Source organism: Coturnix japonica, chromosome 1 (assembly GCF_001577835.2).
Source record: "Coturnix japonica isolate 7356 chromosome 1, Coturnix japonica 2.1, whole genome shotgun sequence".
In the NCBI taxonomy this organism is placed as follows: Eukaryota; Metazoa; Chordata; class Aves; order Galliformes; family Phasianidae; genus Coturnix; species Coturnix japonica.
This window is the reverse complement of record NC_029516.1, coordinates 69,634,615-69,846,682: the sequence shown is the minus strand read 5'-3', so window position 1 is coordinate 69,846,682 and position 212,068 is coordinate 69,634,615. Positions and strand designations below refer to the sequence as shown.

The 212,068-nt window shown below is 43.9% G+C and overlaps 11 protein-coding genes and 2 long non-coding RNA genes across 29 annotated transcripts; 6 read left to right on the top strand and 7 right to left on the bottom strand.

Annotated features, from left to right (window-relative positions):
- The first annotated feature begins 14,889 nt into the window (after positions 1-14,889).
- Positions 14,890-46,453, top strand: CLCN1 (chloride voltage-gated channel 1). The gene is made up of 23 exons (XM_015872352.2): positions 14,890-15,273; positions 21,092-21,248; positions 21,703-21,834; positions 23,120-23,248; positions 23,350-23,483; positions 24,510-24,587; positions 28,086-28,164; positions 29,421-29,546; positions 31,687-31,771; positions 32,302-32,403; positions 33,440-33,524; positions 33,930-34,079; positions 34,821-34,890; positions 36,386-36,496; positions 36,631-36,844; positions 37,313-37,446; positions 37,653-37,879; positions 37,987-38,092; positions 39,314-39,396; positions 40,079-40,117; positions 40,759-40,863; positions 42,652-42,738; positions 43,208-46,453. The coding sequence occupies exons 1-23, from the start codon at positions 15,067-15,069 to the stop codon at positions 43,598-43,600; spliced, it is 3,033 nt and encodes a 1,010-aa protein (XP_015727838.1). The 5' UTR covers positions 14,890-15,066; the 3' UTR covers positions 43,601-46,453.
- A 4,560-nt stretch (positions 46,454-51,013) lies between these two features.
- Positions 51,014-79,804, bottom strand: FAM131B (family with sequence similarity 131 member B). 5 transcript variants are annotated; one of them, XM_015872505.2, is made up of 9 exons: positions 79,700-79,804; positions 63,256-63,365; positions 62,187-62,228; positions 61,160-61,178; positions 60,751-60,863; positions 60,473-60,566; positions 59,667-59,864; positions 59,210-59,353; positions 51,014-58,789 (listed from the first exon to the last, which is right to left on the bottom strand). In XM_015872505.2, the coding sequence occupies exons 1-9, from the start codon at positions 79,725-79,727 to the stop codon at positions 58,245-58,247; spliced, it is 1,293 nt and encodes a 430-aa protein (XP_015727991.1). In that variant the 5' UTR covers positions 79,728-79,804; the 3' UTR covers positions 51,014-58,244. The 5 variants fall into 5 exon arrangements, with proteins under 5 accessions (XP_015727991.1, XP_015727952.1, XP_015727961.1 ...); XM_015872466.2 differs by lacking the exons at positions 60,751-60,863; positions 61,160-61,178 and having other exon boundaries at positions 59,667-59,873; positions 62,193-62,228; XM_015872475.2 differs by lacking the exons at positions 60,751-60,863; positions 61,160-61,178 and having other exon boundaries at positions 62,193-62,228.
- ZYX (zyxin) lies at positions 79,564-102,522 on the top strand. Of its 7 annotated transcripts, none has more exons than XM_015872457.2 (10): positions 79,564-79,876; positions 94,720-94,971; positions 97,199-97,374; positions 98,466-98,558; positions 98,844-99,341; positions 99,677-99,809; positions 99,894-100,063; positions 100,206-100,384; positions 100,630-100,750; positions 101,368-102,522. In XM_015872457.2, exons 1-10 carry the CDS (start codon positions 79,579-79,581, stop codon positions 101,476-101,478), a joined length of 2,031 nt encoding a protein of 676 aa, XP_015727943.2. In that variant the 5' UTR covers positions 79,564-79,578; the 3' UTR covers positions 101,479-102,522. The 7 variants fall into 7 exon arrangements, with proteins under 7 accessions (XP_015727943.2, XP_015727933.1, XP_032302994.1 ...); XM_032447103.1 differs by lacking the exon at positions 79,564-79,876 and adding an exon at positions 91,460-91,570; XM_015872422.2 differs by lacking the exon at positions 79,564-79,876 and adding an exon at positions 91,463-91,570 and having other exon boundaries at positions 94,723-94,971.
- Positions 87,717-94,040, bottom strand: LOC116653974. Its single transcript, XR_004308681.1, has 3 exons — positions 93,966-94,040; positions 91,330-93,370; positions 87,717-88,118 (listed from the first exon to the last, which is right to left on the bottom strand). It is a non-coding gene; the product is annotated as an uncharacterized LOC116653974 (long non-coding RNA).
- Positions 102,523-104,107: 1,585 nt separating the features above from the next.
- Positions 104,108-132,403, bottom strand: EPHA1 (EPH receptor A1). Of its 2 annotated transcripts, XM_015872409.2 has the most exons (18): positions 131,998-132,403; positions 128,790-128,857; positions 118,919-119,194; positions 116,914-117,304; positions 112,682-112,837; positions 112,254-112,586; positions 111,597-111,721; positions 111,336-111,495; positions 110,275-110,371; positions 109,548-109,603; positions 109,164-109,286; positions 108,876-109,061; positions 108,368-108,429; positions 107,615-107,824; positions 107,022-107,171; positions 106,376-106,569; positions 105,912-106,067; positions 104,108-105,120 (listed from the first exon to the last, which is right to left on the bottom strand). In XM_015872409.2, the coding sequence occupies exons 1-18, from the start codon at positions 132,083-132,085 to the stop codon at positions 105,042-105,044; spliced, it is 2,910 nt and encodes a 969-aa protein (XP_015727895.1). In that variant the 5' UTR covers positions 132,086-132,403; the 3' UTR covers positions 104,108-105,041. The 2 variants fall into 2 exon arrangements, with proteins under 2 accessions (XP_015727895.1, XP_015727886.1); XM_015872400.2 differs by lacking the exons at positions 128,790-128,857; positions 131,998-132,403 and having other exon boundaries at positions 118,919-126,136.
- LOC107318550 lies at positions 117,300-118,922 on the top strand. The gene is made up of 3 exons (XR_001557406.2): positions 117,300-117,629; positions 118,278-118,384; positions 118,829-118,922. It is a non-coding gene; the product is annotated as an uncharacterized LOC107318550 (long non-coding RNA).
- A 5,547-nt stretch (positions 132,404-137,950) lies between the features above and the next one.
- Positions 137,951-140,179, bottom strand: LOC107318468 (olfactory receptor 10AC1-like). Its single transcript, XM_032447097.1, has one exon. It carries the CDS (start codon positions 139,777-139,779, stop codon positions 138,778-138,780), a length of 1,002 nt encoding a protein of 333 aa, XP_032302988.1. The 5' UTR covers positions 139,780-140,179; the 3' UTR covers positions 137,951-138,777.
- A 24,010-nt stretch (positions 140,180-164,189) lies between these two features.
- Positions 164,190-172,579, bottom strand: PEX5 (peroxisomal biogenesis factor 5). Of its 5 annotated transcripts, none has more exons than XM_015872524.2 (16): positions 172,497-172,579; positions 171,983-172,173; positions 171,585-171,620; positions 171,273-171,405; positions 170,735-170,869; positions 170,006-170,111; positions 169,312-169,402; positions 168,868-168,984; positions 168,378-168,470; positions 168,088-168,207; positions 167,395-167,538; positions 166,459-166,529; positions 166,079-166,294; positions 165,772-165,937; positions 165,430-165,587; positions 164,190-165,061 (listed from the first exon to the last, which is right to left on the bottom strand). In XM_015872524.2, the coding sequence occupies exons 2-16, from the start codon at positions 172,130-172,132 to the stop codon at positions 164,860-164,862; spliced, it is 1,938 nt and encodes a 645-aa protein (XP_015728010.1). In that variant the 5' UTR covers positions 172,133-172,173; positions 172,497-172,579; the 3' UTR covers positions 164,190-164,859. The 5 variants fall into 5 exon arrangements, with proteins under 5 accessions (XP_015728010.1, XP_015728016.1, XP_015728036.1 ...); XM_015872530.2 differs by lacking the exon at positions 172,497-172,579 and adding an exon at positions 172,328-172,446; XM_015872550.2 differs by lacking the exons at positions 168,378-168,470; positions 172,497-172,579 and having other exon boundaries at positions 171,983-172,307.
- Positions 172,580-173,355: 776 nt separating this feature from the next.
- LOC107318580 (solute carrier family 25 member 36-like) lies at positions 173,356-178,214 on the top strand. The gene is made up of 7 exons (XM_015872584.2): positions 173,356-173,677; positions 175,747-175,923; positions 176,354-176,431; positions 176,738-176,838; positions 177,221-177,287; positions 177,467-177,750; positions 177,850-178,214. Exons 1-7 carry the CDS (start codon positions 173,595-173,597, stop codon positions 178,047-178,049), a joined length of 990 nt encoding a protein of 329 aa, XP_015728070.1. The 5' UTR covers positions 173,356-173,594; the 3' UTR covers positions 178,050-178,214.
- A 1,081-nt stretch (positions 178,215-179,295) lies between these two features.
- CLSTN3 (calsyntenin 3) lies at positions 179,296-192,455 on the bottom strand. The gene is given in 19 exon segments (XM_015872572.1): positions 179,296-180,031; positions 180,116-180,333; positions 180,756-180,891; positions 181,013-181,158; positions 181,711-181,881; positions 183,120-183,346; positions 183,427-183,575; positions 183,758-183,915; positions 184,673-184,729; positions 185,569-185,731; positions 185,808-185,920; positions 186,140-186,409; positions 186,570-186,755; positions 187,534-187,683; positions 187,994-188,202; positions 188,671-188,866; positions 189,773-189,895; positions 192,235-192,383; positions 192,385-192,455. Coding segments are annotated over 19 exon segments (3,063 nt in total). The 3' UTR covers positions 179,296-179,860.
- Positions 192,456-192,496: 41 nt separating this feature from the next.
- On the top strand, positions 192,497-194,060 carry RBP5 (retinol binding protein 5). The gene is made up of 4 exons (XM_015872611.1): positions 192,497-192,766; positions 192,978-193,156; positions 193,517-193,618; positions 193,902-194,060. The coding sequence occupies exons 1-4, from the start codon at positions 192,694-192,696 to the stop codon at positions 193,953-193,955; spliced, it is 408 nt and encodes a 135-aa protein (XP_015728097.1). The 5' UTR covers positions 192,497-192,693; the 3' UTR covers positions 193,956-194,060.
- A 1,733-nt stretch (positions 194,061-195,793) lies between these two features.
- Positions 195,794-201,646, top strand: C1R (complement C1r). Of its 2 annotated transcripts, XM_015872598.2 has the most exons (11): positions 195,918-196,027; positions 196,775-197,003; positions 197,221-197,413; positions 197,593-197,736; positions 197,895-198,091; positions 198,560-198,707; positions 198,792-198,913; positions 199,530-199,608; positions 200,040-200,180; positions 200,258-200,332; positions 200,553-201,646. In XM_015872598.2, the coding sequence occupies exons 1-11, from the start codon at positions 196,020-196,022 to the stop codon at positions 201,353-201,355; spliced, it is 2,139 nt and encodes a 712-aa protein (XP_015728084.1). In that variant the 5' UTR covers positions 195,918-196,019; the 3' UTR covers positions 201,356-201,646. The 2 variants fall into 2 exon arrangements, with proteins under 2 accessions (XP_032302971.1, XP_015728084.1); XM_032447080.1 differs by lacking the exon at positions 196,775-197,003 and having other exon boundaries at positions 195,794-196,027.
- Positions 201,647-203,542: 1,896 nt separating this feature from the next.
- C1S (complement C1s) lies at positions 203,543-211,385 on the bottom strand. The gene is made up of 12 exons (XM_015872625.2): positions 210,909-211,385; positions 210,483-210,538; positions 209,869-210,073; positions 208,479-208,656; positions 208,080-208,205; positions 207,236-207,435; positions 206,884-207,037; positions 206,527-206,642; positions 206,226-206,304; positions 205,838-205,975; positions 205,273-205,347; positions 203,543-204,792 (listed from the first exon to the last, which is right to left on the bottom strand). Exons 2-12 carry the CDS (start codon positions 210,518-210,520, stop codon positions 204,017-204,019), a joined length of 2,085 nt encoding a protein of 694 aa, XP_015728111.1. The 5' UTR covers positions 210,521-210,538; positions 210,909-211,385; the 3' UTR covers positions 203,543-204,016.
- Between the last annotated feature and the right edge of the window lie 683 nt (positions 211,386-212,068).

Below are 212,068 nucleotides of genomic sequence, written 5' to 3'. Positions count from 1 at the left end.
CTTTGGCTGACGTGTGAAATCCTTTCTCAGATCTCGAATTGTCACTCAGTTTTAAAGATCGATCAATAATGGTCGTAATACTTTGCTCACCTTGTGCTCTATCAGGAGTCCCAGGTGTTAATGTTGGCAGCTGTGTTGATTGAGGCTGCCCCATCTATAAGTTTGGACTCAGAAAATTCTCGTAAAGAAAATTTAGCTTTTGGCTCCTCGTCTGACTCTGACCCTGACTCTGACGCTTGTGTTATTTCCTCCAGGCGACCTTCCTCCTTCTTCCTCTCTCCTAACTTTCTCTCTCCTAAACTTTCTCTGCTCCTCTGACTTTCTTCTCCTCCTCTACATCTTTTTAACTGCTCTAACAACCTCTGCTCCCGACTTCCTCTGGTCTCTGACTCCTCCCTGCTCTTCCTGAGTCCCCCTCTCGACCTCCTGAGTCCCCCTGCTCTCCTGAGTCCCCCTGCTCTCCTGGAGTCCTGCTCTCCTAACTCCCTCCGCCTTCTAACTCCTTCTGCATTTTCTCTATCTGAGTTGAAACTCGTTTTGTTTTTCGCCCTCTTACAGGGCAAACCAACATTGTATCTGGTGCCCCCGTGGTTGGTTAAGTTGGAGTACATACGGTTTCAGACTTGAGGGTGTCGCATTCTGCCCTGAGGACGTTATAACTAGACTGGAGGGCGTCGTGCTCAGACTGGAGAGCGTTGTGCTTACACAGGAGGGCGCTGCGCGCTGCCCGGAGATTGTCGTACCCGGACTGGAGGTCTTTGTGTTTGGACTGGAGAGTGTCATACTTGGACCGGAGGGCGCTGTGCTCGGACTGGAGAGTGTCGTGCTCGGACCGGAGGGCATCGCGCTCAGTCTGGAGAGTGTCATGCTCGGACCGGAGGGCGCTGTACTCGGACTGGAGAGTGTCGTGCTCGGACCGGAGGCATCGCGCTCCAGTCTGGAGAGTGTCATGCTCGGACCGGAGGCGCTGTGCTCGGACTGGAGAGTGTCGTGCTCGGACCGGAGGGCATCGCGCTCAGTCTGGAGAGTGTCATGCTCGGACCGGAGGGCGCCGTGCTCGGACTGGAGGGCGTCGTGCTCGGACCGGAGGGCGCCGTGCTCGGACTGGAGAGCGTCCGTGCTCGGGACCGGAGGGCATCAGCGCTCAGTCTGGAGAGTTGTCATGCTCGGACCGGAGGGCGCTGTACTCGGACTGGAGAGTGTCGTGCTCGGACCGGAGGGCATCGCGCTCAGTCTGGAGAGCGTCGTGCTCGGACCGGAGGGCGCCGTGCTCGGACTGGAGAATGTCGTGCTCGGACCGGAGGGCACTGTGCTCAGACTGGAGAGTGTTGAGTTGGGATTGCAGGGAGCTTTTCTCATCCCAAAGTTTTTCTGCGTCAGCTCTAAGACTCTCTTTCTCGTACCAGATTGAGTCTCGTTGGTACAGGAGATCTTTTCTCTTCAGCTTCAAAAGCTTTTTCTCTCTCTACCTTCTCATCCAAAGTTTTGCTGCGAGCTCTAAGACTCTCTTTCTCGTACCAGATTGGAGGTCTCGTTGGTACAGAGATCTTTTCTCTCACTTCAAAAGCTTTTTTCTTCTCTACCTTCTCATCCCAAAGTTTTGCTGCGTCAGCTCTAAGACTCTCTTTCTCGTACCAGATGAGTCTCGTTGGTACAGGAGATCTTTTCTCTCAGCTTCAAAAGCTTTTTCTCTCTCTACCTTCTCAGTCCAAAGTTTTTCTTGCCTCAGCTCTAAAGACTCTCTCTCTCAGGAATGGTATTGACTAAGGCCCAATAAGCATTAGCTAGGCCCAAAATCATTTGTGCCTCCTTGAGATCTGCCTGAGCCACAACATTCCTGCCCTCAAATATGCAATCAAACTCTCAGGATTCTTCAAAGTGTTCAGGAGTGAAGCTCCATAACACTGAAGATGTTCTGTCCTTTGAGAATCTCTTCAAATTCCCTGCCACTCAGTATTCTCTGGTTCTAGGGGAAGCTTCCTCCGGATGTTATAAAATCCAGATTACTGAGTGAGATTATTACAATAATCAACAGTAATCAGGGAGATTAACGAGTGTGACCCACTGATCATTCAAAAACTGCATAAAGGATTCATAGAAAGAAAGAGGAGCACGCTTTAAAAATCACCATTTCTGTATAATTAGTTGCATTAGTTGCTCCCTCTGGAGCTTGTATACAGATACGAAGTGAGCATGCTAACCAGCTTTCAATCCATTATACAATTGTATAGCTCCATAAGAAAAAGTGGCTAGCTTAAACATGGCCCAATATGTGTCGGAGCGTCTCAAAAAAGGAACCAATGGCACACAGTCCCTGGTAAAACAAATTTAGTAGAGAAAAACATCTTTTTTCCTCCAATAAGGAGAAAAAAGTAAAAGAAAACAAAGCTCAGCAGTGTGTTTATAAAAATATACCGGAGTATTGGCAGTCCGCCTGGACTTTCAAGGTCAAGCTCGCAGGTGCAGGAATCCCAAACACGAGATAGCTCCTTAACAGGGAAAAAAACTCGTAGCTCTGTTAAAAGCTAAAAGAGCAACAGAAGAAAACACAGGAAAAAAAAACAGCAACTCAAAATCCCCGGCATCTCCACAAATCTGTCACGGTTTGGAAACTAAAAAATCCACCTGCGTCCGTGACAGGGGGCCGTGGGCCCCGGAGGGGCCCTAGGCCGAAAGGAAAAAGTTAATTAGGAAAGAAAACAAGCGGCAACGATTTAAGGAGGCACACTTATTTACTAAATACTACATTGAAATACAGGATAACACAATATAATACAATATAATTGAAAAAAAATGAGCTAACGAATCAAGCAAAATAGGAGAGAGAATGAGTCCCGTAACCGAGAGGCCTACTGTGAATCTAGGCGAACGGCTGAAGGCTCCCCACACTCCCCTGAACGCCAGAACCCGAAAGACGTCCAGTCTGTTCTGCGACAGAGTTAATAAGAGTCCAGGTCCCGTGACCTATCGGTGTTGTTCCCTGGGAGATGTAGTTCTTCTTCGTGATAAGTTGCAGATTCAGTAAAAAAATTATTCATGCTTTATATGATGTTATGATGTGGAATACTGATAGCAAAAATTACAAAATTATTAAACCATGACACAAAGCACCCTAAGACACTATACCACATCATTTTCCAAATCCTTTCCCAATGATTTTTTACTTTCTCCGTTTTTATTTCCAACACAACCCCTTTCTGTGAGAATAGCATTCTCTCTTTCTCCCCAATTCTCCAGATCTGTGTGCTTGGATCTGTAGTAAATGAATTTTGTCTAAAGAGAATTAACAGTCATTAGCTTATGATATTTTGCTACTGAATCTTGAAAACTGTGGTACTGACACAGCTAATTCCACAACAATTTGTCAGCTGATGATTTGCTTTCCAGACTGAAGTTTCTCATAGTCTTCCCACAGGCACCACAGTGTCCATTTTAGAATGGGCAGTAGGCCAGTGAGATGTCAACAGCCCTCACAGAGAATAGATTGTTGTCTGGGAAGGACAACAACTCTACATCTGTGAGATGTGCCAGTGTACAATGCAGATGCTGTCTGACCAGCAGTGGCTCAGCCTGATCTCCTCCTACCTTTGGATGTAAGGGGAAGGAAATATTACTGAGTGGTTGTACCAGGTATCAGCTCCACCAGGAAGTGATGACTTCTTCCTTTTCTGATGATATCTGCCTCTTATATCTAGTGTGGATCTTCGGTACAGGGTGGAAATAAAATTCATAGTTAAGGCCAGACACTCCATAGGTCTGATACAGCTGAGGAAGGCCTTCTCATAAAATTGACATTGCAGACCTAGTATCAGAACACAGATGCTAAAGGTGTTAATGCACTTCTAAGCAGATCTGAATGTGCAGCAGCTGATTTAGTACACTGATCATGTTCCCCTGCACTCAAGACTATAGGTCAAGAGAGGACAGGATTGTAGTGATCAGTGTGGCAAAATTAGGTATGAAATGTGTGTCCAGGTGGTCTTGCCCCAAAAGTCTTGCTCATGTCTTCATCATGTCTTCTGGGTTCCTTGTAAGTAGCAGCAATACTTCATGATCTTTGCACCCTTTATATTGTCTGTGAATAACAAAAGCGTAGGGACAAGTTGAGGTTAATCATGATTTCATTTGACACATGTTATAAACTTATCTCCAGCATGGGACTGTTGCAGTAAGAAACCCACACAATGCCTGCAAAGTTCTTCCTGTTCTATATAGCATCTCTTGAGATTCAGCTCTGTTCTTGCTTTTGATTCTGTGAATACACAACTTTCTTCTAACTCCTGTTTTTCCATTTCTTCTGGTGACTTCACACTCTCATTCTCTCTCTGTGCAAATGTCATTTTATTTGCCACTTATAATGGCAAGTACTAGTATAATACTATATAGGATCACTGCTTTATCTGAGAAACCCATAAGGCAGCTAAAGTAGACCATTTTTCTCTGCCTCTACAGCAAATAAGCTTGGCAGTTCAATTACTGAAGATCTCCTGCACTTACACAGTGCCCAAAGCAAGGAGTGTGCCAGTCCTACTGGAGATCTTCCCTTGATCCCATTGGATTTCATGATGGAATTTTGAGTTATTTCTCTGCAAGGGAGAGGAAATAAGGTTGATCAACCTGCTAGCCATCAGCAGTGGTGCCAGTTGTATCAGCAGGGTTGTATACCAGCAAGATGTATAGATCTGTGGTCCCACAGATGTAGGGAATTGTTCTGCCTCCTAAGTCCCTTTTCCTCTTTGAATAGGGCTCTAACTGATGAGGATGAGGTCATAATCTGCCATGGTAAGGGTCAGGTGTATCTTCTTGCCAGATTAATGATCCTCTGAATTGGAATACTCCAGCCTCATTCTTGATTAAAAAAATAAAAAAAGATCCCCAGTCCAGTGTGTACAGCAAAGAGCAGAAACTCTGCCCCACGTAAGAACAAGAAGTAGGGCAAGTGGGATAACTTTTAGGAGATTGGAGGGACCTCATGAATACCAGCCACCTCCTGAAAGTCACTCCATATAAGAGGTTGGGGCATGGTTGGAGACTGGAATGTTGGTCGTTGTGATAGGTGTTTGTCCACCCCTACAAGCATAGGGGTGGGCAATCAGGGGCAGGACTGAGAGATTACACTGGCAGATCAGTGCCTGCAGTCTCAGTGCCAGCAAGGCAGTCAAGAGGGTAGGTATGGGAATCCAGTGCAAAGGCAGAGGCTATGAAAGGCAGCGTTCTTCCCATGTGTACAAAAGTCTCCTTTTTTTGTACAAAAGTGGTGTCATTTCTCCACAGATCCCTCCTTGCTGCTGTTGGTGGCAATTGTAGGGCCCATAGAGTGTGATAATAGCAATCATAGCCCCCAGGCAGGGCAACTGTCTGGTTAAATTCTGGCCATCTTGTTCCTTCAATGTCTGGAGAGCCAATGTCCTGTTCCCATAACCCTATTTTGCAGTTAAAGACTCAGAAAAAGCTGTAAGTTGGATGTTACCTCTGGTGGTTTCTGTCCCAATGCTTTTGCTCACAGCAGAGCTCATTCCAACTCTAGATCAGATTGTCCGTGGCCTCGTCCAATCTTACATCTCTAGGATGATCTTCTCCTCAGAGAAGTTTGGCTTTGGTGTTTTTCCAGCCCATCTTCTTCAGGTAGAGAGAGACTGCTGTTACATTCCTCCCTCTTCCCCAGAGCCATTTCTTTTAAAGGCTGTACAAATCCAGCTCCCTCAACTTGCATGTGTCAGAATTTCATATGCTAATAGAAGCTTGATTTTCACAGAGTTAAATTTAAAATTAGGTAAGTTTTCCATCATTTCTGGATACCAAGTATATATATATATGTGTGTGTGTATATATATGTATGTGTATATATCCATATATATCATATATATATTTAATACGTCTAGTAGATGTAAAAAGTGAATTCATAAGTACCTTTAACTTTTATATATATGTATTTTATATAAAAGTTAAAGGTACTTATGAATTCACTTTTTACATCTACTAGAATAGAAACAGAATAAGAATTGCAGTATTCTTTTCAAGTAGGAGAGAAGTAACCCCTAAACTCAGTAGCCTCAAGCCAAATAATTTTGTGTCAGGCCTTCAAGAGAATTGACAAAGTTAAGATGGGCCTACAAGCTCACTGGTCAATTGATGAGTTTTATTGACGGAAGAGATTTATCCCTAGCCTGACAATTCTGCTAACTATTTTCCTCTTCAATTCTTGAAAAAATAATGGACTTCAGGAAGGACTGAAAAATTTCTTGAGGCTCACAAATACTCTCACTGATTTTTCCTGACCCTGCGCAATGAGCAATGCATAAGGTCAAGGCTGTGAGCAGGGTTATTCAACATACACATAAGACATCCAAAATTCAATAATTTCACATAAGCAATCTGAATTTAGCAGCTTCTAGAGCTTATCTCAGTTCTCAAGTTAAAAGAATCATAGAAAAATTCCCAGTTTTCTTCCTCTGCATTTTTGTTTTTATTGGCCTGCTTTCCTTGTGACACTGCTGACTTCGGACACTGTCAATTTCTGCTCTAAGCTTATTATTTTCAAATAACCTGGATAACAAACGTCAGCCCATTGTGTAAGAGACACAATACCAATTGCAGAAAACTTCCTGCCACTTCTGCTGACTTACGTTGTTCCAGGCTTGAAATGCCTGATTACTTGAAATCCTGTCTATACCTGCCTCTTTAAGGCCTGCAGACTATTGCTCGTTCGTGGCTTTGAAGTCTTTTGCACCTTCCTTCTTGTGACAGTCCAAATTGGTTCTTACCAATACACACACAGCAGCTTTGGTTTAATGAGTTCCACAGGGAAAGGACTTTCTGCAACCTTCATGACAAACTGTGGCATCTGCTATGTGCAGTTCTTCTCTTTCTCCAGCACCTAAAAGTCATAGCAGGGAGCTGATAAAAGAGGGAGAGAGCCCAGTGTCTTTTATGCTGGCTCTCATTGTCATCCCTGTAACAGCATTCAGTGATAACAGGAAAGGTTATTTCCACAGGTGAATTTCTTTGCCTTTGTTGGTGAGGGATTTATTTTTTTGTCTGCCGTGAGAATATCCTTCCTACTGCTTGCCTTCATCTTCATCTCACATTCCTACCAGGGATTCTTTTACTGGAAATAATGAAGACAGCAGAAGGCTACAAGACTTTTGTGAACAGGAAGGCTGGGTGTGCTTGTATGGTTAGGTGCATTTGGATAGGAGAAGGGAGCAGGAAACTTTGTCAAAGTTGTACAAGATGTATTAGCATAAATTTGACTCGGTAGGGTACTTAAAAATGTTAAGTGGTAGTGATAAAATGTCTGTGTTATAACTTCCATATTGGCATCATTATGTCTACTGAGACAGGATAGGGCACACGAGTAAGGTCGAAACAAATAGTACTTGGCATCCATTAAATTCATGAGCAGTGTATAGCGTGTGCTCTAGTAGTACAATTACAGGGGTAAAACTAAAATATAAGCAAGACCAAAGTGTTACTGAGAAGTGATTGTCTATGATCATCTGTGACAGCCCCTTTCCTCATTTCTAGGTGTGCTCCTGCCTCCTTCTTTTTGAACATTCCTGTTCATTAATCAAGTGGATCAAAGTGCTGAGCTGCCTAAAAATGGCTTTTTGTTGCATCACATTTTTAGATCATTAGTTGCAGTACCTCACAAAGCACAGACATCAGTTTCAACTTGCCTGTTCCTTAGGCTTCCTAAACCAGTCCTGTAATCACTTTCTCAGTGAATTAATAGATTCTAGGATCTCAAGTAAATGTCTTTTCAAGCATTTAAAATTGGAACGAGCATCAGGAAAATGAAATTAATCTTATTTTTTTCCTTATATACCCCTAATCCTAGCCATGGCCTCCTACAGATGTCTGTCCATTCTCAAGACACCATCTAGCTGCTCAAACATATTCCTAACATGCCATTGAAACCTTACATTTTTCATCCAGTCCAAATAATTTTGCTTTATAAGTCAATCTGCCTTGGGTTTTTTTGTTGTTTTTTTTTTTTGTTTGTTTGTTTTTTGTTTTGTTTTGGTTTTGCTATAATCTCATTTTTTCCTAGTTGCCCATGGTTGATGTAGGAGGCAGCAGTCTTCTCTTGAAGTCAGCCAAGTCCTATACATAATTAATAGCACAAACATAGCTTGTGCCAGCCCAGTTCTGTACAGCTTTCATTTTCTTCCCATCCTTATGGTATTAGTCTGGCTGCTTTCAACTAGTGTATTCGTGTGACTAACAAACTGAATGTGTATCTATTAATTTTACTTGTGCAACAGTCAAGGAAGGAGGAAAAGAAAGGCGTAAATCGTCTTCAGAGCATAGGCTGCCTCTCACCTCTGAAGGATGCTTTTTTCTTACAATAAAATACAGGGCATGATGCAGGTGGCTTATTAGGAAATATTCACTATTTGCAATCAGGGAATGTCATCTAGGTGGAAAGGTAAAGTGCGGTTGCCTAGAGTCTGTAGATTCTCCATCCTGGAACAATAAAAAATGCACAAGCTTGGAAGCATCCCTAATGAGTTTTGATCATTAGAGATGACTGCATTTCCTAGATGTTCCTTAGTCTCTTCTGCTAAAAATGCTTCCAAGCTGATTACTTCATCTTGAAACATTACTTCAGTGTTTGTTAATGCAGCATTTTCTTCATAGAAAATAAGCAGAGATCCATTAAACCCACTTCAAGCAGAAAGTCTTCTGCTTCTCATCAACATGCATTCTGATTTTAATTTTTATTTCTAGTCCAACCTGACCTCAAATGTCCCCAGGGACAGAGCTTCCACCACATCTCTGGGCAACTGGATCTAATGCCCCACCATCCTTGCTGTAAAAGACTTTTTCCTTATACCCAACCTAAATCTCCCCAGTTTAAGTTTGAAACCATTTCCACCTGTCCTATCACCACAGACCCTGCTGAAGAGTCTGTCCCCTTATATTCATTGCTGTTCTGTCTGACATATGTCTGGAGTTTTCTCTATGTTAAAAAATATAAAGTAATTTTGTTTTAATCACTGGTGTGATTCTTCAAGTTTTGAACCCTGCTGATTTTGACTGGCAAGCTCACCAAGACATCCAGATATGTTCACTTTAAAGTTCTGGATGAGGTGAGATGTTGGGTTCAATGTATAAAATCTAGTTTTGCTATCTTCTCTTTCACCTGATTTTCTGTCTCTTTTTCTCTTGAGTTTGTGAAAGTTCTCTCTACTTGTTCTTTTCACTCCCAGTTCCAAACTGTGACCACACTGCTACGTTAGATAAGGCAACTCAAATTAATGAGTCATCCACCTTAGGTAGCAACATCAATATATATATGGCTTTGTTTCAGTTTATCTGGCGCATCATTCACACAATGCTCTGTGCAGATTATCACAGTTGAGTTGTTTCTGGAACAGGGACCTAGGTCTGCCCCTCTAAAAGCTCACACCATATTTGTTAGTTGATAGCATATCATAATGTCATGCCATGTCATATCACAATGTCATCATGTGATATCACAATCTATTCAAATTTCCTTCCAGGTTCATCTATTACAACTCCTATTTTATTGGCTCCTTCATTCCTGTAAGTGGCTTTATTTTCCTGTAAGAGTTAATCCACTTAAAATTGTGAGGTATATTTTTTTGTCATTCTGCCTCTCTTCTGGTTACCCCATCTTTTCCCTGCTTGTCAATTGATGATTCTCAAGATCTGCCCTGTTTCTGTCAGTTGTGTTCTGTTCATCCTAGTTTCATTTAGTACATGTCCTCTTGAATATTACCTTATTACTTTTCAGTGTTGAAAGTCCTTTCTGGGTTTTTTTTTTCTTTTTTCACTATGAATTCAACCCTTCTTTCAAGTTGTCTTTGCAAGTTCCTGTCATCATCTATCCATATTCAGCCTTGCTTACAATGTGATGCACAGCTTAATTTCAGACTTTTCCTCCTGTTCAAGACCTACTTTATTGTCTTTTCCTTTTTTTCTCTATAAAAATCTCTTTTCTCCATCTCCCTTTCTTTTCCTAACATTTCTCAAAGGATTCTTTCTCTCACAAAGTTCTAACTCTATCTTATAGCTCTTTGAAGCCTACAGAAGTATCTTTTCTAATGAAATGTCCCATTCAAACACCTTGTTCTCAACCATTAGGCACTGCCTTATCTTACATCCACCAAAATCTTTTTCCTCCCTTCTTAAAACAGTACCCATGTGTTGCTGCTGCTTTAGGCAAGGTACACTTGCTCTGGCTAACTTCGTATCCTCTTACATCCTTCCATACTTTCTTTGCTATTGTGGCCTCTGAGTAGTCTTCCTTTCTTCACATTTCTCCTCTTCCTCCTTCAGAACTTCATTTTTTTTTTCCTTTTATCTTTACAATTTATTTTGTTTCATAACCTATCACTTATATTGTGCCCTTGTATGCTGTCTTCCTTGTGGGCCTCTTGGAGTAAATTTGTTGAAGCACAGAGCATTCTTCTGTAAGGTGGAATGATACAAAGATGGTAACAGATATTCAGAAGGTTATTTATAGGGAAAAACTCACTGATATAGATGCCTTCACTGGGAAACACTAAGGCAATCTCCAAGAGATGCTGCCTTAGTGGTGGTCAGCCCTTAAATAACGTCTAGAGGAGGTGGAGTCAAGCTCCACCCCTTCCGGGAGCGCAGCTAAATTACTCTCAACTGTGCTCTCACAGCTGACCCAACACTTGCCTCAGCTGATTAATCAGGTTTAGGCTGTGATTACCAATTTCCCATATGTTTTCCTTTATTCACAAATGACTGCTTTTCTATTCTGCATACGCAGTTTAGAGTAACAGATCTACAAAATCTTCTCTTAATATGGGATGTTTGAGGGCTCTAGATCACCATCTCCTATATTTTCTGTGCACGTAGTATTGGTGGTAGCTGAAAAACAGATGTTATGTTTCATTCCAGAGGAGGCTACGGTCTGTTGGTGAGCCAAGAGGTTTGTATACAGTGAGGATGTGAACAATTCTAGATCTGGATAAATCTGCTAGAGAAACAAAAAGAGCTCTAGTGTATGGAGAAGGCTTAGAAACTATTTTAATGTCTCTATGGGCCGGGCACAGATGACAGTGTCTACTTTGTCATTGCTGATTAATAGCACGGGGATTTTGGGTGATAAATCTCCCTGGAACGGGACCTTTAGTGAAATGCTGGTCTTAATCATCCCTTCCTCCATACCATCAAAGTTTTTGCTATAAATGCTGAGAACTGTATTTCCGCATCCTAAAAAGCATTTGGGAGAAAGGAATAAAGGCAGAGAAACAGAAGGATTTGAGAGAAAACTTGGAAGAAGAGGGAGATGTCCAATAGGAGAAGAGACCCACCTTGGGTGAGAGTTCTAAATTATATTCCTTTTATTTCTTTACTTAGACCTTCTTTTGGGCTGTGACTGTAGATTTGTCCGTGATGAAGGTTTTCTGCTTGAAGGAAGTACCACAGAAATGCGCTTTCGAGTACCTCTAGGGATTGTAATACCTGAGGAAGAAACTACTATTTGAGCAGGTTGGATATGTTTCCTCTTGTGAGGTGTAGGGTTGTCTTTATACCGTCCTACTGAGGCTTTTATGAGCCTTTTGAACAGGTTTAGAGACTGTATCCTACAGCTGCTCTGGCACTGCTCCTGTCTCGCCACTGGGATCTCTGCCGAGCCTGAGGGACCTGTCCTTTTCCCTTTTCCAGGTTCAGCCAGCAGCAAAGCTGAGCATGTAACTCAGAGACACACAGACACACAGGCAGAGACAGATCACTGCTGGGAACAGATACAAGTTTGCCTGCGCAGGTGTTCACGCAGCATTCTCCAGATTCACAAGCACATGTGCATTTGTGGATTCTTTGAGTAACTGGCACAGTTCTTGTGTTTGCCCAGCACCCCTGCCCAGCTTTCAGGTCTGTCTTGTAGCACACACACAAGAGAGAGTGCATGTATATCTAGAGAGTGAGTTAAGAGAAGATTTAATGTGAAAATGTCAGCCTATGGTGCTCATCTACAGAGCTCAGCCAAACACGATAGTAACTGACCCCATTTTACACATTACCAGCCCTTTAATACTTTACATATGCACATTCTTTGTTCCTTCTTTTTCCCTGGTCACCGCTGTGATTTTGCAGAGCTCTACAGTTTCTGTGTCTTACTGGTTGCAAAGTTCATCTTTCTGGATGTGGAACCTACTGGTGGGTGGCAGCCCTGCCCATGGCAGTGCAGTTGGAACTGGATGGTCTTTAAGATCCCTTTCAACTTAAGTCATTCTATGCTTCTGCAATTCTTACTATCCCTTCTTGCCTTGTAAAAAGGTTCTTTCTAGGTACCCTTACAGGAGCAGACAGTCCCCTTCAGTGTACCCTTACACTTTGAATTTAACAAGATTAGTGAGGCTGTTAGGAAAGATTGTTGGTACCCTGTGAAATAAAGAGGATGTTAATAGTGCCGAGACAACTGATAAAATCCTTACCTCTTAGGTAAAAGAGGGGAAGGGGTGATCTATAATCTGTGGAATATAGTGTTCAGGAGATAAGAAATAAAGTGACACAAAACCAGTATCTTTCTCTACAGATGGTTTATATTTTCCCAGTAGTTAAAAGGATAGATTTAGTTTCTCAGGCTTTTCCTTGATCAGCAATATCTAGGTAAGGAGATCAGGAGTGGAAAGATTGGCAAGTGGGAATTAGGTAAATGTTATGTTCTTAACTGCACATATTAGAGTGTACACATGTGCATAGTGATCACTTAGTTTCATCTGAATAGATGTAAGCATTAGGTGCACTGGATGAGGTGTATTAAATTGCAATATGTGCAGTGCAAATAAGGATGCAGAGCTTTTGTGGACTGTCTTCCCCATGAAGACAGTTAAGTTTTCTTGTCTCATTAACATCTAGAGTCATTTGGTGAATGTTGGCCTTGGGATCCTTCTTGGTTCTACTGACAAAGTGACTCAGGTTTGAGGTCTATTTGGAGGTTGAGATGAACTGTTCTTAGAACATATATTTCAAGGTAGGATTGTCTTATTTTAGACTATAATTATGTGGTGATTTTCCATGAAAATTCCACATTTGATTAGTTGACAGTGGGGCATTCTTCATTTATCTCATTTCTACTCCCCATCATTTCTGATGAGCTATACTTGTGCCTTTTGAAGAACAAAAGCTAGAAGAGTGATTATTTCAGTAGGGGTTCCCTCTAGTTTACTCCAGTGGACATGCTGAATATTATCCTTCAGCAGATGTGACAGTAACTGAAGATCTAGTGCTCTACTACAGTTTTGATGATTACTGGAGCTTTGGGGGCCTGGTACTTAGAATTCCTATATAAGGCATCCATCTATTTTCTATGCATATTTTTGTATTACATACACCAAACTAAGCAGTATTTTTAATATAAACCTTAGTGTCTATATAAGCTCTATTTTTCTTCCAAAAACATCTCAGTAGGCTAGTAATACTTTATGTCATTATGATGGAAATCTATGAGAGTATCCAAATGCTACTTTCTGTATCCTAGACACTGTTACCTAGAAACTCTTATTTAAGATGGTTCATTACAAGTCTTTCCTACAGTCTTCCTCAGGGAAACGCTACTGAATGGCGATAAATTTAAAGCTAGCAAGAATATAACAGGTGAATATAACATTAAGAGCTAGAATTGATCTTGCTTTTGTGAGTATTCAGAGCTTTCCTAAAATGGCATCAGATACAGGCTGTACTGGCTAAAGGTATCTATAGGGATATATATATTATATCCCTATATATATATTGATTTATATATATATACATATATATACACATTGTTAGCTGAAACGACAGAAGAGGTAGAAGAGTGGTTTATGGAGGAAATGGCATATCATCCTCTTGAAGACTTTCCTTGCACTGTACTCTGGAGGACCATACAGAATGAGAAAAAGCAAAATAGGTCTCCAGGAAAAATGTTTTATGCAGGTCTATTCTTTTGGGCCAATTTGATGAGTGTTCTGTCTTGCCTTCCCTCACATCCTGCTCACAGATCTTACTCTAAGATGCGAAAAGCTGGGAAGCTCTTATCCTGAAGAGGTGATGGTGTAAAAGATGAGGAAGAAGCAGTTAATAGCAGCTCTTTAGTTATCGTATTTCATGCATATGATTTATTCTTTCCTGGCAAGCAGTTTCTAGGATTTTAAACTCATTTCTCTTTGTTGTACAATAGCCATCAGAAGACATGGCTACAAGAAGGACAGTTACCAATAATTACTGGCAGTACTGGGAGCTGTCTATGAGATCACATTGTTAGAACATACCTTCCATTTCTGGTGTTGACTGGCACCCACTAGTGTTGGCTGAGGTTGGTTTTGTTTGGTTTGGGTTTTTTTGCCTGGCTGAGAAACAAGTGTTGGTGTGGTGAGGAGAAGGTTTTGAATGTGAACCTGTTCGAAGTGAACATCAAGAAAAATTAATTTATGCATATAGTTGAATACTCAGAGCAATTTATTAACATCTTCCAAAAGTGAAAGTCTTCAATGTAACGGCATATGGAAAGACTGAGACTAAGCTGTAATGCTCAGGAGTTTATATGGATGCTGGAGTTCCTCCTCAGCACTTGCATTTTCTCTTGTGGACTATGGACTTAGCAAAAGGATGAAGGATGAGATCTCTTGGATAATCACTCCTGCTTCCTCCTGTCTATATATTATGTCTGTATTTCTAGCTCCCTCCTTCTTATAGCCTTCTTTTCTCCTCCTCCCTGTCCCCCCTTCCTTCTCCTTCAGGAGTTCCCCTTTTGCCCACACCTGATATTCAATCCTTGGCGGAGTTAATGCCTTTTGCTGAGATCAGACCTGGCACTGGGGAATCATGTGACAGATGAAGGTTGCTATAAATATAGTTGAACCCTGCCTTTGGGCAGGAAGAGAAGAAAGTGAGAGAGACACAAGGAGTAGGAGGGGCAGAGAGAAAGGGAGTGCAGGAACTGAAGAACTTAGAGTGGTCTAATGGGAGAGAGAAGAGAAGGAAGGAAAGAACATAAGAAAGCGCAGAAGCCATTTTCTAGGCAAGACCATGAGGTGTTTCTAGGAAAGGACCAGAGTGGCAGCTCCATTACCACTAAGCATGAGCAAGAATAGAGACATGGAAAACTCAGAGAGTCTGATGCAGGAATCCAGATCGAAGTCAGCTTTGTGGGGGGGCACACCGCAATACAACTATGTCTGCTTTGAGAAATGCACTCGTTATGGGATACCCTTGGAGGCAGGACGCGAGGCCGGGGGGACAGGGGACGACCTGCACTACCTGGAGAACTCCCTCAGCCACCCACAGGTAGGGTTGGACAACTTGGATGTTTATGGCAGCATAGGTCTCAGTGGGATCACATACGCTCTTGGGGCTCCTAGAATGGTGCTGTGGAGCTCACGTCCCTGTCTATACTCAGTCCTACCAACTCTCCCTTTTCTTTGTTGACTTCCAAGTAAGGCACTGAGTTTCACAGTCTTGCTTAGAATGCTATCAGGATTTCAAGTCATTGGGTATTTCCGTCTACTATGACCACAGCGTTAACATGGTTAAGCTGGGATGTGCAAATCAATGAAACCATTAATGTATTCATAAATGCAAAGAGAAATTGCATCTGCCTTCGGCTGCATAGTGATTTTAGGTAGAGCAGGAGAGGAAATAAAAACAGATAGAACAGTAATGAGAGTAGATGGATATGTCTGCACAGCTGAATGGACAGTCATGCAGAGCTCTGTTCTGGCTTTTCCCCAAACAAGGAAAGTAAGTCCATGCTTGTATATGCGAGGAATTTTCTAACCCTTAAACTTGACCTGACTCTCACTCTGGTTCATACAAATATCGCCTCTGAAAAAATCTAGTACAAAGATGTACTCTAGTTATGACCTCTTGTTCTGTTGTTCTCTGTATCTCCTCTGCCTCTCCTTTGGGGACACCTTTCTGCAAAGAGGAGGTTTTACAGCCGTCTTGGTGTCTTATTTCCTGCCAGTCTGCTCAGACTGAGCTGACGTAGAAGGGTTTAGAGCGATGTAGAATTTGGCCTAGTGACGGGAGGGTGAGAGAATGTGTGAATGTGAAATCCATACAGGGAAGATATGAGTGGAGATTTCTAAAGTCCCCTCACACAAATTCCTGTGCCAGTGACTGAGGAATAAGGGAAGAGATGCATTAATCTCCCTAAGAACTGCATGATTCTGGGGTAGGAAAAGCCACGTTTGCCACCAAGATGATCTCTTCTAGTAGATAAACATCCCAGTGAGGATTGTATCTGCCATGTTGCAAAAGACTAGGAAGCCAGTCCCATGGCCAAACTCAGATATTTCTCTTCTGAAGTTGTATAAAACATCTGAGAATTTACAAATTATTTCTCTACTAAACTGTCCCAGAACCGCTCCTTGACTGATTCAGAAGCAACAGCCAGAACTGGGAAGCATCTGGACAGTGTTAATGCTTTATTTATACTTTTAAGTGAGTTATGCTGAGATTTCACATTTGAGATATGACCTGGCCCTCTCATAGGATGCAAGTGGAGCAGTGCCTAGGACTGGAGGGCTGAGGTGGGTTATGGAAATACACATTGTGTTACATAAACCATTAGTCAGCTGGGATACACTAAAATATACCTCTTTACATGTATCCACTGCACAGACTAAAATCCCTCTTAGAAGGTGGCATAGTTGACACAGTTAGGCAGAAAAACCTATCTCTTGCTGCCTGGCCCTGGGATGTCTTTGTTTTCATCCCCACAGACATGCCAGTCAATGAATGTAGCCAAAATCCAGCACAAACAAGCAGGACATCAGATGCACTCCCATACAAGTCTTCAGGCAGTAACATCCCCAAGCAAGTATGCATTTGTGAACACAGTTTTCAGTCTTGAAAAGTCATATTTATAGATCTACTGAAAATATGCCCCAGAAATACCGTTATGTAAACATTCACACAGTTACATATATAGTATGAAGGCATATTGTTGTTAAAACCAGTCTTGCTGTGCATGAGTATTTTGATAGCAATTAATTAACATGTAGATAAATTATAAACATTCATACTATCACACACATCTTGTAAAGGCATGCAGTTGTATGCTGTTAGCATGATAAACAACCTGCTGCACACATGCTTTCATCCATTTCCATGCAGAATACTAACCATTGTGACATGAAAAAAATAGATGATAGAGAGACATTTTAATTCTGTTGTGCCAATTGCTTGTGCTGGCTGTTCCTTTCTATTTTGTGTGTAAGCTGGAAGCTATTTCAGACAGAATGTGTGATTTGACTGGGTTTACAGGGCAAAAAACAGTGAAAACGATTTTCAGCCTGAGATTTTCTAATAATACATAGTTCATATATTAGATAACAGATAATGTAATGAAAAAGGTACCAATAGCATGTGCTTAATTTGTGGGAACTGAGATAACAGTATCATAGAATCATAGAGTGGCTTAGGTTGGAGAGAACTTTAAAGATCATCCAGTTCCATCCCCGTGTCGTGAGCAGGGTTGCCACCCACCTGATCAGGCTGCCCAGGGCCTGATCTGGCCTTGAATGGGAGGATGGAGTGTTCTACAGTTTCTCTGTGAATTCTGTTCTAGGGCCTTACCACCCTCTAAGTAAAAACTTTCTGTCTAGCATCTAACCCAAATGTCCCATCTTTTAGTTCAAAACCATTCCCACTGTTCCTATTGCTGTCAGACAGTGTAAAAAGTCAGTCTTGTAAGCCTGAGACTTTGAGACTAGAGATTTTATCTACCATTTAGAATGATGTCATGAAGAGATTTTTGCTCCCCACTTAAGTTCAGTAATGTCAGCAGTTCATGGAAACACTAGGAAAGAAAAGCTCAGGTGATCATATTTCTCACACAGCCGAAATATTTATGAGTAGATATGCATTAGAAGATAGATATCTAAAATTTATGTTCTTCTCCATTGTAGTTCTCTGTGATTTTATCTTCCTGCACACAAAAAAAGAAGAGCCTCTTCTCAAGCAGCCTGGACTGATGAAATATTTATATGATATGGTATTTGTAAGGTAGAAAGGGTATTCATGGCAGAGAGCTCCAACAGCAGTATACAGATGGGTGCCACAGTAAGGAAGTGTAATGGTTAATTGGGCAATGCAGTATTACAGAGTAACAGACTCATAAGAAGACTTGAGGGGGCCTCTGGAGTTCTCTAGCCCAGTGCCTTGTTCACAGGGTTTATCTAAGGTAGTACTGAATATTCCCAAGTATGAAGATGCCCACCCTGTCAGCTGTATGCTGAATCACCCTCAGGTTTTCTTTCTACACATTCAAACATACCTTTGTTGCAAGTTTTGCCTTTTTCCTGCTGTCCTTCTCTGTGCCTTTCTGAGAAGTCTGGCTCTGTTTTCTCTCCAGCCCTCACTCCCTTCAGGTAGAGAGAACTGCAGAGCCCATAGCAGACTCAATGGCCAGGAACAGTGACGTGCACTAGCAGTGCTGGAAGGGAGTTTGTTGTGGAGAATACATTGCTGAGTCTGAATGGAATGGGAAATAATGTAGGGTATGGACTGAGCGGGGAGTGAAGATTTCAGTAGGTGCTCAGCATCAAAATTGCTGTCAGAAAAGTCTCGAGGTTGTGAGAACTTTCTTGAGGACTTTTCCTCCATTAAACAATGATGTTCCTCCCACTCCCACACACAGCATCCTTAGCAGTATTTATATCTTTGGTGGTTTTGGCACTGTTACCATATTCTCATTCAGAATTTAGCCAACCTGGACACAATAGTACCTTCTCTGTCTCAGCTCTCCAAGTGGTAATTGATATGTTTTTAAATTCTCTCCATCTTTTCTGGTGCTCAGAAAGAGGAAGGATCAGAGGAATACAGCAGTGTAAGCACTACATTTATTGACTACAGTCTGAAGCAGTGCCAGAGTCCCAGAGAAACAAAGCATGTATATGAAGCATTCTTTAAGTGAGCTAAAACTGATTTGTCCTCCAGGAAAAAACCTTCATCTTTATGTCCTGAGACCAGCTCTTTTTCTTTCACATCCTGAGTTCATAATTTTCCAGCCAGATACAAACCGTAAACTGTTCCATCTGAATAGATGGAGGACTCTAATTTAAACAAGATACTTGGCAAGGTAGTTCATAATTTGGATTAAGCTCCATTTGGTATAAGACAGTCCCTCATGAGCATTTCATGGCAATGAAAAATTAGCTGAAGCAGTGTGAAGATGCATAAAATCTGTTGGTGCTTGGCATTGCTGCCTGAAATAGATACAGTGAGAGAAACAGGGATTAATCTGCTATTTGATATTGGATTTTATGTGATAGCTTATATGAAGTCTGGCAGGTCCTTCATCTTGGTGTTTCACTGTCCTGCCTATATTATTGAGATCAGAGCATGGCCACTCTTAAGTGCTAAGAGTATGTATCAATTTGGCTAGACTGTGGTGATAATAATTGGGTTAGTAATTAAATAAAATATAATTTTCCAGCACAGTGATTGGATGGAAGGCAAAATGTCATAAGAACAGGATGATTTAAAAGCCTACATGCATATTCTGTGAAAATATAATATTGATTTTAAAGGGAGCTGTTGCACATAGTTCAAGTGTCTTAGGAATATGGGCAAATAAGCTACTTAGGACTTTCAGTCCTGTTTGGCAACTGGAAATATAACTTGGTTTGACACTGAAATGGTTGTTCAGGGAAGCTGGGAAATTTCTGCCCTTGGAGGTGACTAGGACTTGCCCATACAATGCTCTGAGTGTTCTGACTGGCCTTGGAGTTCGCATACTGTGAGATAAGGACTGGAAGAGAAACCCCCCAGAGGTGCCTTCTAGTCATCAAACTTTTGTGAGTCTCCAAATCTATCTGATTTGAAATTCTCTTCCAAATAAGTTATCTGCTTCCCATTCTACTGATGATATTTCAATTAATGGAAATTCCAAGGGTATAGGAGCAACATCTCCTGTGTCAATTAGAAAAGAGAAAAGGTAGAATCATCTCCTAAGCTAGAGCTCCATATCTCAAATGTCTTTTCATTCTTCAGCTGAAGTGTCTGACTTTTTGCTGACTCCTTCTTGCCACTTAAAGTGTCTTAGAGAAGTAGGTGTTGTACTGGGAGGAAGCAGGTTCTAGCAGGTGGGAATTGCCAAGATCACAGGCTCTGCATCAGGGAGGAAACTGATATTAGACATAGTTTGTATGTAGAATGACAAGTGAAGGGAAGAGACCTGTTCACAGCTTCTCAAATTCACAACTTCCCCATATATACTATGAAAAAATAAGGGGGAATAGCTACTTCTGGGGGAACCTGACGGACATAGTCAGGATCCTTCCAGCTTCCTTGACATCTCTTCTTTTTGACAAGCTGGCACAACTGACAGTTTTATCACTGATCCATGTGAGAAACATTGTTGGCAAGCTCATGTAACTGCTTGTGAATTGCATAATATGAAATGTTTTCAAGATTAGTATCTGCTGACAAGGGCTAGGTTAGGCAATTTTAAAAAATAAATAAATAAAAATTTGATGAGTTAGGGATATATTGGGATTTAATAGAATGACTTGGGTAGATAACGGGAGGTGCTATGTGGTACCCTCTGCTATTTGTGAGCTGATGCTTCTTCTTTTCCACAGAAGACACCAGCAGTGGCTGCATACCCTGTTAAGCATTCCTTGGCAGCAGAGTGAACATATGCAGAGCATTCCTGCAACCTTTTTAGTAGTGTGATACCTCTCTAAATTTTAAGAGTTGTTTTGCAGTGCTGCTGAAGACAGCCCGAAGACTGGCAGTCTCATGTGAACAGTTTTGACCTTCTTTTGCACTTCTAAAAAGTCTGCCCAATCTTTCTCCTTCAGGCCTGAGCCTCCTTATTCTGAGGATCTTAGAAAGCAGTTAGCGTTCTGTTATCATAGCTTGTACCACCAAAAGAGGATGCAAAGATCTAGAGAGACTGAGAAGAGGGAACCAGGGAGGAAAATAATGAATTGCCTCTGTCCATGTCTTTCTGTGTCTTTGTCTCCTTGTTTGAATACGTTTGAGTCTACACCTCTGACTGTTAGTAAATATGCCTTTTCATTTTAACGCTACTTGTGAAGGAACATTTGCCTTACATCTTTGTTTTGCTCTCTCTTGCTTTCTGTTCCTTTAGCTGTATGGACAATACACAGACCAGATAACAGATGACTTTGCTGAAAAGGATGCAGCAAAACTATTGAATACAAAGCAGGCCCAAAAGAACAGCGAAAGACCCTTGAAACGTGAGAGTCAAGTAGAGATAAAAGAAGAACATTATTCCAAATGCCAAGGTAGGAAAGATTTATCCTTGTGACCAGATATTGAGTAGAACAGCCAGAGAGATGGAATTTAAGCAAGACAAAAATGCAAGGAGACTTTGATAGGGAAGAAGTAGAGAAGGAAGGAGAAGCCATCTTGGTTTTAAAAGGTGTTTGCATGCTAGCTGTAGGAATAACTGCCCCCAAATTATTACTTTTTATTTTCCCACAACAGATCTTTGTGACAGGAGTGAAAATGTATTTACTGCTAGTGCACAAGAGGTTAAATTATCTTGTCCCCTTATTTATTCTACTTTGAAACTTCAAAGAATTTTGGAAGACTGCAAGGAAAGGATGGGTATCAGGCCTTAATACACCAAGCCCGTAATTCTTTCAAATACATTCTTTTGGTGGTCAGTTCTCAATACAGAATCACAGATTTCATCTATGTTGCCTCCATTTTTCTGGTTCTCTCTTTTCTCCACAGACTGTGCTAGACGCATCCAGAAATATGTCACCAGGAAGCTTGGAGAGGACTGGATTTTCTTGGTTCTTTTGGGTCTGGTCATGGCGTTGGTGAGCTGGGGAATGGATTATGCCAGCGCAAAGAGCCTACAGGGTGGGTCTCATTCAGGTGTTGCAAAAGCATACTGTAGATGATATAAAAATTTTATAAAGCCCAGTGACCAACATTCCTCCTCCTTTAAAATCATCAATACCTCAGGAAGACTGAAATATTTGCAATACAGTAGAGAGAAGATTAACTATGAAAAGGTTCTTTAAAGAAGTGATAGGGAAATATTTCTAAGTGGGCAGGGAGCATTCAAATATAAGCCATTATTTTTACTCGGTTTCTATCCTTCTTGTGTGACTTTGGCCCTTCCTATTATACAGTTTGCCATCTTCCCTAGGTCTGTTGAGCATATGGTGGGTGGGGAGAGGAAAGGGCTCTTTGATGTCCTCTTGATACAGTTTTCTCTGCCTTTATCCTCATTATTGCTCTTCTCAAATGTTATTTATACACTGCTCTGATGTTTTCTGCTACATGGAACAATAGTGCTTTACTTAAGCTTTTTTTTTTTTTTTTTTAACAGTGATCTCACAGTCACTGGCTTATGTAAATTCTCAGCATCATTCCTCTGGTTCCCATACCCTTTTCAAGTTCAAACATTACAGAATCTTCCAGCGGCCTTGCCTCCCATCCCCATGCACATACATACGTGCAGCATTGCCAACATGCTGTTAATTGCACTTCAGAAGAAATGCTTTATGCAAAATCCTTAGGAGCATGGAGCACGCATGTGTATATTTTACTCCATCTCTTTTATTTTGGCAAGGAATCTCAGCTTGCACATGTGCCAGAGTCTCAAAAAAGAAACACCCTCTGTGTTTGCATGCACAGGGCACATGTTGTAACAGCTGGCACTGCTCCCTTCATGCAGCTGCTCTAGAAGGTGAATTGTAAGCAGGGCTTCTGAGGTAGATTTTCTGAAGGAACAGCTTTTCATGTGATTGAAATGGAGGAAAGGACACTAACTTTGCTGTCCTTCAGGGCCCATATAACGCCCTCCAGCTGCTAAATGAAAACATCCTGCACAAAAATTCACTCTTGCAAGTAACACAGCTCTTCCAATGCCACACTATGGCATAGGTTTGAATAATGTCTAATAGCAAAGACTTGCTTCTATCCATTCCTGCAGAATGCATGTCTTATTCGAGATCTTGTAGTTCAAATGTAACAAGGCTTTACCCTATTAGAAAATTAAGACTTTTAGATAGTATTTCTGAGGGAGATTTAGTATGGGCAAGTTTAGCAAGTGAGGGCTTTTGTTTGTGATTCTTTAAAGTTTACCAAACTGATTGGAGCATCTGTAGTTACTGACAACTTCTTTGTTTGTTTACAGCCTACAAGTGGATGTACAGAGAGATGCACCCGAATATTCCTTTGCAGTATCTGGTGTGGGTAACATACCCACTTGTTCTCATACTGTTTGCAGCCATCTTCTGCCACCTCGTCTCTCCACAGGCTGTTGGTGAGGGTAGAAGGCATGGCAAGATCTGTTTCTGTCTGTCTCTTTTTTTCTTATTCCTCTTGCCTTTGGCTTTTCTATATCCTCTGCTCTGTTGTTTTCAGGGTCTGGGATCCCAGAACTCAAGACAATTATGAGGGGAGTGGTCCTCAAGGAATATCTCACTCTCCAAGCATTTGTGGCCAAAGTTGTGGGCCTCACAGCTGGGCTTGGGAGTGGCATGCCTGTAGGAAAAGAGGTAAATATTGCTATGTTCATGTGCAGTAGGAGTCAGGGTCTAGGAAGGAATTGTCAATGCAAGAGTCTTTAAATGTTTCCTTTTCCTTAACACCATTCCTCTTGTTAAAGCTGTTTTTTCCCAGCAGCACTTATCTTTCACTAACCATTTCCTTCTACTTTGAAAAGCTTCATATACATAGGTAGCTCTGAAAGTAATGCCTCCTCTTTATTTCCATGAAAACAAAACTGGCTACAAAGAGCACAATAACACTATTTGACAGAGCAAATTCTCAGCTACAAAATGCTATTTTTTCAACATAGTCATCACCATTAGTTGTGCATTTTCACCAGCAATGAACAAGAACCTGCATGCCACACTTGTAAAAATCGACATGGATGTCCAGAACATGGCTTGTCTTGCATGTCACTGTCACCCCTGCTGAAATGCACCACCCACAGCTTCACTGTGCTCACATCCCGTGCATGGTCTCTATCAACATTCAGCAAACATCAATGAATGGAGGAATTCAGTGCCACTCTTTGGCTTCGTATGCACTTCTGTGTCAGATGCCATTTTGCCATATTGCCCCTCTGTCTAACAAAATTTTTTATTTTTTAGTTTTTTAAATGTTGTCAACAAAATTTAATAGAATGTTAATGGGACTCAAAGAAGCGCAGAATCATAGGAGTTGTAATGGACTTTTGGATATCGTCTTGTCCAACCCCTTGCTGAAGCAGGTTACCTACAGTAGGTTACGCAGAGAACTATCCAGATGAGTTTTGAAAATCTTCAGAGAGGAAGGCACCACAGCATCCCTGGGCAGCTTGTTCCAGTGCTAGTTTCTCCACAGGTGTAGAACTCTGCACTTGCCCTTGCTGAACCTAATTAGGTTCCTCCCCACTCAACCAGAAGGTTCAACCTCCACTGCCACACCAAGGAATTAGTTTTGGAGTTCCTTTGTAGGAGGAAAAAAAAAAAAAAAAAAAAAAAAAAAAGCAAAAAAACCCAGCTTTTTCTAATTTGACTCTTCCTCTTCTCTTGCAGGGCCCTTTTGTGCATATTGCCAGTATCTGTGCAGCAGTACTCAGCAAGTTTATGTCAATTTTCTGTGGTGTATATGAGGTAAGGCACATTTCTCTGGCATTCAGTTCTTACATGGGCTGAACTCTTAAGACACACTGATAGGCCTCTATGCACAGAGGGAACAAAGAGATTGAAGTTCACTCTGCTGCTTTAAAGCAGAAAGATAGCACCCAAAGAAGACTGTAGTACAATGCCAGATATACAACTAAATAACTGCAGGATCGATTGTGTGTTACCTACCCCATGACGCAGATGCTGGTTGAGGACATGCATTTCACAAGTTTTCTGTCTCACAGTGCCAGTTCCTTTGCACTGTGATCAGTATTTGTGGGAAAGAAAAACAACAAACAAACAAACAAACAAGAACCTTAAATAGATGTGGATAAAGATCAATTTGTCTTTAAGGTAGGATGTGTAGAGCATTACTAATTATAGCCACTGACACTGCCTCTAGGCTTTTGCTGTTGCAAAACGGCCTCTGCCGGCTGATTGATGTATTGACAAATAGTGTTTGGGAAAAACAAACAAAAACCCACATCCACTATTAACCACATTTATAGCTATATGTAGGAACTGCTTTACAAACTTCTAACAGTAATTGGCTTTGTAATACAACAATAGAAGGTGCTGTTTCACTTGATCCTGTATGTGCATAAGGATCAAATCTCGGCTACTGTAGGCCAACTGAGTGTACTAAAAGCTGCACTAAAGCGTGTAGAGCCTGTTATTTGTAATAGCAGTGGCTGAATCTGCTGTTGGCTGTTGCTTTGTTTTGTTGTTCTGGATCCTAACCCTTTGGCTTTGCTCCCTCTAACCACAGCATGCCTTTCTCTGGCTGCCCTCTCTGTTCCAGAATGTGCACAGGCAGCTCGACCTCCTGATGGTGGCTTGCTCAGTTGGAGTTGGATGTTGCTTCGGGGCTCTTCTTGGAGGCAAGTGACTTCCTGTCTGTGACTTTTAATGTAAAACTCCGCCTCTTGCTGTGAGATCTCCTGTTCTCAAGCAGGTTCTCCAGAGATGTCTCTTCGCTTGTTTAGGACCATGAGTTCTTTCTTTAATCATGTAGCTAGTGGCATTGAAAGTAAGGGAGAGGATGATCCTGGAAAGTCCAAAGGGAAAGTGACAGCTTTTGAGTGCAAACTTCTAAAGTGACAACTTTAACTTTTCTAATTACATATTTTGCTCAGTCTCTTCCTACCATGAAAATCATTCATTGTTCTCTCACTCTGGGAGTCCTAAGGTCTGTCCAGCAAATCAATAAACATGCAGTAGGGAACAGAAGTAAGGAAATAATAATAAAGAAAAGTTAACATAAATGTCATCATCTAATGGCAGGAGATGATGACAAGAATGACCAGGAGTGATAAGCAGGAATCTAATGTATTTATGCCTTAAGTATTGGACTGGAGAACAAAAATACCAGTATGTAAAATTTTGCATTTCCAATGTAAAAGAGGTGTCACAGGGCCAAGAAGATGGTTGGGAAGCTGGAATAATGATGTATGAGTAGAGGTTGAGGGATCTGAGCTTGCGCAGCATAAAGGAGAAGAAGCTAACAGGAGATGTGTAGCTGGTGCCATCAGCCACCTAGAAGATTGTGGAGGAGATAAAGTCAGGCTCTTTTGAGAGGGGCACAGTGGAAGAGGCAAGGACACAACTTGTGACAAGGGAAATTGTAATTTTGTGTAAGGAAGTTGTTCCCCTCTCCTAAGGGTGGTTCAGTAATTGTATGGATGCTCAGAGGACCTGGAGAATCCCCACCTTTAGAAATGTTCAGGACTCACTTGGACAAGATCCTGAGCACCCTGCTTGAGCCTTGGAGGTAGTGCAACTCTGAGGAGGCAACTGGCAAAGGTTGGTTGGTTTAACCTTCCAGGCTAAAACTTGCTGTGAGTCTGTGACAGCACTGTAGTATAAGAATGAATTGAAAGTTATCATAATTTTTACAGCCCTAGTTGATTTCCTCTTACAAAATCACAACATATTGCAGAATTCCATTCCCTGGATCTAAGTCCAGGGTATAATTTCAACTATAGTTTTTTTGAGGTTGTTGCTGGCAAACACCACCCTGTGTATTTAGTAAGGAACCCTCAAAATGGGGTTGGAAAACCAGCTTGGCCTTTTATAAGAAAAAGATGCCCAGCTCTGCTTTTTGAGTGTGCTCTGGTACTCTTTGTTTGTCTGCTTGTTTTATTCTCTCTGGCTACTCCTAAGTTACACAGCATTGGCACACTCACACACTCTGGGGGATGCCATATGCCATGGACTGTTCTCTGTGGGCGGTATGAGTAATACCATGTCGTGCCTGAATCTTGACATCTTTCACTGTTCTTTCATGTTTCATCAGGCTTTTTGCACTTTCAAACAGCTCTACTTACCTCTTGCTATACTGCAGGCCATGTAATATGTACCCGTCATTACAAGCTGTTAGTCACTGTCCTGATGGGCTATAACACAACTCTCACACTGTCCTAGACACTGAACTGAAACCCATTCCCATTCTGGACATGATTATGTGTAAGGCCATAGAGGTATTAATAGGGTTCAAAGGTGACCTAAGGCAAATCTGTAAATGTAGAAAGACTCTTATCGGTCAGAGTATAATCTATGGTGCTTTTTTGTTGGGCTATGCAGCCATAGCCTTGATAAACCTCTTTGTTGAGGCTCAAATACTTTCTCAGGTAAGTAGGGATTCATTGCCTTCACCCTTAAAATTCTTCTTGACTACTCAGAATGCCAATGTACGCCCTTTCTCAAAACTCTGCTCCTGTGGGAGTCATAACTGACTGCTTCAGGAACGCATAATAGCAGAAAGTACCAAATACACAGGTGTTTAACTGTGTCATTCTTTATATTAGACACTACCTAGAATTTAGTTAACTTGAAACAAAACCTATCTGCTCCCTAAGGTTTGTCATCACTCTCGGGTATGGCAGGGCCTTCAGTTGCATTTCCAAGTTTTAGAGGGAGTGGAAGAAGACCCTCTTTCTCCCTATGTTCTCCAAAGCTGTCTCAATGATTGCTTATAAGCTTACAATTTTAGTGATTTAACCAGGAGAGCGCTATCCTTTAGTAGATGATCTGTTACCCACTCACTCTCCAGCCACTGTCAATACCCTGGTCTGGATATACTTGTGCCCTGTGCATGCAAACTCAGAGAGTATTTCTCTTCTGAAACACTAGCACATGTGCAACCTGAAATTCCCTACCAAAGTAAAAGAGAGAGTGAAACACACACACGTGTGCTCCAATCTCTCATGAAACATTCCTTTTGAAGTGACAGAAATGTGTGTGTTTCAGTGAAAGATGAGACACTGCCTTCTCTTCATGTCTTGAATATGTGACTCCAAGTATATTCCTGTCTCGTACCACATAGAATCTGTCATTGAATATTTTGCAGCCATCTAGAATGTAGATGATGTGAGATTAGTGACAGAGCTGGGTGACAGTATGCAGCCATACCTGCTAATTCTGTCATTCACTCATTGCTTTTTTTCTTTCTTCCTGTTTGTTTCTCTCTGTCTCTTCTACCAGTAGCAGCCATACTATTACACGGATGTCCTGACTGTGGGTTGTGCTGTGGGGGTTGGCTGCTGCTTTGGGACACCACTTGGAGGCAAGTGGCTGTTCTGTTTCCTTTTTCTCAGGTACCTAAATCATCTCCTGCCTAGTCCACTTCTCATTTCCCCATTTCCTGCACCCTATATTTGATCTGTCATATACTTTAAATGAAGAATCTTGCCTTTAATAAATATGCCAATTGCTGTTGAACTTGATGATCTTCAAGGTCTTTTCCAACCTGGGTAATTCTATGATTCTTTAGTGCCACCAGTCTCCCAAACTCCTCCTACACAGCCATAATTTTACATGTGTCATCTTTCTAAGGGCAAGAGGTGATAGCTCCTCTGAATAGTTGTGTCCAAACAGAGGGTCAGGAGGTCTGCAAAACAATCTACTACATTGTGGGAAGAAAATGATGGAATATCTACTTATATTTATTTTCTATATTTAAAAAATAAAAATAAAAATAAAATAAAAAAGAAGAAAGAAATTAAGGTTTACGAGTATTCAGTGTACATGCTGACACCGGTGGCTTCACTTGGTCCGTATGTCAGATGGTCACATGTCACATGCAGTTTGTGAGTTGTCCTGGATGAAGGTTGGTTGTCATATCACATCACACAGTTGACAGCAATGCCCTCACTCGTTCACCTGCTGTCAGAGTATTGGAAAGTATTTCATCCTACCCAGCTGAATGGATAAAAGTGCAGATGTTTCTACCATGTCTTCTGGTATTTGCTAGATTCTGTTTCAGTATTGAAATACGTGAAGGAAAGGCCTAACACAGAAGATATTATATTTTTTATTATTTTTTTTAATTTAGTAAGTGCAGCCAAAGTTACGCTTCTCCCATTTCAGTCTTTGTGAGGGCTCTGTTTTGACTCTGATGATAGCCATTAAAACTAAGTATGGATATAAACTGAACTTACAACTGTAAGTTGTGTAACTAAGTGTTAAATCACGGTTTTAAAAAATAAGAACAAATATTAGTAATAATGTTTTTAGTGAGAGCAGTAATTCTTTCTACAGTTAAATAATAAAATAAATGACTCTTAAAATGTTCCTTGTCTTATCATCTTTTTGTTTTTAGTTTTTATCTTAGTGTATGCTTGATAAAGTACCCAGCATACTAGTACAGTATTGCACATATACAATTTAAAAACAAATATGTGCAGACAAAAATGTTTATAGGGGTGCACAATCAAAGAAGTATTGAGACCACTGCTTTAGAGGAACTGTCTAGAAGTATTTCTTGTCCTTCCATCACTGCACTTTTGATTTTAACTTCGCTTCTTTTCTAACTCTTTCTAGGGGTCCTTTTCAGCATTGAAGTCACTTCCACTTACTTTGCTGTGCGTAATTATTGGAGAGGTTTCTTTGCAGCTACCTTTAGTGCCTTCATTTTCCGAGTCCTTGCTGTTTGGAACAAGGATGCAAGTAAGATAAACTCTTTCCTATTCTCTTTGTACAAATATTTTTGTTTATAATTTTTTTATCTTTCTCAAAGCCCCCAGCTTTTAGGGTGTTTAAGGCTTCCGCCATGACAGTGGACATCTAACAGTAGAGAAGGAAATAGAAGGGAAAGCATCTCATATTACTAAATGTATAATGCTACTTATCCCAGTATGCTCAGAATATGACTGAAAAAAGACTGTGTATGAGTACCAATCGAGTAAGAAGGGTCCTGAGGTAGGATTTTTGCCTTTAGTCAGCATAATGTCAAGACTGCAATTATAAACACATCCCACCACAAATTGGGTAATACATATTGCAGTGCATGCAATTCACTGGAAACACCACAGTCTGATTTGGTCATCTCTTGACTAGATGCACAGAGAATAAGCAGTAGTCTAGAAAACTGAGTTGATAAAATGATTAGAAGGCTGCAGAACTGGTGGGGTCTGACTGAAGGTCCCAAGGACTAGAAGTTCCAACTGTGCTATCTTCAACTGTAGCTCTGATAGGAAAAACAAACAAACGAACAAATAACTGTTTCAACTGAGTCAGGGCAACACATGTGCAGACAGAAATAGCACGGACCAAGTGTGTGTTCAAGAAATCAATTCAGATACTGCTGGAATGAGGTTCCAGTTGATATAGAAGGTTACCATTCATATGCAAACTGCTTGCTTATAATGCCTTTATCCTTCATTTTTACACTTGTATTTCTTTTACTGATCTGAGCTCCATGTGGGCGCTTCCCATTTTAAGATTGCGGTAATTTACTCTCTCTTGACATCGTGGAGTTGGATTTTACTGTGCTACAACATTGTTTGCCTAGAATATTCTTTTTGAATATAGAAAGTGATGATACTTTATACTCTGAATGTAAAAAGGAACTACGTCTTTGCCTGCAAAACACTGCTTCATATTATGGGTTATTCAACCAGTCACAAAAACATTTACCTCTCTTTCCAGAAGAAAATAGAAGGAGGCAAATGACAGTAGATAATCTCCAGTCCTTCACTTCATCTACTGTAGGCCCCTGCTGATCTCTCAAATCATTTGAAATTAGCTTAATCCTGAAACATCTTATCTAACCTGCCCTTCTTCAGAATCATCCAGGCAGCCTTAATACCAATATGAATGGCTCTCTACCTTCTGCTTCAGTGACTGTCTGGACTAAAGTGTTCTGTGATCAAATTGTCTATGAAAAATGTGGGGTTTTTTGTTTGTGATTCTGAATTTGCTGTGTTTTTGTTGCCAGAATCCCTTATCAGAAAATTAGAAACTTCTGCTTAGACCATTAATTCATTATTTTATGGTCCTTCATCATGCCTGCTGTAACTTTTATGCCTTTTCTTTCCTGTTTCCTCCTGTTACAACAGTTAGGAGTCTTTTCATTTATTGTTCATGCAGCAGTTTCTCAGACCTCTCTCTGATATCTTCACAGTCTCTAGTCTTGTCTGCTCTCAGCAGTTGTGCACTTAGGAGGTAAAATAATGTCTTGGCACTAGTTTCCTGTGTGGGTACTATTATCACTCAGTAACAGTGCCTTCTTGTGAGGTAGTTAATGTACTTGAAAGTGGATGGAGCTGCTTTCCTTAATGCACACTATTCGTATCTACCTGTAATGTTTATGTGGAACATCTGAACTATTACACATTCATACAGAGCCCGTGAGGTAACTCTTCTGCTTAGGCAAGCATTTGCCATCTTACTGCAGAAAAGAATTGAGATAAAACTACCAGAGTTCCAAGCAGATGTGGCGATGGCATGGATTGCATGGAAAGCATTGCAATAATGCAGTATAATACTGGTCAATATTTCTAAATAAACAATAGATGGTAGAAGGAAAAAAAAAAAAAAAGCATGTACAAATCTGGGATTGTAAGCGAAAATATATGTATATATTCTGAAAACAATCCTGTATCAAGAGTGCTAGGTTTGCAAGTGTTTAAAAATTGAGATTACTAAAATTAAAGCAATCTGCATATCTGTAATGTTGTACGTCATATGAAACCATACAATGGCATACATATAACTAGTTCCCCTGTCTCTGCTTACAGCTTCTCTGGCATTTTAACTTCTTACCTCATTATTCCCTTTCCTTTTCTACCTCTTTCTTCTCTCACAGTTACCATCACAGCGCTATTCAGAACTAACTTTCGCATGGATTTCCCCTTTGATCTGCAAGAGCTGCCAGCATTTGCTGTAATAGGGTAAGTTACCGGGAACTTGGCTTCTTGCTCTACAAAAGATATCAAGTAAGTTCTGTTGGTAATTCTTTTGCAAAACAGAATAACAGCTAATATCACACTGCATCTGTATTACCCACAGTCGTGGTTCATTTCTTCACTGATACATTGCATGTGTGCCTGTGCATGTGTGTATCTGTGCAAGGCATCGTTGGAAGCCTTCGTAGGTCAGGGCACAGAAAAGAGAAGGAGGGGGATCAGCTAGAAATAAGGTGCGACCATACTACATTGTGGAGTTAGACATCACATCCTGACATGAAATTTTCATCTATAAGCAAGGGAAAATTTAAGAGTAAAATGGCAGTTTGTGACAAAGAGGTCCAAAACCATCTCTCCCTTTCATCAAGTATTCAGTGTTTTTGGTCGAGTTGCCGCATGTTGCTAAGTTAAAAGACATCATAATAACTGTAGATGAAAAAATGCTTGGGTTTCAGTTGGTGGATTGTATGCTTTCAATGGTTTGGTGTGATTTTATTTCATTTCCACTATTTTAGGATATGTTCAGGATTCCTTGGAGCATTTTTTGTTTATATCAATCGCCAAGTGGTCCTGTGCATCCGGCGTCTTACAGCTCTAAGCCAGTTTCTCACCAAATAGTGAGTGTCTTTGAATATTTTCTCCTTAGCAACTCAGTTTTGGTACCCTACTGATAATCCATAGTAACAAATACTTTCTAGAAGCTAGTAGAACTATTTCAGTTATAAAGTTGTAAAAATGGGGGAAACTGAATTTGTATCAGAGAGAGATATTTGCAAAAATCAATATAGTATATTCTGAGATGGATTTTCTTCTGAACTGGCCCCAGTAGTTTCAAGTGGCATCTTGATTTAGAAAGAATTCTATAATATTAATTAAGAGGAGAAAGGAAAATATTGATTGGGAAGGAAATGTTCTTAACTAGAAAATAATCAATCATACTTCTGGAAAGGCATTTCTTTTTTAGAATCTATAAAAGAAACAAATGAAATTGCTTATATTTTAAGAAACAGAAAGCAACTGAAATATAACTGCATTTTTAACATCTTAAATATATATTTTAAAAATCAAAATAGAGACAAATATATAAAGAATGTACTACAATTGCTGTATATTCAAGAACCAAAAGCTGAAACTGATAGTAATCCAAAGGTTTGAATTGCAGCATGGAAAGGAAATACAAAATAAAGTAAGACTTAGCAATAAAGATTGTACTGACAACTTCCCCAAAAAATATGGTGGACAGGAACTCAATGGAAAATAAGGCAATATTTTCCCCTAAGTATTAATGCAACTAGGGATGCATGCAGAAATGTGTGGTAGGGAGAAGAACCACCCTAGGACAGGATAAAATTGAATGGAGGGTGAAGAGAAAGATGAAAATAATCGTGACAGCTGGAGGTGAGTCTGGCTTTTGACAGTGGGTCACCATACGGTTGTAAATACACATCGCCTCTGTGTAGTCAAGACTGTATTTTGTACATCCCTCCCCCCCATTATGTTAATTCTGATAGAAAAGATGGCTTTACTGCCTGCTGAACTCCCTATGATGCAGATGCAGAAGAGAGATTTCACAGAAATAGCATTTATAGTCCTGAAGCGATATTGGTACAAGAATATAAGGTTACATTTTAACAGACTTTTCTTTCTTTTCAGCTTCCTCATATACCCCGGGTTCATAACCTTCTTTATAGCATCTGTGACCTTCCCTCCAGGGTTTGGGCAGTTCATGGCAGGAGAGGTGAGAGTGGGATGTGTGTTTTGAATTATTTCTAATTCTGTAGAGCAATCTCCCCTTCTCCTGTTCCCCAGTAACTTTACATCTTGGAAAGAAGAAAGATTTGGGAAGAGTTTGATCTGAAGGACTGTACTGTGAGACGTGATCTCTGATACCCCCTTCATATAAAACTTGAAAAAGCTTCTAAGCAAGTAATTTAGGAAGATGTGNAAAGTAATTGTCCTTTCACCAGATCAGGTAATATCACACGTCTCTTCCTGAAGATCAGAATGTGAATCAAGTCTTGTAATCATGAATTGTTTAAGTAAAATTCTCCCCAACTTCCTTAGAACAGAGGTAGAATATTTAATCTAATTTAATGCTTAATCCCTGTTTGTTGTTTGTTTTGTTTTGTTTTTTGCTCTATAGTTGATGCCACGGGAAGCCATCAGCTCTCTCTTTGATAACTACACCTGGGCAAAATACACAGGAGACCCTCAAATCCTTGGGAAATCTGCTGCCTGGATCCACCCCAAAGTCAGTGTCTTCATCATCATCCTACTTTTCTTCCTCATGAAGGTACGAAGCTCAGCTCACTGTAACCCTTTTCCACTCAGAGTTCTCCTGATCCTTTATTAAAAATTTTTCTTTCCATGAGAAGTTGCTAGGTATGGAATACAACACTACTACTGGAATGGGTCTTATATCTTTTGATGTAATTTTTGCTTATATTGAATACAAGATTAGCAATTTTATTAGGGAATAATTTCCTGGCTTTAATACATTTACTCCTTCAGTGTTCTGTAGTTAATCTTCCTTATGCATTCTGCTGAATGACTTTCAGGAGCTTCTGTTTAGTGGCTGGTAATAAAGACTACATTATATTTGGCCTGAACAAAGTCTGATGCTGTCTACTTGATATCTGGAAGAGGTAGACATGGTGATGTTCAAAATGCAGGTTTCTGGGAGGCAAAGAGTGTAAAAATAACAGAAACGCTGATTTATTTTTTCTTAAGAACAAGAAGAGCTGAAGCCACCTTGAAACATAAGTTGAACATTTCAACATACCAAAAATAGGCATTAATGATTGACACAGCTTGTTCCATCTAACATTCTCACGGGCATCTGAAGTTTATCATTCTATAGTAATTCTGATTACAGTGTAGCAAGCAGATAGGGTCTCACTGAATAAAAGAAGGCATGGACTACACAATGCATCTTTTTTGAGACCCATCTGTTCTCCTTTAAGACTTGTGTTCTCAAATACTGAATCCATTGGCCTTGTCCCGCTAACAACTGCATCCTCTGCCTTCATTCTAGTTTTGGATGTCTGTCATTGCTACCACGATGCCAATCCCCTGTGGAGGCTTCATGCCTGTTTTTGTTCTGGGTGAGTTTGAATTTTATGTTGCGATGTATGAGTCTGACAGGTAGAAAGGACTAGAGACAGCGTGTATGCACCTGGTAAGCTTCTTCAAGTGGACAGGGAGTCTAGTTATCACTTGATGCCTATGACAGTCTTGGTCTACAGTTCTTATGCCAATCTCTTAGCCTCTGCTTTTGTCCACATTCTCATATCCAAATGCTGAAGACATCTTCAGCATCTTACAGAAGAAAAGCCAAGCTGTGGAAAGGCACACTGAGTCATGGTCGTCTCATTTCCCTGACTCCTCACCTACAAAGAAACTCATACTACAGCCAGCAATAGTTGCTCCTTTCACTCCTGAAGGCCAGTGAGAAGTCACAACCTCAAAAAAGTACCTGCAATGCCACTTCCGTGATGGGAGTGAGGTGACATACAGGGATTTATTATTTTTCAAGTTGTTTACAAGCTCATGAAGTTCAGCATTAGATATCCACAGCCCTTAAATTAAATGAAGTGTGTTGAAGTGTGCTTACTACCACTAGGTTCTGGAAGACAACAGCTGAACCTAAATCAGTAGTATGCCCATGCTATGAAGGCTAACATCAAACAAAGCTGTATTAGTAAAAGCCCAACCAGCAAGGCAAAGGAACAGGTTATTTTGGAGCAGTCAGCATTCTGCTTTGTGTCCATCCACACAGGAAATGTGACAGAGTGCAGTGTGTCTACTGAAGGGCCACTGAGATTGTTGGGGGGCACAGAACAAACAAGGACAACCCAAGGAAATCAGGCTCATTCAATCTGCAGAAGAGAAGGTCAAGAAGAGAACTATAGGCTTCACCATCTAATGCAGCAAGGCATAAAGGGGATAGATGGACTCTTCTTGGAGGCATCTAGTAAAGAGGAAGCAAAAAGCACAAGTTGCAACATGAGAAATTCTGATTGACATGGGGGAAAAAATTGTTTCCCTGGTAAAGGTTCCCTGAAAGAGGATGGAGAATCTCCATCACTGGAGACTTTTAAAGCAGGTTTGGTCAAGTCCCTAGGTGACTTGATCTTACTTTGAAATTAGCCATGTTGTGAACAGGGCTCAGACCAAAGACCTCCAAATGTCCATCTCACCCACACTTTTCTGTAAGCCTAAGACTCTAGTATTTTGGACGTTCATAGAGCATGTAAGTCCTGAGCTGTGATCTGGACTGACATGATACAAAATATTCTGTCCTTTAAAAGATATTTCTTCTTGTCTGGGAATCATAAATACCTCTGTGCCTGGTGTGTCTAAGTGGAAGAAGGAGCATTCAACTGTATTTACATATCTTAGTACATTTTTTTTTCCTCTTTGAGTTTAACTTTTGTATTTTGTAACAGAAGGTTATTCTTCAGTCCTGGTGTCATTTTTATGTAAGTTTTGATTTAGTTTCTGTTAGAAATTGCCCCAGTGTTTACCCAGCGCAGCTGGACAGCATAGACTTTATGCTCCTTAGGTGTTAATTCCATAATTGCTGGTGATATTTCCCAGGTGCTGCTTTTGGACGTCTTATTGGAGAAATCATGGCATCTCTCTTTCCAGATGGGATTGTCTTTGATGGTATTGTTTACAGAATCTTACCTGGAGGGTATGCTGTCATTGGTGAGTCTTCATGTCTTCCTCTTTCTCCACCTATTCCCATCCCCATAACCTTCCTGGCTGACATGATATTCTGTTTCTGTATGACAGTCTTTTCCTCTTCTCTCCCAATAACTTTTCCACCCTATCTCGGAAAGGTGCAGCAGCTCTGACAGGAGCAGTGAGCCACACTGTATCCACTGCAGTGATCTGCTTTGAGCTGACAGGTCAAATTTCCCACATCCTGCCCATGATGGTAGCTGTCATTCTTGCCAACATGGTGGCCCAGAGTCTGCAACCCAGCCTCTATGATAGCATCATCCAGGTGAAGAAGTTGCCCTACCTGCCAGATCTGGGCTGGAATCATATAAGGTACAGCAGTAAAGCAGAGATGGAGGTGGGGAGAAGGAGACCATTGGAGGAGAAAGGGTCATGAAAAGCAGACAGAACTACAAAGATGATAAAAATGCAGAATAGATTGGGGCTGAGAAGGGGAAAAGTATTTAGAAAAAAGAGGTGGAATAGAAATGAGGTTCTAAAATAAAATCAGCTATTCACATAACATGTCTCTCTATATAGGATGTAAATATAATACAAGTACATATGTATGTATATTAAAAACATGTATGCGTATGTGCATGTAAATAAAAATACTCTTATCATGGAAGATAACGGAGTGAAATAGAACTGCAATGAAAATTCACATTGATACTGCTGTAAAGTCCTCCTTGGTTACACTTAGAGAATATCAGTTAGCAGCTCCATCGAGAACTCACTGAGGAACTTACCTGCTGTACATTTTTAACATTCTAACTCTTCAACTTGTCCATAAATTCACAGCAAATACAATATCTTTGTTGAAGATATTATGGTCCAAGATGTGAAATTTGTCTCCTCCAACTGTAAATATCGAGACTTGCAAACTGTACTCCAAAGCACCACTGTCAAGACTTTGCCTTTGGTGGACTCACCAGGTAAGCAACTGGTCTTTCAAATCAGGTATGATTAGCTTTCCCCAGCCCCAAAGAATATTAGCAGCAATTAGCAGGGCTGGTTAATATCTCTTTTATAGCTCGTGCTGCTGTGTTTCGAAGAATTTAGAAGGAGGAAAGGGCAATGTGTGGCAAGTGACATTCAAAACCATGAGACGACTTAATAGTTTCTCTACTCTGTTATGCAGAGACCATGATCCTTCTGGGGTCTGTAGAGCGATCTGAACTGCAGGCACTCCTCCAGAGACACATCAGCCCAGAACGGCGACGGTGCCTCCACAGACAAATGCAGCAGAAGCTGGCTGAGGCACCTTACGATGGACACAGCAAGGGATCAGGAGCAACCCTGCCAAAGCTGAAGCATGAATCTTTCGTTTATGTTGATGAAGATGATGATACAGATGAGAAGGCAGAGGTGAGAGAGAAGAGGCTGCATACTAGACTGCTTAAGAAGCAGTAAGGCATTTGGAAAGGCTGAGAAAGAAATGACATGGGGTGGACCTTATTTTCTCTCCATAACAGCAGTCTCAGCCACCAAGCCCCTCCCCTAGTCACCCAGAGGAGCCCAATGGCCCAACAAGTCCTCTTAAACAAACGCCTGAAATTTTGGAGCCACAGCAGTTCTCAGGTATGATAATTTCTGGCATGCCCCTATCACACCTTAGTTAGACATTGTGGAAGATTTAAAGCTTGCTGTAGGTATGTGTCTGTGCAAGGTGCTGGCTTCTCAGTTATGGGAAAGGAATTATTCTCTGTCAGCTTTCTCTACTTTTCTTATATTGGCACTTTATATCTAATTTCTCATTGGTTGGTTGGTTGGGTATTTTTTGTCTTGTGTGCCTTGAGATATGCAGACAGTGAGTTAGCACTGCACTACAGACAAATCTTGAGAATTAATACAGAGGACGTGGTTCTGGCTCATGTTTTTAGATACCCAAATGTTAATATGTAATATAGCCTATAGCACATCCTGGATCTTTAACACCTCTTGTTTATGACTAAACCTTTGCGGCATAGAAAAATCCACTTTATGCTATGCTACCAGGGCAGTAGAATAGTGGCATAACAACTCACTTTCCTTACCAAATCAGAAAAGTAATTACATCAAAACAAGTGTGAGACACTTTAAGTGTGAAGCTGGTGTTCAGTGATCAAAGAGTCACAAGAGAAAATGGAGGAGGGATGATTTCATGAGACTTTCCCTTGCATGATCTTTAGTTTGGCTCATAGCTGTCATAGTTTCTGACCAATCTGTACAGCCTTGTTCACAACAGCACCAAACCCTATACCTTCCCATTTGCTAATTTCTGACTGCCCTGCCTAGAATAATTCTGAACGTCACTTTCACTCCCACCATTACACTGTTGGCTCAGCCCATGGACTTCTCACTCCCTCATAAGTGTCAATTCTGGCTTATTGGTATGCTTTGATTTGAAGTCATTTTCAATTTTCCTTCCCATATTCATCCCTTAAATCAGTTTCTCCTCACGTATTGCAGAAAGTCTTACTTACAGCAGTTTCTTTCTTGTATCATGTTTGCTGTCCTAATAGTCTTGTTTCTGTTTTTCTTCTCAGGGACACTGATCTGTTAACATCATCAGTGTGGGCTATTTTGTTATGTTTTCCTTAAGGAAAAGATATTGCATGGAAATATTTATCCTGGCATGTCCTAGCCATTGTCTTAGAAACTGACTGCTGAACTGTAGCTGGCCAAACCCTGTCATGTGCAGTATAACATGTCCCTCATACTATTTGTAGCCTGCCTTGGGCAAGAAGATGAGCATGGAGCTTTCTATTTTTGTCACTCATTGACTCTTGTCTCTTATCCACATCTCTTTTTATTCTTCAGACAGTTTCCGGAATTTGAGGCAACTGTTCCAGCAGCTCTTGTGCCCTTACAACCGTCGACCTGAAACACAGAGTGCTGTCCAGGTTAGGGATACAGAAAGCCTAGCAGTAGCCTGGAGAGAGAAGGGATGTGATGGAAATAGAGCCTACTACCCAGAGCCTTTCAGCATCTGGCCAAATGATGGACATACTTATGGTCATGAACTCCGACAGTTTCAGTGGGGAACTCCCTCCAAGGAGAAAGGATGTGATTACTGTGAAGGAGTGTACATCTTGCTCATGAGCCATTTGTGCTCAGGTATCAAGGCTACCATCATGATTGAGTCTGGGCATCTTTTTTCCCAGCAAATAACATCATTTCCACTAGCTTGAAACAAAGTGCAAGTCTAGTTCATTTGGCACTATTTTTGGCTAGCTAAAAATGAAAAAAAGCTTTTGTCTTGTGCTACATTGGGCACTGGTGTGGTGGATATCATATTGAGTCTATGAGAGATCCATCCACTCTAGGACAGTAATTGGGCCCCATGTGAAAACGTCTAAAAGCAGTACTAGATGACCCTGCTTAGGTACCTGACGTAGTCCATCTTTTTTTGGTAAGGGAAGGAAATTAAGTATAGAGTGCGCCTTTTGATGTATGAGTATGAAGAAAATCTAATAACTTAGTAATATATTAACAGAAATAAAAAGGGGACCACAAGGTGTAAGGAGGTTATGCACATCTTTCTATTCAGTACTCTGTGAAACCAAACAGTGTTTTCTTCTTTAGGAGCCAGTGGAAGTCATTGAGACAATGACACCAGAAGAGGTAAGACTGAAAGGGAAGGAAGTCAAGTGAGTGTTTCTTTTGCCCATTCTTTATCATTTGCAGTTCTTCCTGAACTCTTAGAACAACAGTAATTGCCACATAAAGCCATGCATAGATAAACCCATTCTCTTCTTAGATCTGTACAGCAGGCAAGTCTTACCCATTAAGAGATTTTTTTTCTGCTAGATGTAGTGGGTAAGGTATTGAGTAATCTCATCTAGCTTTGAAATCAGCCCTGCTGTGAGCAGGATCTTAAATCAGAGGCCTTTGCAGGTCTCTTCTCACCTATAGCTATGGGTCTATGCTGTTCCCTCATTCTTTGCACAAAGGAACTATTTTCTTCTAAAGGCAAGGGGAAGGTCCACTCAGGAAGGAAAGCTAAGATGTGCATTCCCTCTTTAAGCAGGAAGGAGCGAAACTTCCCCTCCCCAGAAAGCCTTAGATGTACTGGAATTTGATCTCTTCACACGGGGTGTTGGTATCTTCTAAGAATAGGAAACCTGAAGGAGGTGATATAGTATGCAGAGCAGGGGGATAATGTACACTGGATGGGCAAATGATTAATGGGAGAATGGGCATAGTTTGGGTACATAACCAGCAGCACTACTGAATACTGTAAGAATGGTTCTTTCCTCTGTCAGATAGATGCTTGGGAACAGGAGGAGCTGGAAAAGGATGTGTGCTTTGAATGTTGCCGCATAGACCCTTCCCCTTTCCAACTGGTGGAGAGAACCTCCCTGCACAAGGTGGGTGCAGACATGTCTCTGAAGCATAGTTTCTGTCCACCATATCTATAATTAAGTATCATCTATGACATGTCTTCTCCTTTTCTTTACCTACAACTGACTCAGATTGTCCTCATCCAATTACAATTATCACCAGCAAATGTTCACTTCCAAATACAGGAGTAATTTCATTTCTGTATCTTTGTGCATGAATTTCCTGGGAAAATAAAGGCTAGTGTTTAAGATGTTTAAGTGCATTTGTTAAAAGAGCTTTTGGACACACACAGGACTTTCCAGCCACTGCATCAACAGAAGCAGTATATGCAGTGCTGCCTGGGGGCATTACCTGGAGATACACACTGCTTTGTTGGTGCACAGCACTGGAATGAATACTCCTGGATTCTTCAAGGTGTTTCTGTCAGCATGCAGAGTATTTATCAGTATGTGAGAAAAGTTGCTTCAAACCAGTCTATCTCATAACGGTTTTCTTCACTGACCTGACTAGATCATACTGGTGACCGCTGACTGATAGGACTCAAGGAAATAGCATGAAGTTGCATCAGAGGAGATTCAGTTTAGATATTAGGAAAAGTACCTTCAACAAGAGAGTGACTGGACACTGGAACAGTCTACCCACAGTAGTGACCATGGCCCAGAGCTGCCTGAGCTCTGGGAGCATTTGGACAGTGCTCTCAAACACAGGGTTTGAATGCTGGCTGATACCACGTAGAGACAGGAGTTGGATTCAGTTATCCTTGTTGGTACCTTCTAACTTGGGATATTCTACAACATGACTTCCAGAGTTAATGTAGAATGATTGAGGAAAAAGCAATCCCTTTATAAGTATATCAGGAGTAACAGACGATTGGAGTTTCATTAAATGGAAAGGGAAATTGGCCTACTGAAGCAAAAGTGCACAGTGCAAGCTTTTAATCATTATTTATTTAATGTGAACTGTCAGCATATGCCTTGCACAAAACTAATTACTATTATCAAAGCGGTAGGATCCAAGCCTTTAGCAAAATAAGAAGAGGCTAGCATATATGAAGGAATCTGAAAAGCCACTAGTATCTGAGATTATAGAGGTTACATGACATGATACCTGGAGACTTCCAATGAAGAACATTTCATATATCCTTTTAAAAAGAGCAGTATTCTCTTTGTCAGAGAAACTCTGAAATAACAGACAAAAGTCAACCTAAATGCACAAGAAAACAGCAGGGATAGGTAATAAAACTATCTGAGGTATGCACAGTGAGAGCTAAGCGTGAGAATACTGACAAAATATCACAGATCGTGATCTTATTGCACTTAAGCAGTTTGGTTTTCATTCATGTAAGGGTAAAGTGTCTTCTGCCTGAAGACTAACATTTTCCTTAGTTTACAGTCGATTCCATGTCTTGTGATGGTAAAGAAATGAAAAGGGATCTGCACAAGCCCCTAAATGCACAGTAAGTTATATGTGAATCTCTTTCCAGATGGAGAATAGTAGTGATTTTGAGAATGTGCTCTGCATTATCAACACACTCCTAACTATGGCTGGGCAAAAGAAGGACCAGAGATTAACATTTGCTAGTTACAAAAGGGGAATGGAAGCAGTAGTTTATCATTTGGGTAACCAGGCTTGTATGCCTTTGGCATTCCTGTTTCTAAATCCTAAGTCCCAAGTCTAGCACCAGGTATCACACTACCGGTTTTCAAGGCACCTGAATTTTTTTGTGTGTTTTTCTCTGCTTGTTGGAAATAAGATTTCTAAACAGAAGATCCACCATTGTTTCTCAATATTCTGAACACTTCATCCACCTNTAGACACATACATTGTTTTCATTACTGGGCCTCAGCCATGCCTATGTAACCAGTATGGGGAAGCTGAAGGGAGTGCTGGCTTTGGAAGAGGTAAGTACCGATACCATCATCTCCTAATCAACTGCAAATGTCTTGTGGACCATTGCAAAACACTTACAGGTTTGAGATGCAGCTTGGAGTATGTGCTTGCTCCATTTTCAATCCAGTGTTGAATTCTGACTCATCACTCTGAGAGCTATGTAGAGGAAAGGATTGGATGACTGTATTTCAGAGAAAGCAGCAGATGTTATTTACAGGCACGTTAGACTGTTTGTCCTTTTCCTGAAAGCAAACCTCTTAACTGAATGGCTATTATTGTCACAGTAGTCCAGGATTTATTATTTACCGTGGACTAATTACTGTAGCTGTGTGAAAGATGATCTCCTTGGACCCCATCACTTATACAGTGATGTGACTCTATCTTTGAATCCTTTGTCCTGGAGAGCCCATGAACTTCTAGGTAGGGCTGAGTCAGCCTTCCTTTCATCAATTTTTCCCTGAACTTTTTCTCTTCTAATAGCTTCAAAAGGCAATAGAGGGCTCCACACGCTCCGGAGTTCGCCTCCGTCCTCCCCTTGCCAGTTTCCGTGACACAAACCGGACTTCAATCAGCGGTGAAAAGGTCACCCAGGGTACTCAGGTCTGGAGCCAGCAGGACAACAGCATGGTGCCAGCACAGCAAGCAGCAGACTTGGGGACAAAGAACACACTGCCTCTCTACTCACACTCTCCACAACCCTCTCACTTACATGATGAAGGGGAAGGCCCGTGCTCCAATTATGCTACTGATACTGAGTTAGAAGAGATGGAGCTGACAGGACCAGTTAATGAAAACATCTCAGACATCCTGAAGGACATCAGCCTACACACCACTGATCTGGATGAAGATGAGGATGAAGACGTCCCCTTATAGGTGGTATGAGGGCATAGCCCATCGTGTTGAGCCAGTCTTTAGTATGCTCCTCAAAGAGAAGCTTTTGGATGCTCTCTGTAAACCCCAAAGAGAATTGATTCAGTTGGAGGAAGCAACATAGGACTGAACCTTTTTTTTCTGCTGCAAATACCAATTGGGTTATTGAGCTGTGTACAGGTGTCAGATGTAGTCTGCAAGGTGACTAAGGGTAGGCTCATGTTAAAGGCCTCTGCTTTCACTTATATGTCTACACAACATATCAGAAAGGACCATAAGAGGACATTAATATTACTGGACATAAGATGCCCTTGTTCAGTCTACCATATAGAAAGTGGAGGGGTTGCAAATCTTATTCTCCACTGGTTTCATCCTTATGGTCACACCTGATTTGCATGCACCAGAAAAAAACAGACCTCCAAGCAAGAAGCGTACTGCTGCTTCTGTCTGCAGCCCTGTCCACGTTCCTCATTTTGGCTAAGCTCTTAACTTCACCACCCCAAAACATTCCCATCTAGAATATTTTTCCTCTTTCTTATTTTTACTCTGGGATCTTCCTGGGTGGAATTGCAGTTAGATGTTTCTCCGATGACCTTTAGCAGAGCCATATCCTAAAGTCAGGTAGAAGGAAAATACTTGTTCTACATCTCACGTCTTGAATTCAACCAGGGCTCAAAGAAAAGCACTGAAAGTGAGGAAAGCCTCTGTTTTCCCATCTCTTGAATTTTTAAATAGAACGTGAAAATCATAGGTGGGGGCATCCTCAGTGTTGGAGAGAGAAAAGTAAAACAGCATGTATGCACCTGTATTTCAATATGTGTCTCTCTAAACCACTGTTGGAATTTTTACAAAGTTACAGTCTTAAAATACAAGAACTTACTTAAAATAAATCTATCTATATATATATATTGAGTGCCAAGAAATACAGGAGAGGGAAGTCACATTTTCTATGCTTTGGAAACAGGTTCATCAATAAAACTCCTGCTCTTTTTCCTGGTAATTCTTCTCTATTTACTTTCCACATATTTATACATATCAATAGAGAATTCTAGCTCCTACAATTCTAGCTCCTACTCTACCCCATGTCTCCACTGTGACTAGAAGGGACCTTGTCTATGGCACCCCTCTATTCCAGATGCAGATCTGGAGATCTTGATCCGTATCTTGCGAAGAGATATCTCTTAACATCATGGGTGAAAAAACCTTAGCATCCCAGGGTAAGATGTTGCTTTAACTCACTGTCCTTGTGGGGTTTTCTCAGTAAACATACATAATTCGATTTGGCCTATTCTGCAGCTTTCCTCTAACATTCTGTTTTTCTTTCTATCATAATTCCAGTGTGTCAGAACACTTAGATGTGATCCCAAGTAGGCTATTGTATGTGTTTCCACTTACTAGCAACACAGAAAAAAATCAGGCTCTGAGAATATATTCTTGGGAATATTCTCCTGGATTTTGAGCTTTGATACTTATAAAGCATTATCTGACTTAGAATGACCAGTTTCACCTCAACAGATGGTTTTCCATACGCTGTCTCAAAAGTAAGTCAAAAAGGCAGTTACCTTTAACCCAGTCTCCTTAGGAAAATTCTGGCCTTAATTCCAAGAACTGACCTTGTACTAATTCACTCTTCTAGTACTCATGGATGGAGAAGTCTGGTAGAGTGAAATCTCTTAGAGTCTCTTGAAGAGGGAGAGATTTGCTTTTGTTCTCTGAATTCAAGAGCTCAGTAGCCTACTCTGTATTCTTTTACTTGATTCCTCTGTTTTTGCCAATGTAGGGACAGCCTTTCTTTGTCTGAAATGATCTTCACTCCTTCGAGGGTCACCCTATCCTTGCAAGAAGCCAGTAGCAATATGAAAGCAAGTCTTTCACTCACACCAGCTGCCTGCCTCCACCTGAGGTTAGGGGCACATTTCTAACAGCCAGGCATTAGAAAACAGCCTGTAGTTGCTACTGCTACTGACTCCCTGCTACTTTTGTACCACCTTCACCTGTTTGCAAAGAAGAGACAATGCAACTGCTGTTTTTCCCAGGTAACTGTGATACACCTTGGTATAAGCAGAGGAGAAATAACATTCCTTTTAGATATCCATAAATGTAGAGTGAGTAGTAATATTCTGAGACCAATTATGACCTGAACGTCCACATATCCTTGGGAAGGACAAATTTCTCTGATTCAGCCCCTACAGACTTGGTTTTACCACATTTTGCAGCTTAACGAAACAAACAATTGCACTGATATAAGATGGAGAAATTTAGAGGCTGGAGTCAGTGCACCTCTGCCAGTTCTAGCTGGACTACAGATACATGTTCTGCTCACTTCTCCTGTGGTATATTAACAGAAGAACACGGATTTGGCTGGATGAGAGAGCAGATGGAATCTAAGTCAAAGTCAGAGTGCATGAGTCATGACAGACAGGTTGTGAGCTGGGGGAGAAGAAGCTGGAACAAAATACGATGCACATGGAAAGGCTTGGGAAGCTCACAGTAAGAAAAAAGCTAACCTGAAAAGTTTCATGAGATTTGTCACATGAGGGTACAAGGGCCATATACATACATGCCTGCACATACACACACATGTATATCTTCTCTCTTCCTGTTACCCTTAGCTGTCTCAGAGAAACTTCAATGACCTGGACTGCTCCCTGTGGGGAAGCAGTAAGGTATATGTTGTTACTGCTGCTCTGTGGAGACATCACTCAAGATCCACTCCAGGTGTGCACCCACCTGAGGAAAACTTGAATGTGGACTGGGAGCCAGGATGGAGACAAAAAAACATACCACAAAAATGAACTGTAATGTCTGAAGATGTTTCCTCTACCATTTTTACTAATAAAATCTTCACTGAGATGATGCCAAGTATTTTAGTAGGTGTGAAATATCCAGTTAGCAGACACTTTTGTCAAGAAAATTCTACATCTACACCCTCTTGGGCAATCCCAGTATACTTCTCTAAGTTTAAACTTGAAACTTCTGTCCTACATACAAAGTGTCATTGATCAGCCACTATAAAACCCGTATCTCTCATCCTATCAAAGTTTTAAAGAACACACAGAAATAATTTTTCTCCCAAGTGAAACTCTCCCAAAAATTTGTTTCATCAATGAGACCCTCCTCTTCATTGAAAAAATCAAACCTCAAAAATCCAAGCTCAAGCAAGACTTGAGAAACAAGAAGTTCTCAAGCTGTTTTGAATAACAGAAGCTTGCTTTTCTCCTAGACAACCTGTGCAGTTGCTTAGAATTACTTATTTTAAAAACAAAGTTTTGTCACACCAAACTTGTCATTATCACTCAAAATGCTGAAACGGAGCTGAACTTGTTCAGCATTTTCAACTCCAGGCACATACTGAACTACATTTGGTACCCAACATATAAGGAAATATTCCAAGAAGAACGTGACAGTTAAAAATCTCCATCCTTTTGCCTCTTATTTTCAAGAAAAACAGGATATTACTGTTTTTCAGTTAATGAGTGCATGAACTTATTTATGAAATTCTAATCTACCAAAACTTAGAAGTCTTCCTTTTATGTGGCAGTTAAATTTGAAAGCAGAAGTCTTGTTTTTAAACTCACAAGTAAGTTAAAAATAAAGAAGGCAAGACTAATACAATGGATAAGACTGGGTAGTTATGACAAGGAAATGTGCTATGATTTAGATGAAGGAGAAAGCACATATTGACAGACCAATGGACAACCAAAAAGATATACTTAAAACACATAACTTTTTTTTTTTGGTTGACACATTATTTCAGAATAAAAAAATTCTAGTTTGCTAACGCAGTGGACAAAACCACTTAGTGCAGACAGGAAAAGAGAGACAGACAGAATTAAAAGTTCATAAAAAATAACTCTGCATAAATACACACACACAAGTTATGCAAACACTGTACAGAAGTGCATGTTTTGTAGCCAGACAGTACAAGCCAGGGCAATAATTAGCTGAGGAGAGAAAGATCATTCTTTGCCAAATTAGTACAGTCTTAGTAAAGGTATAATTAAAATCACACTATTAAATATACTGTAACAACTAACACTAAGTTGTTTGTGGCTACATAAACAAGGATCTGGGCACAACTCTCATAACAACTTAGTACTGGATTAATTACTTCATATTAATAATTAATATATCTGCATAAAATCCATGTCTGAATATTAGTGTTCTCAGAGAAAAACACTTCTTATTCTAAGCCACATGATGCAAAATTTTACTTAAGTTTTTATTTATGGAAGGCTTAAACTTGGCCTGGCTATAACTGCAAGCTTTCTTTGTGTCCCCTTCTCATAGTGGACAGTCAAACAGTCAGCACACACATACACATACGTACACATAAATATCAAAGAATCACAAAATCATATGAGTTGGATGGGACTTCTGGGGATCATCAAATCCAACCACTCTTCTAAAGTAAGTTCCTAGAGTTTGTTGCATAGGAAAGTGTCCAGGCAGGTGCTGAATACCTCCAGAGAAGGAGATTCCACAACCACTATGGGCAGCCTGATTCAGTGTTCTATTACCCTCACAGTAAAGAAGGTCTTACTCATACTTGTATGGAACTTCCTGTGTTGTAGGTTTTGCCCATTGCCCTTATCCTGACACTTAACACCACTGAAAATAGCCCAGCCCCATCAGATCCTGATCTTTAGGTTTATAAGCAGTGATAAAATCCTTTCGGTCTTCTCCAGGCTGAAGAATCCCAAGTCTCCTAACCTTTCCTCATATGGGAGAGATGTTCCAGCCATCTTTGTGACCATCTGCTGGACTCTGCCCAGGAGTTTCCTGTTTTTATTGAACTGAGCAGCCCAGAACTGGACACAGTGCTCCAGATGTGGCCTCACTGGGGCAGCTTCTTGACCAACAGTCTGTAAAAATAGCCAGGGTTGCCCCATCCTAGGTGCAGAATCTAGCACTTGCTCTTGTTAAACTTCATGTGGTTGGTGATTGCCCAGCCCTCCAATTTGTCAAGGCCTTCCTATCCTCAAAGGCCTCAAGGCCTTCCTATCCTCAACAGCTCCTCCCTGTTTAGTATTATGTACAGCTTTGAGTCCTACATCCAAGTCATTGATGAAAATATTAAAGAGCCCTGCAGAACTCCATTAGTGACCTTAGACACCTGTCTGACATAACTTAATTTACTACAATCCTTTGAGACTGACCTGTCAGCCAGCTGTTCCATTTATCTTATTATGTATTTGTCTACCTGTACACTGGACATTTTGATCAGAAAGATACTGTGAAAGATAGTATCAAAAGCTCTACTGAAATCCTCAAGGATTACATCAACTGCCTTCCCTTGTTCAGCTCAATGGATAAAGGTGTCATAAAAGGAAATTCAGTTCTTTAAACAGCACTTTCCCCTTGTGAACCCACACTGGCTGTGACCAGTGACGACAGTGTCTTTCAGGTGTTTTCAGTAACGTTCAGAATAACCTTCTCCATAATTTTGCCAGGCACTGGAAGTGAGACTGACAGGCTTGTAATTACCCAGATATTATTTATCGCCCTTCTTCAATACTGAGACAACATATGCCAGCTTGACTGGGTATCCTCCAGATCCTCAAGACTGTTAAAAAATAATGGAGAGAGTGGCCACACGATGACATTGGTGAGCTCTTGGAGTACCCTGGGATGAATCCCAGTGATCACAGTCCTCCAACTCAGGGTTCCAACAGTTCCAGAGCCAAAGACTGAGGCAAAGAAAGCATTAAACTCCTCTGCATCCCTATTTCTGAGATGATCATCCCAACCAAGTAGCAGACCAGTGTTATCTCTGGTCCTCCTTTTTCTGTTAACTTATGGCGCAGAAGCCATGAATTTTCTGAAGCACTGTTCATGGAAAGTACCGTCATAGCTGGCAAAATGCAGAGCCAGTGAGGGGTACAGCATGAATTTCCTTATGCCCTTTTTATTTACTTTTTTCATTACTGACTTGAAAAACATACGAGATAACATCAGACAGTAAGATGTGAGGAACATAGAGCAAATTTACCATCTAGTCTAAATGGATGAATAAGAAGGCAGTGTGGATGAAACACTGGACAGATACCACAGAGCAAAGTTCATACTGAGGCTCAGAAGTTAAATCCAGAGGATAAGTACTTAACTGAGGGATGTATCTAGACTTGAATGATGATAAGAGTTCTGATAGGTGAAGCACCCAGTAGTTGCACATCATCTTTGTAGCATCATCTTAGATTAGGAAAAACAATTTTCCTATATTTAAGGTACCATTTCTAAGCTCAGGAGACATGTTCTTTTTCCAGGGGCACAAGTGCAATAACTGATCTCATTCAAGACAATGCATTTAGATGACAATTTAGATGCCATTTGGAGAAAAGGGGAAAAAAAGAAAAGAAAAAAGCAAAAAAACCCCACAGCAATAACCAAACAACACACAAAAAGTAAATACTAGGGGTCTTATGGGACTGGAAGAAAAAATGTAAGGGGTTAAACTAAGTCACAGTTAACTAAATGAATATATTTATGTGAACATAAAAAAGATGGGTGGGAATTTATCCAGTAGGAGAAAGTTGGTAAAATGGGAGAAAGTTAATTTTGAACAAAAGACAGAAGGCAAAGATCAGCTAAAAATTCCTTATTACAAAAAGAGTATACCTTAAACAGGGCAAGTGACACTGCTTAAACTCTGAAAGAACCAAAGGAAAAACACAAGAAAATATCTTCATGAGGAATTAAGTACCTTTCATATTTAGAACTTAGAATACTCATATAATTTACAGAGTGCTACTGGATTTAGCCTAACATCCCCAAACCCTTTAAGAAGAGGCAGACAATACAAGAATACCGGAATTGCAGAGATGCTCCTTTCCCTCTGGATTAACCAGTTCCCCCAACCTGTTCTCAGGACGGCAGTCTGAGAAGTGCCAGTTTAAAAACACAATATGAAACCAGAGTGTTGCTATTCGCTGTCAGTGCCTGTGCCACCCCATAATCAGACACCTCTTTATGCCCTGTCCTAACCTGCTGTAGTGAAACTTCTGTCCAACTGCAGTAGGCGTGTCAGCATATTACTAATGCCAGGATAAGACTTTTACACATCTCATCTGGAAAACGCCATTCCAGTGTAACAGGAAAACTCACTCTGCTAAACCAGAAGATCCTGTCAATGTGATCCTGTCATCATATCTATCATAATGGCCCAGAGTTTGTTTCAAGGTAACAACAGACACACGAGATTTAAACCCTGTGTAGCAGAACATGTGATTTTCTTATCTTCTCAATGAGGAATCGTATGTGATGGTCTACTCTGGGAAGTTCCTCCAAGTCACAAGGATTCTTTCCAAGGTTCTCCATCAGAGAGTCTAATTGAGACCCACCCCCTTTCCTGAGATCATCCTTCCTCAGACGCAACACCCCTGTCCCACAGAAATAAAACACTTCCACCAGCCAGGATGGCAAGACCACATTCTGTTTAATAACAACTCCATAAAGGACTGTACATGCTATTTTGAACTACCTCCCCTATGTGGTTACTGCCACATACAGGCATGGAGGTGTATAATGCCATACATTTTCCTAAGTCTATATGTAGTGTGTGTAGGTGTATGTATGTGTACGCATGTGTTTGTATATGTATGTATTTATATATATATATATCTTTGTAGAAGTGTTATCTCATAAGTCACATTATCAAAAACATGCGAAGTATATTCAACAAAACTTTTCAGGCAAACATGTTTTGGAGCTGGAAGACCAAAGGCAAATCATCATTAAGGGCTAGGTAGGGATGAAAGCTTACAATAGTGGACCTCTTTCTCTTTTCGTTTTACTTCCATTCATTCCATACTTTCCCACCAAACATTAGTGCATCTCTGTAAACACTAGTTTGAAAGAATACAAATAATCACCATGCAGCCGCCCCCTACAGAAAACGTGTACAGATTGGTCTTAAAATCGCTTTGCTGCAACTTCCATTGTCCCATACACTCATGATAAAGCAGTTTAAGAAACTAAGAACACAATATCTGGAGCCCCAAACTTTTACTTACTTTTAAACATACTCCAGGAATGCATTCCCCGTACCACTTCAAGAGTCCCATCAACCACCCTTGCACCTCCCAGATCCTCAGTCTGGACCCTCCAATATATGAAAAGAGCTGAAATGAGATAAATTCTGTTCGCTGTGAAATTACTTCTGAGTTCCTACTTTATAGTCTTGGGATTCCCAGAGTCCTCCAATCATGCACAATATCCACAAACCAGAGAAGAGAAATTGAAGCCAAACAAGAATATATGCTCGCAGAAGAGCTTTTGACTTGCTACGTTGCTCACATGCAATATCCAAAAAGAAGTGAAGCCCACCTGCATTTGCCCCATGGAAGCTCAGCAGAGCTTTAGAAAAGGGTTCCTAACGATTTAACCTCCAACGTATGACTGGAGTTCCATGCCTAATGAAAATGAATCCAAAAGACAAGTAAATCTGTACTAGATGATTTTATCTCATTACGAATAAAACTTCATTCACATATTCTTGTTTCCATCACGGAGAAAATCCATTTTAGATGTTTTGGTCTGACTAGCACGGACAGTTGCTCTCAGGGAAAAGCAGAAACAAGACTAGCACATGCAAAACATCCCAGTAACAGCAGATCACATTCTTTTTACATAACGCTGCAACTCCCCTGTTCCTAGAAGACAGCAGCTACCACTCATCGGTACATAAGTCCCTTGATATCTGCACTGAGAGCCTTCTTACTCGAACAAGTTTTCATAACTTTAAGAAACAAGTCTGCACAGTTTTAGTAAACATACTCTTTCTCAGAGTCCTGGACTGACTAATTTTTCCCAGTTCCAGCATTGTGTATCTGCAGTGACCCAAACCCCCACAACCCCCCCAAAAAAAAACAAAAAAAAGCAAACAACCAATCTACCATCTTTTTCTCTCAGTCCATATTATGGACCAACAACGGACATTTATAGAGCTTCTCTTGATTATCCAAGAGAAGATACCGCTTTTTTCCCCGATGTTGAGGAAAGTGTAAACAGACCCTAATGTTGTAATGTGGGTCTCCTGAGTTCGTTTCTTAACATAATGACTATATTTCCTCTTTCCCACCCCAGTTAATTCTTGCTCAGGCTTCTAGATGCATTCTGAGATGAAGAAAGACATTGCTCCAACACAGAGGTCAAGTTCTACTCTTCTGTTCCTGTGCAGATTTACTTCTATTTTATCTGCTAAACATAAGTAACACAGAAGAGGCACCTGATGTTGACTCTGCAGCCTGCATTCATATTTGAGACTGTGCTTAATGACTGTAGGCTGTGCTACACATACGTTTAGTTCTGATAGGCACTACTTTACTAACGTGTTCCCTGTTTATTTTTTCCTTTCCCTGAGCCATGGCATAGGAATCTTTCCCTGTCAGATTACTACAGGGGAGCGGTATCAAACTTGAAATGAATCTGTTACTTATATTTTTCTAGTTTTAAGCTGGTGCTGCTGATAATTTCAGTATTGGAATGGATTTCATTTCTATTTCCTTTCTTGCATTTCTTTGGAAAAAGAAAAAAGAAATCAAACAATTAGTTTAAAGGAATTGGTGATTTGTTTAGAGTTGCCTGAACAAAGGATATTTCATACAGAAAAGAATAAAGGCAAGAGTTTTAGACTGCAAGACAGTAGAGACTGAGGTAAACTGAACAGGTCAGTGTGGCACAGATTAAAGTTACAAACAACTAGAAATCTAGCCCTGCTCTCCACAATACTTAGGGGTGTATTTATTTTAGTATGCTTCTCTTTCTAGACAATTACCAATGCAACAGTAAAGGCAATACAAGTTGCTGGAACTCTTGTTTTAATAGGGAGCTGAGTTCATTTTCAGTGGTGCCAGTTCCTGAGCAGCCAAGTGAATGTTAATACTCATGCTTCTTAGGCAGCAGAAGCATACAGCTGTAGGAGAGGAAAGGCAGGACACATGACAGCTTCTTTTGGCAGCTTAGACTTGTCATGGAGATACAATTTCAAACTGGACTTTCACAGTTTACCTAACCTGATATAAATGCCAGATGCTGAGAATAATGCTCATTCTCCATCTGCTCACAGCTGTTCCATCTTCCCTTTTGCAGCAGGGTATAAAGGTTTGCTGTGGGGTCAGCCATTTATCAGTATCTGTGCATGGGCTGTGGGAAGTGAGTACAATCAGGGCAGAGGGCGGCTTCCTTCACAGCATCTCACCATTTTATCATCTTAGAGGTACAGTTAAACTCTGTTCTCTGCTGCAAGCTTAACATGAAAGATGTTGTTAAAGCCTTAAAGGGGTAGGAGAGAAAAGGGAAGTAGATGACTTGTCATCAGTTTCCCAGAAGAAGTTGCTGATTTAGAAGCATAGAAACTGAAGAAGCAGATTGACTTCTCCATCCCAGAGTGTGAGGTAATGGGGTCAAAGAAAATTCACAAAGCTTGTGAAGAATGCTTAAAATGTGTATATAAAGAAAAAAATTATGTAAGCTTCTCTTGTATGGTTCTTGACTTTAAGGTTTGGACCAAACAAGCAAAATTGTTGAGTCACTGTAATCCCAGGGCCCTGAATGGAAGGAACTCACCCTGAGAAACACAGCAGGATCTTTAGATCTCAAATGACTGAATTGAATGGGTGTAGCCCAGTGCTGCCCAAACAGGGGAACTCCACTGTATCTTAGGTAAAGCAAATAAGATCTGCCCTCCCTCTTATACAACAACAGGAACAGAAGCACTAGCATTACGTCATTTCTGATGCCATCACTGAAAAACAGCAATTAAAAACAATTAATAATCGGACATTCATCAAATTATATCAGTGGTTATAAAGGGAAGAATAACAGCTGCTAGGAAGGTAGAGGCCCAAACCAATGACTTAGTGGTTCTAAGGTGCCTCACTTTCCTAATCACTTTCTTTGATCAAGGCCTTCAGGATATACAATATTCATGTGCCCCTTAGCAATTCCCTACATCCCCCTCAACATGTAAGTGAGCTAGAAACTATGCCTTAGAGATGAAACATATTCATCTCCTATGTTTAGTTTGTTCTGAGGTAGTCACTTCATGCGTTATTAGGGCAGCCTAAAGGTGCTGGTTCCAGCACTTGTTCCAAATCTTAATATAACAAATCTGCCAAGATTTTGCCAATCTGATGTTCTTATTTCTCCCCCATTCCATTTTCTGGGTTTCAGTCATGCAGTATAACTGATCAATAATAAGCAACCCTGACTATAAATCAGGAATTCTCAGCTTACATTTCCATATTCTTTTCAGCCTCGCTGTTCAATTTGCACTCTGAGTATTTGGCTGGACACTCTACAACTCATCCACCCTCACCAGGATAAGGAACTGGACGCCAACTTTTGCTCACAGAGCACCTGTGCCTTCCATATGCTTCAATAGGTGTAACTATAGAATGATGGCTTTTTTGGAAAATGTGCTTTAGGCCCCAGGTGCCTCTCTCTGATTGAGGATAAACACAAGCCTATTACATAAGAAAAGGCGAGGTTATACAAACCACTTCACTTATATTCCAATCACCTTTCCAGTTCAGCTCTGGATGCTTACTCAGCAAGTGATTAGGAGTGGCCTGCTCATAAGTCAAGTTCCTTTCAACTGGAGAGGAAGATACATTTATCTTCTGGATTGTGGAGAGGTTGTGAAAAATAGCCTTTTCCTTCTTTCAGAAATAAGCTGGAACTTTATTCACAGAAAGCGATGACCTTTATGAAAAACAAGTCTATAGGATTTAATAAGCTTTGAAGTTTTCACAGAGTACTCTTCAGACTCAGACTCCACAAAGAATGAGTCTGTCTACAGGTTTCTGGAGATCAGGTGGTGAAATTATACAGCAGGGTATGAATCTCTATCCCATCCAACAGAGGCTAGAAAACTATAGATAGATTTTCCCTTGCTATTGAAAATCATAGCATTTTCTGTAAATTCAGTTTGGGGTGCTTCTTTTTTTTTTCTCCACACTTTTTCCTATGTAGAAAGTGAAGTGGCATGTGAGGAAAAAAAGCAACAAACCACTCAAATCTTTTCCCACAAAGAAACATACCAGGCCCATTCTGTTTCCCTGAAGGTGAAGTATCTTCTTTCCCTGAAGAAGTAACAAAAGATTAACACTTGCTCATTTGTCCTCTGCTGAGGTGCCCTTGGCACTTGTCCTGTCCCCTGCTCAGTTAGGGTGATTTCCTAGGCCCCGATCCACGTCTAGATCAAAGCCAGTTCAGGAAAATGAGCTAACACTGACCCTGAAAGAACTGTAAATCATATTTCAACAAGTGCTGCTGCCCAGGGGAAGTCAGCACTTGAACGTGTAAACATCTGCACGGAGAAACTGAAAGTCCATCAGTCATGAGAAGAGCTACCTCCTAAGATAGATTTAAGAAAGCCCAAGGAAATTGACTAAGCAAAATGGTGACAAAAGTTTTTATCTCTTACCTACAGCAAATTATCAATCTTACTTAAAAATCCCAGAGGTCTTTTCCTTTAGAGGAACAACAGAGAGGGAAGACAGATCCTCTTGAAATGGTCAGGGCTGGAAAGACCTGGGAGTTCATAGAATTCCCTCTTCATACAGCTGCCAATGTGAGAGAAAGCTGAGTGGGATAAAGTTTTTACCTGAGAGTCCCATTTGTACTTCTCATAATTCTTGGACATGGTTTACTTTGTTTGCCAGCAGCTGTCTGAACTCTGACGTCTGATGATGCTACTCTGGTCACATTTCACTCTCCTTAGACATTCTTGATGAGTCTAAAGCTGAATCAGGAAGTGAGCACATATCATTCTCCTGTAATCCAAAAATACAAGCCTGAAGAGGAGGCAAAGAAGAGACAAACACTTGACGAACTGAACAGAGTAGGTATGAATCAGAGAAAGTGGGAAAGAGATGCCCCTGGCACAGTATGGCAGTGTCGAGACAAATTCCTTCCTCCAGCTCATCAGCTCTAGTATCCCATTATTTGCTGATGCTTTGCTCCTAGAGATATCGCAATTAAAACTCAACGTGTGTAATTCCCACTGTTCTGTTCAGCCTTTTAGCAAAATCAACAGCCTCATACAATTTTTTTTTCTTTTATTTCTGCTCCCCATTTGTTTCCTGGTGGAAGCTGAAGAGGAGACAGTTATTCAGTTACCTTACAAAGCCCTTCCCCTTCAAAAGGAGGCCCATAGAAACGCAGTGAGGAACTGTGGGAGACCAAATTCCCACTAGTCGACAAACTGTGATTTCTTTTATAACAAAAACGAACAAACAAAAAAAAAAGACAGAACCCCCCAAAATAGAAAAAGCTTCTAAAATAAGCTTCCTCCACTCCTAAAAAAAACAAAACAGAGCAGAGATGGAAAAAGAAACAGAGCAAGCAGTGACTGTTATTTACACTGTCTGAAGGTAGGAAAACAAAAGGAAAAATAAATATATAAGCAAGGAGAAGAAAGAAATAGGAAGAAACTTTGTCTCTTGCCCCTTTCCTCTGTCTATGTTTGGCACTGCAGGAGCGGCAGAAATGGGAAAGGTGCAGCATTTATAAGTAACAATGGGAGTACAGACCTTCACCACTACTATCTGCTCTTTTAGGAACACGTAAACAGCAATATAAAATGTGAAAATTCCAGTGTAAACTGGGAACCTGTGATCTCATAGCTGTACATGCTATTCCTGGATCTGCAGACTATCTTGGTCTGCCAACGCTGCTGGTAAAGGAAAAGACATAAGGATGCTGCAGCAGCACCAAGATGGACATGTTCTCAAGCCCCCTACAACAGTCAGCTTTTGGTGACTGACTATGGTAGCTGACCAAGTCCTTTCTACTGGCATTCGGTGCCCAGTACCAAAAAGGACACAGCACTCCTGCCAGCTCCTTAGGAAGATAGAAACGTCAAAGAGAGAAACGAAGAAATGAAAGGCTAGAAAGAAACCAAAGCATGAGTATCTCAGAGCAGGGTTAGATACATATCTGCACTCATTCTTCCATGCCACAGTACAGCCATGCACACAGAGACAGACCATCTGTACTGCAGCACAACCAGTGCCCAAGGAGCGCAGTCTGTATCCATTGAGCCTACAATTTCATATCAAGGTGCTATTGAGGATCTGGTTACACAGTGAATCCTTCATCTCAGTACAGCCTGTATTGAATACAGCCTTATTCTCTGTAGCAGCCACAATCACTATACTAGTGCAATCTATATTTGTAAAGCCATATCTTCATTTTAAAACAGTCTATGTTCATATATTCTATCAAAGAGCATCATGTCCACAACACAATATCCATTCTGCCAGGCTGGATTCTAGCCACAAAGCAACTCCCTATATCAAACCTAACTCATCAGCGATATCCCTATACCAGAAGAGTTTGTATCCAGAGCCAAGACTTTGTATTTAAAAGAGTTAGAAATGATTTACCAATCCAGATCTCTCCAAGCACCTCAGGTGCATTGCTCAGAGCAGTGAAAATTGAAAATATGTGTCTATGGGAAAGTAGAGGTCTTTGTGTGTCGATCACTTTGAGATTTTCCTCTTGCTTAAAAAAATAATTAAATGTCAGAAACTGAAAGTGTGTCTGCTTGGAAGTATGGGGAGCTGAAGAGAATAATCCCTGTCATTTCATTCCTTGCCACCCCACTCTTCGTTCAGCAGTGATGAGAATTTCACAAAAAGCATCAGTTGTTTGTTTCTCCCTCTTCCTCATCAAAAGACTGCACCCCAGAAGAGGTAACATCAGAGACTTTGCGGCTCAGCGCAGCATGTTCCATCTCCTCTCGAGGAGACAGTGATTCCAGGTCCCGGCATACTACATCATCCTCCTCTGGAGAGGGCTTCTTGTTTAGGAGAGGAGCCTTCTCCAGCCGTGGGTTCCCGTTATCCTCAAGGTGGTCCTCCATGTAAGTGCTGGATTCAGCCCCACTCCCACCCTGCGCAGTCTGCAGGGGCCACACATGGACCAGCCCCGTGCTCTGGATGAAGTTTTGCTCCTGCTGCTGTTGCTGCAACTGTTGCTGCTGGAGAAGGCTGCTCTGAATCAAAATACTTTCCTGAAGGTTTGTCTGCGACTCATCAAAATTCTGGCCCAAGTAAGAGCCAGTTGCTGGGGAAGCGATGAGGGACTGATCACTGGTCTCCCAGGCATCAGATGAACCTAAGCAATACATGCCCTGTGAGACGTAGGAATGAGGCCAGCTATCATACTGCGTCTGGGCCATGTGCTCTGCAGGAAAAGGAGAGAAACAATACATAGTTAGACAATGTAGGCCAAACTGGTTCATTTAGATAGCTTGGGTGTCTGTACATAGTACTGTATTGGGCAGGACAGATAAATGCTTTAGAGGGGAAGAGAGTGAAGATGAATGGCGGCTCTAAACAGCAGTCATATGAACCTCATTATATCCACAAGTGATTGCAAGAGCTGATGGCTTTCCACAGTTATGCCCAATAAGCCAACGGAACTGGGCTTTGGAGCCTCTCTGTTAACATTAGATTCCCTGGACAGCAAACAGGTGATAGCTTTTCTTTATTTCCACCCTGGAATTTGAAGCTACAGAATGAAAAAGGGCAAGTGGAAAGACAACAACAACACCAAGACTGAAAGAAAGGTTCTTCAAGATTAGCAACAGGTGATGGAGCTCACCTTGGCTCTCCATTAGTTCCTGATAATTCTCGGAGTAGTTGCCCACTGGATTCTCCTGATTTGAGTTTACACTCACATCCTCACCATCCATGGAGGACCAGGCCATGAGAGTCGCCTCTGATATAGCAAATTGCTCCATCACTCCTGTGCCAAAGGAGACATGGACAGAGAGCAGCAATGTGTGAACATCTTCATCTTTTATCCCCCTTTTTAACACATCCTCTGGTCCCACTGTAGCTCTACTTCAGCAGTGCCCATCACCCACAGTTGGCTCTTGCCCTCTCCACTTTGCATTCTACTGGCAATACTCCAACCAGTCTCTCATCTCCATCTGCCATATGAACCACCCAGAGCTCTCCTGAGTGCATTTATCAGTTTTCTGCACATTATATCAGGGATTCTGCTGTGGAACATCCCAACTAATCCAATTCACATGCAAAAAAGAAAACAGAGCTACCTGCAAGGAACCGGGCCTCCTTTTCACCGTCACTCAGGTCTGAGTAGGCATCAGCATCTTTGCGTGCCGTCTCGTGCGTATGTTGCTGCTGCTGGCTGTTACCTTTACCCCAACCTTGCCATTCAATCATGTGAGCCACACGGCCTTGGCCCATAGCCGTTGGCTTTGTGACATGGTCCTTCATGCTGCGGGATATCCCTAAGGGACCAGACATTAGAAAACAAGGAGGGGCTATTACACAGTTCCAGAGCTGTCTGCCATACTGTTTTTCTCTCTTGGAAGTGGGATTTCTCTCCTCCTTTCCTGACTAGGTTCAGGCCTTGGGTTGGGTGGGCTGGATGTCTCCCACCTTTCACTGTATCCCTCTCCAGGAGAGTTTCTCCACCTTTTCTTGGACTAGTTCTTGGAGGGGGGTAGGGAGGGAAGGGGAGGGGGAAGAGAAACCCCAGATACGAAAAGCAATTTACTTCCTTGCCTAGAATCCATTAAGAACAGAGTTGGGCATGAATGGTGAAACCTGGAAATGAACAAACTAAGAAACAGAAAATGAGGTTAAACCCAAGACAGTTTGAGGGGATACAAATGAAGATGCCTGGGCATGGTGAGAAGCAAAATTTGCTCTTTGAAAGTGCAACAGATAAGAGATTCATATATCTAGAACTGTGGTGGTGGAGACTGCTCTAAGGCCTAGAATAGACATGAGTCAGAAGGGAGCAGTTGGGAAAGCAACAGGGAACTATGGGAAGAGGCAGAAAGGCAGGTGGAGAGAAGATGTCAAGAATAAACCCAAGTTTTAAGGACCTCACCAGAGAAAGATGATTTAGCCAAAGCCCCAATCCCATAAGCATTGGAGTTACGTTTCAGCTTGGGAAGGATGGAGGTTGTATCTTCCATGGAGAGCTGAAAAGAAAGAATATGAAGAAATGATATACAGGAAGGTGAAAAGAAACTGAATGGAAATCAGTTCAACAATTTCAGAAGGTATGGGGGAGATGAAGAGCAGAAGCAAGCAATAATGAGACAACAAAAGAAAGGATGGAAAAATTAGAGGCCATTTAACTAATATTAGATATTACTGCATTACTGTGGTAGTGGGTGAGGTAAAGTCAGTGGCAGAGATAGAACCAGGCTGTGAGAAGCCTCCCTTTGGCTGCTTCCAATCCTCCATGGGAATGCTGCCCTGTTCCAGCTCTTTGTCTGAAAGGCAATGCATGGTTGATGGACAATTCAGGAAGCTTACAATGGAGAGCTGACAATGCGATAAACAAAACACACAAATATGCACCACATTACAGATATTATTTTATATATTGGTTTTAGTATTTACTTCCTCTTGTATCTTACATAGTCTTAAAATGAACGTGACGTTATCAGTGTATTATTCTTCATTCGTGGCAGTATGGAAATAAGTTCTACAATTCTACTAAATTTCCTTTACTCTCTTGTCTGCATTCATGCTCAGTCTCTGAATAATAAGTACAGGCAGCAGTTACAAATATTACAGAACACAATCTCTCAAGATGAAATCAATGGACTCCTCCAAAGACGCTGGGCATTGCATTTCAGACTACATTTGGATAAGGGATAAACAAGCATTGCTTCTGCTCTTCATTTCAAGTCCATTGTGTTCATACTGGGCATCCAAACACAAATACATTCAAAAGTAGTACCATGACAGGGAAAATTTTAAATCCTGATATAAAGCAACTATTTGGTCATAGGCACAGGCCTCCGGAAAAGTGAGAGATGCAGTAAGTAGGCAGTGAAGTAATTAGAGGCAAAGAAAAGTAATGTAAAGATGCTGAACTGCATATAATCTCTGCCAATTGCTATGCTAAGAGAGGTGGGTTTCTCTGAAAAGTGAGCGTAAATGCGGTAGTTGAGGCACCGTGTAACTTTGTAGCCAAGAATGTGTGTGTAACACATGAGCTGAAGCTATCAGATAGTGAGAGAAGAACAGTAAAAATAGAAAGGTGTAGTGGAGAACATAGTCCTTGTCCCATGATGTATCATCTTCTTTGATGGTAAAGCTGGTTAAAGAACATCAGGCTATGCCACCTCTGATCATTCCTGGCTAGGCACTGCTGTTCATTATCTTACATTATCATTATCTTACACCACCAAAAATGCACCCCTAATTCTTCCTTTCAAAGTATCAAACTATCAAAGCTAAACTATTTGAACAGCTTTTTGAAAACCTTCAAGAGAAGAATAGCTTGGTAGCAACAATAAACATTATTCCCTTTTCAGGATGCTGGTTTTGCTTTAGTGGGGGGGAAAGAAAAACAACACCATCAGAACTGACACACGTTTGTCCCAAAGGGATAAAGGCAATTTAATAGCCAGATGTAAATACCTGCCAGACAGCAAAAGCCACAGTGGCAAACAAAATCTTAGCAGCATCCTCTGAATCTTAGACAATGCTCAGAATTTCAGTGACAGTTAACACTTTCAGTTGTGTTTCCATCCTCAGTGCTACTATATCCTATGACTAGAAGTATGAACAATAGTATGGCATACACTCACATTGATACCATCCCAGGAGAAATCCGTCCGTGTTTGCTGAAGAAAGCAAAAAAGGACATCACGTTAGTGAAACAAACAAGCTGCAAATTGCCATGCACCACTCTAGTAGTTAGTGATAATCAACAGCCTCTACTTTATCTGGGAATTTAAAAATGTGTCTTTCGATCTGGCTTTACTCACAGAATAGAATCACAGAATTGCTCAGGTTGGAAAAGACCTTTAAGGTCATCAAGTCCAACCGCAACCTAACCGTACTACCCTAACAACCTTCCGCTACATCATGTCCCTGAGCACCATGTTCAAATGGTTCCTTGCTGTTGATTGTGTTATCTATAAGTGCCATGGTGCTTGACTGTATACAATATGATGATAAAGAGTGTAAGGGAGAGAGAAATACAAACGTTTGGTAAGACTCTCCTTCTAACAGCTCTTCTTTGCTTAGTGCTGCAATGCCGGCAACCTTGTGTGGGTGGTGCATCCCTCTGAGGCTAACACAAGGAGGAGCCACACCACCTATGTATTCTTAGCATAATGTAACAAGTTACAGAATGATTTTCTCTTGAAATTATTTTCTCTTGTAATCTTTCAGTTTGTCCACTCTGATCCAGTTTCTATTTGCAAACCAGAACCATTTTTCCTACCAGCCAGGAATTATTACTAGTGAATACATTCCTAAATATCAAAATGGAGACAAACACATTTCTTCAAAGCACGGTACAGCTGTTCAGCCGAGGTGTTGGGCATTTTAGTAAATCCATCATTCAAGGAATGCGGACCTACAGGTTTGTCAGAACTGCCACAGTTTTATTCATGTTGTATCTACCCCAGTTGCCAGTGGTTAAAAGCACTTTCATTTGCAACTCTTACTCGCTCTAGATACTCTATGCACAATGACTCATCTCTATTCTAAACAAGCCAAATTGTACGGATACAGAAGTCTGATCCTTAGCACTCTCGTCCTCTCCAAGATGATCCTAACGATGCACAGCACACATTTCTGAACAGAGAAGGAACTGAACTTTTTCAGTCTCCTTGGATAAGTGTATCTGGGACAAGCACTCACCTCAGTAGAAGGACGATGGAAGCTGCTGCCATGTAGTGAACTGGTACTGTCCATATTGATTTGGTCCACATCTTTCAGTCCCTTCCAGTCTACTGCAATCACCTCATTTCCTGTGGGAACACATCTAGTCAGTCACTACAACACATCTTAGCATTCTTAAGCCAAGTCAGTTTAGCATACAGGAGAATCACTGACCTTAAGACAATAGCCTTAAACCAGACCTGATTTTAATTAGATCACCTGTATATCATCAACTACTACATTCCACATGAATATCCTCACACAAAGTCAAGTCATTGGTGTTGATCTTAAGCAGAATGTACGCTTGGCTAAACCATAGCTCCCCAAAATAAAAGAATGTAGTCATGATGTATGACTGAGAAATAACCAACTCTTTTGATATCCTGTTCCATTATTAAGTCATTGTCACTTAAAATGGCATTTCTCCTTCCTAGTTTGAATCGGTTTGGCTTCAATTTAGAGGTGCTGTCCCTGCTTTGCCTTTCTCAGCAAGATTAAAGAGTTTTTTAATACCTGTCATGACATTTCAGAACAGCTATTCATTCACTTGATTTTCTTCTTGACAAATTAAACAGACTGAGATCCTTAGGTTTCTTAATGTGCAGCATCTTTCCATCTCCCTAAATAAATCCATGTCTTTTTTAAAAGGCATCTCACATTTTGAAGAACTATCTTTGAAACACAGACATGAAAGAGTGCATAGTACTGCAGGACCGCTCACACCCATTCTGCTAGTAAAGGTAAAAATGACTGTTTCTCATCACATTAACCTGTTGTGCCATAAACCTGTAGCAGATTCTCATGCTCAGCTGTTGGATCACTGTGATTCATGCACTTTCTGCACAGTTTTCTAAGGTTTTTGCCCATTCAAAGCCAGTCTATGCTGTTTGAAATCAGAGGCAATTTAATACAACTTAGGAGATCTTACTAAAATAAACATTAATAATGTAAAATTAATAAAATTGAAAGAAAGAAGATAAACAAAATTACTAAAGAAGACTTGATTTTAATATAAGTGAAACTAAATGTGAAGTAACACACTTTAAGAAGCCAAGGAAGAAAGATTTCTCCATAGGACTGCTCTGTCCATTTGGCTACTTACTGTTCTTTCTACTGCACCATCCTTAAACTCTATTTAACAATATTTTATTCCTTCTTCCATGTCATGGAGTAGGAGACTGCGTTACATTTTAAACAGAGCTTTTAGAAATGTAGAAAGAAGGACAGTTCTTACAATGATAATCAATTCCTGCATCGATTGAGCAATCTCTATTCTATTTATAATAGATTTTTGTGGATGTGAATGGTGCTATTTTCAACACCTGTTAACTTTTTAGTTGCTCTTTGCTGCAAGCTTCTTCACTATAGACATATGAAAACCCTCTTGCTTGTTCTAGCAGCTCTGGCACATTTACACTGGCTCATCACACCAGATCTTCTGATGAGCAAGAGGTGTTGTACAATCCCCTTCCCTACACAGGTCTGTAAGAGGCACGGGGAAGCCTGAGGCCTGAATTCCATTATTTCTTTCTAATTGCAATTACTATTAAGCATGATCAACCCACATGCAACACCTGTACCATTTTGTGTTAAATTCTGATCAGTTTATTCAGCTTCAGCCTGCAGGCATACTCCTTTGCAAGGCATGTTAGGTTATGTGATAAAAACCCACCTGCACACCCAAGAAGGAACACAGAGAGACAATGTCAGAAGAGGGAGCCCAAATACAGTGCCTGAACATTACTGAAAATGAAGCTTGACTTGGTGAGAGATCTGTACCAGCATCTGCAGGAGGGCTGCTGCTGCTGCTTCTATGTCTGGGTGCCAACAACTATAGAGATCAGGATTCAGACACATCCACTGCACAGACTGCGCAGCCCAGCTGAACGTGGGCAAGAGGAGCTGAGGAATCAACAGAGGTCTGTGGGAGTCTGACAGTGGAGTCAAGAGTAGGAGTGAGAGCCCACCTCTGCTTGCCTCCGCATGTAGAGGCAGACTGCTCCTTGGCTCCATCAGTACCCCTTCTGTCACACAAGAAGGGGAGGCTTGGGGCTGTCCTGCTGCAAAGATGATGTACGTAGTCAGCGATGCTGGAGAAGCAGGAGACACTACCACTCCAGAGCAAAAGGCAGCAACGCAAAAGCCTTCATGACAGGTTTTAAGCAACCATGCCAAGGCTGTTTTATCTCCATTTATCCTCAGTCTCATTCTTGTATGTTTAGCTGTTGCTGAGTACAGTGCCGCAGCGCTACTGCAAATCTCAACATCCTGGCTGCAGCACTGTTAGGAAAACATGCCACAAAGAGACCTCAAACACAGAGGGACCAACCTCAAGGAGTCAGGTGCTCAGTACATGTGATTTAACAGTCCCAAAGTTTGGCACAGACACTCAGCTTTTTTATCTCAATACCAACACTGATGGTTTCCATGAAGTGTTAGACTGTGCAAAATATTATTCTGGCAGATGGTGGCATCAACTACTTGACATGAATTGTCATCAAACTATTATTTGCCTCAAAGTCCACACTTGCTCTGTGGTAGTAGAAGTAAAAGCCTATATAATATATTTATAGATTGAATAATTATTGAAAATTCTTGGTCCAAACAGTTTCACAGATATTAGGGAAGATTTTTGGAGAGAATTGCCTCTTTAATATCTATGAAATGTTCTGCAAGGCAAAAATGGAAAAATATCTGCTCAAGTGTTACAGCATCACACATTGTGGTAGAAAAGGAAATCTCTGGGCTCTAATTGGCATTGAGCCTGGGGCAATGTTACTTCCACTTATTGAAAGTAGGAAAAGTTTAGTGGTGGGTGGTTTTTTTTCCTCAATTCTGCTAGAAACAGCCAGAGCGATATTAATACATAGATGTGAAAGATCAAGTTCTGCTCTGACAGATGGAAGGAAAGAAACAGAAAATCAGAAAGAAACATGGACAGCTAAGTAGGAAAAGGGAAACTGAAAGCAGCACATTATACTGAGAATGGTTTTTATCTGACCCCATCAATGTCTTTCTCCCTTCAATTAGTACGTTCTTCTGTTGTAATAATAGCGCTTTTCTTCTCCAAAATAATTTCTTTTCTCTTATCCACCTTCCATTTCATCTTATGTTAATCATAACGCCTAATCCATTTGTAATTCTATCATCAGTCACCTCTCCCAGACTGAATTTGCTCCTCTTCACATAGAGCTGATGAACCTTTTGAAGTACAAATGGGTCACAAAGCTAATTCTAAAGTGGGGATTTTTACAAACACATGTGTAAGGTGGAATAATACAAAGATGGTAACAGATATTCAAAAGGTTATTTACAGGGAAAAACTCACCAATATGGACACCTTCACTGGGAAATGCTGAGGCAATCTCCACTGGGGAGCAATCTCCAAGAGATGCTGCCTTAGAGGTGGTCAGCCCTTAAATGAGGTCTACAGGAGGTGAAGCCAAGCTCCACCCCTTCCGGGAGCACAGCTGAATTACCCTCACCTGTGCTCCCACAGCTGACCCAGCACTTGCCTCAGCTGATTAATCAGAGGTTCAGGCTGTGATTACCGATTGCCCATACAACATGCAACTGATTTCTTGTGGAAACATTCTGAAGGATGGTAAAGCAACACAATTCAGTTTCTGAGGTCTTCCTTATCTTTTTGTGAAACGTGCATAGAAAGCACATAGAGGGATTCTGTGTTTCATGGCACGTTTCAAAGATATTTCTTTTTTACTTGTTGTGTGATTTTTCATAACAACATAACTTCCGTCCTTGCCTTGTAAGACACAATAGATGACTGATGAACAAGCAGAAAGCTAACCATAAGAAACAGTGAGATAAAACCAACACAGCTGAACTTTATAAATACATTAAGCCACACTGTTTACAAATCATAGCTCCTATGTATTTTTAACACAAATTTAATGGATAAAACTCTGGCAGACACTTAACAGAAAGAGACGTATCCATGACAACTGAAGACATGTTTCTACTCCAGTCCTCTAAGCCCTTGGGGGGAAGATACCCCTCCAGTCTTTACAGTACTGGTTAGGTAAAAATCAAGAATCAGTTTTAAGTCAGGCCTTTTGAAATAAAAGCCTAAAAAAAAGCTACACTCAATATTCCCTGTTTTACTTCACTGATACTGTATGTGTGCCTGTATTCTGTTTATTTAACGAGGTACTTGCTTGAATAAGGCCTCTGCATCTATGCAAAAGCTTTTAGTAACCTGTTCCATTGCAAACTCTGCAATGGATGCTCAAGATCTTCTTTAATCTGTCTCCTACATTTTGTTTTGTACTAACTAGGACACAACACTTTTAGAGTCCTAAAAGCTGTTTTCTTCCAACATGGTACTTATGAAGATACTGCCCTATACCAAACATGATTTGTGTCAATTGCTTTCTGATGTGCTATATCAATTAACATAAGAAGAAACTCATCAATTAAACTGAATTTCCAACATTGTTATTATCCACTGTTAGCAAACTGTCCCCTCTTTCTTGAGTTTCACTGTCTTCAGAGAGCAGAAACATTATCATTCTATACTGGTAGGCATTGTTAATGATGGTAAATGGTAAATTATTCTTTTCCATTCCCTTGTTTTCCCTGATCAACTAAGAAAACAACAAATGTAATTGCAGTAATTACGAGCAGCCTTTAAACTGTTCTTTCCAAGATACCAATTTTCATGATACTCATGGGATTGTAGTATCTTTGTCAAACAGAACATCATCGCAACTTGTCAAATATGGTTGAAATGAGTGAAGTGGAAGCTACTGGGGAGAGCCAATAGATGGGTAGATAGCATAGCTTCAAAGAAATCTTCTTCATCCCTACTTCCTTTCCAGAAAGCCACTCAGAGACAGCCAAACATCGAGGAAAAGAATAAGCCTCTGCGTCAGGTGAAGCGTCTCAGAGATGAACCTGAGAGGAAAGCATTCAAATTCTCCTCCGTAAAGACCAAAAATCAACCTGAGTTATTTGTATAATTGTATGAATGTGGATAAGGAAATGGAAATTAGTTAGCTACTGTTTGCTTTTTCAGAGTGTAACTAAAAACTGAACAACTTGTAGTAGATGAATAGAAAAAAATGCCTGTTTTCATGGATGAAAGAGAGCTGAGGTGCCCATCAGGGCATCTTGGTCTCCACAAAACAGATGTCTTGGAAATTTCTGGTCAAAAATGAAATGCCTACAGTTCTGATATATCTGTAAGATTAGGAATCAGGCATGCAGTTTAAGATTTGAGCAACCTAAACTATTTCCAAGACCTATTTTCCAGGCCCAGAACCATTCTAACACCTTCTACAGGTAGATCTCTTTTTAGAGCTCTTTAGGATATAATGGAAGATACATTCATGAACAAAATGAACAAACCAACATTTTCCTTCTTGACTGGAAATACTTTCAAACCAATGCTAAAGGTTACTGCACACCATGTCCTTGCACACTAAAAAGAGATGAACAGAGTCCAATGTTAGACACAGATAGTTCTGTTCTGAGAAGCAGTCACGTCATCTAAGCCAAGGAGGTACCGCAAAATGAAACACATCCAATTAACACAACAGCAACAAAAAATCTCAAAGCCCTGTCTGTCTCATTTGCAGAACAAGTATCAGTCAGCATGAACAGAAGCAATGGATTTATCCTCATTCTTCAGTGCTTCTCTGAAGTGCAGAGAATGTGTCCCCAGGGGCCTCATTCAGCACAGTAAGTATGGAAACATCAATATGAACTGAGGTAGCAGCCGTTTTTTGTGGGCCTGTAGCCAACATTGCAGAAGTAATATGCAGCAGGCAACTTCATATTTTGCTCTCTCTATGTATTTAAATTTTAATCTATGTGGCAAACACATCACATGAGCACTGTCTTAGAGCACAAGAATATCACTAGTTGTAATATCTATGTCCTGTAGTTTCATCTTTACCAACGAGAAAGAAGGACCATACCAGCTACTCTGCAGGAGTCAACAAGCAGATTGTATTGCACCTTCCCCCAAACCCCTTTTCCTACATTTGGAGCAGGAAGAGAAAGGCATCACTACCGCCTCCTGCTTGCACCAGATCAGTCCACTACTGCCCACTACTGTTCTCCTGCTATCCCATTTACCCTTTTCCTCCCTCTAATGTGTCTATATATATATATAAAAACACATACAGAACAACCACCTACCCTTTCTTTTCCCATACACTCTCTTTCACACCATGCCCCTCCATGGGCTCCTCAGCACCTCCAAGCATTCTGTGTTTTGTTTTCAGGACCAGCCCTTCTCCACACCCAGCCCACCCAGCACTGCCTGTGGAGCCCAGGTCTTTCCCCCTCACACAGCCCACTCCTCCAATCCCCTCTTTCAGCCTTCCTGCAGACTTTCAGACCATCTCCCAAGCACTGTTGCAGACAAACACCAAGATTCCCATTGTCCCGTCTGTATGAAGATGCGACAGATTGTGGAAGGGTGGCTGCTGACCCCAATGGCTCTCCCAGACCCTTTCTTTCCCTCAACCTGTGAGGTGAGCAGCACCACTGCCAAGGTGATGTCAGCAGGCCAAGGGTGGAATCCAATGCTGCACCTTTAAGCCCACTAGTATTGTCCAGTCAGCAAGATGAGTTGGAAGAAGAAGCAGAACAAGAGCTTGCTCAAAACACCAGCCCACCCTGCCAGCTCCTCAAGGGACATTCAAGACTTTCCCAGCTTCTAAACTGAACACCTCTGAACTGGTTGCTTTCCGGTCCAGGAAATGGTCACTGGAGAGTGAAGACTGGAAGTAGTAGCAACATAAGCAGACACCCAGCCCAGGGAAGACAATAGTTCTCATGCCTCCTTCCTGTGTATATTAATGTCTGGAGACCCAAACCAGGGTCTGTCACTGGAGTGGATAGATAAGGAAAGCATATCTGTGTATCCCCAGAGGAAGCCAATACAACCCATGTCTGGACCCCCAAGGACAGCCAACAGGGCAGAGCTGGCCAAAGCTGGCCAAGGGAAATGACCATTGCTATCATTCCTCCATAAAGATCTCAGCTATGGGATCTCAGAACAGTTCTCCCCATCTTTGCATCTTCAACCACTCCAGTCAGCACTGAATCCAACATCCGTGGCCAGTGGGGGAACAAGCTACTGCCTTTGCTACTTGTCAAAGATTAATTGTTCTGGTAAGAAGATACAGCTGACTCTTACCATGGCAGACTACAACCTCATCTTCATCAGAGAGAGCCCTATTCAAGGAGATAAGTAGACCAAGGACTCTAAATACTTACCTGTACTCTGGGGACCACATTTCTGTCTACACAACTTGCAGGTACACAGCACTGCTGGTACCACTCGCACCACAACTGCTGGACAGCAGTTCCTCAGCTCTCTTATCTCTATCTCTCAGCGTAAAATCCCATCATGAAACTCTATGGAATGGAGGGATGATCTCCAGTAGGGTCTGGCTGCCATCCTGTATGATATATTGTATTGCAGGGATAGGAAAGCATGGTCTACTTCAGCTGACGCATAGACAAAAATTCTTGTCACTTCCTTTGGTAGAACAGTAACCCTGTTTACCTTGGAAATATAACCCAGTGTACTCAAAGTCACTGAGGGTATGCCCGTCACCTGATACACCGTGTAGAATTCTCTGTGTAGAATGGGAGTCAGTAATCTAGTTGACGTCCATACTCCAATATCAGGCTCAGAACATTATAACTCCACTCACTGATACGTGCCTTCCTCGGTCGTCTGGTTTCTCCCAAGTGCTATTGCTGAACAGAGACTTAAAAATAGGCCATTGAAAGAATACTACACCCTGGAGCAAACTCCACATTTCTCACTATGTTTCCTCTATCTCAGTCTCAGTAGTTGAGTATAAACTATTCTTGGCTGAACTGCAACTATTTCATACAACCACACATTCCAAAATTATTTTTCACACATCATCATCATGGCGATTGCCATCACCTCCTGTAGGATGACACTTCCATATCAACATTTTAACAACAACCTGATAAAAGAATCTAAGCTGTATAGCAGCCTCCCAGGAGCTCTGGATCAATACATTAGAGAAAAGGCATATATTTCCCTTGGCCCAAATGTGCTAGAAAGTAAAGAAGGAAGCTGTGGGTCAAGCTGTGCTAGAACTACATGAAAGCATCAAGGCAGTGGAGGAATTTGCCAGAACTGTTTAACTGAGGATATTCTCAGGCTGCCCCTCAGGAATTCAGTGGGTGTCACATGCAGAAGGTCATACTGGCCCTGGAAGAACTTTAGTAGCAACACACCATTGTCTGGCTGCAGACCAAACTTCTTTGGGAGACAGATAATGGCACTTGCTTCATTAAGAAGCAAAAAAGGCACTGTTTGCATCTTTGCAGGGGGTACTGCTCCTCAAGTAGGTCCAGAGCAGATGCAAGAAGGTGGAAGGATCTAATCTTCAGCCCACTACATTTGCCAAGCTGCGAGGGAAAATACTCTGTGACTGATCAAGACTTACTGGAGCTCCTTCTCACTGTGGCAGCAATCCAAACACCCTCCACCACATGTCCAGTAGAAAAACCAAAGGTTCCACAAGGGCTGAGCCTCCTGAAGTCTTTCCTTCTCTTGCCGAAGAGATACGAGAGTTCTTCTGACCAAAAAAAACCCAACAAACTCTGAAACTCTGCAAAGCATCAATCCTTTGCAAACATACAATGTAGCTAAATCTATAATGTAGCTGAAGTCTGTGCTGGGCACACCCAAATTAGAGCTACACGATACCAGTACAGAGCATTCACTGTACCCGATCTAAGACCACACAGAGTCAATCTGCCATTCACCTCATTCGCCTTCTGGTCCCCTGAACAGAAGAAAATATTTAACAGAATAGGTCATGGCTTTTTTATGGGGACTCTAATAATAATAATAAGACGTTCAGTTTCAACTCCTGCTTCACAAAGTTTCTCTAGCTGCTGCGTACATCCACACAGTGCTTCCTCAACAGGGTCCTTTTGGCTTCAGATGGGGAGTGAGTTAGGACTGCCCCATTCCAGCCATAACCACTCTACCACCATCGAGTCCTTCTGCGTATTTTCTTAGGGCATGATAGACCTAGTGTTCAGAGAACTGAACCTGTGTGTGGTCTCGTAATTATACAATAGTGACATGCTTCTTAAAAGTCTGGTGCTTTTAAGATGTGGCACAAATGGCTCTACCAAATACTGCATGTAGCACCTTCCTCTGACCTGGTAAATGCTTACACAGGCTGCTAGCAAACTCTCAGTTGCATTCCACACCAGTGGGGTATGTGTCTCTTGCTCTGAGAGCCCACCTCCCTCTACCAGCCACCTTCTAGCTACTAGTTGGAAAGAGAGGAAGGTCTTTTTGAGCCACTACTGCATAAAACGCACCTCTGTGAGCGGGCAGTAATCTCCTCACTGCATGGAAGGATGGCCCCTGAAGCATTACTAGAACTGGGGACCATTGGCTCTGTGGTCAGTCAACCCCACATCACTTGCCTGGTGTACTCAAGATTACACCACATCTCCTACCTCATCTCCTTCCACAGGAGTTCAGATCTGTCATAATTCCCCTAATCATCTCTTCCCCAGACATCAGAAACTCCTATGTACTTAAATGGCTTCACAAACACACAAACCACACCACACTTTTCATAGTCTTCTTGCCTTTTTTTCTGAATCATTTCCAGTTCGATTATGTCTACATGCTACTCAAAATATTTGCATAGCATAGATTCATCCATAGCAGTTTAATGCTGTTTCTCATTTCATTATCTATTTTTTTACTAATTATTAATACTTAATTGGCATTGTTATTGGTACTAAGAATTAAGCTATCCATTATAACTCCAAGTCCTCCATCACTGTGAATGTAACAGTATAATTGTTTTCTTTGTTTATCACTATAGATATATATCTACTTCAAATTTCACCCACAGTTTTAACATCTAGTCATTCAATACTATAATATCCTTTTGGAAATCTCCGCATTCAGCATCTTGTTTGCTCCCCTAAATAATTTATTATCATTATGATCCTTTGTTATTTCATTATTTACCTTCCCTTTTCATACCATTCATGAATACGCACAATCTGAAGAAAGATCCCAGTGAAAAGTGGCCATTTCTTGCTAATCCTTGTTTCCTGTCTTTACTCAGCTACTCAGTTAATTCTAGGCACTTACCTGTGACACAACAGCAGATTCATGTCTTTAACAGCTTTTCCAAACGTCCTTCACTTTTTCATGCATACACTGGTACTGCTCTTTAGAGCAACACTTATTCCACCACAACAAGCAGATGCAAATAAATATTATTTAATGGCATGAGGGTTTTGTTTTTGTTTTACTATCTGTTTGCCTGCTTGCTTGTTTTCTGCTCTCAGTCGCCTAGAGCCTCCTTAGTAACAACATTATGCACTAAATTCTGATCATTGCACAAAGCAATTACTTCATTTTTTCATTCTCTTTGATCAGTTCCTCAAGCAAATGTTTTAACTCTTATATCACACACAACTGACAGCCTACACATAGAGTTAACTGAAGCCCACGTTACCACTGAGTTTCCTGCCTTCACTGGCTCTTCAGTCTTTCCATGGCTGTCACTGTCACTTGCCACCAACCCAACTAGTGGCAGTAAATGGTCAATAAACCCATCATTATATAATCCCTAAATGTTATTTTCCCTATTTATGTCTGGGATATCAATCCACATGAGCATTTGGACCACCATACTATTTTCTCCACTTCAGTTAAGAATTTTTGCAATGACATTTTCTCCATGAAGTGTGTCTGATCAACCTCAACATCCAGAGCTACAAACACATCCTCACAGGACATAGAGACTGTTTCCTTTTATAAACCTAGTACACTCCTGGACTTGAGTATTTGCAACTTAAACTCACAAAGAAACACCTCAATTATCCAATCCCTTCTCTTTATAACAGGTGAGGCTAGAAATATACCATTTTTTAGTTACATTTTCCACTGCTGCACTTGAAATACTGGGTTTTGGGTTGGTTTTTTTGTTTGTTTGTTTGGTTGGTTGGTTGTTTTGTTTTAGAAAAAATATTGCCTTTTACATATTCAGATGACTGAGAACTCAGTATAATTCTTGGCAAATTATTCCAATAGTTCAGTATTTTCACCATTTGATTGTTTGCCTTAATTCCAACCCAAATATGTCAGCCATCTTTCCACCCCATCTTAACTGTTTTCTGCCAGGTTGAAGACACAGATTGTTTTGATGCTTTTTCTTCACTCAAGCACTTAAAAACTGTCACTGAGTCATCAATGTAAGATTTTACTCACGGTTCACATATTTATTTCCTAACAATTCTTCTGTCCTATAGTACTTCCCAAAGTGAGAATAATATAATTAGACAAAGATTTTTCTATTATTTTTTTCCCCACAAACACCAAATACAGAAAAAATACAACCTTCTCTTTTCACTTCAATATCCAGCTCTTCGTAGATCAAAGAACCACAGCTTCTTTGGCTGCAGGATCACAGCTGAAGCTATTGATCCACTGATTATCTGTTCAGACATCTCTAATCTTTTTCAGTGTGACTGCTTTCTATTATGGAGCTCTGGTCCCTGTACCTGCTGTTCACATTCTGTCATTAGATATGTGAGTTCACATTTAGTTAGTTTAAAATACACAGTGTTATTCAAGATTTAGTAATCCAAAGTAGTTAAATTTTTGCCCAACTGTTGAAAGGCTCTTCAGCACAGGTTACCTAGAACTGGCTGATTTAAGTACCAGTCTGACATTATTGTTGTTTGCTCTTGGAAAACGTACATATTAAATGAGCTGAAAACTATTTTTCTCTACATTCCCCCATGAAAACAGGCCAAAAATACATACCGATCAGCTAGTTCGCTTTCTCTGTCTCAATACACATCAGTCTATAGAAGTGATTGACTTCCAGCTACCAAATAAACCACATGTAACAGTTTGCAGGCTCAGTATGTTTTCCTGCAGATATATTCCTCAAAATCACATCAGTAGTGCTGTCCACTAAAACAGAAGTCTTTGGGCAATCAACTACTGACCTTCTCTGATACATTTTTCTTGCACTTGTTTTCTAGTATGGTTTCCTTAGAAAACTAGTCTTATGCAACTAGGCTATTTGTAAGCTCTCTCGCCGCAGCAACTTTGAAACTATTAACTTACTTAATAAACCTGACAAGAGAGAAAGAGGTCTCATAGATTATCAGTTTGTAGACACTTCATGACAACTGGCTGCAAGGTCAGTGACAGGGTCTCCATTCAGACTCTTGTTGGCAGAAATGAGCTCTTATCCCAGAGCTCTTTGGCTGATTTTTCAAAGTGATCAGATGTATGCCCACCCTTTTTGACATATGTAGAAACAGGGGTTTCTACAGGGTCCTGTGCTCTATTCCCTTCCACCTGTATGCATCCAAATAAATAAATCCCTAATGCCATGACTCAGTTTCCTTTCTCATCACCTTTTCCTCTCCTAGATTTCTCCCTCCTATTTTTTACCACTGCCACACTTAAACGCTGAATGGGAAAGGAGGGACCAGACAGTGTCTCCTTGATACATACTGCATATGCTATACTTGCCACAACAGATCTCATTCCACACAACCTTCAGATCTTTTGTGGGGACAAATAAGGAGAAAAAGGAAGGGGGTTTTCATTGATTCCCTCAGGTGCCTACCCTGCTCTTTTCAGTCTCATATCATGCTCCCACTCTGCTGAATCTGAAGTAGATGAAGTGGAAGTGAGTGGCCTTTGGCTCTGTTTCTCTTTTTGTTGATGCTGTGAGCCATCAATACACTTTGAGCAGCACAGCCAGTGAAAGCAACACAGAAAGTATGTGCTCCTCCAACCTTCCTAACACCTGCACTGCTTCTCTCTCTGACTGTATACTGACCACTCTGCGTATGAAGTCCAGCAAATCTGCTAGTTAGATTCAACAGATCAGATTTGACCCAGTGGATGACAAATGAAGAGCACTGCCTCTTCCAGTCTGCAACCCAGCGATTGATACTGTGCATGAACAAGTTAAGATGTGGAAAGGACTTCAGCTGATAGCTGGAGTTCTTACACTGAGGTGAGACAGTCTGTGGAATATGGTGTTCCAAGTAGTTAAAGCGATGGACAGGAGAAGTATAGCAGGAGCGTACTAAGCAGAAACTTGCAGTCCTCTGAGAGCACAGGATTGAAGTACTGGGTAAATCTGACTCAGAAAGTCAGCCACTTCAGGCTTTAGGTTCTAAACATAGGATCACAGGAGACTTCAAGCTGGAAGGCACCTCTTGAATTCTAAACTCCTGCTCAGCTCAGAGTCATTTGTAAAGTTAGACCAGGTTTCTCAGGACTTTAGCTTGCCTGGTTATAAACAGAAAAAGAATGGACACTACAGCCTCACTGGGGAAAACTGGTCCAGCACTTGACACTTCTCATGGTCATAAAGGTTTTCTGGTACCTAATGCAAACACTTCTGTTTTCTCTTCCCTCATACTCTAAAAGCACTACTAATTTCTTGGAATATTTATCCAAGATTTCATTTCCCTTCTTAAAATGTCTTTGCTGCTGGCTCTTCTGCAAAGAAATTAGAGACATCACTGGGGAAAAGAAAAACCTTGAGTTTTCCATTCACTTAAATCCATTTGAAGAATTATAGAGAGATCTTATCACACCAGTCAGAACAGTCAATTCTATATGCCTAAGCTATGGTCAAAGGTACACTCAGAATGCATTCAGAATGGAATACATTCAGATACGTAGGCAGGCCTGAAATATCTTGAATTTGGCTAATTCCATTACAGAAAATAATCAAGCTGATCTTTGCACGTGGTTGGCATTTGAATATCTACAGGTTTCCAGCTAAATTTTGCAGCCTTTACATTCACTGAAATTAAGTAGAGCTATCATGAGAGGCACTGGTCAGCAAGGAAATGTGATGGAGTGAGTGATCATCACCAATATACAGACCTGACTTGTAGCTGTTATCACAGGCAGAAGCCAGCTGTGATACTCAAAAGGGCTCTGGATTGCTGTGTAACTGATATAACACCATGTAACAGAAAACACGTATGACACTGAGATGTGAAGGGGTGCATCTGCGGAGAAGGTGACTGGATACCCACTTAGTCCTTAAGATCACCTTTCAACTTTTCTCATACTCAAAGAAATACAAGCCTAATCATTGCCACTGTGATTTCTGGTATCCCCTGTAAGACTGAAAGATGTAATATGCTTTCATTTCAGTCCTACATGTAGAGAGCTGCTCTGCTGTGATCCTCTCCATTACTTCCCCCAGGGAGAAATAACTGGACATTTTATACTTAGGAAAGAAAATGTGAAGTTGAACATCACCAAATGTGTAAACTATGACTTCTAACTAGATCATAGAAAAACATCCCTGAGGGAGATGGAGAAATCACATGGTTTGCTTAAAACTGGAATGGAAAATGGCCCAGAGGAAGCTCAGGGCACAGTCCTGCACTGGATCAGCCCCTGAATGGTGCCTAAACTAAATACGACTGATTGTGAACTTTCTAGCACTAATTAGACCCCTCAAATTCTGTGTTCAAAATCTACTACATACAAATTGCAAGGTAAAAAGAAGGGAAGGATAGCATCCTTCTCCTATCACTGGCTGCCACTTGAAAAGGCAACACAGAGCCTGTGTATTAAACTAATTCTGCAGAAATCTAACCAGCTACACCACGCAGCAAGAACACAAAGTTCTACTCCCATTCGTTTCCAGTCACATCCTAGAGCTCAAACCTAGCACTTAAATGCACCGTTCTCCCAAAACAAGGAATATAGCCAATAATCCCATGAAGGCTGAAGTCAAAAATCTAGGCTGCCCAATGAGAACTGTATTGAGCTTCCCTAGGTAGGGAAGCCAAAGCAAAATCAGAACATTCAACCTACACCCAGTTCAGCCCTTTAGTACTCTAAAGAGATGCATACGGATGTAAATCTATGGTCTACACGTATGAATGATACTTGCAACACGTTACTTATACTGGCTTTTTGTAACACAGATACCAAGTCAGAGGTCACAAAAACCCTGCCATGTATAGGAACAACTGCCTTCATGGTTAAGCATTAAAGCTTCGTGGCTTTCTGAAGCCCAGAGCGGATGCCACCAGATGCACATCTACTATTTATCTGAATAGTGTCATAGTGAGAGGGACCAAGAACGAATGCTATCCAAAGGACATTTGTCAGACAATGGGAAAACAATGCCCTTGGCAGCGTGTGTGCACCAACAGTAAGGGAAAGGCAGGAAAAGGGGCAATGCCTGTTTTCTGATGTGCTGCAGACACAGACCTGTGTGAGTTTTAAGCACCTCAAAAGCAACATCGAAGCGATCTTTGCCACACAAACATTCCAGTAAACAATAAGAGATTTCTTTAGGTCACAAGGACATTTGCCACCAGTTAAGAGAGATAGACTAGTTGCAGGGATTAAAGCCCAAGGCAGAAATTGGAGGCTGTAGTGTAAAGTTTGCTTCTGAATACTGCTCACGCTCACAAATGGGGCTCCCCACTAATTCAAGAGGTGTCACAACAGCACACTTTGACACAGCCACTCAGATTTACTTTGGGGACCTGCTTTGATCCGCTTGCCCTCATAGTTTCACTGAATGTCAGAGTATCTGTGTGCTCTGGGGAAAGGTTGAAGACAGGTGTTTCACCAGACGAGCTGTTTTTCTCTCAAGGGCTGTTTGGGTGGCTTGAATGACGTGTTTCCATCTATCTGATGTCTTCATATGTGGTGTGCATAGAAACCTTTTTGTTTTATTCTGTGGGGAGGAAAGTGTGCCCCTCAATCCCAATCCTACCTAGAGGGACCCGCACTCGTCTATCAAGGGACCTCGAGAGATCGAGGGATACGTGCATGCGTGTAGGAGGAGAGAGCTAGGTTTGCATAGCCTAAAGGCTCGGAATCCTCTCCCGAAAAATGCGTGGCCCAGTGGCAATACGCTATTTCTCCTACCGCGTCCCCTCGAAATGGCTCCGCGAGAAAGGATTTTCCTTTTGCTCGCCGCTCTCCCCCGAAGCGTATGTCAAGGGGGAAGGAGGAGAGCAGCCGTGCAGCTCGCTCAGCGTTATGTATGTATGCTCGGGCGACAATAAACCGCTGCCGAGCCAAACGGGGAGCCGCCGTCCGCCCGCTCACGCCGCGGGAGCCGGGCGCGCGGCACGGCACGGCACGCCCCGCACCCTCCCGGAGGCAGCGCTCCGACCCGCACCTCCCGGCGCGGTGATGCCCCCGGCCGCGCCCCGCACCGGCCCCGCGCTGCCTCTCGACTCCGGGAGCGGGCAGGGTGCGGTGGCGGGCGGCTAATGGCGCTGAGCGGCGGAGGGGAGGAGGGGGGCTACGAGGGGCGGCCGGGACCGTCGTGCGGCAGAGCGGGGGCTGCGGCCGCCCGAGCATCCCTGAGCGCCGTCCCCGCCGACGTCTTACCCACGGTGCGGGATCCGATGCAGCCCATCACTCCGGCAGGTCTCCGGGAAGAGGCGGCGGCGTCGGCGGCGAAGAAGCGGAGGACGAAGGCGACGGGGAGAGGTCGGAAAGGAGCCGGTGCCTTCAGCGGGCAGCGCCGGGCTGGCCCAGCCGGGACCGGCGCGGGGTCATGGCCAGGTGCGAGCGCGGGTCGCCCCCGGCGCGGAGACGCGGGGCCGGGGGATCCCGCGGGCCGGCAGCGCGGCGCCGATTGGCTGCCGGCCTCCGCGGCCCGGGGAGCCGGGCGGAGCCAGGGCCGAGCCGCGCCGTCCGCCCCCGGGGAGCGCCGGAGCGGGGCGGAGGCGGGGGCCAGGCCGGCCGGAGGCGGGCGCCGAGCGGCCTCTCCCGCCCGCCGGGACGGCGCAGGTGAGCGTGGGGCGGGCGGTGCTGCCGCACTGGCGGGCGACGAGCAGGTGGGGCCGGGGGCGGAGGGGAGCGTCCCCGGAAGGAGAAGCGAGGGGCACGGGGATGCGGGAGATGGAGGCGGCAGCACGGGCGGGCTGGAGGGCGGCGATTCGCGCTGGTTTCCCGGTAACTACACTTGCAAAGTTGATTCAATTAAAGGCAGCCCCCCTAGCGGCGGCGGCGGACGGGTCCCCCGGGAGGGGCCTGGCTCCTCGCGGCTCTCGCTGCCAGCGAGCAGCCGAGGGCGACCGCGGGGGTCCCGGCCTGATCCGATCCTGATAGAGATGCGTCCGCCCCGAGCGCTCCCGTGTGCGGGTGCAGACCGCAGCGCTGTCCTCTGCCCGTCCCTCTGGGGAGGGATGAAAGGATCCAGCTCAGCCCCATGGAGGATCGCCTGGGGCCTTTCCCGTGCTTTCCTGCTGGCACGGTGGCAAGGAAGCATCTCCAGGGGCAGGTGCTACGTCTGCCCTCCTTCGCGGATCAATTTTATCCACGCCCGATGGCAACAGGCAAAATCGTCCTGGTCCATTTCTCTGGCACCACCGACTGTCCTCAGTTTGTACCTTCCTGCCTTTGTTCCCTGTTACTTCGTGCTTCTTTCATCCACAACTCCTATCCGAACCCACCACCTTCCTTCCACCAGCCTCACTCACTAGCAAATTAAATTTTGCTGATCCCAAATGAGTTACTTCATTCTCAGCTTTGGGCCTGGATCATTCATTTTTTTGTTTATGCTCAAGGCAGCAAGCAGTCTTTATTAGCAGCAGAGATGGGGAATAGGTAAGTTTGTTCTCCCATATATGGCTTGCACTGAGACTAAGGAAAGGTTTTAAGAAAGAAACAGAACAAGGCTTCACATAGAGTACGTGTTTTGCCTGAGCCTCTGTAGGTAGACAGGGACTCTGCCTACATAGGCTGCTTCCAAAGTAAAAGTTATATAGGAAAGACATGCACAGAAAAAAAGGTGGCAGTGTCTGAATGCTAGCAGCTGTTATATCTTTTCTCCTTCTCCATGGTATTGGAGATCCAGTAAGCATGGAGAACATAACACTCCTGAAGTACAAGAGATCCCAGTCTCCTGTCTGGGTTCCTGAGGCCACCAGAGCCTCCATGGGTGCTATAATGTTCTTCAACAGCACATTCCGTCTTCACAGAGGATGAAATTTCTCCACGTTTTTTTTCCTCCTCCCTCTTCCATGTATATCCAAATCTGTCAGGTTTCATGCCTTCTTTTTTCATTTAATGACTCAATATTTTTCTGATGTGTCCGAGCTCTTGAAACCTAAGTTTTAAAAATGCTGTGAAACCATGGGGTCTTGGTGGAACTTTGTGACCCAGAGGTGTTTTGGCCTCTCTGAAAAGCACATCCATATTGACTTCCAGGTCTAAATGCAAGGACAAGTGAAACAAAAGCAAACCGAAAGAGAAAGAATGGTATTTTAAAACACAAGGCCTGTCATAGATAAATGTTTTGTAAGCTAGTGACTGCCCAGACAGCTGTTGTACGTGGATTGATCAGGACAGCTGGTCCTGAGGAGGCTTACCAAAAACCCCACCAAACAGCTTTTGCGTCTTATCTTTGCATAGAGAAGATGCATTACTAATACAGCTGTGGGCGATGTCTTAAGTCTTTCTCCAGTTTCATGTTTCAATTTTAATCCCCTTCCCTTCACCCACAGTCTAAAATTGTTACTCTGTAAACCCTCTTTCTGCTATCTCAGAGATATCTTTGCTCTGGTTCCTTTTGAATGGCAGTTTCAGGTAAGTCACACTGACTCTGTTTTACTTCCTTGGTTTGACACTTTACCTTGTCTATCACCTTGTCTCAAGCTCATGATCATACCTGGTTCCTTACAACTCTGGATTTGGCTTTCTTTACGTTAAGCTACAATGAAATCTGCATCAGGCTGTTCTGACTTCTGCCTCAGGGTATGATTCCACAGGTAGACGAGCAACTCCTAGCACTTACTGTGCTTGAAAGTTAGCTTTCCAGTTCTTGATGGATTGGTTTTCTGCTGCTTTAGTAACGTGGTAGTTTGCATAGGGATCTTGCAAGTGATAACGATGCTGTAAGGTAAGTATCAGGCAAGCAAAGCAGAGAAAGAAATGGCAAAGAGGAGAACTTCTTGTTTCCAGGGATCACAAATATCCACTGTTCCCACTAAATGGTACCAAAGAGTCTGTTCATTCACTGCCTCATGGCTGTCTGATGTGTCCTGATGCCACACTCATTCATTCTCATGTGAAGCTGGGAAAACTTTCTAGGCTATCAGTAGTTCTGACACAGCTGCTTGACTCTTCCATACAGTAGGTTCCATGTGAGCTTATCATCAGAGAGCAATTTCTCATTTTTAATAAGCTAAAACCTAACTTCTCTTCCTAAATTCACTTAAAGTGCAATTCTTATCATACATTAGCATAAGAAAAGAGCAGCAATTTTACATTCAGAAAAAATACAGCAGCGTCTCAGGTATTAGATACAGCTTAATTTGTTAAATACTGACTTCTAACCTGCTCATATACTGTGTGTAAGAGACATTTCCACTTCTCTGACTTTGGATTCAAATAAAGATTGTGTCAAAATGGCCACCAGGAAGATTCTTTTCCTATCGAAGCAAGTTGAAATTCATGATTCAAGCCATATCTGTTAATGTCTCGTGATGTCTTTCCCACACAAGGCATGTTTTATGAATATTGTCATGTAGGAGGAAAGCAAAAGGACTGAATCTCTGGACTAAAACAGAGCATAAACAGAGTAAAGATGAACCTCCCCCTACAGTTTCTGTCTTAGTGGTGTAAATTCTAAGTGGAGGCCAGTAATGAGCAGAAGACTGCAGGAGTCAATACAGGCTCCCATCCTGTTGAATATTTTTCATTAATGATCTGGATGATGGAGCAGAGTGTACACTCAGCAAGTTTGCAGATGACACAAAACTGGGAGAAGTGGCTGATACAACAAATGGTCGTGCTGCCATCAAGAGGGACTTCAAGAGGCTGGAGAAATGAGCTGGGAGGAACCTCAGGTAATTCACTAAGAAGAAATGTACAGCCTTGCACCTGGGAAGAAACAGCCTCAAGCTCCAGGACGTGCCACCTAACAGGAAAGCAGCTCAGCAGAAGAAGACTTCTAGGGGAGTCCTGGTGGTGAGCTGATTAATTGTACTATTAAACCTAATTTTCCCTATGTTCCCTGTAGCTCTGTATATATATTTATATATATAATATAAAAACCTTCTAAGTTAGAAATACTGGAGCAAATTCTGCCTGAGAAATACTGCTTGTAAAATACAAAGCTATTGCCACTGTCACACTTGCTTAATAAATGTATCAATTTCACAGTAATTATCAGGGATGGTGATTATATTGCAATAAATAATGTGCCCCGTGTCTTCTGCCTTAACTCCCCTTTAAAGCTGTGCATGTGTAAAAAAGTACCAGTATAAAACTTGCCACCGAATGTTCCACTTTTAACTAAACATCGCTAAGTCCAAAATAATTTATAATATCCTTCTCTCTGTTATTCATCCTAACATTGATTTCCATCCCCAAAGATCTCATCGGCAACCATTTCTGTCCACCTACGAAAAGACTGAAAAAAATTGCTTTAATTTTTAATTATTATTAATTTTTTAATTCTTACTTACAAACCCATAGCACAACTAATTTATATCAGAGAAAGATACAAACTTCATGCATTGCTTCTTGCAAGATGTGTCTTTGGCTGCGGAATACAAGCAGAGGCCTACTGACTTTGTAAGCAGGAGATGTGTACAGAAATAATGTCTGTATCAGATCTATAGAGGCAGGAATCACCCTCCAGGGACTGTTGCTCCAATCCGCTTCTCTGCTGGCCTTCTGCCACTGGCAGTATGGATTCCCCAGTAAATGCTTCTTCTGGCAGAGACCTCTGTAATTGCTTCACAGAAGTAATGGAGTAGATACCACAAGAGTTAATTCTACATCAAGCTGTATTAGCTAATGATAGGATTTTCAAGCAGACTCAAAAGGAAAGGAGATAACAAAATGACTCATACCATTCTTGCTTGCTTGGAGATCCTTCAGTGCAGGAGACAAAAGCTTTCTATGAGGCTCAAAGAATGAAAAAACAAAGAAGTACCTTGAAAGGGTGTAGCATATCTGACATACATAAATGGAAGGCTGGGTCCTTTCAAGCTGGAAAATATTCGAGGCTGTGTGCATGAACTAAAGTTAGAAGGGACAATAGGTGGAAGTATTGACATAGGATATATTTGCATTACATATTGCAAAGTAAGCTCACGCTTATCTATGTGCACCACCAAGCAAATATAATCTGGTTCTGCCCATATCTAAAAGCCATAAAGCAATTATAAGTTCAGTAGAATTAATCCACCCTCTCAATAGAGTATTTATCAAGAATTCCTCTTAGTGCTCAATAGTATCTTCTGTGTTGCTGAAGAGAAGTAGTGGTGGCACCAAAAGATTTATTTTTTCCTTTCTCCTGCATGGTGAGTTCTCAAAGTGGTCAATGCTGCCAAAGTAGAAACACAAACTTTGGATATCATGTAATAATCCATTGGAAACTGAACACTGATTGAGCATCCCAGGAAGGATAGTGAGGAAAAAAGGAGGGGAGGGGAAGGGAAGGGAAGGGAAGGGAAGGGAAGGAAGGGAAGGGAAGGGAAGGGAAGGAAGGGAAGGAAGGGAAGGGAAGGGAAGGGAAGGGAAGGGAAGGGAAGGGAAGGGAAGGGAACTTTCATTTGGTGAATCTCTTGTAGTTAGAGCGCACAGGTTGCTCGCCATCAGGTAGTGAGATCTGGGGAAATAGTTTTGGAGGGTCAGAATAAAGTATATACAGTATAAACTAAGAAAAGGGGCAGTGCCAGTGACCTAAACTTGAGGTGTATAACAGGGTGCAAATACCTTTGATGCAGTATGAGTCTTATTTAACATTTTAAAAAACATTTCCTTCATTCTCTAGTGAATGTCTCATTCCCAAACCATGAAACATACAGCAGCTACTTCTCATAAATGTCAATTGAATCTGTACTGGTGGTGTTGCTCAAACTGCATTTTTAAAAATAATCTGCAAGCAGTAAATGTGCTTTTGAAATTCCCAGTGTTATGTAAAAAGGCACGGTATTTTTAGCTTTACAAAATATCAGTTGTCATCTTCTCACTCTGTCCCTGTGGTATATTAGAGATGGGGAACTAGGAGCTCTCAAAGTGAAGGTATTAACTCTTTACAAGGTAGGGATTTTCTGCAATACTGTTATGCAGATCATAATAAAAGCATGCAGCAAAGTCACAACAAAGAAGGTGCTTCTTCTTTTAAAAGCCAGTATTTCCATCCTCACTACCAAACTGTTACGTCTGGAATAACAATAAAATAACGTACCCAGGAGCAAAATACCAGCCAGAACTGTTCACTCATACTGACAGAATAGCCCCCACCTTCAAATAATTATCCAGAAAATAGTCTCTGACATATAACACTGAGCACACAGCTGCTGTGAGTAAGCACTGGCACATCAACATTGACTAAAACTGGTTTTGGAATCGAGTCATGCCTACTGCTGTTTTTAGGAAATCAGAATAAATCTATCTGCTTTACTATGCTGCACTCCATATAAGATCTTAAAGGATCTAGAATGCTTGCCTTTGTGCTGATTTGGAGGTGACCTTTCATTTTCTGTCTAAGTCTTCTGAGGCCCGATGTTCTCACCTGCTGCCAAGCTCCTTAATAAAGCACATATGGACCTTGCTTCTTACTGTGTTCTTTACTGAAATTTGAGGAACAGGATCTTCACAGCCATAAAAGAGCCTGGTGAAACCATTTGCTGATACTACATGATGCTTCCTGTAGGGAGGCATCCCTTACCACAGACACACCAGGAAAGGACAGCATTCTGTTTACCACCTCACCTTAGAGTATACGGACTCATATGTATCAGCACTGGGCAAAGGCCCTGTGATTTCCATAGACAGAAAAGTGTAGGAAAGACAATAGCCACCATTCTGGGCAGTATTATGTCCAGCAACAGATAACCCTCCCACTTCTCATAGATATCAAGGAGTGCTGCATTAGAACAATGTGATCTTAGGCAGTGCTAAAGAGGGCTTCCTTTAACATTGCTGTGTCTTTATAATGGTGGGCAAGAAAGAGCTATTTTTTCTTAATCCTCGTTGATTCTGTGGCTGAGCAGCAGCTGCAATTGGGTAGTGTTGCCATGAATCAATAGTGTTTCAATGCTTACAAGTACTTTCTGTGGTGGTTTGTCATTATCCAGCATTTTTAATCTTCAGCCAATTCTGTCCTGAGCATGCTCTAAGATAGCTAAGTAGTTTTAAACAGAAACAAGACACCAATTGATTCAATACATGTTTTTTATTCATATAGAGTACTGTGATCAGCCATCACAGTGTTTCCAAAAGCTCCCCCATCCTCATATTTTCAAATGTAGTAAGGCCATCCTCATATAGTAAGGTTCTGGATGGGCTGGTTAGACCCAACCTCAGGTTGACTGAGGAAGACTGAGGCAAAGCACTCATTGAATACCTCAGCTTTTTCTACATCTGAGGAAGCCAGCTCTCCATTAACTTTTATCAGGGGGGCAACAGTCACCTTGGCCTGTCTCCTCCTGCCTGTGTACCCGTACCCTTCTTGTTATCTTTCACATTCCTCGCCAAGTTCAGCTCCATCTGCACCTTGGCTTTCCTAATCCTATCTCTACACATGTGGACAACAGCCCTGTATTCCTCCCAGGCTACACAACCCTGCTTCCACTTGCAGTATGTTTCCCTCTTTTCCTTCAGTTTGAGTTGCAGGTCCTTGCTCAGCCATGTCAGTTGCCTGCCTCCCCTGCTCAGCTTCTTCTGCTGGGGGATGGAGAGCTATTGTGCTCTCAGAAGGGTGTCCTTCCATTTTAGCACAGCTCCCTCCTCATATACAGCAAGGTGCTGTGCCCTACCCTGCCTGCTCACCCTGCCTGTGTGAACTGGTAATAGGAGGTTAAACACTTTCTGAGAACATCTTCAGCATTTTGAACAACAGTTACAGCTACTAATCTCTCAACATCACTTTGCCTACCTACAAAGTGCTGGCAATGGTGGCCTATTACTGCTGTTATCCTATTCCCCTATTCAGTGGCTCTCATGCAACGCTTGACCACTTTGTTATGTAAGGAAAGAACTTAGCACAAGTCTTCAGGAACACCTGTCACACCTTTACATTTGCAACTTCCTGAAAATCACAGCTTTCAGATCAGCTATCTCCAATAAATTACCACTTGCTACAGACTCACAGCTGCTACTAGACAGACAGTGGCACTATTGCAAGGCCCTGCTAATTATCCTGGCAACCCCAGGAAAGATTTTTGTCTGGTTAGTAATCATCCTGTTATTTCTACTGGCAGTAAATTAACTACCAAAGATGCTGGTAACAAGTACTAGCTTCATACTTCTTGCTTTTGGAAAGCAAGCTGAGAATCTGTTTTTGCCTCTTATTTGTGCTTCCAAGACCACACAATGTGAAAAAGAGAAGAAAGGAGATTTCCGCGGCAATTAGGATGGAAAGAGGCTTGTACCACACACAGGAAGTGTAGGCTCTTTAATTAGCAGACAGACACATCTGTTTCTTTGACAGTCAGTTCTGACAAGCACTGCTTGCACAAAACAACCAAATACATCTCAACCTTTCTTGCTGGTGGCAAGGATTAGGGCATCAGGCTGTGGAAACTGCAAGGGTATAGCTGCTTTCCAAGCAGAACAAATTCTGGCAGACATCCATATCCAACCACATCCATGGGCACGTCGCAATTACTCATCTGTGTTTCAGCTGCATCCCGCTATGTTCTCTAGGCCTTGGCTGACTAGTTGAGGTTGAGCTCAGGCGCCAGGTCCTGCTGCAGTGAGCAGGTGTGGGAGAGCAGTGTGAGAGAGAGGACATGTGCCTGTGAACAAGCCCCAGGAGCCATGGCAGTGAAGGTCTGCTGCCCTGTCAAGAAAGAGATATGCAGCTATTCATCAGGAAAACTCGGACTGAGGAGACAAGGAAACAGAAGTGAGAGTGAATTTACTTCTGTGAATTTACTGTAGATTCACGGTGATCATCCAGATCATCAATGACAATGTTCAACAGGACTAGATCCAGTACTGACCCCTGGGGTACTCTGCTCATTACTGGTCTCCAACTAGACTTTGTGCCACTGACCACTGCCCTCTGGGCCCAGCCATTCAGCCAGTTTTCAAATCCATTTCACTGTCTGCTCATCAATCCCAAACTTCAACAGGTTTTCTATGAGGATGCTATGGGGGCAGTGTCAATCATACCTCTCAGAGATCACTGAAGTTCTCCAAAGCTGTTGAATGAGCCCCTTCTTGGGAACAAACAGTCTGCTTTGCATAGCAGACTCAGTTTTGAAGGGAAAAAGCAGAAATGCACTATCTATCTGTCCAGGGCAGTTCATTGTCTCAGGACTTCTCTAAAAGAATTCATGACCTTTGCAAATAACTTTGCGAATTCCTGACCGCATGCCAGTTTCACAGATGCAGGATGATGATTAGGCTTGCAAAGACTGCAGCCTCTGCAGTCTCCAAGTGTATGTCTCTATATTTGACTCTCTGGCATCCAGCTGCCAACATGCATCCCAGCAGGAGAATGAGGCACTCCAACTTGAAACTGCTTTTCAGTCAGGACAGTGAGGCCTTGCAAGTGTCCCTTCCCTTCCTGCAGATTGAGGCAGCCTGCTTCAGCTGCACAGTGATACCTATTTGGTGGTAGTACTTTACCTGATCCAATGCAATGGATCAGATTAATCTTAATCAGATCTAAGACTTTACATGGAGAATTGTCAGGCATTGCACAGGTGGGAGTGAGTCAGGATCATGCTAAGAGCCAATGCTGTGAGAGCACAGTGGATCTTCCAAGAGCTCTTACCAGGATGCATTACATGCACCAGTCAGTACGGAAACTGCAGGTGGCCCTGCCGTAGACTGTGTGGGCCTAACATCACCTGTACCTCTTGGCCTGGGGACAAAATTGGACCTATTATGTATTCTCATGTTTCCTGTTCCCACAGACAGCATTTAAATAAGGAAGTGTATACAGATTAAGCTGATGAGTAGCACCTTAGAATAAATTAAAAACAAAAATGTAATTAGACTAAACAGAAGCTACATGATTAAAGAAGAAACAGAGATGCAAGACAGGTATGAGTCAGGTCTTTTCATTGGTTACAAAAACATGGACTTTAAGTAGCACTAATAACAGCTGACTAATTCATACCTAGATAAAACAGCCCTACTAGATATGTTAATATAGATGAAAATTATACAGATTAAGATATTTTACATTATTAACATAATTAATGCATTCTGTCCTGTATCCAAATTGCTTTCCTCTGACCTTTAGCTAACTGTAAATACTGAAATCTGCAGCTACCTGGAACCCTCTCGAATTAAGGTAAGATTTTCTGCCCCAAATGTTTAATTCCCTATTGGTTATCTTGGAAAGAGTCCTTTTAGCATTCAAGAACTTATGTTTTCTTGTTTTAATTTTATTTTTATTCCATAGTCACATGATCACTGCCAGCATACTCCTAATTTCAGTGCAATACATGAATTTGTCACATCGCTTCTGTATTGCATTCATCTTTACTTACTCACTGTGAGACAATCAAATGTACAAGCATCTGGATTTATGTGGATGTAGCCAGAAATGATGACAGGGTAGAATTTTTTCATAGTCTCTCAGCACTTTTTAAATCTCAGTCAGAGACATTCTTTTTTTTCTTTGGAATCTGGGCCAGCAGTGGGTATGGTATATAGAGTATTCAATACAGTATAGTACTCTGAGATCATTGTGCGGTGCACTGCCATGTACCAGAACTTGGTTACTTTTTAGTTCTGCACTTACATCTTCCCCTGAACAAAAAGGAAAAGGACTGACAGCTCTAGAAAAGCAACAGTGTTAGAAGAGCCAGAACAGCACAAACCTTCCTTAAACTACACAATTACTTCATGCATTAATTACAGTAGTTAATGTGACTGATGACATACCTGGAAAAGTGGCATTATAATAGTATTTAGCACTTACATGAGAATTATATATCCTTAAGCATTTAACAGCTCTAGGTCAGCAATTCAACTGCTGCAGCTATGGAAGCAGTGAGATGCTATGACAGATATATGGACAGACTGGCATAGGTGGCGTTTTCAGTTGTGTTAAACTGGAAAACCTTAGAGTGTCATTATTTTTCCAGCTGTATCATAAAATGCATTACCTCTTTGTGCCAACCCTGCTTATAAAATTAAAGGTTTGTTTAGGCAGGATTTCTTAAGCCTTGTTGAACATCTCTGTGCAGCTCTCTGAGGGGAGCATATTGCAGTAATTTGCACTGGGAACCTGGTTGACATGGCTCATGGCTTGCTCAGCCATCTGCAAGTGAATTATCAGTGCTGGAAGGTACCTTCGTTGGTAGGTGTCTAAGAAGCAGACAAACTCTAGATCTCGTGAGCATCACCAAATACAGTAATTCTAATTGGAGGGGTATTAACCCCGGTATTAAGGCTGAATTCTGAAGACAACACATAATGATGGCACACAGCACAAGGAACACTGTCTTCATTGACGCTCCTCTTTCCTAAGAGGCTGAGGAGAATTAAAGAAGATCGTGGTTGAAAACTTCACACTGTTGTGCTGGGCCAGATATGGAGCAGGACTGAGACCTGGCCAATGCTGGGCCAAAAACAAAGCCTATGTACAACAGAGATCATACAACAGGGCAGTACAAGCAGCCGACCTGTGGTATAAAAGTTTAGTACGTGTTTCGCAGGCAATGCAAGAGGAACAAACCCCACTTATGCACTGAAGAATGATGGGATGCGTGCTTTAATTTCTCTAAGACAGGGGCAGCGCCTCAGCACAGTCGCAGGATTCCTCCCTCGGCTCCGGCCCGGTGCCGGGCAGCGGCAGCTCCGAGGCTGAAGGAGGGAGGGAGCTGCAAGGCGGAGCGGGGAGGGCGGGATGGGCCCCAGCAGGGCGGCAGGAGAGGGGTAGGGTAGCCCAGAAGAAAAGCCGACAGGAAAGCCCCCGAGAGCCCCTCTCGGTGAGACTGGGGGGCGGGGATCACGCCAGATGTCAGCCCGGAGCTCCCTCCGCAGCCCGATCCAGCCCGTCCCCCCTCGGGCGCTCCTTCCCCCCTTACCTCATTGCTACATTCCCCAGCGAGTGAGCTCAGCTGTTCGCACAGCCTCTCTCCTTTTATGGTCAAACAACTTTGCCTGGGCGAGGCTTTTCCGAGAGTTGGTCGGAAGCGTCGGGACTCAGCAGCTCCCCCCTTCATTTCTATTGCCTCTCCCGGCGGGCACGCCGAGGCAGCCCCAGGCCCCGGCCCAGCAGCCCCGCCGGCTTTCGGCGGTGGTTCCCCCTTCTCTCTCCCCCCCGAGGTGAGTCTGTCGGCGCGGTGAGGGGCTTCGGTCGGGGGAACGCGGTCCTCTTGGCGCTGTCGGGTTGCTATTGCACTGTGGAAACGCCTCCCGGACTGGGGGGCTCCTTTAGGTGGCGGTTTGTCTGTTTGCCCGTTTGGGTAGGGATGCCCTCCGTTCTGAGGGTGCGAATGGAGTTGGTTTTCCCCGCTGTTGGTGCAATGGAGTCGGCTGGAGCTCCTGAACGGGAGAGGGAGGAGGGGGTGTTGCCGGCCCTCGGTCGGGACAAGCTCTCTTTTGTGTACTCGTGGATGAGAGAGACACCTAGGGAGGCTTGTTCCAGATGTGCTCAAGAGAAGAATCTGAGACTCTTTGTGCGTGCGATTTGTTTAATAGATGAGCTTCTGTCTCTCTGGGAGCGCCTTGAGAAAGTGACGGCGCAACTGCTTGCAAATTCGTGGAGTTTCTGAACGTTTTAAATATGTTTGCATAGCTTTTTGGAGTTCTTTTCCCTCTGCACAGGGAGGAGGAGGCGAGGCCAGCGTATGTGGAACGAGCTCCGAGCTCCCCTTCCCCCATCCTGCTTTTCTGCAGGGCTTTGCAGAGCTGGTAGGACTTTGCTCTGTGAAAATGTGTAGTTTGGGGGCAGGTGGGGAGAACATTCTGGAATCAGCCTGTATGAGAGGGTGAAAAGAAGCGTGACTCCCTCATCTTGTTTTGCTTTATGGTCTGTGTTGGGTTTCTTTTTTGCTCTGGTTCTCGCTCTGCTCCCTCCCCCCTTCAACTGGAAGGAAGTTGGCAAATAGGGGAAATACAGATGCAGTGTCTTGGCTCCTGCAAGTTGTGTTGAGGCCAAAGAACTGAGAGCCATCTGCATGCCTAACAGGTGGCAGACCTGTCACAGAACCTCTGGGACGTTACCTTTGCAGATGAGGGAGGTGCTGCTTGGTCCTACAGTTCCTTACTCCCCACAAGTGTGTGAGGCAACTGAGTGCTCTCACTGCATCCTTTGGGGGATGCCTTTCTTCACAGGTCCACCTGAGTCATCTAACTGCTGTTATCAGCAGGCAGAAAACCTCTCACCTCAGGGACACATCAGGAGTTGAGATTAGATCTGCTGACCTGACACTCCCTCTTCCAATTGTGTTTACAAACAGTGCCACGGGGACTCGTGTTCCTGATAGGGTTCAGATGGTACTGACAGCAGTGAGGACACGGCAAGGCCAGCCTTCCTCAGCCCGTCTGGTCTGTATGGGGGTGGACAGATAAACAGAAGTGCGGATGAGCAGGGGCAGCTGCTGGATGTAGACAGCGCTAAGCAGAAAGGGCCTTAAATGTGACGTTACATACTGGGAAATGGGCTGCTTTGGGTTCAGGGAGATAGCAGCTGCTGGTAGTGATGCCAGCACATTTGATGAAGCGGAGGATGTCTCAGTGCTGGCTGACCTCAGTATGAACGGCGATCAGAAATTACTCTTCAACTGTCTTGCTTGTAAAAGCCTATTCTGGTAGGGCTGTAGCAGGAGATTCATTGCACTGTGACAGTGAAGCACAAGACAGTCTCAGTGCCTCCATCAGCAAAAGCCTGTAACAAAAATGCCTGGAGGTCTCTGTAGAAGCTGTAGAGTTGATCAGTCCCTTCTGATTGCTGGCTCCCAGCAATGTGAGGGACCAGTGACAGACCTTGCTGACTGCGTTTCTGCCTTGGCCTTTTCCCATGCAGGACCATATGGGGCATGCTCTGCTCAGCTCTTTGTCTGCTGCTCACTGTTTTTGGAGGAACCCAGAGCTGTTTGTCAAAGCACACGCAACGTGTCAGCCCTGCGCAAAGGGAAATAAAGACTTATGTTATCGTGTGTTTGTAAGCTGTTACCAGGTCCATCTTACCAGGTGGGTCTGAAACACGTCAGCATGTAGAAGTGAGCACAGGGCTCTCAGCAGCAGCCATGGGTGATTAGTGGTGGATGGAGGTTGGTGACACCAAGGCTGTCCTAGCAGCTATCACAGCCAGCTGTCTGCATGCAGAGTGGAGGGGCACTGCTCTGAAATGCTAGCAATAGAGCCCTGGGCTATTGGTGCTAGCTGTTGGGATGGGGTGTTAGGACTGCAGGCATGCCGGGGTTACAACAAAGCATCTGGCTTTGAGATTTCTAGCACAGATGAAATTTCTGACCTGAATTCCAGGGCTGAAGGAATGCTGGATATGTGGCCCTCGGGCTCCTGAAACAGCTGGCTTGGCGAGGCTAGTCTATGCTTATTCAGATTTGGCGACAGAAAGGAGGGAGGGCGGAGAGGCTCTCAGGGCTGCACGTAGCAGTGCTCACCCTGCTCTCAGAACAAAGCTGAGTTATTTGGCCATCCCGCAGGCAGGATGGCCAAATAAGCTGAGCTCTGGTCTCAAGCCTGAGGGATCTACCTTGAAGATGCTGAGTCGCACGGCCGCAGAAATGCTGCCCGGAGCCCTTGGAACTGCTTCCTGGTGGAGGCGGAGCAGGCGGCTGGCTCAGCCAGTGAGGGTCAGGGGATGCTCCTTCATCGGCAGCTACAGGAAGAGGGAGAAAGCAGAGGGCCCTGCCAGGGAATGTGACACCAAGAACCCCTCACCTGACCTGGTGTTTCTGCCTCTGCCTGCACACGAGGGTCTGGAGGTAAAGTGGGTGGGATGAGAGATGCAGGGGTGTGCTGGGGAATAAGGGGGTGTTACTGGGGGTGTCACAGGCTGAGGACAAGAAGAAGCAGATGACGTTAGCGGGTAAGTGGGGCAGAGTGAATGCAGATTGCAGTCGTGGAAGAGGGAGTGTGAGGGTTTGCTATGCTGGGTGAAGATGCTTGCACTGGTCATCAGCTCCTTCCTGCATAGTGTGTGGAGGGGTTTTGAGCAGCAGGGAGCTTAGTTTTCTCTGTGGCAGCGCATGGATGATAAGAAACCCCTTTGTGGTTATCACTGTGCTGAGCTAAGGAAGTGTGCTGGCTTATTCAAGCTGCCTTTAGTAGCTGTTCCTCCTTCTTCCTGTGCTGATTCTTGAAGTGTTCTGTGCTCTGCTTTGGCCCCTCGGCCTCTGCCCAGACACAAGCTCCTGTATCTCCCCATTGTATGTTCCTTTCTATTAATTCCCACTCGGACCTAAGTCTGACATCATATCACTTTCCTCTCTCTTCTCTCCTGCCAGCAGCCAAAAAGATGGCTTCTCCAGGTACCCCAGGGACCCGTATGACAACCACAGTCAATATCAACATTTCCACGCCGTCCTTTTACAACCCACAGAAGAAGTTTGCACCTGTAGTTGCCCCTAAACCCAAGGTGAATCCTTTCAAGACTGGGGGTGCATCGGAGTCATCGCTGCCACAACCTCCTGGAGCTGGAGCCCAGCGTGCCCAGATAGGGAGAGTGGGAGAGATCCCCGTAGCTTTGACAGTAGAAGGTAGGTGAAGAGGGGTGTGACAGATGTGGTTATTGCTTCTCAATTCTCAGGGTGCGAGGTCTGTAACAGGGTTAAATATGAGAATCACTGCAAATAAAGCATACTGTTGCTGTAGATGCTTGCAAGTTTCTGAGTAAGATGAAAGGATTGTGAAGTGATCTCAAAATACGTGGCAGCTCAGTTGGGAAAGGAGTTAGGAAAGCAATCCTGCGTTGCACTTCGATTTTAGTAAAGCTGGAGGAACGCAGTGTTTTTTTCATGATATTCCCAGTGTGTATAATTGTGTAACTGCAGTAGTATTCTGGCCAGCACGCCTAAGAGCAAGTATGTTGCAGAAACATTCACTCTGGTGGTGATGCATCGTGCTATTCTCTTTCTAACCAATTCATCTTAACTCCAGTTGGCTGTCTTCAATTATAGAGACCCTTCTTGTGGACTGATCTTTTGCAACAAAGACTGCAATTTCGAAGGAAGTAGAAATAATTGCATGGAAAGAACAAAATAAAAGGAAGCTAACGAAAACAGGAAACGAGACTTGTATAACTGAGTTTTCTACTTTCTGCTGTTGGTTTGGGTTGAGTGTGTTTTCCTGTGTACACTGTCTTCTTGTTTTAGTGTGTGGCTTTCTTTTTTTGTTCTTTCTTTCTCTGTTCTTGTTGGTTTGGGTGGTTGGTTGTTTTTCTTCTAAGGAGCAGAAGGTTCCTGTGTGAGGCTGGTGTGTCCTGTACTAACTCAGTGGGCAGCTGCTAATGGTAGGAAGGCTGATCTGCACTCAGAGGCAAATGACTAAACTATTCTTTCCATTTCATGAGTCACAATGGCCCCAGGGTGTCGGTGCCTCTGCCTTGTAGAATTGCACCACCTAACTGGTGACCTTTTGCTTACACGCTGTTGGCTGGAATCTTGAGTCTGTCATCCAAGGTCTTATCATATTTTATATGCTTTTCTGCTGAAGTTGTGCGGATTTGGAGCGTGTTTGTAGGTTGCATCAAACTGACAGAAAGATATTAACTTGACTACAAAAGCAAACAAATGGGTATTCAAAATTGCTTTTCAGAATGTAGTAAGTAGGGAATTGGGTGTTCGTTGTTCCACTTGTCCACTTCTTTCCCTGTAAAGCTTCTTTTGAAGGAACAAGCTTGGTGGAGATTAGCAGAACTGTTTGGCTTAAGCTGCCACGTTACCAGCGGGTAAGGGCTGCTAGCAAAGGTTTATTAACAAGGCAGATGAATGACTGAAACACAGTTTTGACTCAGTCAAGAGAGGTGTGCATCTGATTTGATTCTTCCCTGATACATCTCTTTGATCATTCTCTTCCTTTCCTTTACTCTCCCCAGAGGAATGATAGTATGACATAGACCCATAGCAATTGATCTCTGTTTTAAGTGACAGGATGGCTAAATTGCTATCGCTGTTGTAACTTTACATTTAATATTGGTCATTCAGTAAAGCTCATGCAAACTTGATCCCAAAACATCATTTCAAAGAAAAAATACTGGCTTTATATTACCTTTTTTTTCCCTTTACTCCCAAAAAGCAGAACAAGAAGACTTGGAAGAGGCACTGCATACCAGTGCAGTTTATGCATTCCACTGGCTAATAAGATTTCTGCTTTCATTTAGTTTTTTAAACATTTGCTGTCGTCTCTTTTAGGTTATAGATGAGAAATCCTAATAAAGCCTGTGGAAAACAGCTTAGACAACAGATTTTACAAGTTGATAATTGCTGTGGAAGTAATATGTGGAGCAGCAGGAGCAAGAAACTTGATCTTTAACCCTGCTGCTGGTTGGGTCTAACTGGAAAGAGAGAGGGGATGTTTAATATATCTGGAAGAGGGGATGTAGGATTTATACCTGCTTGCCTTCATTGTTGTTTTGTGCTTGGATGATGGCATAAAGGGTGAAGGGAAAGAATATCTTCTTTGACATGTGTTGTAAGAGACATCTTTTGTCTTTTCTGTATGCTAGGGTGTAGAGAAAGAGGAGGAGTAAGAAAAAGCATTAGGACATGTTTCTCAATTACCCAATGAAATTCTAGTGACTAATGCAGTAGTTTACACGATGGCAAATAGGACTGCCTTCACCTTGTCCAAACTATGGGGTTCAGTTGTCCTTGATGGATACTGGGTACCACTTGCACTAATACCTTCAGGGTGCCTTGTGGTGTTTTTAACCACCAGGAGTATAAAATGATTGAGGCCTGCTTTTGTTTTCATTGTTCTCCATAGAATTGCCACTGCCGCCTCCTCCCCCACCTGGAGAGGATCTAAGTTTTTCCTCAAACTGTGCTTTTCCTCCACCCCCGCCACCCTTTGAAGAGCCTTTTCCACCAGCCCCAGATGAAGCTTTTCCTTCTCCTCCTCCACCTCCTCCACCAATGTTTGATGAAGGACCTGCCCCACAGGTGAGTGACGTCAAGGGAAGTATAATATCTTGTGTTACTCTGAGCTGGGACAACTTATCTGTGCATTCTGGATTCAACAGCAGGAAGCTCAGATATCTGGGAAAGAAGTACCAGTTTGCACTGTCCTTTCCTATAAGATGCTGTAGAAGTTCAGTAAATATAAATGCAAAGTCCTGCATTAGAGTTGGGACCACCCCATGCACCAGCATAAGTTCTGATCAACTGGCTAGGAAGCAGCTCTGCAAATGAAGGACCTTGGGATTCTGGTGGACAGTGAGTTGAATGTGAGCCAGCAATGCACCCTTGTGGCAGTAAAGGTTAGCCACATACTGAGCTGTCTTAGTCTTTAGGACAGGGGAAACGACTATTCCTCTGACTTCAGTATTATCAAGGCTGCATCTTGGAGCAACCAACTGGCTTTTGCAGTTTGGTCATATGCTGTAGTAAACCTGGATGAATACTGAACAGTCCAGCAAAGCATTGCAGCAGCCACTGGGGGATGGAGCATGTGGTACAAGGGCTGTATTTGTGCAGCTGGCAGAAGAGGAGCAAGGTCAAGGGTGGGCATCTAAATGATGTTTGCAATACAGAAAGGAGGAGAGAAGACAGATACATCTTACAGGGTACAGCAAGAGAACAAGAGACAGTGAACACAAGTTGCAGCAAGGTAAATTCCTGTTGGACAGAAGAAAAACCTGTTCATCTCCAAGAATGTCTCAGCGTTATAACAGATGCCCACTGAAGCTGGGGAATCTGCATGTTTGAGGATGTTCGTTAATCACCTGATCAAGGCCCTGAATGACCTGGTCTAGCTTGGGAGTTAGCCCTGCAGTGAGTAGGGTATTGGACTGCAGGACTCCAGCTGTCTTTTCTTACCTGAATCTTTCTGTTAGTCTTACTGGGCTGTTTGTTTTATCACTTCTGGTAGATTTTGGAGACTGTGTCCTGTTCATCCTCACCAGTTTTCTCCCTGCTCAGAACCAAGAGCAGATCCCAGGTGTAAAAATCTGCTGTTGTAGGGGGTGCGCCCACTTGTCTGGCTGCTCCTATAATATGCTCTGATCCCTCTTTCCTCATGGATGGTGGTGTAGGTGCGTGGCAAGATGAACAGCATTGATCTTGAGATTGACTCATTGTCCTTAATGTTGGAAGACATGGAGAAGAATGACCCCTTCAAATCCCGGGTGAGCTGTCTAGAATACCACAGATGGAAGGAGAGATGACTGGTTTGCTGAACTGAGGTAGTGAGAAGGATGCTACTGAAGATTAAAATGTCTGGATAAATCATAGCAAGAAACCTACCTGAAGAACCAGAAAGCATGGATTATGTATCTTTTCAAGTTTGTTAAATATGTAGTAATGGAGGGATTCTTATCATTGTGGGAATACTGATCTATTCTTGTAAACAGTATGTTTTTCTCTTGTACTTTGTTGATAACTGCCTGGTTCTCTGTTTCTTCCCTTTACAGATAACTCCAGGATCCACAGGTTCACTGGAGAGACCACTGGCCCCCAAAACTCATGTGGAAATCTCATCTGCACCCAGAGATCCTGTTCCTCCTTTTCCTTCCAAGTTCACTCCCAAGCCAAGTGGTAGCTTATCTTCCAAGGCCCCTGGATCGGATTCAACTCCTGCCCCAGCTCCATGGGCAGCTCCACAGCAGCGCAAGGAGCCCCTAGCATCAGTCCCTCCACCCCCCTCTCTCCCTTCTCAGCCTACTGCTAAATTCATACAACCCTCTGCTGCCAGCTCTCCTGGATCCAAACCAGGTGCCACTGTTCCCGTGGCTCCTTCAAACTCTACAAGATATCCTACCTCCCTTCAGACTCAGTTCACCGCCCCTTCACCCTCGGGTCCCTTGTCTCGACCTCAGCCCCCCAATTTCACCTATGCTCAGCAAAGGGAAAGACCTCAGGTGCAGGAGAAACCTGTTCCCACTGAACAACCTGCTGCTGTAAAAGACATGGTAAGGGTCAGAGTTGTGTCTCTGGGCAGGTATGGCATCAGTGGGATGTTGAGATGGAGGATGAGGAGGGAGGGTCTGTCCCAGGCTCAGGGAAGTAGTGGAAGTAGTTGCTCATTTGGCACCTTATGTTATTGAGAGGCAGAGCTTGGGACAGTGCTGGAGAGGGGCAGGACTTCATGTAGAGGTGGAAAAAAGCAAGCTCAGTGGATGGTACGTTGTTCCCTTGGGAGGGATAGAGAAGAGATGTAAAGTTGAGAGAAGGGAATTTATCAGGAACTGAGTGGGAATGAATTTATGTATGCATTCTTTGGGACTGACTGTTTTCTCTTCTGCAGCATAGACCCAGTGCAAATCCACCTAAGGGGAACTCTCCGCTAACCATGAAGGAGGTAGAAGAGCTGGAGATGTTGACCCAGAAACTAATGAAGGATATGGACCATCCACCTTCAGTAGAAGCTGCTACTTCTGGTATGTTCTCTTAGTGAACAGCAGCAGGACTGAGACTGTGGTGGGTTTTTAAACCTCCTAATCCCTTTCTACTGCTGTTGGTAGAGCTCTGTGGCTTCTGTCGGAAGCCCCTGTCACGGACCCAGCCAGCTGTGAGAGCTCTGGACTGCCTTTTCCATGTGGAGTGCTTCACCTGCTTCAAGTGTGAGAAGCAGCTGCAGGGGCAGCAGTTCTACAACGTGGATGAAAAGCCCTTCTGTGAGGACTGCTATGCCGTGAGTAACTGAGACAAAAAGCTGCAGCGGGCTGAGCTTGCTGTGGCTGTTCTCCTCTGTTTTTCATTTCACCTATCGAGTGTAGTCTCCTGGGGATGGAGGTTTGGATTAATATTGTCTTACCTGTTCGTTTTGTGTTTAGGGAACCCTGGAAAAGTGCAGTGTCTGCAAACAGACCATCACGGACCGGATGCTGAAGGCCACCGGTAACTCATACCATCCTCAGTGCTTCACCTGTGTGATGTGCCATACTCCTCTGGAGGGGGCCTCTTTCATAGTGGACCAGGCCAACCAGCCTCACTGTGTGGATGACTACCACAGGTATGGAGGGAGCATGTGCTCGTGGTATCCTAAAGCAGGCAGATTCCCTCACATCTGTTTAGTTTCGCTGCAAAATAGACATGGCTTTGCCACAGCAAAGTATAAAAACGAGTCAGCAATGCTCTGTGTTAAAACGAAGGTCTTTTCCCCTCTATTATGTGACTTGTGCCTCTGCTTCCCGTACTTCTGTATGATGGTGAGAAACCTGCAGCGGTCACGATCTCTGCTGTATTTGTGTGTTGCAGGAAGTATGCTCCACGTTGCTCAGTGTGTAGTGAACCCATCATGCCAGAGCCTGGGAAAGATGAGACAGTGCGTGTGGTGGCACTGGAGAAAAACTTCCACATGAAATGTTACAAGTGTGAGGTAACCCTGGTGGCCCCGCTCTTCTCATTTACATCATCACTAAGCATCTTTGAACTTTCCTTTGCTGACCAAACACACTAATGTTGTTTTCAATGACTTGTAAACATGTTGAGCAAGGTTTGGAATCATAGAATATCCCAAGTTGGAAGGGACCCACAAGGATTGCCAAACCCAACTCCTGGTTCCACCCAGGACCACCCAAATTTCAAACCTTATGACTGAGGGTATTGTTCAAATGCTTCCTGAATTGCAGCAGCTTGGTGCTATGACCTCTGCCCTGGGGAGTCTGTTTCAGTCCCTGACCACCTTCTTTGTGAAGAACAAGAAAAAGGTTTGATGTTCACAGATCACAGGTTGATGAGCAAGGACTTTGCGTACATGTAGCCACTATTAAAGCCCTAGTATGGCAGCTGTTTCTGCCAGGGGAACTTGCAGGGATAACAGAGGGGACTGTGCTCACCTGCTTAAAATGGTTTCCCCAATTACCACAGTCATAGAAAGAGCAGTGGACTGTGAGCCATTGTTCTGATCTGGTAGGACATTGCCTACATTGTTGTCTGTGTCATCCTGGCCGTTGGCTGTCACTGAGCTATCCCTTTTCTTATTATTCCATTTAGGACTGTGGGAGGCCCTTATCTATTGAAGCTGATGGAAATGGCTGCTTTCCACTGGATGGGCATGTACTATGTATGAAATGTCACACTGTTCGTGCTAAAACAGCGTGCTGAGGGGCTTGGAGCCAGCATACCCTCGAGACCCCCTGCACTCAGTACTCTTTCCTTCCCCACCATTGGCCTACCCCTCTGCCTGACGAGGCAGACTGCTACCAGTGAAGATTCCAACACACAGTTGGTTACCCATGTAGGATTCACCACTTGTAGACTTCACTATGCGCACCCAATAAGAAAGGACCTCTTCTCCCACTGCCACTTCCTGGCCGTACTGTATATTCCAGGCTGAGGACTGTGACTGAGGTGAGTGCAAAATCTCAAGACAAGAAGAAGGACCAAATCTCCACCATCGCCTGGTGGAAGGAGCAAGAATGACCTGGTGGCAGCTGCTGGGAAAAGGCTGAGCGTTCTTCTGCTCCATGAAGCCAAGAAATGATTTCACATCATAAGGTGGAAGCCGCCTCCATCTCAGCACTGCTTCTGTCATAGGTTTTTCCCGTGCCACCTCATTATCAGGATGTCTTCCCCCAACGCCTTCATCACTTCTGGGTAAGAGTGTGGAAGCAGAATGTACTGGGAGCTTCTGTTCTAGTTGCTGGGAAGAGCTACCCTACTATAGCCTTTCTGCTTCTAATGGATTCTATTGGCTAACTGCCCTGTCAATATTTTTTTCTTCTTCCCTAGCCAGATTAAACTGGCAGTGTTTGGAATCCTGCTCAGCTCCTGAGTTTGGACAGTTTAACTTTTTTCTCTTCCTAAAATGAGTTGTTTCCCGGTGTGGTTTCTGGACAGTCAGGGTGGGCAAGAATAAGAAAACAGTCCAAAGAATGGCTGTTATAAGCATATCGTGAGGAGGTGCCTCAGTGAGAGGATATGAGATCTCAGCGCACTGAGGAGCTCTCAGTGTTCCAGCAAGAGTTGTTTCACAGCTGTCAGTAGGAGCTACGATGTCACTGCAGTGTACTGTCTGACTCTGTGTTACTGCACTGAGCCTCGCTCCTTAGACTAGAAACTCTTAAAACAGAGCAAACCTTTTGAATAACTACGCTGTCCGACCACTGTTTGCATCCAATAAAATGGTGAGGTTTTTTTTTCCATTAATACGTCTCTCCTGTGTTTCTTTAACAGCCCATAAGAAGTGATGTCTTAGGCTGTAGGGAATATATCGTTGCTATTCCACTCAGCCTCCCAGAGATGTTCAGAGGCTGAAAATGGCCTTTCTCTCTCCGCATACTGGTTTCCTTTTCAAGCTGTTTAGTTTCCTGCTTCCCCTCACTGAAAGCAATAGAATGCCACATTTCAGTACAGCAAGAGCTGCCTTACCTCTCAGACATACTGTATCTTAAATGCTGTAACCTAGACGTGGCCAAGGCCTGTCCTGCGACCTCCCCACCCCATCATGGTGGTAGTGTAATCCCTACAAAATCTTGCTGGCCTTCCTCTGGTATTGCTCCAGTAAATCCATGTCCTGGTACCAAAGTTGGACAAAACACTCTAGGTGTCTCATTGGAGAGGAGAAGGGAAAGGAAGATCAAGTGCACCCTCAGCAACTTTGCAGTTGACACACCCAAAGGGCAGGCTGCCATTCTGAGAGTCATAGACATGCTTGAGCATGGGGAAACTCCTTTCAATTTGTGAAGGGGGTCTATAAGAAGGAAGGGGACAGACTCTTTAGCAGGATTTCTTGTGACGGGACAAGAGGAAATTGTTCCAAACTAAGAGATCTAGATTGAACGTAAGAAAGAAGTCTTGCCATAAGGATGGTGAAGCACTGAAACAGGTTGTCCAGAGATGTGTTGGATGCCCTGCCCTTGGAGACATTCAAGGTCAGGCTGGACAGGACTCTGATCTAGCTATAAATTTCCCTGTTCATTGCGGGGGAGCTGGACTAAATGGCCTGTAGTGATCCCTTCCAACTCAAAGGATTCTGATAAGAATAGGCCCCTTCCAGTTACTCACGATACATTTTCTAATGCAGTCTAAGTAGTGTTGGCCTCCTTTGCTGCCAGGGTGCATTACTGACTAACATGCAATTTGCTGATGGTGGGACATGCAAGTACTTTCACACTTTCTAGCCAGTCAGCCTCCAGCATGTAGTGGTGCAAGAGGCTACACTTCCCTTGTTACAGAGCTCTTCACTTCCCTCATTTCCCTTGATTGAAATTCATGAGACTCCTCCCTTCCCATTTTCCCATGTGCCAAGGTCCCTCCAAATGGCAGTACAACTACCTGCTGTAGCAACCACTCCTCCCAAGTTTCTATCTTCTGTAAGGTTATACTAAAGTTTATGTTTGCATGATGCATGCTTTTATCTTGTGTCAGCCTCATCAAAGCTTACCGTCTAGCTTGGGCATTGTCCGTGCAGCAACTTTATTATCTATGCTTCATGTTAAAAACACCTATTACTAAGACTGAACTTCCTGATATACTGAGACTCATAATACAAGTTTTTCTTGTTGGCTGTGACTTACTATAGTTGCAATAACTCAAGTGGCTGAGATACACGTATGTCATGGTTCCTTGTTTATGCTCTCCTGCTTCTCATCTTGAACAGAATGCCAGTCCTTAAGCTTGGCCGAAACAACACCAATTGGATGTAATCACCCTGCTGGGAATAACAATACATATTCTAGAGCAGAGGTCCCAACATTATTTGAGATAAGCCAAAGCACTCCAACACACAACCTGCTCTGCCTCAAGTTTATTTACAAAATACTATTTACAGTCTGTAGCACCTCTGTCTTGAGTTCTGATAAATAATAATACTTCCTTCACAGAGAAGGAATGACAGCCCACCTCTACATTTTTCTGTTACAAATACCTTATTTGATCCCTCTTTCAAAAAAGGAGCAGAGAAAAATTGGTACCTAAAATGTTTTGTGTGTATGGAACAAGTGAAGGTATTAAGCAGGTTGAAGAGAGGTAAATCACTCTGCTGAAGTACACGTGCAAGTAAGCAACATGCCAAGGTTACACGATCACACAAGTTACAGCAGGGTGCGCTGCTATTCCCAGCTTCAAAGGACCAAGTACACCATGACTTCGTGTTCAAAGCAAGAATAGCTTAACTTAAAAGTATATCCCTTGGCAGCAGCCTTGTGAAAGATTGAATAGTTTGCTCCTATTGTGAAGCAAGGAAGACAGAAGGCTGCTGAAATGAGAAGGGATGTACATCAGGGAGTGAATGTGCCCAACCTCTACATTTGCATCCTCATGAATGTTTTCTGAAGGTCCCACAGCATCTGAATCCTCATTTTCAATTTTAAAACATCATTCCAATCCCCACCCTGCAGTTGTATGTATCCTTATATTTCCGTGTGATTACCTGAGGGCTTGAAAGTCCATTATGTGGACTACAGGGATTATTCCATGCTGCACAGAACTAACAGTAGAAGACAGGATTGAAAATGGATTCTAAGACCAGTGTTCTGAAAAGTACTGCTGGCTGAAGCAAGGAGAAACAGAAATGAGAGCAGGTGGTGTTGCCTCGTAAGTCTTTTCAGTCCTGGTTTTTTGCTTTGCTTGTCCCAGTCACTCATTTGGAAGCAATTGCCATAGGAATGATTCCAAGTGATATCTGGTAAGACAGCATCTTGCAAGCTTGAGAGATCAACAACTGGTCACTCCTTAAAGCCTTGGATGCTACACAGAATCCTCTTCTGGTGGCCTGGAAGTGACACTCCCATCTGTTTCAAGTCCCTGAAGGAAATAGGAAGAGAAAGGAAAAAATCAATTGCTATTCGTCTGCCTTGCAGACTAGGATGTGTTNAAACAGTTATTAAGCATTAGTTCAGAAAGCTTCCTTTCCCCCAGTACCTCCTACTACCCCTTTTTCTCTAGAGGGAAGAAACATCCAGGCGTTACTTCCCTTTCCTGCCTATCCCTTCCCACCCAGTCAACTGGATTCTCCCACCTTGTGACAAGGCTTACGCTCCCATAAAAACAGGACTGCATCTATGTCCTCTTCTGATATGAGCCACATCTCAACCCTTTAGTAGATTCTGTCCCTGCACTGTACCTGTCCATTTGTTTTATGTAACTGCTCCAGTTATACTTGGTCATATGTTCCCATCTGGCCTTAGATCTTCTAAAGGGCCCAGAAGGACTTTGTTCTAGGATGGAACTGTGTCAAACTGACACAGGGAGAAAGTCACTAGCCTGTCTGGAGTTCAAGCAAGAAAATTCTCTACTTGAGTCCTATGAGGCTAGAGAAATGGTCAGGTTAGGGAATTATTTTACATCTCTTCTTGCTCTCGTGTCTGATAGGAATTCAGAGCAGCTCAAGCCCCCAGTAGGACTCAAGCACAGATAATTAGGGAAACAGCCTCACACTACCCTTACAGGGCAACAGGCTTGTCCACTTCCATCTAACCACACAAAGGATGAAGAAGCCTTACAGGTAAATGTGATTTCCTGTTCAGATAGCAGGACAGATACAGCTATTTTCAAACTAGCCCGGTGTGTCCTGTGGAAACTTAGCCTGCACTTACTCAGCAGTGAGGTCCAGAATTGACTCCATGGTGTCAAGGCCAGCAGTGCGAAAGTTGGAGATATAACGCTTCATACGAATGGATTCCAGCCACTCGGGAATAGATCGATAGGGGATACCATCAGATCCACTGCAGCTGGGGAGCCGGAGCGTTACCCTAAAAGCAGATGAAACCCTCATTTAGCCAGGCAAATACCTTTAGTGGTCAGTACTATGAGACCTTTAGTGGTCAGTACCATGAGACAGTAGCTTGAGAGAGAAAACTACCAGGGCTAGGCCCATTGATCTGCTCTCTGCAGAGAGATCAGACTGCCCAGAGCCATGGCTAGGCCTTATGTCACCATGAGAGAAAGATTACTGCTGCCTTCTGCTCACAGAACATTCAATGTGTCTTTTGCCAGACCGCACTATTAACATCACCAGTCTCCCAGTTAATCCCTCCTCCTCCAATGCCAGTCTGTTTACCTGGGATCAAAGTCTGCAACAGACCGGAGGAGATGGGGGCTTGAGCTGAAGTGTTGCAGCTGTGCACGGATCTCCTGGAAATGAGGCCTCCTCATACGATCGTGTGACCAACAGCTCTTCATTAACTCATAGAGGATGGATGGGCAGTCCACAGGTGGGGGTAGCCGGTACCCATCCTCTAAGCTTTTCATCACCTGCACAGAGAACAGGTGTAAAAGAAGGACCAGAAACCTCCAGGGGGCTGGGAGCAGACAGTTCACCATTATGCAGTGTGCAGCAAGGGAAGGAGTTGAAGCAGGTTATATATGTATAACGTAGGGTTTGGGCAGCATAGCAGAGGATAACAACACATAATGGATGTCAAAATGTGAAGCGAGAAACACATTTGGTTTCAGTCTTTTATTAGCTTAGCTGCATTTGCCATTCAAGGCACGTGTTCTTTAGAAGTGAGAATGAAATGACTGTTACTGCCCAAGTCAAAGCTTGGCCACATTGATTTTTAGCAGGGAAGGAGAGAGTAGTTATGAGTTCAGAAGAATGGCAAGGCCAAGGAAGAACAAGTAGAGGCCTATATTCCTTAAATAATAACCCTAAATAATTCCTTAAATATAACCTTAAATTGGCACCAGAGCTCAATGTATATTACCTCTTGATTGGTCATATTCCCATATGGCTTGTCACCAAATGACAGCACCTCCCACATGACAATTCCATAGCTCCAGACATCACTGGCTGAGGTGAAAATCCGATGAGCAATGGCCTCTGGGGCTGTCCATCGGATCGGAATCTTACCACCCTGTAAAAGAGAAAAGATGTAGCGTATCCAGCTTGTATCCAGTGCTTTCATGCAAGGAGCTCACAAACTACTTCTTAGGCTGGGCCCTCTTCTCTTTAAGAGATGTGTAATCACCTCTGGGCAAATCTATCAAAAAGACAGAAACAGTCTTGCAAAGTAAATGAGTTTAAGCCTTCTGTTCAGTTGAATTGAAAACCACAAAACCACTGCTGTTGGTTTAAGATACTAATGCCAGTAACAGATATACTTTCAATGAAACAAGATATTAGAATCACTGGAGCTTTCTTTGGAAGGGACCTGTAGATCTCCCTACTCCAAACTCCTGCTCGCAGCAGGGCTGTCTGCAAAGCTAGATGCTATTGAGTACAAAAACATCTGACATCTCCTAAGATTACAGCTCACTTACTAAGATCTTACTTCTCCAGAGACTGTTTTTGCATTACCTTGGTTTCATATGTTCCCTCTGCATCATTCTCCAATATTCGGGAAAGACCAAAGTCAGACACCTTGCATTGAAGGCTGCGTGTTACCAGGATGTTGCGAGCAGCCAGATCCCGGTGCACATAGTTGTGTTCCGAAAGGTAGGTCATGCCAGAGGCTATTCCCTGCAGCATGTTCACAAGCTGCACAGGGCTAAATTTTTCTTCATTCTCCTACATGGAAGAAGTGAGAGAAGACTCTGGTCAAGTCATAGAATCGTAGAATGGCCCGGGTTGGAAGGGACCTCAAGGATCATCAAGCTCCAACTGCCTTGCCACAGGTAGGGCTGCCAGCATCTACATCAGATACTAGACCAGGCTGCCCAGGGCCTCATCCAAAGTAACATCACTCTGCTGATTTCTAGATATTGGCTTTATCAACTAGCAAAAGAGTATATTAATAACAAGCAAAACATGGTGCTGTAGGCCAAGGGACTACGCAGCTTCACACCAAGGCACTGGTAGTGGCCTCCAGAGTTATAACTAGGTACCTGCATTTTAACTGCCAAAAACAGCACTCTGGATACTGAGCAAATTGGGTGAATTCAAGCTTCAGCTGCTGAGACTGGAAATATTAGTAAAAGTTATTTATTAGGAAAAGAGTAAAAGTTATGTGGATGTCTAAGTCTTATTTCTCGTCTTCTCTTAGGGTCCTAAATCCAGGTCAAGTGCAAGTTTTAGCAGTACACAAGTCTATTACAGATTAAGGACTCTCACCCGGAGGAAGGTATCCAGCGCTCCATTCTCCATATACTCAGTGATGATCATCATTGGCCTTCCTTGAGGAAAACATTAAAGCGTCACCCTTTTCACAGTTCTCCTTTGCAATCTGTGTTTCAATGCTATCCACATTCCCCCAAAACAAGAGAACCATACCCAACCCCAACCACCATTCCTCTTCCACTGGCATAGTGGACGTCCCTCCCCTTAGAACTCCTCCAGTGATTTTGTATTTCTATTTGCATTACACACATAACCCTCCACATTCCCTTACGCTATTCCAACCTCATATCCACTCATCAACCCAAGAAGACCTTTACTAACACTACCTCTTGACTCTTCTGGAAATCCATAACTCTCCTCCCTTCCTCACTGTTTGCCATAGACTAACATAACAATGGCTATTTTCCCAACATAGCCTCCGTGACATAATCTCCTCTTGAGAATGTTCCTAGGAATATGCCACTTTCTACTGTAATTCCAGGAACATTTCCCACACTCTTACTTTTGGTGACAACTCCTTCCAGATGTACGATATTTGGGTGATTGAACTGCCCCATAATTGTTGCCTCACGCAGGAAGTTCCACCATTGTGAGTCTGAATATGTTGACTTGAGGGTTTTGATGGCAACCACAATACGTTCTTTCCCTGGGAGCCGCAGGGACCCACGATAGACCTCCCCAAACTCCCCTGAGGACAAACAGAAATAATAGGTCACACATGAGCTCAAGGACAGCAGGTGAGCAGCAGCATGAGAGAACTGAAAGATGAAGAGAACACCAACAAACTCACCTTCCCCAATCACATTCTCCATAGTGACACAAGAGACATCCAGTTCCTTAATGAACTCCAGAACCCCTCTACTGGGGTCATCATATGGCTGCAGGTCCACATAGGGCTTTAACCAGACCTTCTCTATTGTAAAGGGAAACAATAGAGCAAATTAACCAGTCATCAACTTGGTCAAGTTACATAGGACAAAGCTATAGAAAAAGAGATGAATCCACAGGATTCCAACAAGAGAAATTAACAAATACACCAAACACACACTGAGAATACTGCCATTAAAGAAGTAGACATATTGTATCAGGAAAAACATGCTCTTGTGATGTTTGAAACTCCAATTCTTATGATTCCTTCCAACCTATTCTGGGTCCCTCCTTAGTTCCAACTCACCTCGATCAAAGCCTGAAGTACTGTAAACAGGCCGTGCTTGTCTGCGGTGAGTCTTCCTGAAACACAAGAAGTCATGAAACTCAAATGGTTAACAGATAGCAAAAAGAAAAGCAAACCTTCTAGGGACTCTGCCCTAGCTGGTGGGACATAGACCTCTGGGTAGTGCAGAGATCTTTCTTGCAGCTAGCAAGAAAATGCAGTGTTTCGTGTACATTTAGAAATGCAGCTTTGTTTCCATACAGGTAGTTTTGTTCTATCCTTGATGAATTACAGATTATTTTCCATTTATTTTATATTTTCTGTATATTTTCAATATAACGACTGATCTAAAACACAGTAGAAGCCTTGTAGACATCTAGAGAGGAAGCAGAACTTTGTATCTGGGTAGACGACCATTAAAGTATTGGTACATGGAAAATGGTTTGAAATGACTGCATATATCTATTCTCTGCTTAATTGATTGGCAGTAGTATAAACTATACTACCATAACAATATTTTTATTCATTTGGCATGATAACAGTAAGATAGTGCTGGATTTTTCAACCCCTCCAATCTTGTTGATTACTGAGAATCAGTCCATCTTATTGCAACACACTGGTCTTCCTCTTTCAACTCTAACTAACTTGTCCAACTTCCTCAGACAGATCAGTTTATCCCTTTTTAACTCTGTCTTAAGCTCCCATAGCACACACTAAGCCTTTTTCAACTCCAATAATCAACACTTACTTTCGTCGAAAGAACAGAATTCCCAGAAGCAGTCCAATAAATAGCAAAACTCCAAAGATAATAGATGTTATGACTCCACCAGACAGAGCTCCTGTGTCTGCAGAGACAAAGAGAATAGCCATATCATTTAAAAGACCAAGAATTACTTGTCAGGAACACAACAACCAGCTTCCACAAGCTATCACTTTTAGGTAAATTATGGTGATTTGCCTTCCAGGTAGCAGAGCGACCAGATTTGAATCCTAAGTATTGTTCTTTCATTTAGAATCCATCGTGCTTTTATGATTTTTGTTATCGGTATTCCATATCACAACATCATGTAGTGCACTGGTAGTTAAAGAGTTAATGCTACAGTCCCATGGATTGTCAGTAGTTCCAGGTCCTTCCCTCAGAAGAGAACTACAGCTTCCAGAAGACTTTACTGTTCCATTTCCATTTTCCATTCAGAGGGAAAGATAAAACTGACTGGGAGTCATGAGATTGGCCCTTCTTTTTCTACTTGTCTCTGCGGTGTGCACTCCCTAGCTATCTCATCTTCAGCATTAGAATAAGGCCTTTAGTTTTTGACACTTTCTCTCATCTATTTATTAGCTTCAATTCCAAATTGAAATATAGAAAAATATAGTGGTGAACTCCTCTGAGTTCTTCTTTTCATTAGCAATTTCCACACAAAAGGAGATGTGTGCTAATCATTTTGCTAATGCTTTCACTTAGAAACACTGCTATCCAGAATCAAAGTATCTTTCAGGAGAATTAAATGAACAGATAATAAGTAATTTACCAGTACAACACACAAACTTGAGATCAATAGTTCTGAAAGGGAAAGTACAATTGAATTTTATGTAACAGCAAGCACAAAAGATAACTGACTCCCTGTTCAGAACTTTTGTGTACAAAATAACAAGGCTTTGTCACCTGGACCTGAAGACAAGGAATGCAGGAACATGATTTCTTTGCTTTACAGTTGGTAGAACACAAAAAGAGATTAGGGTACTACATGCATGTATTTTCTGATGGAGAAGTGAGTTTCTCACTAACAACATACAATAATTGTATTTTACCTGGTGGAAGGGTGCGGAATTCCTGCTCCTGGGAGTAGGGCCCAGGCCCAAGGGGTGTGATGGACCTGACACGAAGCAGGTAGGTTGTGTCTGGCTGAAGGTCTGTCAGAGTGACATTTGGCTCTAGAAGGTGCTTCACTGTGTAACGTGCCTCCTCTCCCTGCAGAAATCAAACAAGGCCGAGTAACTAAAACATAGTATGAAACGGACATTTTCATCACTTTGGGTGAAAAAGGGAAGAAGAGATGAGGCAGATCTCACCTTCTCAAAGAACATGACCTCATACTCCACTGAGGTCCGGCTGCGCTGCCATGGGGCAAGCCAAGAAACAGACAGACTACTGTCATCTCTCTGTGTCAGGATAAACTGGGATACTGTCACTGGAGCTGCCGGGTGGAAAACAAAGAATATCAGGATGAAATGCAATCAATGCAAAGTAAGCCCTCTCTCCATCCAAGGCACTATCTTTCCTCCTCTGGTCATACTATGTAACTAGAAATGACACTCACTACCACTGGCACACCTTTCTCTTCTATGGTGAAAAGAAAATGAAGTGTCCAGTTGTAATTTGTTTGCTGGAATAGCATACTACCCCAACAGTAATGTCACAGTCTCCATTCTTCCTGTCACACATGTAACAATATTCTGTGTGGACTACAACAGTGTATCACTGGAAAGGCTTTAACCTCCTCACCTCTGTAAAGTCCTTGGTGGATACATAGCTCTTGCTGTTCATGGCTGCTTCGATATGCAAGAAATAGGACTGAGGGACTTTACATGACAGAGGTAAGAGGTAATTTATCATACCCTACCAACACACATAACAGACAGAAGGAGAAGATGGAGAATGCTTAAACATTCACAGAGATTCCTCTTCCTTTTTCTGGTGAGCAGGAAGAACTCTCTGGTTCTGCTAACCTGCATGTCCAACTGCAACCCAGACAGCTGGAGCAGTTCTCTGCGCAGCAGGTCCCATTCCTGAGACACCATTATGGGCTTCCACAGCAAAGGTGTAGTTGGTGTAAGCTTCTAGGCCATCCACATCCACAGCAGTTTTGGTGAGACCCGAAGCACTCGGGGAGAATACCACACCAGGTTCACATGGATCACACGACAGGTAATGACAGCGCTGACAGAAGACTGTGTAAGTTAAGTCCTTTCGCCCACCATGGTCACTTGGTGGCTGCCACCACAGACTGAGCTGTGTGCCAATAAGGGAGAAGCTGACATTGCGGGGAGCTGAGGGAGGACCTACAAGAAACAAGAAAGAAAGTATTTGATGCAGTTGATAATACCCACTCCATTCCCTCCTGTCTCTTAGTTCTTTCTCTCCAGCCACAACTCACGAGTGCAAGCAATGTTCTGGCCCTCTGATGGTGCCCGATAGAAGCCTGCATTGCAGGAACAAGATGTAGCCCCTAACTCATTGGACAAGCTGTTTGGGGGGCACTTCAGGCAGCGTTTAGTCTCCAGAGAGTGACGATAGAATCCTCGCTGGCAGGCTGTGAAGAGATAAGTTAACGTAAGTCCAACAGTACTGACCAACTTTTAACACAGATAGTGGCAGGACAAGATGGGGTACTTTTAAACTAAAATAGGGGAGATTTAGATTATACATTAGGAGGATGTTTTTTACTCAGGGGGTGGTGAGGCAATAGTCACACCAGAATATCACCTAGCAGGGCCCCAAGGAGTATCTAGATAATTAACAGTTTGCCTAAAAGCAGTGGCTAGGAAGCTAACATGGAATACAGGAGAACATGTACCATGGTTTTCCTGTTTCCAGTCCTACAAAAATATACAGCCAAACCATTCTCTACCTGGTAACATCTGACACTGTCTTTGCTGTATGTCTCTCTACCTTCCAGCCTCAGGAAATAACAGAACTACCCATTACAGTTTCTATCATTTTAAGCTACCACCATTCAACTATGTGGTCAATGGGGGTCATCCTTCTCCTCAGCGCTGGTGAGGCCTCACCTGGAGTACTGTGTCCAGTTCTGGGCTCCCCAGTACAAGAGAGACACAGAGCTCCTGGATTGAGTCCAGCAAAGGTCTACTAAAACAAGGGAGTGGAACATCTCTCATATGAGGAAAGGCTGAGGGGAAAGGGCCTGTTTGTCCTGGAGAAGGGAAGGCTTAATGTTAAGGTGACTGAATAGTGTAACAGATTTCCCATAGAGGCTGTGGAGTCTCCTTCTCTTGAGATATTCAAGATCTACCTGGACACAATACTGGGTATTACATTCCAAGGGATGCTGCTTGAGCAGAGAGGTTGGAAGGGACCTCTGGATATCATCTAGTCCAACCTCCCTGCTCAAGCAGTGAGGCAGCAGAGAGGAAACATCTGTGTGAAGGGAGAAACCTAGGAGGGGGCAGGGGGAAGGCAGCAGTCAGCCAGATCAGGTCACATCACCTTAGGCTACGTCTACGCTAAAAACCAAGCAGGGACAGGAGCTGCAGTGGTGGCACACCAAAACAGCAGTACATCTCCAGGTGTCTAGGCTCGGGCCCGGGCATGTCTGGAGGGTCAGGACAGCAGGGGGGCGGCTCCCCGCGGGCGGAACGAAGGCGGCCATTCAGTTTCGGGCAACTAAGCCAAAACAAGTCAACACAAGCCCAGGCCAGACCAGACCGGCGCCCCGGAAGCGGCAGGCACAGCATAGCCCCGCAGCCACCATCGAGGCCCCAGGGCCCAAAGGGGGAGCGGCCCTGGCGGTGCCCCCGGCTCAGCCCCCACGACATGCCCGAGGCACTCTTCGCCGCCCCCGGTGCTGCGGTGTCGGCTCCTGGCGCCTCGGCTTCCACGCCACAGCTGCCGGGGCCCACGCAGCCGCTGCCGCCATGCCAGGAGCGGCCGGCAGGTGGCTGCACAGCGCCGGGGAGGTGCCCCAAGGCTCCGGGCCAGGGCCGGCGGAGAACCGGCGGCCCCACTAAGGGACGCGATGCCAGCCCCGCCTCGGAGGCGGTGCGAAGCCTACCCCGGAGCGCCCGGTTGGGTAGGGGTGGGTATGGCAGGCTCTGCCATGTGAATAGGTGAGTGGGCGCTGCCCCGAGGCTGCTGGCCGGCGGCCATGCTGCCGTTGCTGCCCGTGAGGTGTTTAGCTTGTGCGCTGCCACCTGCAGCTCCCTGTAGCGTAGCCTCTATGGGCTCACTTGGCTGTCTCTGCTTCAGCTCCTCCAGTATGAGGGAGGCGAGGAGGATTTGAGCTGTAGAATCACTGAACCACAGAACATCCGGAGTAGGAAGGCACCCACGAGGATCATTGCGTCCAACTTCTGGCTCCACACAGCAGCACCCTAAACTTAAACCCTATGTCCGAACATTATCCAAACACTTCTTGAACTACAACAGCTTGGGGCCGTGACCACTGCCCTGCACAGCCTGTTCACTCTCTAATGAAGAACCTATTTCTAACGCCCAACATGGCCCTCCCCTGATGTGGCTCTGTGCTGTTCCTTGGGGTCCTGTCACTAGAGACCAGAGGTCAGCAGCTGCCTCTGGTTGGAAGTCAGCTCCACTCCAGTCTCTCTCATTCCTTGGCACTTGGCTACATGAGTCCTTTGGCATCCACTCCAGACCCAGCTCTAGGCAACAAGATGTGAAAAACAAGCTAGAGAAAGGGTGAGATTAGTGCTGCTCACTCAAGCAGCAGAGGAAAGCAGTGGTCTAAGTCTTCTCTACCAGTATTCCTGTCCTGAAACTGCCAGCAAGCATCGGGTGGCCTTCAGGCACTATAATAATGCTGACAGGGAGTTCAGCATCAGTAACCCACTCACCCATCACCCTGCAGAGCCCATCAAGAAACCAGAATATAAGCCAGGGGCATGGCCATCCTCTTGGGTTCACAGCAAATGACTTAATTGAAGATGTTAAAGACAGAGGTCTAGGCTTACTGACAGCAAGGTATGTGATGCTGCGAGAGGCTGAGATGTAATGGTTTGGGCAGGCACAGATTTTCTGGGATGATGGGATGGCTGAGTTCTGTACAGCTGGAAATTCACCAAGAGGTTGAATGAACTAGTTCAAAACCCGGTCTTCTGGCTTTCTGTTGCCTCCTGTCCTGCACTAGAGATCAGATTCTCCTCCCTGTTATGAGGCAAGGATCATAGTGTAGTTTTTTGTTGTTTTTTTTTTACTCTCTTCTTGCTCAAGGCTACAATCAGAACTAGAATTCTCTGCCTGAAACTCTTCTTCCTCCATTCTGTCACCACGTTCTTGTTTGAAGGGGAAGTCCTTCATCTTTGGAGAACAAAAGTAGAAGCCTTTACCTCAGTCCTCATCCTGATGTGGATTGTTCCCAGTCCTTTGTACAGTGTCTTTATAAAGAGCGAGGAACCCAAGATGTCCCCCAGAAGGCAACCTACATTCACCACCTCTTCTGTTGCTCAAATAACACTCTGCTCTGGGGGCATGAAGTCACCTCCCCCTGTCCCTGCAAGGTTCTCCGCTCTTCACTTTTTCTCCTGTGAGATTTTCCTATTCTCTGCTGATCCTAAAAGAAACACTGAAGTTGCAGCTGTACTTAGGCAGAGCGGGATAAAAGCACAGACATAAAATGAACCTGTGCTGTGATAGCAGCCAGGGCCTGTCCAGACATGACAGCTTCCCTGCCCCTTCCCAGGGGAGTGCTCTCAGGAGGGCGGGGAGAGTTCTGTAGTACCTAAGTGGAAAAACTGGCTGGGCTGTGTAAGAGAGGGGTTTGCTGGTGAAGGGCGAAGATGTTGTGTTTCAACCTTCGCTAGCTCTCCAAGCAAAAAGAGTGGCAAGAAGTGAGGATTCAAACGGGCACCAGATCTTTGCTGTGAAGCAAGGGCAGAATAGAGCATAAAGGTCACTTTGCTGAGCCGGGAAGCAACGCATGGATTCCTTTTTCTGCCATAGTGTGTACACTCTCCTGTGACATACACGTGTAGTAGCCACAAGAATCTGGATCCTGTCCCCTCAGTGACAAAAGAAGCCCTGCACTGCTTGCTCCAACAGTGCTGTCTCACTGTCGTTCCAGTACTATAGTGATTCCTATGTCTGCTAATTGCTCTTTCTCAGAAATGAACCAGGTACAGATGGTATTATGCAACGTGTTTTACACAGTGTCCCATGGCAGAAGAACCATCCCAGTCCAAGCAGAAGGGGGCATAAAGGAGAAACCTGCCCTGCTTTGGCTCTGAGCTTTCTAGTCATGGGTTGAGCACTGTTCCATGCATCTGATCCATCAGCCCTGAAAGAACAAGGCTGCCATTTAAGGCTTGGGAACCAGTTGTGTAGTGAGTCAGTGTCAATCACACAGTTACAGCTCGCAGAAACTAGCTCTAAAGCTGAAGGCTCCTGGATGAATCCCAAGAGGGAGTGGAGTGGTGTGTGCAAGTCTTACACTTGACACATAAGGAGAAAATCACAATTGGAAAAGAAGTTACACAGGGGAGAAAAGGCATAAGAAATGCAGGCACAGAGGGCAGGCAAGAGAGAGGTAGGACACACTAACTCCCCTACTCTCAATTTGTGCTTGCAGATACTCTGATCTCCAGCTCCCTGGAATCTCTCCCATGGCCTACAGCCACTGTCTGTCTGCATACTCACCTACGCAGCTCCCATCGACTTCCTCAAACCCCACAGCACAAAGGCATCGGCCCATTGGTACCAGCCACTCCCCATCTGTGCTGCAGTGCATCCTCGGGGGAGAGCCCGTTTCTTCAGCTGCATATTCCACGCAGACACCAGGCACTTCTGTGAGCCCCTCCAAACCTGCTAGTGTCTCTGGAAAACGGGCAAGGCCCCGCACTGTCTCTGGGCAAGTCTTGTAATACACTCGGACGGACACCATTGCTACACAAGCTCCAGAGTTCTGGAAAGCTAAGTAGAAACCCCGACGAGACAGCTTCCCAATGGGGCACACTTCTGTGTTCAGCTGCATGGCACCAGATTCGATGTCTCTGTTTGTGAAACTTCGATCTGCTGCCACAGTGTTGAGCTAAGCAAAAGAGAAAAAGACAACAGCTTAACATCCAAGCAGGCAGCAGCTCAGAGATACCTATGCCTGTCAAATGTATTTTACACTAAGGACTTTTGCACACAGAATGGCTCAGTGCACTGCATGCCTTCTTTGCTCTTGGAAGAAGTGCTAATGACTGGTTGCCATGATCTCCTGCTTCCATACTTTTCACCATTTCCTTTCAACTCATTTGCAGTAATTTGCTGTCTTTCAGAGTTCACTGTATTCTGGATCTGTGATCTTGGATGTCTGTAGGAACTACCCCAAGAAGAAATTAACAAATCAGGAGCAAATCTCTTCTGTGGTAATTTTTGTTTGCAAATCAATATACAGTAAAATCACGGCAGCACTTAGGGATGTCTTTTTGAAGTTGACCAGCAAATTACAGCTACCTGTTTCCAGACTCCACTTGATGCAGATCAGAGCTTCTAGTGCAAGGTGCTTGCCATGCAGTATTCAGTACTTTTAAGCACTGAAAATACTTGGGTGAAAAAACACTTCCACACTTTTACATTCCACTTCCTCACCAACAAAACAATGAGACTTGGAGAGAAGTGCTTTCTGTGGGCAGACAGGGAGGGCCTCCATGACATCATGTGATACAGGAAAGCTGGACTGCAAGTGGGGTGGTCTTTTTTCTTGGAGACCTTGAAAAACAGTCCTCTCCACTGCAGAACACTACCTGTTCCAGGTAGCTGGATGGTCAGTTTAAGAGCAGCTGCTTCTGGTGGTGGGATCATAAAGTAGATCTAGGATTTGTGGAGTTATCTCACAGATATGTGCAGTAGGCCCCAGCCAGAGGGGAAGTGCACTGGGGAGAGGAGGAGGGGAATCAGCTACCCTAGTCCTGCTCTTCCTGTTGTAGCTTTTACAGTTCTTTGTTTCCATAACATGTCATTTAATCTGCAGAGGAAAGAGCAGTCAAATAATCTAGGTCTGTGGTTTCTTTTAGGATAGAAAATAGTTATAGAAGTTCCTCTACCAGTAAAGCTGACATCCCCTTTCCTGTAATTCAAATATTTCTATGACAAGATAGCAGCACATCAGGAGAAACAGCAGGTAAAATATAGTAGTGCTAAATACTTCCACACAAGGGAGAATTTCATTATAACAAGCCAACAGCTCCAAACGTAGGGAAAAAAAAAAAAAAAAAAGACCCTATATCCGATAATAACAATCAGAACAAATGATCAGAAGCACAGAGATTTGATTTGGGTTCTATTCTTCACCTGGTTTATTCTCGATAATTCAAATTCTGAGTCAAATTCTTTTGGTCTCTGTTTCTCTGTTGCTACAAACTGATGTAACAGTGGGGCACTGTTATAATCCTTTAGAATTCTCACCTAATTTGTGTCCAGTTCAATAAGTATTTAAGAAGAACTGGAGGTCTGATCTCATTTGAAAACTATTGCCACTTCTGGCAGAGGCTGCTCTGAGTATCAGAGAGGGCACTTAAGGCAAAGCTTATTCTAAGGATAACACTTATTCTTTTCCCTTCCCCAGATGCTGCTTCTCCTGGCTTCCCTAACCAGCAAGACACGCCCAATTTAAGCTGAAAGAGATGACACAGTCTTTCACCCGAGCACTACAGACCTTGATGAACATTGGGCGGCGGAACTGGATCCCAACATCCTGCTCAGACTCCATGTAGTAGAGGTTGAAGGTCTCTTTGCAGGTCACCACTTCACCTTTGAAGCTCTTGCAGTCTCTCACTGTAAACTTCAGCTCCACGTAAATGCGAGATGCTGCCTCACCCCTATAAATCCAGTTGGTGCGAAGCCAGTGATCAGTGTCACCCTCAGAGAGCACGCTGCAGTCTTGGTACATATAGACTGGGGTACCATTTATCATCTGCTGCACTTCACTCCACTGCTCCCAAGGTAGAAGAAAACACACATTAGACAGATGTGAGAAACAAGTTTCACTTACTTCAAATATGACAAAATCCAGCCTACAAAGTCTGTTCTCAGGTAGTATAGAGCTCATATCCTGACTAGCTGAGAGGTCTCTTACACTAAGCAAAAGTGGCATCTTGTGGACAGCACCATACCTGCCTAACTTTACAAAGGAAGCATAGAGGATATGCTAATGAGGACTGAATTCATTCCAAACTGAAAGGAGCCACAGTGAATAAGTCCTTGCACAACCTCTTCATCATACCTTTATTCCAATGTCTGTTTCTCATACGCTGTCTCATCTCAGATTTAGAAACTACTCCCATGTATGGTCCACTTCTCCCTGCCAGTTTATATGTAGAGTATACAGTAAGATATCCACAATACTTTGGGTAAGAGAAGAGGCACCCTGACACAGTAGGAATATCAATTGCAGAAGGACTGTGCTCATTAATTTGGAGTTCATGCTTCTTTGGTTGTGATGTTTTGCAAACTTTAATTTAACTATTAAAACTCAGTTGGTTTTCCAGACTTCATACTAGATTCTGCTTCTTCCCCAGCCAAATAATGGCTAGGAGGAGGATGTATGCCCAGCTGAATATATGACCTCACTGATATTATTTGCATGAATCCAATAGGGTTTGCTGAGTGTTTTAGCATGAGCTTTCACTGACTTTTTTGAGCTTCTATTTTTGTTTCCTCACCATAGGTCAGATATAAAATGCAAAGATTATTCTATGGTAAGTCACACATGAGAATTGAAAACTTGGGAAGGAAGGTTTTGTCCACTGGGAAAATGACTTAGATCCTTTTTTCCCCCATGTTAATACAGTCTTTTTCATTATGCTTTAAATATTTAATCAAATTAAATTGAAACAAGTGCCCACATAAGTACTGGCACAAGTTTAAGCATCTTGGTTTTAAATACACCTCAGGTTAAGATGCAATTTAAGCAAGGCTTCAGACTCTATATTACACTAGACTTGCAAAGTCTTATGAGTTGAGCATGATATTCACACATTCCTCTTCTCTAGCCCCACCACCTTCTGTGCTCACAGCACAGGCCTGCAGCCTCTCCCAGTGTCTGACCCCACAGATCACATACAGCTTTATAGGTTATTCTGATGCCTAGTGGAGGACCAGAGATTGAGTCACAGAGTGCTGAAGTAAATTCTGCTTTTATGCCAGGACTTAGAGCACACTTCCTATACAGCCCCATTCGGAAAAATACCAGTGCTTTCTCCAAGCCAGCAAGCACTGCTGATAGCACAGTCTCATATCACTCTGTTCTCAGCCATTTACCTAAGTGCATACCAGCAGTTTCCTCCCAGGAAGTTATGCAGATGGTATCTATGTGTCCCTTCTTGCTTCCTTTTTTGCCGTGTAATTAATCTACAGTGTTACCCCACCCTCTTAGTCTGACTCAGCTGGCATATACATGCACCACATGGGATTTATACTTACTGGAGGTCAAGGGACTGTGCATAGCAGGAAAGGGAAATAGACTGATCAGTCTCAGTTAATCAACTTGATGTGGTGATTGCCCCATGCAGTATTTCACTGATAAACTTCTGAACTAAATTGATAAGATATCCCCAAGTATTATTGATTGAAATAAAAGAGAAGTTAGAAAGGGGAATAATAACAAAGTAGCTTTCATAAGAAAGTGCCGAGGCTAGAAATGGCTTTTGTAAGTATTTTTTTCAGGGCATCTGCTTCCACCAAACTGACAGGAAATCTATAATTGCATTTGAAGGCCAAGAGTTCCAAAAGTTGCCACTAACAGTTTGCCACAAAGCAGTGCACTAACTTGGTAAGTCTGGGTATGGTTCTTCTAGACTCTACTGCTGATGGGTAAAGGAAGTAAAAAGAGGATATCTTTTATGCTAACGATACAGAACCATCGTTAAATATGTTTCTGACTTCATTACTGAGGGAAGCTTTTAAATTCAAAGTAGTGGAAGAAAAGCGTTAAATACAACACTTAATGAAAGGGTGATGAATCCAGAAGTCACTAAGCAACTGTCTCACATCCTCAAAGAATCTGCTGCAAAATCAAAATGTATGCCTCGGATTTTTAATGTAATATTCTTAATGAATGTGTGCGGTGAAGTCTGGTTCAATCAATATGAATTACTTGTCTCTCCAGCTTGTTGGCCCTTGACACTGATTTAACCTCCTTTAATAATGTAACTTTCTACCAGTTTCATTCCAGACACTGTATCCTTTCTCCAGGCGTTCAAGAGAAGCCTGCGTTTAGTAGCTTGCCTTTCTAAAATGTCTAAGGATGAAGCTACTGGATTTGAGGACTAAGGAGTGCTCTGTGCTTCTGAGGAACTCATATCCTAACACAAGCACTTAGCTCCAGCTCCAGAGATCTGTTCTTGACAGCCTTTGTATAATATAGAGTAAAATAATTCTAGCACAGGAGTTAGTATTAAATGAACAAAAACCCTAAAGTTCATTCAGCTTACGTACTATCTCAATAATCTCAGAGCGCTGCAAATTCAGCAAACAAAAAGGCAACTTTCCTCCCATTGCTGGGTTGGACTCAATATTAAAGAAAGCAGGGAGGGAGAAGAGCTGTCTTTACAAGCAGGCGCATAACTGCATGAATGACAAACTCAGAGTGCACCAATAGATGTTTGTAGTAAACAGTCTGCCCTGTGAATAAAGATCCAAAGATAAGATAAGATAGATGCCTTTAAATATCTGCCTTGATTGACTGTGAATTGAAGTCTAAGGATGGCTTACTTCATTTTTCCTACCGGTAAGCCTTCTCTAGATCAGACCTGTGTCCAGAAGTCAATATAAGACAACCTGCAATTCCCCCATCCATGCGCTATTATATATAGGGTCTGCCATAGGGTGTAAAATGGAAACGAACTGGGACAGTTTGTATGTCTTCTTGAAGCTACTGTCACAGGCTCTGCAGGCATCAGTAAAATGGACTTTTCTGATTTCAGTATTTTTTGTGAAAAAAAATGACAACAAATAAAAATGCCACCCTTGTTATAACAAGCTAAGCCAGCACTGACAGAGGAAACTGATTGTGAGAATATTACAAATCATCAGGCTCAGACTGGAGTACAAGAGCTTGTAGTTCACCACACTAAATCTGTCTCTGTCTCTATCTTGCCAAGTACTTGTCTTGTCTCCTTTCAGATAAGAGCCTGCCTGCTGTGACCTACATTTTACTTGCCTTCAGGTTAGCTCAGCACAGTAGCTTCCAATCTGTGTCCTGCACACCTCTGGGGAAGGGCACAAAGATACTTTTAAGAGACTTTAAAATGGTAGCAACAAAGCAAGCATCTTGCTGGTAAGCTGAAAGTTACTAAACTAAGATGCATGTCTCCACTGGAAAGGCTAGGAGTTCATATGCTGAAAACCACTAACTTGTTTAACTTGGGGTTAGAGTTGCCCTAAGATCAAAAGACTGACTTAGTACAGCCAGCTCCGGTGTACCTGTACTTAGAAAACTGCATCTCTTTCCCATTTAATTTGCAACAGAACTCAGAGTGCTATTTTAATCCATTAAATCTTTTCCTGAAGAAAAATCCCAGGGCCCTGAAAGAGCAACCTTTCTTAGCATTGCTGATGTCTCAAGCCTAAAACCACCTAGAAAGAACACAGACAGATGAATGACTTCTCAGTGTTCCCACTTGGAGAAAAGGGAGAGGAACAGCAGAACCTTTTGCTTACAGAGCCTCTTTGACTTTTGTATAGCATTTGCATGCCACTACGGTTAGGCAAAGCTAAACCTGACCATGAAAAATGGCAGCACAATACTGGGATCTTGAAAATAGCCCAGATTTAAGTTGATGTGACCCTTCGCTGAAAGTTTCTCCGCGCTCTTGCAAACTTACTTTCTGCTGTGGAGGGCAGTTTAGATGATGATGATGAAAGACGCATGTTGATTAGTCACCTAGACTTTTAACTTCATGAGTGCTATAACTTCACATCTGAGAACAGCAGAGGCTGCTTTTATTTCTTTGAACTTCCGTCAATGGTCAGACAAGTTTGATTTCATCACACTGTCATGGAGCCATCCATACAAGAGAGGAGTGCTGGTTGCTTGTCTGCATATCTTTCTGGGTGGGATGGTATATTTTTTTTCCCACAATGATCCATTGATTATTTTCAGGGAGGAGCAACAGTGTTGTGCAATTGTTTTTCCTCTAGGGCAGTAGTGCATAGGTCTCTATCCCACCCATCTCCTTACAGTTTAACATGTATTCGTGCCCTTATGGGAAGGTAAGGTGCTAATTTGAGCCACAGAACTCCACTGCATTGGTTATATAACCTGTTTATCAAATCCAGGTTCTGCTGTCTGCACATTCTCTGGACTGTCTGGCCATAATAAGGTCTTGCATGAAAACAGTCTTGGTCACAACAGACGCTACCAGGTCAGGGAGAGTGACAGTCTAGTCCATCACTTCACATAGGCATGTTAGAACGTTTATTCCTTATGCATCTGCTTTGGTAACACCCATTAACAATATCAGTAGTTACAAAAAAGGAACAGAAAAACAGATGATGCCTCTAAGCAGTAGTTCATGTCTAAAATCCTATTAAGAATAAAGCAAGCGTTACTCTCATGTTACTTGCACACTACATTCTACACAACCCAGGATCTAAATAGAAGGAATTCTCCTTTTTTTCAAGGTAAAGAGCTTTGTATGGTGCAATTTGTGGTTTTGTATGGTACACTGACAACTTTTACAGGGGATCTGAAAAATGAACCTGATGGCAATGAGCAATGAATGCTCTATTTCTATAGGTTCCTTTTAAAGATGAGCATCAGATCAGACTGAATCTCACACCGGGACAGGGTAATCGTGCCTTCTTTCTGCAATCATCGAACATACCTGAAGAAAAGAAGTTGCAGGAAGCAGCAGCATGAACGTCACAGTGGGTAGATGGCAGGCTCTAGGCCAAGCACAGGGAAGGCAAGAATAGGTCTTAAAAGCAACAGAAATAACCTTCCAAGAAACCAGAGGAAATTACCAAATCTTTCTGCTATTTGGCCTTTGAGTTAGTAAGAATCACACTTCAAAGCACGAATCAACCCAGCAAGGACGCAGCATGCAGAAAAAAAGGATACAAAGCCTTTCCTTTCTAACTTGTTTGCAGGCAGACTCAGCAGTATTCTAGTTGATACTGTAATAAAATTTGTTTTGTATTTAAACTTTTAATAGCCTGTTAGTCTTCTCGGAGAAGCTTGCTATAGGCAGCCTCATCTGAAAGCTCCAGCTGACTCCTGGTGCTTTTGTGTTGATGTGAGGACGTTCAGTGAACCTTGTCTGCTCCCGTCTATCAGCTATAAAAAGATGAGCCAGCTTCTTGAAACTGCTAGGCAACAGTGTTGTCGTCATTGCAGTGCCTCAGCAGGCATAGCAATGAATGTAATGGTTGCGCAGCATCTTCACTATAGCTTGGAATGTTCTTTCTGCCTTTCAAGTCATAACATTGAGTTCACTAGCTGAGGTTGCTTCTTGGGTGTACGGTAGTAACTTCAGCCTCAACTATTTTATTGGTGGTTCATGCAGTCTGAGCTATTGTACAACTATTAATTTACAATTAACTTCTTCTCATCTCATTTTTCTTACTCCCCAGCCCACTTTGTTGAATATAGTAAAGTATACCTGGATACACACAGTTTTTTTTCCTTCTCTCCCAAATACACATACAGTAACATCAGCAGGTATCCCCACAGCTCTACATATTGACAGCAGTAGGGCATGTCAGAATATCACAGAATCACAAGATTGGAAAGGACCTATAAGATCATCTAGTCCAACTGTCTTCCCTCCAAATATGATGCTGAAGCCAGAGCTATTCCCATTTCCAGTTAGTTTTTTACTTTTTTAGGCATTCATCCTTTATTTCAATATAGAAACAATTTACTGGAGGTGTTGAAAACCTATGCCTGATACTAAAGCTGAGAGTAGGCTGGGGAATATAATGATGCCTTATTTCAGGGTCAGAGGCAACAATAGCTCTTTGATTTAGATCCTAGAGGATGCATATTATCAATGGCTGTGGAAAGAGATGCACGCAATAGCATTTCTGATGGTTATTTTTCATACCATCTTCAGATGCTACAGACTTGCTGAGACTTGTCCCAAGTAAGACTTATCTGAATGAGATACTGGTGATTAAGTGAACTATTCAGGTTTAGTGAAATGGGAGTGCTGTGCTGAAATCACTTGCACGTTGAGGGCTATGCAGACCACAACATTACTTTGTTCATGGCCAAGCCTATCTGTCTGAGCAGAAATGGTGGAAACAGAAAGCAGCCATCAGATAGTATCAACAACTGGGATCTACCTTGCCTTGCTAGAACCTGGAGGCCTGTAAACAACGTGGTCAGTGACATAAAATTTGCTGACAAGTCACAAGTACTTGATCTAGTCTATTAGCTGAGTTGAGTTGAAAATAGGACTGGATTGTTTAAATACTGATCTTCCAGACACAGAAACGAAAACAGAAATATTGGACAAAAGGAAAATTTCAAGACTGGCACACAGGATAGGCATGGAATAAGCAACTAAACACAAATATTGGCCTGCCAACTACATTTTATCACAGGCCTACATAAACCAACAGAGTGAATCACAGGAATAGATATGACAGAGCTGAATATATTAAAACCAAGTAGAACTGGGAGAGCCTTATTTTGCCTGGGCTAAAAATACCAATTCCAAATGCTAACAAACGGAACACTCATGGAAAATAAAGAAATATTTTTGGTGTGAAAGGACCTCTGGGTCTACAATCTATTCTGCACACAGGAAGGCTAAATTCAGAACCAGACTGAGTTGCTCAAAATCTTGTCTATTGAAAGCAAACCGGAAGAGGATAATGCAACTCCCCATCACCATCTGCTCAAAAGTGATGTAATTGCACTTGAAAGCAAAACAAAGATAAATTATTTTTATATTATTATTTTACAACCTGCCAGGAAGCAACACTACTGTGCCTTGCCATTTTATTTATTCATCAAAGCATTTCAGAAGCACTTTTCCAATAGTTCTGATGATTTTTAAAACCAGTGCAAGGAGCCAGACTGCCTGTGCAGCATGGAATGACATTAAAGAATCATAAAATGGTTTGGGTTGGAAGTAACCTTAAAGATCATCTAGTTCCAACCCCCCTGCTATAGGTAGGGGCACCTCCCACTAGACCATGTTGCTCAAAGCCCCTTCCAGCCTGGCCCTGAATGCCTCTGATGGGGGGGGGAGGGAACATCCACAACCTTGCTGGGCAACCTGTTCCAGTGTCTCACCACCCTCACAGTAAAGAGTTTCTTCCTAATATCTAGTCTGAATCTGCCCTCTTCCTATTTATAGCCATTTCCCATCATCCTGTTGCAACCTGCCATTCTAAAATATCCCTCCCCAGCTTTCCTGTAGGCCCCTTTCAGGTACTGGAAGGCTACAATAAGGTCTCCCCAGAGCCTTCTCTTCTCTATGCTGAAGACACCCAGCTGTCTCATCCTGTCCTCATGAGGGAAGCGTTCCAGCCCTCTGATCATCTTTGTGGCCCTCCTCTGGACCTGCTCCAACAGCTCCATGTCCTTGTGTTGGGGTCCCAGAACTGGACACAGTACTCCAGGTGGGGTCTCATGAGAGCAGTGTAGAGGGGCAGAAGCACCTCCCTTGACCTGCTGGTCACACTTGATGCAACCCATCATGGTTGTCCCTCTGGGCTGCAAGCACATATCACTGGCACATGCCGAGTCTTTCATCAACAGACACTCCAAATCCTTCTCCGCAGGGCTGCTCTCAAGCCTTTCTACACCCAACCTGTATCTGTGCTTGATGGCAGAGCAAATATGTTCTTGGCTCCTGACACATTCAAAGTGATCATCATTAGTTCTGTACACATTAAGTTCTGTTTATCTTAAAATGAAAAATAACACTCTGTAAGCACCTATTACTAAGCAAGTTTCTATAGATGCTTCAGTTTTATGTCACCACTAAACTTAGGTAAGATTTCACTGCCAGATAGTATAGTCTAAATATCCATAATAGTGACCTGTGTTGCTTTACAGTGACCAGCTTTACAGCTTGGTGGACATGGGCTGCACGTGTATTAACAAAAGCATTGTCTACATTATGTACAGACCCTGCATTACCATGAAATCAGCACACATGGCAAGCTATTTCATGCATTATCACTGGCTAAAGAAGAGCAGAAAACAAGGGTGTAATTCTACCTCCACAAAGTTATCCAGCCTCCTCTGCGCTATGCCTTAGAGACTTTATCCATATAAAGCATGAATATTTCTCACAGCAAATTCCTTCTGTGTGCGATAAGTGTATTGACACAAATCCAGCTCACAGATGGGAGATCTCTGGCACCCAAGATTAGGTACAAGGAGCATTGTTACATGAAATACTGCTCTTCCCTGTAAGCAGTACAGCTCAGATGCTTCCAGCCTGTTAATACCGAAGCTAATCAGTCTACTCCATTTTAACCTTAACTCTTTTGTGTCAAAAATTGTTCTGAATTAATCTCAGTTCTCTTTCAAACACATTTCCTTCTGCATTTTGAAAGATCAGTTTCTGAAACTTGTTCAAGGTTTAATCCCAAGAGAATCACCCATTGTTCCATTTTTTGCTAGTGGCAATTTGACAGCCCCTCCACCTAACAGTTAGCAGGAAATGACAGACAAAATTCTACAACAGAGTTGCTCATCAGAAGTCAGCAAATCTATTTTTCATTATCTATTAGTTTATCAGTCATCGGTATCTTGATCTATTAGGTTAGCATGCTCTCAGACCATGCTCTCCAGCATCTTCTAAAATTCCCAGCTGCAACTACCAGGTGTTCTGTGACAAAGCTTTTATATTAATTATATATATTATATTATAATAAGAAGAAAAATATCTGTAAAAATAAAACAAATGCAGTTATGCCTGTATAGAAAAACCTCGTTATCTGACTCTAGTTCATCTAGCAAGACTACCAGGAGTAGGTGGAGGCTGAGATGTATTTCAACCAGCCAAAGCTGGTTGAAAGCTATGAAAATGAGCTAGGAACAGGCTGAGCCCAGATCTATTTTATAAGCAGCAAGGGTAAAGACTCTTTCACCATAGGAGAGCTTGTGAATTGCCAGAAAGATAAGAGTATGGATGAGGAGTTTTAACTACACATTATCATCCTTCCTTTCAACTGCTGCAACACAGTTCTTGAATCCACTCCTTTGTGCTGGTTTCCACTGCTCCCACAGCCATTCTCCATCACTGAAGTCTTGATGCTAGAAGGATCATTCATCTGTACTTGTACAAATATAACTGGGGGCACAGTACTGCCACCTCTCAAAGGATTGCACTGCATTATTGCACATGAAGCCTTGGCTCCTGGAATCATCCCACAAAGAAATTCAGTAGTCTATTCACTTTTAGCACTCAAAGAAATTTGAAAATATGATCAGAGGTTCAGGAGAGGAAGGAGTTGCAGATGCCTGGTCCTAGAGAATAGGATACATTTTCAGTTTGAATTATGTTCTTCCATTTTGTAACATTCCCAGCAGTTCTCCATCCTTGAATATACATACTCACCCCTACTTCTGGAGGGTCTGGAAGCCAGCCCAGCTCACCCTGTGCAGTGCTTGTGTCTAGCAGATTCACTGAAAACCAAAGAAGGGAAAAAAAATCAGTGGCCTAACTCATATGTCCCATGGAATGGCTTCGTCCTAGTTTTGTCAAAGATGGCAAAGCCTGCACTTTCTCTGTCACCTCACAGCTCCACATTCCTTGTGATCTTTTATCTTCAGAAAGCATGGCTAGAGGGAGAATGGGAAAATATAAAACAGTGCCGCTAGTCAGGAGTTAAAAGTGCTTCTTCATATATGAGACCCCCTCCTCTTCCGCCTTCCTCTCAATTAACACCCACAGGCATCTGCAAACATCTGAAAATCTCAATGCCACGCTAAACCCTGACAGCATTTACTGCTTTCTAAAGCTGTCTCAGGATGGGAACAGGAGGCCGAAGCCTATTGAAATGGGAAGACAGTATTAACAGCTACCCACATCCCTCTTGGAATAGGAAGGCAGCAGGCAAAATGCATGAAAAGACAAGCAATCAAATAAATTACCAGCACAAAAGATCAATCGGTGTCAGCAACAAGTGCCATCCAGTGCAAGAAACACCGTGGGAAAGACAGGTAGTGTGAAATGGTAAAAGGGATTTTCCACTGTCAGTCTCCAAAAGCCATGAGATTTCAGCTTCTCAGTCTGCCTGGCTCTATACCTCTGTAGAGCTGTTCACTGTCTGATGCTGGCCTAGAAATCGTTTTACTGTCTGCTCCTCAGAAATGTTCCAGCCACGACAGCGAGATAATAGCAGCTTCAGGGCACAGCATTGCCACCTCTCAAAGGGCTGCACTGCACGATTTCACATTAAGTCTTGGCTCCTGGAGTCGTTTGACAAAGAAATTCAGTAGCCTATTCATTTTTAGCCCTCAAAGAAATGTGAAAATACGATCAGAGTTTGCCCTTAAGTCTTGATCTAGAGAGAAATTAAAAATGTATCACTTCTTAGGCAAACAATGGAGAGGAGATGAAATAAGTCACACTGCTGGATGCACAGCTTCCAGGCTGCCTTTGGATCTGCTGGCACTGACAGAACAGACTACTGATGTCAATGCACCTATCGCAGCCCTGGCTTGTTAACACAAGGAAAAAAATCTGGATTAACCTTTTGGATTCCTGTGAGTGTATTCAGAGGGGTCGTTTCTAAACAGCTCAGAAAAGAATTTGAGGGTGAGAGGTAGGAGAGGGGAAACATTTAAATTGCATTTAAATACCCAGATTTCCTCCCCCTTGTCTGACTGCTTCACAAATACTGCCTGCCAACTACGACTAACAGAGTGTAAAGTGCAGATCAGCAGGAGTCCTGTGGAATGAGGAAGCAGGCTGCGGGCCCAGAGTCAGAGATAAGAGGGATTGCACTGCTGTTCTCACCTCTGAAACACCCTTTTGGGATTGGGAGAAGGGAAAAGCAGGAATCCAGGTTTTGCAAGTTTGCTGCATTCATGGGATGGTCATATGGCAAAACCATCCAAGCCACAGACACAGACTCCCTGTCCAGAAGAGACACTTCCCTTCTGCTTTCAGTCTCTCTATTTCAGATATTATTCTTGTGTTGTTGGCAACAACAACAAAAAATAAAACTTAGAGGGTGTGCTAGCTTGTCCTTCCAGAACCGTCACCCAGATAATATCTATCCCACACACTTCAGGCCTGAAGCAGTGATGTGGAAGCAAGAGGGGCTGTGCAGCAAGTTCTAGCAGAGCATGAAGGAAAAGGTACTCAGAAGAAGCCAGGACAAGAACCTTCATGGCCTGTAAGCCGTGCCTCATCACCGGCACTGGTGTGGGCAAAGCCCACTCTCAAGAAATAACATCTCTAAAGTGAAACCCACAGCAGGGATTCTCCAACAAAAGGATGAATGAGTTAGTAGGACTGCAAAAGCTCAGGGAATGAAAGTGCTTTGGGGCTACCGGCTCTTAGGTCCACAGCCTTTGACCTAGGAATCTCACCATGGTTCTCCAGCCACGTGGGAAATCTACTTAAAAGAAGCAAGATTTCAGAAAGGAGAGGATGCCAGGGAATTGCCTGTTCCTTACCAGACAAGTAAAGGGAGAGTAGGTCACAGATGCAGACAAAATAAGATGTCTGAGATAGCTTAGAAGTTGGCAGAGAGGTCTGTGTGTAAGTGACAACTAGTGGTCACACAGGTATGGAAAATAGAGCCTGTGCGGCAGTACCTCACATTACTTCTCACCTGGGTTCACTTTCTCCATCATGCCTACTAGTCGCTTCCATTTAGCCGAATCCTTAATACAAATACGCATGTCAAGAACAGTTTAAATGAACATTCCACACAGAGTCTGAGGTGAGCCCATGGCTGAACTGCCAGCTATGACTAAGTCCTCCCGATCAAGGGCCTGGAGCAGCAAACGAGGGGGCTAACCTTGGGATGAAAAGCCCTGACAACTCTCACCATACAAAAGAGAGACTCAAAAAGATGTCTCTAGCAGAAATAAAGTGTGAGAGGTAGGAAACTGAACTGAGCTTTACTCTTCCTCATCCTTCTGTTACAATTCCCATTTCCCAGATGTTTCATAACTACCATGCAATGGCCAAGATGGAAGAAAAAAAGATTACTGTACCTAATAAAAGGGGCTAAGTGGACCAGAAAAGGGAAGCAGGAGAGTCTAGAAAGAAGAGGTGAAAGAAGAAATTGTGAAGCTGAGCTCTACCTTCCTACATGGAGGTAGGTTAAAGAGACTGCCTCATCTCCCACGCCTCCCAGAAATGACTGTTCTCTTGCTCACAAGGGTTAACTCTCCAGTGAGCTTCCTTAGGAAACTGCGGGGGTGTTGTCGAAGGGGTGAGGGGTACAACTTCATGAGTTTATGTTTAAGCTTGTTATCTGCAATACATGTGTTTAATGCAAACAGAGGAAGAATTCTCTTGAATCACTAGATATGTTGAGGCAGTTGTGCTTCATTTAGAGGGGGTAGAGAGGGAGGGGGGAGCAGCATACCTGAGCTCAGCTCATGGAGCCACTAAGAGACAGCGGGGCTTGCATTTGGATTTCAACCCTCACGCCCCATCTGCTTTCCAAGGCACCAGTTTCCTGCAACCCAGGAAAGCTATACTGACCCCGGGGCCCCATACAAGCAGACCAGGCCATTTCCCACCCTTCAAAGTGGTCCCTCTCTTGTGCTTGCTGTCCAAGCCCAGCAGACCCCACACTTACCTTCTTTCCCAAGCACCTCAGGAGGAAGGAGCGAGCCAAAGAGAAGGATCCCAAGGGAGAGCTCGATCCTGCCCATCCTCAGCTCCATGCTGGTTGGAGAGGGGGCCTCGATCCCAGCCCCTGACTGCTCTCCTGGCTCAGGCCTCCAAGCCTCGGCTCCTGCTCACAGCGCATGAATCTCTCCCGCAGCCTCCTGACTGGAGCGCGCACATTGCACAACCTCCCTGCCTGGCCCACAGTTATGATGAAAGATCAAGGCAAGTGGGTGGAGAAGCCTTACTGCCTTTACCTGTTTGAAAGGGGCTGGTCACAGACTTCCCATCTGGCAGGCAAATAAACCCACCTTAAAGGCAGCCACCTTTTTCCTGGGAGCCTCCCTCCACCTTTGCTCCAGTCCTGAGAGAGGCTCCCGATTGCCACCTCCTGGGCAGCCCTCGCTACCGCCCTCGCACCTGAGCGGGCCTTTTGCACGGCAGAACTCAGTATTTTCATCATAAACTCATCCATCCATTTCTGTCTGTGATAATGTCGCTAAAACCAGTCTACAGTGTTCTTGTTATCATCCTTGTGGTAGATATTAAGGAGATCCATGTGTATAGTAGCAGCAGTGGCTGATACGTCTCCCCGAGTTGTAATGTGAAAGCCATACAACACCATCTGGAAAAATCGCTGCCTTCATGCTTGTAAACTCCCCAGCATGGATGATGATGCCTGATTTTTCAATACAAAAACAAGGCTGAGAAAGCAGCTGAGCTGGGAGGACTCTTGCTATGTATGAGACCTCATGTGATTTTTAGTTTCCTACCTGAGGGACATAAATATGAAATAACTTCCTTTTGTGGTATCTCTTCTACCATTTTGATGTTCTTTCATCTCTAGGACGTTACTCCCACTCATCTACAGCTATTACACCCCTCCCTATAAAATATAAATGGTTATATTTCTGCCATTGCTGTAAGGCTGCATTCTTCCTGCTCTCTTCTTCCTTCTCCTTAAAGAAGATTGAAGAAAGAACTTTGTCAGGTTGCCTAGAGAAACTGGAGGACCTTGGAGATGTTCCAGGCTTAGCAGTGCTCAGCCTTAAACAATCCAAAATAGCTCTGGAATCAGCCCTGCTGTGAGCTGATACTGGTACTACAGACTTCCTGAGGTCCCTTGCTCCTAAATCTTTCTCTGATGAGTCTGTGATTCTATAACCATGTCTTTTAGAAAATCAAGATCTGTCTCAGGAGTTTCAAACACAGGTGAGAGAAATCTGTGCTCCTTTCAGAGAAAACAGGCATAGTGCTAAGCTTTAAATTTAATGCAATGCACAAATTTATTCCAATTAAATGCTAACTAAAGTGTTTTTTCTCATCCTACAGTGCTAAGTCTCAAATTTTCATGCCCACCCCTTCCCCACTTCAACACAAAAATGTTTCCCTGTCTACATCCCATACCTTAAGTTTGCACGGACAGAATATATTGATTTCAGATTTCATTTGTAAAGTATTATGCCTTCTCCAGTTTGTGATGTAGCAGTGAGGCAGGTGGACCTATAACTTCTCCTTTGTGGTGGGACAGAATGGGTGAGGCCCATGTAGATATGAAGTAGGAAAGAACCATTTGCAGCTGGAAGATAAGGCTCTAGGGCTGCTCGGGAGCTCGTATCGTTTATATGGGGGGAAAAAATAAATCAGTTTTATGGCTTTACATTCATTTCTTTTGGGCTACCAAGGTTTGCATCTGTAAACCTCTAAAGTGCCAAAGTTCTGGTGTGAGGAGCACGGGGATTCTCTATGTCTCTTTAGACAGCACATAATCAAGGACATTTGATCTAAGCTGCTGGGAATACGCAGCAATAGATTTACAAGGAACAAGCAGAGAAGGTACCCTAGAACTATTTTCTTTCACTTTTTTTTCCATGTTTCCTTGTTTCATCTGATGTCACAGCAAGATCTGGATCTGCAGCAAATCTGTAATCAAGGGAAAATGGGAAAGGTGGGAAAACACGAGTTCCTGGATATGTGTTGGTATCTGTAAAAGCTCTGCTGCAAAGCTTTGCTGTGCGTCCTCTGCACTAAACTGCAGGTCCAAAGGGAAAAAAGAAGGAATCTACCCGGAGGCTGTACCCATTAAAGCTGAAGGACTGCATGTGAATTTTCAACTAAGTGTTGCATTGACAGGATGCTTTTACTTATTCATCTGAAGGTTGAATCTTCTTTGCAGACTGCTGGAGGAAGCTGATTCCCTGACTGACTCGTGAAAACAAACAAACAAACAAACAAGCAAACAAAAACTTAATTCCAGGAAAGCTTTTATCTTTACATCTCCACAACATTTTCACAGTTATGCATTCTCACTTAGCACCACATTTCTGGTGCTTCAGATTGAAGCTCATCCTCTGTTTCTACGCCTCCTGAGTATTTTGGAATGGCAGAGCGTATTTTTTTCCTTCTGTTTCCCCATATCTTGTTTCACGTATCACTGAGATTTGGTATCTACCTGGAAAATACTAATACACAACACACCTGGGCTTTCCTCCTACAGAAATGAGAACTTGTGGTGAGGGAAGAGAGGGGGAATGGTATGCGCCAGGTCTTGTCTTGATTTGCTGTTGGGACAATAAAAAGGCACTACCAAGACAGAGCTGGGACGTGCTTCTTTTGAAACACAGTTCAGACAGAACTCTTTGATACGTTTCTAATGAATTTTTTACTGTTTGCTACTCCTCACATTTTGGAAAGAGCTGTGAATTTCACCACATCCCTCCAGATCATGAACAAAACTGAACCTAGAAATAATCTCGAGTTCCTCAGTTTATATTATTTCCCAAGCTAACGAAGCATCCTTACATCTTTCAGCCTTTAGAATTGGTATTTTTGAAACTGTACATTTTGAACTAGCTGTCAGTAAGAGGCATAGAGCTCCGTGGTGTCCCAGTCTCATTTTGCAACAAGCCATACTTTAGTACAAGGGAGAAACTTGCCCTGGAGAAATATTTGGTAGAAGGAACCAGACCCTTGTTCTGTGACATCTGATTCATCCCTTTTAGCCACTATCTGCATCAGGCACTTTTAAACAGATATTTTACATTCCTATGATGGAACACAAGAAACCTTTCTTGACCACAAAGTGAGCCTAACTTAGGAATCTGTGCACTTGACTGCAGAAGGAGTCACACTAGTCATCTTTCTCCCCTGAGAAGAAAGACAAAGGCAGGGGAATGAATGAAGCTTGCAGAGGTAGTGCCTAGATCTGGGTTTTGATAGCAATAGTGTGCAGGTTGGGTTTTGATTTTTATTGCTCAGGGGTCACTCCCTCACCCTTCATCACATATCAGGAGATGAACACCCTTGGAAGTGTATAGGATTTGAGGGAACAGGATCCTGAGCAACCTGATACAGATTTGGTGTTAACCTTTCTGTGAGTAGGTGTTTGAGATGGAGACCTCCAGGAGTAATTTTCCACTTTAAGCTTCTTGTGATTCTTCAGTCCCTATTAGATGAACAATAGTATGTTCCTGTCACTGGGAGTGTAGACAACTCCTTACTTGGGTTCCAACTGAAACGAGAGGGGAGCTGTACATGGGTTCTTCACCTTACAGAGAAAGCTTCCCAATGGGAAGGACTGAACCCAGACTAAAAGCTCAGTCAGCATCCCATCATAAATGTTCAGTTACTTGTTCATCAACAACATACTTACAGGTGTTTCCATATTGATGCACTATCTGAAGACTGAATTAGTACAGTAGTGTATTTCCATTCTTATCTATTACTACTGTTATTTTATTTCATTTTTTCCTCCACCAGAAATCACCTTTAAAAACGGCTACCTTCACATCCCAGTTCTGCTCCCTCTGGTGGTCGAATGGATGCGGAGCCCTGGAAATCCCGTCTGCCTGAAGGTGCTGCGACAGGACATGAGAGGAACCCACTCCACCCATCGGGACTACGTGTAGCCTAAGAGTGATATAAGCAGTTTTGTCCGATGATGGATTGGGGGCGAGGGGGAGAAGCATGTTTTTCACTGGTTTCACTACACTGAAAAGACCTGTCATCATCACTGGTAATGGCAGGTAGCATACAGGATACATCTCCAAAGTGTTTTCTTGAGTAAAGGTACCTCTTTGATATGCACCACTGAAGATACTGGACCTTGAGTGCCTTGAACATTTCTCGACATCTTTGCCATCATCCTCCAAATCCTTTTCATTCTTGAGCACAAGGACAACACTAATGAGATTTTGCAGGCTGTGCAGGCTGAGTGCCCACAGGCTGAGTTCTGCTGCCAAACAACTGATGAGATCTGTGTTCTCATCTAGCACCTTGCTCAGGGCAGCGTTGACAAAAGTAACTGCAAAGATGAATATTGTTTTTTATGGCCATGTAAACCCTGGTGTGGGCATAGGATGAACTCAGAACTGCAAGGATAGGAGTCTAATATGGCTGCTATTTCAGTCATGGCATCCCTCTCAGGAGCATCATCCCTATCTGTACAGTAAGGTCAGGTCTGCTGAAGTACCCCTGACAAATAACTATCCACGAGGAACAACTCCTGCTAATCTCTAACAATTAGAAGCAGACAATACTTAGATCTCTTCTTATCCCAACCTTGCAACAGCCATAAAGATGTGAGAGCCTCTACCAAAGTTCTATTTAAACCACATTGTCTTTCTGCTCCTTATTTTTCTTGCCATGTATATAAGCATGTCAGTACCTTCTGAAAGATAGGGTAGAAATCTCTGCTTTAATTAACCTAAGAAAGGACCTCTGGAGATCTCTAGCCCAGCCCACTGCTCTCAGCAGGATTAGCTTCAAAGCCTGCTTTGACTTAAGAGAATTTGGATTTTAGGCATCAGTTTTGTCCCATGCTTCTTACAGTTATTTACCATCTTTAAATCCCTTAATAGTATTTGATGCAAAGTACTTCTCTAACATACTTCTAAAGTGTTTATCCATTAGTAAGTAATGTGTTTTTATTGGGACTCTTCTCATTTCTGGAAGACCTGGCCGATGATTTAAAATGTCCACTACAACACTGATCATTCAAAACAGTGTTGCTAAATTTTTGCTCACAGCTGTAGCTGGATATTCAAAGACATGAGAGCCAATATTCTATGTTAATATATAAGCCTGACCCGACTGCCAACTTGAGGATAGCTTTTAATGTGAGTTTTAAATTTCACTTTTCTCTTTTGTCAGAGGAGCCTAAGTCAAGTTATTCAGTTACAGGGCCAGCTTTCTTTGCTGGTCAAATCCACTTACCATAATATTTAATGATTGTAGCCCAGAGAAAGCAAATATCAATCTGCTCTCCCAGTCTTCTAGGGCAGAGATCAGAGTGTAGGCGGCTGCTCAATTACCCTTGAATTAGACAGAGAAGTAAAAGCAAGCCCTTTTTTTTCTCTCAATAATTTCATATGTAAGATCTGAGTCACAATGTCTGTTTGGTGCTCTGAAGTGCTATGGGGTAGTAAAGTATTAAATAAAATATTGAAGTTGCTTTTCTTATCACTGTTCTTGAACAAAACTAGTATTTTCACATTTGTCTAAATCATCCTGTCCTGCTTACATGTACACCGGATATTATGAAAAGTTTCTTCCCTGAAAGAATGGTCGGGTGCCGGAACAGACTGCCCAAGGAGGTGGTGGCATCACTGTCCCTGGGGCTGTTCAAGTAATGTTTAGATGTTATACTAATGGGTGTGGTTTATTGGGAAACTCAATAGTTTCTACTACCTACTACCAATGTAGTAGGTGGGTGGTTGGACTAGGTGATCTTGGAGGTCTTTTCCAACCTTGATGGTTCTGTGATTCTAAACACAGACAGTAACACTGCTGTGCACGTTTCAGATTTTTATATCTGCTGCATTGCAGCATATGCTAGAATTCTCACTGGTTTTGGCACAGAAACAACAGTAGCTGCAGCAGCAGTATTGTTAGATTTATGTAAGATTTATGCCGATAGATTTTAACAGTCCTCAGGCATCCTTATTTACATGATGCAGTCTTTCCTGATAAAAGTTACATGATAAGACCTGCATCTGAGTCTTTGTGTTACCATAGGAACAGTCTAAACCTGAAGCGTCTCCCTATAAAGGGAAATGTTTTTCCCGTAAGACACTCATAGGAAAGTCAAACTCCTGTCAAATCAGTGGCACTTTCATTTTCATTACCTAGAATAATTCAAAGTAAGATGAGATTATACTAATGATCTTTTTGCTTGTGATGGAATGTTAGAAGTGCAACCTTCTGCTGAATTTGGAGCAAAACATGGCTTCATTTCCATTTCTTTTATAGCACAGTATTTCTTTCTGTAACCTTCTAATATTGTCCTTCGTGATTTTTGTGCTGGAAAACTTACCAGACTAAAAATATTTATTGAGTTCCCAGTTTCCAGTATCTACTTGCATCTTCATAGGAAAGTAAAGAAAACAAGTCAGCAGCGTTACATAATTCTGCGCTGATCTTCTGAGCATGCTGAGATAGATAACTGGATATGTAAGTATGGGTATATATGTGATCACAGAAGTGATACCATAAACTGATGAGAGTTCTTTTTACTCACAAATTGGTACAGCTTTTCCCTTTAAGCAGTGTTACGTTAAAGGCTTTTGTTGTTGTTGTTCCTTTTCCTTCTTCCTTTTTTCTTTGGAGGCTCAGATGTCATTTTGTCAAGAATACATCAGTGCATGTTGTGTTCTGCCTGGATATTTACTGCAGTGAAGTCTATAGATAATCTTGGCCTAGCCCAGTTACAGGACTGCATTTCCAACAAGAACATTTGGCCTCCTAAAATTTAGTTCACACGTGTAACAGCCCTGGTAATACCCCAGTTCAGCTGAGTTATTCTCTTTCTCCTCAACATTTTCCTTAGGACTCCTCTGATTTCCTTGTTCCTCAAGCTATAAATAAGGGGGTATAGTAATGGAGTAATATTGGTGTAGACTAGAGAAACCATCTTGTCTCGAGCTGGTGAGTAACTGGACTTAGGACGAATGTACATGAAGGAGGCACATCCGTAGTGTAGCAAGGTGATGACCAAGTGTGAAAAGCAGGTGGAAAAGGCCTTGCCTCTTCTGAAGGAGGAAGTGATACGTAGCAAAACAGCAGCAATACACAAATAAGAGGTCAGGATCAGGAGGAAGGGAAGTAGCAGGAGGAGCACGCAGGCAGCCAGCATGGGAAGCTCGGAAGTGTAGCTGTGTATGCAGGCCAGGTGCAGCACTGCAGGGACATCACAGAAGAAGTGGTTGATGTGATGTGACTGACAAAAAGGTAAGTGGAAAACAGACACCGTCAACCCTAGGGCAACAGCAAAGCCTCCCAGACAGCATGCTATGGACAGCCTAAGACAGAGCCCCTCGCTCATCACCACTGTGTAGTGCAGGGGCTTGCAGATGGCAACGTAGCGGTCATAGGACATGGCTGCCAGGAGAAAGCATTCAGTTCCACCGAGTCCCACAAAAAGGTACATCTGGGCTGCACAGCCTATGAAGGAAATGGTGATGCCTTTCATTACCGTCAGGCCAAGGAGTGCTTTAGGGACAATGACTAAGGTGTAGCAAAGCTCAATGAGAGAGAGCTGACAGAGGAAGAAAAGCATGGGAGAACGAGTATGCTCCATAAACACAGCTATGAAGATCATCATATTCCCTGCCAGTGTGACCAAATGGATGATGAGAAAGATAAGCAAGAGGAGAACCCGCAGACAGAACAGCTCAGAGAAGCCAAGAAGGTGGAACTCTATGGTTGCATCAGTGCTTTCATTGTCCCTCTCCATGCAGCCTTCACATGGCATCTACAGGGAGAAAAACAGAGGGAGATAGTTGAATCTGACCTGATGCCTGGTTTCCAGTTCCACGTATGAAATTATGTTGCAAGTGTGCAGAGCCAGCGTAGTAAAGCTCACTGTGAGATCTTATGGGAAGGGAGGTGATTTTTGTGTAAAACATAAATTCACAGACTTTCATACTCATTTTCTCATAATTACCAGTATATTTTTGTCCAAATTATCTGCCCAAGATTCTTTGTTTTGTGATTGATGATGAGGAATATCAACCATTGAATCTTTATCACTTCTTTTGATTTGTTCTTATGTTGATGACTAAATGTATTTTTTGAACATGTCTTAGGTATCTAAGAGTTGACACTAAATAGTCTCTTAATTCTGTCCTGCCTTTGAAAATCATCATTTGCCTCTCCATTCTGATCTGAATACTGCAAGAAACTATGTGTAGATGTGCTAGGATGACCTGCTAATCTTAGTGCCATCAACACCCAGGTGCCTTACTTACAGACATTCTGCTACTGCTCCTTCTGGTGCTTCCACCCCCAAGCAAATAGATTTGTTCTCTATTCGCACCAGTATCACATCTCTCTATATTCATGCCAGGGATGTACAAAGACAAACAGGCAGTAAGCTGGAGTTTCTGCTCTACATCTGACCCCAATTAATGGGAATTTCAGGTCTTCACTGACTGACTCCTCCTTTCTCCATCACAGAGCTGCCTCACAGTTTGTACCGAAACAAGATTTCAAACAGAAGATGTCAGTGACTCAACATGAAGATTCCAAAACTGGAGTTAACATTTTGGCTGCTTTTATCTTTATGCCCACCTCAGACTCGTGGTATCACAGTTACATAATCCAATTTCCAAATTCAAAAACAGAAGGCATCTGTGGCAACATACTTTGTGTAATATTCTTTCTAAGGAAAATACAACGTTATTATCCTGGACTAGGAGAAAATGAGTCTACACATGACAGAAGAAGAATAGAAAATTCTTGTTATGTAGAGTGTTACATACCTGTTGAAACTGTAAAGCTCTAGTAAACGTAAGGGCAGAGAGAACAGTATAATAATATATTACATATCATCCTAGTGGATTAACAGTGCTCATTGCTCACTTGTGCATCATGTAAAGCAACATTTATTACAAGGAATAAGTCAAATTCTTCCTATAATTTACTGTATGTTGGGATAAAAATAGAGATTCCTTAAAGAGTTTTGCTCACATAAAACAATTTTAAGAAACCCACCACATCAATTTTTAAGTAAGAAAAGGGTTGAAAATTACATAAAATGTTCTCATGGGAAAATAAAAGAATAATACACATAAAAATACATAATGCATAATACACACACACAGTAGCTATTCAAAACAGTCCAGCTATAAATGTTTCTCGATGCTATATGCAAATAGTAGGTCTTGACAGGGAACATGATCTCAGGACTGTACACTCAGACAGTGCATACCAACTGGGGTTCCGTCACTCCAGGTACTAAGAACATTCTAATATACACAAGACTGAAGAGTGGAGAGGAAACAAGTTTCCCTTCCTTTCATTTGGAAACACTTCAGTGGCAACATACCTTCTGTGGGTTAGAAGATAAGGAAATACAGACTTCTTCCTCTTGATGATGTGCCCAGTTCTGTCTGGGCTGAGATTTTATTTCTCCCTGTCTGGGTACCCTCTGGCTTTGAGTGTTCCCTAGAGACAGTGTTTTCTTTCAGCACTTCAGAATCGTGACTTCTTATCTTCCACAGGACTGACTTCCTTATATATAGTATAACGTAGTTGTCTTTCCTCTTCACTACTGTCTCTGCCCTCCTGCATGAATAACAGGCAGTTCCATTCCTCCAAACAAATATAAAGGCTTTAAACCAATCTGTGGAACTATGTGCAGAATTTTCACCAGTTTAGACAATCCATCCTTTCTTACTGAGTCGGATGAAATCACTGCTTAGCAGTGGGTTGGACTGAGATTACTCATAATCAGTTTATATTTATTGTCCTTGTTACACTAAATCCTGGCCATTTATGCTGAAATCATAAGGTCTGTGTAGGTTCATGTAAGCAGAAAGGAGAGAATATGTTAAGATTTTTGAATGCTAAAGAGGATCTTCATTAACATAGCTTTGCAGAAGCATGTAATTATAGTACCTTAAGATTTTTACCAGGACATGAGCTAGAACTCTTATTGAAACATGTTCTAGTACAGTGCAGGGACTGACCAGTGGGAGCTTTGCAAGATGAACATGAACTAAGAATGCACCTGCGTTAACAACACAATGACCCACAGGTGAAATTATGTGATTCTTCTCCTTCATCTGGCACAAAAACAGTATCTGGAATAGTGTTCATCAGTGTCCTCCATACAAGGGTGATAAAAACAAAATCAAGAGAAGCACTCTACAACTTCCTGAAGGGAAGCTGTGATCAGCAGTGGGTTGGCCTCTTCTCCCAGGCAACAAACAAGACACGAGGAAATGGCCACAAGTTGCACCAGGGGAGATTTATATTAGATAAAGGAAAACTGTTTATTTCAGAGAGTGGTCAGGCACTGGAATGGCTGCCCAGGGAGGTGGTGGAGTTGCCATCCCTGGCAGTCTTCAAGAACTGTCTGAATGAGAAGCTATGAGATGTGATTTAGTAGCTCAGAGGGTAGTAATGGTGATAGGAGAATGGTTGGGCTGGATGATCTTGTAGGTCCTTTCCAACCTTGTGATTCTATTATTCTATGATTCTAAGCATGTGATATCCAAACAAAGGCTGAGGGAGTAAGATTTGTTTAGCTTGGTGAAATGAAGGCAAAAAGAGGATATAGCTGAAGACTTCAGGGAGTTGTTGGGAAAAAAACAGAACCAGAATGCTCTCAGATGGGCACAGTGAAATAGCCACAACATTTGCACAAAGGGCTGTAAAGGAAACACATGCTTCTCTTCACAAGGCTGGCTGATCATTGGAACAGTTGCCTTGTGAGTCTGACTGGGAGATCTTCATGCTTGGGGATGTTCACAAGTTGCCTGGACCAGGCTGTGGAGCAACCTAATCTGCCTCTGGAGCTGGCTGTGTTGGGAGTAGAGAGCAGACTGGACCTCCAGAAGTCTCTTTTCATCTAACTTTTTGAATCTATGACTTTTTCTCACCTTCATCAGGCCTCTGGGAACAGAACTCTAGCAACTAGAAGGTGATATTTTATAACCCTATCAGACAAATAAGTGGGAGTAAATCTTTAAAGAGAATGATTTGTTTCTGTCAAACACTTTTCAGAGCAAATTGTTCTTTCTACCAAGTTCCGAAAGAATTTCAGAATATCAGCTCATTGATTTATATGCATTTTCTCTCTGTGATATCAAATAAAATGTAGGGATTTGCATGGCGTTTCTTTATTCTTTTCTCTAACCCAAACCACATGAGAAGCTCTGCTACCTTAGCAACAACAACGTAAAAACAATTACAAGGAACTATTTTGACAAGTCTGTTGCAGCTTTCCCATCTGATGGGAAAAGATGGACTTTTTCTTCTGCTAGACTGGAAATGAACCTAAGTGAGTCAGCGTGTACCCAGGAACCAATACCATGCAGTCAGCAGTAACTGCACTATTTTTTTTCCAGTTAGTGCCCAGCCTTACACTGAAATAAGTAAGGCAAGTTATTGTTTCAGTTTGTGTGTGTGTAGATAAGCTGTCCCTTATTAACATGCAACTTACCCCTCCCCATCATGTTTCAACACACACCTACACGTTGCCTCCCAAACATGGTTCACTGACTGAGCAAGGGAGCATTAGCTGGAGCAAGGCGTGTATCTCAGTGCCAGAATACACAGCAGCAGTACAAAGGACTAGCAGGAGTGGAAGAGAATATGCATGTCAAAGTGGCTCCGCACTTCCTCCTTTTCCAGGTTCCCAGCAGTTTCATTGCATCAGCTTAGCCAAATTTATAATAGATTAATAAAGCGGCATTAGCGTTTGCATGCTTTGAATATGGAGCATGTTAGAGGAATGCACTTCTTCCTTAGTGCCATTTGGCCTTGCCCTCCTCCCCCACTCTCTCTGTAACAGTGTTTGTGATTTTTTTTCATTATATGCCTTTAAGGCTTTTGGGACTTGCCTGCCTTAGCCCAGATTTGTATTAGGAGTTTCTTGGAATCCAGGTATGGTTAATGAATCACATTGCATCTGTTTCTATCAACAGTTGCAACATACATCAGAGGATGTTCCCCTTCATCTTCAGGAAAAAAGAAAAGGAAGAAAAAAAGCAATACTGAACTTGCCTATCGACTTCTGCAAATCATCACCAGCCTGCTCTGAAGAGGACGAGAAAAATAATGAAGTTACCAGGGGACCATCACTGGGAAACTAAGCATAATATGGAGCAACATGGCCAAAAATGGAAATGGCTAAGCCAGATACTGGGAGGTCTGGAGTAGAGGAACTGACAAGCCTTGTGGCAGCAGAGGAAATGGTTCTTCCAGCTCAGCCAGCTGCATGCCTCTGACATGGCAGATAGATGGGCCATTTGTCAGCAGGCCAAAAGTAATACCTGAACAACAGGAGGTAAAGTGTCAGTGCTAAAAGAGGATAGAGAGCACAAGAAAGATTGTAGTGGGGCTACTTTTTAAAAAGTAAAGGATACGTGTGCAAACAAGGGTGAATTTTCCTCCCCATTGGGCACAGGCATTTTCCTCCTGATAGCCATCTCTAGCATCAAGAGCAGCTTCCCAAGATCCTGGCCTGCAGTAGGAGAACCTGACTGAGACTTGGACTTCTGAACGATGCCATGCAAACAATCTTGACACAGTTTTAATATAAGAAATAACCAAGGTTATTTGACATCACAAGCCACCTAGGGTGCCTTCTTGTCTAGGAGATCTTTGCACACAAAACATTCCATCATTGATCCTCTATGGAGATTATACTGTTGTAGAAAGCAAAGACTTGGACTTCAGAAGCTTGTTCAATATTCCAGAGCTTTGTGAGAGAAAAACAAGGGGTGTGAAGGAGGAGGAGGAGTTGGGCAGCTGACTTCTCCCCTTGGTTTGTTTAGGGTGGGGCATCTCCTTCACTTCATTCTACTTATTCATACTCCAGCCCAGCAACAGTACCGTCCTACACCTCTGCTAAGAAACTGGTTGAATATATCATTTAACGCTATCTCCAACATGCAATCTTTTTGTAGTTGGAAAAACATGAAGTCACAAAAAAACTGCTGTAAAACTGGAGAAAGAAAACGCAAACGTAAAAAGAAAGAGAGGACGAAAATGCTTAAACTGAAAACAGCAGGTGAAAATGTTTGAAAATAGCAGGCAGACTGAAAATTAACCTTTCCAGGCCCTGGAAGATATTAAGTTAAGCTGTTGTGGTTAAGATGAAAAAGAAAGTAAAGGAACTAAAGAAGGGTGACATCCTGAAGACAGATCTAAGGGCTTTTTATCTGATTGAGAACTAGCTTCATGATTATTCTGGGATTTCTGTTTTCCGGGTCATCTATTTGTCTTTGTGAAGGCATCTCTACAAATGCCATCAGCCTTTCTCAACCCTTCAGGGGAAGCCATTACCCTTCATTAATTCTGAAAAACTTGACCTGCCTGTTAGATGTCCTATTCAACTTTGCCTCTCACCGTGTGACAGGTACCCACATAAGGTCTCACACTGTAACCACTCTACCACACCTAAAAAGTCAGTCCGGTCCTCAACAAGATGATTGCATGAGACTAAACTGACAGGACTCGGTGACACAGAATGGCATGGCCTCATATTGCTATAGGGCAAGAGAACAAGAATGAAATAGATGCATATTAGTAACCAAAGCCAGACCAGAGTGAAAAAAATATGCTAGTACGCTCAAAAGGACCTAAGAAATATTGGGTAGGGGATGAAAAAGGGGGAGCTGGACCAATGGGACATTAGAAAGTGCAAAAGCACTCCCCAGTCATTTGAAAGGGGTACATACATCACACCACCTTCACTTCAACTCCTGAAGTCTTTCCCAGTTGTTCAAAACAAGCTGTTGACCTTTCAGAGTATATCTTGCAAGTACAACTCATACCACTGCTGGAAGTTAGTTTCAGATTAATTTGGACAACTTTGTGGGTGTCTCTGCAGATTTAATTAAATTGTTGTTGTAGCTGTTTTGAGAGCCTGATGATAACCTGTAGCCTGAGGGGCTCATCTGGAAGGGAAAGAAGTATCTGCATCTCCCACAGTCTTTGAAGAAGCTCAGCAGTGCCCAGCTGCTCTTGGGACATGGATCACAGCACTCTGGGACCTTACAGAAATTCACTGATGTTGACTTCAGAAAGTCTTGTATTTGTTGTCTCTTCTTGTTCCCAGTGCAATGATAAATGAGGGGCTGTTCCACCTGTGCTTTTCCTTAGGGTGGCAGTGGCTGAGGCACTCCATCTGGGGACATCATTTGTTTTTCCTTAATTTGGTCTGAAGCAACTGCAGCTCCTGGAAGGGATGGCAGAAAAACTCGTTCTTCTATAAAGTTTTCCACAGATGATACCATCCCAGTCTGATTTTGCACACACTCCATCCTCAGTGTACCCAGGCTATTGCCATTTCCTCCTCCTCCTTCAGTCTCATATCTGGCCATCTAGCTTAATGTTTACATCTTTATCTCTAAAACGATCATTTTCAAGGTAGCAAGGAATATAAATATGAGACAAATGTTATCCCAAAACATCTTATCACAGAAAACGAACCTTGGCTGCCATCATATTAAACTGAATGCAAAAATTCCAGTTGAGCTTGAGCTCATCCAGGCAGAGTAACTGTGGTCAATAATCAGTGTATCTGTGGTCAGAGAAAGCAGGTGGGCTACAGAATTCACAGAATTACAGAAACACAGAATTATCAAGGTTGGAAAAGACCTAGAAGATCATCTAGTCCAACCATTACCAATACTTCCCGGCTAAATCATATTCATCAACACAACATCCAAATGTTTCTTGAACACTCCCATGGTCATTGATTCCGCCACCCCCCTGGGCAGTGCATTCCAATGCCTGACCACCCTTTCTGAGAAGTAATACTTCCTAGTGTCCAGCCTGAATATCCCCTGGCACAGCTTAAAACCATTCCCTCTAGTTCTATCACCGATTACACGAGAGAAGAGGCCAACCCCCAGCTCACTACAACCTCCCTTCAGGAAGTTATAGAGAGCAATAAGGTCTCCACGAGTTCATTCTCCAATGAATTCATTCCAGCACTGTAGGATGAGGTTATTGCAAGCTGTATTTCAAGTAAACTGGCTAGAAAATGTGAAAGATAAAAGCAATCTGTTACTAATGGTGAACAAAACCTACATTTCAGAAACCATGCATAGCTAGCTGATGGTTGGACTGGATAGCAAGGGAGCAAATGCTCAGACAAACAGCCATCCAGCTCTTAACTTCAGCATTCCTTAGCATCAGTTTGTCATTTCACACAATATATGCTTTATACTTTATCTACTTCTATTATTACCTTCCTGTGTTCATGACATTACTCTATACTTAAGTGCAAAAAATACAATGTCTCAGTGAGAGTTCAGCTAACTGTCAATACAAACTCAAGCCATGCAACACTAGGATTCCTTGCTGGGAAACTTATTTAGAGATGTGCCATGTATTTAGCTTTTTCACTTCGTTCTATGGGTGACCAAAGACCTCATCTGAAAGGAGACACAAAGCAGCGTAACAAAACCATGAGCTGTGCAGAGGAAGAAAAGGGCAGCATTAGTCATGCGCTGAGCAGGCAATCTAGATCAGGCGGCTTCACAACTCATTTCATTCTATTTACTACTGGGATTCCACCACCACAAATAATTGGCAAGCGAGATGACACTGAACCTTCACTGTAAACACATGACAAACAAGATCAAGACTTTGTCACCTTCAGGAGGCCCTGTGAAAACCTGGCAATAACAGCTGACGTGCTCAGCAAGGCTCTCTGGAAACTCCTGTGGGACCTTGTATTATAGTGCTAGCAAACATCCTTAGGCTGTCAATGTCCTGAACATCTTCCTAGGCAGGGAAACTGCGGGCAAATGCACATTTTGTAAGAGACCTTGCTCATATTTACATATTTGCTAACTAGTACAGCAGAACTAGGCCTTGGATGGGAGAAATAAAGCCTATTGTTACTGGTGTCCCTAATGTTTCTGAGGCCATGTTTTCATGCATCTCTTTCATTCAGTCTTGTATTTATTCAAACACTGAGAAGAACATTCTACATACTCAGTATTAGTAACATTTCTTATTAGCAAAATCTGCTTTTCCCTAATTAGGAAACATATCCTGAGGATCTTATGACAGCTTGAGCAACAAACCAAGCGAATTACTCAGATATTCTTCCAGGCTAATGAATGGGAAATAGAATGAAAGTGAAAATAATTAAAAATTAAAAAAAAAAAAATAATAATAATAATAATAATAAAACAGTAACAAATGAACTCCTAGTTTTCCTTACAGCTCCAGCTTCTCACACAGAGGGTATCTCAATGTGCTTTCCTTCCAGCTGCTGCTGTTGAATGGGACCTGTTTTATCACCAGTTCTTTACATTCTTGTCACATCCACTCATCAGCCGATAGCTTTATCCAAGAATATAGTGAAGTTCAGATCACATCATTTTTGCTTAAGAACAATCTTTGACATCTTGTTAACACAATGACAGTACAATAGACAGATCTGTAAAAAAAATCTGCTCAATTATTGCAGAGTTTTGCTCAAGTAGAGCAAATGTTAATCAAGAGTCAAATTCCCCTTCTCCTTTTGGTGGTAGAGAAGCACAGTCAAAACTCTCTTGACACTGGCAAGATCCTGATGCCAGGGCTGAGAGCTACAGAATCGTAGGATAATTTTAGGTTGGAAAAGATCTCTAAGATCATCATATTCAACCGTTTTCCCTGCACTGCCAAGTCTAGCACTAAACCATGTTGCTAAGCACCACATCTACATGGCTTCTGAACAAGGAAGCAGCAACATGTTCTTTGGTAGGGCTCAGGGAAGTGCTGTGTGCTGTGGTAGGGCTCATATCATCAGCAGGGCCTCTGACAGGGCTCAGGGCAGCAGCAGGGAAGGGCTCCTGTTCAGTAACAGTCATTTTACACCAGCAATGAACTACAGCCTTCAGGACACATTCATAAAGATCTACACCTGCAGAGGTGACCCATTCTTCAGCAAGCACCAATAAGTGTCAGTGGGTGCGATCTTTTCTGCATGGAGGAATTCAGTGACACACCTCTGCTTCATACACACTTCCATGTCAGACGCTATTTTGTCAAATGTAAATCAAGCAAAAAGATGAAGGAAAAAAAGAAAGTAAAAGTAAAAAAATAAAAGAATAGTTTATTTAGTACTCTACTCCAGCTAGATAGGTAATTATAACTGACGGATTCTTTCGGGCCTTTCTCCAAACAACTTGGATGCATGTATTATCAGTCTCGCTCATGTTCTTTGAGCCAACTCTTTGGTATTGGTTTTCCTTGGAATGTTGTCACCATGCTGGAGCTGCACCAGGTTGAATCTCATCTTCCCTGGCATCTAGAAGCTGGAATGTTCCTGCTGAAGGGTAGGTCTTCCACAGACCATCCAAGGGTGAGTCCAAGTTCACAGAGAGAGCTGGTGACTCCTTAGACCCATGTTCAGTCCTTTCAAACCCACTGAATCTGATGCTCATGATGAGCTGTTGTTCAGTTCATGCTCCAGCTGGTGTCTAGCACAACATCATCTTTCAGCTTATTCAGCACTTACATTCTTATTTCACCCTTTACCTCTGTTTGTGTGAGGCTGTGATGTCACTGGTTATTTATAGGGATGAGGAGACCACTGACCTCAGTCTGTCATGACAGGACTTTGGCCAACCTACACAGTACAGTGACACAAGATGTGAAATACCAAGTAATTCTACCCTTTGAGTGGTATGCAGAGATAGCTCTCTGATGGGCTGTGCCATTTGGAATCCTGTCCGTGCTTCACAGTGCCTGTCAAGAACTGACAGTCCCTTAGGTGCATTCTATAAAAACTCAAGCCTGTACAATGTCTCTTTAATCTGTGAATTTCGGGCTTGCATCTCAGGAATTAAACAATCTCTTTTGTGAAAATATTTTCAGTGCTGCTTCTCTAGAAAACTGAGGTGAACATCCTTTAATGAACACAGAGAGCAGTTTGATCAAGTGTGATGTGTCCTCTGTTGATTGCATAGTTTGAGTCATATTGGAATTCTCTTTTGCAGAAGACAGCATCCTATAAAATCTGTTGTAGTTTCTTCTCTAGCATGAGCATTCAGGATTCAGCCCAGTGTCTTTTTACCAACCTCTGTCTAGTTATGACTTTTCAAAAGACTCAGGTGTCTTCTATTCTGCTTTGAGAACAAGCACAAGAAGGATCATGAGAGCAAGTCCGAGAGTGCCTCCTTAGACTGAATGAGTATAAGTCTATGGGGTCAGATGGCGTGCATCCCAGGGTCCTGAAGGAGCTGGCTGAGGTGGTTGCTGAGCCGCTCTCCATCATATTTGAGAAGTTGTGGGTGTCAGGTGAGGTCCCGGATGATTGGAGGAAGGGTCGCGTCACTCCCATTTACAAGAAGGGGAGCAGGGAGGACCCGGGGAACTACAGGCCGGTGAGTCTCACCTCCGTGCCTGGGAAGATTATGGAACAGATCCTCCTGGACAACATGCTTGATCACATAAAGAACGAGCATGTGATCTGAGACAGCCAGCATGGCTTCACCAGGGGAAGGTCATGCTTAACTAATCTTGTGGCCTTCTGTGATGGAGTGACGGCGTTGGTGGATGAAGGGAAGGTGACCGATGTCATTTACCTGGACCTGAGCAAGGCCTTTGACATGGTCCCCCATCACATCCTCATCTCCAAATTGGAGGGAGGTGGATTTGATGGGTGGACAACTAGATGGATAAGCAATTGGTTGAAAGGCTGCAGACAGAGGGTGGTGGTCAATGGCTCTATGTCCAGGTGGAGGCCGGTAACGAGCGGTGTCCCTCAAGGGTCTGTCTTGGGACCGGTGCTATTTAACATCTTTATTAATGACATCGATGAGGGAATGGAGTGCACCCTCAGCAAGTTTGCTGATGACACCAAGCTGAGTGGTGCAGTCGATACGGTGGAGGGAATGGATGCCATTCAGAGGGACCTTGACAGGCTGGAAAGCTGGGCTCGGGTGAACCTAATGAGGTTCAACACGGCAAAGTGCATGGTTTTGCACTTGGGCCGGAAGAACCCCAGGCACCTGTACAGGCTGGGAGGAGTTGTCCTTGAGAGCAGCTCGGCAGAAAAAGACCTAGGGGTCCTGATAGATGAGAAACTTAACATGAGCCAGCAGTGCGCTCTGGCAGCCCGGAAAGCAAATGGGATCCTGGGCTCCATCAGGAGAGGGGTGGTCAGCAGGGATAGGGAGGTGATCGTCCCTCTCTACTCGGCTCTTGTGAGGCCCCATCTGGAGTACTGTGTCCAGGTGTGGAGCCCTCAGTACAAAAAAGATATGGAGATTTTGGAAAGGGTCCAGAGGAGGGCCACGAAGATGATCAGGGGGCTGGAGCACCTCCCCTATGAGGACAGGCTGAGGGAGTTGGGTTTGTTCAGCCTGGAGAAGAGAAGGTTGCGGGGTGACCTCATTGCAGCCTTTCAGTACCTGAAGGGAACTTACTCCCAGGAGGGGAGTAAACTCTTGGAAAGGGCTGACAATAGCAGGACACGGGGAAATGGTTTTAAGTTGAAGGAGGGAAGATTTAGGTTGGATGTTAGGGGAAAGTTCTTTACTAGAAGAGTGGTTAGGTCCTGGAACAGGCTGCCCAGGGAGGTTGTGGATGCCCCATCCTTGGAGGTGTTCAAGACCAGGTTGGACGGGGCCCTGGGCAACCTGATCTAGTAAAGGCGTATGTTTGGTGGCCCTGCTAGGCAGGGGGGATGGAACTACATGATCCTTGAGGTCCCTTCCAACCCGGGTAATTCTGTGATTCTGTGATTCTGTGATCATCTGTTGAATTACCAAATGGAATTAATCACATAGTTAATTACAGAATTGTATTTAGACATGTTTTTAGATATGTTGTTTTGTTCTGTTTGACTGTTTTTGGTCATTTTGTTTCATTTTTTAGTTAGTTAGTTTGTTCTAATGAGCTTGCAGACTCTGAGGGGAGATAGATAAACTGCAGGGACAGATTAAGTCCAAATCAGAATAAACAATATCATTAGTCTCATTCATGTCAACTTCAGTATAAGTAAATCCAGATCATGATGGAGCTGATCAACTTAGTTGTGTTTAGTAATGCTGTGACTTGAATAGGAGAGAGGAACAAAGGATGGCTCACAGCCAGACTTTCATCTGTTTAAGAAACTGGTGGGTTGGATGCCCTGGGAAATTGCCCTCAGAGATAAAGAAGCAGGAAAGACCTGGGAGATATTTAAAGACTTTTTTTGGGAACACAAGAGTTCTCAGTTACAACATGCAAGAAATCAGGCAAGGGAGGTAGGAGACCATCATGGTTGGATCAGAACCTCTTAATCAAACTAAAACAAGAATACATAGTGCATAGACGTTGGAGGCAGGGACATAACATCCTGGGAAGATTATAGGGATATGGCCCAGAAGTTTAGGGATCAGATCAGGAATGTGAAGTATAACAGAAAGGGTTTCTACAGATACATCAGACAGCAAAGGAAGATAAAAGAAACTGCACTATCCTTGAGAAGCAAGACAGGGCACCTGGCTACAGCTGACTTAGGAAAGGTTGGGGTACTCACCTTTTGTCCTGTCTTCACAGTAATTTGCTCTTACCATACCTCCTGAGTAACAGAATGTCAAGGGAGTGGGGGACCTGAGATCTGCTGACTGCGGATGATCAGTTTCAAGAGTATTTGAAGAATCTGAAGGTATAAACATCCTCGAGACCTGAGGGAAATGGCATATAAAGTTGCTAAAAAAAAATCCATGTTATTTGAAAAGACAGAGCATTCTGGCAAAGTCCCCAGTGACTGGACAAGGGAAAACATTTATTAAAATGGTAAAAAAGGAAGACCCACAGTGTACTGCAGATGAGTCTCACCTCTGTGTGTGGGAAGATCCCAGAGCAGATCCTTCTGGAAAGCATGCTAAAGTATATGGAAAACATAAGGCATAAGGCATATGTCTCCCACAGTGATGTAGGACAGCCAATATAGCTCCACAAAGGGTGATTCATGCCTAAATTGGTGGCTTTCTACAACAGAGTTACAGCATTGGTGGACAATGGAAGACCAACTGATGACATCCACCTTGGTTTGTTTTAAGCTTTTGTCACTGTCCCACACAACATCCTTTTCTCTAACTTGAAGAAACATGGATTGGATGGATGGACTGTTAAGGGAATCAGGAACTGGCTGATCTAACTCTATGTCTAGGTGGAGACTAGTGATGAGTGGTGATTCTCCCTGTCTACTCTGCCCTCATGAGAACCCACTTGGAACACTGCATTCAGTTTTGGGGACCCCAGCAAAAGCAAGACATGGATTTGTTAGAGCAGGTCCAGAGGAGGGCCACAAAGAGGATCAGAAGGATGGAGAACCTCCCCTCTGAAGACAGGCTGAGAGAGCTGGAGTAGCTCAGCCTAAAGAGAGGGCTCCAGAAAGATGTTCCAGAACCAAAAAGAGACTACAAGAAGGATGGGGAGTGATTCATTACTATAGTGTGGAGTGATTAGACAAAGGATAACAGTTTTAAATTGAAAGAGGGTAGAATTAGATTAGATAATTACAAATTCTTTACTCAGGATATGGTGAGGCACTAGAACAGGTTTATCCAAAGAAGCTGTGGATGTGGAATGGAATGGAATGGAATGGAATGGAATGGAATGGAATGGAATGGAATTGAAGGGACCTTAAAGTTCATCTATTTATAACCTCTCTGCTGCAGGCAGGGTTGTTAACCACTAAATCAGGTACTAGATCAGGCTGCTCAGGGTTCCATTCTACCTGGCCTTGAACACCCCCAGGGACGGGCACCCACAGCTTCTCTGGACAACATATTCCAGCACCTCATCACCCTCTCAGTGAAAAATTTCCCCCTGATATCTAAACTAAATCTCCTGCCTTTTAGTTTAAAACCATGTCCCCTTGTCATATCACTATCTACCTGTCTGAAAAGTTTATTTCCCTCCCGCTTATTAGCTCCCTTTAAGCACTGGAAGGCAGCAATGAGGTTTCCCCTAAGCCTTCTCTTCCCAGGATGAGCAAGCCAAACTGCATCAGCCTGTCTACGTGGTGGAGGCACTCTAGCCCTTTGATCATCTTCATGGTCCTCCTCTGGACCCATTCCAGCTCCAAAGGCAATCTTGGACCTGCTCTTCTCTTAAAGTGTAAAGCATTCAAGGCCAGGTTGGATGGGGCTTTGAGCAAGCTGGTTTAGCAGAAGGTGTTTCTGATCATGGCAGGGGAACTGAAGCTGGACCATTTTTAAGGTACCTCCCAAGTCAAACCATTTTAAGATTGTCTGATTCTATGATCTTTATTTCTATCAAGGTTGTTGAGGAAAAATACAGGATTGGGAATATTAAGAATTCATACAGTCTTGGATTATAAATATTGAGACCTGTCCACCATGTTGCACTGACATACAGGAGCACATTCAACACCACCACTGAAGCCATCTCCCCAAATTTGATATGCTCACTGCCCTTCAGGGCTCCCTTGGATAAGTAATAAGAGTGTCTCAGTCACTGCCTTGGGAGGGAAATCTTGAACATGTCTGGCCTGTAAAGCCTGCAAAGCACCCTGCAGATAACCTAAACTCAGAGATGTGTTAAAAAGAATGCATATTTCACAGGTAGAACCAACCACAAAACAAGTTCAGGCTGGTTTAGGTAACAACCAAATATGAAAACTAGGCTCAAGGTCAGATCTTGTCTGCCAGTGAGCCAGATGACAAATAAATACACTTGCTTGTCTTATTTTGTAATAGCGCAGGATGCTAATAATTGGCTACCTAAATATAGAATTTACCTAAAGCAGCGTTCCTCTGTCACTGAGGTGGTTTTAATGCCGAGGTTCCACCTGCAGGCATAATGAGGCCTTCACACACTTGTTTAACAACCAAGTCATGGGAAGAATACAGTCCCAAAAGGGGTGGTATTCTGTTACTGTCCCCTAGCACCTTACAATTTAGAATAATGTTAGTATATAGATTCTTTTAACATTATTTTGCTGAAAGTGCATCTTTGTTTTGTTTTGCTGAACAAATGTTATTCTCAGAAAGCCTCTTCTAAAAGCAGTACTTGAGGTGCAGCCTCATTGGAGCTGAGTACAGAGAGATGATCACCTTCCTGCTCCTGCTGGCTACACTATTTTTGGTGCCACTGGCCTTCGTGGCCACCTGGGTACACTCCTGGCTCAAGTTCAGCCAAGCATTGACCCCTAGTTCATTTTTCTCCATGCAGCTTTCTAGCTGCTCTGCCCCAAACCTGTAGCATTGCATGGAGTTGTGGCCAAAGTGTAGGTCCCTGCCTTTGGTCTTTGCAGAATCATAGAATGATTTGGGTTGGAAGGGACCTTTAAGATCACCTAGTTCCAACCCCACTGCTATAGGCAAGGACACCTCCCTCTAGCCCACGTTACTCAAAGCCCCATCCAGCCTGGCCTTGAATTCTTCCAGGGAGAGCCCACACACAGAATTGCTGGGCAATCTGTTCCAGAATCTCGCCACCCTCGCAGTAAAGAGTTTCTTACTAATATCTAGTCTAAATCTGCCCCCTTCCAGTTTAAAGCCATTTCCCCTTGTCCTGTCGCTACCTGCCCTTCTAAAATGTCCCTCCCTGGTTTTCCTGTAGGCCCCTCTCAGGTACTGGAAGGCTACTATTAATTCTCCCTGGAGCCAACTCTTCTCTAGGCTGAAGAACCCCAATTCTTTCAGCCTGTCCTTGTAAGGGAGATGCTCCCACCTCCTCTTCATCTTCATGGCCCTCCTCTGGACCTGTTCTAACAGCTCGATGTACTTCCCATGTTGAGGGTGATTGATCTTGCAGGCCTTTTCTAACCCAAACAATTCTGTGATGGGGTTGCCTATGAACGAAACCACCAGTGTCAGAGTAAACTGGTCGCTGTTACTGGAGATGGTCTTTGAAGCCATTGAAGCCAGAACTGAAGAACTGAGATTCTTCCAGAGCGAACAATGGGGCAATCAAAATTATACACTGCTCTGTGGAGCTTCTCCTCAGGCTGACTTGAAACTTGGGATGGAAATTAAAGTTTGTATTGCCTTAGGCTCTGTGCACGTTCACTTCTGAGAGCTAATTAATCCTGTGGGGTCATCTGAGTACTCTGTGCTGTGGGAGGAGCTCCTGTGTGCCTAGCAACAACTTCTGATGCAAATAAGGGGGGAAAAAAAGGAAAAACATGAAGTAGGAGCAGTAATGTGATGTAATTGTTGCAGAACTTTGAAGAGAGATAGAATGTACTTCAGCAGTTATTTGGTGGGGTGTTTTTTGTTTTTTTTTTCCTATTTGACTTCTTGTAGCATTTTATGAATTAAATTTGGATCTAAAATCATAGAATACCAGGAGCTGAAAAGGACCGTGAGGATCATAGACTCTATATTTTAAAAGCTGTGGATGGAAAAAGAGGTATCTGCTGCTCTGCCAGATTTCTGGCCTATCAGTGCTCCATCAGGACAGCACCTGCTCCACCAAGAGTTAGCGGCTGCTGTTCTCCATAGAAACTACTGCCCGACCTGCAACAGAATGCTGCCTTGTTACAAAATAAGCTCAGCGGCTGCTCATAACCGCCAAGCAGTTTCTGCACAGGCAGGATCTGAACCTTAAGCCCAGTTTTATATTTTGTCATTACTCCAACAGGCCTCAACTTGTTCTGCAGGCATTTCTAGGTAGGTAGAGAAAAGGTCATCCTGCTCATGTATCACTTCTTGGTTATGTGCAGCTTTTGGTTACGTGCATCACCTTTTATCCTTCTCTAGACATTTCTTTTTGGCGTAACACGTTACAAGACTTCCGTATTCAGAATGATTTGTACTTTGCTATGAATTAGTAAGAAACCCCTTTGCAAACATTTTTATCTTGTTGCTTATTTTGGGAGCAGGCTTATTACTCTACATTTGTACTACACGAAGTTTAACAGTCGCTGAGACCTCCAGGTACTGTTGCTCTCCCCATGTTGATGGGGAGACTGAGATAATGATGCTCCTTCCCTAACAAGAGTGCCACACAGGACCATTGAGTTCTCTCAATTGAGTTTTGAAATCCTTTTAAAAGATCTGTGATAAATAAAGCAAGAAAATCAGAAATTGAGCCCATATTAGTAAGAAGTGCCCCATACAACATGAAGTCTGAATTGTCATCTTTGCATCTACCCGCATGAGCATTAGAAAGGACCACAGAGTGCTGAGTGTCAAAAGATCCTGCTGCCTTTGTTTTTAAACAGGTCAAAGCCCCGCAGCTGATCACTTTGCATGCTTATAGGCTCTGTGTCCAGCTATGAATGCAAGAGCAGGAGCTCAGCACTGAAACAGATGAGATTTAAAATGCAGAGCTGCACAACAGCTTCTGCAATATGGCTCAGTGCAGATGACATTTAGCACTGTCATTTGGAACTGCAGCTCCAAATTCTCCAGATAAGCCTGTACACATCAAAACAGTTCCTGAAACAGTGAGCCTACATCTATCTGTGATAAGGCCTTGTATATTTCATATGCAAATGAATTAATAATTCAAAATATATTGAAACTTAGTGTGTCATGTAGTTTTTAGTGTGCTCCTTTGGAGGTAAAGTATAGAAACAGTCACTATCCTGAAAGAACTCTGAGCAGTAGGTTGTCCTCAAAGCAGATCCATGGCTTGCGAGACACAAAACAATTCTAGCCAAGGATAAGTGTAGCAGTTGCTGGACAAAACAGAGCATTATGTCAAAAGTAGAATCTGGAAAAGTAAAATGAGATATGCACATCAAAGCTATCTGTTCTTATCTGCTTCCAGCCCCTCCACTCCTTTGCTAGGTACAGTTATCTTGCTGCTGTCTTCGCACTACCCAAAGGATGTATCAAACTCCTGTTAATCCAGACTTCACATCCATACATGTTACAGCTCTCATCTCAACACGTTAACCTGATCAACTTCATTTCATAGTAGCTGCTCAAGAAACCATTTTGTTTCCTAGTAGAAAGCACACATTCCTCTTCAATGCCAGCTTCCAGATGTGGAGAGTTGTTGGCTCTTCATCCAGCTAAGTGCTGCCCTTCACAAGAGGCAGCTCACCCACAGTTATAGCTGACACAACAGTCTCAAAACTTGCCATAATGCAGAAGTGAGAAATGGCTGATGCTACCCTCAAGGATCAGAAATTGACAATTTTGTTCTACTCTTCCTGCTCTGACTCAGAAGTCCACTGAACCATGACTAGCTTGACTAAACAGACTCTTGATTCTTGATTGTCTTCACTCCTGAGAAGTCAGTTGGATCACAGTAATAAAAACATATCAAACATGTCATGATCATTTGTGATCAATGAGCTGTAGAAACTTTTAGCTTGCTGAACTTCACATTTCTGCCTCCTTGGTAAATGCATCTAATACATGTTAGCTTTCCAAAGGGCTTCCATGTGGGATATTGCAGTAGTAAAATGATTCACCTTTAAGATACGAGAGGTCTGGCTAATGAAAACAGCATTCCTGTTTTCAAGCCTGTGGTTGTTCCGACTTCTCAGCTAGAACCATATGGGGGTGTACCACTCCCACAGGCTCTGCTAAGAGCCAGCTCCATATTGTCAGCTATGGCAGTTAACAGTCTACCTCTCTCTCAGCAATGGTTTCTCAGCCGTGTTAATATTAAAGTTATTATCCAGAGTTCACTCACCACCCCAGCCCCCACCCAAGGATGCATACATAGCTTTGTTAACATTAGACTTTTCCCCTCATCTTTTATCTTGGAATAGAATGAAGTCACATCACTATATTCACTTGGCAGCCCTGCCAGGGCACCCATCTGAATGTGTGCTCCCTACAATTATAACTAATAAAAGCTTTGCTCTGACTTGTCCTAAATTGTACTTGTGTTATTACACACTTGGAGCCCTTCTATTCACTGACAATACCCAGGTGACAGAGGTGGCATTTAAACAGCTTTCTTTACATTCTTTCTCCCTGCCCTCCTCTGTAGCCATTTCAGCAGTCACAGGGGGCACAAAGCTGGTAGAGCAGAGCAAAGCGGCTCTGGTAAAGTTGCAGCACGAACACTTTTGCTTATTTTCTGAACTATCATTTTAGTCCGTAATGCATTTTCACACATGTTAATTGGTTACCCTGCTGACAAGGTAAGCTACTGTGGGAGGAAACAATGGGAGTTTAAGAGCAATTCAGATCTTGCAAATACAGCAGTAAAACCGACAGATTTCCTTTAAAGGCTTGTTTTGCCTCACCCATCTCAGGATTTTGAGATAAAACAGCAGTCTGATGAATGGCATTGATTGTGTAAGAAGAAAAACAACAACAAATAACAAGCTACAGTAGTGGTGAAAGCAAAGGAGTAAATGTTTATCTTCACAGCAAGATTTAGGTGGTTTCCCCACCTCTGGAAGTCTCGAGTCCAACCCCCAGCCCACAGCTGGGCTGAATCTAAAGCTAAATCTGGCTGCTCATCACCTTTCTCTAGTGACTTGTGAACAAGTCCAAGGCTGGAGCTTGCCCAGCCTCCCAGATGCTGTGGCACTCTCAGAGATAGCGTTTTCTTCCTAAACACCAGACATGAGAAAACTCATGGAAAATAAAGACTCTAAGGGGAGATTTAGTGGTTATTTTAGTCAAATACCCATGAGCCCCGGGGCTCAAGCATGCCCTGCATATGGGCAGACTGATAGGACACTGAGTGCAATCTACAGAAAAGGGCTGAAAAGTCAGGAGCTGAGAGCCAGACCTTTGTCCACCAGAAGGCCTGAAAAGAAACAGTGCTTACAGATAAAGAGCAGATGCATTCAGACTGCTCTCGACTGTCACTGAACTAAATGTCCTGAAGGAGGAACATTTAACTGCAGGACATCCTTCAAAGTCATCATTATGCAGTGCTCCTGGGCAGGCTGTAGGATGATGTTCCAGACAGTCCTGCTATCAGGTACAGCATGATTGGAAAAAGGTGGGGAGCCAAGGCAGGGAGAGCTCACCCCTGCCAGAAGAGAGCATGCCAGCTCTAGCTAAACCCTTCTGCTACATCTGTTTCCCACTCTGCTTGTCTGGGTCCAAATCCTCTATGTAAAAATAAGGACAGACTGGGGAATCAAGTCATCTTTTCTAAACTTAATGACTCTGTGACTAGAGGAAGGTAAAGAGCCATGAGAAGAGAAAGGAAATGAAGCAAAGGGCTGAGGGTGAATCCCAATGGCTGATACAGATCAGATCAAAATGACTGTGATTTTGATCTTTAATCTTCTCGTCTACTTCTAAAACGTACAAAAGACACATCCAAAACTATGGGTTGCTTATGAAGGAACAATCCTGGAGACATGATGCCAGTGCTCTTTGTGTTCCATGTTGTCACAAGCAGTGACACACATATCTTAGTGCTTGTGTTAGTGTAGCAGTGGGGCCAAATAAGAACAGGAATTTCATTTCAAAAAGAAATCTACATTCCCCTCCAATGCTGTCTTCCCTCTGAGTTTTATTTCAGCTTTGCTGCTATGTAGCAACACTGTATATTTCACTTTCAGCTACAAGGGAAGCAGGCTACACCTGGAGTTGGTTCAGTTTTAGCTAATTTGCTCTTGTAGAGTGACTCTGAACACAACAGCTCCTAGCAACACACTGCCACCTCACTGGAGCACTCCAGGATGAGATCTCTGCACTGGGATCCAGACTTCAAGAGGGAAGAAAGGAGGTCAGCTCTTCTTTCCTCAGTATCCATGCGCCCTCCCTTTCCCTTCCAGAACTGCCTTGTTATTTCTTCCTCAAATGATGCAGTGCAGGTACATAATTCTCCCCAGAAGCTTACTGTTAGATAATGAAGGACTTATGCTCCATACCCCTCACCAGCTTCATTGCCCTTCTCTGGACACGCTCCACAGTGTCAAAGGCCTCTGAATACCGTACTGGAGAAGCAGCTTCACAAGAGCTGAGTACAGGGGCAATCACTTCCCTGCTCCTTCTTGCTACACTATTTCTTATATAAACCAGGATGCCATTGGCCTTCTTAGCTATCTGGGCACACTGCTGGCTCATGTTTAGCCTAGTGTTGGCCAACACCTCCAGGTTCGTTTTTTCCACACAGTCACTTTGCCCCAAGACTGTAGAACCGCCTGGAGTTATTATGGCTAAAGTGCAGGAGATGGCACTTGTCTTGCTGAATTTCATAACAGTGGCCTCAGTCCAGCAATCCAGCCTGCCCAAATCCCTATGAAGGGCTTTCAGTCAGGCAACCTCCATCCCACCTACTAGCATTAAAATCAACAGCTGTGTTTCTGGTATCACTGCAACTAACGATTATTAGGAAGGCATTCTCACTTACATATGAATCTAGGCTGTTGTTTGTGAGCCTGCATCCCACATAAACCCTCGTGCAGAGCACGGCGCTCATTTCTTTTGCAATGAGGAAGCTTCTTTCAAGATGCTGATCTGGTCAAAAAACAAGTTTTGCAGCCTGAATAATGGTGTCCAAGAAAAGAAAAGGGAGAACAAGCAGAAAGAAGATCAAAAGAAAAGAGACAGAAGCTGCCTAGACCATTATGGATTGATGCCATAATTGAAAAGCAATCTTTTAAGCTTGCCAGTATATTTTACTCATGAAACCATTTAGTTGTGTTTTTGAATATAGATACGCACATATATAAAATGACATAATTCAGAGCAAAACATTTCCATCTTTCTCAGCACTTGCAGACTCAGAACAGCCCTTGGGACAGATTTATTATGGTCACCAAAGTAGTACTAGGAGAAACCTTGAGGGTCTCAACTGTGTTACAGAATGAAGTAGGCAACAATGAACTCCTAAGTCCTCCACACTCCTTCTACAGGGCACCAAAGCTGGCAATGGGGCTTCTTGTGGCTCTGAGAGAAACCAAGAAGTGATACACATGAGATGGGCTGACACAAATCCGTGCCAAAAATCTTTACATACAGATTCATAAGCTCACAGAAGAAAAGAGCCCCTGGTATCGAAGGCCATCTGTCCTAGCGCTCTGGGGATAAAAAGAAAACGGATTGCAAAGCCTCTTGTCTCATTTACATGTGCCTTCTGCACTGAGAAGCAAGCCATCAAAAAGTCTGTCAAATAACATACATAAAGTAATAAGAAATAACAGCACTAAAGTAAATGATGAACATGCTGGAAAAAAATTAAATATAGCTTTCATGAGCATCCATCTCAATCAGTCCAAGTCTAGCAAGATGTGTCAGCATTCAGAAGGAAGACTTCACTGTAAGCCTCGATCTACTATAAGCATTAAACAAACAAACAAACAAACAGACCCCACAGCAAAATGCTTTTAGAGGACTTGGCAGTATGACCCATATTAAAAGTATTGCTTTTATTCCATCTGAAAAATACTGCAGCGGGCTGGCACACTGCTTTTCCATCTGTAAGTCTTAGAGTACACAGCAAAAATAGACAAACATTCAGAGTGAGCAAGGACAGGAAACAAAGACTGCTTTTGCACAGAACGGAATTCCAATAGAAACACTACCAGCTCCTCACTATAGAGACAGAGGCTGAGCTTATTGCATCAGCAGATCCTACCTCAGACTTCAACAGCAGGTGAACAGCAGCACCTCAAAGCAGCACGTGGGCTGGTCCAGTCTATTTCCAGACATCTGCAAAGGACAGTCTCTGTCTCTGTCCTTTGCAGATATCTGGAAATAGACTGGACCAGCCCAGCAGTGCTGAACTGTCTTTTTGTTGTGTACCTCAAGTGAGTCTTGCTTTGTTGCCCAACACCCTCTTTAGGTAGCGACAGACAGAAATTAGAGTCTCCTCTCCTCCAGCCTTTTTAATGCCAGGCTAAATAAATATAGCTACATCACCTCGCCAAGTGCTTTAAGATCACACTGTTTCAGTAGTAGGTTGTTTAGCCACGTACCTTCTCTGCCACAGTGGATACCTTAGCTTTTATCTCAGTAACTACTCATCTTTTCTTGTTCCTTACTTTAAAATGGGGGGTGGTAGGCAGGGATGGTGATAATCATACATGAACTGCATCTGCTCATTTCCTATTTGCTATTTTTCCCTGGTAGTTGTGGATGCAAGGCACCAGGACAGTGTTTTATTGGAGGAGGTTCTGGTTTGTTCTTAACTTCTTTGGATGCTAGACAGTTGCAATGGCCCGTGTACGAAAGTGATAGACAATGACTTGCCCTCAACTCAACACTAGGTGTCACTTCTGCTTTAAAAATGCAACAAGACATGAAAAGTTGCTTGAAGAAATTCCCTTTTACTGCATCAGCTGCTCTGGAGACCTCCAGACCTACAAACTCTTCCTAAAGATATGGACCCTCCTAGAAGCATCCATACACTTACAGGGTTCTAAGGTTCCAAATGCCTCAAATCAGGCATTTGAAAGCATCTGAAAATACCAAACAAGTCTTTGCCGCGCTAGGTGTAATGTTGACCAGCAAAAGGTCCTCTCTCTTTTGTGTGAGCAGTGAAATTCCTGTCTAGGTAAATAAGGGATTACTAAATGCAGAAGCTGTCAGAGTCCCAACAGGGCGTTGAATTACAGACCTCTGAAAAATCCTCACTGCTTTACCCTTTGTGAATCTAAAATCCTCAGTGCTGCTACCTACCCCTGGTGGACAGCAAGGTTTAGCAACAGAAATGTGTTTGGCTGGAAACACAAACTATAGGCCCTTTTCCTTCCCCCACATTCAGGGGATGTGGAAGGCAGAGCTTCGGTGTAAATACAGTTTGAAGGTGGTTGATACCATCATCTGTTGATGAAGATGTTGAAGAGCACCAGGCCCAAGACTGATACTTGAGGGACACTGCTTGTGACTGACCTCCGCCCTGACACAGAACTATTGATCACAACCCTTTGGCTGCATCCAGCCAACTAATTCCTAATCCATTGAACAGACCATCCTTCAAATCCACACCTTTCCAATTTAGAGAGAAGGATGTGCTGAGGGACCATGTCAAAGGCTTTGCAGAAGTCCAGGTACATGACATCCATCATCCTTCCCCCATCCACCGAAGCCGTCACTCCACCACAGAAGGCCGCCAGATTGGTCAGGCAAGGCCTGCCCTCGGTGAAGCCACAGGGAAGCTCTTGCAGACTCACAGAAGTCTTGAGTGTACAGCAAAATGAAGTCCTTAATGCTTCATTTGCATGAGCTACCAATAAAACAAAATCTGGGTGGAAAACGGGAGACAAAGAAGCAGATTCGTGTTTCACATTCCAGTAGGCCCGTACCTGTGGAGCACTGCGCTACCCACCGCACGCGGCTTCAACAGACGCACAGAGAAAGATGTAATTTTGGCAATTTTAATTCTCTCCCCTATTATACAAAATATTTTACAATTAAAAAACATTTTTCCCCAACAGAATCATATACAGATATTTATAATGAACAAGAATCAGTTACAGTCGAGATGGGGGAACTTCTGCACAAAGTGAAAACAGTGACAATCAAGTGAAAAATTAAGACTTAACCCTTTCCCCACCATATTCTGAGAAGGGAGGTTAGAGTTAAGCTCTCATTTCTGTCACGTTGTGTCGAATTTGAACCCTGGGACCTCCTTTTTCCCCCCTGCAGCCCACTCACAACCATAACACCTTTGAAACATCCCTAGTGAGTACTCCCTCCAGAGTGGCTACTATAAGGTCTCAATGCCACACTGGGCACCCCCTGCAGATGTAATCTGAGAAAGCTTCCTATTTCCCCACGTTGACCATCAGCCTGGCAGCAGAGTGTCAGTCAGCCACGGATGTGATAATGTGAACCACTCAGATGCTCAGGCCACAAACAGCAGGTAGGGAACGTTGCACACTTCAGGAGGAGATTAAAAAGAAAAGGTTGCCAGTGATCTGCCCTAACAGAGCAAAGGTGTGTGTGAACCCAAGTGAACATTTTCTCCATAGAGAAGGTCACCGCTGGGCTGGCCCAACCCTGCATTCACAGGGGAGCTGATCCCAGAGTCACTGCTGGAGGCCAAATGCCTGAAGCAGCGTGGGGAGGTCATGGGCATCAGCTGCCCCATACAGGTCACTCTGCCCCAGCATGGAGAGGGCCATGCGAAGGGTGCTCCAGATGTTGTCAGACATAGCGCCTTGCTGCCCCCGTGGACCTCGGCTCTTCTGCTGCATGTGCAAAGCCTCTAAGAAGTGCTCCACAGCCTCACTGTCAACACGAGAATATACACATGCTTATTGGAGAAGATGGCACATCTCATATTCCCTCCCCATTTGCTTCTGAGCTGCTGTTTCTTCCCCTTTACGACAGTTGCCCTCTCTTCAGCAGATCCTTCCCCACTCCAAAACCACCAGTGATCCCCTTTTTCCCCTTCTCAGGAATACAAGTCCAGATGGCCTCCACCCTAAGTTTATCTGTCTGACATCTTCTCAGGGCAGACTCTACGCATTCACTGTCTGCCTATTGCCACCAGGAGGCGGCAGGTAGCACAGCACTGTCCTAGTAACCTACCAGTGTCTCCCTCCCACACAGATACGCAAACTCAGAGGTCACAGATTTGCCCATCCTCTGCTCACCGGTGGGCACCTAAGTTGATGCAGCTGATGCCCAAGTTGTATCGAGACCGGATATATCCTGGCTGGAGCTCCAGTGCCCGCCGATATGCAGCCACAGCTTCTTCACTGCGATTCCCATTGGCCAGAGTGGCACCAAGCTTGTTCCATAGGAGATGGTCCTGGAGAAAGGGACAGAGACAAAAGACTAAGCCAAAATGGCTCTTTTTAAGTTCCAAGCCATCCCTTCCTAACCAACACGTCTGTCTTACTCCTCCACTTCAAAGGATACACCTCTCATACACACAGCACCTCCACCCATAAAATTCTAGGTACCTCCAGCACCCCCACTCTGCCCTTTCTTACATTGGGGCGCACACTAAGCGCGGCACTGAAGCAATCCACAGCCTTCTCGTATTCGCCACTAAGGTTGAAAAGGACACCCAGGCCACACTGAACATCAGGATCAACAGTTGAGGGGTCGCTGCGCACAGCTGCTAAGAACAGCTCTTTGACTTCCACAAAAAGCGAGCTGGAAAAACATGGAACAAGGACATTTGTATACTGTAGAACAAGCTGACCTTGGGTTGCCCAATCTAACACCTGCCCAACCCAGCCCCAATCCTCCAAGAAGCTTCTCAGCTGAAGGCTAAGATTTGTACCCCCAACTCACTCAGACAGCAGGGACCCCAGAACACGCTTGGAAGTCCCAAGATTTGTCTCTGATGCATTCTCCTCTGATTCCTTCTCCAGCAAATGGGCATAGGCTGGTTTATGGTGTAACCAGTCCCGCAGGGTCTCACACGCCTGCTTCTGCAATGACTCATTGGTGAAGCTGACTGCTAAAGCCATAAGTGCTGTGAGGTTGCCAGGCTGCAGTTCCAAGCACCTGTAGGTCACAGAAAGAGAAACAACCATCATATTAAATCAAGACTGGTCATGCCCACGTATAGGTGACAACACAACCAAGACAGAAGACTAGCCACATGGTCCTCAGGGCATTATGCACAAGAGAAAGACCCCTGCTCAGGGGGGGTCTTCTGTACCACTCACCGTCTGAGAGCACTGATTGCTAAGAGTTCCTGTTCATTCTCTGCTTGGGTGGTTCCCAAGTATTGCCAGGCCTGAAGGAAATAAAGATGCATAAGTCAGACTTCCTCAGATCCAGAAAAAATAAACAAGCACAGAGATTAGACCTGAGATTAAACACACACACACACCTTTGCTTCATATATAATTTCATGTCAGATACCATTTTGTCGGACTATCCCTCTGCTGCCATCTGCCACACAGCAACAAAATGTAACAGAATACTGATGGAAAGGTTCAACCTCTACTGCCATCCCACCAACACTTGCCTCTGATATCACAGGCTGATGAGATAAAATAGGAGGCATTACTTTCAGAGCAACCTTATACATTAACCACAAACACTTAGAAACTTATCTGGAAAGATATATAGGCTTTCTGGTTCGTATGCTATACAGGAAAATAAATCCAGAGTTTTGGAGTTTCCAGAGATCCAGCAAAGCTGTACTTTGGACCAAGGTGACTTTGGAATTTCCTCACAGATCCAGGTTCTAACCAGAACCTCTAGTTTAGCTAACTGCTAAGACTTTGCTTTTAATACCCATATTAAAGACTGTCATCATCACTATCACAAGCACCTCTAGGCTCATAAAGCCAATAAAGACTTTCAAAAAGCAACTCAAAGAGATAAGAGCTCCTTATCTTGGCTTCATGCCTGCATTCTTATGATTTTACACAGCTTTGAGCAGAAGACTTTGTGCATCTGATTTTAGCCCTAAACCTTCTTGCCCACCATCCTCCTTGGGATTCACACACAACAGCTACATATCCAGAGCCAGAGACAAATGTCCTGCACCGCTGGTTGAGGGGAGCTCTCTACACACATCCTAACACCTCAAAGGTGAAGGATCCAAGAAGGAGGACACCTAGCCAAGGCCTGTTACCATCAGTCTCTCTCACCTCCATATGATCTGGATTCTGTTGCACGGCAGCCTCAAACAGCAAGACAGCGTTGGGGAGGTCACCTTCCTCCAAGCGCTTTCGCCCTTCTTCAAATGCATCAGGATGATCTCTCATGGGATTATCTTCTTCAAACTGGTAACCCTAGCAGCAGAAACAAGCAGAGGACTAATTGCTGGGTGATGCTAGGCAGAAAAGCACTTTCTAAAGGATATCACGATCTGGTCTGGCTGCATCAGAAACACTCCAACCACAGAGCAAATAGCAACTTCATTCTGTCTACTAGCTTGTAGCAGATTAGAGAAAAGCAGCTCTTTCTGCCTGCTCTATTCTGAAGAATTCCTCCAAATCTTGGACTGCATCAGACCTGAAGTAAACTGCAACAGTGATTAAATAGCTGGTGTTTAGCTTACCAGCTCTGGGTGGGCACTTGCACTCATTGCAAGCAATCCCAGCATTAACTGGCACTTGGTACCAGACAAGAACTAGACAGCATTTGCAGATTAGAATAAATGAAAATAGTATTTAACACTTAGCTAACCTGGAATAAGGGCACATGCAAAAGTAAATAACAGCACAAGAAGAAATCTTCACAGCATTTGTGGATCTATGGAACTCACTTGCAAAGCAGACAACCTGCCAGCTTCCTCAAGGCAGTTCATCACAGTGCTAGGAAACCCTGTCCTGTATTACCTTGTCATAAGAAGAGGAGTTGAGGTCATCGTAATCAGTAAGCCAAGGGTGAGCCTCTGCATCTCTCTTGGCCATCTCCTCCCATTCTGCCTGGAGTTTGTCCCAGAAATCCACATCTGACTGAAGGGAGAACAGAAAGTGACTGGAGTACCTCAGCTGAGCACTACAAACACAGCAAAGCATGCCCTCTGAAATGTTTCTAGCCCTCCTCACAACATGCAGAGGAGACTTAACCCTGTCATGGGCTCTCAGATGTTACCCCAGCCCTCCTCCTCCTCCTTCAGCTTTACCTCCACAGCAGTCTTTGCCTGCTCAAATTCCGTATCAAGAGCTGACATGTTCCCAGATCGCGCAAACTGATCCACCCAGGCATCGGATGCCCCCTGGGAGTTTGGAAACAGAAACACACTTTTCTTTTTAGAGTTTGGTAACCTCAGCACACATCCCAAAAGTACTGGAGGGTCTGTGATGACCTCCTCTTTCCCATCTGCAAGAACTGATGATGGCCTTGAAAAATGGCAAGGAGTTATTTTGGATACGTCCTTCCTCCCAGGTGCTGCAGAGATGAGAACATTGACTGTGCCCAGGTATCTTCCCAGCATCTGGCTAGACTTTGCTCTGATGAGCCCAACAGTCCCTCCCTTACCTCCCCCAGCCTAGTCGTTAGTAAGTAAATCACTGCTGAAATTCAGACTTGCCATTCATTATCCCTCACACACAGACTGTGCGCTGTCACAAAGACCTTTCCTCCTTCAGCGCACACAGGGCTGGGGCTCCTACCTGCTGCTGCATAAACTCAGCTGCCCATTGCTCTGCCTGATCTTGGTCTCTGTGGGTCACCTGATTAGCTTCGATCGATACCCTCCCATCTCCGATCTGGCGGACAAACTTTAGGAACTGTGGCAAAGAAATGAAACAAGGGTGGAGCTGGGCAGACACTTTGCCAAAGAACTCTTCTACCTATGTGCCCCCTTCTTTCTTTGCAGATAGGATTTCTCTCTGCAAAGCGAGCATTGAAGGCCAGAAAAAAGTAGGCAGGAAAGCACTTCACCACAGCGTAGTTACAGAAAGATACTGAAGGGCTGAACTTCTAGGGAACAGGGAAGAAACAGAAGCACTGGACAGAAGCCTTTTATTCCTTTATTGCCTTCCCCCTTCTTCTCCATTCACCAAACCCCTTAGGCACATCAGATACCTGTCAGCCCCAGTCACAGAATCACTCACCTCAGAACTGTTGAGTTTTGGATCATCCACTTTAGAAAGAAAATCACTAGCGGTTTTCTTAAGATCATCTTCAGGTTGATATTCCTCATACCTGTTTAAAAGGAGCAGTTAAAGGGAAAGACATAGTCTGAATCATTAACAGTCCACTGAATGGGGCAAACAAGTGTTGAGGGACACAATCCCTCCTAAGACTCTGGAGTTCAAAGTGATTCAGATGAATAAGTCATCTGTAAAAATTCACAGTTACTACTAGGTTAAACCTGCAAAAGACTGGCACAAATGTTACGAAGAATCCCAAGTTTCAGCCCCACCAATCACAGCCTCATACAGGAACGTTTAAAACTACTGGATCAAGCACTTAAGACTAAAACTCAAAAAGCATCTATTGAAGAGCAGAAAACAAATTCTACTTGAGTACAAGTCACTGCAATAACTCCTGAAATCACATTAAGGAGCTTTTCAGTGCCTATTCGATTATATCAGTCTACAGGATCACAGCATTTCCAGGAACCAGAATCTAGGAAAACAGCGATCTCTTAATCATCATTTTCTCCCTTCTTCTAAAACTAAGATCTGAGAACATATGTCTAGATAAGTGATTCAAAACCATTCAAGATATTTCTCTACCATCTGTCCAGCCTTCACCCATGCAGAAGCCTAGCAGCAATAACTGGTCTTGAGACTAGAGACTCACCATTTATCTGACAGCGACTGGTCTTCTGATTCCCCAAGCCACAGTTTCTCCTCTGACTGCTCAAGGTATTCTTCTGCCCACTTGGCAGGAGACACAGACAGTGGATCTGCAATGGACATTAGGACAGGGAAAGAGTGAGATAAGCGTAACATCACTAAGATTAACTTCAGATTTTGCTTTCATCGTTTTACATACTGTTATCTAACACATGCAGTAAAGACCTTTTCAAAGAAAGAATGTTAATACCTGTTTCTTTTAACTGCGTCCTGAACAAAAAAAAACAATAATCAAGCCTTAGGCTCAGACAGAGTGTTAATACAAATGCCTCTGTGTTGGCAACATCTTTACTTTCTACTTCCACTTCATTATTTAAACACCTGCTCCATGAGGGATACTATGTAGGTCAAGGAAATCAGCAATGCGTTACAAGTCTCTGTCAAAATCAGTATCAAGACTGCTGATCAATGAATGGAACTGCCTGGCTTTCTACAGTGACCACCCCTGGGGAACAGAACAGGATCTAGTTAAATCTGACACATCGTTTCCAGGTTAGGTGCTAGATGGTCAAAGGACTATATTCAGCACACAGCTCCATACGCAATGCAAGATGGCTTTTCAGATTAACTACCACCTAAAAGCATTACTTCAGTTTTAAACTCACTAAATAAACTGCATGCATGCATGTGACCGGGCGACATCCCAACAATAACTCCAAAGGGGACACTTCACCTGTCACTTCAGCAATGAATTCCTGTGACCAGTCAGCCTCATTGTAATCTGAAGAGACATCTCCAGCAGTATCTGCTGCAGCCAAGAACTCCTGGGTCCAGTTTTCAGACAGTGCAAGGGCTGCCACACCTGGAGCTAGAAGAAAAACACAAGTGAATGCGAGAGGACTCAAAGGAATCTTCAGGTAGCCATCGTCATCTCTGAGCAGGTCCTTTCTGTTCATTAGAATAAAATCACCAGAAGATTCTATTTAGAAGGAATCTCTGAAGGCTGCAAGTGTTCTTATAAGAAGAAAAAAAAATGACACCAAAATTAGATCTGATGGCTCAGGGTATTGATCAAGTAGCTTCTAAACTTCTCAAGGTCTGGAGATTCCCCAGAATCCCTAAGCATCTACTACAGTGTGTCAGCATACTGGGAAGTCCAAAGCTGGAAACACTGCTCCACATAACCTCATAACAGAGGGAACCACCCCATTAAGAGTTTAACCACAGCACCAAGACCTTTCCCAGCATCCACTTACTCCAGCTCCCCTCACCTCGCTGAGGAGCCTGACGGAAGCTCGACTGTTCAATCTCTTGCATCTCAGCCAACAGGTCATCCATCTTAAAGGTCTGGGGTGCATGGGACAGTAACGGGGCATTCTGCCCTTGCAGGAACTCTCCGACCAGCTGTCAAAGACAGTGAGAGATTGACATTCATCATCTAAAGCATGGGAGACAAACAGGTAGAGCCACAGAGAGGGAGAAAGAAACAGACTCAACAGAAGAGTAAAATCAGACACAGGGACAAACAGCAAACTAAGCACTGAAGAGAAAGGTAATAAGGACATGCATCCATTTGTTCTTACCTCATCTTCTGAGGCTACTCCCAATGGCTTGGATACCTAGAAGTAACAGTGAGCAGTCACCTCAACAGCTTGGGCTACCCACACAGCACCCCAATTGGCTCACATCCTTTTCTCCCTTCAGGTCAGGCTGACCATTGCATTAGCTGCCTGCACGTGTCCCAGCTATAGGTGCAGGAACATCTTCCCACCACCCCCTATGGGTTAGCCACTGCATTAGCAAGGCATGCGACCCCCCCACGGCTGCTACCATCCTGCCAGCACCCCCAGACTCAGCCACTACGAGCAAGACCAAGGCCCACCACCCTGCTGACAGCCCGGACAGCCCCACAGCCCCTTTCCCACGCAAAGCAGCCCACCCCCCGTTGCCCTCAGCGATCGAAGCGCCCCTCGACACTCACAGCAGCGGCCCCCGCCGCGCCCGGCGGCCAACCGAGGGATCCCTGGAGCCCTTCCTGCCGCAAGGCCTTGTCCTGGGTGAAGTGGCCGGCCAGCTTCAGCAGGGGGTTGGAGCCCCCGCACTCCGGCTCCACCAGCTCCCTCATAGCCATGGCGAGAGGCACGGGCAGCGCCAGACCCCTGCGGGCAGCACCTGGCCCCGGGGCGACACCGGGCCCACGTCAGGCGGAGCGCTCAGACACCCACCCCGGCAGCCTGCGCCCCGAGCCGGAACCCGCCTGAGCACCGGGACGTTCGTCTGGCTGCCTTCACTCCACCTCCCCTGCCCCAGCCTCACCCGGATTTACCCCACAAACCGGCCAGACAACCAGGCCGCACACCACGGTCTGGCCCGCTGGGCGCCGGCCCCAGCCCCACAGCGACGGTAGCACCGCAAGCCCCCCCCCACTACCCCGCAAAGCCGCCGGGTGGGCCACGCCAAGTCACGGGAGCCCTCCCCCACAGCCCACCCCGTACCTGGAGACTCTGGGTCGCGGGGCTGGGCGGGGGGCGGGGACAGCTCTTAAAGGAACAGGCACCTCGTCAAATCCGGCACCCACAGAATCACACAGAATGACCCGGGTTGGAAGGGACCTCAAGGATCATGTAGTTCCAACCCCCCTGCCTGGCAGGGCCACCAAACATACACCTTTACTAGATCAGGTTGCCCAGGGCCCCGTCCAACCTGGTCTTGAACACCTCCAAGGACGGGGCATCCACAACCTCCCTGGGCAGCCTGTTCCAGGGCCTAACCACTCTCCTAGTGAAGAACTTCCCCCTAACATCCAACCTAAATCTTCCCTCTTTTAACTTAAAACCATTTCCCCGTGTCCTGCTATTGTCAGCCCTTTCCAAGAGTTTACTCCCCTCCTGGGAGTAAGTTCCCTTCAGGTATTGAAAGGCTGCAATGAGGTCACCCCGCAACCTTCTCTTCTCTAGGCTGAACAAACCCAGCTCCCTCAGCCTGTCCTCATAGGGGAGGTGCTCCAGCCCCCTGATCATCTTCGTGTCCCTCCTCTGGACCCTTTCCAAAATCTCCATATCTTTTTTGTACTGAGGGCTCCACACCTGGACACAGTACTCCAGATGGGGCCTCACAAGAGCCGAGTAGAGAGGGACAATCACCTCCCTATCCCTGGACGTGTGGGTCATTGGACCCACACCAATGACGTTTGTGGAGCTTCACTTTAGATTACATCTTCCTTTGGTTCTGTGGCTCACTGGTGGCTGAAATACCCCAAGGATACCTCCTGTACAGACATCTGCCAGCCTGGCTCTTGTGTCATTGTGATGTTATTCTACAGTGGGTAACGTATATCACTGTTGCAAGGGGTGGGATCCAGGACACCTGGATTCGGCCCACAGTTACAAGCATCAGCAGCACACACAGCCCTACCGCCCACAGCCCACGAGCCGTGGGTGTAGCTTAGCACAGGGATCCGGAGCAACCCCAGCCCCATCGTCCCGCCCCACATGCGGCCTTCCGGGCTGCCCGCCTCCGCCCGGGGAGCCAATGCGAGTGTAGGGCGGGCGGGCCAGGCCTCTCCCTCGGGCTGCCGGTGACGGATCCCAACCATGCCCGCAGAGCAGCGGAGCCTTCCGACGGAGCGCCGTGCCATGGCACAGCATAGCACCCTACTGCACCTGTTCGCCGGAGGGTGAGTGGTCCTTTGCGGCCGGCACACGGCCCCCCTGCTATAGGGAGGGACACCTGCCTTTAAACCAGGCTGCTCACAGCCCCATCCAGCCTGGCCTTGAATGCTTCCAGGGAGGGGGCACCCACAACCCCCCCACAACCTGCTCCACAACCTGTTCCAGCATCTCACCACCCTCACAGTAAAGAATTTCTTCCTCTTATTCATCCTAAATGTACCCTCTGCCAGCTTAAAGCCGTTATTGAATGTGATGTAACACATCTGCCTGAGGAAATCTAGGACCTGGACATTTCTAAAGGCTGGGAGAGTGTTCTTCAGGAGAGTGTTTCTTCTCTTCTATAGGCAGCAGTTATTATGGACAGAATCCTGGTATAGATGGAGATTAGTCTTCAAGTTATCACCATTTTCAGCTATCCAAAATAAGGTTTGATAAGTCTTTTAAGTCTGTAGTGGTATGATGCTATACTTCTTTGCTGGTGTGAATCTCAGGTTACATAACCGTATAACTTTACCAGCATAAGTTACAAATATAATTGTATTTTGAATCCTGGTAGACATCAGAACTCTCTCCTAGGCTAGTATGGATCTCCTGTCCTCTAACATGTGTTAAACTGTGGGCATTAAGTGTCTTCATCCAGCTCTTTTTAATACCCTTGGTTATGGCTTTGTTCCTACTAGATTTCATTTCTTTTTGCCTTTCTTAGCATTATGCTGATGAACAGTTCAACTCTGTGTGATGAAAATGCTTCACTTTCCGTTTCTTCCGTAACAGAAGAATTTTGGAAACCTGTGTTTTTAATGCATTGAGCAGCTGTATCATCACGTGTATGATGAGACATAGTTAAGATTTCTTCTAGTTTTGAGCAACAAACTGTGGTGTGGAATAAGACTGTTGGACCCCTGCAGGAATACAGAAGAATCAACATGGCTTCTGTAAAAGTCATGTGACTCTTGGGTAGTTAAATAGGCTGTCTTGGTTTCCATGCTTGATTGACTCTGTTCATCCAGAGGACTAGAGCCAGAACACTCATTGCTTTGGGTTTTCTTCTGAGCCTTAGCTAAGCGCTTTCATTTCACCTGATCCCAGCCTCCTACCACTTGCAGCTGCTGTAGAAGGTTGGTGCTGATCAGCTGCTCTGCAAGTTACGCCACTGCTTAGATCTGCAAAGGCCTTGGCAAGGCAGCACTGGTGTAATGGAGTGATGTAACTAGTTGTTGGCACTGTTAGCTGCATAAAACTTGTCTTTGAACCAATTCAGCAGCCAGATCTTTAACCCTTTGACTTTATTACAGTAGATATCCAGCACCTTGTCTGGCTGTAGCACTCAAGTCATGCATGGCTATTCTGTGCAAATTCAGCTCAGAACGGCCTTTCAGGTACTGAACACCTTTGAGAAGAGCAAAGCTGTCAGTGGAAGGGTCTGAATGGGGAGAAGCTGAGAACTGAACATACCAGTTCTTTGGTTCTGATTTGTCCCTGAGTGGCAGAAAGGGGAGGAGAGGATGCATTGTCTATTCATAATTAGCAATCCATGGTACTTAAGTTCCCAAAAGAACTTCTGTCTGATTAAGGTTGGGATCCTCTTTCATTAAACGAGTTGGGCTGCTGGCAAAAAATACAGATCCTGCTTACAGGCCTTGAAAACGTGGAGCTAAATGAATTTTGGGTTGAAAGACATACACAGGCAGAGGGGTGGGAAAGTTATGTGCTGCCATTGTCTGCTTTGGCGGGGACAGGCAGAGTGGCTGGTGATGTCAGCCAAAGGCATTGCATGGAGGCCGGGCAGCAGAACTGTTTACTCTGGGAAATTCTGACTGCAAAGATCAGCAACTTTGAGCTGAGTCCCTGTGGACTTGGGACTGTTTGTCTCAAATGGTTTCAGTGCGATGCTGCCAGGAGATGTCCCAAGAGAAGCCATTACTACACTGATCAATATCAGAGAGTCAGGGGTCGCATGTGACGCAGGCTGGGGGGATGTAGCCTAGAAGGGAGAGGCAGTGGAAAAGCAAGGTTGTAATTATTGCCCTGTTCCTATATGGGGGTCACCCTTACTTATAGTGTTATCTTCCAGATGTGGTGGCACAGCTGGAGCCATCCTGACCTGTCCCCTGGAAGTGGTGAAGACACGTCTGCAGTCATCTCAGCTGGCACTGCGGCCTCTCTGTCTCTCTGAGGTACAGCTGCCAGGGATGAGTGTGAGGCTGATGAACCCAACCCCACCAGCCCCTGGGGTGCTCAAGTTGCTCAGGTGAGTAGGGCAGGGTAGCGCGCGCGCGTGTGTGTGTGTGTGTGTGTGTTAACAACAGTGAAAGTTTGGCCATCGGGTGGAGAGATGAAAGCAGTGTTTGGGTTGAAGCTCTGGAAACAGCAAGTGCAATGATAAGTTTAATCAGAGCACAGATATATCTGCTCCTCATAGCTGATCTGTGCTTTGAGTGCTGAGTCTGCAAGGCAGCTCTTGGATCTGTGATAAGCATCGCAGCTGGAAGATTGATCAGACTCAGAGTGCTGATGTTAGGAAAAATAGGAATAAATGACTGAGAAAAGGAGATCAAGGCAGAAAATGGTAACAGTGGGGATGAGAAGGGGATACAGCAAGATCACTGAAGAAAGAAGAGGGAGGAACAGGAGACCCTCCAGCTTCATTCTCCTGCTGATTTGTTTATTTCCTTCTATAGGACCATCCTTGAGAAGGAAGGCGTACGATCCCTGTTCCGAGGTCTGGGCCCAAACCTTGTTGGGGTTGCCCCTTCCCGGTGAGTTCCAATTCCTCAAGAATATCCTATGCTGTTCACTTCTTAAAGGACTTCCATGACAGCCATTGCTTCACATTCTGAAAGTAAACAGAATAGTCCCATTGTGCCACAGAGCCCCTCCCCTTCATACAAGCATTTCTGGGACCTTTTGATCATAGCTGTAGGATGACTGCTGTGCTCTGAGTATAGGTAGTATCTGATGTCACATTAGACAAACTTGTGCTGAGAATAAAGTTTGGACTGATGCTCTACAGCAGTGCTTCTTGTATGTGAGCTGTAACCTCTACTGCATTTCTTTCCAACCAGGGCTATATATTTTGCTGCCTATTCTGGTGTGAAGGAAAGGCTCAATACTGTCCTTGTGCCAGAGTCCAAGAAAGTACACATGCTATCAGCAGCCTGTGCAGGTGAGCCTCTTCTTCATTCATGTGTGTATGGGGAGAATGTAGCATGTAGTGTGCACACTTCACAGGATCATGTCTATTGAGATCTTAAACAAAACATCTCTAACATTCTTTAATTCTTGCAAGTTTCTTGTTTCCTGTCTACTGTAGCAGGGTTATGTGGAAGGTAGAGTTGCTAGTTATCTTCAGGATGAGGGAAGACAAGGAAAGTCAGGTAGTCTGCTATCTAGTTGTCTCATCTCCTGTGGGAGCTCAAGGTCACTCTCAAATTGTAAAGTAATGCAGCTTTCCAGGCAGAATTCAGGGAGCTGACAGATCAGCAGCTTTTCCCAAACTGTCGGTGAGGTCCTGGTGCTCATTGTTCTGTTCCTTTTCTGTTCTCCAGGCATTGCCTCTGCCTCACTCACCAACCCCATCTGGTTGGTGAAAACCAGGATGCAGCTGGAAGCCAGGTAAGGCAGATGAGCTGTGCAGAACCACTCAGGACTGGTTTGGGTATGGGGTTGGCTCATCAGAACAGAAATCTTCAGAGCACACTGGGGAAGAGTCATCCAGCTGTGTTCAGAACTGTATTTTGGTCAGTGGAGCAGTATGTCATTCTCGCCTTCACTCCTCACTTTTGCCTTTACAGGGTGAAGGGAGAGTTGGGCAGTAATGCCCTCCAGTGTGCCATGCATGTGTACCGGACTGAGGGCCTTCATGGATTTTACCGTGGAATCACAGCCTCCTACGCTGGAGTGTCAGAGACCATCATACACTTTGTCATCTATGAAGAACTGAAACAGCATCTGAGAAATGGCCATCATTCCCTTTCGACACCATTCACACTTTCGGCAAACAGCCGTGACTTTTTTGGACTAATGGGAGCTGCTGCTGTCTCCAAAACATGTGCCTCATGCATTGCATATCCACACGGTGAGTGAATCTGCTCCCCTTCCTTTTGCTCCACTTGACAGAAGATGCCGTGCCTGTGAGATCATTCTGCTAATATTGTTTCCCTTCTTGTCTCTCCAGAGGTCATTCGAACACGGTTGCGAGAAGAAGGGTCACGGTATCGTTCCTTTATACAGACTCTGCAGCTTATAGTCCATGAAGAGGGACCCTTGGCTTTATACCGAGGGCTCCTGGCCCACTTGATCCGCCAGATCCCCAACACAGCCATCATGATGGCTACCTATGAACTAATTGTACGTCTGGCACCTCCTACCTTATAAGCACACTGTAGCACTTGGCTGAGGTGGCCAGAGAGATAAGAGTCCCATAGCCCAGAGACTCGGTCTTCTTCCATGGTCCAAGAAGTGATGCTTTTTGTTAAACACTGGGGCTGGTCAAGCATAGCGTTCTCAGGACACAAGAGTATTTCGTCCATATTTTTTTTGCTCCGGTGTGTGCAGTGTTGCCTTTCTTCTTTCTGGAGACTTGAATACTTCCAGTGCTTCAAAATGTCAGGGCACTGGTTTGACAGTGCCTGCTCTTAGCTCCCTATACAAGACAAAGACGTAAGACTTACTGGAAAAGAGATGAAGGAGAAAGCATGTGCGTACTTGAGCCTCAGCATCCCTGCACCATCTGGACCCAGTAACAACCAAATGTGGGCACAAATACACATAATAGGGTTCAGACATCTTGAGAACGTTGCAGCAAGCAGAGACCTTATGCTGAGACTGTTCATATCCTTAGGGGGAGCTCTTTCACTCTTTATCTGTTGTGATGTCCTCCTGCCCTTGAGGATTCCTCAACCTTGGATACCAGCAGACATCTTATTGCAGAATCTTCCTGTGGGTCCTCAACATGTTGCAGCCATTGCCCAAGGAAGAGTCAGGCAGTTGGCAGCTTCCTTTCCTCCTGCTGGATCTGAAGAGTTGGAGCGAATGGCTCAAGGGAAGAAACACAACTTGCTATGAAGCACTACCCTGATAACTTATGCTACTATCCTCACAGCCCTATCTTGTCCATGCCTGATCTTTTTCTGTCCCCTCCTTTCCTGAGTATCAGAAGGAGAACACCTTCCCTCACAAGTGCTGGGGCTGTCCTGCTATAAGCTGAAGTCCCTGATGTGAAATGCACTCTTCTATGCTTGTAAAGAAAGTGGATCATGTAAAAAGGTGGATGAAGCTGAGTATTTATCCTTTTGCTGTTGATGCAAGCCTTTCTGTTTTTCTGCAATCAAGATTTTCCTGCACATGTTATGTTTGCATGTGGTAATGGGCTGGGATGCCTTCTGTGCTCCTCTGTGGGTTCATATCCCGGTATACTGAGAAAAGCCATCTTGTCTTTTCAGAGCAAATATATAGAGTCTCAAAAGGATAAGAGGAAGAGATGGAGCAATTAAAACAACACATCCCCAAGATAAGGCAATAACGTTGAAAAATACATGGTCAGGACAACCACCAGTCTTATATTTAGTGGCTACACAGATTTTCACAATTTAGAGTGGAAAAACTGCAGAAGCCCTGAACCTTTTATTTGAAATCCATTTATTTTAAAATCCACTTTGCTTCCTCATCCTTCTTACCATCATTCGTTTAGTTCAGGAGTATCGGCAACTTTACAAAGTGGCACAAGCTGCAGTGTTCTGGTTGAGGGGATTTTTGTTTGTTTGTTTGTTTGTTTTGTTTTGCATGAAATGAGAATAAACCTCAACAACATTGAAAAAATATACAATATATATATATATATATATATATAATATCTGGGGAGGGGTTGTGAGAGACCCCGCTCTGAGCCATAGGGCCGGCTCCTCTTTCCACATTTCTGTTCTTTCCTAGCTCCTCCTTCCTCATCATAGTTTGATCTGTGCCACGGTCATGTGCAAGTGCCCAAATATGTGCCTCTAGAGAGCCAAATGGGGGGGTCAATCATAGGGAATGTCCACAATGAGAATGGCAGAAGACGAAGGAACGTGGGAAGCAAAAATGACACGAGGGAGAACATGTACAAGGTGGAGGGAAAAAGGAAGGTAAAGACACCTCCTCCTCCCAGCCGTATGTTTCAGAGGATCCATTGGACAGATGTTTTAAAGCTGCTAATAGCGGTGAGCACTGTCATTTTTGCCAGTGATGTGCCGATCTTCCATGTCATTGCTGTCTGGGGAGTCAGGTGTCTCCAAATCACTGCTGTCATCATCTTCTTCCATGTCCTTACCTGCTCTGCCCTCACAGTTTTCTGCAGCCCTCTCCTGGCAGCCCTGGTAGGACTGGAGAGACGAGACTATCATAAGAGAAAGGTTCTGGCAGCCCAGCTGTACCCCCCAGCCCAGGTTCCTGTGACTACTCCTCACCTCCATGGGGTTCACTATGATGGTGAGGGCTGAGTCGTCCCAGAACAAGTCGCTCTCTTTGCTGCCGGTACCTGCGTGTCCCTCTGTGGCAGCCCCAGGGACTTCTTGCCCCATTCCCTGTCGGTGCAGTGAGTGGATGCGCAGGATGCCCAGGATCACCAGGAGCGCCAGGAAGCCCACGCACACCACAATGATGACAGTGGCTGCACTGGGGACCACTTTGGAGGAAAAAAGAAAAAGGAGAACGTGTGTTTACAGTCTCACATAAATATGTTTCTGACCTGACCCACACCCACCCTGACTCCTCAGATAACCCCCTTTTCTGGAAAAAAAGATGCACAAATGAAACACTACCAGCTTACAGTTGTTCCTGTTAGACCTTCTCAGTTAAGAGATTTCAGACTGTTGCTGTATCAAGAAAGCAAACTTCCAGAGGAGGGGGATTGTTGCATTAAGCTCTAAGGCAGGGTTTGACCCATAATGCAGACCATTTTCTAATGAAGGGTGAGACAACAGTGTAAGAACTCAATGAAACTCATGTATGGAGGCTGAAAGGAATCCCCTGCTCAAAGTTTTAACAGAGTATCAGAAAATAAACATCCCAACCTAAGAGAACAAAACCAAAAGGCGCGTTACGTACTAGGGTTGTTATGGGTGCTTGCCAAGCTGTGGCCAGATAGCTCTGGGGGTAAATGATGGCCTCGGTGTATAAACTGCTGAGAATTCAGCATATGGTTAGGATGAGCAGCTTGGTTCATGCTGTGGAGGACGTTCATCTGCAGAAAGACCAGAGAGAGAAATATTCAGCCCTGTGTTCACTGTGATAGTCTACACTGGATGCATTTCTGTTCATAGTGCATGCATAAACACCCATGTGTGCATGCATTGATTTTGTACCTCAACAGAAAACTCATTGCTGGAATAACGTCCATTCATCTCCGTGCAGGACAGGTGGAACTTCCTCTCATAAAGAGCAGCGCCACGGTTGATGTGGTATGAGACCTGGCGTAGTATTTCCTCGTAAACTGCAATGCTCTCTACCCCTGAGTCCAAGAAGAGAGAATTGGAGCGGTATCAAAGAGCTCCTTACTTAAAAATCATTTGGCATCACAACTAGGAGCTACAGAATAATCCAAGGCTGGGTTCATAAATATTAGAAAGGACCAGAAATGGAGCTGTCTGTGGTGAAAGCCCAGTTTGCACTGCTAAGGCACGTGGAAGGGAAGTTGCCTGTTAAATTCTGTAGTGTATATAAGCAACGCATCAGTTCACAACCTGGGGGATATGCAGTCTCCTAGTATGCCATGCAAAATACTACTGGCATCTAAGAACACAAGACCCTATAGGCAATGGGGGTAAGTAAGGAGGAAGTGTGATACAAGCCTGAAGCAGAGCTCAGACACCATGTCCTAGCACTGTGTTCTGGAAGAGTAGGCTTCCTAAAGGAAACAGCCTGGGACTTCAAAAGCCAGGAGTTCAGCGAATGGTTGTCTCACAAAGTACACCAACACATTGGGTTAAGTGTCCCCCCAGTGATGCCTGATAGACAGTGAAAGGGGCATAAATAGACAGCTGCAGCCAAGGAGAGGACATACCTGTGATAGTGAGGTAGGCAGAGGTGTTTACGAGCTCCAGGCCCCGCTGTTGCAGTAATGCCCCATCCAGGAGCAGATATTCCCTCTCTGGGTCCAAGTCATCTCCTACCAATGAGATCTCGCAGCCATCCAGGTTGTGTACAATCTCATCTGACATACGTGTGTCTGTCACTGAGAGGCCAAGGGAAAGAAGACAGGGCCACAAAAACAGTCAGCCATGAACAAAGGCAGGCATGAGAGTGATACTCACTTAAAAGAACTTATAAGGAATGGCTTCTCTTTCTCTGGCCAGCACTTACCTTGAGTAAAATCACCATTGGTCTATTTACTTGTTGGATGAGTCCCCTCTGGTCCTAATTACTTTATTTATGCACACGAGAAAGTCTTATATTGTAGATCAACATACTGTTATGGGACTGGCTCATGGTAACACAGCTGTAAGGACTGCTGGCAATGGCAGTGTTAAAACTATGAGCAATTGTACCATATATTCCCAGATCTTGAGTGCTTTTGAAAGCTTTCTCTCCTCACAACTGCTGTTTTGAAGAGCAGTTTTGAAGACTAACTGCTTTCAGCAGGGCGGAGACCAACCTTCTCTACATCAAGAAGCTAAAGCTGCTAATCATCAAACTATGAGCAAAAATATCCTGTTAGCAGAGGAGATACAATTTAAGTGAAAGGATGTGGAGCATGTAGCGTAGAGAAGTAATATGAGGGAGGGAACTGAGGGAAAAGATAATCAAGGCGTAAGGAAACTAACTGGGGAATTCATAGGAACAAGTGATGCAGAAAGAGATCACAGAAACACAGAATATCCTGAGCTGGAAGGGACTCACCAGAGTCATCAGTTCCAACTCTTGACTCTACAGAGAGTAAACTAATTGTTGAACCATATTATCTACAAGCATTGCCCAAATGCCTCTTTAATGCTGACAGGCTTGAGGCCATGACCACTGCCCTGGGGAGGCTGTTCCAGTGCCCAACCACCCCCTCAGTGAAGAACCTTTTCCTAATACCCACCCTGACCCTCTCTTGTATAGCTTTGGGAGGGGACAAGAAATAAGGGAAGCGGGAAGAAGTGCAGGAGTGGAGAGAGAACAGCCAGGAAGGACATCTGGTGATGGGTTCAATAAAGGGAAATGTAGGTAAAATGTCAAGGGGATTAGGAATGAGTAGCACAGGAAAAGGAGAAGAGAATGAGGCAAGGAAATTGGATGGATTGAAAAAGTACAGGGAGGAGCAGAAAGGGATAAGAACTGATTAGCCTACATATTAACAGACAATGTCTTGCTTCTGTATTTGTAAACTCTCTCCCGTTTCGAGTACAACTATGAGGTCTACTTCCTCTGCAGAATAGCAGCTTGCAGGTCTTTCCATTTTGTCTCTACTCCTCCCTGTACTCTACTCACCAGTACCATGCCAATTCTCATCCTTCTTGGCCTCCACCTGGTGAGAAATAGAGCAGGTGATCTGCAGGTTGGGGAAAAGGGGAACTCCATCAGGAGCCTCAAAGTCTGATGCAGGATGAGCAAAGTGGGCAGTGCCACTCAACAGGATCTGGGGAGCGTCAGGCTGTAGCACGACAACATAACCTTCCACGTCAGGAATGGAGACACATGATTCTTCACTGAAACACCTGAAGGAGAGAAACAGAAAGCATCAGAATTAGCCCAAGTTTCCACCAACCTAGACAGAAGTGCTGCTTTATCTACTCACTTGACAGTAGTAGTGAGCCTGAGCGGCCGGACTCCAGGAGTAGCAAAGCGCAGTGAATTCATGTAAGCCACATGCTGGATAGCATGGTTGAAAGTTTCCACATCATCACCCTCCAAAGTGAGCAAGGACTGAGAAGGGTTCACATGAACCTACAGGTGAACAAGAAGAAAATACTCGGGATTTCTTAGCAAACGTCAACACCCTAGGCTAAAACAGACACGAAGGAGAAAGGCAGGGAGCTATCTGAGGTGGCAGAGCAGGCAAAGTCCAGGGAAGCAAGGCTAGGGAGGAGAGTGGAAGAGACCCATGCAAGTTGGGCAGATGGGCATACCTTCATCCCTTTGCCCAGACTGTCGAAGTCACTGTAATCAAGCCCCTCACGGCAGGCATACAGGCATTCAATAACCTCCCGGCTCTCCAAGCTACCAGGGCGCACAGTGAAGCCAGCCAAGTAACCATGGAAGTAGTGGTGTATCAACAGAGGATCTCCTGAGGGAAACATGGGACGTGGAGGGTGTGAGAGACATGGTGAGGAAGAAAACAAAGACAACAGAAAAATGTGAGGGACACACAGTTGCTAAGGTAGACAGAGAAGGAGGGGTGAATGGAACATGGAAGAGCAGAGACAACGAAAGCAACAGTGTGAGGTACATACAGATGTTAGGAGAGGTAGGAGAGAACAGAGGGGTGCACAGGACATGGAAAAGCAAAGATAACAAAAAGATGAAAAAAAGATACTGCAGATGATATATTTTCTTAATTTCAGATGGAGGAAAGACCAACAGAAAGACCAGGGTAGTGATAGGGTAGGTAGCATAGAGAAGTTTCTGCCACACCGCTGAATGCCAGATGGAAACAATTTCTTGTCCCCTTCTCACTCCTGCTGAGGGCTTTTAAACCAACTGTATGTTCCACAGATAGTTAGGGATGAGGTGACATCTCTTGATGTCTCCAATGGCTACTGTGTTCTTCAGAGACCAGTTTTAATGACCAGACATGAGGACACTTTCTCCACATGAAAAGCATACTCTATCTCTCAAAGCAGGATGTAGTCCTACCAGTATTTTCATGCTCTACCAACATCAAGGTATCAAGGATCAATCTGCCAGAAAATAAGGGATTTCCTCCCAAGATGGTGGGAGGTGGATGGACAAGATCAAGGAGCTGCATGAGGAAGGCACCATGCAAGAAGTGATATAGTCATGCACAGTGAAGAGAAGAGAACCACCCTCTTTCTTTTCCCTACCTCGTGTGGTATCAGTGGAATTCTCATTTCCTTTGGATTTCTCCTTGTTTTTCTCCTCTGCAAAAGGAGAACAAGCAATTACACATTGGAAGAGGGCAGTTACAGGGTCAGGCAAGTAACTACATAAGTGTCTGCATCAGCCAGCGCTAGACAAAAGAACAGCTCTGGACTCATGCAAAGCAGTGCATCCTTCAGCCCTAGAGATAGCATTCCACAGATGACAGAGTGCTGTCCCTTTCAGGAAGGGATTGATGAGACTGTATCTAATACAAGAAGAAAGTATAGGGTTTATTTTTCCTCCTTTCCCAACAATATCTATCCTAGGAATTAAGTGATTTCCATTTATGGAGCACAGTCCTTGCCATGTTCTGAGCATCCCTTTGAAACTCAGGCATAGAACCAGTTTTAATCTAGTAGTGGCCTAACAATGTTCCCAATCTGATCTTTATCCTCCAATCCACTTCTGTACAGAATGGTTTCTAACTTCTCTGTATAGAACCTCACAACACACAAATCACCATCAATACACTCAGCAGCATAAATAATATCCCAGTTCTTTGGTGAAGAGCTTTGATAGAAAGGCCATCACCAGAATGATGTCTAGAGTTTCAACTCTCCACTGCATGAAAGCTAGTTAACTATCACATGTTCTACTACTGATGCACAGGCAGCTGCCATTGACACTCAAAACCAAGCTATTACTATCACAGCATAGTATTATGTTCATATAGAGGGAAGGAACCACAATGGTTTTGGTGCCAAGGAGAAAAGATGGCTGTGATGTATTTTGCATGATTTAGTGATAGACTTGCTGTCTATTTTTCACCTCTTCTGGCTTTCTCTTCACTTCCATTTGCCTGTATGAGAAGGGCAAGGCTCAGGGAGTGAGCACTCACCGGCCCAGCAGGCTCCAATCATGAGTGAGGGTTCTGGCCGTGGGGGATGAATGAGGCCATTGTCATGGATGAGAGCAGGGTCATAAGAGACACCATCCACGTAGAGTGTGACAGTTGGAAACTCAAGGTTGAGGGCATAATGGTGCCATTCATCATCACAGACCTGTGGCAGAGAGCAGAAGGGGTGAGCAAGGGGAAGGAACAGAGATAACACTGGAAGGAGGTTAACGCTTCCTCACCTGCTCAAGCTTCCAGAGGAACTTCACAGGTCTTGCACTCTCCAGCAATGGCCAGTAGAGGAAAGCAATTCGGCAGCCATGCACAGACAGAGTGTAATGCGAGTAGCCATCCTCTGCCAGGGGACAAACGCAAGGCATTATGCATCACACTTAAAAGCAGTCTTACTATCCGGACCCCAAAAATACCATGACTGGAACTCAGCACTCAGTGGGTTTGAATGCTTCCAGAAGAAGCTATGAGGAGGGCCCTGCTCTGGGACATGGGGATTTCCACCTGCAGGGACCATGCTTTCTAACAAGTCAGTGTCACCTCCCCAGGAAAAGTGTCTCACCACTCTGCACTGTACTGCAGATCACTGTCTCCTCTTCCCGCCTGCCCTTGCTGGGCACCACAGCATGTTTCATCCACACAGACAGGGTGAAGTGGTCACTCAGCCCCTCGTGGGCATTCAGCCCATTCATGACGGGCACTTGGGCAGCCTGGCTGCCGTTGAACCAGTAGATGAGGCTGCTGTCCTGGCTGTAGTGCACTGAGAGCCGTGCAGTCCAGTTGGCTGTGGGGCTTGGCACAGGCAGCAAGTCAATCTCTCCTGAGGCAGCACCTACCAAGAACAGAGGGAGTCAGAAGTCAGGAGCACAGAAGTCTGGGGACTGGGGCACAGAAGAAAAGGGTGGTACAGGTCTTGTTGTAATATCCCAGAGAGAGGAAGGGATATTGCTCTAAATCCCTTCAGGGAAATGGGTAGGAAAGAATCAATTCACCACAGAGTTTGCGTAGTGATTTCTCAGAGTAGTTATCCCGGTCACAGCCCTTAGCCACATGGTTTGTCTGCAGCTCCACCATGGCCTGAATATTCCACAGGGGCTCATCACAGGTCTCCAGGTGAATGGTGGGAAACAGAGCGAGGCTGCCTGCACCCGGTGTGTACTCAATCCTCTTGTTCCAGCCTAACAGAGAAGCGTGAGAGAGAGATGGGTTAGGTCCTGCCAAGGACCCAGTGCCAGAAAACTTGGTGCACAGAAGAGGCATCTATATACCAGCCCATAAACAAAGAGATTTTTGGGCCTTTCAGCATTGAAAATCAACTTTACACAACTGGCATCAGTGCAAGGGAAAACTTCGTGGAAGCACAGATAGTCCACATTCTCATCTTCTATAGCTAGTGTCAATGCAGCATCCCTCTCTTGATTTTCAACCTCTCTTTATAAGGCTGAGTAGATATTTAGCTGTGTTGAGTTCTCCTTAATTCTACTGATGTAAATCAATTTGTAAACACACATCACCTCTGGAAAAAGCAAAGTTCCTCAAGATGAGCAGCCCCCAAAGCAATCCACATCTGCCCCGTTTCTGGTGGTGTTTAAAGCCAGGTTAGACAGGCTCCTGAGCAGCCTGATCTAGTGGGGACAGTCCAGCCTGTGGCAGGGGTATTGGAACCTAGATGATCTCCCAACCCAAGCCATTCTGTAACTCTGTGATTCTATGAATACAATTTATGGCCCTTATCAACTATGAAAAAGTTCACAGTAATCAAGGGAATAATTTTCCTCTGTTAGAACTGCCTTCTAGTAGCTTTGTGATACCTTAGATGCAGTCACTGGTTTGGTGTCAGAATGTAACCATACATGTGTATACAAATTTATATACATACATACAAATATTTTGAATAAGTAGGACTGAGTTGATTGACATAAAGGGAAGACGCGACTGTGTCTGGAAGTTTCATACCCTGCCAGCTGGGCTTGCAGGTGGGTTTCACCTGGATTTCCACTTCAGCATCATCAGATGCCCGCTTTTTTCCACAGTCATAGGCTGTTACTGTGAATTTGTAGAGACGATCTGCACTGTACTGAAGTTTCTCCGTGTTTTCAATGTTTCCTGGTTAGCAAAATACATAAATCAATGGAGAAGAAAGTCTCCTCATACACTTTGCTTCTAAAAACAACTCTGCTTTTTATCAGCTATAGAAACATCCAAAAAGAGGCTGAGTTCTCCCACAGTGCCACTCTGTAATATGCAGTAGCATCCCACAAAATGGCTGCTGTGTCTCTGCACAAGGACAGAGAGATTAGAAGTGCTAGAGGAACCAAAGCACACGTATCCCCCAGCTCTGCCAGCAAACGGGATTGGAAGTGAGAGAGCAAAGCACAAAAGGGGAAGTGCACTTGTGGTAGGCTTATATTCTTACCATCATTGTCAATCAGGAAGGGAATATTGGGGGTCAGGATCTCGTAGTAACAGATCTGGCTGTACTGTGGTGAGCAGTCTCCATCAATGGCCTCCACACGCAAGATGCGGTCATACAGCTTTCCCTCGGTCACTGCCACACGGTACAACTTTTCCACAAAGACAGGAGCAAACTCATTCACATCATTGACTCGAACATGCACTGTGGCCCTGAGGCAGAGAAACATCAATAAGAACTGATTAGCTGATTAGGAGCCATACACCACCTAGATTTTAGAGTAAGTAACTTTGTGTATCAGACTGACTTCAAGATATCAAAGGCAAGAACATGTAAAAAGATTGGGGTTTCAAAACAGCGGTGTTCACATACAAAAGCTTGCATGGTAGTTTTCCATCCCAGAGAAAAAGGGTGTTAATGTAATCTGGATCTTTTCCCTATGTACAGCAATGTAAGGCATCACCAGACTCAGCAGGCAAGCAGCCCTTGCTTCTGGTGTATTAACTCGTGTGACTCACCTAGTGAACAGGACCATCACCGTTTTGTTTGAGTCTTATTCACATGCTGAGTTATAGCATCAAGACTAGAGAATAATAATCATGGCAACGGGAAGAGCTCCCACTGTGTTCTTCATTTGCACTTCTGTGACAGATGACGTTTTGTAACATGCAGCTACTTACTTGTGTGATTTTTTAGTGTTGGCTCCATCAGGTCCTTCTCCACAGTCATAAGCTTGGATGGTGAATGTGTGCTCCTTATGTGCTTCACAATCCACTGGTTCCTTGGCTCGGATCAGCCCCTCACCTGTAGCTTTATCCAGTATCACAGCTTCGAAGGGCACCCCTGCCCCATGTATCCTGAAGCCACAGATCTCACCTGGAAGGAAGAGGAGAATGAAGAGGACTGAGTAGAGTACAATATGCCTCCTTACTTCCCACTGCCATGTTTTATTCCTTTCTCACTTACACTCTCCTTTCTCCCTCATTTTGGAGCCGTTCTGATTCACTATGAATTTCCCCTATCAGTTTACAGCCAATAATGGTTTAGATTGCCCTCTACCGGAGACCATCCCCATGAGAAGTCTCGCTCAGCTCCAAGAAAGGCTTGAGGTTACAGGTTAAAACTGTACGTGTTAGGGCTCTACATCCAAGCATAGCTTAGTTTGCCTCTCCATCCCACAGGAAGGCAAAGCATTTCAAACAGACATCCAAAACACGAAGCTCCATGATGTCTCATCCATCCCACACAGGATACGTACATTTCCTTTGGGAGTTACAGATAAGATCACCTAAATCCTGGCCCACAGGACCCCTTTTCCTCTCCCTGGGGCTGTTGGAGGTTGCAGAAGTGCAGCACCTGAGGCACAGTCTAAGCAAGTGCTAGGAATACAAACCTCAAAAAAGCATCAAAGCATCATCTGTGCTTTCAGGGACTTGTGCTTCTGGTGAGGGATGTGGAACAGCCCTAGAAGTGTGCCCTAGCAGCTTCCTTCAGACCTCACAGACACAGAGCTGTGCATGTGATCTTTGAAAATAGCAGAATTGCGTCAAAAAGTAGCTGGCTCCACCCTCAGTTCCTCTTATAAGGGAAATAGCTCAGAGGATCCTAAATCAAGCTATGCCCAAATTGTCTGCAGACTACACCAGGGACCTTCTCTAGAACAAGGTTTAGAGGCAATCATTTCCTAAACAGAATCTAGTATGGGGATAAATGTATTCCTGCCTCTGCCTCCCTGGAGATCTCTTCCTGATCCCAACCTCCCCAGAGCTGGCACCAACCTACCTGCATAGCGCAGAGGAGCATCTTTGTCCAGTGCAAACAGCGGCGGGTTGAGCAGGACTGTGTTGTCATTCTCCATGACGATGCCCTGATATTCAGCTTCAATCCAGGGTTTGTGCTTATTCGCTGAGGTGAGTTTGGGTAAGGGATTGAGGATGGGAAAGTATTAGCCAAACTGATAGGCTCAGTAGAAAAAAGCAGAGTATCATGCAGCAGCATTTAGCAACCACCCCTCCCCACCTTCATCTCTAGAATAAAGGCTAAGAGAGACTGGGAAGAGGAAACCATATTTCTTCTATTCTATTCTACCTCTCCTGGTAGAAACATCATGTTCCTTCTCAGCTCCTCAATACTCTCTTGTTAGAAGCATGTAGAGGGATATTTGTGTACCATGGAAGCTGGGATATTATAAAAAAATGAAATCAAGAGGGACAAGTATTCTGATTCTGGAAAGAGATCCCAAATGCTAAACACTTTAGATCACTGAAGTCGTAAGTAAAGGATCCAGGAGACATCTTCCCTTGGGGTGTCCCCGGAAGACAAGAGCTGCATTCATCCATTATCATTCAAGTCTTTCACCCTCTGTACAAGGGCAAGGATCCACACGTGTGCCCCCAGCTACACATCCAGTCAGCCACCCCGCATGTAAAACAAATTGCTGAGCCCCTTGCTTTCTCCTTCCCCACTCCATGGTGGGCACCATATTCCTTTGGCCCCTCCTTGCTGTTCCATTGGCTGTAGCCCAGCCAGGCTTGGCATGGAGGCAGCAGCCAGCCGGAGGCTCTGAAAAATGTCACAGGCCCAGAAATAGCAAATTAATCTTTATCACATAGGCTCCAGGGCAGGGAAAAGGAGAAATAAAGGAGGGAAAGGGCGGAGGGGAGAGAAGTAAAATCGTTATAAATGAAGAACCCCTCCCCCATGCCCACTCCCTGCCAAATGGGCCTCAGAGATTATATTACGCGTCCTAGTTACAAACCCCATTCCCAGATAATCCCCCCCCTCTCCCACCCTCTGGAGAGCAAGATTTATTACAACCAAGCGACACTGTGCACACAGCATGGCTCAGAGCTGGTAGAGAGCAGGATACAGAGACTCTCCCCTCAAGGGCACTACTTCCAATATGTGAATTCATCCTCTGCAGCACACACCGCCACGGCGGTTGTGTCGACTCAAGAGGGACAACATCCCCTGTGATTTATTGCCTTTTCTGTACTTCAGCACCTAGGGGTGCTGCTGGAGCTGGGTGGGCCAGTGGTGGAACAGCAGTCTGAGCAGGGATGCACCAGTAGGCAGAGCAGGCAGACCCAGCCAGGTGAGGGCTGGCATTTCTCTTCCACCGTATCGATTAAGATTACAAAGCGCTGCGTAGGAAATCCAGAAAAACATCCACCTTGCTCAGTATGCAGGAGGAATCCTCCCTGTGTACAAGCATCCATGTTTTGCCCCATCCCTCCATTGCCCTCGCCACATCCTACTGTGTCAGTCCCAGACCGCACACCTCTCTGATGAGGTAGGAACCCATAACTACCAATGCTAAATACGCCCCGTTGCTGGGGTAACGAGCTGGTGGGTGAGAAAGAAATCTTTTCTGCTGCATCCACCTGCACCTTGGGAATCACCAATCTGATTTCTTAGAAAATGATTTCTTGGGGATTAGAGATACATTTGGGGGTTATTTATAGGATGCAGACTCATACCATCTTCAAGAAAGCTCCTGTAAAGCTGAAATCGGTTGCCAAGGACGTGTACGTGTTTCGGAGTGTAAATTCACAAAGAGAGAAAATACAGACCATGAGGGGCCTGGCTTTACAACTGGTCCCAGCAGCACCAGAGCAGCACAAATAAATGCCCCTGCTGGTACTGGCACACACAGAGCATCGTGCTGCACCCTGTTTGTAGCCCCCACCCCTCCCCAAGCACAGCAAGCACATCAAGCTGCCGCATCCCCGATGGCTCCTGCAGCCCTTGCACGTTTTGGGTTCTCCCACCCCAACAGATGCTTATCTTCCCCTGGATCCATGCAAATGGATCTCTTGTGCCCGTGGCTGCAGCCCCAGCTCTAGTAACCTACATCTTTCCCCTTCACTTTGTGTGTTCTGAGAACATCTGCATGCAACGTGCTGGAGCTGCAGCATTCGGGTTTGGTCTTTTTCCTTTTTCCTTTTTTCTTTTCTTTTCTTTTTTTTTTTTTTTTCCGATTTAGCACATAAAGCACTGTTTTATATAAGCCACCTGCACAGATAACACGTAGCCGCTGTATCGTTTCCTACTGACATATTCTAGACGCATGGGCTGGAATGAGAAGATGGAGATGGGGGATGTGCCTCTGTGGAGGTGCAACACACTCCCTCTCGGCGTGCTACGGGAGAAGAGCTAAAGGCACACGGCAAGAGCTATCACAAGGCGAGCCGAGCGGGTGGAAAGGGGGCAAATGAGAAGGGGATGTCAAATCAAAGGCTCACCTTTGTTGGGGCAGCCGCCGGGCAGCGCGGCCCATAGGCACAGCAGCGGCAGCAGGACGGCAGCGCGGGGCCGACGGCCTCCCATAGCGGCGGCGGCGGCGGCTGCGGCTGCTGCTCCCGTCCCGCCCGGCGGTGCTGGACAGCGGCGGGCCCGGCCCGGCCCACGCCCTCGCTCGGCGGCTCGGAGGCTCCGCCGCGGCCCCGCCCCGCCACTGCAGCATGACGTCACGGGCCGGGGCTGCGGGAGCGGCGGCCCCGCAGCCGGAGCGCGGGGGTGTGTCGCTGCTCGCCCGCCCCGAGCCGGAGGTGCCGGAGCGGAGCGGAGCGGGGCGGGCCCGGCGGGACTCTTAGTTCGGCGAGGAGCCCGCTGCTCGGCCGGCCCGCCCCGCTCCGCTCCGCACCGCGCCGGGCAGCGCTTCCCCGCTCCTCGCAGCCACCAGCCGCGTGCTCCGTGTCGGGATGGTGCCCAACCTCAGCGGCTATTACCGCTTCGTCTCCCAGGAGAATATGGACAATTATCTTCGCGCGTTGGGTAACTACCCCCCTCCTCCTTCCCTCTTAACTCCTTTTCGTCTCCAAAGATGTCAGCCCGCGGGACCTGGCAAGGGGAGGAAGGGGCTTTGGTCATTCCAGCTGAGACTATGGCTTTGGGTGGGAGGGGGAGAGGAGGCATCCCTGGAGCTGAAGCCCCCTACCCAGAGCAGAGAGCAGCCCACCCGTTTTCCCTCCATTTCATCCTCCAGATATCAACGTGGTCCTGCGCAAGGTGGTCTGCCTGCTGAAGCCTGACAAAGAGATCATCCACACGGGAGACCACATGGTCATCCGCACAATCACCTCCCTGAGGGATTATGTCATGGATTTTGATCTGGGGGTCCAGTTTGAGGAAGACCTGGGACCCGTAGATGGGCGCAAGTGCCAGGTGAGGATCCCCAACGGGGCTAGGTAATGAATGAACTAGAACTTCAGGGACTTGCCTGGCTTTTAGTTCACCAGCAAGGTGAGAGTCCAGCCCAGAGCTGGCCTGCCCCGCAGGTCTGGAGATATGGAGTCTGTAAGTGAACTGCTCCCAGCGAAGGGAGTAAGCAACACACAGCCAGACCTGGAGCTTTGGGATCCAGAAGGGAACTAGAGCTTGACAAAAAGTCCCAAGGAGCCCTCCGAGGGAATTCAACCATATTGGGGACCACACTTGAAAATACAACAGGAACGCTCAGTGTCATCACTGGAAAGCTGTGTTGCTTTTGTTGGGCCCACGTCTTCCCCTCTGCTTGTTTTTCAGACGACTGTTTTCTGGGAGGGCGACCAGCTGGTATGTGAGCAGCTCGGGGAGAAGAGGAACCGTGGCTGGCGGCACTGGCTGGAGGGAGACCTGCTGCACCTGGTGAGGAAGGGCCCGTGCAGCTTGGCTGGTGGGTGGTGGGGGGCACAGCCGAATGCTGTGTGCTGTTAGTGAACCTGAGCAGCCTCCTTCCAGCTCCTCTCAGTCTTCACCCCGGCTCCTCAGGAGCAATGGCCACTTCTCATAAACATCCGCCGCCAGAGTTCAAAAGTTAAATTTATGCAACAGCAGCCGCAGCCCTTTCCACCCTCAGGATGACCTGCCAAAACTCAGCTGGAAGACATGGGGCTGCAGCCTGAATTCCTCTTTCTCCTCCTTTCCGCAGCGCATGACGGTTGAAGACGAGGTCTGTGTTCAGGTCTTCCAGAAAGTGAAGTGACCGCTGACTGCTGGCACAGATGCCCAACCTGGGGCCCCAATCTCCAGTGTGATCTGCCCCAGATTAAAGAAGCAAACTCGATGGCAGCAAGCCAGGCTCCCTGTAGCAGCGTGTTTTCTTATGCCTCGCTATGCGGCAGGATGGAAGAAGGCCTCCCAGGGTGCTGTGGTCAGGTCACAGCAGGCCAGGCCCCAAGAAGGGAGAGGCGGGGAGAGGGGATGGCCGGAGTGTGTCCTGGGTGGGCCGAGGCAGGGAGGAAGATGGGCCGCTGTGTGCATGGCGGCTCCTTTCAGAATAAGAGCTGGATGGGAGGGAGTGAGGTGAGGCGGAGGCCATCCAGCCACCCCACACAGCGTCGAGTTGCACATAGGCACCCACTTGCTACAGCTGAGCCTGGACAGGCCCCTCACTGGTCCATGTTGTTCTCTTCTCCTGCCTCCCCACACTGTAGCAGCCCCAAGCACAGTCTCTCAGCTACCTCTGGAAAGCAGAATTTGGAGTCCCGAGTCAGCAAGGATAGCTGGGGCTGCCTCTTCTGAAACCACCAGTGCAAGCTCCCAGCTCCTGTTGCTTGCAGACATCACATTTTTTTCAGGATCCCAAAATCTTTAAGTTCTAGCACAGAAATGATTCTTCACTGTCAAGGATTTTTGTGTGAAATCCAAGGGTTGGACTGAGGTAGGAAGTCCTTTGTAGTTCATATTCACTGCACTCCTGGGAAAGCCCACAGAGAGAAGGAGGCTCTGTCTGTCCTCCAGGTGTAAAAAAAACACACTGCCTTTAGCTCCTGCACTCCACCTGGCTTTACTATCTTCCCTTTACTGTCATAGCTTCCCTCTACAGTCAGAGACCAAGGGACAGAACCTAGGGACATGAGGTCCCTGGAAAGGATGGACAAAGACAGAGGTGTCCTTCAGTGAGGACTCCATATGGGATGTGCAGAATGGGATCCTGTCAGTATCCACAGTGCAAGGGTGCGACTGGTTGGGATGTAATGAAACACACTGGGCAATCATAACCAAGCCATCCAAGACATCATTTAGCTGCTCCATGTAGACTTCTATGAGCCATTATTCCATCTATCAATAGCCTCTACATTACCTCTGTTGTACTGTGAGGCTGTAAGATCCAGGGTTTCAACTGACAGCAGCTGAGGAGCTGATTGAACTGTTGCCCTCATCCCACTATTCTGTACAAGGAGCCTTTCTCAGAGTTGATTCTGATCCTCAACATCAAGCTTGCTTCACCATGTCCAGACTGGTATCTTCCAGGTTGTGTGATCACCTTATATCAGGCTCTGCACCAAAAGCTGCTGCACTTTCTTTACTTTTCTGACCTATGTTCTGGTAGACAGATATTGCCTTCAAGTGGTTAACCATGACAGCCCCTTACACTGACACGCCAACTGTCCACATAATAGCCAAGGTTTGAAGGTAAAGCGCCCAGCTAAAACAGCTCGGTGTTAACGTGCTGCCAATTGGGTTTTACACAATTCTAGTTTTAGCAGCTATTTGGGATTTATTAGTAGTTGTGGGATAAATTACAAGGTTAGATTGCATGATTCTAAGTGGTATTTAATCAGCACTCGACCATTAGCCAATTTGACACAATCAAATGCGGTGACTTAGTTAAAGGTTTGAGAACAGCAAGGTTCATTTGGAACTTTCAGATAGGGTGTTGGAGGGGAGGTTTCTAATCTCAGTTGCGTGCCCAGGGACCTTCTCTCCTTCAGTGAAATACTCGCCTTTCCCTTTCGTCGTCTCTCAGCAGATGATCTGTCCCAAAAAGGGCTCCTCTCCTTTGACATCTTTTGGCTAAGATTTAAGAGCCCCCCAGAGCCCTCCCTGGCCCCAATGCCGGCGTCCTTTCGGAGCTGCAGCAGCTGTGCAGCAGAGGGCAGCAGGCGCCGTGCTGGAAGCTCCCTGTCCCGTCCCGACTGCCCGCAGCTCGGCTCTGCCTCCCCACCCACTGCTCTCACCGCCTCCCGTTTGCAGCTGGGGACCGTGGAGCTCGGACTCGGGCAGAACGGGCAGGGAGACAGCAGAGGGTCCCGCGGCAGAGCGCATGGAGATGTGAGTATGGGGAACGGGAACAGCAGCACCCAGGGTGGTGGGCGATAAGGCTCTTCCAGGGAGGTGAACTGGTCAAAAAGGCTTATTCGTGCTTACTGTCCCTCCGTTAAACTTCTGCTTGGGCTAAGGAAGAAGGATCGACCTGGCGGATCTTTTCATGAGATCTGGGCAATGGGGGTGTTTTGGAGGAGTACTCTCACTTCCCGGAGAGGGAAAAGAAAGAGAAACAAATGAGAGCCAGTTGTTTTTTTAGGAGGACGACTTGGGCATGACTGGGCTGAGGGTTACACTGAAGGCACTGCGAGATTGCTCATTAGTAAGCTGAGATTGAGATCTTCACATACTGACCACATAAATGAAGCAAAACCCTAAACTAGAGACAATCAGAAATGATCCACCGGCTCAGAGCAAAGGGGAACCATGCTTACAGTGAGGAACATAGCCCCTGGCTGCTGGGAACAAGCAGCCGCTGCTTGGGGAATTCACCCGTGTTCCCTCAAAGTGCTTGCCAGGGGAACAAATCTCTTTGGCTGGATCATGACACCTTGCTGGAGCTGGTCAGTGCTCCAGTGCTTTCATTCCTGTGGTTCTACTTGTTCCTGAGTGATCCGAGCTGAAAGCTGGATCCACTAGGCCTTTCATGTTTGCATTTTGCTACACAGCATGCAATCCACCTGTGAAGTCTCTCCCCTGTTTTTGGATGACTGAGTTTTGTGCAATGTCCTAATTTGCTTGCCATGTTCGCAGGCACACTCCTTTTCTCCTGTGGGCCATCCTCTTTTCTGTAGTGATCAGTTCCAGTCCAGTCCCAAGAAAGTTATTTGGGGAGATCAGATCCCCAGATTATCCCAAGCCGTACCCCAACAATAACATCAGCAGTTGGGATATCGTTGTGCCCAAAGGCTATGTGGTGAAGCTGACCTTCAGATACTTTGACCTGGAGCCATCAGAGTCCTGTTTCTATGACTATGTTAAGGTATGTGGATACATATCTGGGGCAATTGGTGACTGGAAATGGGAATCTAGAGGCGTGCTGTTCATTCACGAGGCTTCCTCTGGCATTCCCTGCAGAGGATTGGGAAGGAGCTAAAGATGGCAATAGGTGAAGCAGATATTGGCATTATATGGCTGGATATTAGTGGTGCATTACTGACTTTTATGAGGCTACAGTGATTTCCCCTTAACCTTGGCAGATCAGAGCAGACAAGAAGAGCTTGGGGCGATACTGTGGGCAGCTTGGGTCAACCACAGGCAATCATCCAGGAAGAAAGGAGTTTGTATCTAAGGGAAACAGGATGCATCTTTCATTCCATTCTGATTTCTCCAATGAAGACAATGGCACTGTCATTCCCTACAGGGGCTTCCTGGCCTATTATAAAGCTGTGGGTGAGTAGGAGACTATCTGTCATGCAGAAAGAAGCTTTGTGGGTCCAACTAATTTTCCTTCTTGACGGGCAAATCAAGAGATTCCTTAAGCAAAGATACCAATCTCTGTATAATTTCAGTGTACAGCAGATAGGCTTGACGCTTTCCTCCTCTTAACCCAGCATCTCTTACCTCTTCAGATCTTGATGAATGTGATCCTAACAATGCTGCTGAGGATGATGAGGGGCTTCGGTGCCAGCAAATCTGTCACAACTATATGGGTGGCTACTTCTGTTCTTGCCGACCTGGCTATCAGCTCCAAAGTGACTACCACTCCTGCAAAGGTAAACTGAAAGTCTGAAAGATCAGATGGAATATGAAGGATTCCAGAGCAGGAGCCCTTCAGTCGAGAAAGGTGGGAGAAGTGGTTTAGGAAGCAGTTAACGGGACAGCAGCTGGCACAGCCCCATCTCGTGATCTTTGCTTTCTTCCTCTACACCAGTGGAGTGCAGCAGTGAGTTGTTCACAGAGCCATCTGGGTACCTGAGCAGCCCAGATTACCCCCACCCCTATCCTGAAGACCTCCATTGTAACTACAGCATCCGTCTGGAAAAAGGCCTGTCTATCATCCTAAAGTTCTTGGAACCTTTTGAGATTGATGACCACCAGCAAGTCCATTGTCCCTATGATCAGCTCAAGGTACTGGAAATGAGCTTCTCCTTCAAGCCTTGATGCAAGGGCAGAACAGGAATTCTGTAGATACCACTACTAGCATGAGAAATACAGGATTAGTACAAAAAGAGTGCCCCACTAGGGAAAATTGAGCCTTGTCCCTCCCTCAGAACTTTTAATTACCATTGTCCTGAGACCAAGAGGCTCTGGGTCACATGTTCCTGTAAATGGAGCAAAATGTGCTTTTTCTTTAGTCTCAGGATTCAATTTGAATCAATCAAATTGGTTGATAGCTCTGACTCCCACAATAAAGGAGAAGTAGAGCTTGTATTTGGTCACTCATTTGTTCTGTTCAGTGCAGCAGCCATCAGCAAAGATGGGTCAGACCGCCAGCCCACCCGTCATTAGGCACTTTGGCAAACTTGGTCTGGATTGAGATAGGGATATTGAAGACATGTATCTTTCTGTCCCTGAGATACTTGATTTTGTCGCTAGATCCAAGCACGAGGGAGAGAGATTGGTGAATTCTGTGGCAAGAAGTCACCTGGCAGCATAGAAACCAAAAGCAATGAGGTGGACATACTCTTCTTCACTGATGAATCAGGGTACAGTCGTGGTTGGAAGATCCACTACACCTCGGAGAGTAAGATAACTCCTCCCCAGTGACTACTAGAGCCTATCTACACATTTTATTAATAACCACCCATTTGATCCCCTTTTCTAACAGGAATACGGTGCCCGCAGCCTGTCCCACGGGATCAGTTTACCATCATCAGAGACCTGCGATCTGTGTTTCGATATCAAGACTATATCATTGTCAGCTGCCAGACTGGCTATAACTTGGTGGAGGTGAGATCTCATCTCCCTTCAGCTGTATTCTGTCTTCTGTTCAGTCCACGTCTTTCAACTTTCAGTAAAGTTCTCTTTGGACATTTCACTCCTGGCGATCTCTAGCAATTTCTATTTTTCCATGCACCTGTAGGCATTTTTTCCCAGTGTTTTCACTTTTCCTAGGCTCCTTCCTTGCATGTTCTTTGTCTCACAAAAAGGCAAACCCCTGTAGTTGAGAGAACAAAGATCTCAGGAAGAACTGGTAAACAAGAGTCTCTCTTTGAGAGGATATGAAATCAGACTTGAAGCAGAATATGCTACCTGCCTTCATTGCCATCCTGCTGTCAGGCCTCTCTACTGCCAGTGCCTCTGGCCTTTCAAATGTTTATGGTTGCTGGCTGCTTACATTTTGGCTCTTTATGCATAATTTGTAGCCTGCAGCAAACACAAGATGGAAGGAAGGCAGCAAGGGGAGAGGCCAGCAACTGGAACACAGCACTGCGAGGGAGCAGTAGAAAGACTGGCAGTTAGGATAATGCTTTTAGTGTGAGGGAAGGGAGTTTGTGTGTTATGTGAAGGGAATATGAGGCTCCCTGCAGCCAGCAATGGGGTTTTTGTCTGTTTTTTTGTGCAGGGGAATCGGAAGCTGCTGTCCTTCACTGCTGTCTGCCAGGCTGATGGGACGTGGCATCAACCCATGCCCCACTGTGAAAGTGAGTGAGCCGAGTGCTGGAATCTTGTCCCTTGTTCTAAGTTATTCCCTCGAGTACGCAGGGAGTTCAGCGTCTGTGACTCAGTTTGTCTTTGACTATAGACTTATAGGTATGCTGACTGGAAGGACTGTAAAGGCCACTTAGTCCACTGTTAACTCTCATTACGCTTTTTTGTTTCCAAAAACCTAAATGTTTTTCCTCTCCTACAGAAATGCATAAAGTATCACTAAGAAGGCAGTACGATGTTGAAACATCTAAAAGCAGAAGACCCCAGTTTGGGATCCATTTTGGAACAACCACTCTCTTCCCACTGTACAAATTGGTCCTCACCTTCCTTCACAACATGGCCACAGTCAAAATCAAGCTTTAACCTACAACTATTAAGGTTGTCTTTTACTCATCTCTTTTTTTCTTCTCTTTCTTTTTTGTAGTTGTGAACTGTGGCGGCCCTGCAGAACTCACCAATGGGATATTCAGTTATGTTAACAAACCTGCAAACAACACCTACCAGTCAGAGATCAAGTACCAGTGCAATGAACCATATTATCACATTGTCACCGGAGGAGGAGGTGGTGAGTGCTGATCACACACAGATATTGGAATACTGAAATAAAAAGCCCACTGCAATCTCCACTGTCTCATCCTACAGATAGATACACCTGTTCTTCTGAGGGAACCTGGGTGGATCGAGATGGCCAGAAGAGGATTCCTGCCTGCTTGCCAGGTCAGAAAAAACTATGATGTTGTCTGGTGTTTACCAAGCAATGCTTATCACCAGTACAAAACAGGGATAACATGCAGAGAGGAGAGTGAGAGTAACGGTGTCAGTGAAGAATAACAGGGAAATAGATCCAGGAAGACAAAAATAAGGTGAACAGTGATGGAAAGAGAGAGACAAGCCAGGGCAATGAAGGATGTCATGTTCTCTTTGCCTTTCTCTGCAGTGTGTGGGAAGCCGGACCACCCTGTTATTAAAATCCAGAGGATTGTAGGTGGTGAGCGAGCAGGCAAGGGCAATTTCCCTTGGCAGGCTCTGACTGAAATCAAGGGACGTGGAGGTGGAGCGCTCCTGAGTGATCGCTGGATCCTGACCGCTGCCCACACCGTCTTCCCCAAAGGACCAGCAAGGCACAACTTAAGCCTAGATCAGCTAACAGAGGACGCTGAAGTTTTTCTTGGCCACACTGATGTAGAAGAGCTCTCCAAGATGGGGCACCACCCTGTACGCAGGATCTTTGTCCATCCTGATTACGATCCTAATGATGAGCATAACTTCAATGGAGACATAGCGCTGCTGGAACTGAAACACCCAGTAACCCTAGGCCCTACAGTACTGCCCATCTGCCTCCCAGATACTAGCAACACCACATTCTACATGGATGGGTACATGGGGTATGTGAGTGGCTTTGGTGTGGAAAAAAACTTTCTTTCAAAACATTTGAAATACGTGCAGCTACCAGCAGTTTCTCGGGAGAAATGCCAGAATTGGCTGGATGGTCATAATGGAGGGAAACATATGGTCTTCTCTGAGAACATGTTCTGCGCTGGCTTCCTCAGGAAAAAACAAGATGCATGCCAGGGGGATAGTGGGAGTGTCTTCACAGTGTTAGACATGGAAAGTGGTCGGTGGGTGGCTACAGGTATTGTTTCTTGGGGTATCGGCTGTGCCCAAGGTTATGGCTTCTACACCAAGGTCCTCAACTATTTGGACTGGATCAAAGGGATAATAAAGGAGGATGGGCTCTAAATGTTCTTGTCCAGCTGAAGAATCCCTGATACCATATGGATTTCCAGATACAGAATATCATATCCAAAGCTTTTGTTGTCGTCCTAAAGACTTTTCAAACATAGAGACCATGTAACCTTAATCACAAGCATTTCTGAAAACCATCATGTTGTCTGATGAATTTTTGTTGGTACCATACTGTCCCACCAGCAGTTTGTGGGAGGCCTTTATACATGTTCTAGTTCTTCCAAATGCAGTTGTGGTATTGGATGAAGCTTTAATAAAATCAGAGATCTCATGACAGCAGACTTACCACTGTCTGAAGTGCTGGCAGTATCGTCAAACTACTACGGTCTAATTTTGTAGGTCACATTGTGTGGAAAGTTTGCAGTGCAGCAAACCTTGGAGGATGTGTTGAGTACAGTGTGCATATACCCACCAGCATCAGCCAAAGGCTATGAATATTAAAATAATTGCTGGAGAAAACAGGTGTCTGTAACTGCAGATGGCTTCAAGGGAGTCAAGAGTCAATTCTGTAATGCCACATTCAAAAGACAAGGAATACAACAGTCACACTTGTGAAGAAAAGTTCCCAGGAATATTTACTGTGCAGAATCAGACAGCAGATTTTTTTGCATGCTATATTAAATACAGTTCTAGCTGCAGAAAAGTAGCTCTAAAATGATTCTCACTCAGAGAGAAGATGTCTCTAGTGCTGTGGATATTCTTTGCAGTCATCTCTTAATTAGTTTTGTTACCACAGATCTTTCTTCTTGCGGCAAGAGAACTCTGGGTTCTTGCTCTGTTTTCAAAGCAAGAACTGTGATCCAGGTCCATTTCTCTAGTGCCAAGATCTCATTTGCTTTCGAGTTAATATACCCTGAGGATTGATCTGTGAAATTGTACACCTGATATGAACTAACTCATGACTTCCAGAAGTCAAAATTCTGTTGATTCTGCCAGTTTTATGGGCACAACAGAACAAAGGCATGTAAATGTAAGATTGCAGATTCATAGAATCATTATGGTTGGAGAGGACCACTAAGATCATCTGCTCCAACCATCAACCCATTATCACCATGCCCACTAAACCACGTCTCCCAGTGCCACATCTACCCTTTTCATGGAAACCTCCAGGGATGGTGACTCCAAGACTTCCCTGGGCAGCCCATGCCAGTACTTCACAACTCCTTCTGAGAAGAAATTGTTCCTAGTATGCAATCTGAACCTCCCCTGGTACAACTTATGGCCATTACCTCTTTTGCTATTGCTAGTTATCCGGGAAAGGGGGCTGAACCCCGCCTCACCACAATCTCCTTTCAGGTAACTGTAGAGAGCAATAAGGTCTCCCCTGAGCCTCCTTTTCTCCAGTCTGAACAATCCCAGCTCCCTCAGCTGCTCTTCATGAAACTTTTGTTCCGGATCCTTCACCACATTTTTTGCCCCTCATTTGGACACGCTCCAGAACCTCAATATCTTTTTTGTAGTGAGGGACCCAAAAATGGTGCCTGAGGTGCAGCCTCACCTGAGCCACCACCCTAGTGGTCCTGCTGACTGCGTTATTTCAGCTATTTGAAGATTCTCAGCATGACAGAGGTTCCCCAGTCTTCTGTGGCACATGTTCCAGTGTCTCTTGCCTCTCTTTACCTTTTTGAAGAGTCTGCTGTCCAATCCTCCTTTAGGTAGCTGAAGGCAGTAGTCAGATCCCTTTCTTAGCTTCTTCCTTTTCAAGCTGAGCAGAGTTTCTATCACCTTTCATATGCCATCTGCACCAGTCCCCTGACCATCTTAGTCAAAAGAGTACTGTGAAGGATTTGGATTTAAAGTAGTGTTCTGGAGCAGAAGACGCTCTTAACACATATTAGATAATCTTCTCCCACAACACTACCTTCCCAAAATCAGGCAACCACAATAAAGTTTGAAAAAATAAGCCCTAGGTACAGCTAAATGAGATAATTTTGAAGATATTCTGTTTTTCTGCTTAGCTTGATTCAGAAGACTGAAGTCCTTGTTGCCAATGGTGGTTGGTCAATGTGCTGCAACTAGCTCAGAAGAACTTCATGGAAACTCTTATGTAGGGAAGGAAGGTAGTGTAAGTTAGAGCTTGTCAAAAGCAGGCAAAATGTTGGTTCAGTATGCAACTCAGTTCTTGATTTAAGGAGTTTCAGGGAGATCTAGGTTTAGACTGAGACAATACACACGTGAGAAGCAAGTTTGGACATCCTTTAATGCCATTAGATATTCTAAGCAATATAGGAAATACAGAAATCAGAAACTAGGCTTTGAACCTAGGGACTAACAATTATTCTCTCTCCTCTTCATTGTAATCTCCCTGTCAGGTCGGTCATGGGTGGGTCTTCATCAAGTGGGAAAAATGAAACAGAAAAACTGAGAGGAAGCAGAAGGAGCCTCCTTATACAGAATAGCATCTTCCTTGTAGTAATGCACGGAAGAAGAAAGTGAAATTCCCTTACCAGTCACAGTGACAGAGGGAAAAAATAATACGTATTCCTGACTCTCTACTCCCTCTGCACAGACACAGTGAGTTACCCTGTTATACATGAAAAGTGAATGGAATCATAGCCAGTCTTACTACCAGAACATGTAACCATCACATTTAGGAAGAGTGACTGTGCTAAAGGGAGAAAGAGCTAATCAGCTAATTCTGCTGAGCTTCTTCATCTAATGCTTATTCATGGTCTCTGTAATCCAGTCCACATAATGCACAACCTTGGTGTAGAGACCAAAGGTACCACATCTTGGTCCCCAGGATACCAACCCAGCCACATAGGACAGGCTGTTATTAAAAGGATCTTGGATGGAATAGGCTCCACCACTATCCCCCTTACAGCTGTCCTTGTCACCACCACCAGCACAGATCATATTGTCAGTGAATCGGTATGCGCTGGAATCAGCAGAGCCCTCTGGTTTCACAGAACGGCACTTGTCCATGTCCACCACAGGAATCTGGGCCTTCCAAAGATAAATGGGCAGCCTTCCTTTCTCTCTCAACCCCCAGCCAGCAATATAGCCTAGAGTCCCTACTTGTAGCTCATATTCGGGCAATTTACCAGGAAGACAGAGGGGTGAGATGTTTGGACCCATCTCCACAGGTTCCTTCAGCTTCAGTAGTGCAATATCATTATCAAAATCAGTCCTCTGGGTGCCTGCGGGCAGCCTCTTCCAGCCCGGATGGATGAATGATGCCTCTGGAACCAGCCTCTTGCCATCTCTGTACAAAGCTCCTCCACCAACATTGATTGTCCCAACAAACATACTAGGCATGTCATATCCATCCAGCACATGAGCTGCAGTCATTACCCATCTTTCAGAGATGAGCACGCCAGCTCCTCTTGGATGTTCAAAAAACACCTGCCAGGGAAAGTTGCCTTTTTCTGCACGAGTGCCTCCAAAAATCCTTCCTGTCTCTCGGATAGGATTACTAGGTATGCCACAGACTAGAAGGAAAAAAGAGGAACCAGGTGGGAGAATTAGCAGTTACAAACAGAAGTTTACCCGATAATACTAAAATGCCCGTAGTCCCCACTTTCTTGTATCTTCTAGATCATTTTTGATGCTGAATACTGAAGGACATGCGCTCCTAAAGCGCTTAGTATTTAGATTTAGACTTCAAGTAAGAGTGGTGAAAGTCTTTTCCCTATAGTGCCGCATCACCAGAGACTGATGGAAACTGAACCCAAGTAGGGTTTGAAGACAAGCTACAGTTCTCAGTATTGTTTAGGAGGGAATGAGGAAAGAGAGACCTGGTATTGCTGCACATCTCTTTTGACCTGTCAGGCTTTTTGCTATGCACAGAACAGTCAGAGATCTGAATAACTGAATGCGCACACTTGAAAGTACGCAGAAACAGAGTAAATGAAAGAAGCATGGGTCTTTGTTACTACGTATGCATACGTATTCACAGGTTTTGATAGTACCTGCAACACATGTTGGTAGCTCTGTTCCCATTTCTTCACTGATCCATTGTCCATTGGCTGAGCACTGATACACCGCTTTGAAAACATAAGAAAAGAGTGCCAGAAGGATACAATCAAGCTGAAGGGAGTGTAAGCAGTGCCACTGTATAAGACAGTGTATTAACCTTATCATTTCCAAAGCAAGTACAGCTTGATAAATATTAGTGAGATCTCTCTAAAAGCAGAGAACTCCATCAGGGTGCTTCTGCCCCTGTTTAGAAGGGACCTCATTTACTCCTTTACTTCTCCACCAGAAATGTGTGGTAAAAATCTCTGTGGTTCATACACCAGACAAAAGGAGACAGGACTTGCTATTACATCTAAGGTTAACACCCCTATTATAGACATTATGTCCGTCTATTCAACACGGAAGCAACACAAAACTGCTGCCTGCAACCCCACACCAGTAAGAATCTCTTCACAGCCTTGACTTAATAGGTTATAATCCATCCCCATGACAATGACAGTACTAATTCTTAGGCCTTTCATCAAATAAATATGTTTCTGTAGCAGACACAACACTTACCTTCCCCTTTGTTTTGTAAGGTATAGTAGGGTGCTTTGCAGAAATACTGGACAGTAGCTTTGTACAGAGGCTCATGAAGTTCAGAGATGTACTCATATTTACCATTATCAATAGGACTGGGATCACCACAGTTCACAGCTGTAGAGAAGAAACAAACAATCAAAGACAATCACAGGGGTATCTTCACCAAACAATCTGATTATTCTCTAGTATAGGAAACCATACAGCTCTGCTGATCCCTGTATGGTCATTCATGCTTACTTCTGCTATCCTTTCAGCATGCTCACATCCCAGTCCTTCATTGTTCTCCTAGTCTGGAGATAGTGAGTCTAGAGCATAAATACTCCATTAAAGTCTGCTTCCCACAATACAGAGACAGGTCACTTACGAATACAGCTGAAATCAGAGTTGGTCCATTCACCATTGTTCTGACAACTGGAGTGAAAAGTCGTGATGCTGTCATGTTGCTAGGGAAAAGAACATGACACATATAAGTCACTGGCCCTGAAACGGATCTGAAGTAGACATTCTAGTGGAGGTTCCTCAGGATACTGCAGTTGCTGGAAGAAGTCTGAACTTAATACAGCTTTGGCAAAAACATTAAGCCCTTTTGCTCAAGACACCTGATGGGAAATAGCAGGAAGCTGCTGGGAGGGGCAGAGAGTGTATGCTTTTTTTGTGTAACTTACCCTCACAATTTCATAGCCTTCCACACATGTCACCTTCACACTGTCCATGAAGATATACCTGTCCTTCTTTGGGTCAAGAACAGAATTGGGAGTGACACTCAAGGGGCACGTTATGGCTTTGAAGAGACAAGAGGAAATCAATGATTAACTGATTCAAGATTTACTTTCCTTTAAGTAACAAACTTCTTTCTTCACAGTGATTATTCTCTCTAGTTAACAGGCATCCTGTTTAGTTAATAGCTCCTTAGCTGTGACTAGCAAACATAGCAGCCTGAACATGCTGTTGTACCATGAAGCTGACCCAGGGGAAGGTCTTTCTCATCAGCAAAGGGAATGTATTCCTAAGTGTGTACTCACGCTCAGCATAGTAGCGTATTTTCCAGCCTTTGTGCTGTACCACATTGTCCGTCTGGAAAATTATGTCAAGAATGTTGCTCCTAGTTTTGATTTCAGGAGGACCCGGGAATTTGCTGCCACAATAGGGACCATAACGCTGCTTTCCAGAGATAAGCTGGGAAAACAACAAACAAGAAGTGCTGAAATACAAAATGTCTTCCCGGAGAGATTCCTAATAACTTTATTTTTTAGTATTCCCAAAAGCTTTAAAAAGCAGCATAGATGAAATTAAGCAATCAGAGGGTCTTCTGAATATGAGGACATCTCTGGGGAGACTCAGAGCATCCTGACTTCCTCCCTACCCCATACTTACTGTTAAACTGTCGTGGCAACTCCCTTGTGAGTCGGCTGGTTCCACATCAAAGTCTTCATTACGTATGATCAACGCCACAAAGTAGCCTGGCTTCAGAACCACTTGGTACTCGCATTGTGAGTTCTCTGGGTACTGATTGGGATAGTTTGGACTAGCAATCACTCCTGATGGCTCAGTGAAGACATTGCCACTGCAGTTCACTAGGATTGAGGAGCAGAGAAAGGACTCAGAAAGGAAATGGTTCAATTATGAAGCAGACGCGCATTCCATCTTCTGCTGTATCTCCAGTCTCTCCAGTCACCTGCATTAACCACATCTAACACTGCATTTTCCCAAGAAACTGCGAAGAATCACAACTCCTTATTCAGTTTACAAAGGACCTTAAATTCTAGTGGCCTGACCTACCTTGCCTTCTTGTCCGTCCTTCGGAACACAACTTCCTGGTGTCCTCAGTACTAGGGAACAGCTTCAGCATATCACTAATTTTGTTCAGCCTTGCTTAGTGTCCTCTCTCAGCCTTGTGTTTTTATCTTCTTTGAACTACTTCATTTTGTTAGGAATTTAAAAAAATTTACAGTATGCTAAGAGCGATCTCCATTACAGTCCTTATAAGAGGTCATATAATAGTTTCTTAATTCTCTTGACACACACACAAGTAGAATGTTAAGAATTCACAAACTCACAATCTACTGCCAGTTCAGATTTGCACTGGGATATCCTTTTCATTATGATATATCTGCTGTGACGGACTGAGAGGGATAGCAGAGAAAGTCTTTCAAGCACAATATCCCACTTGGCCTTATTTAACTCTTTCTGTTGACCACAACTCATGTAGATTTCTTACCTCCACACGTTTTCTTATCTTCATAGAGGAAATAATCTGGTGGGCAAGTACAGAAATAACCTCCAATATAATTATTACAGTAATGACTGCAAAGTTCCTCCACAAAATCTGCGCACTCATCCAAGTCTGCAAGTGTGAAAAGAAAATATGTCAGGTTAGTAACAGGCCCTTGGGGCAGTAGGAAGATGGGAAAGTGAAGTAAAAACTAGCAAACAACAAGGAAAAAATACCTTAAAGGCAGCATTTAGACTGGCCACATTGGAAAGCAGTCCTGTCTATCTGAACCTCTTATTAAATAGGACTTTTTCAATAAGGAAACCCATTCTGACATCTCATCTGCCTTCCTAGTCTTGAACACTACAGAGATTCAGAGGAGTCCGTTTTACGTTTTAACCTTACCCACTGCAACATAGTAGGCTGCAAAACCAGTGAAACGCTCCTCATTGGAAAAGTCTGATTGGAAGGTCATAGTCAGGCTGTTGTAAGGGATATAAAATTCCTCCACAATTGAGGAGCCAGGAGCATGAGCTTTCTTCCTCCCACAGACCAAACCTTCTACACGGCCACCAGACAGGATCTGCAGAAGAATTCAGAAAGATCTTGTCTCATTACTGAAATATGTGTAATCACTGGTATTTGGGTCCTATAGTTGATAGATGACTAATCAAAGGCTTCTAAGTTGCATTCATTTTTCATGACATTTAGATTTATCTCTTAGGGCACAGCCATGAAACAGTTAGCAGAAGGGCCTCAAGCTACTTTTTTCATCCACAGATGATCCAGGGCAGAAGAGAGTCAGCCAACGTACAACTGAACGTTGTACATTGAGAGAGCAGATTTCTTGCCATATGTAAGACCCTTGAGAAACATTTCCTCTTACTGACGTCCTCGCTCTGAAATACCTGTTCTGATTTTTCAGATAACAACTTATGTGAGAGAGATCTCAGCTAACAGCCTTTCCTCAGGCCCACCTGTCCAAGCAAATTAAATCTGCGTTTCAAAACCAATGGCTGACAGTCTGCAGAACAGCCTAACAGGTATATTGGTTTGTTGCAAGTGGATATGTTGTTGTATCCTCAGGCAAAGCACACCCATTCTACAATCGCACACTGGTCCTTCAAGGTCTCCTGGCTCTGCACTTGGCCTTACTGCACTTTTTTACACATATCTATTACAGGATAGGATGGTCTAATTTATGACTCCTTGTGTGGAAATGTTAGATGTTTTGTGGTCTGTGGAACAACATGGAGCAGAAACAGTAGGGTTCTATGTTTTAAACAGATGCAAAGATTGGGTCCACTGCATTTTATTCTGAGTAGCCACTATCCATGCACAGATCACTGGATTGTTTTTAACTTTAGTCATTACCAAACGATCTCCATGTTTGTTAACTGTTTATGTTCTCTCATTGACTAATTCTGAATAATTTCACAAACAGAAACTCAATGCCTTTTCTACAAAAATGGACATTTCCATGGTTTTTGTACCTGTGCTTTGCAATACAGAGGTGCTATTAATGGGCTCTACCAACGGATATGAGAGGGACACAGGGAGTACAGCATGGATATCATGCTCAGTTGACAGACAGTGCTCATGTCATTACAATTTAACAATTAACTTACATTAATGTAGGGACCATTAGCACAGATATTTCCAGTCATTTGGGATCATATCAGAAATAATGCATCCCTTATTCCAGCCTTGAGCTTTGAATGCAGCCTTGCTGTTATGTGCTATACCTTGACTTCTAGTCTTTTTCTCTCTTGATGAGAACAGGGAGGGACAGTACCTTCACAGAGTCATATTCACAGTTCTGCGAAGGTTCAAGATCTACATGCGTGAAATAAAGGCGAATGCCGTATCCTGGAGGGACCTGGATTTCCCAAGATTGCTGCAGATCATTTGGGTACACCTGAGGATAATTAGGTGACAAGATCTCACCATACATGGAGGCTGCATTAGCCCAGACAGGATGACAGAAGAAGATAAGGTACCTGAGAAAAGAGGAAGAAAGATAACATTGCAGAAGTCTTCCCCATCTGCATATGCACACAGTCCCTAATGAAAAGGCTGGTCTTGGGCTGTATGTAGCAAACAGCATTGGTCCTGTCTTTGGAGGTCTAATGACCAGCTGTGGGGCTTCTGCCTGCTGCAGAATTTCAGACTGAAAGATCACAACTGCCATCCTGCTCTTTGCTTCTCTCCAGCTGCAGAGGAATGGTAATGCTGCAGAAATTGCATAGAAGTGTCTTAAATTATATGTCTTGCTTCACTATCTTGTTTTGAAGGCTGCTTGGGCACAATAGACGCATTCAGATTTGAGAATCACTAGATTAAAAGCAAAACACCCTTCATAAAATGAAAGTATTAATAAACCTGCCCCATGGAGATTCAGTAACTTACCACATCTGGAAAAAGCTGATCTTCTTTCCTGAAAACATTCAGGGATTGGACTTTGCCTGGGACAAAAAACAGCATGATTGATTAATGTCACTGGTACTTCTGCATGTCAAAGTCTCTAACACTCCAGGCTCATGGAAAGCTCACCACTGATTTGCTTTAAATGCAAGACTATTCCCTGCTCCTTCCTGCATATAGCAACCTCAAACACTGAGGAGGTATGCTGGGCTCACTGCTGACAAAACGGAGCAGTAATCTCTAGGTTGTTACTCACAGGTACTCTTATCCTCCCTTTATGTCCACCAGTGTCTCCAAAGAGCATTACAGAGCATAACAAACAAAGCACCTCCCAACCAAGGGACCCAATTCGTTCTTCCCAGCACCCCAGCATGCGAGAAGCCTTCCATTTCTAAAGCTTGCGATATTTACCTTCTCTCCCTAGTCCATGTGTCTTTCTTCACTCCTGTCTTCCCTTTCTCTCTTCTCTTTTTCCTTCCTTATCACTCCAAAAGTATCCAAGCCTGACGATACGGTGAAGAGAGCTTCCATCTGCAATGTTGCAGCACCCCCTAGCAGTATGATGGAGCTTCCAGCTTTCCCGGTCGGATGTGGTGCACGAAATAGCTTTCAACAGAGGAGGGGAATTTCCAGAACAAGTTGCACAACCTTTGTTGGCTCCGGCTGCGTGGGGGAGTGCACATATCTGGTGTGTATTAGAGATTTTCGGGAAATCAGATGACTTTTGAGAAAAGGGAGGGGAATAGAGCTTTCAGCTGCCTCCCATCTCGCTCTCTTTCTCCCCCCTTAGAAAGTCATAGATAAACTACAAAGTGGGTGTTGAACAGGCAAAGTCCACCTGAGATTGGACCTAGGGCTCTTGCATGGAAAACAACGCACTGGAGACCACTTTGTTGGAAATCTATTCTGGGACTGCAAACCTGTGGCCAGAGGCTGCTGCTGCTCCTGATCTTAATCTTCAGAAGTGCATTTAGGGGGAAGGGGAGGGGGAAAGGAAGGGAAGGGGAGGGGAAGGGAAAGGGGAAGGGGAAGGGCCCTGGACCAAGTTTGATCTAAGAGTGTAAAGAAAAGGGAAACCCTTAATCCAGCCAGTGCCCAAAGCCAAGACCAAAATACTACTGTCCAAGCCAAAAAGCCACCAATGCTCTAGAAAACCTCACCAATCAGCTACACTGGGGCTGAAATGTAAATCTACCCTTTACAATCAGCACAACATGCTCCAGAGCTTATTTTGGCCTGAAAACCCAACAAAACTAAACACACAAGTTTCAACAGGCCATAGGCAAAATGTGATAGCAAAGCTCATGACTCCTTTATATTGTCAAGGGAGAAAAACACCTACGGATGAATCATAATTGGCTTCACTGTATTTGGGATCAAGGATTTAGCTGAAGAACGTGCCTAGTGAGTTTTATTGTCTGACTGGGAATGGGAAGAGAAAGAAAACAGTATGTCATATGAAGCACAAGGTTCACAGAACCACAGAATGACCCGGGTTGGAAGGGACCTCAAGGATCATGTAGTTCCAACCCCCCTGCCTGGCAGGGCCACCAAACATACACATTTACTAG

Coding starts and splice junctions, on each gene's coding strand:
- CLCN1 (XM_015872352.2), top strand. CDS start 15,067: ATGAGCAAGAATAGAGACATGGAAAACTCAGAGAGTCTGATGCAGGAA. Junction 21,835..23,119: donor CAGCGCAAAGAGCCTACAGG/GTGGGTCTCATT, acceptor GTTTGTTTACAG/CCTACAAGTGGATGTACAGA. Junction 34,080..34,820: donor TACTTTTCTTCCTCATGAAG/GTACGAAGCTCA, acceptor CCTTCATTCTAG/TTTTGGATGTCTGTCATTGC.
- ZYX (XM_015872457.2), top strand. CDS start 79,579: ATGGCGCTGAGCGGCGGAGGGGAGGAGGGGGGCTACGAGGGGCGGCCG. Junction 99,342..99,676: donor CTGCTGCTGTAAAAGACATG/GTAAGGGTCAGA, acceptor TCTCTTCTGCAG/CATAGACCCAGTGCAAATCC. Junction 100,385..100,629: donor TGTGTGGATGACTACCACAG/GTATGGAGGGAG, acceptor TGTGTGTTGCAG/GAAGTATGCTCCACGTTGCT.
- FAM131B (XM_015872505.2), bottom strand. CDS start 79,727: ATGGGCTGCATCGGATCCCGCACCGTGG. Junction 59,865..60,472: donor GGCTAAATCATCTTTCTCTG/GTGAGGTCCTTA, acceptor CTGGTCCCTTAG/GGATATCCCGCAGCATGAAG. Junction 59,354..59,666: donor GGAGGCCCGGTTCCTTGCAG/GTAGCTCTGTTT, acceptor CCTTTGGCACAG/GAGTGATGGAGCAATTTGCT.
- EPHA1 (XM_015872400.2), bottom strand. CDS start 119,356: ATGCCACTTTTGCTTAGTGTAAGAGACCTCTCAGCTAGTCAGGATATG. Junction 111,496..111,596: donor AGGTCATGTTCTTTGAGAAG/GTGAGATCTGCC, acceptor TGATTTCTGCAG/GGAGAGGAGGCACGTTACAC. Junction 105,121..105,911: donor ATTCTGGACCTCACTGCTGA/GTAAGTGCAGGC, acceptor TATTTCCTTCAG/GGACTTGAAACAGATGGGAG.
- LOC107318468 (XM_032447097.1), bottom strand. CDS start 139,779: ATGCCATGTGAAGGCTGCATGGAGAGGGACAATGAAAGCACTGATGCA.
- PEX5 (XM_015872524.2), bottom strand. CDS start 172,132: ATGGCTATGAGGGAGCTGGTGGAGCCGGAGTGCGGGGGCTCCAACCCC. Junction 171,621..171,982: donor GCGCGGCGGGGGCCGCTGCT/GTGAGTGTCGAG, acceptor TGTTACTTCTAG/GTATCCAAGCCATTGGGAGT. Junction 165,938..166,078: donor CTGGGGTCCCTGCTGTCTGA/GTGAGTTGGGGG, acceptor ATGTTTTTCCAG/CTCGCTTTTTGTGGAAGTCA.
- LOC107318580 (XM_015872584.2), top strand. CDS start 173,595: ATGCCCGCAGAGCAGCGGAGCCTTCCGACGGAGCGCCGTGCCATGGCA. Junction 175,924..176,353: donor GGGGTGCTCAAGTTGCTCAG/GTGAGTAGGGCA, acceptor TTCCTTCTATAG/GACCATCCTTGAGAAGGAAG. Junction 177,751..177,849: donor ATGCATTGCATATCCACACG/GTGAGTGAATCT, acceptor TTGTCTCTCCAG/AGGTCATTCGAACACGGTTG.
- RBP5 (XM_015872611.1), top strand. CDS start 192,694: ATGGTGCCCAACCTCAGCGGCTATTACCGCTTCGTCTCCCAGGAGAAT. Junction 193,157..193,516: donor TAGATGGGCGCAAGTGCCAG/GTGAGGATCCCC, acceptor CTTGTTTTTCAG/ACGACTGTTTTCTGGGAGGG. Junction 193,619..193,901: donor AGGGAGACCTGCTGCACCTG/GTGAGGAAGGGC, acceptor TCCTTTCCGCAG/CGCATGACGGTTGAAGACGA.
- C1R (XM_015872598.2), top strand. Junction 197,414..197,592: donor GGCCTATTATAAAGCTGTGG/GTGAGTAGGAGA, acceptor TTACCTCTTCAG/ATCTTGATGAATGTGATCCT. Junction 198,092..198,559: donor GTCCCTATGATCAGCTCAAG/GTACTGGAAATG, acceptor TTTTGTCGCTAG/ATCCAAGCACGAGGGAGAGA.
- C1S (XM_015872625.2), bottom strand. CDS start 210,520: ATGTTTTCAGGAAAGAAGATCAGCTTTTTCCAGATGTG. Junction 205,348..205,837: donor CTTACAAAACAAAGGGGAAG/GTAAGTGTTGTG, acceptor ATGTTTTCAAAG/CGGTGTATCAGTGCTCAGCC. Junction 204,793..205,272: donor GCTACCAACATGTGTTGCAG/GTACTATCAAAA, acceptor TTTTCCTTCTAG/TCTGTGGCATACCTAGTAAT.